At 37.0% G+C, this 263,684-nt stretch overlaps 40 protein-coding genes and 3 pseudogenes across 56 annotated transcripts; 23 read left to right on the top strand and 20 right to left on the bottom strand.

Moving 5' to 3' along the window:
* Positions 1-660: 660 nt before the first annotated feature.
* On the top strand, positions 661-3,183 carry LOC147275029 (UDP-glucose 6-dehydrogenase 5). The gene is made up of 2 exons (XM_086257179.1): positions 661-802; positions 1,488-3,183. Exon 2 carries the CDS (start codon positions 1,505-1,507, stop codon positions 2,945-2,947), a length of 1,443 nt encoding a protein of 480 aa, XP_086113305.1. The 5' UTR covers positions 661-802; positions 1,488-1,504; the 3' UTR covers positions 2,948-3,183.
* Positions 3,184-4,052: 869 nt separating this feature from the next.
* LOC147275028 (pre-mRNA-splicing factor ATP-dependent RNA helicase DEAH1-like) lies at positions 4,053-14,138 on the bottom strand. Its single transcript, XM_086256233.1, has 28 exons — positions 13,879-14,138; positions 13,573-13,677; positions 13,356-13,486; positions 13,038-13,250; positions 12,891-12,962; positions 12,603-12,689; positions 11,837-11,870; positions 11,618-11,672; positions 10,654-10,713; positions 10,424-10,495; positions 10,016-10,079; positions 9,736-9,815; positions 9,532-9,599; positions 9,381-9,438; positions 9,160-9,217; positions 9,007-9,072; positions 8,489-8,557; positions 8,174-8,263; positions 7,724-7,810; positions 7,298-7,413; positions 7,147-7,213; positions 5,840-6,880; positions 5,645-5,707; positions 5,270-5,390; positions 5,068-5,168; positions 4,802-4,864; positions 4,651-4,723; positions 4,053-4,455 (listed from the first exon to the last, which is right to left on the bottom strand). Exons 2-28 carry the CDS (start codon positions 13,670-13,672, stop codon positions 4,415-4,417), a joined length of 3,150 nt encoding a protein of 1,049 aa, XP_086112359.1. The 5' UTR covers positions 13,673-13,677; positions 13,879-14,138; the 3' UTR covers positions 4,053-4,414.
* A 3,393-nt stretch (positions 14,139-17,531) lies between these two features.
* Positions 17,532-24,461, top strand: LOC147275027 (Leucine-rich repeat (LRR) family protein). Its single transcript, XM_086256695.1, has 10 exons — positions 17,532-17,855; positions 18,624-18,693; positions 18,899-18,941; positions 21,876-21,903; positions 22,353-22,461; positions 22,941-23,026; positions 23,260-23,350; positions 23,536-23,621; positions 23,852-23,938; positions 24,043-24,461. The coding sequence occupies exons 1-10, from the start codon at positions 17,757-17,759 to the stop codon at positions 24,151-24,153; spliced, it is 810 nt and encodes a 269-aa protein (XP_086112821.1). The 5' UTR covers positions 17,532-17,756; the 3' UTR covers positions 24,154-24,461.
* Positions 24,462-26,147: 1,686 nt separating this feature from the next.
* On the top strand, positions 26,148-30,182 carry LOC147275026 (uncharacterized). Of its 2 annotated transcripts, none has more exons than XM_086228541.1 (3): positions 26,148-26,890; positions 27,806-27,953; positions 28,400-30,182. In XM_086228541.1, the coding sequence occupies exons 2-3, from the start codon at positions 27,812-27,814 to the stop codon at positions 29,776-29,778; spliced, it is 1,521 nt and encodes a 506-aa protein (XP_086084667.1). In that variant the 5' UTR covers positions 26,148-26,890; positions 27,806-27,811; the 3' UTR covers positions 29,779-30,182. The 2 variants fall into 2 exon arrangements, with proteins under 2 accessions (XP_086084667.1, XP_086084666.1); XM_086228540.1 differs by having other exon boundaries at positions 28,397-30,182.
* Positions 30,183-37,054: 6,872 nt separating this feature from the next.
* Positions 37,055-39,665, top strand: LOC147275025 (uncharacterized). The gene has a single exon (XM_086256616.1). The coding sequence runs from the start codon at positions 37,714-37,716 to the stop codon at positions 39,412-39,414; it is 1,701 nt and encodes a 566-aa protein (XP_086112742.1). The 5' UTR covers positions 37,055-37,713; the 3' UTR covers positions 39,415-39,665.
* A 2,994-nt stretch (positions 39,666-42,659) lies between these two features.
* On the top strand, positions 42,660-44,969 carry LOC147275024 (uncharacterized). Its single transcript, XM_086227381.1, has 3 exons — positions 42,660-43,046; positions 43,342-43,830; positions 44,217-44,969. Exons 1-3 carry the CDS (start codon positions 42,756-42,758, stop codon positions 44,754-44,756), a joined length of 1,320 nt encoding a protein of 439 aa, XP_086083507.1. The 5' UTR covers positions 42,660-42,755; the 3' UTR covers positions 44,757-44,969.
* Positions 44,970-46,221: 1,252 nt separating this feature from the next.
* Positions 46,222-50,507, top strand: LOC147275023 (myosin heavy chain-like protein). 4 transcript variants are annotated; one of them, XR_015119591.1, is made up of 9 exons: positions 46,222-46,309; positions 46,936-47,063; positions 47,625-47,684; positions 48,337-48,439; positions 48,532-49,126; positions 49,206-49,341; positions 49,547-49,714; positions 49,795-49,903; positions 50,085-50,507. XR_015119591.1 is itself a non-coding variant. In XM_086227527.1 (8 exons), the coding sequence occupies exons 2-8, from the start codon at positions 46,980-46,982 to the stop codon at positions 49,843-49,845; spliced, it is 1,197 nt and encodes a 398-aa protein (XP_086083653.1). In that variant the 5' UTR covers positions 46,222-46,309; positions 46,936-46,979; the 3' UTR covers positions 49,846-49,983. The 4 variants fall into 4 exon arrangements, 1 of the variants encoding a protein (XP_086083653.1); XR_015119592.1 differs by having other exon boundaries at positions 50,071-50,507; XR_015119590.1 differs by having other exon boundaries at positions 49,993-50,507.
* A 2,872-nt stretch (positions 50,508-53,379) lies between these two features.
* Positions 53,380-56,449, top strand: SNAP29 (synaptosomal-associated protein SNAP25-like 29). The gene is made up of 6 exons (XM_086256114.1): positions 53,380-53,656; positions 54,473-55,009; positions 55,418-55,511; positions 55,689-55,816; positions 56,013-56,110; positions 56,192-56,449. The coding sequence occupies exons 2-6, from the start codon at positions 54,575-54,577 to the stop codon at positions 56,289-56,291; spliced, it is 855 nt and encodes a 284-aa protein (XP_086112240.1). The 5' UTR covers positions 53,380-53,656; positions 54,473-54,574; the 3' UTR covers positions 56,292-56,449.
* Positions 56,450-56,581: 132 nt separating this feature from the next.
* On the bottom strand, positions 56,582-57,751 carry LOC147275021 (uncharacterized; annotated as a pseudogene). Its single transcript, XR_015124173.1, has 2 exons — positions 57,634-57,751; positions 56,582-57,176 (listed from the first exon to the last, which is right to left on the bottom strand). The product of XR_015124173.1 is annotated as an uncharacterized LOC147275021 (transcript).
* Positions 57,573-61,971, bottom strand: GUS2 (glucuronidase 2). Of its 2 annotated transcripts, none has more exons than XM_086256112.1 (10): positions 61,632-61,971; positions 60,944-61,204; positions 60,781-60,817; positions 60,425-60,608; positions 59,636-59,784; positions 59,322-59,555; positions 58,765-58,954; positions 58,499-58,624; positions 58,302-58,401; positions 57,573-58,125 (listed from the first exon to the last, which is right to left on the bottom strand). In XM_086256112.1, the coding sequence occupies exons 2-10, from the start codon at positions 61,151-61,153 to the stop codon at positions 57,733-57,735; spliced, it is 1,623 nt and encodes a 540-aa protein (XP_086112238.1). In that variant the 5' UTR covers positions 61,154-61,204; positions 61,632-61,971; the 3' UTR covers positions 57,573-57,732. The 2 variants fall into 2 exon arrangements, with proteins under 2 accessions (XP_086112238.1, XP_086112239.1); XM_086256113.1 differs by having other exon boundaries at positions 61,733-61,971.
* A 505-nt stretch (positions 61,972-62,476) lies between these two features.
* On the top strand, positions 62,477-66,150 carry LOC147275019 (PKS-NRPS hybrid synthetase cheA-like). Its single transcript, XM_086228381.1, has 7 exons — positions 62,477-62,515; positions 62,965-63,114; positions 63,191-64,392; positions 64,473-64,706; positions 64,799-65,291; positions 65,372-65,857; positions 65,974-66,150. Exons 1-7 carry the CDS (start codon positions 62,477-62,479, stop codon positions 66,148-66,150), a joined length of 2,781 nt encoding a protein of 926 aa, XP_086084507.1.
* Positions 66,151-66,322: 172 nt separating this feature from the next.
* Positions 66,323-67,437, bottom strand: LOC147275018 (serine/threonine-protein phosphatase 7 long form homolog). The gene is made up of 3 exons (XM_086228560.1): positions 67,141-67,437; positions 66,641-67,057; positions 66,323-66,566 (listed from the first exon to the last, which is right to left on the bottom strand). The coding sequence occupies exons 1-3, from the start codon at positions 67,321-67,323 to the stop codon at positions 66,384-66,386; spliced, it is 783 nt and encodes a 260-aa protein (XP_086084686.1). The 5' UTR covers positions 67,324-67,437; the 3' UTR covers positions 66,323-66,383.
* A 3,430-nt stretch (positions 67,438-70,867) lies between these two features.
* LOC147275017 (uncharacterized) lies at positions 70,868-78,326 on the top strand. The gene is made up of 8 exons (XM_086228138.1): positions 70,868-71,162; positions 71,524-72,858; positions 73,129-74,922; positions 75,310-76,425; positions 76,832-76,936; positions 77,094-77,183; positions 77,311-77,421; positions 77,504-78,326. The coding sequence occupies exons 1-8, from the start codon at positions 71,100-71,102 to the stop codon at positions 77,990-77,992; spliced, it is 5,103 nt and encodes a 1,700-aa protein (XP_086084264.1). The 5' UTR covers positions 70,868-71,099; the 3' UTR covers positions 77,993-78,326.
* A 373-nt stretch (positions 78,327-78,699) lies between these two features.
* Positions 78,700-90,168, bottom strand: LOC147275016 (SNF2 domain-containing protein / helicase domain-containing protein / HNH endonuclease domain-containing protein). Of its 2 annotated transcripts, XM_086256656.1 has the most exons (24): positions 89,762-90,168; positions 88,975-89,334; positions 88,484-88,616; positions 87,660-87,835; positions 86,928-87,001; positions 86,692-86,727; positions 86,513-86,603; positions 86,290-86,349; positions 85,600-85,765; positions 85,141-85,337; positions 84,650-84,751; positions 84,282-84,392; positions 83,900-83,965; positions 83,720-83,818; positions 82,532-82,777; positions 82,251-82,409; positions 82,046-82,162; positions 81,440-81,754; positions 81,057-81,244; positions 80,886-80,988; positions 80,576-80,721; positions 80,384-80,463; positions 79,777-79,943; positions 78,700-79,099 (listed from the first exon to the last, which is right to left on the bottom strand). In XM_086256656.1, exons 1-24 carry the CDS (start codon positions 90,116-90,118, stop codon positions 79,019-79,021), a joined length of 3,630 nt encoding a protein of 1,209 aa, XP_086112782.1. In that variant the 5' UTR covers positions 90,119-90,168; the 3' UTR covers positions 78,700-79,018. The 2 variants fall into 2 exon arrangements, with proteins under 2 accessions (XP_086112782.1, XP_086112783.1); XM_086256657.1 differs by lacking the exons at positions 78,700-79,099; positions 79,777-79,943; positions 80,384-80,463 and having other exon boundaries at positions 80,581-80,721; positions 80,899-80,988.
* A 1,118-nt stretch (positions 90,169-91,286) lies between these two features.
* LOC147275015 (uncharacterized) lies at positions 91,287-93,411 on the top strand. Of its 3 annotated transcripts, XM_086227757.1 has the most exons (6): positions 91,287-91,531; positions 91,755-91,846; positions 92,161-92,424; positions 92,502-92,712; positions 92,854-92,935; positions 93,021-93,411. In XM_086227757.1, the coding sequence occupies exons 1-6, from the start codon at positions 91,506-91,508 to the stop codon at positions 93,219-93,221; spliced, it is 876 nt and encodes a 291-aa protein (XP_086083883.1). In that variant the 5' UTR covers positions 91,287-91,505; the 3' UTR covers positions 93,222-93,411. The 3 variants fall into 3 exon arrangements, with proteins under 3 accessions (XP_086083883.1, XP_086083885.1, XP_086083884.1); XM_086227759.1 differs by having other exon boundaries at positions 91,287-91,846; positions 92,068-92,424; XM_086227758.1 differs by having other exon boundaries at positions 91,287-91,846; positions 92,058-92,424.
* Positions 93,412-95,411: 2,000 nt separating this feature from the next.
* Positions 95,412-98,927, top strand: LOC147275014 (transcription factor PIF7-like). Of its 2 annotated transcripts, none has more exons than XM_086257452.1 (6): positions 95,412-95,592; positions 96,367-96,886; positions 97,109-97,219; positions 97,678-97,743; positions 97,899-98,352; positions 98,638-98,927. In XM_086257452.1, the coding sequence occupies exons 1-6, from the start codon at positions 95,531-95,533 to the stop codon at positions 98,775-98,777; spliced, it is 1,353 nt and encodes a 450-aa protein (XP_086113578.1). In that variant the 5' UTR covers positions 95,412-95,530; the 3' UTR covers positions 98,778-98,927. The 2 variants fall into 2 exon arrangements, with proteins under 2 accessions (XP_086113578.1, XP_086113580.1); XM_086257454.1 differs by having other exon boundaries at positions 95,415-95,592; positions 97,899-98,342.
* A 1,213-nt stretch (positions 98,928-100,140) lies between these two features.
* LOC147275013 (uncharacterized) lies at positions 100,141-105,264 on the bottom strand. The gene is made up of 4 exons (XM_086228613.1): positions 105,090-105,264; positions 104,472-104,526; positions 103,684-103,750; positions 100,141-103,546 (listed from the first exon to the last, which is right to left on the bottom strand). The coding sequence occupies exon 4, from the start codon at positions 103,512-103,514 to the stop codon at positions 100,419-100,421; it is 3,096 nt and encodes a 1,031-aa protein (XP_086084739.1). The 5' UTR covers positions 103,515-103,546; positions 103,684-103,750; positions 104,472-104,526; positions 105,090-105,264; the 3' UTR covers positions 100,141-100,418.
* Positions 105,265-110,377: 5,113 nt separating this feature from the next.
* LOC147275012 (Flavin-binding monooxygenase family protein) lies at positions 110,378-113,039 on the top strand. Its single transcript, XM_086227531.1, has 7 exons — positions 110,378-111,034; positions 111,149-111,219; positions 111,353-111,511; positions 111,698-111,780; positions 112,094-112,229; positions 112,433-112,606; positions 112,812-113,039. Exons 1-7 carry the CDS (start codon positions 110,458-110,460, stop codon positions 113,007-113,009), a joined length of 1,398 nt encoding a protein of 465 aa, XP_086083657.1. The 5' UTR covers positions 110,378-110,457; the 3' UTR covers positions 113,010-113,039.
* A 463-nt stretch (positions 113,040-113,502) lies between these two features.
* LOC147275011 (uncharacterized) lies at positions 113,503-119,047 on the bottom strand. Its single transcript, XM_086228600.1, has 5 exons — positions 118,975-119,047; positions 118,640-118,722; positions 117,422-117,612; positions 116,173-116,998; positions 113,503-116,001 (listed from the first exon to the last, which is right to left on the bottom strand). Exons 2-5 carry the CDS (start codon positions 118,653-118,655, stop codon positions 113,930-113,932), a joined length of 3,105 nt encoding a protein of 1,034 aa, XP_086084726.1. The 5' UTR covers positions 118,656-118,722; positions 118,975-119,047; the 3' UTR covers positions 113,503-113,929.
* Positions 119,048-123,912: 4,865 nt separating this feature from the next.
* On the bottom strand, positions 123,913-124,743 carry LOC147275010 (uncharacterized). Its single transcript, XM_086227680.1, has 2 exons — positions 124,523-124,743; positions 123,913-124,409 (listed from the first exon to the last, which is right to left on the bottom strand). Exons 1-2 carry the CDS (start codon positions 124,655-124,657, stop codon positions 124,167-124,169), a joined length of 378 nt encoding a protein of 125 aa, XP_086083806.1. The 5' UTR covers positions 124,658-124,743; the 3' UTR covers positions 123,913-124,166.
* Positions 124,744-127,208: 2,465 nt separating this feature from the next.
* LOC147275009 (Leucine-rich repeat protein kinase family protein) lies at positions 127,209-130,975 on the bottom strand. The gene is made up of 2 exons (XM_086257614.1): positions 130,718-130,975; positions 127,209-130,569 (listed from the first exon to the last, which is right to left on the bottom strand). Exons 1-2 carry the CDS (start codon positions 130,794-130,796, stop codon positions 127,355-127,357), a joined length of 3,294 nt encoding a protein of 1,097 aa, XP_086113740.1. The 5' UTR covers positions 130,797-130,975; the 3' UTR covers positions 127,209-127,354.
* A 5,809-nt stretch (positions 130,976-136,784) lies between these two features.
* Positions 136,785-139,006, bottom strand: LOC147275008 (uncharacterized). Its single transcript, XM_086228532.1, has 2 exons — positions 138,905-139,006; positions 136,785-138,500 (listed from the first exon to the last, which is right to left on the bottom strand). The coding sequence occupies exons 1-2, from the start codon at positions 139,004-139,006 to the stop codon at positions 136,785-136,787; spliced, it is 1,818 nt and encodes a 605-aa protein (XP_086084658.1).
* Positions 139,007-140,014: 1,008 nt separating this feature from the next.
* On the top strand, positions 140,015-142,510 carry LOC147275007 (uncharacterized protein At5g01610-like). Its single transcript, XM_086227709.1, has 3 exons — positions 140,015-140,259; positions 140,788-140,842; positions 141,869-142,510. The coding sequence occupies exons 1-3, from the start codon at positions 140,173-140,175 to the stop codon at positions 142,246-142,248; spliced, it is 522 nt and encodes a 173-aa protein (XP_086083835.1). The 5' UTR covers positions 140,015-140,172; the 3' UTR covers positions 142,249-142,510.
* A 355-nt stretch (positions 142,511-142,865) lies between these two features.
* Positions 142,866-145,340, top strand: LOC147275006 (HNH endonuclease domain-containing protein). Its single transcript, XM_086227838.1, has 3 exons — positions 142,866-143,180; positions 143,643-143,765; positions 144,740-145,340. The coding sequence occupies exons 1-3, from the start codon at positions 142,913-142,915 to the stop codon at positions 144,895-144,897; spliced, it is 549 nt and encodes a 182-aa protein (XP_086083964.1). The 5' UTR covers positions 142,866-142,912; the 3' UTR covers positions 144,898-145,340.
* Positions 145,341-147,954: 2,614 nt separating this feature from the next.
* IBS1 (Protein kinase superfamily protein) lies at positions 147,955-154,482 on the top strand. Of its 2 annotated transcripts, XM_086256162.1 has the most exons (9): positions 147,955-148,844; positions 149,839-150,123; positions 150,303-150,620; positions 151,216-151,443; positions 151,735-151,832; positions 151,925-152,012; positions 152,144-152,680; positions 153,425-153,563; positions 154,065-154,482. In XM_086256162.1, the coding sequence occupies exons 1-9, from the start codon at positions 148,458-148,460 to the stop codon at positions 154,082-154,084; spliced, it is 2,100 nt and encodes a 699-aa protein (XP_086112288.1). In that variant the 5' UTR covers positions 147,955-148,457; the 3' UTR covers positions 154,085-154,482. The 2 variants fall into 2 exon arrangements, with proteins under 2 accessions (XP_086112288.1, XP_086112289.1); XM_086256163.1 differs by lacking the exon at positions 149,839-150,123.
* Positions 154,483-161,920: 7,438 nt separating this feature from the next.
* LOC147275004 (actin binding protein) lies at positions 161,921-173,257 on the top strand. The gene is made up of 17 exons (XM_086256159.1): positions 161,921-162,421; positions 162,970-163,673; positions 163,752-163,973; positions 164,050-166,409; positions 166,590-166,713; positions 167,331-167,402; positions 167,583-167,681; positions 167,870-167,911; positions 168,937-169,017; positions 169,114-169,164; positions 169,248-169,329; positions 169,822-169,916; positions 171,058-171,129; positions 171,208-171,324; positions 171,450-171,518; positions 171,609-171,675; positions 172,149-173,257. The coding sequence occupies exons 1-17, from the start codon at positions 162,349-162,351 to the stop codon at positions 172,298-172,300; spliced, it is 4,482 nt and encodes a 1,493-aa protein (XP_086112285.1). The 5' UTR covers positions 161,921-162,348; the 3' UTR covers positions 172,301-173,257.
* An 800-nt stretch (positions 173,258-174,057) lies between these two features.
* On the bottom strand, positions 174,058-175,586 carry LOC147275003 (uncharacterized). Its single transcript, XM_086227676.1, has one exon. It carries the CDS (start codon positions 175,324-175,326, stop codon positions 174,295-174,297), a length of 1,032 nt encoding a protein of 343 aa, XP_086083802.1. The 5' UTR covers positions 175,327-175,586; the 3' UTR covers positions 174,058-174,294.
* Positions 175,587-183,899: 8,313 nt separating this feature from the next.
* LOC147275002 (zinc finger (C3HC4-type RING finger) family protein) lies at positions 183,900-190,278 on the top strand. Of its 2 annotated transcripts, XM_086255831.1 has the most exons (18): positions 183,902-184,215; positions 185,096-185,197; positions 186,212-186,294; positions 186,399-186,483; positions 186,592-186,678; positions 186,949-187,010; positions 187,151-187,344; positions 187,439-187,499; positions 187,916-188,093; positions 188,312-188,350; positions 188,464-188,525; positions 188,666-188,702; positions 188,889-188,938; positions 189,028-189,097; positions 189,292-189,367; positions 189,688-189,767; positions 189,857-189,925; positions 190,024-190,278. In XM_086255831.1, exons 1-18 carry the CDS (start codon positions 184,141-184,143, stop codon positions 190,081-190,083), a joined length of 1,470 nt encoding a protein of 489 aa, XP_086111957.1. In that variant the 5' UTR covers positions 183,902-184,140; the 3' UTR covers positions 190,084-190,278. The 2 variants fall into 2 exon arrangements, 1 of the variants encoding a protein (XP_086111957.1); XR_015124155.1 differs by lacking the exon at positions 189,688-189,767 and having other exon boundaries at positions 183,900-184,215; positions 189,798-189,925.
* Positions 190,279-190,531: 253 nt separating this feature from the next.
* LOC147275001 (Protein kinase superfamily protein) lies at positions 190,532-193,969 on the top strand. The gene has a single exon (XM_086255830.1). It carries the CDS (start codon positions 191,044-191,046, stop codon positions 193,687-193,689), a length of 2,646 nt encoding a protein of 881 aa, XP_086111956.1. The 5' UTR covers positions 190,532-191,043; the 3' UTR covers positions 193,690-193,969.
* Positions 193,970-194,176: 207 nt separating this feature from the next.
* On the bottom strand, positions 194,177-196,073 carry LOC147275000 (uncharacterized). Its single transcript, XM_086227711.1, has 2 exons — positions 195,409-196,073; positions 194,177-194,787 (listed from the first exon to the last, which is right to left on the bottom strand). The coding sequence occupies exons 1-2, from the start codon at positions 195,949-195,951 to the stop codon at positions 194,698-194,700; spliced, it is 633 nt and encodes a 210-aa protein (XP_086083837.1). The 5' UTR covers positions 195,952-196,073; the 3' UTR covers positions 194,177-194,697.
* A 1,429-nt stretch (positions 196,074-197,502) lies between these two features.
* LOC147274999 (putative xyloglucan 6-xylosyltransferase 5) lies at positions 197,503-199,432 on the bottom strand. The gene has a single exon (XM_086228030.1). It carries the CDS (start codon positions 199,106-199,108, stop codon positions 197,726-197,728), a length of 1,383 nt encoding a protein of 460 aa, XP_086084156.1. The 5' UTR covers positions 199,109-199,432; the 3' UTR covers positions 197,503-197,725.
* Positions 199,433-201,918: 2,486 nt separating this feature from the next.
* LOC147274998 (Pentatricopeptide repeat (PPR) superfamily protein) lies at positions 201,919-204,034 on the bottom strand. Of its 2 annotated transcripts, none has more exons than XM_086256451.1 (2): positions 202,280-204,034; positions 201,919-202,164 (listed from the first exon to the last, which is right to left on the bottom strand). In XM_086256451.1, exon 1 carries the CDS (start codon positions 204,006-204,008, stop codon positions 202,515-202,517), a length of 1,494 nt encoding a protein of 497 aa, XP_086112577.1. In that variant the 5' UTR covers positions 204,009-204,034; the 3' UTR covers positions 201,919-202,164; positions 202,280-202,514. The 2 variants fall into 2 exon arrangements, with proteins under 2 accessions (XP_086112577.1, XP_086112578.1); XM_086256452.1 differs by having other exon boundaries at positions 202,293-204,034.
* A 350-nt stretch (positions 204,035-204,384) lies between these two features.
* On the top strand, positions 204,385-205,727 carry LOC147274997 (vesicle transport v-SNARE 11-like). Its single transcript, XM_086228380.1, has 5 exons — positions 204,385-204,517; positions 204,774-204,832; positions 204,935-205,123; positions 205,224-205,394; positions 205,575-205,727. The coding sequence occupies exons 1-5, from the start codon at positions 204,433-204,435 to the stop codon at positions 205,725-205,727; spliced, it is 657 nt and encodes a 218-aa protein (XP_086084506.1). The 5' UTR covers positions 204,385-204,432.
* A 431-nt stretch (positions 205,728-206,158) lies between these two features.
* On the bottom strand, positions 206,159-210,842 carry TOC1 (CCT motif -containing response regulator protein). Of its 2 annotated transcripts, none has more exons than XM_086257618.1 (6): positions 210,176-210,842; positions 209,689-209,850; positions 209,446-209,579; positions 208,876-209,043; positions 208,559-208,661; positions 206,159-207,689 (listed from the first exon to the last, which is right to left on the bottom strand). In XM_086257618.1, exons 1-6 carry the CDS (start codon positions 210,357-210,359, stop codon positions 206,737-206,739), a joined length of 1,704 nt encoding a protein of 567 aa, XP_086113744.1. In that variant the 5' UTR covers positions 210,360-210,842; the 3' UTR covers positions 206,159-206,736. The 2 variants fall into 2 exon arrangements, with proteins under 2 accessions (XP_086113744.1, XP_086113745.1); XM_086257619.1 differs by having other exon boundaries at positions 208,568-208,661; positions 210,176-210,840.
* A 1,043-nt stretch (positions 210,843-211,885) lies between these two features.
* LOC147274995 (protein NEN1-like) lies at positions 211,886-214,844 on the bottom strand. Its single transcript, XM_086227360.1, has 6 exons — positions 214,480-214,844; positions 213,900-214,057; positions 213,663-213,709; positions 213,508-213,571; positions 212,626-213,371; positions 211,886-212,308 (listed from the first exon to the last, which is right to left on the bottom strand). Exons 1-6 carry the CDS (start codon positions 214,757-214,759, stop codon positions 212,074-212,076), a joined length of 1,530 nt encoding a protein of 509 aa, XP_086083486.1. The 5' UTR covers positions 214,760-214,844; the 3' UTR covers positions 211,886-212,073.
* Positions 214,845-215,966: 1,122 nt separating this feature from the next.
* LOC147274994 (pentatricopeptide repeat-containing protein At5g66520 pseudogene) lies at positions 215,967-217,958 on the bottom strand (annotated as a pseudogene).
* A 111-nt stretch (positions 217,959-218,069) lies between these two features.
* LOC147274993 (Pentatricopeptide repeat (PPR) superfamily protein) lies at positions 218,070-220,322 on the top strand. The gene is given in 2 exon segments (XM_086228379.1): positions 218,070-219,990; positions 219,993-220,322. Coding segments are annotated over 2 exon segments (1,956 nt in total). The 3' UTR covers positions 220,028-220,322.
* Positions 220,323-220,473: 151 nt separating this feature from the next.
* LOC147274992 (Tetratricopeptide repeat (TPR)-like superfamily protein) lies at positions 220,474-221,965 on the top strand. Its single transcript, XM_086228378.1, has one exon. It carries the CDS (start codon positions 220,535-220,537, stop codon positions 221,963-221,965), a length of 1,431 nt encoding a protein of 476 aa, XP_086084504.1. The 5' UTR covers positions 220,474-220,534.
* Positions 221,966-223,927: 1,962 nt separating this feature from the next.
* Positions 223,928-226,574, top strand: LOC147274991 (RING/U-box superfamily protein). 2 transcript variants are annotated; one of them, XM_086257636.1, is made up of 5 exons: positions 223,933-224,401; positions 224,912-225,090; positions 225,388-225,474; positions 225,740-225,898; positions 226,259-226,574. In XM_086257636.1, the coding sequence occupies exons 1-5, from the start codon at positions 224,293-224,295 to the stop codon at positions 226,379-226,381; spliced, it is 657 nt and encodes a 218-aa protein (XP_086113762.1). In that variant the 5' UTR covers positions 223,933-224,292; the 3' UTR covers positions 226,382-226,574. The 2 variants fall into 2 exon arrangements, with proteins under 2 accessions (XP_086113763.1, XP_086113762.1); XM_086257637.1 differs by lacking the exon at positions 225,388-225,474 and having other exon boundaries at positions 223,928-224,401.
* A 651-nt stretch (positions 226,575-227,225) lies between these two features.
* On the bottom strand, positions 227,226-231,195 carry RPE (D-ribulose-5-phosphate-3-epimerase). 2 transcript variants are annotated; one of them, XR_015124285.1, is made up of 10 exons: positions 230,868-231,194; positions 230,266-230,380; positions 229,941-230,081; positions 229,742-229,855; positions 229,309-229,387; positions 228,592-228,701; positions 228,408-228,464; positions 228,061-228,130; positions 227,826-227,934; positions 227,226-227,468 (listed from the first exon to the last, which is right to left on the bottom strand). XR_015124285.1 is itself a non-coding variant. In XM_086257526.1 (10 exons), the coding sequence occupies exons 1-9, from the start codon at positions 230,981-230,983 to the stop codon at positions 227,885-227,887; spliced, it is 852 nt and encodes a 283-aa protein (XP_086113652.1). In that variant the 5' UTR covers positions 230,984-231,195; the 3' UTR covers positions 227,226-227,468; positions 227,851-227,884. The 2 variants fall into 2 exon arrangements, 1 of the variants encoding a protein (XP_086113652.1); XM_086257526.1 differs by having other exon boundaries at positions 227,851-227,934; positions 230,868-231,195.
* A 4,396-nt stretch (positions 231,196-235,591) lies between these two features.
* Positions 235,592-238,537, top strand: LOC147274989 (galactoside 2-alpha-L-fucosyltransferase-like). Its single transcript, XM_086256898.1, has 2 exons — positions 235,592-236,130; positions 237,024-238,537. The coding sequence occupies exons 1-2, from the start codon at positions 235,881-235,883 to the stop codon at positions 238,484-238,486; spliced, it is 1,713 nt and encodes a 570-aa protein (XP_086113024.1). The 5' UTR covers positions 235,592-235,880; the 3' UTR covers positions 238,487-238,537.
* A 1,552-nt stretch (positions 238,538-240,089) lies between these two features.
* Positions 240,090-248,704, bottom strand: LOC147274988 (DNAJ heat shock N-terminal domain-containing protein). Its single transcript, XM_086256295.1, has 20 exons — positions 248,462-248,704; positions 248,291-248,360; positions 247,996-248,038; positions 247,622-247,699; positions 247,401-247,485; positions 247,168-247,250; positions 246,749-246,806; positions 246,094-246,204; positions 245,279-245,336; positions 244,974-245,070; positions 244,739-244,774; positions 244,121-244,257; positions 243,884-243,954; positions 243,740-243,793; positions 242,930-243,072; positions 241,679-241,819; positions 241,214-241,447; positions 241,028-241,087; positions 240,702-240,953; positions 240,090-240,550 (listed from the first exon to the last, which is right to left on the bottom strand). The coding sequence occupies exons 1-20, from the start codon at positions 248,613-248,615 to the stop codon at positions 240,422-240,424; spliced, it is 2,094 nt and encodes a 697-aa protein (XP_086112421.1). The 5' UTR covers positions 248,616-248,704; the 3' UTR covers positions 240,090-240,421.
* Positions 248,705-251,864: 3,160 nt separating this feature from the next.
* On the bottom strand, positions 251,865-254,660 carry LOC147274987 (transcription factor MYB106 pseudogene; annotated as a pseudogene).
* Positions 254,661-263,684: the final 9,024 nt, after the last annotated feature.

Raw genomic sequence — 263,684 nt, 5'->3', positions numbered from 1 at the left:
TTGAATCAAAGGTGGTCATTAAGTGTTCTCTTTTCTTCAGTTATTCTATTGGTACAACTCCATGGCTTTCATCTTACTCAAACATTTTCTGAACTGAACCCCACCACACCAAGCACGCCCTTTCTGCACTTTGAAGCTTCCTTTCTTTCACTGGAAATGGTAAAATTCTTGTGTTTAATTGGTTAAACCCCCATACACCACATGCCATGGAAAAGTACGAACTAAGACGTGTTTATTTTTTCTTTCGTTAATTTCTTTTTATTTAATCTTTTTTGGGGGGTGTGGTTTTTAATGATGGTGCCAGTGTTACATGAACCAAAAACGCGTAGAGTGCAGCTTTTGCTCATTTTGATCAGCCAATTGTAATTTGGTCTATGGTTTTCGTCAGAAAATTGATACAAAACTTTGTTTTTATGCAAAACTTCTTTTTTTTTTTCTGTGCTTTAGTGAGATGGGTACTCTTGGAAATCTGACTATGATAAGTAGTTTTCAGTTTTCTGTAAGATAAAAAAGTGGGTGCCTAAATTTCCCTTGTTTGATACTGAAAAGTGTGTTTGGAAGCGTGTTGAACGCTCCAGTCCAGCTTTTTCTAATCTGACTTTGCTTGAATTGGTTTGTGAAAGTACTTAATAGATGTAGATCTTAGACGTGGCTTTTGGGTATTTAAGAGGGTCTTGCTCTCTTACTTCCCTGTAGTAGTTGTGGTCTTTCCTATTTTCTGTATAGGCTACTGGTCCATCACTGCTACACTTACCCTCTATTTCCTGTTTCCGTATTTGAAGTTTACAGATAGATATTTAAGGTAATTTGGTGTCAACTATAAAGCTTCCAGGGACTCTTGTGTAAATTTTGTTCATCTTTCATCATATGTTTGCATATTTAGATGCTCAACTAATGGCATTTTTGAATTCTCGTGTGCGTATTGTCATATTTGTTCAATGTTCTTGTAATATGCCTGATTCAAGTTCATACCTTATTGTGTTGGGTTTCTTATAATTATGGATTCAAGTTCATACCTGTAGCCAAGTTGGTAAACTTATAATTATGAATTTTTCATATAAGAACCTTTATATTTTTGTTGTATCTGTGTGTGGAAGGACTCTGTTCTTTTATTTTCTAGATGTAGTCAAACTTATGCCAAATTAAAGGTCAGATCATTTCTCTTTCAGTTCCAGTCGAAATCCATTTGCCTTTTCTTTAGGCTCCCCTGTTACGTTGGAAAATGACTGATCCACTAGCTCTGATAGGTTCATATCATGTAGACCATTCTTGCATTCATGCTATAGCCAAATTAGGCAGCCTTTTTTGTGACAATGGTAAAGGGGCACAAACAAAGGAGTTGACTGTAATTAGAGACTAGTGTGATGAAGCAAATTCTTCTTGATTTTTTGTTATAAAATGGTTCTTTGATTTTTATGTTTAGAGAACAAGTTTCTGTAGAGGAAGTTGCTGCCTTCTATTTATCTTGACAGATTTGCTTCGTTCAGGCTTTTAACAAAAGAAAATGGTGAAGATCTGTTGCATTGGAGCTGGCTACGTTGGGGGTCCAACCATGGCAGTGATTGCCCTGAAGTGCCCCAAGATTGAAGTAGCTGTGGTAGACATCTCTGTGCCCCGGATCACAGCCTGGAATAGCGACCAGCTCCCTATCTATGAGCCAGGTCTTGATGAGGTTGTGAAGCAGTGCAGAGGAAAGAACCTCTTCTTCAGCACTGATGTAGAAAAGCATGTCTCTGAGGCAGACATAATTTTTGTGTCAGTTAACACCCCAACAAAAACTCAGGGTCTTGGAGCTGGCAAAGCTGCAGACTTGACATATTGGGAAAGCGCAGCCCGGATGATTGCTGATGTTTCAACGTCTAACAAGATTGTTGTTGAGAAATCAACTGTTCCAGTGAAAACTGCTGAGGCAATTGAAAAAATTCTGACCCATAATAGCAAAGGCATCAAGTATCAGATCCTATCAAACCCAGAATTTCTTGCTGAGGGTACAGCAATTCAGGACCTTTTTAGCCCAGACCGCGTTCTCATTGGAGGAAGGGAAACCCCTGATGGCCAAAAGGCAATCCAAGCATTGAAAGAGGTATATGCTCATTGGGTACCAGAAGACAGAATCTTAACAACCAATCTGTGGTCAGCAGAACTCTCAAAGCTAGCTGCCAATGCTTTCTTGGCTCAGAGGATTTCATCTGTCAATGCTATGTCAGCTCTCTGTGAGGCTACTGGAGCAAATATTTCAGAGGTTGCCTATGCGGTTGGCAAGGACACCAGAATTGGACCCAAGTTCCTTAACGCTAGTGTGGGTTTTGGAGGGTCTTGCTTTCAAAAGGACATACTCAACTTGGTCTATATCTGTGAATGCAATGGCCTAAAAGAAGTTGCAAACTACTGGAAACAAGTCATCAAGGTGAACGACTACCAAAAGAACCGATTCGTGAACAGGGTTGTCTCTTCAATGTTCAATACAGTTTCTGGTAAAAAGATTGCTGTTCTTGGGTTCGCCTTCAAGAAAGACACCGGCGACACTAGGGAAACTCCTGCTATTGATGTTTGCAAGGGGCTGTTGGGGGATAAGGCACACTTGAGCATATATGATCTGCAGGTTACTGAGGACCAGATCCAGAGGGACCTGTCAATGAAGAAATTTGATTGGGACCATCCAATTCATCTCCAGCCAATGAGCCCAGCTGCAGTGAAGCAAGTCAGTGTTGTCTGGGATGCTTATGAGGCAACCAAGGATGCTCATGGCATCTGCATTCTTACTGAGTGGGATGAATTCAAGACACTTGATTACAAGAGGATTTTTGACAACATGCAGAAACCTGCATTTGTATTTGATGGAAGGAACATTGTTGATGTGGAGAAGCTGAGAGAGATTGGGTTCATTGTGTACTCAATTGGAAAGCCCCTGGATCCATGGCTCAAGGACATGCCTGCTGTGGCATAAGATGGGTTTTCTCTCAGCTACAGATCTGATTCTTTAAATTTTTCATTTCTACCTGATGTTTTTTATTTCACCATCTAGCCTGTACGGCCTTGAAAACATGTATTACTGGTTCTCTGTTCTCTCACAGACAAAGGCAAGCCTCAGAGTGACATTTACTTTTTTCATACATTAGCCCTTATAAAATAAAAGAAAAGCTCATTTTACTGCAGGTTGAGTAATGAATTAGGCTTTGTTAACGATGTGCATTGTTTGTATGAGGTGATTATGTCTTCTCTAACTTTAACCAATAGCAACTAGAAGACTAATGGCAATGAAAAAACTAACACCAACACTTGGAAGAAAAAAGAAAAGAAACAGAAAGAAAAGAACCAGGCTGAACAGACCACTCCGCTCATTTAACGAATTATCACTGCACCCAGAAGCAGATCGATCTTATCATATCTTGAAAAGAACAGTGATGACTGATGAAATTATTGTTAAGAGAGCAACGCAATCAAAATTCAAGCAGCAGCTGAAACTTGGCACCATTTCACACTTCAAAGGGTTTTGGAACCGTGTATGCTGTATACAAACTTTTCCAAAATAGACATGTACTTTCTTGGCTTGCAAACCACCACTATTCGTTTGAGTTAAGAAAATGGCCTTATCCTCAAGAGTCTGCGACACTTGGCTACAGGTTGGTATAGCAGCACCTGCCACATTTGGAAGCTGAATAGACTAATAGCCTCGAGTCAACCATATTTAGGCAGAATTCTTTTTATCTTTTTTCCTTAATTTTAAAATCCAATTTTATCCTCGAGCAAAAAATTTCATCTTTCCCCCCCCCCCCTCTCTCTCTCTCTCTCTCTCTAGGAGAGAGAAAGGAAGAGAGAAAGCGAATGGATGCGGGAAGAGATGTGCCTGGCAACTGGCAATGTTTCCGGCAGGCCATAAAATAAGGGTAAGATAGTTATTTGCTTTTTTATAAAAAGGGAAATTGAATGTTAAAACTTAAAAGTAAGGGTAAAATAGTTTATGGGAAAAAGAAAATTGAAAAAGGATTAATGAGCAAATTGGGGTCCTACTAGACTTTTCCATTTCAAAAGCACAGGGAAACAAATACACATCTTGGAAGCTCAAATAACTTAAATAAAAGAATTTTTATCCTTGTACAGATGTCAGATACACTATTGCACGTCAGTTGCCCAACTCCATTTCGTTGCGACGTTCTTACACAAGATTAAACAAGCATGTGGATGTATGTATTATTCTTGAGTATCGTACATATGATCAAATATTCTCATCTATCTCAAACTAAACCAAACATAAAGGTAAGAATACATTCGGTAAATGCCCCAGTCGTTAGTGTGTCAACTACTTAAAAATGCAGTTTGTGTATACAAAACTGTATTTACAGGGTTCTTTTGTTCTACCAAACTCAACAAGCCACCAGTGATATGTACAATTAGCTTCAAGTTCTCAATCCTATTACGCGCGCCCTTCTCCACGGGGCATTTTCTTTGACGTTGCTGCCATTAATAAAAATAATTCAGCAATTCGTACAATCAAATGATAGAAACCCTTTTTAATACAAAAATCAAGCAGTTATATGATTGACTAATAGGATAGCTAAACCAATATAAGGCAAGAGAGAGGGAGAGAGGGAGAGAGGGAGAGAGGGAGAGAGGGAGAGAGAGAGAGAGAGAGAGAGAGAGAGATCATACAATCTTCAACATCCTTGAGCTGGTAATAGTGTGGAGCTATTTCCACCAACCACTCCGGCTTTAGTTCTGTTACCTGCAATTTAATTTCCAGGTTTTAGCTGTAATTCAAATAACATATACGAAATAATCATCATGCAAAATGAAGATATACCTGTCTCATATATTCCTTGCTTGTGAGCACCAATTCATGATATATAACCCATCTTGGAAGCACCTGAAGAGAAAAAAATAAGTAATCAATCAAGCAATGGATACGGTGATATCTGCCCAAATTCCACCTTCACCCCCTTTGCAAAAATAAGCTTCACACATACTAAATTCAATACATAGCACGACTGAGAGCATTTTATATCATGATCCAAAAGACTAAACACTCATATGGAAAATAGCAATCAGGACAATGCAATTCTCCTTTACCTGTGCCAGCCCTGAGCTGGGGTGTATATGGACAGTCTGTGGATGTTTAACTGTCCTATAAGATCCATTCTTTTGCAGCCTTGCAGAATGAGGAAAGAAGCCTGATAGAAATAGCAACCATTGGAATTTAATTCAACAATGAATACAAGAAAGAAACATTTCACTTTTAGATCATTTTGGCTAACAGTAATTGTAAAATTACCAGATGTAATGGACTTCTTTATAGATTCATAATCATCATTTGAGACCACCTCAATCTCGACCCTCTCCAATAGTCCCTCGAGCTGGTCTCTAATATCTCTAGCACGCTTCATGCTCCTCACCTGTAAATGTTCAAGATTACAAGCAGCTGTAAGAGCAGTGCTGATCAATAATCAATATATGGCATGTGTTAATTGATAAAGTCAATGCAACATGCTAATCAGTACCTACAAAAACCAGGAAACAATTAGCCAAAATTGGCATCCATATTTTAAATAAAAAATATATTAATATTTTAATTAGCAATGGTACCAATTTTATTGTCACCATACACAGTGGCATCAAAATGAGCAATAGTGAGATATCAAACTTGAACCTGTATATAATTTTCGTAACACCATTGTGTTGAGAAATTAGTCTCTTTCCATGAATTATAAACCTATGAGAGGAAAGAAAGATAAAAAATTGGGTCAATATATAACCATTCCAAAACATGTGAAACATTACTCGTTCAAGGAAAGATAAACACCTTAAATGTTCGCTAAAGGAAAAATAAAAAAAGGAAACAAACCTTAAGCAATGCAATGTGATCTCCCACGTTCCCGGTATGAAAGTTCAACCGTGCATTGTCAGCATGGACTTGTTTGTCCTTTGGACGGTAAAAGATTGAATTACCGATGGAAAGCATGGCAGCAACGGAAATGATCTCATCTGAGCACTTGTACTTATCAGAAGCAACTATCATCTTAGATAGCATGGGATCAAGAGGAAACTCTGCCATCCGTCTACCGACTTTAGTCAACTCACCGACTTTATTTAATGCACTTAATGCAAATAACAGTTCCAGGGCTTTTAGTAATGCTTCAGATGGTGGAGGGTCCATAAAATCAAAATGTAACAAGTCATGAATGCCAAGACTCTTCAGCATAAGCACGACATTTGCGAGGTTAGTCCTCTGTATTTCTGGTACTGTGTTATCATCTAAATCATTGTAATAATTGAAGGCAGTATATAACCGGAAGCACTTCCCAGGACCCGTTCGACCAGATCGACCTGCCCTCTGCATTGCTGATGCCTTTGAGATGGGGGTGACTAGCAATGACTCCATCCCAGTCCTTGGATTATATGACTTCATCTTGCAAAACCCTGGGTCAATAACATATTTAATCCCATCAATAGTTAGTGAAGTTTCGGCTATGTTTGTGGCAAGCACAACCTTCCTTGCCCCTTCAGGTGTGGGTTCAAAAATTTTGGCTTGCAGCTCAGTAGGTAGGTTTGCATATATGGGACAAATAATAAGCTCAGCAATTTTCGTCCCTAGGCCCCTTGTTCTGTGCTTCAATATTTCTTCCGCTGTTTCAATTTCTTCTTGACCAGTGAGGAACACCAATATATCTCCAGGCGGTTGTGTCACATGGATTTGAAGAGCAGTGACAATAGCTGCATCTAAGTAATCAGCTTCTGGTGCTTTCGTGTAATGTATTTCAACAGGATACCGCCTCCCTGGAATTTTGAAAATTGGAGCAGAATCAAAATAATCACTGAACTTCTCGGCATCAAGCGTTGCACTTGAGATAAGCAGTTTAAGATCAGGTCTAAATCGAGCAATATCCTATTACAAAACCATTGACCGACCGTCAGATAATAGGACAAACGAAAGGTATTTATCATTTTATTATTATGTTCTTCCAGTATGAAAATGTAGAGAGGGTGGTCCAGTGAACTTCATGATGAAGCAATCTCCAAGAGAAAACCATCAGATGAAATTTCCACAAACATGTGTTACAGGTTTTCCATGAAGCGGATATAATATCTTTACTTTAAGAAAAGAATATAAGCAAAGAAATGACTGGTAAAGATGAAAGAGTTACTGCTTACCTTTACTAATCCAAATAGAATATCAGTTGAGAGTGTTCTCTCATGGGCCTCGTCCACCATAACCACACTGAAATATTTGCAGAGGGAAAAGTCAAACACTGGAAACAATCCAAGTAGCCAACCATAAATGTAATACACTAACTTAGCTTACCTGTAGCCTTTCAGATCTGGTTCGCCAAGGAATTCTCGCAACAGCATTCCATCTGTCATATATTTCAAAACAGTCTTTTCGGATGTACAATCCTCAAAACGAATGGAATAACCTACCTGCACATGGCATAAAAAGCCCTCACTACTGTCAAGAGGTCAGATTACCACAACGATCACTACATCTATTACTGTTTCTTCTTTTTGGGTACATTTCTCAAAACAGATAAGAAACTAGAAAAACTTTCAAAATAAATGTTAAAAAAAAAAAAAATCTCTTGCACCATCACAAGAATAAGACATACTATCAGAATTTCAGATAAATCAGAGTATACATTACTATCCACAGGTCATTAACCTTTTTTTTATCTGATCAAAGGTTATTAACTCATTAGCATAACGAACAATCACTTCAACGAAAGTGGAATACCTCGTGCCCAAGTTTGACACCCATTTCTTGAGAAACCCTTGCAGCAACACTCATAGCAGCAACTCGCCGTGGCTGTGTACACCCAATCTGTAAGACAATCGTAATAAGATCATATAAGCCAGGCTGCCCTTCATATAGTTTTAGTACTAATAATCACAAGTCGCCTATTTTATTGGTCACAAAATTTTGTTTCAGGTAGTTTTGAGAAAGTTATTAAACCTCTAGTCTCCAGCAGCATGTTGAATATATTAAAATACAATGTTGCAAAAAAGTCATATTTGTTTTTATTAGTGAGAAAATAAAATAAATTTGGCAAAGGGTTATCCTTTCTCAACTGTCCATCCCAATTTAACTTTTATCTGAGAGTCGAATTTTCACATCAAGAAGCTACCAAAAAAGTGACGGATTTCCATCACAAACCAAGAAAATTGCAAGAAACAAAGATTACACCTTTCCATGCTTAGTGTATCCGGCCTCATGAAGATATTGGGGTATCTGTGTAGTTTTTCCGGAACCGGTTTCACCAACAATAACAAGAACCTACAAAGCCATAAGTCGAAGGCATGTAAACACAAGAAGAAAATGCTTAACAGATGATTTTGTTAATAATGATATTTATTAAAAATGCCCAAGGATCAAACTGCTTAACAGATATTATAGGAGTAAAATATAATAATTTGGCGCAAGATAAATCATCAGCTGCAACGGATTGAAGAAATCCATTCCTAGTCAAAAACATAAATTTCTAACAGAAAGCTAAAAAACCTGATGATCTTTAATAGCTTCGAGCAACTCATCACGATAGCGGTAGATGGGTAATGTCTTTCTGTCCTCCTGAATGAGCAAAAACGCAAATGATTAGTAAAACATACATTCAAAGGTTATCATTAGTTAACTAATTAGTGACAACCAAACATAAAATGGACTCCACAAGAATCTTTAAAGCTTCCATGAGGTATGGTTTGTTTAATGACATAATAAATATTCATTCTCTTCAGTTTTTTAAATGTTGGAGATATTTTAGCTTTTCCATAATGTATTCATTCATTTCCCAAGCATTCCATATCCTTCAGCTAGCAGCAAACATTTCTCAAAAACAAAGGAGAAAATATGGCATACACAACACAGTGAAACATCTTAGCAAAAAGCCAATGAAAAAATAAACGAACAAAATAAGAATAAGAAAATGATTAGCAACCTGGAGCTTCTGCAAAGCTGATTTCTAGCAAAAGGCCAAAGAAAAAATAAACAAACAAAATAAGAATAAGAAAATGATTAGCAACCTGGAGCTTCTCCAAGGCTGATTTTGCCCTTGAATCAAGTAACTCAGTGGGTTGCTCATCAACAAACTGCATCCGGAAAATAAACATATGAGACTTTCACTGTGATACCTGAGTAACGTTTCAAGTCATAATTGATGATGTTAGCAGACATACCTCATCACCATCTATCACCGATGCCTTGATAAAATCAATCTGGTCCTCAAACACAAATCTAAACATCAACAGATATGTGTAAAAATTAGCATGCTCATGCACAGAGGAACCTATTAGAGCTAGTTTCTGCATTTGGTTCTCTTATTAACACATGCAACTCAATATGGTGAAAATCCAGCAGATAAAACTTTAGGAAGAGAATGAAAATTTCATAAACTTACTGATACTCATCAGATATTGGCTTTTTGTTTTTTGAACCAAATTTCAGTGTTGCCTTTCCTGCAAGATCTCGGAATTAAAAATTCTGATATTTGTCTAAAATTGTATGGGACAATGCGCCTAAGAGAATGCTAAAATTTCAATAGAACTTACCAATTTGGTGATCCTCCCAAGCTTCTTGTTCTGCAAATGGGTTCATTTTATCCCCAGCATTCAGGTCCCTATACAATACAATAGATAAAAAAAGGTTCAAAAAGACAGAACCAGATTGTTTCCAATTTATGGTTTCATATATAGCAGTTAAACATGTGGGAGAAAGATAATTGTAGTAATTGTGAACATTTCCTAAACAATGACCTGTAGCGTTGCACAGCCACGGAAAACCTCTTCTCCTGATTAATACCCCCTTCTTCATCATAGGCTTCCGGCATCCTGTACTGCATTCCAAAAGAATGAAGAGTATAGCACATAATTAGATGATAACAATGACATGTAAGGAGAACAAATAAACCCACAAGGTTAAAAGATATGCCAATGCATTTCATTCACCCCAACATGAGCAACAAAAAACTCTTTTTGGAACAGCTCATCTAGGCAACCAAGTTAAACCTTGTTACTTATCAGAACTCGTAATTACCTCATTGGTATCCTCAGCCTCATCTGACCGCTTCTTCACAAGCTCGTATATTTGCTTCTTGTAACTGCAGAAACAAAAAAACCATGAATTTTTCATTCCAATTTGCATCAAGCATTACAAAGGAAAAGATGTTCAGACTTATGACAGGTCGTCAAGACATCTGTTATTTACTTCACTTCTCTTATATTTAAAAAATAAAAATAAAATCCATTTCGGCATAATGCATTTTCATTTTCCAAATATGCCAAAGTGATATTGCACATCTCATAAAAGTTCAACATCCAGACAATTCTCACAAAAGACCATTAATCATAGATCAAATTGCCTTAAATCACGATATTATCAGTTTCACATGGAATTTTGAAGGGGAGGATAACTTTAAAAAAGTTGTTGAAGGGGACATATTACCTTAATTCACGCTTTTCTGCTTCAGTGAGCTTCACGCCATCAAATAAGTATTGCTCATCTTCTATATCATCTCTGAAATGCATGTCAACGGATTGCAAAATTAAGTAAACAATAAACAATATTGATTATGTAGTTATATGTTTTCAATTATTGAACTACAACAGGGTTCTTGTAGGGGGCAGTCGAGGGGAGCTAACTTTAGATAACAGCAAAGGGGAATTGTTTCATACCTGATTTCCTCCAATTTCTTTTGCTCCCTTTTCTTAAGATATTCTTGTCTTGAAACAACTCTGAATCAGAGACCAAAAAAAAAAGGAGAAAAAAATTAGAACTAATTGCTTCCTAAATACATAAATTAAGAGCCATGCTTGGTGCCACATAGAGCATATGTTAAAAATCCCTATGAGTACATTATTTTATGTTCTAAGAAGATTCAATAAGTAGCTTCAAGATAATAACTAAAATTGAAAAACAGATTTTTCCACTCTGACAAAGTCATCTAACTGGAGTGCCTGTCTACTTAAACTGTCTAGAAACAAGGTCATATCTCTTAACATTTTTTATGTGTAAACCCCAGAGTCTTCACAGGACTTACATTTATATTTGCATTACCGTAGTGTCACCTCAAAAAGAGATTGGTCAAAGCACTCAAATAGACTCAATTCTTCATCCAAAACTTACAGGCTTGTAGGATACTACAAAGCAAGAGATTGTAGAGATACATCTAGATAAGCATATGAAAGCACACACAACCAGGCCCACAAAAAGGGAGCACACTTTAATTGTCTTTTCTTCCTAAAAATGGGACAACCAGTTATGTTGCAATGACAAAACACAATTCAGAATCCCAACATAATTTCAACAAACAGTACAGCACAGATATGATATAGGATATTGTAGAGCAAATACTTGCGGATTTAACAAAAGAAACAAGAAAGAAATGCAGGTGCTCGCTCAAAAATTTAATTACATTGAAGTCAGAAAAGTGCTAACTGCTAAGGGGTAGAATAAACAAAATAATCCATATTTATACATTAGCCTCTTCACTGTTTCAAAAACAAATATTTGAAATTTTCTATTGCCTGTCAAAAGAATAAAATTCTACCCATGGGGGGGGGGGGGGGTGGGGGGGGGGGGAAAATAAAAACAGGACTTCAGGGTAAATCAATTCATGATAAATAGATAATGACAAACCTTAAATCTTCGGTGTTATTTCTCTCCATAGCATTGGTTCTCCTAATAGCCTCCTCTGTTACACAGTACAATGCATCATGATGAGAAACATAAATCATAAGCATGAAAATAGACATATGCATCTAGATATATAAAGAATTAGCACAAATTTATGCAAGTGCTTAGATAATTGTGGACATATATTAGTCTGAATGTAATTAAACCCTCAAATTGTATTACCTTCCTCCTTTTGAGATAACTTTCTCTCTGTCAACTGTTGGAGGAAAAAAAAAAAGGAAGTTAGTGGCAAGAATAAAGAAGCAATGTAATGAGTATGCACATGTAAGCAATGTAATGATTATGCACATAGCTCAACCTAAGTTTGTTTCCACGCACAAAGATCCACCCTACCCACTATAAATGTAGGTCTAACAAAGTCCAGGGTACTTTCCATATCAAGGATTAGACCCAGTTCATAATATATGGCCAGAACATACAATACAGCTGCAACACAAAGCACACATATTTGCACAATATCAATAAATTATTTGAAGATATAACTTTTTTTTAGAAGAAATGAACATTTTATTACTCATCAAAATAAAATTACACAGCAGTGGACCAGGAGTCCACTCCAAAGATAATACACAACCATAAGAAAGACATACAACAGTTTCCACTTCCAGATACAAAATCCAATCCCATATGACCCCCAATCCCAACCTATCGAGCATTCTGCACCCTTCCTCTTTCCATCCAAATAACCCAGAAAATGGCAAGCACTCAACACCCCCACATCACTTTGGCTTTCTATCCCATACTAAACATAACATGTCTTTCACACAACAAGGCATGGCATCCTTTTGGTATTACCCAGCTGACCCCAAATTCCCCAAATAAATTAAGCCACATTTTAAAGCCACAGGACATTTAGAATTAACTCGAAGCAAGAATGAAAATCCAAGCAGATTTAGGAAACGAAAACCATTCAGAACCAAATTTGTACCTTTCGTGTCGCAGCTGTGTCCCGCTCCCTTATATTCCGCTCTAATTGCTCCCTCTCTTTTTGATCACGCAATCTTTCTTCTTCTGACTGCATACCATAATAAATAGAGGACATGTTCAAAACTGGTAGAGAAATATAAGGAAAAACCTATAATAGAAAATTGAATATAAACTCGTTCCTACATATCATGCAGTATTACTTAACTTCTTTTTCCAATGAAAACTATGATGGAAATAAGAGCAGCTGAACCTATTGATAAAACATGTAAAAAATTTAAGAAAAGAAAACCTCTGAACCATCCTCTTCATCTGGGGAAGTTTGTCTTTTAACCCGTTTCTCTTTTTCCTGTTGTGCAATCACCTGCAACATTGCACTAAGTTAAAACAACAGTTACCTTGAAACAAAAACAGAATACTATATGTTTAAATAATTAACCTCTTCATCATCATCTTCATCTTCTTGACTCAAGGCCTTCTTCCTGAACCGTTTCTTATGGGAATCTGCTTTCCTAGACTCAGAAATAACCTGGACAGAAGATCTATCAGCATCAGCATCAGCATCATCGTCATCATCATCTGCATCCAAGAGAGCATATGTCTTCTGCTTCCTCACCAACATCGCACCTTCCCTCTCTTGTTTCTGATACACCTGATACGCACAGAAAAGAAGAGTAACAAGCATTAGAGCCATGATTCCATAGATGGATAAAGCTGGGGTATCTATGCATTCATTTAATTTGGGATACGAACTCACATTCAAACCAGATGCTTTACGGGGCACTCTTGAGAAGATTTCTTCAGAAAATGCACTTGTTTCAGTCGATGAGGAAAATCCAAATTCTACAAGCTTGTTCACCACATCAGCTGGTGATGTTGCTTGTTTAGCTGCAAGAAATGTAGCTCATCTTAACTGTGGTTCCATGAGTGAAGTACATAAAAGAAAATTAATGGGTAAGGTAAGGTTTACTGACTTAGTCCAATAATGTACTGAACAACAGTGGGCTGAGAATATCCTAGCAATGACATTAATTTATCAGATACCCATGTCTTCAAATTGCTCTCGCTCCCCATTTTCACTGCATTGAAGTAAAGAGGGTCAAATTTCCCAGCTTGGATGATGAAACAGTTAAGGTGATAGAACCCAAAAGACACAATAACATGAGCCTCACAACAACTGGCTTATTCAGAGAAAAATAATATTTTCCATGCTATTGTTAATCAAAATAAAAAAGATGACATTGAAACCCTAATTATGTAATGGAAATGAGAGAACTCACCTGAGGGATACAAATATTTCTAGGGTTTTGTTTCTCGGGCTGAGAAAGAGATTGGCTCTCAGAGAGAAGGCTGTGAACGTCGCACGTGGGGAATACAGGGCACGTGTGGAGAATGCAGGTAACTGCGCCGTTACTTTCGAGAGCACTCTTACGGCCGGAGTTCGACAATTCGCCGTACGTCGTTCAAAACGACGGTTATGGCGCCCGCCAACACAGATATGATTCAGACGAAGAGAGTGACGATGGTGTGGGCTTTGAGTCGGTCTACAAATTAGAAGGAGAGGGGTGTAAAAATCGAAACTTGACCAAAATATGTAGGACGGGCTTTGGGCCTCAATTTTTATTTACAACTTTGAGCCCAAGCCTGCTTAAAGTCCGATCCGATCCCCGTTTAAAAATTCGGCGTGAAATCTGTCTCAGAAGCACCAAAAAATGGTTAATTACATATATATACCTCAACTATACATTCGGGGGTATTTTTGAGTATTTTGAAAGTTTAACCTTAATCCCTTTTCTATGGCCAAAAAAAACCTTATTCCCTTTTCTCTCTTTATGTATAAAAATATATCAATACATTATTATTCATACTTTGATGCATTACTATGCATTTACAAGAAGACAACAAAATCAGAAAAAAAAAAAATCATTTCAAAAAATTTTGATTGGAATTGGGACATCAAATTTCGACCCAATCTGACCCAAAAATTTACCTCGTTTTTTCACATTTGTTTTGGTCAATTTTTCACACCTCAACTTACATAACGTTATTTTGGTCTAATTTTTTAAAAAATGGTTAATTACATATATATACCTCAACTATACATCACTTATCAGTTGGGTACCTCTGGTTTAAAAACTTTCATTAGGGTACATCAACTTATGTTTTTTGTCAATTGAATACCTCTGTTAGTCTGACCGTTAAAAAGACCGTTAAATGCCTATGTGGCGCTGACGTGGCACACGTGGACCCCACCATTAAATATTAATTTAGCATTTAAAAATATACAAAATTGAAAAAAATTAATCAAAAAATCAAAAAAACCATTAAAATTATACAAAATTGAAAAAAAAAAAAAAAAAAAAGCCAACCCCCACCTAGCACCCTCCCTCCCCTTCCTCCCCCACCCTTTCCCCACCCAGGCCACCTCTCCTCCCCCTCAAACCCAAGCCACCCCCACTTCCCCCGCCCTTCCCCCGCAAACCCAGGCCACCCCCTCCACCTCCCTTGCCCCTCCCCCCCAAACCCAACCCCCCTGGCCCGTCGCACCCCCTTCCCCAAACCCAGTCGCACCCCCTCCACCTTCCCCGCCCCTCCCCCCCAAACCCAGGCCACCCCCCACCTCCCCCGCCCTTCCCCCCCAAACCCAGGCCACCCCCTCCACCTCCCTCGCCCCTCCCCCCCAAACCCAGTCGCACCCACCTCCCCCTCCCTAGGCCTCGTCATCTTCTGAGCTGAGACATCCTTTTGTTGAGGGGTTGCGATGTACAAACAAAAATATGCTAGAGTCTGAACCTTTTGTGAAGATTGATAATTTCATTAAGAAGGAAACTACTCAAGTTTCTAATCATGATGCTAGAAAACTGGGTGAGGACAATGGGGCCTAGGGAGGGGAGGTGGGTGCGACTGGATTTGGGGGAAGGTGGGTGCGACGGGTCGAGGGGCAGGAGGGTGCGATGGGGGTTGGGGCGGTGCTGGGTGAGGGCGACTAGGGCTGGGGAGGGGGGAGGTGGGTGCGACTGGTTGAGGGGGAGGGTTGGGTGACGGGGAAAGGCTGGGTGAGGCTCGGCTAGGTAAGGGGGTGGGGCTGGGGAGGGAGGTGGGTGGGGGCGAAGGGGGCTGGGAAGAAAGGAAGGGGTCCTACTGGGTTTGGGGGGAACGGAGGTTGGAGGGAGGAGGGTGCTACGGGGGCTGGGGTCGGGGCTAGGGGTTAAGAAAGATGTAGGGGGGAGGGTGGCAGTCGGTGAGAGAGGCAACAGTTGGGTGGCTGTGCAGGGGAGGCGGAGAGAGGTGGAGGTGATGCTGGGTTCTGGGCTTCCTTTTTCTTCTTTTTTTTTCTTTTTTTTTTCAATTCAATTATTTAAGTTTTATATATTATATTAATTTAAAGGTTTATTAGTTTTTTATTAATTTTAGTTTAGTGGCTATTTTTAAATGCTAAGTTAATATTTAATGGTGGGGTCCGCGTGTGCCACGTCAGTGCCACGTAGACATTTAACGGTCTTCCTAACGGTCAGACTAACGGAGGTATTCAATTGACAAAAAACATAAGTTGATGTACCCTAATGAAAGTTTTTAAACCAGAGGTACCTAACTGATAAGTGATGTATAGTTGAGGTATATATATATGTAATTAACCCTTAAAAAAATTAGACCAAAATAACGTTATGTAAGTTGAGGTGTGAAAAATTGACCAAAACAAATGTGAAAAAACGAGGTAAATTTTTGGGTCAGATTGGGTCGAAATTTGATGTCCCAATTCCAATCAAAATTTTTTGAAATGATTTTTTTTTTTTCTGATTTTGTTGTCTTCTTGTAAATGCATAGTAATGCATCAAAGTATGAATAATAATGTATTGATACATTTTTATACATAAAGAGAGAAAAGGGAATAAGGTTTTTTTTGGCCATAGAAAAGGGATTAAGGTTAAACTTTCAAAATACTCAAAAATACCCCCGCTTAAAAATAAAAGTTACTAATAAACAATCTAATAAAATAATGGCATATAGGTAAAACAATATTTAACAGATTTTAAAAAATTAAAATAAAAAAACTTTTTGATTTTTGGAAATTTCAAAAGTAACTCCATTTAAAAAAAGCTCACAGTTTATTTTCAAAGGCTTAAAAGGTAGGTAATACCGTAATACACATTTTAAAATAAAAAATAAAAGAAAAAGGGAGACTTCCCACATTTGGGCAATACATGCATACTTATTCTAAGAAAAATAAATACATCAATAATTGGCATGCAATTAAGCAATTTAGTTAAACAAAATTACCACTTGAACTCATATACAAATGATAATGAATGATTAACAAAATTCTCTGGTGAATAGTAATGTATCAATATACAAATGGTAATGCATGAAGGAGTACAACTGATAATGTACCAAAAAATAAATAGTAATGCATCAAGGCATAAATGGTAATACATCGAGTTACGAATAATAATGCATGACAGTACAAATTTCAATGCCTAATGGTACAAAAGGCTTAACAAGTTACAAATAACAATGTATTAAAGTACAAATGGTAATTAGGTAATATATCAAGATACAAATGCATTAGGTACCAATGGTAATGTATAAAGGTAGAAATAGTGATTTCATAAGTGTAGGCATGGTAATGCATAAAGGAACAAATGGTAATTACATAAATATATGAATGGTAATGAATCAAGGTAAAATGGAAAATAAATCAAGATTCACATGGTAATTGATAAAGGTACGAATACTAATGCATCAATGTATGAATAGCCGCAAATCAACGGCTGACACGTGGCGTCTCAGAAATTTGCCGGGCCCTTGTCTTTTTGGGCCACCGCACAGCCCATCAGCCCTAGGCCCTCAGTTAAAGAAAAGGATATATAAAATAAATAAATAAAAAAGACGCGGTTTTTGCCTTTTTGGTCCCAAAAAATAGAAATAGAAATTATAGAAGTCGTTGAAAACGACGAGAGCTTCACCTCCATAGCAGCCTCGGACCTTGACCCCCACCTAAACCTCTCTGCACAACGTTAATCATTTAATCTGTCTCTAAAACTTTGAATCCCAGAGACACAGAATTGCTTTGTGCAGAGAAAACTGCACAACGTTTTCTTCAATTTCTTAGTTTCTTTTTATTTAGATAAAATTATAAGATTAATTTGTTGGTGACAAAATGGGTTGCACTACTAGCAAAAACGCCGAGACAAAGGCGAACAGGACAGCTCGCTGGCGATCCACCGGCATTGTTGGTTTGCGGGACCGCAAATTGAAGGCAATTTCTCTCTCTGTCTCTCTCCCCTATATATATGTGTTTGTGTGTATTGGTTGTATTTATGGGTATGTATGATTTGAATTTTTTTTGTTATTTTTTGGATGTTTGTATTCGAATTAGGGGAAGGGAAATTGGGTATTAAATGTTTGGGAGGAAAGAGGAGGAAGGTGGGTGGAATAAATTGATTGGTTTTGATAAAGTTGGTTCATACTTAATTGGATTGTGTAAATGACTTTTATTTTTTGAACATAAATTTAGACTGATCATCATGCATACATGCATATTAGTTTATGGTTTTCTTAGGGGCCTTTATGAATTGGTGGGTTACGCATATTGTATAGTTGGTGCTTACAAAATTGCAAACAAGAAGTATGAGAAAACTGGATTGCTTTGTGGTGTTGATTGGGATGTTTCAATGTGGTCTCAAGTTTATCTGAAATGGTTTCTCTTTTATTTGACGTATGTGGAATATAGCCTTTCGGTTTAGCAAGTAAAACAGTAATTTGACATTTTGATCTGTACTGTATTTATATAAATGCATGCATAAACCTGTAGTCTATGGTTTATCTATGCTGCAAATTTTTAGACATAAACACAAAGCATCGAAGTTTGGTGGTTTCATTTGTACAAGTTATGAAGCATAAATATTGATGCTATATTTATAAAACTAGGTGACTTCCTAAGAGATGCTTTGCCTCATTATATTGTGTGTGTGTGCATGCGCACATATTCTAGGTATTTACTTATTGATTACTTCTTATGGAACAGACATTTCCAGATGAAGTTCTTGATCTGGACAGATCTGTACGCACTCTTGATTTAACAAACAATAAAATAGGTAATGTGCTTTCTATGCGAGACATATGATTCACCAATTTAGTAATGCAGTTTTATGTGTAAGGCATCTGATTTTCCACCAATTTAACCTTAACAATAGAGATTTTCTCATGGCTTGGTTTCCAAGCTTTCAAATATTTATAAATTTTAAAGAATGAAGCTTAAATACTTGAAAATCTTTTTTACTTTTCTTTTTTTGCATGCAGTTGACATTCCTATGGATATTAGCAAATTAGTAAACCTGCAGCGTGTTGTTAATTTGGCTCGCATTTGAAGATTTACTGGTTCATGGGGGATTTCCATGGTATTCTAGGATGAAGTTAGGAGTCCAAATAGGTGTTGGAAGGTTATTAATTCCTGGTGCGTTTTGGACTTCATTTTGGGCAAGTTTTGAGGTTTTCCTTGTGTATAAAGGAAACTTATTTCCTACTCAAAGTTAACTTTCTTCCTACTTTATCTAGGATTGTAATATAAGGCCTATGGTTATAAATAGGACCTTAGGGGCTTAGAAAAATGAGAGAGAATCAGATTAGAGCGAGCAAGTCCTTAGGATTCTTGGGAGGCACACAATCTAGAATTGGTGAGATCAAGATTAGGTAATTAATCTTGGGTGAGAGATCTAGGGTTTTGGGAAACACTTTGTGAAAGGGTGTACAAGGGATTTGGGGATTGGGTTATGTGATTTAGTCCAATTGTAATCTTAATACTTATTATTCTCATAGTGAAGAACGGAGATCTCTCCCGGGGACGTAGGCAGGAATTTTGCCGAACCTCGTAACAAATCTCGGTGTGATTGTGTGTGCTTGTTGGTTTATATTTTCTGTTTTCTTGGCTGTGTTTGTTATTTATCTTTCATCGAATTATTGCTTGTACGCCGTGACGGTGGGAATTAAGATTTAATTCTCAAACTACATCAACAAGTGGTATCAGAGCCAGGTTTCGTGTTCATCGATCGTGGTTCCGTGTTTATCGATCGAGGGTAGTTTGTCATGGCAGCGGGAAGTAGTGGTGTTTCATCCTTTAAGGTGGAGCAATTTGATGGAAGAGGTAACTTTACTCTATGGCAAAAGAGAGTGAAGGATGTCCTAGTTTCGCAAGGCTTGGCACGCGCCTTGAAGGGAAAGGAAGTAGGAAAACCGGCAAAGATGACAGATGATGACTGGGAAGACTTGGAGTGCAGGTGTGTGAGCACAATTCGGCTTTATATTGCTGATAATATTATCAACAATATAGATGAAGATTCTGCCCCGGAATTGTGGAAGAAACTAGAAAAGCTTTATTTAGCTCAGAAGTCTATGGCCACAAAGTTGAATCTGAAGCGGGACATATATAAGCTGAAGATGGAAGCGGGTGCAAATCTCATGGATCATATGAACGTGTTCAAAGGACTGCTAAATCAACTCGAAAGAGTTGGGGTAAAGATTGAGGAAGAAGATCGAGCCCTCTTACTTCTAACCTCACTTCCTGATACATATGACAACATAGTGGATATCTTCTTGTATGGTAAGGATACACTGAAGATGGAGGAGGTCGAGTCAACTCTCTTGTCTAGTGAAAGGAGAAAGAAAGTTGAGGATAAAGATTCCTTGTTTGTTGCTCATGGTCAAAGAGGAAGGCAAACTACCAAGGGTTCTAGTGATAATAGCAAGGCTAGATCAAAGGGTAGTGGTAAGGGCTGGCAGTGCTACAAGTGCAAAGAGTGGGGACACATAAAGAAGGACTGTCCGACTTGGAATAAGAAGGATGGTCATGGCTCTACAGCGGTAGCAGACTATAATGAATCTGGAGAACTTCTCACAGTCTCTATAGGTAACACTTCTTCTCATGGTGATTGGATATTGGATTCGGGTTCTACTCACCATATATGCTCTAGGAATGAATATTTTGAAAAGTTTCAAGAATCAAAGGGAGGATCTTTCTCTTTGCCTGACGGGTCCAAAGTTGACGTCATGGGGGTTGGAACGGTGAAGATCAAGATGTTCAATGGGGTGGAACATACTTTGGGTGGAGTCGCTTATGTCCCAAAGCTACAAAGGAATTTGATATCCTTGAGTAGGTTGGATTCCAAGGGCTACCTGGTTTAATAGCAGGTGGAGTCATGAAAATTACTCATGGAAGCATGGTCCTAATGAAGGGAGAGAAGTGTGGTGGTTTATATCGTTTGATAGGAACTCAAACCTCGATGGTTGGTTGGAAACAAAATGCACAAGAAATCAAGCGCTTGAGGAAGGTCTCGTTTGCGGGTACAGCAGAGACGGTTGTGACATGTTTCCAAGGTTCAAACGATGGTGAGAAAGGAGATCCTACTGGAGGAGGGGGTGAATCGAGGCCCCTCTTCGGTGCTAACCGGTAATTGGTTACACGATGCAGCTGCACATAGGTATTGGCCGTGCGAATCAAGGGTGGACCATAGTTTCTTGATTCGGGTTATGTGTAGTTGGTACAAGGTCAAGGCCAATGGTATTTGGTGCAAGGTAATTTGCATGATATGCTCGCCAAGGTGGAGATTGTTGTTAATTTGGCTCGCATTTGAAGATTTACTGGTTCATGGGGGATTTCCATGGTATTCTAGGATGAAGTTAGGAGTCCAAATAGGTGTTGGAAGGTTATTAATTCCTGGTGCGTTTTGGACTTCATTTTGGGCAAGTTTTGAGGTTTTCCTTGTGTATAAAGGAAACTTATTTCCTACTCAAAGTTAACTTTCTTCCTACTTTATCTAGGATTGTAATATAAGGCCTATGGTTATAAATAGGACCTTAGGGGCTTAGAAAAATGAGAGAGAATCAGATTAGAGCGAGCAAGTCCTTAGGATTCTTGGGAGGCACACAATCTAGAATTGGTGAGATCAAGATTAGGTAATTAATCTTGGGTGAGAGATCTAGGGTTTTGGGAAACACTTTGTGAAAGGGTGTACAAGGGATTTGGGGATTGGGTTATGTGATTTAGTCCAATTGTAATCTTAATACTTATTATTCTCATAGTGAAGAACGGAGATCTCTCCCGGGGACGTAGGCAGGAATTTTGCCGAACCTCGTAACAAATCTCGGTGTGATTGTGTGTGCTTGTTGGTTTATATTTTCTGTTTTCTTGGCTGTGTTTGTTATTTATCTTTCATCGAATTATTGCTTGTACGCCGTGACGGTGGGAATTAAGATTTAATTCTCAAACTACATCAACACAGCGACTGGTAAGAATTTTGTATTTCACTATTGTACGTATACTGTGGCTCCCTCTCCTAAATTCATGATCCATTTCCTAAATTCATGCTGTACAAGCAATTTGGCATGTATAATATTTGCAGGACTTCAAATTTCATTGTTGTCATTGAGCAGCCAAGGATAAATAGAGAGTGACTGGTTTTTTGTGATGATAATGATGCTCCTCTTTTACTGAGTTAAAGGTCACAATAATCAGTGGAATGTTGTATGAAATTTAGTGTTATTTTTTAAATATTTTTAATGCATTGGTTAGATTACCAGAACCAACATACATGAAAAGAAAAAGTGTTTTCTTTTAATGAGAAATATGAACAGCTAATATATTTGACATAAATTGAATGTTGTCTACATGAGGGATATTTGTTGAATAGTAATGGAAAATTTGTTCTTTCATACGTTGGGATGATCAGTAGACAGTTAAAAATTTGAATTGCTCTTTCAGATTTTAGCTGATAACCTCATTGACCGACTACCAATGAATATGGCGAAACTAGAGTCTCTAAAAGTTATGACACTTGATGGAAATCGAGTTTCTTCCTTTCCTGATGAATGTAATTCTCTTTTCTAAGTAAGATAATGTTATTTAATTTAGGCTTATTCACGCCAATGCCCCCAAAAAGTAACTTCGATTTTCAATTTGCCCCTTGAAACTTCATTCCTCCCACTTTACCCCCCGAACTTTACAAAATATCACATTTCGACAAGTCCGTTACAAGCTCCGTCAAATAAGTTGACGTGGCAGTTTATTGCCCCTTCCACATAAGCGCCACGTAGACTTTTTTGACGGATTCATAGACAGACTTAATGGAATATGGTATTTTGTAAAGTTTGAGGGGCAAAGTGGGAGGAATGAAGTTTCAGGGGGCAAATTGAAAATCGAAGTTACTTTCAGGGGGTATTGACGCGAATAAGCCTTTAATTTTATATCTTTAACTTCATGGTTCTGTCTGCAAATTTCATGGAGTCATTGTTTCTTTCAAAGACTTCATCACAGGTTTCTAACTAACAATATTATGTTTCCTGTGTCTAGTGGGACAGTTGGTGAGACTTGAGCGGTTGTCCATCTCTAGAAATTCCTTACAATATTTGCCTGAGACTATTGGAAGCTTGCGCAATGTAAGTGCTTTGGGCTTTTCAATGTATTTAACTTTTTTCTGTTCCTGTGATTAGGGATTTTATGTCCCCCATATGATTGGGACAATAGCAAGGATGATGGTGATGATTAAAAAAAGTACAAGTCAATGGAAAATGCTTTATGAGAATCTTATTTTCACTTTTAAAATTTTGGAATATGAAACATTTAGCATTTCTTTGAAAACTCCGGATCTAATATGGTTTGTTTAATGCAGTTAGTGCTTTTAAATGTATCGAACAACAAGTTAAAGTCTCTTCCAGAATCAATCGGGAGTTGCTTCTCTCTGGAAGAATTGCAAGCAGATGGTATGTTTAAATCTTTTTCTATTATTTTCCCTATTGATTCCATTTTATAGGTTTTTTTGTGTTCCATTTTTTAGATGCTGAGTTGATTGTTTTGTTTCTGTAATGTGGTTCTATGGTTTTTTTTTTTTTTCTACTTTATATAAGCATATGACTCACAGCTTCTTTTATTCTGGATGCCTCTTCAGATAATTCAATTGAAGATATTCCTGAATCAGTGTGCAACCTTGTCCACTTAAAGTCACTTTGCTTAAACAATAATAATGTGAAGCAGGTATCATTTTTACAGATCACGAATTTCATTTGATTTTCTAAATTACATTTACATCTAAGTTGAGAAGTTAAGAGTATTTATCAGGCTTTTGGTTTCCATGTGCTTTGTCTCCCCAACTCTCCCTACCCATCTTTAAAAGGATGTTCAGTAGACTTTTGGTTTTTAATGCTCCTATTACTTTTGTATCGTTGGCCATGCCTGTGTTGATTTATGACTCTCTTGTTGGACAGATACCTTCTAATCTGTTGAAAGACTGTAAAGCTCTGCAGAATATTTCCCTGCATGGCAACCCTATTTCAATGGATCAGTTTCAGCAGGTATGCCACATTTTCCTGATGTAGTGTTTCACTTTTACCTTTTTTTCCCTAGCAATACTTTTTATGTATATTTGAACATTTACCACCCCCTGATAAAAATCTAGATGGAAGGATTCCAAGAGTTTGAAGCAAGGAGGAAGAAGAAGTTTGACAAACAAATTGACTCAAATGTGATGATCAGTTCCAAAGGCCTTGATGAGGGTGTTGATCATTGAGAGCGTGCCTTGTTGGTGGGTGCTGTAAATTCAGATAAGGTTTTGCTGTAGCTTGGGACGGACGTCATTGTTATTTATCAATCTTGTCACATGCAAAATAAAAAGTATCCAAACTCAGTTTTGTTGCATTGTACATTTGTACTATTTTCTTCAATACTTGTCTGTCATTGGCAAGCTTGTATATGAAAGGGTGGGTGGGAGGAATTGGGTACACATTTGAACTACAAAATGTTACATCTATTGATGAATATAGTGAGAATTGATCCAGTTTCGCGACAGATTTGATTCGACCAAACTGGCAGTTGATATTTGTTCTTAGGCTTATTCATACCATTGCCTTCTGTAAGATACACTTTTTTTTACTTTGTCCCCTGAAACTTAAATCATCTCAGTTTACCACCTGAACTTCGTAAAGTTGTTGCAAAAGACCCTATGCCGTTAACTCTGTCAATTTTTCCGTTAAAAAAGCTGACATGGCACCTATATGGCATGAGTGAGACCCTTTTTGAGTTATGTAAGATCCATGTAGACAAGCAAAATTATAAAAAATTGACATGGATCTTATTATTTTTAGTTTAAAAATTATTTTTTTTGTCCACATGGATTTTACATAACTAAAAAAGGGTCTCACTCATGCCATATAGGTGTCACGTCAGCTATTTTAACGGAAAAATTGACAGAGTTAACGGCATAGGGTCTTTTGCAATAACTTTGTGAAGTTCAAGTGGCAAACTGAGAGGATTTAAGTTTCAGGGGGCAAAGTGAAAAAAAGTGTATCTTACAGGGAGCAATGGTGTAAATAAGCCTTGTTCTTATGTCCACCAGCATTCTTGAATTTAATTTTCCAGCGCTATCCTTGAATCCTTCTTAATTTCTGCCTCATTTGAGGGTAGTGAAGCAAAGATTTCTGGAAAAATATTTCGTCCCCATAATATTTTTTAGTTGGGGTCCGACCCAAATATTTCGGTGGGCAAAAATCAGGATTTGAGACATGATAATTTTTAATGTAAAAAAAAAAAAATTGCGGAATTTGGGATCATAAATCTTGACTTTAAATTCTACATAGATATATATTTTCTAAATTTTCAAGATGATTGGATGCTAAGAAGAGAAAAAGCCACATCTACCACAACTATCACCACCATGGCACCATTGTGATCACAATTACTACCATCTCACTTCCGCCGCCACTTCACTCCCACCACCACCTTGGTGGAACCGTTGTTGCTACCACCACCAATCGCACCATCATCCATCCCTACCTCCACGTATCACTCTGGCCACTATTTTGTTACCACTTTGTAAAAAATTTCTTATTATCACAAATTTCAAGACTTTATATCATATATATTGAAATTTCTTGAATCCAAACTTCTAAACCCAAATGAAAAATATGCAACAAATGTAAAAGGTGCAAGTAAATCAAAACAAAAAGTTCTTGAATGGTAGAAATTGAACCAAAAAAAAAATATTAGAGAATTAAGCCATTCTAAAAACATTATAAATAAACTTGATTGTAATTTTTTTTTGGTTACGTTAAAGAGGAATTGAAGTTTGACTATTCTAATATTAATTCTAATCCTAAATATTTGATCGTGAAATTGTTTATAGGAAAAGATAAAAAGAACAAGAAAGCAGCTATGCTGGCCATGAATGACAAAACACCAAAATCCCGGACCCATATTTTGTAATTAAATGGCAAAGATCCTTTTCTACAAGACAAAAGTTTCATACCATAATGTCTTAATTTCGTGAAAAAGAAAAGATTTGGCCATTTAGGTAATGTATTTTATCCAGATATAAAAAAGAAAAAAGGTAATGTATTTTATCCACCAACAAAATCACATATGCACCGAAAAAAGAAAGAGACAAATCTGATTCCTAGTTGTCCTGGCCACTTTCCTCTAACAATATGCCACGTGTCACTCTCACCCCGGCTGTTATAAAATCCAAATCACCACACCACCCTTCAAATACCTCATTCGTAGTGCTCGTCCAATCCCTTCCTGTAGTAGAAGGGGTATTTTCCGTAATTACAAACAGATACGTGTCTTTTTTTGTTATTTCCGTTCTCGGACAGCCACTTACAAAAAAGGCTAACCCTACTTTGCCCTTCTTCGTCAATCGCAGCCACTTTTCGATCTCAATCAATTTATCGCCCGATTCCATCTTGATCTATCTTCTCAATCCCCAAATTGAGCTTCGATTCGCTCAATTCGTGTTCTCCCCTACCTGTAGATCCCAATTTCATCTTTATCCGTGTCCTCAATCCGATTCTAGGGTTAGGGTTTCAGATAATGTTAGATCTTCGTCTCCGTTCGTAGATCTACGAACCCTTTTTGTGAAATAGCGATTATTTTTGTTTTTCCTTCCGAATTCTTTCGGGGTTTGTAAATTATTTCAAATTCTTTTGGTTCTTTAGGTTTTTGATTTCTGGGTTTTGATCCATTTAGGTTTACTTAATCCATAGATCTATTACCCTTTGAAGTTTTTCTATCACGCAGGTGATGTGTTTGTTTGTTAATTAGGTACAATTTTTGGGATTTCATCGAAAATTGGAGATCTAGGGTTAGGGTTTTCAAGAATTTGGGGCTTTTGTTTATCTGGTTAAATTGGGTTGGGGAAAAGTCGGATTTCTTCGAATAAACACGGTTTTGCCCTTTGATTGCGTGTCAAATAGAGCTTTTATTTTTCAAGTTCAGCGATCTCCTTCATTTCTCGAAGACTATTTTTTGAGGTATAAACCAAGCCCTTATGTTAATTTCTCGAATTATTAGCGTGTGCATCATCAATAAATTATTTAAAAATTAAAATTAAATTTTAATTACTTGCATAATTTCTGGGTATATGGGCACCCCCATTTTTTAGCTAAATGGGGCACCCCCATTTTTTAGCTAAATGGGGCACCCTGAGAATAAGTCATATTTACCAAATTGCCCTCCATTAGTTATGTTTCTCTTTTGCCCTGCACAACACCCTTTAAGAATGTTAAATCATAAAATTGAGTTATAATTCTGAACTGAAAGATAATTATGAATTATAATATTATGTCAGAGATTTAATGGGATCTTAGTAATGTGGTAATGTGGTGTATTGGTGTCATTTGCTGATATAAATGCTAATTCTAGAATGTCTTGCATGTATAGGTCAAAGACTCAAAGAGTAGTTAACAAAAGAGTATATAGATAGTATCAATGTTTTGGGAAATCTATGTCTTACGGGATTTACAACATATTTGAGTGGGTAAGCGTATTGCAGTCTGAGATATCTGTTTATGTTTGCTTTGTTTCATATGAAAGTACTTAATTTAGTTTTATTGCAACTGTTAAAGATGTGTTCATATTTTAGTAGCCCGCTTATTTTCATTGAACCAAAAATGTGTTTACTATTTTTGTTACCTGAGAGATAGACTTGTGCTATTGGTTGAACATTTATTTATGCTCGAATAAATTTATCTGTAAATATGTAGTAAAATTATTTCATATATATGCTTTCTTTTAAATATTGAAACTTGGATGAAAGTTTCCTGATATATTACATCAGAATGCATACATGAATGGTGATTGCGTTATTGTTTATGATGGTATTAAGATGTTCTTAGGCTTTAGTCTATTGCATTTTATTTAAAACATATTTTATCTCTGCCCTGCAGTTTAATATGGTACAGAAACGTCCTCTTGATGATGAGCAAATATTTGTTTCTTTTAAACATCCAAGACAAGTGGGACACAGTAAACAGCTAGTCTCTTTTTCACAATCTGTTTTTCCAGGAGATGTTTCAAAGAAACCGCAGACTTTAGGTGAGGGACTATAGTCTCTTTCAATATATGTGTAATCTCTGGATGAGGAAAAATTTGTTTGTCTGTGTTTGCTCGTGTGTGCATGTGTCTAAATCTATATGTTTCTGAATGCACATGGCCTTTTCTGTCCTAGTTAATTTTGTGAATTCTCTTTTCTTTCTTACTAATTTCCAAGGCATAATTTGCTTCTATTGACTGGACTGAAGAGGTTTGAGTTCTGATAATTTCTTATTGTAACTGATTCTCGAGTGTATATGGACTTTGTACTACGGAAAATATGGTGAATATTTGAATTTAAAAAACAGACAAATGATTCAGACCAAAAATAAAACACGTTAATTGTTTCTGAGTTTTGTTCACATAAAAACAACCTGATCAGCTGGTTTTTCATCTGTGTCTTTTTATTTGAACTCTTGAGAAAAGTTCTAATGTTTGATTGGTAGAAGATGGATTGGCAAAAGGCAATACTGAAGGTGAAGAGAAGCTATCTGGTGACATCTGTACTGACCTTCCAAAAGGTAGACAGGACAATGAAACCAGTGGACCTGGCAGCTTTACCATCTCCTCATGGACCACCAGCAGTACTAGTGAAGAAGATTCTCTGTCAGAGGCACCATTTCATGGATCATTTTTCCCGGAATATTTCAATCCCGAACGTCCAATAAGGACATTGGCTCAGTCCGAGGATATTTATACTTTTCTTTTAGATCACCCTCCTCGAAAGTCTGTTTCCATTGGACCAGAGCATCAAGCTGATGTTCCACCGTGGTGTCTGCAGGAAACTTTAAATATTTCAAGTAATTTAGGTACATCTCAAGCAGTTCCAACCTCTGACCTTGAGGATGCGAAACGACTGATGGGGACCTGTGTTATTCCAATGCCTGATTCTGAAGTATCTACCGACAATGGTTGCATTGTTGGAAGTGGTAGAACTGGTTGCAGCTGTGAAGATGGGGCTTCTGTCAGATGTGTCAGGCAGCACATTTTGGAAGCAAGAGAAAAACTTATAAAGACCATTGGGCCAAAGAGATTTGTGGAGTTAGGATTTTGTGATATGGGAGAGCAAGTTGCACATACATGGAGTGAAGAGGAGGAACAATTATTCCACCAGGTTGTCTTCTCAAATCCAGCATCATTGGGGAAGAATTTCTGGGACAATCTTTCAACCGTCTTCCCCTCCCGAACAAAAAAGGAGATTGTCAGTTACTATTTCAATGTCTTTATGCTTAGGAAAAGGGCTGAGCAGAACAGGTATGACCCACTTAACATTGACAGTGACAATGATGAGTGGCTAGGGAGTAATGGTTATGGTGACAATGAAATTGGAGTGACAGAGGATGAGGACTCAGTTGTTGACTCTCCTGTATGTCAAGATGATCCTGGTTATAAACAAAGTTGGGAAGATGATCTGCAAGAGGATGATGAGGATGTTGTGGATGATACTTGTGATGATCATGCCAGTATAGATTTTTATGGTAATTGTGGTTCCAGTCCCATAGTTCAATTTCAGGATAAGATTGCTTGGGATGAAAAGGGAGATCAAGAAGTCCAAGATGATTCATGCACGTCCTTTGATACAGGGGTTGTTGCTTCCCATGAGAACCAGATGAAGTCTGAAAACGGAGATCATTGGTCGGGTAGTTTCAATGGGTCAAGATACCGAGGTGACCATGAATATGCTTTGGAGCCTTGTGATGCCAAAGTTTGGGATGCTGCGTACATGACTTGCTCTAAAAATGAGGTTGACTTCTTGCCAACTTGTAATATGATTGAAGAGGTTTTTGGAAAAGAGTCTTGGAATTACAAAGCAATGGATGGTAAGTAAGAACTCGAGCTATTGTTGCTTGTCCTTAGAAACGTGGTTTTGGAAAGCGGCATTGAGCTGTTCATATCCAGTGAACCACCCGAAAATTTTTCCACCGAAAAAATTTTAGGAGAGTTGAGTTTTCCTTGTGTACATTTCATTCGATGGATGATGGAAGCTCGCCGTCCCTGTAACATAGTGTATTAGGAGGTGATTTGTTAGGGTCTCATTTTTATTAGCTAGTGTGGAATTGGAAAATTCCCTTCATACCTTCCTAAAGAGGTCAAGAATTGTATCTTTGTAGGGTTCTCCCCAAGATATACTGATATTGTAAGTGTAACGGTCATCTTTTTAGGAAGATTCCGGGATGTAATTTTGAATTATTTTCTTAATGAAAAATTATTACAGATGATTTTTTGCCTTCATTTTTTATTTTGATCCTCCTAAGTCATATCCCCTGGCCCTGCATATCATCTCCTTCAAGTCCAGCGTGTAATATATACCATTCTCTTTTGTCTGAATATGATTAAAATTTTATACTCTTTTTGCTTTGTCCCATTAAAAAATACTAGCAGACTTTACTAGCAGACTTTAATTATGCAACTTTAGGTATTTAATCAAAAGGGAAAATTTGAAGAAAATGAATCAAACTTAAAAGTCTGAGTGAGAGGATTCCCACTTCAAAAGTATATTTGTTAAGCTCACTAATTCATGAGTTAATTACACTTACACCCCCTGAAGTTTATCGTCTTTTTATATACATTTCCTGGGATTTCAAAAATTACACATACATCCCTTGAGCTTTCAAAACTATTGCATATAACCCCCTACAAGAGAAAAAAAAATAAACAAAAAAAAAATATTTGTATTGAGGTTGTACCTTATATCTTGAGTAATCTTATTAGGTCATTTAACCCTTACCATGTATTTTTACATAATTTTTCATAATTTTTCGTTTCACTATAGGGGGTTATATGCAATAGTTTTGAAACCTCAGGGGATGTATGTGTAATTTTTGAAACTTCAGAGAGTGTATGTGAAAAGACAATAAACCTCAAGGGGTGTAAGTGTAATTAACTCCTAATTCATTTAAGCTTTAAATGAGGCTATTTTGTCAAATCTGTTATATTTTTTTTTTGTTAAAAATTGATTATGTCCCATGCACATATACTGCTTCCACGACCACCACCATAACCACCAGTTCGACAGAACTGAGCCACTGACGACCACCGATTTGGTTGTTCTAAAGCATCAGAATTCAAAAATGGAATTTTTGTGAAATGAGAGAGAAAGGGAGGGAGCACTAGATTTGATTCGAGAATGTAAGGCCTAATATGGCGGGTTGTGTAATTAAGAGTTAATGTTGGTGATAACTGGCGCTATGTCGTTTTACCAAGCATATGGAAACAAAGAGGAAAAGGGAAGGTTTAAGGCTTCAAGCTAAATTACACGGCGTCGTTTAGTTTACCTAACTTTTTTTTTTGGCTGTCGTTTAGTTTACCCAACTTAACTAACTTACACGGCGTCGTTTGCCGTGGTTAAGAAAGAGAGTACTAGATCTCCAGTCAGTCAAAAAGATCGATGACTGCTGAGGTGTGATGGACTGCACTATGGAATATGTAAATCATCAAGCATGAATGTTAAATGTTTTACTTTCTTTCAATACTTATTTGAAAATATGACAACCCTTTAAAGACCAAACTTGTTCATACTTCACACTGATGCTTTATCATTGTAAACCAATGATCACTATGATTCTGTACAAATTGTGGAGTTCAACTTGTACATTGACTTTAACACTACATTTTAGCCTCTTGTTCTATGAAACTAGCCTGTGTGATGTGCCTAACCCATTTCTTTCTTCCTCAAAGTGGTTGTAGTTCTTCCAAAGAATGAGGGTTCATGCAGAACAAAACAAATGATGTCCAACCAAGAAAAATGGTGGATATGATATGAGAATTTACTGCTTATCATCTCCTTCAAATCGCATGTTGGTTTTCTACCACATCATTTTCAACGAAAATTTATCATAAGATTCTTTCATTTTGGAACCAACATGTAATAGATTCAATTATGGAATCATGAATGATCATTGGAATTAGGTTGGTTGAGACTTGGTAATCTGTGATATACAAGGGTAGTTTATGAAGGCTGATTATAAATTTCACTTACTTAGCTTGCATATTGCTTATAAATCAAGAAAGAGGACTATTTCTAAGCAACTGGAAACTCATAACCATCATTTAAATGCAGAGGAATTTTTACCTTTTGAAAATATAGCTAGCAAGTAACAACTATTGGTCCTTTTTTATTAGCAAGACAAGCTAGAACTTAAGGGCGACCCTTCAACTGCAGGTACACTAATCTGTCTACTGGCCCCCGTGAATTAAAGATTGCAACCCTAAAGTTCCAAAACCTGGATGCTGTATTACACACAATTTCCTAGCTAGGACTTTAAGTTAAGCAAGATATGTTTCTGGAAAAAATTATTGTATGAACCCTTTATGTCTGACACGTATGTGCAACTTACCGGTATATGGTGGGACCCATATGCATTTATAATCGGCTTATACAAAAATTTGCTTGTATATGATGGAACCCACGTGTATGTATGACCGGCTCATACAACATTTCCTTAAGGGAAAAATGAAATATGGGTTTTACAGGAAAATGTCTTGAATCCTGATTAGTTCTGCGAGGGACTCCAATTTGTGGAGTGGTTTGCACAATTATGTCAAAAAGTAACAGCAAAGCTATTGTGTCTTATATGAACTAATCTTTGATTCCATCACCCACTTGGCTTTGGATATGGGAATATGCAACTATGCAGTAGACACTGTAGACTCTGTTGCTTAGTGAACTAAAAGCAACACAAATAAACAAGGTTTAAAGACTGATAATAGTCTGATAGTGCCAGGGGCTGCTAACCCCAAATCAAGCCAACCTCTTCCAACCAAAAGACTATAGGTAAGACATGGGTCCCACATGACAATATATTTTTATTTTTATTTTTCAATACACAATTCTCTTTTTTGAAGCCCATTGACTCTTTTGAGTATCCCCTAAGCATTGCTGGTGAGTGCTTGCTCACTAACACATGCATCATTATTACTCATATGAAGAAACACATGCATCTTTATGATTAGACCATATATAAAAGAAGGTAGTAGTGTAGTAGTGGATTTGTAGTTGCTTCATAATACACTCTCTCTCACTCACTCACACACACACAATGTAAGAAAAAGATAAAAGAAAGGAATTTTTGGTATCAAACATATATTGCCACAAAAGTTTTATATAGGGAAAAGTCCCATTGAAGATACTTTTCTGTAGGGCCACTCCATTTTAGTTCATTTCTCACTGAGAAGCTAATGAAGCTGTTACTTGTCACTGACAGCATTCAAGTGAAAATGCCCCAACCGCCAAGACTACTAACTTCTGATTTAATTAAAGCTTAATATGCTTCTAATTCATGCAACTTTTTAATGATTTTTATATTAATCTTTGATCACTGGTAACTGACTAATCAATGAAGCTGTTGTGACATGTTTGCTTCATGCAGTGAAAGATGTAACATGGCTATGATATCCATTACACCTTCAACTAACTTATTTCCTCACTATTACTACATTGTGAATAAAAATAAACTGTGTGGACTGAACAGTAAGATATTTCTTCCATTGAGAATGTTAAATCTTGCATTACAATATATAGAGGCTCTCCACCCATTTATAATTAGTTTGGAATTGAATGTTTTCAATTTCTATATGGTAGTATTTTACATCACTTGAAATATAAGTCGTCCACATGTTAGTATGCCATTGAAATTGTTAATTTGATGGAAAAAAAAAATAGATGATGCTGACGCAAAAGTAGACTTAGAAATAGTAGGATAAGAAGAGGGACAAGAAATTGTCGTTTGGTTGGGAATTAGATAGAGAAATGGTAAGATTCCATAGTCTCATTTATAAATTTCTCTTTTTTCGTTTGGTCTGATTATTTATAAACTTCTATTCATACATCTACTTTGGTTGCTTCTTTTTATCGTATCCATCCATTAATTTGGTTATATTTGGTCATACCCTTTTGGTTTATACATTTTCATTAATTATGGCCTACAATCAAACCCCACACAAGATCAATGGTTCTCATATTTTAACCAAAGTCAAATTTTGACTATTGCATCTTTTTGTATTCTGTCATCTTAAAGGGTATAAAAAGCAGCTAAAATTATCCAACTAACATATATTTCTCAAATTATCTCTGTGGAGTTCATGTTAATAAAATGAACAGTTCAACAACTAGAGAGCTACTGAACATAAACAAGCATTCTATAAGAGCAAAAATCATGGTATGTGGCTACCAAAAATTGCATTCTAATCAATATACAATTCTAGTGAATCTTTCAAGCACATAGCCACAAACAATACCCAGATGTCATGTTTATAGATTAGTAGCTAACTGCTGGGTTGAGACCAAATTTCATAATTAGATCAAAGGTTGATCACGGCAAATTTAATTAGCTATTAAATGTTTAAGTAATAATGCATTATTAAAACTTAAAACCCACTTGAGGCAAAGCACAAGAAGAATATATAGATGATTGGGAGATTGAGATAATATGAGAGATGAGCAGTGGATATATATACACAACAGAACATGAGGGAAAGGCTGAGATGTGTCCAAAAATGAAAGTAACTCAATGTTTCTCCCCATAATGGTTTAAGATTTGGTGTTGGATTGATGGTGAGGTATGGGGATGGAAGCTTGAGAAAAGCATAAAGCCAAAGTGAGCATCTTATCTTAGTCTTATACATTACAAATTTACAAGGCATGGCAGAAAACAAGGAGTGGCCTGTGGCCATTCTTTCATTTGAAGGAGTCTACTAGTCAATTTCAGCATCACTTTTGGAGGGCCATCTCTCTTCACTCTCAAGTGAAGTTTTCTGTGGGCTACCATATATATCTCGCATACACATATACCTAATGTGCACCAATGTTTACACACACACACACACATATATATATATATATATATATTAGATTATAAATTCTTTTATACAGATTTTACTCAATCATATGATTTTGTTACAGCATATATACATATAGACATAGTTTCTTTTGAAAAATCATAGTTTAATCCGAGCTAGAATTTAATGCATATAAGTTAGAGTTGTTAATGAATAATTAATCATTGCATAATTAGGACAAACAGAATAGTGTGCAGTACATTGCTAGGCTTAGATAAATAAGGGGATCGATGCACATGTTCTCAAAGAAAAAAAATTAAAAAAGAATATTATTTCAAAAGGCAAGCATATATGAAATGTCAATTGTCTGCAATCGATTACTTGCATAATTCATAAAATATGACATCTCATGCATCCATTAATAAAAAACAACAAAGAAGAGAAAAGAAATGTAAGTACAGAGGGGTTACAGGCTTACAGCTAAACATTGTACTAAAGAGCCGGCCAAAAGGGCACAAAGGAAGGTAATTTTAAAGTCTTAACTGTGATTAATGGCTGCTAATAAGACATTCAAATTACGATTAGAGCAATGAAGGCCGGCCGCTAGCATTACTCGTTTAGGCATGCTGCTGCCCAATTTTCTGACTTTGTTGTAGGGCTGATGCACCCACAAACCTAGACATGCAGCATGTACTAATTATTGTTTAATTACTTGTATCATGGGGTTGGTAATCCATAAAATAATCAACAAGATACTTTATACTAATTAACTATCAACACTATAGCCCCTAGCTACTCTGTTTCATTAGAACCTTTTCTTTTCTTTAGACTTTTTTTTTTTTTTGGGGCTATTTGACCTATGTATAAGTATATATTTTGTTCAAGTGGTTTGTGAGTAGGACATTCAAATCCACCTAATCAAGATTCACAGATGGGAATCTATATTGGTGAAACAATAAGATTCTACCCCATTCTTTAAAAGTTGGGTTTGCCTTCTTGTAGATAGTGTTGAAAATTGAGTGCTTCCATACATGTATGTAATATCTGGATCGAAATGATTTACTTCCCTGTATTCAGATCTATGTTACATGGCTTTATTTTTATTTTCCCAATTAATTAATGAATTTCCAATAAAGGCTTAATTAATCTGCCAGATTTATATAATTTTATCAGTCCCCCACAAATTTATCACTCCAACTCTTAAATATGTATATATTGTTGGGTAAAAACCCTTCTGGGGTCTAAAGGGATTGTGTATTAGGAGGCTTAATTCCTTAGAAAGTGAGCTATATAAAATTCTTTATTTGTTTTAAAAGACAACTTTCAAAAGCAGAAATTTGATGGCTGCATATATAGAAAATGTGTTGGTGCCAGATATGCCTGTTGTAAGTTACCTGCTCAATTGGCATTATAGAAGGCAAGGAAAATATGGTGAAATTTAATCAGAAATGACCTTATCAGAGAGACCATGGTTACCAAGCTCTTGTGCTTTTTTCATATAAATATTTCAAAGGTTACCAAATAAACATAATTTAGTACTCCACACATGGTAATGTTAATGAATAATGATCATTTTGATCAATTTGGCTTTTGGAGCTAAGTTGGATTTTAATATTTGAAGGGATTTTACTAAATTGTGGAGATAATCAAGAGGCATATAATAATATTGGTGAAGCATCAATACTAATGCTGTATGCATACAAATATTCCAAGAATTAACTGCACTCTTATAATGCAGCTTCATTGTAGGCTACTGTAGCATCTCATGTAGAGTACTGTAGCTTATCCCCAATTGTTCACTTACCAGTAAGAGCAAATTAAAGTTGGCTTTGAAGCTTCTTGGCCAAAAAAACAAGTTGGCTTTGAAGCAATTTACTAAACTACCCTATGATATATGATTATTTTATACCCCAAATGAGTAATGACCAGACTCTCACATAAAACAGTGGCAAGCTGGAATGCTATGCTTTGGTTGAAACTGAAGGAACTGGATATGGAGATTTAACTTGTGGGCTCCACCATGAGAAATCTTGGAAATAAATAAATAAATAAGAAATATATAATAATTTAATGAAAAAAAAAAAGAAGGAGAGATAGTCCAAGAGAATAACGGCCGGAGAGTGGAACCTTTCACTTGGTGTGTGTGTGTGTGTTAGTGAGAGAGAGAGAGAGAGAGAGAGAGAGAGAGAGAGAGTTGAGTGCAAGACAAAGGAAGGAATAGTTAAGGAAGAGGCAGTTAGTTTAAGTAGGTTCCTGAGCCATAGGGATGCTCATCTGGACAAATCTTGGCCATTGGATTTGGGTTGGCGTAGGATCCTCAGTTGAGTACACGTGCTGCTATCTTTCCTCTCCTTTACCTCTCACTTTTATCTTTGCTTCCATGCATGGATTTCTCCTCCAAATATAGTCAAGTTCACAGAGAGAAAGACAGAGAGAGAGAGAGAGAGAAAATAGTGAGGGAGAGAGAAAGAGAAACAAACGCTCGCTCACTCACTCACTTTTAATTTCTCCTCTTTGGCTTGTTCATCGCCATCATTAGCAACGAAGGCAACAGACCACCCCCACCCTCTCTTCAAATTCTATATCTTTTTCTCAATTTTCAACTACCCAACAAGAGCTACTTGTGAATGAGAAAGCTAGCTAGTAAATACTTCACCAGGTCCTCTTTCTTTTCTGCATCAGATCTTTTTCATGCTACACAATTCTGTGAAATCTCAGATTTCTTCTTTCCTGCTTAGTTCAAAAAGCAACAACAGCCTTGATCCGATGCAATTTCCACTCCAAGTTTGAACTTTTCACCTTGATTTTCTGATCTGGGTTGTCTCATTTTTCTTTGGGATCCTCTGTTTCATTAGCATTTGCCTTGTTTCAGTGTAATGATATCAAGAATCTCAGAGTTTTACCCAATTCTGTGATCAGATTTGAAGTCCCATTAGCTTGTCTGATCTGTATTTCCTTTGCTGAATCACAATTCTAAATTTGAGCCATGGAAGAAGATCAAGAATTCAAGCATGTATGCAAGTTCTGCAACAAGAGCTTCCCATGTGGCAGATCCTTGGGAGGTCACATTAGGTCTCACTTGACCAACAATTCTGCTGAAACAGATGAAAAGCTCATGATGATCAGCAGAGTTAAGCTCTCCTCTGACAACAACAATGTTAATGGAAGCAACACCAACGCTACTGAGACGGGTTTCGAAACCGGACCCCAAACCGGTTATGGCCTCAGAGAGAACCCCAAGAAGACTTGGAGGCTTGCAGGTTCAAGTGAGGACACTTCACTTCCTGACAAGCTGTGCAGAGAATGTGGTAAAGGGTTTCAATCTTGGAAAGCTCTGTTTGGTCACATGAAGTGCCACTCAGAAAAAGAAAGAGTTTTTAACAACTTGGAGGAACAAGAAGATTCTTGGACTAGTGCTATCCAGAAGCTAGTCATGGACAGCCAATCGGACAATGAAACTAATACTACTACTGCTCATCCCAATAGGAGAAGAAGATCTAGAAGAAGAACGAGGTACATAGGCACTACTGCTACAACCTCTTCTTCTTTCTCTATTGCTAATAATGTTTCTTCATCTGTTTCTGAGATTGAACAAGAACAAGAAGAGGTTGCTATGTGTTTGATGATGCTTTCAAGGGATGTGGGTCACTGGGGTGGCTTTAAATTTGTTGCTCATGACTCCTCTGATAACAATTCTGGGTTTTCGGATGCTCCATCATCAGTCAGAACAAATCTGAAGGGCAAGATGTCTGTCTGTAAGGGTACTGAGACTTTGAAACTGAAGAAAATCAATAAAGGTACATTGGAGCCTGATTATTTGGATTCTCAAACATTAGAAGGCAGACAATTTGAGTTGTGTGGTTCTGAGTTTTCAAGAAATGGGTCCAGGATGAACAAAGAGGAAGTTTCTGCTGGTGGGTTTTCCAAGAATGATAAAATTAAGAAGAATTTGGTCAAGAAAATTGAGCTAGCTCAAGCTCAATTGGGTTCCCACAACAAGTACAATTCAAGCAAGAGAAAGTTTCAAGATGGTAGTGATCATTTTGAATTGAGGTCAGATTCCCTTAAAACTTTGAGTAGAGCTGATCATCATGTTTTAGGTTCTGAACTCTGCAAGAATCCTCAAAAGAGAAGCAAATTTGAGTGTACTACTTGCAACAAGGTTTTTCGGTCATACCAAGCTCTAGGAGGTCACAGAGCAAGTCACAAAAAGATCAAAGGATGCTTTGCTTCAAAAATTGAAAGCAGTGAGAACACCACTGAAACAGACGTCTCTCCTGACCCAACATCTGACAGTAAGCTCAGCAAGTCTTGCAACAATGACAACCCCATTGAGCATGACATAGCTGCCAGTGCTAGTTATGATGTGAAAGCAGCTGAGAGTACAAAGAGTAAAGGACATGCTTGTCCAATTTGCCTAAAGGTTTTCCCCTCAGGCCAAGCCTTGGGAGGTCACAAAAGATCCCATTTGGTTGGTGGTGGTGGTGGTGGTACTAATTCTGAGACCAAAAACAGCCAAACCATAGTGATTCAGAAACCACCAGCCCCTGAAGTCAGAGACTTTCTTGATCTCAATCTTCCTGCTCCTGTTGAAGAAGAGAGCAGTACCAGCCATGCTGCTGCTGCAGCAGCCTTTAAGCCATGGTGGGTTGGAAGCAGCCATAAACAAGAGGCTCTTGTTTTGTAGGCCTCATCATCATCAGTCATCTCCAACTCATGAGCTTCCTTATTAGTACTCCTGGCCATGGAATCCAATAAAGATTCAAGAGTGTACAGATACATATTTTCTGGACCATATTCATTCATTAATTCTTTACAGATATTTTATAATTTGCTGAGGCATTGCTTTGCTGCTGCTCATTGCCTTCAAGTATGCCTTATCAAATTCCAAGTATCAAATACCATTTCCATTTTTTGTTTGTTATACCATAAATGTCATTTCCTCCAAAAATTCATGCTCATTAATTTTTGTTTCACCTTGAAACTCCAATACTGTAATTGAATTTCATATTTCTCTTATAAAGAATTGTACTTTTATATGGAAAAGTGACCTGTTTTGAGTAACTATTTTACTAATTGCCATCAATGAGAAATGAGTGCGGTGTTGAAATTTTGGGATGGTATGTGAAGTCATGAAAAGATAAAAAGCAATTTTATAATGTACACATAGATGGCATGTGAGCTCAAGGTGGTTGTTTAGTCACCTACCATTAAACATGACAACCCATCTCACTTCTTTCTCAAACTTAGTATGCTAAATGATGCTAATATTGTTCCACGCTAACTACTATGCTCACTAGAAATTAACTCATCCTTAAAAACGAGAGAAATTGGACCACTACATCTACATGCAAGTTTAAGTCAGTTCAGCATGCGAACTTTGCTGGGTCTCAACTCAACTGTAAATTGGGTTATTTTAGGTGGCTAAAGCTATTAAAGTTCAGTGTTTAGTCTGATATACATTGTTAGCCTATTTGTTGACAATTAAAATTTGTAGGTCTAATAATTGTCTTAGTGTGGTATTAAAGCTTCGGTTGCCGGAGATCAAACCTCAAATCCTCATTCTTAAAGTTTTTGCTAGTTTACAAAGTACTAACTACTAAGTGGGGTTGTTGGTAACAGTTTAAGCTTTTATAATCTAGTAATTGTAAAGTGCAAATGAATGATAGATGCATGTAAATTGTGTTTTTAGACCCATCTGTATTTTGTGCAGCATTTAATTTAAGAGCTTTTGTTTGGCAAGAAAATGGGGAAGGTCAAAAGTGGTTGTTTCACTTTCACTTGCTCCACTAGCTGAGTTGGTGCCTTGTTGGTGCTTTGTCGAGCATGAAAAATTATAGGATATAACCAATATATCGTTATGTGGTATAATAAATTCAACGTGTAAGGGTATTATTGAACGATGTATTTATATTAGTAGAGTATAGTATTAATAACATCCACTCATATTATAATACATAAACTGGTTATATCACGTGTTAATATATCAATTATACATAATAATTTCTTATCATGCAGCACACATAATGATACAAAGCTTTGCATATGGTTTATAAGTGACAAAGGATATTTTATATTTTTGTGCTATTAAATTGAAGTTGGAAGATTTGATTTAGTAAGAGAAATACTTTTTTTTTTTGTTGCCAAAGTATACTTTTATCACCTCCATCTCACAAGTCACAAGTTTTCTGTCAAGTCCACGTAAGATTCGGACAAGTTGGGCACCAGTCCACGTGGTAACACTTAATTGTCCGAGCAGTCTTATTATAGATGTGAGAACTAAGTCATATGACTCATATAGTCATATCAGATTATTAAGAGGGCTTTTTCGGATCTAAGCAAGAAAAATGCTTTTGACTTGGTCAAAAATTTGAGTCAATTTTAATACAAAGTCAACTGGGTCTTGGGAAATGTGGGCCAGGCCCAATGGGATTATTTGATATCTCATGCAAAATGGAAAATGATTTCTCTTTTTTTTGGTCAATAAGGGGACTGAAATTACATTATTATGTCTGTGAAAATATTTAGTAATTTTTCTCTCTATTATTAAAACCTAAGCTCAAATTATTTTTTGGGAGACTTAGAGTTCAGTATATTTTATGAGTCTTTTTTAGATTAATACAGATAGTGATTTAAGGTTTTTAATTAAGTCCTTTTATTTTTCTTCTTTGACGGTTTTATGTTAGGTTTTAACTCCAAAATTTTGGGCCCCGCCTAAAATTTTGGAGTTAAAACCTAACATGTAGTCTCTATAAAGCCTACTCTACACCCTATGAGGGGAAATATCATTCGAATCGGAGAAGAACTTTATTATGAATTAAAAAAATTTTCTTATAAATTATTATGAATTAAAAGTATTTTTTATAAATTTTAAAACACCTCTAGTCTCCATCTAAAAAAATTATTTTTCTAAAGGACCTAAGCCTAATTATATATTTTTTTTTCCATTATGTTGGGTTGTTAGCTGTTGTGGAAAAAGAGTTTTTTTGAAAATTAACCCTTTTTTTATTTATTTTATTTTATGAATATAAAAGTAGATTATTCTAAAATCTATTTTACAACTCTTGATGATAAACAAACCTACATAAAAAGTTACAATGATAAATAGATATGCTTTGTACAAATAAAATCTACGTTATATTTTTTCCGTGTTTTTTATGCCGAGCGCTCTGTGTGTTTTTTTTTAACTGGGCAAATTGTCACTGTCGCACAGTGCAATTAGTAACAGTATAACACGAGTGTTGTATGCAATTCAAATAGTTACAGTGGCAATCATTGTCATTGTCAAACAATGGCAATTGTTGAGCACTTGGTGGATAGTACCGAGTGTTCGGTGAAAGTGCTGAGCGTTCAGCTCATTAAAGTGGACCGGTATCAAGTAGTACTCAAACTATATTGAATAATGCTTAAGAAGGATCCGAGAATGAAGATCTAGTATTGTTCAACGGTTATATTATCAAAACTTTAGAAAAAAATAGATTAAGGCCTCGTTTGATGTATATGATAAGATTGGATAGAATAAATAACTAAATTCATGTGTATTCAAGAAAGAAGTTTGTAATTTGAAAGAATAAAATGTATTAAGATGGACTAATCATAAAGTGAGACTTATCCCTTCTAATTTCCCAAAAAATGGTGGGATTCAATAATACATATTCTTCTCATACATATTCTTTCAATCTTCTTTACTCAAGTTAGAAGACACCCTTCATTCAAGTTAGAAGACATCATTTATATTCTTACTTAAATACCCATTAATTTAGCTATTTGACTAGTTTTTATAATTTCCCGTTGAAAAATAACGTCCCTTACTTCACTACCGGCCTCAATCCAAGCCCAATTGTATGTCTCACGCAACTTTGATCCCGGGTCTAGCCCAGATTCGTAGGCCCAACCCATAATTTCCTAAGCATGAGACCAACTTTCCAATTCTTCATCTTCGCCATGGAAACGCTTCTTCCCATCAATCTCTGAACACCCACAAAACTCTAACACCAATTCCAATTTTCTTCAAATTCACACCCCCAAATGTTCAATCCTTCACAATATCCTACCAATTTTACCTATCAAATTCCTTATCAATCCAACACCATAAACCCTAACAATAACTCATTTTGGTCTTTTCCTCAACCAGTGCTTCCCTCTGTGGTGGCCTCGGATCTATCCCCTCACCCACCTGGAACCGACCCATACGCCCATTCAGGCTCATACCCATTGACCCATGTTGGATTCCAAGGTCAAGCTCCATTTGGTGAAGACCCATATGCTGGTTCTCAGAGTTGGGTTGTCAAACAAGCTGAACCCACTGGTTATGAAGCTGTAAGTGTTTTTATTCAAACCAAGTTTCGTTTATTGGTGCATATGAAACTTGGGTTCTCTTAGTTTGTTGTAATGTAGTTGTAACATAAGTGTTTGATGGAAACTTTGATTTGTGATCGTATGATGTTGGTTTTAATTGTGTTTATGGATGGCATTTAAAGGTTATAGCTTGAATTTTATATTCTGTGGTATTTGAATGGGGTTGTGTTATGTTCGAGTATAAAATTGAAAACAATATACAGTATACATAGATGCGCACTTTGTTTTTGAAAACATTTTTTTTTGTGGTTTGCAGTCTATCAAATCTCTGAATGAGAGTTTGTTAGTGCCCACAACCTCAAATTCTTTATGGAATAGCAATTGGACAAATCAACCTTTGGCAAATAATGCTACAAAGAGCATTCCACAACAAACCAAGGTTATCCAGTTCATGAAGTGTGATGTCTGTAATGTCAATTGTAATAGCAAAGAAATTTATGATGGACACATATTGGGAAAGAAACACCAGAGAAAATTGAGAATGCAAAATAATCCCACTGCTGCTGCAGCGTTTCCAGAAACCTCCAATGCTACAAACAATATCAGTCTGCCAAGCCAAACAAGCAGTGTAGGTGGGCAAGTGATATTTGGGAGTTCAGGTGTGGGGTTGGAAACAAAGAGACGAAAGATTTTGAATAGCGGTGCAGCGGTTGATTCTGTGAGGTTTTGCACAATATGCAAGGTTGCTTGCAATAGCCAAGAAGTTTACGATAAGCATCTATTTGGGAAAAGGCACAAGGCTCAGGTGAATAAAAACAATTTATCTAGCTTTCCTTTTAAGATTCTGCTGACCTTTCTACCAACTGCCACATCTTTTCATGGTGGTATGCATTTGCATCATTTGGTTTGTCTTCTGTCACCTATGATTGGGTATATGTGTATATGAAATTAAAGCATCTTAGATAGTTTTGTGGTAAAAGTCTTCTTTGTATCATATTTTGAACATTTTGTCTAGCTCTGCTCTTGACATTTGACTGCTAGCCTAAGTGTTTAACGGATATGTTGATGTTATGTATCATACCAATTAGATTAATCAAATATGTGCCCTAAAGTCTTATTTTGTCATTATTAATATTTCTTGTTTATTATATTTTTTACTCATTACTACTAGTATATCCATTTACTATGTAGGCTACCTTAATGGCTCTAGATGTTGGGCAATATTTTGCTGCAGTCCGATCTCAATTTAATGGAATTTGGAAGAAAGACCCAAATAAAACCAAGTTTGTTCAATCTGTGTGGTGTGAAGTTTGCAAAATCAATTGTAACAGCAATGATGCCTACATCAAACACCTAGCTGGAAAGAAACATCAGAAGAACTTGGAGCAATTGGGAAAGTTGAAGAACGATTGCAGTGCCCCAATCCCAAATGTGCCATCATCTTCTGCAACAAATGCAATAATCGGACCAATGGAAAACCCAGGAGCCAAGTCATTGAAGGCTTCCCAGTCACAGTATCCGGAGGAGGGATTGGAGACAAAGAAGCGAAAGGTTATATCAGGAGGAGCAGCTGCTGGTGCGGTTAGAACGTGCACTGTATGCAATGTGGTGTGCAATAGCCAGACAGTTTTCAGTTCTCATCTTGCTGGCCAGAAGCATGCTGCCATGGTGAAGAAACAAGCAGAAGCCGGAATGGCAATCACGGGTCCTCAACTGGTTACTGCTTCCTGAAACCTGAATTCTGCTGAAAAACTTCCTATGGTCAAACTTTTTTCTGGGATTCTTCAATCCTACACATGTGCTGTGTGGGATTTCCAATACCCTCCCTTAGTATAATGTTTCAGACCATATATGTAGGTTTAGCATCTTCTTGAAGTGAAGTTGCATGCTGTAGAACGAGCCATCTCTCTGGTCTATGCAGATATGCTAGCTATTTATTTTCAATGTATGAAATTTCACATATCCAGTCTAAATTGGTGTGGGACTTTTTCGTATAATAGAACGCCCTTTCATAAGAAAATATCAACAATGATAACCACGCTAATTGGTCTATTGGTTTAATGGTATTTTTCCGATTATGATCAATTACCTTGATCCATTGCATCTAACAACTTTCATCAATCACCTCACTCGAATATTCATAATATTTATATATCTCATTTTAGCATGCATCATTTATTTATACTAGCATGCCAAGATACTACCCTTTCGGCATGCATTCCGCACATGTTAATTGACATTTATATTGTGTTTTTTTTTTTTCTTTTTATATTTTTTTATTGTTTAATAAATTCTCATCACTCTCTCCATGTTTTAAGGTAGTATGGTGTTTTTTATTTTTTGAATTTTATTTTAATGGTTGTATTTTACAACTATATTCATTTATTAGGTTATTTTAATGTCAATGTTTTGTTGAATGAAGGGTATTTAAGGCAATTATATTTTTTGTGAAGTCTGTAACACCAAACTTTTCTCATGATTTTATAATAGTAAATATAATATTAATACCCAAGGAGGAAATAAGAATGCTTCTTCTACCTTCTCCTTCGACATTTTCTTTTATTGTTCTTATTATGTAGAGTAGTTTTATGATCGAAAATGTTCATTTTTTAGATCACAATTGAAAAATCATTTATGCAAAAAATTAACCAAATTATAAATCATTTGATCAGTAATTGCTATAAAATAAACAAGCGATGAATTTAACTGTTATTAAAATCGTTTGTTTATTTAATCATAGTTACATAATCAAATAATTTTAGATTTGGTTAATTTTTTGTAGGGATGATATTTGAAGGGTGATTAAAAAAATAAACGGTTCTAATTATAAGACTACATTGTGGAATGAGAATATCGGATGATAAATCATAAAGTAAAAGAATAAAGTATGTAACATTTCCATACCCATGATCTTATGCGTTGAGTGACATATGATAAAAAAGGTTTTCATGTAAAATTGTTGATTCTTTTCTTGAAAAAAAAAAAAAAAATTCTTTTAGAAGTACACTGTTCATGAAACTAATTATTAATTAATAGAGCTCGTGTCCGCTTGTTGACCCGACCCGAACATTTGCCAACTAGCTGAGCTGGCCTAGCTCCCCCTAAACTACTCCGTCGGACTCGGACCCACTCAAAACGAAATTGAGTTGGCCATTCTTAAACCCAAAGTCCATCATTTTACAAAAAAATAAACGGTTTCAAAATTCGAACTTTCGAAGTGTTTCCAATCAAACTTCTCAAAATCCAAACTGAAACTCTGATTCATTTCCCTCCACACTCCTCAGGTAAGAAAGCTTCTAACTTTTCTCTCTCGCTGTTCAGTTTCGGATATTTTGATGGGTTTGGAATAACATATCCTTAAAAGCTCTCACATTTATCATATACTGATCAGCGTTTCATTGCAGCATCAAATGGGTGTAAGCCTATTTTCTCTGCTTAAAATTTGTTAAATTATTTTTTTAATTTTTTTCATTCAGAAAGGTGCAATACCCATTATTCTGATCACGAAGTTCGTTTAAGTTATGAAGTTTTTTTATTCCATATCGTAATCTGATTTTTTAATAACAAATTCAATTTCCGTTTTTCAGTTAATGCAATGCCATTTTGTCTCTTTTTTTTTTTTTTTATTTACCCCACAAATAAAAATCATTGCTTTTTGCTCACCTCATTGGAAATTTTGACAATTTAAATTTCAGCCGCAGCGAATAATTCTTGAATGACCTTTATAAGCTATTCCACCTTGAGTTTTTCTAAAAAGTTTCATCAATATTTTATGCCAACATATTCATATTATTATTATTTTTTAGTTATTGGCATGATTATGCAGCCCATTTGCTTGAATTACAACATAGCACATTTTTGGCGTAGATAATTTTTATGATGGTATTGATGTTTGTTTTATGAATACAAGTTTGTTGGCCATTTGGGCATTTGTATAGGTTATTTATTGCACAAATGTCAAGCAGAAGCAGCAGGAGTGATAGTGACAGCTCAATTGATGTTAAGGAACTCCTACAGATTGGGACAAGATGCAGAGAGGTATGGTGCCCCTCACCTTCTTTGGACTTGTGTGGAATGAAAGAAAGAGGAGTTACTTGGATTTTTTTGTAAAACAAACTAAATTATGAAGTGCTGTACCTAAGAATTTATGGTGAAATATATTGCAACAAGCAGCTTGAGATAGTAATTGTTGCAACTTGACCGAGACACTCCCTTTCATTGTATTAGTTGGGGTCTTGGTTTGTTCAGTATTACTGCTCGAGAGAAGAATACGTTTTAGTTGCATGTTTTTAAAACTGATGGCTACTTGATATCTTTTATACTGTCCTATAGAGTTTCGGTTTAATAGTGTCTTTTTTAGTCAATTTATTTGACTTGCTCCTGCCATCTTGTTACCCTGTTGAAGTTGATAAGTTTCAGTTGCATGTTTTTAAAACTAAAGGCTACTTGATATCTTTCTTACTCCCTACAGAATTTTGGTTTAATTGTGGCTTTTTTAGTCAATTTATTTGACTTGCTTCTGCCATCTTCTTACCCTGTTGAAGTTGTTAAATTTCATGCTTATTACTGCCTTATTATATGTTAATTTTTTTTATGCAGCTAAAGAAAGAAAAAGACATGTTGAAAGAATCACAATCCGAAAACTTTGGGCTACTAAGGGTAATATTTATGTCCTAGATATGTTTTATTTTCATACAGTGTAATGCATTTGTCTGCTAGATGTTAACAGGGCCACCAGTACCTCCCTCACTCACCTGTAGAGTTTCTCATCCAAATTATTGACCTATTTATAGTATGGGTAAGTTTAAACTGTCCACAGTGATGAAGTTTGTAGAGTTTAGATCCACTGTTTGTAGAAGCTTAGGTCCAGTGTTTGTGTGTTGAGAGAAAGTGAAGCGTGTGGGTGTAGTTAGGTTAGTCTGTGGGGGTGTGAAGTACTCATGTGTGAGTCTGTGTCTTGGGTTTTTGTACTGCATTGTTGTTCTTGTGTGAGTGGCTAAGTTTGTCTAGGCCTTTCTTAAGTGTATAGCGCTTACACCATTGTAGAATCCAACATTCAGTTCCTTTATTTTATCACCACATGCATGTTTTTCTCAACAGTACATCAATTATTAAAATAGTGAAATAAGAAAATAAGAAAATAAGAAAATAATCAAATAATATAACAAAATGACAGGCTGGTAGTTTCGATATTTTTATCCACTTCCACTGATGTTAAATATTGAGAAAAACTCATGCAAACAATATCATTGAAGCCTGAAGAAATTATTTTCTCCTGCAAAGTATCTGATTACAGATTTGGCTCATTCAGAGATTAGAAGTACATGTGAAGTCATTATCAGAAGCCCACACAGAAGACAAGAAACACATTCAAATGTTAGAGAAAGAACTCAAGAACTGTTCTCAAGAAATAGGTAGTTGTTTATCTATTTTGCCATTCCTTTATTGTTGTTGGTTACATAAAGAGGTTGTCATTGAACTTAACCCATCAAAACATTTCTCACAGATTACCTGCAGGATCAACTAAATGCAAGGAACACAGAAGTGAACCTCCTGGAAGAGCATGTACATAGCCTTGAGTTGAAATTAGCAGACATGGAAAATTTACAAGAGATGGTTGATAGTTTAAGGGATGAACTGAAGAAGTCCCATTCAGAGCGCTTGTTCTTATTGCAGGAACTAGAAAGCAAAGAAACAGAGTTACAGAATTCAACTTTGTGCATAGAAAAACTAGAGGAGTCAATTTCATCCATGTCATTAGAGTCTCAGTGTGAAATAGAGAGTATGAAGCTTGATATATTGGCTTCAGAGCAGAGTTTCCTTGAAGCTAAGAAAATACAGGAAGAAGCTGTTCTAGAAAAAACTAGGATGAATGGGTTGATTCACGAGCTTCAGGTTCAATGTCAGGATGCACATAAAATTACTGAATGTTTAGACATGGAAAATAAGGAACTTAGGGAGAAGCTTGATACATCTGAGAGAAATACTAGGATATTTTGTCAGCAGGTTGAAAAATGGCTGGAAGAGAACAGATTTCGACTTGACTCAGAGTCTTTGTTGAGTGAACTTGAGGGAAAGCTCACTTTGTCAAAAGAAATGAGGTATGCTACTACTTACAATTACTTTGTTCTTTACTGATTAAATAACATTTCTAGTAATGTTTTGATGATATTTCTGAAGCTGTTGTGGAGAAGTCTTGGGCCCACTCCTTCCCAAATTGGCAATAGTACTGACACCAGATGCGGATTTAATAATGAAGATGGAGAAAATGTCACATCAGATACATGAGTATGAACTTCTTGTGAAGCAACTAAAGGTTTGAACACCATAATTGATACTTGCTTTTGACAGCGTTTGATAAAATATCTGTGTGAACAATCTCAGAAACAATTTTTCCGACTATGGTTAATATATCAAGGTTTTAAGTGAGAGTGCAGTCAGTAGTTTATCATCCTTTCAGAGTTTTGAGGCTTTGTAAGTTGATTCTAACTGCTAGATGTTACATTACTTATGGTTGTTAGGAAGAACTGAGGGAAGAAAAGTTGAAGGCAAAAGAAGAAGCAGAAGATCTAGCTCAAGAAATGGCAGAGCTTAGATACCAAATGACAGGTTTGCTTGAAGAAGAGTGTAAGCGCCGTGCTTACATTGAACAAGCATCTTTACAGAGAATTGCTGAGCTAGAAGCACAGGTATTGATGCTTAAATTTCAATTTTCTGTTACCCTCTCACAGTTAATTTCTGAAATGTATAATCTTGTTTATGTGGCAAGGTTCAAAAAGAACGAATAAAATCTTTGGCTGCTCTCCCGGCATCTCAATGAAGCATAGTGGTTGGTGGTAACAACAGTTGTGAGATTTAATTAATAGAGTTTTGTAAAGGTTTGTCTTAATCACCCTTAATCATGACTGTAATTGTTCCTCAAAAAAATTAATGAGCTGACAGTTGTGGCTCCTTAAAATATGTGCAGGGGGATATGTGACAATTCCAGATTTGAAAGATTTGGTGAAAGCTCCAACTTATAACGTTAACTGATTTTCATGCCTAGTTTTCTTTGGTCAGAAATACAGAACAAATCGGGGAAGAAAAACTGACACAAACAAGAACATAAAGCATATCAGACTCCCAATGAAACGCAACTGAGATGAATACACTGCTATGGGAAACCCATTTTTGTCAAGAATCCACAACAGGGTAGATGGGGGTGCTTGCACCAAATCCAGTGGGAATTCCGCCTAGCATTGGAACCTCAGGGAACACTACAAAGTCTACAATGCCTTGTTAAAGTTACACCAAAGCGACACAATGTATAAGTTATAACCATTATTTCCAATCAAAATAAATCTCGGTTTTGATGAATTGCAACAGTGATTCAATTATAGGCTTGCAAATTTGCAGACAGCTACATGTAGAATCACTGTAAACCTTGTAAGCTTACACACGTATTGTGAATTTGTGACATTGTGTGGTAAATCTTATGAAGCTGATTTTACAATTATGGCTACACCCTGAAGTACACTAAGCATTACACTCATCTTTATTGTGATATGAGAAAAACTCGTGTGGGACGGCATTAATGTGCCCACCTCTGGTAGCGTTGGACTCAAAATTTCTTAGCAGTGGACAAACATTGAGTCCCTCCTGGTTAAGAACAAAAATCTTACCAGTCAAGAACTTGTAGATATTTGGCATTTGATCTTCCACGAAGTTGCTTCCTAAAGACTTGGAGTTCTGATTTCAAAGAGGACAACGTTTTGAAAATGACTTTGACGTAGCCTTGCATGACTAATTTGGTGAAGACCTTTGCCCTTGATTTAGCGCAAGTGCTTCAACATGTACCACTATGCATAACAAAGTCTACAAGTAACCTGTCTTGGAACCCTCTTAGATTAGTACGTTACTGGGTACTAATGTATATGTGGTGGCATGAGTAGCTGCTTGTCTAATCTCCATATCATCTGTTTGGTTGCTGGAAAAATGGAGGAAAACAGACTTTGGATTCTTGTGTTTGTATTGTTGGGATGGTTAAGTAATGAAGGTCATGCCAACCGAGTCAAATGGCTTTAATTCCTATGGGATGCGCAAATGATGGACGTTTGTTCTAGAATGTGGTGGATTCGGATAAAATATGATAGATGCTATTTTTTTGGGTTTGCTTTTGTCCTTTTGATCTATTTTTAAATCCCTTTTGTCAACAGCCTTCATATCACCCTTTCTGTTTTATCTCACTTTATTATTTATTTTAGACGAGTTAATTACATTTACACCCCTGAAGTTTATCGTCTTTTCACATACACCCCCTGAGATTTCAATAATTACACATACACCCCCTGAGGTTTCAAAACTGTTGCATATAACCCCCTATAGTGAGACAAAAAATGATGAGAAATTATGCAAAAATGCATACTAAGGGATAAAATGACCTAATAAGATTACTCAAGGTGTAAGGTTCAACCTCAATACAAATATTTTCTTTTTTGTTTATTTATTTTTTTCTCTTGTAGGGGGTTATATGCAATAGTTTTGAAACCTCAGGGGGTGTATGTGTAATTATTAAAATCCCAGGGGGTGTATGTGAAAAGACGATAAACCTCAGGGGGTGTAAGTTAATTAACTCCTATTTTAGACTCTTCTCATCTATATGATTAAGAGAACACTTATCATACAAGAAATATAGTTTTAATAACAAATTTAAAACTAAGATTACTATTGTAATTATACATTTCTTTTCGTTTTTTGGCCATGGTAATTATACATTTCTTAGGTCTTACTTAAACTTGTCTACACTGTTATCACATCACACATGCTGCACATGCATCATATGTATGATCCATATAATATGAAATAAGGAAAAATATTAAATGTCTCTTGAAACTTTATTGATATAATTCTTTACAAAATGCTCTAAAGCTAGGGTGTGTTTGGTAACGTTTTACAAAACGGTTTTTCATTTTACAAATTCAAAAAATGACAAAAATACGTTTGGTTGCCGTATTGAGAAAACAATTTTTGAAAAACACAAAATAGAATTTCTAGTTTACAGTGTAAATTCAGAAAATGACAAAATGATGTTTTCAGTTAATTTAGAAAATATAGATAACACAAATACAAATAAAAAAAAAATTACAACTGAAAAAAAAAAAGAAAAAAAAAGTGATCTGCATCTCCTCCCCACCTAGCCAGACCCACCTCCGGCGGCAGCCCTCCCCCCCGCCGCTACCCACCTCACCCATCTCTCTTCATCTCTCCTCTATTTCTCTATTTTTTTTTCTCTCTCTCTCTTCCCATCTCTCAAAATATATACTTTGTAATCCCTCTATAGTTTCCAATTCCCGCTTCAATAAACGGATCAAGACTTTCCGTAACATCCATGGCAGGAAGCTCACGAACCTTAACAACTTTTACATAGAGAAAATACATATGTTTAACTAGATCATAGGTGCAGACAGTGTTGTCTCCATTAATAATACGGCCACCAACAACTCTTCCACCTCCAAAGTAGTCGCGCCGGCCGAGGTGGGTTGGGTTTTATAAAACTTCTCTTCTTTTTAATTATATATTTTATGAAATTGATTAATAATAATTTATAATTAATATCTTTTGTGAATATAATTATTTGGTTGTAATAATTGGTTAATATCAAATGTGTTTTCATTATTTTTCTTTTATATAATTGTTTTTCAATTATGCTACCAGACGCCTTCTCATATTTTGAGAATGCAAAATTTAATTTGTCATTTTCATCTTATAATACAGTTTTTAAAAAATTGTTCTGTAAAACGTTACCAGACGGGCCTTATTGATTGGTAAAACGAATCTCAATTTTTTTTTTTTTCAACATGATCTCATAATTTAAAGTTAGCATCGTATTATCTTATTAACTGGTTAATTCTAAAAAGTTATTAAAATTAACTCTTTAATAAAAAAGATGCAAATGTTATAATTTTCTCATTTTAAAGAAGATTATTCAATTGCATTAAACTGATGCCGTCATATCAGCATCTATGAGTGAGGAAAGCAATAGGTGGTCCCTTAATTATAGTTATAATAAATATTGAGTCGATGTTATTTCCATTAACCAAATTTCTTCTTAGATATTTGACGCCATTGTACAAAGAACTGGTCCAAATTGATCCCCTTGGCAAAACAACAAAGACGTGGGCTCTATCAAGAATAATTTGATCTATTCAACTTCAACCATACTTAATTAAAATAAATTTAAAATTAACTATAAAATGAAACAAAGGATAAAGAGAAAATAGTATTAATAAACCCCAAAAAAAAAAAAAAAAAAGCAACAACAAAAGGATAAAACACGGCGGTTTCTTTGTTGAAATATCTTATTAGCCGTATTTGAAATTTACAACTTGGCAAATCAACCAAATCATCAGCAATTGCAGTTTCTCACCAGTTTCCACTACCCATTCTCAAGACTTGGTTTGGTTAGTAACACCGTGTTTTTCCATTTGCCAAGTCTTCCTTTGAATACTGTACAGCATCAGCCTCCCTCTTTCCCTCTCTTTAAAACTCTCCCTCTCTCCTCTCCCTCTGTGAAAAAGATCTGGCTTTTCCTGCGAAGCCTCTAACTTTTCCCTCTAACAAGGTTTTTCTCCACAGTTGATTCAATTTCTCAGGTACCCAAATCCTGTTAATCCTTTTCTTTTAATTGTTTTTCTTGGATTCTGTCTCTGCGTTTTGATTATTATCTATTTTTCCACTTGGGTTTTCTCTAACTTCTCATGTTTTGTTCTTTTTCTTCTTGTTATCCAACGGTCAACTTCACTTACTATTTTCTTTGCATCTTCTTGTATTTCGGGCTGTGCAAACAAGACCCAATTTGTTTTTTATTGTTTGATCCTCTCATAAACTTGGTTTTGGACTGATGTCAAGTGCCCATTTGTAGAAATCTCGAGATGGGTTTTTTATTTTCTTTATTCATCTCCTCTGTTTGGTGGATGAGAAAATGGAGGAAAAGAAGAAGGAAAGGGCAATTTGGATTCTTTTGTTTGTTTAGTTGGGGTTGTTAAGTAATGGAGAAGGTCAAGTCAACCAAGTCAAATGGTTTTGTTTTCTGGGATACCCAAATAATGAATAGTTGTTCTAAAGTATGATTCTTTTCCTTGCATTTTCTTAGCAACAAACTGAGCAAATGGGTTTGTTGTGTGTTAAGTTGTGGTTAAATATGACACTATTATTCTTGGTTTGCTTTTATCTCTTTTAAGAGTTTTTCTTTGTCAAAAGTTCTCATAATACCGCCTGGTTGCACGAATCAGGGTACCCTTTTAGGAATTGAGACAACCTTTATTCATCTCTTTCCTATACTACCCAGCTTTCGTTTTGTCTTCAAGGTTTTAAACAATTTTGCTAAATTGGCCCTTCTGTGTCTGAGCATTGATGTTCTTTCATACTTCCGACAAAGTCTCACATATTGTTCTTATTTGTTTTTCCAGGATTGCTGTTGATCGCTGTACAGATTTTTAAAGTACCATTTTTCAAGATCTTATACCCCATTGACGGCCTAACTAAACTGTACCTATTTGCCCGTCCTAAAAATGTTTGGTTCAAAGAAGTCTCCTTTAAAGGTTGCTAAACATAACTCAGTGGACCATGCATATCCTGCTTCCACTGGCTCAAACCCTTTGAAACCTGCACTAGTTGGACAGAATGTGAGCACTAATCCTTTTGATGATGATCAAGGAGAAAAGAACTTTGCTTCGTATTCACACAAGACTAATTTGACAGAGAGAAACAAGTACAAGAATGATTTCCATGAGTCAGGAGGAGTAGAGAACCAATCAGTGCAAGAGTTAGAGAACTATGCAGTGTACAAGGCTGAGGAGACTACAAAAGCAGTCAATGGCTGCCTGAAGATTGCTGAAGAAATAAGAGAGGATGCTACCAAGACTTTGGTCACATTGCATCAGCAGGGCGAGCAAATCACTAGGACCCACATGGTTGCTGTCGACATGGATCAGGATCTTACTCGGGTATGGTTTTTCTGATCAGGTTGAAATTATATTCTTCAAGATTCTTGAAAATAGGAAAGGATAACACTTGAAAGTATTATGTTCCCAATATGAATGGAGTTGGTCAATATAACCTTTGATGAATTCTATGAAATGGTTAAGGCATGTATGGATCATTAACAAGCCACTGTTTGTGTCGGTGATGATATATGTAGTGTGTATCCTGAAGTACTCTAAATTTTGAAATTGCTCATAAATTTTTAAGACTTTTACAGTAGCTTCCTACATTATACTCTTCTATTCACCAAGAAATATGCTGCTTTTGGTTCTGCAGTCCTCTTTCAACAACTCCTATGGTTTTGTTACTGTTGTTTTTGGCATATATGATCTTCTGCAGTAAAATGAACAATTTCATAACTTTTATTTCAGGGTGAAAAGCTTCTGGGAAGTCTTGGGGGAATCTTCTCTAAGACTTGGAGGCCAAAGAAGACTCGCCCAATAAATGGCCCTGTCATAGCAAGAGGTTATTTTGCCTTATTTTCTGTCCATGACTTGTGTGTTCATTGTTGTTCCTGGAAAACTAATAATATTATCTTCTCAAAATGTTGGAAGAAAAAACATTGAACTTTATCTGCTCTCTCTTCTTTTTTTCTTTTTTTGTCTTTATTTTGTTGACATTTGAATTACTTGCTTTATGCAGATGATGTAATCAGAAAGGGCGGCCACTTGGAGCAGAGGGAGAAGTTGGGACTGACTCCTGCACCCAAGGGACGGTCAAATACCCGAACGCCAGCTCCTGGACCCACTGATGCCCTTCAGAAAGTTGAGGTTTGTATTTGTTATTACTAATTGCTATGTAGACAGTGCACACTGGCTTCCCCTGGGGTGAAAAGAAAATATTGCAAGGAATCACATGCTTTCTAATACCGGAAATAAGATGTGATTTATTTCCTTTTCCTTATAGTTTCCAGATTGTGATAAGGTATTGATCATTTTATCTCATAATGCGTATTGGCTTATACAGGAAGAGAAGGTGAAGCAAGATGATGGATTGTCAGATTTAAGTAATCTGTTGGGAGAACTGAAGGATATGGCCATTGACATGGGGTCTGAAATTGAGAGGTTGGTTATCTTTCCATTGATTTTATATTAAGGCAACATAAAATTATATGTAATTCTAATTACTCCCCATGATAATTGCAGGCATAACAAAGCTCTGGATCATCTCTATGATGATGCTGATGAACTAAATGTCCGTGTTAGAGATGCTAATCAACGTGGTCGCCGTTTGCTTGGAAAGTAGAATGCTGGGTTGTCAGTTAGCTTTTCCAGTATTTTCTTTGTCTGTGGCAGTTATGGATCTGGATTTAGACATTCTTTCGTGTATCTTGATTTTGTACACAACTTTCTTTAAACAAAGCTGAACAGATTAATGCTTTAATGAAGGAGACTTTTCCATAAGATGAATGTGTTGTCATGTATATGCAATTTAACTGCCTAATCTTTCTTGCTTTATAGTGTTCATGATATCTGGTTTTGCCAATGAGGAACTCTGGCTGTATTGCATAGTTGAATGCCTTCTTTTCTTCCCCCCTATGAGATATTGAGGAAAGGTTTAAGCCTATCTTTAAATGTAAAACTGAAAACTCAAAGCTCAGCTCTACACCACTCAGCAACCAAAGTAATGAAATTACAATGAAGAATATCTCAATAAAACCCATATATTATCAATTCATCATTTTCATACTACACTACTAGTACACTGTAAATCTCCAACCAACATTACCCAACAAAAAAGAAGAGGGAAAAACAACCCACTAAAACAAAAATGAAGAGGTACACCAAATAGCAGTGGTTTATTGTTGTTGTGAAAGTAATAGATAGTTTTCATTTTCAGTTGATGGGTTTGAGGTCCATGATGCTGGTGAGGTTGGGGGCATAGAGCTTGTAGACGATGGCCTGCCTCTGAGCGACCTCCAACTGTGCTTTGCCGTCGGAGTAGGCTGAAGAAAGACGAGAGGGCTCCGAGACGGACTTGTTGTGGCGAAAGGCGTCGATGGTGCGACGCTTCGTGTACTCTCTCATGTTGTAGTCGCACAACTGCCTGCCTGTGCACAGCAGCGACCGGAATAGCCTCAGCACCTCCGCTTTTGTTAGGGTCGACGCCATTTCCAAGAGAGAGTGAGCACTGAAGATCAGAGAGAGAGAGAGAGAGCAAACGACATATCGTTTAATCAGAGAACATATTTTGAAGTATTCGACCCAAAAAACAGAAGATATATATGCCACAGGCCAGCAGCACATAAGCAATCAGCATAATAATTCTTGCAACTAGCTCCACATTTTTTCAAAATTATATATGATTATAAGTACTAATCATATTTGTTATTGCTAACATCACCAAATTTGTTCAAAGGATGTGAGTAAACTTGGTATAGTTAGTCCTAATTTGTTTTGTTACATAATTAACCCTAAATTCTCAAAACTCAATAATAACAATATTTGTTTATGTTAAATTACACAAAAATCATTTTCATTTGCTGATAAGTGATGAATATCATATGGAATCCAGATGAGTAGAAGATAACAGAGAATATGAACATCAAAAACTTATTATGAACTCTTTTTACTTCTTATTCACGCACTTTATTGCACAGAATTTACAATTGCCGTTGGATCACAAATTCTGCAACTCAGTCTGCTAACAATTACATAGAAGTTCTTAGGGGTTGAGGGCAGAGAAATCATGCACAAGCTGGAGCAGCAAAGTGAGGTAACACCACAAACTTGATGGACAAAGGGGTGATGGATATTGGAGAATTCTCGTCGACACGTTTGGGTTCCAATTCCGGGATGTTTCCATCCTTGGTAACCTCCAATGGAGTTCCATTGAGAACCATGGTTTTGCTTGTAAGGTGCCCATCTTTCGGAGTCAAATGGTATTCTTCCCTGTACAATGGACCATCTGATGCTTTGCGTCCAACCCAAGAAACCGTTCTCTTAAGACCACGCCTGAAAGAACTTTCTTTTGGACTATGTTTTTCTTTAGCAACCAAATTGCATTCCAAAACATTTTCAACATTGGCAATGAAATCAGTCTGATTGTTTAAATTGATGAGGAGTAGAGTAATACCCGTCTGCAACAATAGTTACAATATCATGAAAAGAGTCAAAAACTGGTAGTAGACTAGTAGTAAGATCAATGGATTCGCTTAGTAAGTAAAAATTGGGGAGAAAGAAGAACACGAAAAACTTGGAATTCAGTTAAGTATTCAAGTTTACTGCCTATAAGCTCAGCGTAATACAGACTTACTCTTCCTTTCGAACAATGGGCATAAGCGCGTAAATCTGATGAACCATTGTTGTTAACAGAAAGGACACCTTGTCCCATAAGTCGATGCCATAGAAGGGCACTATTCAGAATAAAAAAATCAGAGAAACATAAAATTCAGGATTTGATAATTATATCAAGGAAAAGAAAATCCTTCTTATACCCCATCCATGCTTTACCTGTAGTAATCAGGGTTAGGAACAAATGAGGTTCTGTTGAGGAGACCGTAGTTCCCACCAATTAGAGTCTGCCTGCAATATACTCGGGTACTGTACGTGGCTGACATTCCAAGCTGATCCAAGTACCTAAAATTCATATGTATTAGGATTCATAGTTAGTTGATTCAGAGACATACATTAAACAACGGTGAATTTCTCTTTTTCTGCAATCAAAAGCTTGAAATGGAAACACACAATGTTGCAAGTGGTGTGGCAACCAAGATTACCAAAAGCTGTTCACAAATGTGTCAGACACATTATGACCACCGCTGTTATAGGCCCCTCCAGACTCTCCAACCCATATAGAAGCCCAAGGACCGTTCTTTTTCACGGTTTGTTCAAGATCATGGAATGTCCCAGATATATGGTCCAAGTAATGGGGATCCAATATTTTCTTCATCAAATTGGGATCAACACCTGACAATCGGAGCTGAATTGTCAAAGCATAGGGGAAATAGGACCAAGTAGGCTGCATATGTGTGCACATGCATACAGAAGATTTTAAATGGTACTCAACAAGGCTAGCATATAGATCAATTACACATGAAACCATTATATAATTGTGCTATGTCCTTGTAATTATTCAACAAGACTAGCATAAAAATCAGCTCCACATTGAAAACAGAAAAGAAAAGAAAAAGCAAAGCAATGAAGACACTGGAAAATAATCTATGCATATGGGACTCCTATGCGTGAGTACTTTTAACCTAGAAATACTACTGTATAAGCATATATAAAAAGGTATAAACTGTGCAGTTATTAAAAGTTTTACGCACTAACTTACCTGGACCCAAATTGTAGATATGCTGAGTGATAATATCAACTATGCCTGAACCAGAAACCTGAAGAAGCTTGGCAAACCACGTTTGGTCATAGAATCCTCCGGGTGCAACAAGTGCAGGTTTAGTGTGGGACTCATTGTACAACTGATTGATGATGCCTTTAAGCTTGATCAAGTCTTTTCCATATTGTTCAGCTCCAACGCTAGCTCCAACACCACTACCACTGAGCTCATTACCTACAGCAAGATAGACAAATAGAAGTTAAGCAGAAATAGAATGAGTTGCAAGAAAAAGAGATTCGTTTATTGTTCCATACCAAATTCCCATGAATCTATCTGGTATCCCTTTGAAACAGTATAATTAATAAAATCATAAGTGTTGCTAGAGTCCCAATCTCCTACCCAAGCAACCCCGCTGTTGTGTCGCCTCCCCAACAGTGCATTCAAGCTAAATGTGACCATGGACCTGAAATGAAAGATACAAATCATAGGTCACACCACAAGAAAGCCTGCAATTCCTCTCCCCTTCTACCGATTTCCCCGCTTGACACAATAAAATACTTGCAGATGCAAATTTCAATATTCAATGTAGTCCACCATATAATGTCAAGAAATCTCAAGAAATCTTGTAAATTCAGAGTATGATTGATGAAAAGCTTAAAAGGAAAACCTGTACAGTAGTTGCAACCAAACACTAATGCTGATATAGATAAAGCCGTATTTATGAAGTCTTTATAAGGCAAATAGAAAAAGCATCGAAACAAGGGCTTTTATGGTTCATAGGAGTTTCATTAAAATAAAAAGACTATCTGAAATGAATTTTTGAATAAAATGACCAGTGGAAGTTACTGGAACTCTGAAGATAGCTTTGACAATCTAACCAATTAGAGATTGTCCCAATAGTTTTTTGCATTTGACAACCTTAAATATACACAATGAAGACTTTTCTATTTCGGATTTTGTTAGGATAGACAACAACATAGTTCCTCAGAAGACCCTATTAAAATAATCAAGCATAGATGACATAATTCTGAGCAACGAACCAACTCTTTTTTTTTTCTTTTTTTCAAATTTGGTTGGAGTGTGGAAAGTTCATAATATCTTACCCTGTCTTACTGAAAAATTGGTTCAGCTCATCCCATCTACTCATAGGCAAACATCCTCTAGAAAATCCAAACATCCCATTTTTCTGCTTTCTGAAAGGATGGCAAGGATATTTCAAATTTCCTACATCGTACAATAGTCGGTCTTGCAAGGAACCTCCAATTCTGATTCTCAACTGATCGAAAGCTATCCAGCCACCAGTGTAGAAGAATAAATTCATTTCGCAGATAAAGTTATTACAACAAACATAAGTAGAAGACTTTAATTCATCTATTCTAAATGATACTCTATCATAATTTAAATAACTATCATGCCATAATGCCATATGATGCAAACTTATGAATACAGATAGACAAACCTTGGATTGACTTGGCAAGCAAAGGATGCGACAAGTTCTGGAAAAAAAAAGAAAAAAGAAACCCACGGGCCACATCAAGTGTTAATTTAAGCTGATTTTCTTACACTTTGACATAAAAAGAAAAAAAGGAAAGGCATACACAGAGGTGTCTCTGAGTGTTTACCAGATTTAACGCAGATGCAGATCCCCATGGGCAGTGGTTGTAGTCGCACTTGTCATGAGGCCACCAATCAACAGTGGCACAGATAAAATTGTTATCAATTTGTGCAACAGCTAAAGTCCCATCAACTACAATGTTAGTATTTCCAACATCTTGAGCCAAAATTGCAGGGAGAGAAATCAGACAGAGAATCAAGGAGAGGCGGAGTTCCATAGGAAAATCAATTGCAGCAGTCTTGCTACCAGCTCAGCTAATTTAAATCAACTGCAATAAGAGAGATAAACTTTTGAATGAGAAGCAGATAGAGTCCTGACACTTTGCACGTTCTTAAGAATGATAGTATTAGCAATTACATAATCTGACGAGAAACAGAATCAATAGTAACAATTTCAGATCTCAAATTCAAGATATAACATCAAAAGACTAATTCATCACGTCAAGAAGCAGAGGCATTTCACTTACTACCAGGGCCTAACATAAAAGCAGAGCATATATAAGGCTACCCAAACAAAATTCAAGACAAATATGGACAACCCAGTTGAGAATTACCACAAATAAAATCGAAACAAACTAAAAATTTAGATTTCAAGAATCAGTTATGTGAAGAACTTAATCAGAAGCAACCCAGACACTGTTTAATAAAAACAAGGCTAACCAAGATGAAAACTAAGCTCCAAAACTCAAAATTTACCAATAACGACTCCATTAGTGAAGCTCAAACTCAAGGAAACTTCCTTCAGATAAAGCACACCAATACTGTGAAGTGTGATGCTTTTAAGCAAATAAACCAACTTCATCTATCGTGACTTGGAGCTTTTTGACATTGCTGGACCATTCGAGGACATGGATATTGGGTTGGGTGAAATGGGTCAGTCTCAGGCTCTCAGCTTTGAGGAAAATTTAGCTCACATATGATTGTGAACTGTTCATGGTTACATTAGCATACTGATGAAGTCATGATATGCATGTGCTGCAGGCAAAAAGACAAAAGGAAAACTTTTGAGAGGGTAGATGTGAGGAACAGTTAAGTATCATTTAATGGAATGGTTGAGTTCCGATCAAGTATTATGATAATCTTAATTTAGTGTGCAAAACAGTAAAAGTTAGAGCGTTTGGTTGGATTCGCGTGCAATTTTTATTTGCAGATATTCCAATCTGTCAGATGGGCTTAGCTAATAGGTTATAGGTGTGTGTTTCTTAAAATAAAAAAGGAGCTGCTATTTGCACACCCCTATTTTTCTCTTTGCACACCCCTAACATCCTAATTTGTGAAATTACTTAATTGACACAAAGAGAAAAGACCAAAAAGGACAACCTTTATTATTTGAAAAAAAAAAAAACTCTCCTTACACACCCATCCCAACACTCTTACACACCCCACCCAACACTCTTAAACCTCAGCCAAAATACTCTCATTGCACACCCCCTCCTCTCATAACCTCTTCTCTTCATTTTTCCTCCATTAAACCCTAAGTTTTCATTTTTCCTCATTGAAAGTGTTTACCCATTTTGCCAAATAAGTCTTCATTTTCATGAATGGAGCCTTCACTCGTCCCGTATTCGCCTTCCGACGAGGTATGATCGTAATTTTTTGAGTTTTTTTTCATCTTTTTCATTTCCTGTTCGCGGTTCATTCGGCGAACCAGTACCGAACGTTTCTGCATTGTTCGACAGATGACTACCGAACATAACTAACATATTCGGTGGTTATCTGCCGAATGAAAATTACAAAAAAATTTAAAAAAATCCATTCGGTGACTGTTTGCCGAATGAACTTATAAATTTCGACAGACACATGCCGAACATTGTACATATATTCGGAAGACATCTGTCGAATGAAGTATTTTGTTTACAAAAATCGATATTGTTCGGTAGTCAACTGTCGAACTAAAGTTATTGGTTCGGTAGATTACTACCGAACAATATGATTTCGTTCGGTAAGCTTCTACCGAACAGATTCATTAAGTTCGGTAACCTTCTACCGAACGTACTGTTTTGACATTATTTTCATGTTTTATGTGTAGGATGATGAACCGACTGAGCAATATGGTGGTGCTTCTACTCGAAACAGCAAGGTTGAGGACTACATTGGGGCCGAGGTCAAGGTCGAGGTCGAGGCCAAGGTTTTGACCGAATACTCACGTGACTATAGTAATGAATTCACAACAAACGAGGTATGAATTTGTTATTTGGGAAATATATGTTGCAAATGTAGTTGAAATGTGAATAATGTAAATTTCATATGTGTAGATATTTCATTCGAGGGATGCATTGGTTAGCTGGGCACGTGCACAAGGAAGGACGAACAACATAGTCATTGTCATAATGAGGTCTAATACAGCAGGGGTGGGGAAGAAGAAAGCTAGAGTGTTCCTTGGTTGCGAACGAAGTGGTCACCATAGGCCATCCAAGTATGATGCTGATAGTTGTATAGTAAAACGTCTTAAGGATGGTAGGGACTCTACTACAAAAAGATGTGGATGCCCCTTCTCATTAAAGGGTGTGCAAACTGGTAATGAGGATGAATGGATGCTAAGTGTGGTATGTGGAGTGCATAACCATAGAGTTTTAGTTACTGGTGAAGGACACTCATTTGTGGGGAGATTATCTGAAACAGAGAGTTCTTTATTGGTGGATATGTCTAAGAGTTTAGTGAAACCGAAGCAGATTCTGACCATCTTGAAGGAAAGAGATTATTCGAATACAACAACAATCAAAACAATATACAATGTCAGACACCGCAATAGGGTGAAAGAGAAGGCTGGAAAAACTGAAATGCAGTGTTTGCTAAGTAAGTTATCTGAACACAAATACTTTGAGTGGCATAGATGTTCTGGTGGTGATGATATTGTGACTGATTTGTTTTGGAGCCACCCTGGTTGTGTTGATCTCTTACGTGCATTTCCACATGTATTGATCATGGATTGCACGTATAAGACTAATAGGTACCGTCTGCCACTCTTTGAGATTGTTGGGGTCACATCCACAGGCATGACTTTCTCAGTTGCATTTGCTTACATTAGTTATGAGAAGGAAGACAATTACATTTGGGCTTTGACTAGATTGAGGTCGTTACTCAGCGATGATTGTCTTCCTGGTGTGATTGTCACAGACCGAGATCTAGCACTCATGAATGCAATCTCTGCAGTTTTTCCTACTGCTAGACATTTATTGTGTAGGTGGCACATTAGCAAAAATGTGATGGCAAATTGCAAGAAAAAGTTTGGAACCAAGGATGATTGGGATAAGTTTTATAGTTCATGGTATTCCTTGGTAAATTCAACGTCAGAAGATGTGTATTTAAGAGACTTACAGCAGATTGAATCTAAGTTCGGTTGGGTTCCTGGAGTTATTGACTATTTGAAGGACACTTGGTTGATACCTTTCAAGGAGAAGTTTGTGGCTGTATGGACAGACACATGTATGCATTTTGGTAATACAACTTCCAATAGGTAAACACTTTCACATATTTGGCATTACTTGTTAATTATTATATTGTGTTGTATATAAACTAACTTGACTCTATTAATAGGGCGGAAAGTGCACACGCGAAGCTAAAAAGGGAACTTGGCTCTAGCCAGCTTCCCTTTGATACCTCTTGGGCACATATACACTCATTGTTAGTATTGCAGCATACACACATCAAGGCATCATTTGAGAAGAGTCGAACGTTTGTCCAAGTCAAAATGAGACAGCCGGAATTGAAAGATTTGATTGGTTATGTATCTATGGCGGCATTGACTATAATTGCTTGTGAGATTGGCCGGTAATTTGGATACTAACTCAACTATAATTACTACCATGAACACTTCATTAATGTGATGCTTACTGACTAATATAATTCTTTTCTTTTTGTAGGGCCGATTCAAATCTGACTGGAACATTACCGTGTGATTGCACGATTCGCCATACACATTGTTTGCCATGTGCACATGAGATTTTGTCGTATAGGCGACGTAAGATGCGTATTTCACTTGATTCAGTGCATCCCCGTTGGAGAAAGTTGGATATGCTTCACGAACCACAAGTGATAGTGTCAAATCCACCGGTTCAGTCAACACTTGATAGACTAGCAATATGGATGGAAGGACAGAATGAGGACACTAAGAGGATGATGAGTTTAAAAATAGAAGAGCTTATGAATCCAGAGATAACGGTGCTAAAAGAACCGCGTGCGAAGGTAAAGACTAAAGGGCGCCCTAGTAAAGCCGAAAATTCTACCCGCCGTTTGCCATCTGCCTTCGAGTATGCACTTTCGGGTCAAGGTAGCCACTCACCATCACCTACAATATGTACAGTTGGCACCAATTCACCAAAGAAGATGCCAAAGGCAAGAGTATCAAAATTGAAGGTATATAATTCATTTGGATGATCTTACTTTATTTTACTAATACTCATTGCATAATCGGATTTATTTATATTTTTCTACAGGCATGTAAGACATCACTCACGCCATCTGTTCCGACCCACCGGTATACACAGCAATTCAAAGCTAGCATTAGGCCATTCATTACCGGTGCCACTGATGTGAAATCCGACGGTCATTGTGGGTATAGAGTCGTAGCTTTGGCATTGGGGTTGGGTGAAGATGCGTGGCAGAAAGTGCGTATAGATTTATTCCACTCGTTACGGTCATTGTCCATCCTATATGAGTCCATATTTGGTCGATCTCGAGTTGCTGAGCTAAATCATTCGATTGAGTATTTTGAAGAACCTCTTATTGCACCAAAGGATTATTGGATGGACATGCCGGAGATGGGATATGTTATCGCGACATGCTATGGTGTAGTGGTGACCCATGTATCTAGGTCGTTATGCTTAACATGCCTACCATTTAGCGTACACCCAGATATACTAGAGGGATCCGAGATTCGTGAGATTGGTATCGGTTTTGTCAATGACGATCATTTCGTACAGGTATAATCATTGAACTACATGGTTTGTTTTATTGGATATTTAAATTATCTTTATAGGTACACTTAGTGGATATTTATTCTATATTTATTGAACTCATGTGTAATGCTATTTTATAGGTACACTTAGTACCGGATCACCCCATGCCACCTATTCCTACTGTGTGGACCTTGCATGCCACCGAAAGCGCAAAAATGTGGTATACTAGATACCAACATCACCTTGAGCAATTCAAAGAATTTGTGTGCCATAGTGATCCATCCACACAAGAACCAGTGTCTCTTGATAGTGATTGATTATGTTCTGGACTTGATGCATTTACATTGAGTTATGATGAGATTATTGTATTATTTAAATATATATAAGTATGTGGATTTAAGTATATATAAGTATTTGGATATTTTTTTTGCATGAACCTAAGTATTTCACATAAAAAATGAGGTGGATTCAATTATATAAATTAACCATAGTATTTGACATAAATAAAACCTTATCTAGTTACGGAAACTACAAAAATATCAAGTTATAATCATTGGCGGGGACGCCGCCTCGAACCGCGTTGGTATGTCATAGTGTCCTGCAAATGCGTCCCCTGTAAAATATGTTGCAAACTCTGAACCGACTGATAGAGGTAAGTAGGACGTGTGATAGCAACTTCTTCGCCCATGTCAATAATCGGCTGGGTAATCCGTAGCATCCGAGCCTCACGCTCCTAAAAGCCAAAATATGCGAACATTAACAGATGCAATAGGAAAATGAGAAAATTTATTGTGTAAATTTACGTACCCGATAGTATGCAATATCCGATGTGGCGTGTGGGTCAAATGCACCTCTGCGAGTAGGGTTGTGGACGATTGGATGTGATATAGAGGTGAACCAATCGAGGTACCCTCTCACAGTATCCGATGGCCGCCTCACCGGTATACTGCGCGCCTCCTCAGACAACACGTGATTCCCCCATGCCTCCCACATACCAGCTAAATAGTTGTACATGGGTCTGTATGAGTGCGCATTCGAACCTCTAACCCCCTGAAAAACCGCACGTGGTGCAGGGGGGATCGTCTGTACCCTCCCAAACTGCCTAAGTACTCTCTCGGGACAATAAGGCTCAACAACATCAAAACACCTTATCATCCTTGTGAAGAATGCTATAGCTGGCAATGGGTGTGCTTGTCTTTGGGATTTGTATGGTTCCCAAATAACCTGAAAAAAAATAATAATATTATATAGTTGAAAACATAATATAATCCTAAATTTATAAAAATAATTGTAAATTACAAATCTACCTCGTCAGCCGACAAAACATCAAGTCGTTGCCGTATTCTTTGCACTGCTTCAAGATCACTGCCACCATCCCGCCTTGGAGTCCAGCGGAGCGCACGAGGGGTATTCTCGGAATAATTCATATCGTACGCTGGACCGAAAATGGTGTGCATGTGCTCGTACACCCAAGCCTCTATCAGTGTCATATATCCGCCGATTTGTTTGACACCAGCTCGAGAGGCAAATCCAAACTGCCTAAACAACCATGCTAGGCATCCAGCGCCCCATGCATAATGGCTAACGGTGTCTAGATTAGTGAGCAGTCTGAGATATTGCACTTGTACCCTTGTGTCAGTCTTATCTACAAACAGGGTACAACCCAATAAATACAACAGATACGCCCGGGCTGCACATTGGATTTCATGCTCAGAGTCGGCATCAGTGACATCACTAAAGCACGTACGTAACCACTCTAATCGTACGTACTCACCACCAAAGTCCATCAACTGCTCTGATGCCTGATCCCCACTAACTCCTAAATATGCAGTTAGTAGATATTCACAAGTAATGTTATCCTCCACAAGTGTAGCCACTGGTGCACCACCAACCGGAATGCCTAAAATGTTGGCTACATCATCTAGTGTGATGGTCATCTCACCAAAAGGCAGGTGGAATGTATTGGTCTCCAGATGCCACCTCTCAACAAAAGCGGACACCAACACTTTGTCAACCGTACGATAAGAACACTGCACCAGTGATGTCAACCCAGAATTAAGGACATATCCCTTCAACCGGTCATTATCTGTTCTGGCCCACAACTTCCACTCACGAAGCTTGGTGGTTTTGGACATGCACCTCAAAGGCTCCCGTTCCTAATTCAAACATAACCAAAGAAATTCACTCATTATTACTGCAAGTTGCACAAGAATAAAATACCAACTGTTAAAAATCATACCTCGTTGTTCCAAATTTCAGCAGCTACGTGAGTTCCATAACTCCTCAGCAGGGACGTGTCAATGGGACCTCCCGGGAAAGGCTCAGCAAGCTCATTGGGATTATCCTCATTGTAATCCTCAACCGGAACTTCAGCTTGTTCAGGAACTGCCTCACGACTAGCTCGTGCTTGTACTAGCCTTCTTCGCCCAGATGCTGTGGGTCGTGTTCTTTGCATATCATCGGCAACATCGGGGACTTCCCCTCTAGATGAAGATGCACCACGTCTGATTCTTCTTCTGTCCATCCTATAATTTCAAACAAGAAATTGAAAATTGTTTTAGCAAATATATGATTTTTTAAAAGCTAAAAAAAAAAAAAAAATTTCAACACAGGTGGTTCGGCAGTCAACTGCCGAGCAAAGTGAAACTGTTCGGCAGTTGACTGTCGAACACAGTTCCACCATTCGGCAGATGGCTGTCGAACCAAAATAGGGAAATTCGAAATTTTCCATTCGTTCGGTATCGTGCTGCCGAACTAATTCAATTTGTTCGGCAGGTAACCACCGAACCAATATTCATTGTTCGGCAGTCACCTGTCGAACCAAAATATGGGCATTTTCTGATTTTGCATTCGTTCGGTAGGGTACTGCCGAACCAATTCATTTAGTTCGGTAGATGACTGCCGAATAGAATGAATTCGTTCGGCAGACCAGTGCCGAACGAGCTGCGAAATCAGAAAATGGAGGAACCCCGAAAATGCTCACTCCAAAACCCGAAATCCTCCCTACAAATCTAGTGAAACAGACGAAAAAGGTATTTGGGATGGATTAACTAATTCAAATTAGATAAAAAAGTATTAGATTTACATTTACAACTAATGTATTTGAGAAACTCACTGAATATTAGAGCTGTTGGGGCAATGGTGGGTGTCGGGGCAATGGTGGGTGTCGGCAATGACGGTGGTGATGAAGCCGGAGATGGGTGTCGGCAATGGTGGGTGTCGGGGCAATGGTGGGTGTCGGCAATGGTGGCTGTGGGGGTGTGTCGGCAATGGTGGCTGTGGCTGTGAGGTGAGATGGGGTGAGGTAGGGGGTGTGTAGTGTAGATGTGTTTGTGGGGGTGTGTGTTTGTGGGGGTGTGTAATGTTTGGGTTGAGAGGGTGTGTAAAGAGAAATTTAGACTTGGTTGTGAGATTGGGGTATTTTGGTCATAATAGGGGTGTGTAAAAAAGAAATTTTATGTTTGACAAATTAATAAGGGGTGTGTAGGAGAAATTTGTGTGCAAAGAGAAAAATAGGGGTGTGCAAATAGCAGCACTCAATAAAAAATGTAAAGAGGTTTATCTTTGCCTAGAAGTTATGCACTTATGCCAACACCAAATGGTCTTCTCCTAGAATAAAGGGTTTTGCTTTTCCCTTTGAAGAATGTTTTTGAAGTTTGTTTATTTCAGAATTTGACTGTGGTTTTATCAAATATTTTTCTTTTTTCTTGTTGCCATCATGGGGAAAGTTGTTATTTTTTATTTTTTATAATGAACCATAGCATAGAAGGACGGCTAATTGCATTAGTTAAATGATAATTGCGTTATGTCACTCTTTTTGCTATCTTCTCTTTTGTAATAAGCCATTTATTTTTGTTTGCCTTAGTTATATAGGCAACAACCAATGAACCATTGTTGATTGTAAAGATGTATAAACGTCAAAGAAATTTGATATTAACAAAATAAATTATATAGCAATACCATCGAGTATAGCTAGACCATATATCATATATGGGATCTCATCTCCTCAGATACCAACACTTTTTTGAAGTGAGTTTTGTATTATATTCCAGATATATTCTATTGTACATAATTACATATTATTTATATATTTGGAAATATATATTATATATGGGGCCAGAAAGATAACAGCATCATAGTTTTGGTCACCTGTCACTCCCTCTATTCATATTTTAAAGAGAGGTTCCTACCATACTAACGTGTAGCTTATTGAACATTTGTGGTAGAGTGGTATACTTAATTGCATGCAACACTAGTACTCATCAGCTATTAAATACACTCCAACACAGGGGATCCGGGCTCTCATTCTTTACCAACCACATCCCCACATCATTATTTACCACTCAATCCATAAATTCTATTCCATTCTAATATTTATTTCACAAGATAACTCCAATCCAAGCACATTATGACAATGAATGTGAACTTAGATTTTACATTCCTAAATAAAAAAAAAACCATGACACAATTCAACTCGTACAGATGGTTAAGTGAAAAATAACAAGCATAAAACGACCTACAATATCCTAGATATTCAAATTCTTATGTGTATTGTTTCATATCAGATTTTTCATTTCTAAGAAAATAAAAGAGATGATATGTTAGAAAATAACTTCCCATTTCATAGAAAATAGAAAAGTTTCCCATTCTCATGCATGTATACACATGATAATTATAAAATACTATTTTTGCAAAGAAAAAAATTTACATGTAATGAGAATATACATCATTTATTTCATAAGAAATAGATATAAAGAGATGTGTAAAATAATGCACAAATATATTTGTTGCACTTTAGTTTTTCTCTTTTGCAAATAATATTTCAGTAAAAGGTTAAGGCTTTGACTTGATGTACCAAAAAAGAAAGAAGGGTCGGAGGGCCTTGAGGCCTTCCTTGGGACTTGGGACACAAATGTCATTGTTTCAAATTCTGTGGACAAATCCGTAAAACACCACTTGTTTGCCCAGCTGCTTCCTGTCTCACACTCTCACCGACTGTCCTTTCACACTCTCTCTTCCCTCGCTTCCCCTAAATCAAAAACCCTCATTTTTCAAATTCACAGCCCACATTCTCAATTCCCTTTAAATTCCGTTTTCTCAGAGTTTCTTTTTCCATCTCTGAGCTGTCATTTCTTATATTTTGTTATGGAAAACACTTTCCTAAAATTCCTTAAAAGAAAAATCGGTCCTTTGTTTGTAAATTAATTATTATTTTTTTTTTTTTCAATTTCCTGGTGAATGTAGTTTGGGATTTGATCAACTGGGGATGGAGAACAGTGGAGAACCAGTAGATGATGATCAGGGCTCTGGATGGTTCGAAGTGAAAAAGGTGTTCTTGCTATTTTGGTTCCTTTGGTTTACTTTGACAGTTTGACCTCATTTTCTTCCATTACCCACATTAAGTTCCAAGTATTTCAATGAAATGTTGAAGATTTCTTGTACATAAAATGAACAAAATGAAATAATTAAGTCCAAAGTTAGTAGGGATCTGCTTATTTTATTCCAGTGGAAATATTTTTCTTGATCATGAAGTGGTTTCACCAAATGTGTTAGACATTTTCGTGTTATAAGGTAATTGAAACTGATAGAGGTTTATTATTACATGGGTATCAATCTAATATTAGAGATTCATTTGTGTTAGTAACATGCTTTAAAACTTTTCTTTTTTTATTTGTTTGCCTCCTGTTCAGAAACATAGAAGTAGCTCAAAGTTGTCTCTACAGAGTTGGGTTGGGGGATTTTCTGGAAAAAATGCTTCTAACCCATTTTGTAGTCAGCCCTCTTCAAGTGAAAACAGTGGAAATTCTTGTGGCAAGCGCAGATCCCAGCTTCCAAAGGTTGGGGGAGACCGTTCCCTACATAGCCGGGAAAGTGATGCAAATTCTACTCCCTTGCCAAAGGAAGAGAAAATAGGTGCTCCCTGTCTCGGCATTGGTGTTATTAAGCAAGATGCTAAATGTCCCAAGTCACCTCCTTCATTTGTTACAAATCCTGATGGCGGAACTAGATATTTTGAGAAGATCCTTGCAAAAGATAACTCTGGAGTGGTTAATAAAATCAAGTGGGGTGATCTAGAGGATGATGGTTTGGCACTTCCTCATGTGAACCTTGTTGGCACCAGAATCAAGTTTGGTGCTATTGAAGATGATAATCTGGTGGCCTCTAGGGAGCATGAGAATGGTCATAATTTGGTCCCTGGTGCAAATTCACAAGAAAACAAATTGGTGGCAGCATCTGCGGATGCAGATATTGTTTCTCATCAGATGTCTTCAATGACTCCTAAGGATCAGATATACGAAGATAACTGTAAGGAGGTGAATATAATATCTACTGAAAATGTTGACGAGCCAATTTTGAATGAAAAAAGGGTTAATCTGGATATCAATGCTTCCAATTGCAAGGATATACATACTGAACACATTGAAGCAGTGGCTGATGATCATTTAAGTGCTAGTACTTTAGCTGGTGAAGAGGCTGGGGTAGTGGGGAAACTTCAGGCACCTTTTGTTCCACCTGAGGTAGGTGACCCTGAAGTTTCTGAAGTATCAGAGACAAATGGGGGATCGAGTGAAGTTCATATTTCCCAAGATAAAGAGTTAGTTCCACCTGGCAATGGCAAACCTGAAACTTCTGGAGAGTCTACCTTCACAGCCTCTGTTGAGGACCATGGGGGTTCACAGTATCGTACAATACATGATATGACAAACTCACAAAATATGTGTGCCCTTGGAGACTCTGACACAGTTGAAAGCAAAGAAAGGTTTAGGCAGCGGCTTTGGTGCTTTCTTTTTGAGAATCTTAACAGGGCTGTGGATGAACTTTATCTTCTTTGTGAACTAGAGTGCGATTTAGAGCAGATGAAAGAGGCCATTCTTGTTCTTGAAGAGGCTGCCTTTGATTTTAGAGATCTAAACACTAGAGTGGAAGAGTTTGAGAAAATAAAAAGGTCATCATCTCAGTTGATTGATGGGCTGCCCGTCACTTTGAAGAGTGACCATCGTAGGCCACATGCTCTCTCATGGGAGGTAAGCTAGCCCTCACCTGTTCCTTAACAATGTGATAAATGAACTTCTAAATTTGCAGTTTGATGTGAAATCTTTTATGTTGTTAAAATCTGCATACATGCATGCAATATGTGGGTTAGTGCAGAGTGCCTTCAGTGCAACTATGGCTTCAAAGATGACTAGAAATTTTATTTTTTGGTTTTAAACTTCATTGTCTTTCTATTTACAACAAAAACTAATTATTTGTTTCTTGTGCTCTCTCATATATAAAGTTTTCTGGGTTGGGTGCAGGTCCGAAGAATGACAACTTCAGCACACAAAGCAGAGATACTGTCCTCATCTCTTGAGGCTTTTAGAAAAATTCAACAAGAAAGAGCTAGCTTGTGTGCTAATGATGCTAAAATTCTGGGGCCTCAGTACCAAAATCTTCAATCTGGTGATAACCTGAACAAGTCATCTGCAATAAATGATGGGAAAACCAATGCCAAAGATTCAATAATGAAGTCAAGGAAACAGAGTGGAGGTTCAGATGTCGCTGAAGCTGACCTGAATGGAGGAAAACGGAATACTGAGTCCAGCAGTTCGAGCAAAATAAACTTAGTGCAAAATGGACGTGCTCCTATGAATTCATCTTCCTCCGTTGTTAATGCATCTAGGCTGCCTCCTAGGGACAATTCTTTTGCTGGAAAGACGAAGAGAGAACAGTCTGGGTCCGAAGCCGAGAAGATGCTTTCTAAGAAAGATAAATTGTTAATAGAAGGTGTTGAGAAGATTCCCAAATTGACTGATCAGTCCAAAAAGAAAATTCCTCCATTCGAGAAAGATAAAGAAAAGAGGAATTCAGCTCCATGGAAATCCATGGATGCTTGGAAGGAGAAGAGGAATTGGGAGGATGTGCTTTCATCTCCTTTCCATGTCTCTTCTCGTGCTTCACGTTCTCCTGGCATGAGGAGGAAAAGTGCTGATCGTGCACGCATTTTGCATGATAAACTAATGTCTCCTGAGAAGAAGAAGAAAACTGCTCTGGATCTGAGGAGAGAAGCAGAAGAAAAGCATGCTCGTGCTATGAGAATCAGAAGTGAGCTAGATAATGAGAGAGCTCAGAAACTTCATCGTACGTCAGAAAAGTTGAATCGAGTTAATGAATGGCAGGCTGTCCGCAACTTGAAGTTACGAGAGGGAATGTATGCTCGTCAACAACGCAGTGAGTCTCGGCATGAAGCTTTTCTAGCTCAAGTTGTGAAGAGAGCTGGTGATGAAAGCAGTAAAGTTAATGAGGTTCGTTTTATAACTTCCTTAAATGAAGAAAATAAAAAGCTTATTTTGCGTCAGAAGCTTCATGATTCAGAGTTGAGGAGAGCTGAAAAACTTCAAGTGATAAGAACTAAACAAAAAGAGGATATGGCAAGAGAAGAAGCTGTTTTAGAAAGGAGGAAACTCATTGAAGCTGAAAAGTTGCAGCGCCTTGCTGAGACACAGCGGAGAAAGGAAGAGGCTCAAGTTAGAAGGGAAGAGGAACGCAAAGCATCAAGTGCAGCACGTGAAGCAAGGGCTATGGAACAACTTCGTAGGAAGGAGGAAAGAGCCAAAGCCCAGCAGGAGGAGGCTGAACTTCTGGCCCAGAAATTGGCAGAGAGACTTAGTGAAAGTGAGCAACGCCGCAAGTTTTACCTGGAGCAGATACGAGAGAGAGCTTCCATGGATTTCAGGGATCAATCTTCACCTTTATTGCGTAGGAGTTTGAACAAGGAGGGTCAGGGAAGATCTTCATCAATCAACAATGGTGATGATTATCAGGGGAGCAGCTTCTCAGGCTTGGGAGGTTCTACTCTTGTGGCAAACAATGTTACAGCACAACATTCAATGAAGCGGAGGATTAAAAAAATCAGGCAAAGACTTATGGCTCTAAAATTTGAATTTGCTGAGCCTCCTGTTGGTACTGAAAATGCTGGCATTGGATACAGAACGGCACTTGGAACTGCCAGGGCAAAGATTGGAAGATGGCTTCAAGAACTTCAAAGACTCCGGCAGGCGAGAAAAGAAGGGGCTGCAAGTATTGGGTTAATAATTTCTGAAATGATTAAGGTAATTTAGTTCAAGGATTATAAGTAAGCTTTTATTTTGTATAGCCGCATGTGGGAAAATGATGTCCTGAATTTGGGTACTTTGCATTAAGCATGGCTGCAATTTCGTACATCACATTGTAGAGGTCAGAGATTTGATGTGGAAATTATCTTTTCACCCCCTTCCCCAGGATCCCATTGGTTTCTTAATTAGTGAGTTTTTATTTTATTTTTTGCTGAACACATTTTTATGAATCTATTGTGTGCTTGAAATTGCATCTGCCTTATTGATGGTCCAGTATGCTTATATAGAAAAAACCAGCTTTTAAGTTTACTACTCTTTGGGATGGTTATGTTGACTTGTAAACACTGATCCTGATATGTTTTTTTTTTTTTTTTTTGGATATAGTATTTGGAGGGAAAAGAGCCTGAACTGCAAGCTTCCCGCCAAGCTGGTCTGCTTGATTTCATAGCTTCTACCCTGCCTGCTTCTCATACTTCGAAACCTGAAGCCTGCCAAGTGACAATACATCTTTTAAAGCTTTTGAGGGTGGTGTTATCTATGCCTGCAAACAGGAGTTATTTTCTTGCACAGAATCTCTTACCCCCAATCATCCCGATGCTGTCAGCAGCCCTTGAGAGCTACATAAAGATAGCAGTATCCTTAAATCTTTCTGGTAATGTTAATTTACCATCAAGCAAAACCTCAGCTGAAAATTTTGAATCGATCACTGAGGTGCTGGATGGTTATTTATGGACTGTGACAACAATTGTCAGTCATATAAGTTGTGATGAACGACAGCTCCAAATGCGAGATGGCTTGCTGGAGCTATTGATTGCCTACCAAGTTATTCACCGGCTGCGAGATCTCTTTGCTCTTTATGATCGGCCCCAGGTGGAAGCATCACCATTTCCATCTTCAATTCTCTTAAGTATAAATTTGTTGGTCGTATTAACATCCAGATCTGAAACGAATTTTTCTATCGATTGGAAATATGTACCTATTGAAACATCAGTAGGAAATGGAAGTCAAGAGGGTAAAATTTCAGAGTGTGATAGTACTGAATTTCTTCCTAGAACTCAGTCTTTTGGAGATTCTAGACCTCCATTATCTGTGCTAAATGGTGGTAAAGTTGTACAGCTACCAGATGTTCCAGAGGATAGACCATTAGATGAATCGTGTAAGATAAATCAGTCTGTTGAGTCAGTATCCACTGTTAAGGATAGTGAGAAGGAGCAGCCTAATCATTTGGTTGAAGCAAACAATGCTAACACAATCAAGACCAGTGCTCCAGATGAACCCCGGGCGATTCCGAGTGAGGATATTATGGACCCTCTTGCATCACGGAAGGATGAGAAACACTTGGTGGATAATGGTGCAGAACAAAAGAACGAAAACATTGTGAGCTTGGAGCAACCGGTAGCATTTCTTCTTTCTGCTGTATCAGAGACTGGGCTTGTCAGTCTCCCTTCTCTGTTGACATCTGTATTACTGCAGGCAAACAACAGATTGTCTTCTGAACAGGTAACTTTACTGCTAGCTGCAAATAATCTACATGAATTTTTATTTTTTTATTTCAATATGGGGGAGGGGGATTCAGACTTGGGACCTCTTCCAATAAAGTTTAAATTTCAAATCTTCTGTTGTGTTTGGTGTCTTGTGAAAAAGAGTTGTGGTTGGTAGATGGCTCATGAAAACTTTGTTAGTTTATGAACACAACTTTTGAGTATATGATCCTTATTAGTTATTACCATATAAATGTTATCAAATCTCTTCTACACTGATCAAGAATATACAAATATGCAAAATACTTCATTTAGTGCCTATGCTTGTCTGGTAGTAACGGTACTGCTCTCCACTTATGGCATCATGATCATGAGATATACAAATTTTTAGCCAAATGTAAAGATTAACTTCTATTCTGTTTCAGGCCTCAGATGCCCTTCCATCTAATTTTGAAGATGTGGCAACTGGAGTACTGAAGGTGTTGAACAATTTGGCTCTTTTGGATCTTAAATTCATGCAGAGAATGCTAGTAAGTCCATTTAACTTTTTCAATCTTTGTTTAGATGATAATGGCTATTAAACTTAGCTTCATTGTGATGTTAGATATTATGCTCAATTCATATGTTTATCTTGAAACTCTCTTGCAGTGAGCTTACCCTTTTTGCATTTTTCTGATTTTCTTGCAGGCTAGGCCAGATCTAAAAATGGAATTTTTCCATTTGATGAGTTTCCTTCTTTCTCATTGCACCAGCAAGTGGAAAATAGCTAATGATCAGGTATAACCAATTCATGCCACTTTTTGGTTTTAGTTCTATACATTGTTTTTACTTGTAATTGCATGATTTCATTGCTGAAGTTGAACTAAACAATCTGTGCACCTTTGTATGATGTGCTGTGTCTCAGGTGGGGTTTCTTCTGCTTGAATCTCTTTTGCTCCTTGGCCACTTTGCCTTGTTCCACCTTGGGAATCAGGCTGTCCTTCGCTGGGGAAAGAGTCCTACCATCATTCACAAGGTCAGTGAAGTCTTTGCCTACTAATTTCTTATATCTTCAAGTTTTTTTGATAAAATCTAATTGTTTAGCTGGGTGAGGTCAGGTATGCGATTTACCGTTCGTATTCTTCAGTGACCCTGAGTTGATGCCAGTCTTGGCGGGCACACTGGTTGCTGCCTGTTATGGGTGTGAGCAGAATAAGGGTGTGGTTCAGCAGGAAATCAGTACAGATATGCTACTATCCTTGTTAAGATCTTGCAGAAACGTCTTGCCAGCGGTTAGGTCCAATTCAAACTTGGACAATTGCCCAGCAGATGACGCTCCCCTGAGATCCGGCCGCAGCAATGCCAAAAACACTAGACTTTCTTTAGGAAAGGGTGGTGCTTCAGGAATCAACAGCATGAGAATTGGCAAGATGAGGGGCCACAGAGAAAGTAAAGCAACAAAGAGTTATGAAGAGTTGGCTCTGAAGCATAATCTTCCAGCTTCAGAAACCTCCTCTATGATGTTGCATTATAGATTTCCTATCAGCTTCATTGGTAGAGCAGAAAACTTCTTTTCAACTGGAAACCCCAGCATCGGCGAAGTATGAGCTCGGGCATGGCAGAGCATGTCATTTTTGACAGATAGCGTCTTCTGTGTGCATGCTGAATTTTTTTTGGCATTCTGGCTTCAATTTCTGAGTTGAAATACTCAAATCTGAAATTTTCCACAGAAGTTTCCTCTGAAAGATATCACTGACAAAGGCTTAAAACTCTTTTGGCATAGAGCTAGTAAAGAGTCATTATTTGTCAAATATATGTTCTTAAATTCTAATTTAATGGAAAGCAGAAAAGGATTATCGTTGTATTGCATAATGCATATTGCACATGTGTACAGAATTGACAGTTAATTGCAATAAAAGATACTTGCATACTAATTTTTCCTGTGCTTCGCATCAAATTGCAGTTAGAGGTGCCAATCGCCTTTGGAAGTCTCCCTGTTTTGGTGTCAGGAAAAGAAAAAGAAAGAAAAGTCACTGGTGGATTGTTATTATCGTTTCTTTTCCATTTAAGATTAGTGCATTACCAATAATGGGTGTTTTCTCAACCTCGTCTAGTAGCCACAATTTGGCTCCCAACCATCAACACCCACTACAAACTCGCACAAAGCTTTTAATTATATTTGTCAATACTTGTTCCACTTCAGGTTAAGGTATTCCTAGATAGAAAATTTGTCTATCAAACACACACCAGTTGAGCATCGCTATGTCAACTGTCGATGAAGGGGAACAATAAAATGCAAATATTCCTTTCAAATTCCAATTGGATGGTTGTATGCTATACAGTTGACAACAATTACAAGGCAACTAAAACTACCTATGTATGCTTCGACTTCAAGGGTAGGCAACCCAAAAAATGAGTCCTAAACATCAAAATGTTCTTCTCAAACATTTTAAATGAAACTGTTGTTAAACAGACACAACAAATATATGGAATGTGCCAAACATCAAAATATTCTTCTCAAAAAAATAAATGAATTATACTTCTGGCAGATGGTTCTGTACTGTGGGAATCTTCTTGCTATTGGAGGGTTCATCCAAGTCTTCACTTGTAGTTGTAGCATCCAAGTGATTTGCTTAAGAGTAGGCGCTCCCAGGAACCTTGACTAAAAGCTCATCCTCAATTACATTCTCTTGCATCTCCAGATTCCCCTGGTCCTAAAATCAGTTGATGTGACATTAAATTGCTCTTTCAAACACCCAATACATAAACATTATTGCATATTTAAACCTAGGGTATTATGCGCTAGATTGATTAGACCCATCCCACTAACCACCAAATCTAAGTCTTCAGAGACACGCTCTTTCTCACTGACAGCTACTTTGTGAACTATTTTTGCATAAAGAGAGAAATTCATAAATCTTCTGGGTTATGGAAGTTGTAAGATTCGGATGCCTATTGACAACTGCAAAAGTTCATGTTTGGTGATTCACAGGATACGTCTGACTAGCTCAAATTAGGCTAAGATACAAGAACACTTGGATGTTTAGGTACAAATAAACACCTGACAACATACCTAGACACATAAAGTCTTCATTTAAAATTGAGAAAAGCTCCTAAGCTGAGGAAAATAATATTGACTGTATTAACTCCAGGGGTGCATGGTGCAAAGAATAGTTTACTCTTTTAAAAATGCAAGATGGAAGTTTTACCAAAAGGGAAATGGTAAGGCTGCCATCTCAGCAATTCATGCATAGGGCCCACTGTGCATACAATGCAAGGACAGCTTAGACTGAACAATTGTGACTATCTGTAACAGTCCTCTTTACAGAAAGCACGTACTATTACACCAATTTTGGAAAACAGAAGAAAAGCCACTAGTTTCAGAATGTACCTTTAGATTAGTCTTCATGCCTTTACTGTTTTTCAGGTTACTCATGATTGCTTTTAGTTGTTTCTTAGCCTGAATCCTTGTTGAACGTCGTTCAGAACTTTGTGCTTTAGTAACATCAGAATGACAGGCCACACAAAGAGTCCTCATGTTCTCAAGCTTGCATTCACCTACAGAAATTTTGAATAATGCAAACTTTGAAAACCAAAGCTTCCACATACATAAAGTGGAAAAGAAAGTATTGTGTTCTGCAATTCCAAAAGAAGGCATCTTCAATCATGATGTGTTAAGCCTCCAAAATTTGAATAAGAGTAAGAACAAGTGCAACTGAAGGGATATTTTTAACTATTTTTTTTAAACCTTTAATAATTAGATTACATTGTTTAAGCATGGGGCAAAAGTGGAGTCATATCATCAATTCAGTGACATAACGATGATTATAAGTTGTATCAGACTATTTATAATAATGTCAGCAAGACAATAATCAATAATATTATGCGTTAATTGGTTTAAATCATATGAAAGTTTGGTGGAAAATCTGCGGTACAAGGGATATTTCCAGGGAGAGAAAATTCTTGAAAATTCCTATGAAAAACAAGATAGTACATACCTCCACCCCGATAGACAGGAACAAGGTGGTCTGCATGCCATGCATTGCCCTCTGTTGGATCCTTAACAAGTCTATCAAGCCTGCAGGATGTCAAATGGCCAAGCATGTAAGTATAATTATAATCTGTTGTCCCTCTGCAGCAACTAAAAAAATACAAAAATAGTCAACACAATTTTCCTTCAAGTGACTTACAACTTCGTCAGCTTTGCCACTCTTGGTGCAACTTTTGCAATATACTGCTTTCGCATTTCCAATGATAAAGGTCTTATGTGCTCCACCAGTTTATGACAGTCTAATTGGCAGTTTGCACAGACACCATGTTCTAGTTGAAAAAGTTCCTGAAAATTATTGCACCAAGTAAATAACAAGGAATGAAAGATAATATCCAGAAAGCACCAAGAATTTTCAATTAAAGTATCACAGGCATAAATATTTCAAATTACAAGTGAGAAAAGTATGTGCTGAACTTGACTGTTTCAAATTAAATATTTCATGTCCTTACGCGACGAAGAGACCTGGTACTAGTTCGCATGCGGTATTCTTCATAGCAGTCAAGATTACAGAACAGATCTTCAAAATATTCAGGTGTCTTGGCATTGTAGCCCCTGAAATCAAGGAGAGTAATTGTCCAACACAAATAATTGTATTAACAGATCATTTATAAAGGACTTACTTGCATGGTGTTTGACAGAGTTTACAGAGAGGTTCATCAGTTGAAGTATAACCCTGACTGTATTCCTTCTCCTTTTTTCCATAGCCGCTACGTAGATGGACATTTTTCCACACAGCATTTGATGGTAAAGGTTGGCTAATCTCATCAAAAGGTGTAGAGCGGCGCTTGCTTCTGCCCTTCAGCAGTCCCTGTCATAGAAAAGAAAATAATTGGTATGTGTATTTGACTTAAAACTGATGCAACTCATTTATAGAAATTATAAGGAAAAGACACTTGAATAGTTGAATGAATGAACGATAAATGCACAGAGAAAAGATGAGTAAGTTTACTCCCACAAAGGAATATATGGAAAAGAATCAAAGTTCAGATTTGTACAAATGTACCCTAGTGTCGTGGTTAATGCCTTCGCACAGATAGCACAACTCAACAGCCAAAGGAAGTTGCAAAGGCTTTCCAATTAATTTCTTTTGTTCAATGGGCCTTAGTTTCTTCCACTCTCCATTGAATGCAAGAAGAGCATGCAAATAAGCTGGGTTGTCCTTGAAAGAACTGAAAGCTGTTCCTTTAATACTGTCAGCAGCAGGAGAATTCAGTGACTCAACTTCCTCTGGTCTAAAATTCTCAAAAAGTGGCTTTGGTCTTGAATCCTCTCCTGAGATGCAAGAATACAAGTGGATCCTACAAGTATATTGGCTCACCTAAAAAAGCACATGAGAAGGTTATAATAAATTACTGCTTGTTTAATTCCTATCATATTTACTGTTAATGTAACTTAAGTAAACCACATACAATTGAGGCAATCAATTCAGATATCCATTAGTATAGAAAACTTTGTCCATTAGATGATGGTCTGAAACCATATAGATTTCCGTGCAAAGAAATTTAGTCATTACATTAGTGAGATCTACCACATAATGTTTTGACATGTTACAATCTCCAGTCTTTGACCAGTGTAAAAAGGGAATCTGATAACCAGGTCGCAAATTTACCTCAAATCGCAGAGCATCTACTTGGTTAGTGCTACTTTCATCAGCTTCAATACGCTGAACAGGTTCACCATCATGTAGTTTGATTGTTTGAGATTTGATTTGGTGTTCCTGCGTCTTCTAACAATTCAAGAAGAATGCCATTTTAACATTAAATTGGAATAAAAAGTCATCTCTTTCTTTGGAGTCAAGAACAATTCAAATGTACCTTTTCCGATCCATCTTTGTCTTCACTGCTCTTTGTTAACTTACAGGAAGAGACTCGGTCATATCCATTTTTAGTCTTAAAAACATTTCTTTCCAACTTCTCTTCTGAACAACCACCCTTGTCCACATCCAAATCAGAAATCGCATCAGCCTGTTTCACCTATAAAATTTGTATAGATCATCCAACCAAATGGGATTCATTTGTGTGACTAAAAAGGTGAAGAAATGAGTATAATTCAATCTCATACTTTAAAGGCGGAAATTTTTATATTTAAGTTTTACCTTAATAGCACAACTTTCGGTTTGGGACGAAATGTCATCAGTATCACTTTCTCGTTCAGGTATACGTAGAATGTTTGCAACTAATTTATCATCTGTCTCAGAAGGCTTCATATCCTTAGCTAAGCAGCCCATGTCAGGCAATTTTAGTAGCTCTGCAGAGACCTCACCACCCTCTGTCTTTTGCAAAATATGATCTTCACAAGTATCTGCTCCACCCGATGTCTCGAAGAAAGAAACACCTTCAACCTGCCAACCCAAAATATGTGTTAAATTCTATAGAACAGACAAGAAACCAAACCCTCACTGCCAAAGATATTAAAAAAAAAGGGATTAATGTCATTTTGCTCTCCAGACTATTACACATGTATCAGTTTGCTCCCCAGACTTCTAATTTGGAAAATTAAGGACCCTGACTTTTTCAATTTTGCCAATTAAGGTTATTCCGTCAATTTATACATTTTTCATCTAAAATGTCGAGATGATCAAGCAAAATTTAGCAAGAAATAAAAGAGGAAAAATGATGCATGAGGAAAAAATGATAAGATCTAATTGGAAGGGACCATTTTGCCCTCAAAGATTTGGATAAAAAATGTGTAAATTGACAAAAGAACCTCAATTGGCAAAATTGAAAAAGTCAGAGTCCTTAATTTTCCAAATTAGAAGTCTGGGGAGCAAACTGATACAAGTGTAATAGTCGGGGGAGCAAAATGGTATTAATCCCAAAAAAAAATGAAAAATAAAGCCAAATAAACTACCAAAACAAGTCTTAACACTTGTTTCATTCATGTATATACTTATATAACCAGAGAGTTCCTCTTCTTAAACCTTTTAAAAGAAACCCTTAAATAACTGCTTCCCAGAGAAATCCTGCTACTAAATTCAGAAAAGATAATTATTCTATCTTTTTCCCATCCGAACAGTACACCAGCATTTTCACCCACAAACCCTCACTTCTAAAGTCTAATCCCAGACCTAGTTGGTCTTGGTCATAGTCGTAGAGAGTCCCCAACCTCTGATTTAATGAGCTGTCCAACATCGCAAGAAGTTGGCGCCCGTCTAATAATTTTGAAAATAGGACAGAACTGGATTTCAGTTTAAGGGATAGAAAGAATTGGACTGGCCGATAATGGTATGAACAACACAACAAAGAGGTTTACAAACCAATTAGCATTCAAAGTTGAAATGTACCGCTATTTCTTGTATTGCATCATATTTTCCATCTGTTGTAGATGAAACACAGTTCAAACTCCTGTTCAAATTTTGCCAATGTGACTCATCGATGGTATCCTGCGACATGTTAAACTCATCGGTTCAAAATTAAATGAAGAATATGTTTATAGAACTTCTATAAACAAAAGAAACAAGCACCTTCCCACTGAAGATGTAGATGTTGACTGCATTTGTTTGCCCTCGCCTGTGAGCTCTATCCTCAGCCTTCAATTAATTTCAGAAGAAGCATAAGCACATCAAAGGGTCAATAACACATAAAAGAGGAAAACCCTGACAATACACAAAATAAGAACACTGTACGCAAAAACCCATATGCACATGTACACTAAAATCATTTTCGTTTAAAATGAACAAATAAACTGTTAAAATCAATCCCTCATATTCCCCCCGGGAAAAAAAAAACACTCGATCAAGTAAAAAATAGTGAATGCAAGCAAGGGAATGATTTGATCAATCTTGAATGATTTATGAAATTAATGATAAGAGTTCACATCTGGAAAACTAAGTTTATTATTTAAACCTGAAGCATCAATGATGGGGACTGAGGAAGCTCCAAGAATACAACATGTTTTGCTGCTGAAAAGTCAAGGCCAACACCTCCAGCAGTAATACCAATTATTGCAATCTTAACCTGAACATAGACACTCATTGCATTAGTAGAAGACAAACCATACATATATATGGGGCAAAAGACAGGAGTCTTGGCAGGGACATCAGCAAAATCTCTATGATGTGGAAACTCCCAGATCTTCAGATGAAGACAATACCAAATTTTTAAGTCCATGATTCATAATTTGGAAAATATTTGCATGTAGTTAAGTTTGTAGCCAATTCAAGAGAAGTCACTGTGGAAAGTAACTTTTTTATGATAGTACAGCTGAGACGAACCTCAGTTGATGATTGGAATAATCGTACAGCTGACTGCCTATCTGTTGCAAGTGTGTTTCCATCAATTCGGACAAAATCAATCCCTTTTTCGCATATGAACTCCTGAGAATTTAGAATAAAACAAGACTTATATTCAGAAATTCATTGGACAACATCAAAATTAATGTCATTGCCCACCAACTATGAATATGAACTTCAATAATGCAATACCCATAAAAACAAGATACAGAGACCATATGTGTGATGATGATGATATGTAAACGTTACAATCATAATACATTATTGACATGTATAAGCACACTACTTAAATCTTCCAACTTCAATATAAGTGAACCCACAATACTCTTCATAATAACTAATCAAATGGCCCTAGATTGGAGCAGTATACAAAGTAATTCCACTTGAGCAACTGTCATCACTAAACTGCACGTGTGTACACAAGCCATTTTCAAAGGACGAACCAGAAGCACCAATTCTGAAGAAAATTTCACCTGTACTCCGTCAAGTACTTTATGGTGATGTGCAAATATTAACATTTTATGAGAACTGGAATCTGTCTCCAAGTTTGCTACATCATCTGACTCTGCAATGAGTGGATGAATGGAGAGCCATTCGCGAAACCCAGCTAGCTTTGCGATACCTAATTCTTGGTAGGATAGCTGCCTTGATCTGCAGCAACCCCCACTATCTGAAAGAAAAGGGAAAAGAAAAGAAAAAGAAAAATAAGTGAAGGCGCATAAAATCACACTACATGCATGAATTGCTTCTCAAATATGGCCTTCTTTGCCCTTACTATCACCCTTATACTGCATCAACAAACCAAAAATTTCAAGGCATTGATGCCCAGCACTTAATACACAACGTGGCAAAGCATAAGAGATACAGGCAAACACATCCTGTAACATATGAATTATACTCACATATACAGATGCAAAGACTACTTAATTTACCATTAGGTTCATCTGAATTTTCTGGAGGTACGTCTTCAACGGCACTTTTTCCCACCCTGACAGCAGCCTTTGCTGAAACTATATCCGATTTCTTCAATACTAATTGTATTATCTGTCGGCGTTTGGGTGGTAGCTGAACCAGGACATGTTCCTTCAAACGTCTTATCTACAATTAAGCTTCAAATAAAGAATGAGATTTGAACAAGATTCACCAAGGGTAAAAAGTAGACAAAGTTTCAACCATGTTAAAACAGCAGCAACACCTTGATCCCTAGAATGACAACATGTAAGTGAACTTCAAACCTAAGAATTACAGAACAGATTACTCTGATCTTCACGCAGAGTTTACTGAGAACACATCATCAGAGTATATATCTTATAGATAGTACATGTATTAATAATCATCAACCTAAATCCCAATTACACTCCTAGAGGTTAGAATGGCCCACATAAGAGTTCCTAGTAGCTATGTTTTTCTTAAAACAAATGTGTAAATTTGATGCTTAATTATTAGAGTACTGCTTTTTCCAAATGTGTTCATGGCTATATGCTTTATAGATTGCCACATAAATTTGACCTTGAAAACATCCAGTAGTTTAATTTTTTTAAGATAAATATTGACAAAATGACTATCAAATAACTTCTAGGGAAAATCAGTATGACATAAGCATATAAAGAACAAGAGCACACCATAACCGTTTGCTTAAGTAACATGTTCAACTCCTCCAAACGAGTGCCCTTCGAGAAATCCTGCAGCAACAATCCCATGGGGTATCAAAACTTTCCTTCGTAACAATACGTCATTAGAATCAGAAAAGGCTGATACTGATAAAGGGTGTTTCCATTATGTATAGGTAACATTTCAAGAAATCAATATAATGATAATGATCCTCAAGGCTATTCCAAATATTACCTGAAAAGTTTTCCCTTGAGAACCCTGGATATATTTGACATCACAGTAAGTTTTGGCAAATTCAAACTTGGTCTTTCCCAACAAACCAGGCCTGTAAAGAAACAAGTGAAATGTAAATCAGAACAACTAGAGAAAAGCAAGCCAAATCAGGTGAGATGAACAGTGTGAAGAGAACTTGCCATAACATATCTATCTGATGAAAAATGTCATATGGCCTATGATCACCTAGGAAGATATACAAAATGAGATATTAGAATGTACCGCATAGTAGTTAACTAAAGAGAAAAACAGAAAATAAGAAGGCTAAGAACATTAGAGGTCCAACTTGAAATAAGTAGAGAACAACATGCATTCCAGAAATAATACAGAACTGCAGAAAATACTGCTAATTTTCTTCAAAGGCCCATGCTACAACCTTGACAAAGAAGGTGTCCCGGATAGTAAAACTATGCGCTTGACCTTTGTTGCCACGTCAAGAACAGCTTTTATCTGTAAATATACATGAATAAATTATCACATAGTAAATTCACTCTGCAAGTTAAGTATACAGTATAGGAAATTTGCCACTGTATACTTAACAAATTACTAGGAAAATTGCAAATGAGAGCTATCTAGGAGACAAAATTTGACAAAGGGGAATTTCCCATATTACATTGTTTATGCATATTAGCATCTTCAAGCCGCCAGTCATTAGAATTGAAGACAGCAATATGCATAAATTAATGGCAATTCAAGCAAATAAATTTTTGTTCCTCAATTTCATACATTAAATTAGTGTATAACAGATATAAGCCATCATCCAAATCCAATTAGAACTAGGCAAAAATCATATCATGCCCAAAAACTTATAACGTGTTAAGATATATAAGGTGATCTTTTCCATGGCTGACGGATTTCACTGATATGATCAGTAACTAGTCACTTCCTTTTACACTTTGTCTAGACCAAAATGGTGTGTGCTCAGACAAGTCAAAAGCCATGAAAATTATCAATTTTTTTTTTTCCAACTAATGGAGCTGGATTCACTGGTCCAGCCAGGTACAATTTATTTGGTACAGGCATCATACAAATAGACGGTCTGAATTTCAGAGCACTTCATTCGAGTCATTGTACATTGATATTTGACATGATAAGAAACACACTTTACCTCTCCAGGTTCTGATGTTTTCTTTGTACATCGTACATGGTGGGACTCATCAACAATTAAGAGAGCCCATTCTTGGTCAAGCATGCTCTTACACAAACGGTGAAGCATTGTATAAGAAATAACCACAACTCTAGGCCACCTCTTTAAATTGGCAGGATTATTTTCATGACCAAAAACTGGAATCATAATAACATGTAAGAATCCATTCCTGTTTTACAGGTAAATCTATATGGAGTAAAAAAATGATGGATAGAAAATATTCTAGGTTATCAATTTAAAATGATTTCTCGACTCATTCAAAAGAATTGCATGCATAAAGAGCACCAACAAATAAAAGTTTTGTTCTCACTTTATAATCATATATCTCTACATCTATTGCATATTCACTCACTACCTCTTTTAGAAGGGATTAATGCAGATATTCAACCAAGGATATGAGTTCAAACTTCAAAGAACTATACCTGGCATAAGTTTGTGCATTAACAATAGTACTTCCTAAGACCATGAAGTTTTTTTCTTAACGTTATTAGATCCAAGATTAATAATAAAGATCCAAGAATAATCATAAAGATCCATTATTTAAGTCTTGACTATGCACTCTTAAACTATTTTTAAAAATATTGTTTTTAAACAAATTCTATGATCATGTTAACAAAATGCAAAAACGATAAATTAAACATGGAATCCAAGTAATTAGAAAGCAATATTGATTTTGTAAGAGTTTTCCCTAAAAAAAAAGTTATTTGATCTCAAACTACCCACCTTCCCCACTATTTGATCCAACTTAAACATTAAATAAATTGGAAACTCTGAAAAGGTATTACCTAGATGGATGTCAGCAGGCAAGCAAAAAGGAAGCCAACGCTCTAATTCTTCAGCCCATGAATAACGCAAAATAGCTGGGCAAACAACAAGTATAGGTCCTTCACTCATGAAACAGCATGCAATTGCAATAGCCTGGGAGGAAAGTTGTAGCATTTCAAGTTTCATATTTTCATGGCATCTTAGGGAAATGAAAAGGAATAAATTGAAAATGAAGAAGATACACATGTTTGTGTATAACTAATAAAACTCAATCTCTCTCTCTCTCTCTCTCTCTCTCTCTCTCTCTCTCTCTCTCTCTCTCTCTCTCTCTCTCTCTCTCTATCTGTGTGTGTGTGATTAATGAGAAAGCTAAAGAATATTGCAGATGTTATCCAAAGCAGCATAATAGCACTCTCACTCACTAAACACTACACTAAACTACAATGTCTGGAATGTCTTTCCATAAAACTATAAATCAAAATGCATATAAAGTCACTTAACATAAAAATACCTGGAGTGTCTTTCCAAGGCCCATTTCGTCTGCAATAAGACATCGTCCACCCCTTTGCAAACCAAATCTAATACCCTCAAGCTGGAAAGGCAAGAGTGCATCCAATAACTTCTTTGGTAGATTCCCAATCAACTCATCAACCTTATCATCAGACAAGTGTTCTGGCCTGCATGGTATCCATCGTCCAGCAATAAACGAATGTGAAAGTCTCTGTATAACATTAAGAGTACCCCAAGGTATCTCTTCAATGTCAATGCCCTTGTTGCTCCTTAAGCATTTCAAGACTGCATTGTAATCACTCAACTTATAAACACAGGCCTTTCCGCCACCGTGATTTTGCGTGTAGTGGGATGGAATGACCTAAGACAATGTCATTAAACAAAACTTTAAACACAAAATTCTCACTACATGTTGGAATACATTTGAATCTTATGGTTTGCTGTATCTATATATTGTATGCATGGAGCGAGGTTTGTATGTATGAAAGTAGCTATATAATTACTCAATACCAATAGTAATTTATCTGTACAAGAATAGGAAAAAATAAAAAAAAGTTCACTTCAGTCAAGAATTAGTCTTTTTCGAAACAAAATCACCAAAATTCAATTTCCTTTCTCTATGTTCATTCCACCATTTTCTCGCAACCCAAACATAAACCTCCAAATCCATAGTCCAAGAAAAATTAAGCTAATAGTGACCACTAAAAAGGCAACTTTTCCATAAAAAATCTATAATTCCACCAATTTCTTTTCTCACCAACCAAAAAAAACCTTAGAGACCCCCTTACATTAGCCAAGCAATCTCTTAGTCTCCTTAAGCACTCCTCCTGTCCCGGAAATGCAAACCCTTCAACGGCGACTGGGGTAGCTGCGAAGGAGTCCGGGGAGCTGATTTCGAGCCTGACCCGGAACCTCGTGGGAAAGTGGGTGTCCAGAACCGGAATGACCCGGGGAAGTTCGGGTCTAGGCACGGTGATGCAATGAGTGGCGTTTGGGGTGAGGTCGGGCGAGAGCTTCGGGCACTTGGAGAGCGACCATGGATTGTCTTGTTCTTGAAGATTGGAGGATTCGACTGCTTTGCGTTTTGCTAGGGCTGCTAAGCGATTCGCCTCGATTCGCTTTCTTTGTTCCTCCGTGATTTGCATTGGGGTTTAGCCGTTTAGGGTTTTGACAGAGAGTTTTGAAAAGGGGTTAAATTGCGCGGGTAATGGAAAGAGAAATCGATGTCTGCGGAAGAGAAACAGAACAGAAAATAAAGCGTTTGAGCGCGTGAATGCACGTGCCTAAACTACTCACGTGCAATTTTTTCTTTTTCTTTTGGTTTATTTTTTTCCAAACATTTCATGGCATTCTTAAAGAGAATCGTTTTTTTGGGTAAGAAAGTAATCATTTTTCTTTTTTGGTGGGAAAATACTCATTGACAAAGTTTTAATTTCATAGAGTTTTCTTTTTGGAAAGGATGAGTGCATAAAGTTTGAATATGTAAAATGAATATAAAGTTTTAGGTGTGCCACTAATAAATATTAGAACGGATTAATTGAGATTTAAATTTGCGATATAAATTTAACATCTTTAGTACTTCTCTTTTTATTTATGTTGATATTGACCGACCCTAAACATTAGAACAATGTTGCTTTTATTATAAGCACAATATTAGTGTAGAAAATATAGGCTAGCAACCCTATTCAAAGTTCAAGAAAATGCAAATTTCATGTGAATTGATTAGCTCATTGAGTTGGAGGAATTTAGCTCCATTTTAGGAGTTAAATCACAAGTGATGATTGATGAAGATCTTGAATAAGTGATTGAAAACTTGCACTTAGTTATCACAATTCAATATCTAGGAACATCTGCCTGCCAATGCATGAAACCCCCAAACCAAGCAAAGGCAGATGCCTCTCAATGTTTTACAATGAAGTAACCCAAACCCAATGACCTTATCCTTGTCCAAAACTAGCGACCCACCACACCTACTAGTTCTCCTATTTCCAACCTTGCAAGGTATTGAATTAGCAGTGAGACATCAGGCTTGGGTCATAAAAGTTGTTGCTTGCTTACTCTGGTGGGCCACCACCAGAATCCAATGTTGTTGTCCAGCCATTGGATGCGTTATTATACCAAACTTGAAGAATAAGGAATCAAAGAATAGCTGCATGGAATGGGAATATGGTGATTGGTGAATCAGTTGCGGGGGTTCCATTTCCATTACCAAACTTGAAGAATACTACTGCAAATTGAATATAATATGAAGGATGGTTTTGTTTTGTGCCAAACATGTCTTTCATGGAGACAACTTGGTAATTCAGGGTTTTGTGCATGTGCCTGTGTGTACTATTTTTGGGAAAAGGGCAAATCCTTTGCTTCCCTCTTTGTAGATGCATGTAAACTGCAAGGCATATTGTCCCTTTGCTTGCTTCCAAGTTTTCTGTACATGAGACATATTTTAAAATAAGTAATATATATCATAGTCTATGCTTCTATTTTTCTTCCCAACCAAACAGCCTATATCAGCAACAGAGGTTTTGGACAATAATGGATACTTTGAAGAAGCAAAAGAGGTACCCTTTGAAACCCCAACTGATCGGTGACTTGTAGTTTCTTGCCCTCTCCTTTGTCTAAATTCTTTTCAACTTAGACATAATCAAATCATTAATTTCCAGGACACATTAAGTATATATACTTGGTTTCTTTCAAAAAAAAAAAAACTGTTCCTACTTCTGCTTCTTCATATTATCAATTTCAACCGAAACTCGCCAGAAAGATTAATGACCACTTTGTTAGAGTGAGTTTTTCTGGCTCAGGACCAAACAAGCAGGAAAGATCAGATCAAACTAAAGCAACAAAGCCACCACCTCAACAAACAGAATCTTCAGGTACTATTGTGCATACTTTTCTACTAGATTCCTTATTAATATGAAGTTTGACTTAAAACATTGTGAGAAATGAACCCATGTTTTATCTTTCACTGCGCAACATATCTTTCAATCCATTTTTAGTCCTGGTGTGAAACCTTATATGGTTGTAGGCTTGTAGTACATGGTTTAGTGACTGGCTAAAAAATTTGTTCTTTTCTTTATGGCTTAGTTGAAAACAGAATATAATATTCTGTTCTGTGGTTTATCCATGGAACAAAGAGAACGAAAATTACAAGAATACTCAGGAAATTCCCAGTGACTGATTTTTGTAGACAACAAGGGGAAAAACTTGTGGAGGAGGCAGTTTCCGGGGCAAATGAGTCAGGATTATAAGTCACAAGACAGCGAGTTTGCAACTGCCGTTGCAGCAGCTGCATTTGCCATTCACTCAATTGAAGAAGCTGAATTGAAGCACCAGAAAGAGATGAGGAAAAGCGTTGAAATCTCAAGGACCAAGACTCTGCAGGATACCATGACTGGGGGGCCAAGTTCTGGTGGAGTAACTAGGCGATTATCAAACAAGGAAGCGAAGAATGGTGGTACTTTTGACTGCATACATTTTTTTTCATAATAAAATGTTCTTGAAGAACTAACAGGTTGATCCTTCTAATAGGTGAAGCTTCAATGAAAAAGTCAATGGAGCAGGATCAAAGAACATTGGAGAGTGTTTTTCCATCAAGGTATCCGAATCGTGCATCCTCTATAAGGCCTTCAACTCCTGCAGATGGATACCAAAACCGAAAGGGAAGTTCATCAGGACATGGTACTTTGGAGACCAAAGCAGATGCTTGGGAGAAAGCTCAGATGAAGAAGATTCAGAATCGGTAAGGACTAATTGTTTTGGGTGGTTCTGTTATAAATCCAAACAAAATTATAACTAATACAAATAGGGATTCTTGAAGGGTTGTTTAAAAGTCTAAGGAAGTAGAAAATGAATTCAGTTTCTTCCTTTTTATAATATTCAGGTATGAAAAGACGAGATCTGCAATTCTTGCTTGGGAAAATGAGAAGAACATGCAGGCGAAACTTAAGATGGAGAGAAGAAAGGTACTCTTTCAACCATCATTGTTCTTTAACTTAACTTTTGGAACGCAAAGTATAAGGATCACAACATGAATTGTTGAAATTGCAGAGTGAATTGGAGCAGAGAAAAGCAAGAAACATGCAACACTACCAAAGCAAGCAAGCAAGGATTGACCAGATAGCAGGAGGAGCAAGAGCACAAGTGGAAGAGAAAAGAAGAAATGAAGAGTCCAAGGTGAAAGAAAAGGTGAAAAAGATTAGAACAACAGGCAAGGTTCCTGCTACATGTTTCTGCTTCACTTGTTACTAGGAAGGGAATCACTTGGACTTGGAGAAACTGTGTCTGGTGATTAAAATCTGTATGCTAACAATGCAGTCTATTATATGAGTACCTAACAATATAATCATAACTTGTTTTAGTTGTACATGATGTATAACAATTGTGGATCATGGAAGGAGGAAAATTGTGTGAATTATATCTGTACATATATAACTATATATTCAAGAGGACTTTCCACAAAAGATTCTGCCATGGCACAAAGCCACAAAGAAGTAGATACTGGTTCAGTTATTTGCATCATTGGGTACTTCTTTGCATTTGATGCCTCTCTAAGCAGAGATTCTTGATATCATATCAGCCCTTAAGCTGCTACTGCATCTCAAATGCTAAAAAAAAATAAAAAACTTAAAGTATGAATTACTAGGGGAAAAGGATAAAGTCCAGGATTTTGATTTGGAAGTTTGGATATTTAAAAGCAACGTGTTAATATTTCCCTCATTTTGAGGGCAAGGGCACCACAGCTGGGCCATTATGCTGGATGAAATACAGTCAGCCAAAGTTTGCATTTTAGTTGATTGCTGAGAGATGATGGGAAAAGAGAAATAAGGGTAACCACAGCAAATACTGTATGTAAAAAAATCAAATCAGAGAGGGAAGGGCAATCAGTTTTGACCACATAAATATGGTTGAGCTTGACTCAAGTGGACCTGCTGGTCCTTTTTTCATAACCTGTGGTGCCCCCAAAATCACCATCACAAGGCAAGTTCTAAATCCCTAAGTGCTAGCACAACTGCAGTGTCTACTAACAGAGCTCTCTTATTGCTTATTCCTTCAGCATTATGTGGCAAATACTTGAGGACAAGTATGAGAAAGTGTTCCTGAATATGGAGCAAAGTGACCCCAGCTGCCATGGCCATGCTAAACATAAAACAAATCAATGATGGCCCTATTTGTCAAGTAACCATCTAGGCTAACACTAAACTAGGAAGGACATATAACACATATGTTTTGGACTATGTTTATTGGTATCTAGTCCAGCAGAGAGTCAGACCATTGCTATCTTAGAGTCTATTGGATCCTCAATATCTATCTGATATTGTTTAACTTTTTCCAGAAGGAGGGAAAGAAAATAACCCCAAATTTGTTCCAAATTTTCAATTCTCAATAAGAAACTAGTTCACACCTAAATAAACTGCATATATCCAATGCAAAGGTTCTTGTATTTTTCCACACATATAATTCTTCAAAAACATGCATCAGATTATACAAACATGCTCTGAATTAGTTTGTAGTAGTATTTGTTAGATGTGGAGTTGGGATTATTTCGGATGGGAGAAATTTCACTATGGTTGACAACTTGACACCAAGTGGCCAAAGAGGACCATACACAGTCGCATCCTCCACATGGCATTATGGGCTGTGTCCACGTGTGCACTGATGACGCTGGGAGTCCTAATCTAACGTCTGGCTTGAACAAAGTTGGACAACTTTTTGTACACAAATCATACACAGAGATATTGAAGTTATAGAGAATAACAAAATTTAAAAATGATATGTGTACATAAGATTGTGCAGAAGTCATGGTTGGTCTAGCTTTACAAGTGGGGACAAGAGAGAGAGAGAGAGAGAGAGAGAGAGAGAGAGGTGTCAAATTGCATGTCAATTTCAACCCAAACTTATCTATCTGTCAAATTTAATGTGTTCATAACTTGCATGATATGATTTGAATGATGAACAAAAAATGAGGTTGTCTTGAAGACACTAGAGTGTCCATAATTGCCGACTTAATGGGCAAACTACTTTCACAAAATCAAAATCCCAATATGACTTTGCTTGAATATATTCGGACAGTCCAACAGAGAATTGCAAGTGAGAAAGGCCAGGGTTTAAAAACTCATGACCTTAGATGAAAATTCTCTTAGATTAATCTCAGTTTATATATGTATATGTGTGTGTGCATGCGCGCATTGACTTACCATTAAAAAAAAAAAAATGTGGCATGGAGATCACACAAAATGACATAAAAACCCTTTGACAAAAAGGGTCTAGGGAGAGGGGTCAAGAATTCAAGATAGAGCTAAAGCATATCTGCTTCCCTCTGAGGCTTGTTTTGGCTACCACATGTTTTGTGTAAAATCTCTATCACAGCAATGTGAGTGTGACACATAAAAAAAGGGACCAGAAGACAGACAAGGAAATATTAAGAGGGTCCAAACTCCAAACTCATCGAGAGAGAATTACATGAATGAGTGATGGAGTGTTGAATAATATTCTAAGGCTGCACCCAAGACAAGAACAAGTCGAGGCCGGAGAAGAGGGAAACATCCTCTCACGTGCACATGCAGATGCAGCAGCAGCACCACCACCACCACCGCCCCAACACCACCCATCTCGTCCCCTTGTACGCACAAATACTATTATTCATCAATATTGATCTTGATTTGTGATCGATTTCATTTTTCTTCTTTTAAAAAAAAAAAAAAAAAAAATTTCTGCTTGAAGTTTGGATCAATGTGGGGGGAGAGATCCACATATGTGCATACACCCACTTTGTGTTTCCAATCATTCTTTCTTTGATTTTCTCCACCATTGCTAATTAGTTTGGTTTTTGTTCAAGACCATATATGTATATATACACCAAAAGAAACCAAGACATTCTTCTTAATTTCTGCAGAAACACTAGTATATATATACACACTACATGTTTCTCCTAACTAGTTATTCTTTGATCTTAACCTATCCTAATTCTAACTAATTTTCTCGTTGTTTGAACTAGCCCAAGGACTTGTTCATCGCTTCGTTTATGTAAATAATTAATACGGTTTTTCTTCCTTGTTGTACTCAAAACCTTTGGGTTGTAGGAAAACCCTCTTCTATGCTCTATTTAATATTCTCTTTACTTAATTGCAGAAAATCATTTCTTACTTAGAATAATTTTTCCATTGTGCATCATATATAATACTATGTTTAATGCTTTAATTAATTAGTTCAAAAATGAAAAATTCAATTATTAATTTGGTTTTCCTTCTTCCCTTCATTTTGTCTTCAAACCAGGCTTACCAAGAAAGATTGCATTCATTTGACAACTCATTTTTAAACTTTATATTTCATCTTATTCTTAATTAATTAAGATTGCTTTAATAATTCACTTCACACATATGCTTGGGAAGTACAGGTCTAATTATGACGTCACAGAGCTAAAATTGGAAAACGGACAGTTGGCCATGCATGGGCTTGGTGGGCTTCTTCCCACTGCCCCGGAAAAGCCCATATGGGGTATTAAGGCCGGTGACACACTAGAATCAATAGTCCACCAAGCTACATGCCACAAACGTGAACAAAACTCAACCCATCATGACCGGACCCCGGCCAATACAAGCTCAATGGTTGCATCCTCCGGCGGCGGCGGTGGCAGAACATGGACCGGAGATTCTGGCCAGCCGGTGCCAGTGCCGGTGCCGCAAGGGTGGACAAAGAAACGTACACGACCACAGGCTTCAGACTCCTATGGAAAATTTTTTTGTAGTAGTACTACCAGCAATATTCATGAAGAGCGTGCAGATCCTAGCGCTTGTACTGCTAGTGCTAGATTTTGCAGAGACAATACAACTATGAACACATGGGCTTCTTTTGAGTCTCCTCCGAGCTTGAAGACCAAAAGCACAGACGAGGATTCGGCCTCTCATGGGGGATTGGTATGTATATGTACATTAATTCTTCTTAATCAACACCATATTCATAATAATGTTACATGTATCACATTTACTAATTATATTTCGCAAAGTAAAAATTTATCGGCATAGATGGATTTAACTCACATAGGTCTTATTTTGATTAATAAAATTATAAAGTGATCTAAAAATATGATACAAATAATGTTATTTATCATTTCTAATAAAGGATGTGACAACTAATAGGAAAACCAAGAAGAAGAACGACGAGAGATCACCACCAAAGGTGATGAATCAGGCCTTTCACACTCAACAAGACCAAGGCGAGTTGCTGCTATTCATAATCAGTCGGAGCGGGTAATTAACAATTTAAGTACCATCAATCCATTCCAGTTAGCTTAAGTCACAATTTTTGAGAAATAGTCAAGTTTTGCATCTTTAAAGATTCTTGGTCAAAAAAAAAAAAAAGATTCATGGCCCTCTTTGGCGAAAAGACAGAAAAGGGCTTTTTAGTCTTATATATGTTTTACAACCTTCAAAATTCTGACTCGAGACCTATGCCAGAGGGTTGGAGCGCTATATGAGGAGGTTTAAACAGTACTACACAATGATCATGTTTTTAAGATTTTAGAAGAACAAAAAAAGGGGCAAAGTACTTAAAAAGTGAAAAAAAAAAAAAAAAAAAAAAAAAATTCTGATTGAAATTTCGATCACCCCATAAGAAAAAGAATGCCTTTTGTGTGATAATAGGAAGTATGTCTTATAAGGACTATATATAAAGAATGAAAATAATGCCAATGTTATTCTTGTTCTAGAAACGAAGAGATCGGATCAACCAGAAGATGAAAGCTCTGCAAAGGTTGGTACCAAATGCAAGTAAGGTGAGCCATTGTGACAAGGGCCAACTAAGGCACATGCAATTAATTATATTATTGTATATTTAACAACAGGTCCACTAATGGAAACCATTATGAATATATATTTTTGTGGTTTAATTTTTTTTTTCTTTTTTTCATCACTCGCTATAATATTACAGACTGATAAAGCTTCAATGCTTGATGAGGTGATCAAATACTTGGAACAACTTAAAGCCCAAGTTCAGATGCTGAGTAGTGTGAGAAACATGCCCCATATGATGATGCCTTTAGGGATGCAGCAACATCTTCATCAAATGTCAGTCCTGCAAGCGCATATGAGCATGGGTACTAGAACTGTTGGTCCTGTTGGACTAGGAATGGGCATGGGAATGCTTGACATCGACACCGTGGCACGCATGGCTTCTCATCAACAGCTACTGCCGCCGCTGCCGCTAATTCATCATCCAGCTGTGGCTGCAGCAGCTCCTACTTTTATGAATCCACCCTTTATGGTTCCCCCACACCCTACTAGTGCTCAAGCAAAGCCTGACCCTGCATCTGCAAACACTACTAATGCTTCAGGGTACCCTTTGCCTGATCCATACAATGCCCTTCTAACACAAGTATGTGTAGGTAATGTTAGATGTACCAAAGTTTTTGTATCACATCTCTAATAGAAGTGTGTATCACCTCTACTAGAGATGTGGTACCAATGTGATTGTGGATTGTGAGAAGTATCTATGTACCAAAATTAGTTTTCAAAGAGACCCTTTTTGTAGTTTTGGAAGAGGTATTAGATTGATCATATTTTTCCCTCACACATTCTAAAGATGGTAGCAAACAATAACATGAGGGATTAGAAGTCTTAATTCTTTATTGTGTTTTTTTTAACTTGAACATTGATGAATTGATTTGCAGCAAACAATGAATATGGAGTTGTTCAACAGGATGGCAGAACTATACCGCCAACAAGTGAATCAGACGACAGGGGCAACAAGCAGCCCATCATCACAGTCAAACCATGTGCAAGGGGACTAAGAAGAAGCTGCCTAGCTTAGAAGAGGAATAGAAAGCACACTAAGTGGGTTGTTAAAAGAAAATCTTTAAGATTGCCTGGCCTAGTTGATGTAAAATGTGACTTTAATTAAGAACATCATCCATATTATTATTTAGACATATATTCAATAAGTCTTACATATAATTCATAATATGTGGGTTTGTTTGGTTCTTTCTGCTAAATGGATGATCATCAACATGAGAAGGAGAAATGGGATATCATACAGAATTATTCTCTACAGCAGTTAATCACACTGCGGATACTGTCAATGTCCGAACACCAAACAAGGAGTGCTCCAACACACCCTCTCACGGCATCCAGTACATATATATATTTGTGTATATCCCATTTCTGATGTGAGTTTTGAACCGTAACCATTAATTTGTTCCCAAGTCATCAATGTACTTAGGCCTCGTTTGATGGATAGGATAAATAACTAAATTCATGTGTATTCAAAGAAAGAGTTTTTAACTTGAAAAAATAAAATGTATTAAGATTGACTAATCATAAAGGGAGACTTTTTCCTTCTAATCCTCAAAAAAATAATGAGATTAAATAATTCATCTTCTTTCTTCAAGTTAAAAGACACTTTTCATGTTCTTCGTTGAATACACATAAATTTAACTATTTATCATATCCAATCCTATTATATACACCAAACGAGGCTTAAGTGTGCCTAATGAATTCAAATTGACAAAAGAGCTCCATTGGTTTGTTACTTCATACATAATCTCAACGTGTCATATGACCAGTGTTCAAAATATCGGTTTCTGGACTAAGCGATACGACTCATAGCTCATATATGGCTGACTTTTGGAAGAGTCCGTGATTTGCAGCCACAAATTAGTTTTGATGTCAATGAAAGTCGATTTCAATTACAGCATATGCAAAAGCAACAACCCCTTAAGCATGCATGTCGGTAAAATTTCATACAGTCACGCCTTAGGATCACGTTATTACCAAACTGGGAATATAATCCAAATTCACAGTTTAAATTATTTCATTAGTTTTTTAAGTGACATTAGTTTCCAACTCTTGCACACCAGGCCATGGCGCTGGCGGCCGTGGCAGTGCGCCATGGTAGTCGAGGAGGGTGAAGAGGATGGGAAAGGGAGGAGGTGACTCAAGAGAAGAGAAGGAAGAAAAGGGAAAAAAGTGAATCACAAAATGAAATCAACAAGAGTAAGATGGATACTATAATTCCCAATAACAGAACCCAATCCTGGAGTTCAAACCCAGGCGGTGACTTTTTGCCAACCAATAAACCAACCACTACATAGTACATTAGTTCAATCATAAGATTGTAATGGCAAACCAAAACTGATCCCAACAAAAGAGAAGAAGGAACAATGAATACTGATCACTAAGCAAAGATTTGTAGTTGTTCTTCACAAGCACAAATCTGATATTTGATAAGCAATAATATAGAACAACAAATAATACAACTCTTTCAGCAAACCAATAGCTAGCAGCGCACACAAGAAAAAATGTTTCATATCCTCAGAGAACCTTCATACCTTGATTCAGTTTTTCTCCATCTATGCCTCTGCAACATCACAAATTCCTGTGACTTCAATACCATGTGACCTTTAAGATTTTTCTTGTCAAATATGTACAGAATAGCTATTATGTGTTTGGTTTATCAACATGCATCTGTAGTTTCCGAGGGTTTGGTATCCTGAAGAGAGATCACAGTCTCAAAAGCACCAACCAAGGCCTTGACTTTACTCTTCCTAGTCTCCACAAGCCTACTGGCAGTCTCTTCAATCACATTATTGAACAATTTCTGAGCATCTTTCTTTCCTTTTACATCTTGGTGTCTCAACACAACTTTCTCTGGAGTGACTCTAGTACCATTCAATACATGATCACTAACCTGCTTCCTCCTCAAGCTCTTTCTTTGGGAACCTTCCACATTTTGTCCTTGCTTTCTCAGAGAAACTTTCTCAGATTTGATTTTAGCACCGTTTGACTGACTGTCATCAACTTCCTTCCTCCCAATGCTTCCACTTTTGATACCAGCACCATTTGACTGACTGTCATCAACTTCCTTCTTCCCAGTGCTTCCCCTTTTGATATCAGCACCATTTGACTGACTGTCATCACCTTCCTTCTTCCCGGTGCTTCCCCTTTTGATATCAGCACCATTTGACTGACTGTCATCAACTTCCTTCTTCCCAGTGCTTCCTCTTTTGATACCAGCACCATTTGACCGACTGTCACCAAATTCCCTCCTCCCAATGCCTCCCCTTTTGATACCAGCACCATTTGACTGACTGTCATCAACTTCATTCATCCCATCGCTTCCCCTTTTGATACTGCCTTTACTATTTTGATTTTCTCCCAACAATCTTACTCGCCTGAATTTGAGTTTCCTTGGAGTATTGTTTACAGGCTGAAGTTCAATCACTCTTCCTCTCCTGAATGTCAGCTTCCGGCCTATGCTGTTTTTATTTTCAGAGCCAAGTATTCCAGACCTCTGAGGCCTTGTCTTGTGTTCCACCTTCAACTTTACCTTTTGATTCTCAGTTTTAAATGTATTGTGTTGAGAGCTGGAGCCATTTTTTTTATTATGAGTGGACTGGGATGGAGATATGGACATCAATGATGACGAGGATGACGATGGAGATAAAGATGTTCGAGTACTATGTTGAATATGTCTCAAGCCTTTGTTTCCAGGGCATAGAGGAGGTGATTGGACACGACCTCCATTAAAAGCATGTTTCAAGTTTTTCTTCTCAGAGGATGGAGGTGACCGAGTCATACTAATTCCCTTCCTTGCATGCTTCAAGATTTTGCCTTCAGAGGATAAAGATGAGGACGACGATAACTTAGGAGCATCGACACCATTTGGAGTTGGTTCCACATTACTCTTTTCAGTAGTCGATTCAATGACGTACAAAATCTTTTCTGGCATATCCTCATTGCTGGGTTGCTCACGTTTAACTTTTCTAGGATTGCTTTGATCTTTCAGATGAGACAATCCTTTAAGGTTCTTTAAGCTTCCAGTATTCATGCTGGAGACTCTCTTGACAGAGTGCTTGTGCTTGGAAGACGAAGAAACAGTTTGAGGCCCCAACATCTTTTTCTCAACGAATACAGAAGTCCTCGAATTTATGCTTCTGATTTTTCTATTCCCTCCGCTACTTGAATCTTCTGGTATTTTCTTGATTTTTCTGGTTCCACTTTTTCCTTGATTGCTTGAACTCTGTCCTGGGAGAGAAGATGGCTGTAATTGCTCAGGCTTCACCTTCGAATTGATGGAACCGTCTATAGAAACATCAATTTCCTTAAATGGAGATGAACCTTTTTTTGAGGTAACAATTCCTTTCTTTTTCAATGACACAACTCTTTTCTCCACCACAACACAATTATTAAGTTTCTGGGTTTCAGAATGTGGAGAAGGCTTGGGACTGATTGCAGATATCACCTTCGAATTGTTCAGGCTTAGGACTGATCCTGGGATAGAAGATGGCTCTAATTCCTCAGGCTTGACCTTCGAATCGATGGAATCTTCCATAGAAACATCAATTTCCTTAAAGGGAGATGAAACTTTTTTTGAAGAAACCGTTTCTTTCTTTTTTGAAGATAAAACTCTTTTCTCTGTGACAATAGAATCATCACGTTTCTGGGTCTCAGAATCTGGAGAAGGCTTAGGACTGATTGTGGATATCACCTTTGAATTGCTCAGGCTTAGAACTGATCCTGGGAGAGAAGATGGCTCTAATTGATCAGGCTTTACATTCATATTGATGGAATCTTCCATAGAAATATCAACTTCCTTAAAGGAAGATGAAACTTTTTTCTCTGTGACAACGGAATTATTAACTTTCTGGATCTCGGAATCTGGAGAAGGCTTAGAACTGGTTGTGGATAACTTTTTCCTTTCTTCTGAAATAGTTGTTTCCAGACTCTGCCTTTCACCTCCAATTTGTCTATCCAATTTTGGCATTGCAGTAGTTTCCTGTTCATGGGAAGCATTCCTCACTCCATGTTTGCAATAATCATGGTAGGAGCCCATTGGAGCTTTGAGATAACGGGACCGAATTTCTCTATCCATAGTTGTTTCCAGATTCTGGCCTTTACCTCCAATTTCTCTATCCAATTTTGGCATTGCAGTAGTTTCGTTTTCTTCGGAAGCATTTCTCCCCCCATATTTGCAAGAATCATGGCAGGAGCCCATTGAAGCTCTGAGATAACGGGACTGAATCCTTATACCAATAGACCTCCTTCTGATATTACCACCATTGGGGTCTAGTGGGATCACCAGGATAGAGTTCCTTCTTTTATCGCCATCATTTGGCTCCATTTTCTGTGGGATGGCTGGGACAGAGTTCCTTCGGGTATCACTTCTTCCATTGGGTTCTATTTCAGGCAGAATCATTGCAATAGAGTTCCCTCTAACATCACCACCATTGGGCTCCATTTCCTGTGGGATCCCTGGGTTAAAGTTCCTTTCAATATCAGAAGGAGGATCTATTTCACCGATAGAGCTCCTTCTGATATCAACACCATTGGGCTCTACTTCCTGTGGGTTCACTAGGATAGAGTTCCCTCTGATATCACCACCTTTGGGGTCCATTTCCTGTGGGATCTCTGAGATAGAATTTCTTCTGATATCAGTATCATTGGGCTCTATCTCCTGTGGGATCACTGGGATAGAGTTCCTTCTGGCATCATGACCATTGAGTTCTATGTCTTGTAGGATCACTGGGATATCAATGTTCTCTTTTTCCATTATGAAGGAGATGCCACAGAAAACTGGCAACCCTGTGCAAAATCAAAGTTTCCACAGAAAGAGAGAGTAAGAGGGTATGAGAAAGCAACACTCAGTTCCTCCATGAAAGTTTGATGCTTTTCCCATTATATTCCAGGTAAAAAACAAAAATTGAAGCAAGACTGCTCACCAAGAATCTTATGTAACTATAAGATAGTGAAAATCAGGATGTCTCAAAGCTTCACAAGATTGTAATCCTGCATACAACATGAATCACAAAATTCTACTCACATCTCACTCATAATAATTCCAGAAAAAATAAAGCAGATTTCATATTATATTATACAATGAAAAGAAAAAGGAAAGCTCGCAAAAAAGCATTTAAAGATCGCATGATTATTGAAACAATTAATTCACTAGTTTTGGAAGCTTTAAAATTGTTGTATCTGTAACTGTAGACAACTTAAAGAAAATGATATAACTAAGTTATGCCGGGCCTTTTAGCATTTACTGGGCTTATTTCCTTCTTTCCTTCCCCCTTTTTTTATTAAAGCTTTTATCCTTTTAGTACCAATAAGAACTCGTCAATACAACTTCACCTAACTATTTGTCAAACACGAGTTAACTAAAAATTCAACCTCCTAATTCAGATGTGATGCCTTCAGATACCTCACACAACAAATTGTGAATTTACACCTAACTTCTATTTAAATGAATCTAAATTTCACACAGTCAAGGGACCATTTGTGCACTCAAATGCTATGTAAAACACTAGTTGCTAGGAACAATGCAGCATGCATGCACACTCTCGCACACATGTATAAGAAGATTACTTCCATTCCATGGCTCAAAATGCATTTCATAACTTAATGCACTCATTTTGAAAGATTTGAAATCAGGCTATAAATTGTAAAACAAAGTGACACCCTCTGACAGCTAAAACATGAGAAAGATCAAATATAGATATGTAAGATATACCATGATTAGTCTCCTCCGAGGATTAGTTTCAGCTATTGAGCTCTTTGTTCAAAACCTGGAAAATAATACAGAGGGTATAATCACTATAACATATATATATATATATATATTCTGCATTTACAAACACCAATAACAAAACAAGACATATATCGCTGAAAACAAGTCCTTCTCATATGTTAATCCACATCCGCAACCCCCTCACCAAAAATTGCAATTCTCTCGATCAAAAATTGAGCAAGTTAATCCACTTACAGGTCCAAATGACCTAGGAGACCTATCAAATCCTTGTTGATCCATCACAATGATAAACAAGATTAAACAGAAGAGCCCTATTTAAAATTTGCTTATTAAGGAGAAAAGAAAACAAATTTCTCATCTAACTATTACACATAAACAGATGAAGTAAACCATTTGCAAGCTGATCAGAGACTAAGCCATTTTCAGTTTTCACAGAAGATATTCATTTCATACAAAAACAAATAGAAAGAACCTTTTTTCACAACAACCCCAGAATTATAAGCACAAAACAGAGAAACCCATTTGAAATTGGTCAAGAAAAAGCTCATTCAGGGCAGAAACAGAACCCAAAACATTGAGAAAACGCATCAAAGATGATACCTTTTTCCTTGTTTCTTTCTCTTCCAATCCTTGTCACGAAGAAAGCATGAGAAGAGAAGACGACCCCAGAAGGGGTTGTGGGAAAATTGGTTCGCTTTTCGAAATATTGGTGATTTTTGTTGTTGTGTTGTTGGGCTTTGAGTGCCTCTGTGAGGATGAGATCAATGCGCGTTTGTTAAATTTTGTTGCATCCAAAATAAACGCTGAAACCATCTTCTGGTGGCGGGTGGCCTTTTCAGGAACAGAGGGAGAGAGAGAGAGAGAGAGAGCAGAGGTGGAGGAGAGAGAAAGTTCTAGAAAGAGAACAGTGAAAGGTGGGGCCCGCCCCGAGGGGAACGGTCCTTGTCAGAAAAACAAAAACACTTTATCCGTATGGGAGAAAACGGTTGCGTCACCTGCCTGTGAGTCTGAGATTAGACGACAAACGCGCGCGAAACGTAACTACGTACCTTCCGTTCCGTTCCGTCTTGTTCTATTTTTATTTTCTCTTTTATTATTTCATTATTATTATTTTTTATTTTTTGGTATATTTATAAAGAAAATCTGTTACACATGTTGAAACAATACCTTAAACTTGGAGTTGTAAATTAATTTTTTTTTAATTATTAAATTTTATGGCCCTCTATGGAGTTCAAAATCAATATCATTTCATTAAAAATAGTAGATTTAATTGTAATAAAATGTTAATTGCGAAAACTTAATTGAAAAAGTTAAAACTATGAGAACTTAATCTTGTAAAAATAGTAGATTAGTTGCCCTTTTAGACAATGATATAAGAAAATATCATTTGCCCTTTTGACAATGATATTAGATTAGTTAAAAAAAACTTGTAAAATTACTAGATACAAATTACAATGCATGTATTCTTTGCATAAAGTATTGGGGTTTGGGATGTTAATTATAGGAAAAGTATTGGAAACCAATTTGATTGAACAACTTAACTGTGGCATTGCATGGTATGGTTGAAGCTTTATTAGCAAGTATAATTATTAATTGCCAAGATGTTTCCTACAAGAAAAAGAAAAATGCCAAAATGTGGATGAGTGGATCATTGAGCATGCTAAGTGCTTTAATGTTTTCTTGTATATTTTGTTTTTGTTCTCTTTTCTATCTCCCAAGTCTTTTCTCACCCACCAACCAATTATATTGGTGGGTACCGTATGACTTCTGGTCCTAGCATGCAGCTGCGGCTCAAGAATAAATTAGAAAAATAAGAAAGGTGAACTAATTGAGTAGCAAATTAAATAAATAAATTAAAACTTGTTAAAACTAATCGAATTGATTATCAATTGGGTCGACTTTGAATTCTTTGATATCTCTACATGAGGCTCAAAACAATATATTTTGAATATTCCTATTCTTAGTGTAATTATGGCATCACAAGAGCTAATCTTCTCTCAAATCTCAATCAAGTGGTGATCACTTACATGAACAAATAATTAATTAAGGACTATGAAATTTCATCTATTTATAAATAGAGCTCCAACAATATTAAGTATATATTATGGAGACTGACCTGACCCTCCAAGTCTCCAACTGCAGCAAGCACTCGATAAAATAAAAAAGCAATCAATAAAAGTTGCTGGTCCTTTCATTCCATATGGCCTACTCTTAACTCCATATGCAATTATTTATAAATACAGATTTTGGGCTTTTGAAATGTACACCATTCGGCCCTTTTTTGTAAGGATTTGGGCTTTGGGCTTAAATAACACATGTACTATAGTGATTTGGGCTTAAATTCACAAGTATCTTCGAATATATATCATCACCATGTAGGTTACTTGGTTCAGTTATACAATTGAGAAGACTCCTACCAATTGATCACATTATTTTACAGCGTCTAGTAAAAGCAATTAAACCCCAAGAAAAAAGTTATGTATATGATGCAAAAAGTCAAAAACTATAATAATGTGTTTGGATGCAGAAAAAAAATTTGAAATTTAAAAAAAGTCAGTATTTCACGCGTGAAAAATTGAAAGTTCCGTGTTTGGCCAAATTATAGAGAAATTCACAAATTACGAGGGAAATATTTGTGGAATTTACAGAGCTAAAATCATGAGTTTAAATTCCAAAAAAATAGGCGTCATTTTTACAATTCTTATGCAAGCAATAATTCTCTTTTCCAAGTGGGAATAAATTTGAAAATTCTAAAAAAATGAAATTACTCATAAAAACAAGCAGGACTTCCTTTTCCATCTCACCCAAAAAACAAACGTAGGTACATAAGTGCTTTTCTACATCTCAAAGCAGCCCAGTCCCTACAAAAATAGAAGCAGAACGACAAAAACCCAACCAGATCAGTCACCATGGTGCTATACTTAAGAGATTTGCTGGTTTGTTTCTTTTCTCACGTATGTTAATTTTATTTCACTACAAATACTCATGTGTTCTTTCTCTCTTATTTATAATATGATTTGATGGTTAATTTAAGAATTTTCTCTGGGAGAATTGAAACATGGGTCTACAAAGGATTGCAAATAAAATTTATAGGTAGAGGAACAATTATATATATATGTTAGCCCACAATCTGATCACGACTTACGACGGTCGGTGAACATATATATATCGACATGGGTTTGTGAATATATATATATATATGTTATGACATGTGTATGTTCACGGTCTGTGAACATATTAATCAATATGTGTGTGAGTATATATACCCACTCATATTAATCAATATGGGTATATATATATGTTACGACATGAGTTTGTGAGTGTGTATATATATATTAATCAATATGTGTCTTAGGGATGCTTCACGACTAATATTGATTGATATGAGCTTGTTTCATGCTATTATAGCTGAAAAAGTCACACACACATATATATTTGACTTTTCCAGCTATAATGGCATGAAACAAGCTCATATCAATCAATATTAGCCGTGAAGCATCCCTAAGACACATATTGATTAATATATATATATGCTATGACATGGGTATGTTCACGGTTTGTGAACATATTAATCAATATGTGTGTGAGTATATATACCCATATATATATATATGTGTGTGTGTGTGTGTGTTACGACATGGATTTAACAACTTTTCCAGCTATAATGGCATGAAACAAGTTTATATCAATCAATATTAGCCGTGAAGCATCCCTAAGACTGGGAACTCTAGCTCCTACAATTATTTAATTTTTTTTTTTACCACTGCACTATTTAAATTTTTAAATAACATCCGTTACCCAAACAAGGAAATTTATAATTTTTGTTATTTTTTAAATTCTACATACATATATCCAAACAATAGAAAATGCAATTGATGGAAATTTAATGATGAAATTTTAAATTCCATCATTTATAAATTTCTATGAAAACTAGAATTACTTCATCCAAACACACTGTAAGTGAAAATGATATTAGGCAGGCATGTAAGAAAAAATGAATAACCAGCTACCACTACTTTGTAACTTTAACCTCACTTTCAAGCTTTGCTTCCTTCTAAGTTTTTGCTTCATCATTCAAGTCTGTGTAGGTAAATATTTCAGCCAATAATTAAACAAATTAAGTATATAATTAGAAACCTAACTCTTTGCTTGATCTATGTATTAAAATATCAAGGCTTGTCAATTACCAAATGAATATATGGTTCTGGTAAACATGCATATATGATTTTGAAAGCAAGATTCATGAGCTTGTCTTCATGTTAAAGGTAGAATACAAAACCTAGCCAAAAGCAATCTATTTGAAGGGCCCACCTCAAGTCAAAAGCTCTTTTTGCTCTCTAAGGAAAGTTGTTAGTTAATCAAAATTTTGGCTACCCCATCAACCGGCCATCAACATTAATCGTAACAGCTGGAGAGATTGGAGGTTGCCGGCCATAAGACTCCACCACCAGAAGAGACAAGAAGGATGATCCTTAGTATTATGGGAGACTTGAGCTTGGAAAAATTCTGATAAGGACCTCTTAATCAAACAACAAGCAAAAGTTGGATCTGGAAGTTTCTGAAAGATAGTTTTACATATCCATCTTCCAAATGTTCCAAAAGATGAAACATATGCAAGTTAAAAGATAAGCCGAATCCTTCTATGTCTTTTTAAGAACCTCTAACAACCATTTATCCATTTATCCACAACATAGCCAAGACAATCACACCAAATTAGAGCCACCCAAGGACATAAAAATAGCATATGCTCAACAGATTCTGGACACAGAGGCTGATTCACAACCTTTCTCAAATGCAAATTCAAATTTGTTGCACATAAAATGCTTAACCTTTGGCAAAGCATTAGCCTTCCAAATATGCTTCCACACACTAGCATTCGACTGATGGGAGTTATGAGGATGTACCTAGGTTTAAATAATTAATCAAACAAGTTTATCATCATGTATTTTCTTAATTATATAAAATATTATGAGCCCTTAAGCCCTTTATAGCTAGTGTTAGGATAATCTCATGAATGCAATTTGTGTTGCAAGTTTTCCCATCTAATGCAAACAATATTCCAGGGTGCTGTGATAGATACTAATCATTAACTTATCTTAGCTGCATTAATATAAACACAATTAATTTTTCTGTGCCTGCATACTTGGATTACACACTAGTAAAAGATTTGACAAAATTATGAATATATCCCCGAAAAGTGATAAATATTGATTAATTTATCTGTAGTACTTATCAGATGTATACTTTTGTATGAAGAAGCAAAAGAAAATCTGGAGAAGGAAGGAAAGTAAAGAGGGGACTTTGATCACTTCACTTCATGACCACAGTTAAAAGTCAAATGATAAAAGGGAATTGTGTTGAACAAACAAGCATTTTTTTGGGTGGGGGGGGTTGGGTGTATTAAGTATATGGAGGTCACCCTCGGGTGACCCAAGTATTGTCCAATATCATGTGTCGGTACCTTGTAAGAATTAAATAAAATTGAAAATGTACTCAAATTTGAATAAATGAAATTCAAAATCAACTCAAATTTGATGAATGTAGCAGTATTGAGTCTGAAGTCCGAACTTGCATGCATGTTGCATCTTGAAAATCTTAATTGGCTCCCGATTATTTGGTTGGGATCATGATGAGAATATGCAATTAAAATAATGACATTGAAAATTTTCATGCAAGTAAACTTTTCCTCAAATGCAACTTTTTAGTTCAAAGTAGACAAATCCAAGGCATTGAGTTTAACCTGTCACGTGTGTCTGTCTGCGAGCTAGCAAAACCATCTCTTTCCCCCAACATTATCATTCATTTCCTTCTGTTTGCGTGAGCAAAATCCAGCTATAAAAACCCCCACCAAACAACAACAAATTGCCCACACACCACAAAATCAAGAACGCAGTACACCCTTTTGATCTTGACCAACCTTTACTCAAGATTCAAAAACCAGTTTGAGAGTTAATTGGAAGAGACAACCATGGTTTCTGAAATGTACCAATCCAAAAGTGTTTGTGTAATTGGGGCTGGACCCTCAGGGCTTGTTGCTGCAAGGGAGTTAAGGAAAGAAGGTCACAGAGTGCTGGTGTTGGAACAGAACCATGATGTGGGAGGGCAATGGCTGTATGAACCAAATGTGGAGGGAGAGGACCCCTTGGGAAGGACACCTTCCCTAAAAGTGCATAGCAGTCTTTATACCTCATTGAGGCTGATATCTCCAAGAGAGATCATGGGGTTCACTGACTTCCCATTTTTGGTTAAGAAGGGTAGGGACATGAGGAGGTTTCCTGGGCATAAGGAACTTCTTTTGTACCTAAAAGATTTTTGTGAGTGGTTTGGGTTAAGGGATATGATAAGGTTCAATACTAGGGTGGCATATGTGGGGATGTTAATGGATTATGGTACTTCTGATGTTCATCATGTGGTTGGCAATAAAGATTTGAAATGGATTGTTAGGAGTGTAGACAAGAAGACCCAGATGGCCATGGAAGAGGTGTTTGATGCTGTGGTTGTGGCCACTGGCCATTACTCTCAGCCAAGGTTGCCTTCCATTAAAGGTATACATTAATTCTTAATCATACCATATATACTTTTAATCTCTTTTCTGATCTCTCTGTTTTTATATTTTTCCTTTTCAATTAATTGTACTGGTGTGTGTTGATCATGTTTAGGAATGGAGGCATGGAAGAGGAAGCAAATGCATAGTCACATTTATAGGGTTCCTGAGCCCTTTCGTGATGAGGTAATGAGGCAATAGAGCTAGCTGGTCATTCACATTCATTGAAATTTTTTTGTCACAATTTAAGCTTATTTTAGCATTAATTAATTTGAGAGATCATCAAGTGATCCTTAATTTCCTCTCTACTTAATTACAGGTTGTGGTGGTGGTTGGAACTTCACTGAGTGGACAAGATATATCAATGGAACTAGTTGAAGTTGCAAAGGCAGTCTATCTCAGTGGCAAGTCTCTTAACATCTCAGAGGGCTTATCCAAAGTCATTTCCAAACATGATAACTTGCATCTTTATCCACAGGTAGTAATGCCACCGCCTCTATGCACTAATTTAAGTTTTTTTTCTTCATAATAATTATTGTTACCTTTCAAATGAAGCAAGGGCTCTTAATTTACAATCCCATTACTTTTAAACATGTTGTTTCCTCTGCATTGTGTTAAGCAAATGTTGTTAGTATAACATTTCAATGCAACAACATGTATGCAGATAGACTGCCTCCAAGAAGATGGGAAGGTACTATTTCTGGACGGTTCATGGGTCATTGCAGACACAATCATGTACTGCACAGGGTAAGTCTCCATCCCAAAATATAGGTTGTAATGTTAGGCAGACAATACTAACAATGTCAATATTAAGGATAACAATGTCATATGTAATACACACTTTGATTTGACGGAATTCTATTTAGAGGATCATGTGAACTGACCCAGATGGGAAGTGAAAACTAAACTACCAATTTTGACCTTATAATATGCACTGGATGGTGGATTCCAACTACAAGTGCGATTGGTTAACTATAGGCCTTGACTGGGAGATTTTCTGTGGGACCCTACATTCAAATTATATAATTGATTGTTCCAAAGTGGGTGTATGTGTGTGCAGGTATTCATACACATTCCCCTTTCTTGACACCAAAGGAATAGTAGCTGTGGATGATGACAGAGTGGGTCCTTTGTATGAGCACACCTTCCCTCCCTCACTTGCCCCCTCTTTATCTTTTATTGGCATTCCTAGAAAGGTAACTTGACATCTCTACTTTTATATATCTTTGTCCTTGGTCCAACATATATATATAGCTTTCATTAAGCTTGTTGTGGATTTTCTTTTTTAGGCATGTTTATATATCAAAATAGTAGTACTTTTTTTTTTTTTTACAAACCTTTGAACATCATATATACACTACATAATACTTTTGGCTTAATCCATAATCTGATTGATCAGATCATAGGGTTCCCTTTCTTTGAGTCACAAGCAAAATGGATAGCTCAACTGCTCTCTGGGAAAAGAACGTTGCCATCATTGGATGACATGATGCAATCCATTAAGGAATTATATCACTCAAGGGATGTTGCTGGCATTCCAAAGCACAATACCCATGATATTGCAGCATTTGAGGTAAAAATTCATCAAACATCACTTCAATTTGTGGTACTTCTACCATAAAATTATTTGTACCACATTTACTCTATATATTGTAGCCAATTAATCATGCATACTTCAATGAGGTGGTGAGACTGTCAAGCCATAAGCCATTGGTTTGTGGCCGCAAGTGTTGCTTGCATTCTAAGTTGTGTGCCTTTTGGTTTGCTTCTTGTTGCAGTATTGTGATAAATATGGAGATCATATTGGGTTCCCACATTTAGAAGAATGGAGGAAAGAGCTTTGCCTTTCGGCCCTAAGAAATGCTGAGACCGACTTAGAAACATATAGGGATTCGTGGGATGATCATGAGCTGCTTCAGGAGGCTCTTCAAAGTCCACATTTCACTCAACATGGGGCTCAAGATTTTCCTCTGTAAAGCCCTATATACATATTATTTTATTCTTGTTTGGACCACAAAAGATTAAATATATTACAAGTATTTGTTATTGTTGAGATAGAAAGTTCTCTATTTTCTTTTATCTTTTTTCCCTTCTTTTATTTTTGTTTGGTACTTTGGGTGGAATGTGGATTAGGATTATTCACCATTAAATGATAGAAGAAAATAGACTTTAAAATATTATTTTTTGTAAAATTGTCTTCCATCTGCCAAATATTAGCCAATTAGGTTAATACATGTTTGGCATAATAAAGTGTTACTTGTTCGACACGGGTCATTACGATGAAGTGGGTAAGGCATTTTTTAAATAGATTCTCTTATAAAGAAAAAGAAAAAGTAAATCGAACAGTTCAAAGATAATCTAAACGACGCAAGGCAAGTCAAGTTAAGTTAGCATATAAACCACAAGTCGTTTATGATGTAGCACATGCCACATTTTGTTTTGTGATGTGTTCTTTCTTTTCTTTTTTCTTTTTTCTTTTTTCTTTTTTGTAGCAGAACTAAAGTCTATTTAATATTTACTCTTTGGTTAAACAACTTAAACCTCCTTTTGCCATTTATCCAAACTAGTCCGAAATCTTGTATGAGCTTTGTTGTGAACCTTGTGATCATCTCGCTTCTTTCCTCGAGCATGTTTGTAATGGTTTAGATGAACTATCATACTACAGTACTGTAAGAAGTGCCATCAGAGCATGTTTGTAAATATTTCATTCTGCAAATGAAGGGGACTCGGTGCTGTATATATCATGGCTTCTTTTCTCATCTTATCCACCCAAGCATATATATACCCACATGTATCAACTATGAAAGTCTGGAGGACATTTACAAAACAATATGATGATTCACAAAAACCTCACCCCAAAAAGAGCATAAAAACAGACCCTTTTGCCTTACTCTTCCTATACTTGGCTCAAAATAAGCTGGCGGTTGCTAACTGGATATCTCTGCCCTCTACGCCGCCTGGTTACCTCTCCCCAATCAATTAGCCTTCTCTTCTCATTTCCCAATTGACTTTTACCACCAATCTGCTTCAACAGTGGTTCCGAAGTATTCTCTGTTACAGTGGAAGCAGAAATGCTGGATCTTCTCCTCCCCCTCGCTGACCCAATTTTAGCTGCACATCTAGCCGACCCTGTTCCCCAGTGATTACCAGAAGCCTCAATCAGCCCTCCTATTGTCTTAAGATCCTCAGTCACCTCATACCTTGACAAAGAGGCAAGGCTTGGGAGAATTTCTCTCTGGAAGTCCTTCCGCTGCCTTCCTCTCCTTGTCCGGCCCTTCCTTGGTTGACTTAGTGATGAAGTGGTACCCGTATCTTCCTCTTTGTGGCCATTAGTTCTACAGAAGCACTCTTCCACCTTTGTCTCTGTTAGCTTCAGTGTCATGGCCTCAAAGTAGTCCATTCCATCAGGTAGAAGCTCCTCACGATCACCACAATATTTATTACTCCTAACTACTCCAAGCTCGTCCTCTGGAGCACCTAAAACTGAAGAAACTATCCCAGCAAACCAAAGTAGGGAGTCACATGAAGTTTTAAATGGCTTGTGCGTGGACCTTCCAAAAGATGTATGAAACGCAGATGATGAAATGGAAACCAAAGATTCTGCAGCAATCCTGACTAGTTCCTCTTCCAGATCCACTTTCTGTCCTGACAGTAGGAAAGGCGTCTCAATTTCATTGTCATCAGATTCTCCTATTGGCAGAGAACACTCCTTGTTTTCCAGATCTTCCTGTCCTGCCAATGGAACAGGTGTCTCAACATGATTTTCATCAGATTCTCCTCTTGGTGGAGAACACTCCATGTTTTCTGGACTAGCTGGTGCCTCCAAAAGAATTTCTTTTGAAAGAGAGGGCATTGGTGAAAACTCATCTTCAATTATGGATGAGTTCAGGTCAATGTGAACTCCATGACCTACATCTTTCTTATCAAATTCATTCTCTGCTACATGTTCATCAGAAGTTAGTTCCATTTCTGTGTTGAGCACTGAATCACAAGCCAAATTCAAATCAAATACCCTAGCTTTTTTGCTGTTCTTGACATCTTCAGGTGGGTTCTGATGAGAATTAGAGGGGGAGCCATGAGAATAGAGATCACCAGAAATGATAGGCTTCTCAGAAGTAGGAGGCTCACGGATCCTTTTACTTGAGGAGTCACTTGCCTCTGCCTGATTTGAATCTTCCAATCCTTTATCAGTTATCCCATTATAAACAAGATTTTGCCTATGCCAAGGCAACCCCCCATTAGAATTTCCAACCTTCTCTGCTCCAGTTGTTTGGAAACTCTGGGAATCTGCCACATCCAAAGAACAGCTAGGTGACATGAAATTCAAGTTTATATCCTTTTGATACTTGACATTTGCAGAATCCTGAAGGTATTTTGTAATGCCATGGTGTTTAGACACTAAATCGTCACCAATCCTGACCGGATTATCAGAACTCATGTATGGTGGGTGAGACTCTGATTTCTTGGATTCCAACTGGGAGCCAATGGTAAAGCTACTATCAATGATGTTATTATCATGTTTTGTGCTAGATCCCAACCTGTCTCCATCAAGCCTAGGCCTTGCTGTTGGTGATTTAGAGCTATTACCAAATGGTACAAAGGTGTTAAAACATGGGAGTGCTTGAACTGCTATTGGGGTCCGTGCAAAGTCATGTATAGTTTTTCTTAAAGCTGGATTGTATGAGGACCCAGAATCTGCCATGTTGTCCTGCAGAACATTTTCATAAGGGGTACACATGAAAGAAGCTCCACTTGGTCCAGATTTGCTATCATTGTTAGGACCAGAATTTCTTTTGGAGCTCTGCTGACCCAAAAGTGCTCTTTCACTCCATGAATTTTGGTTACTCTGATAAAAGGTTGAGGGCTCATCAGCTCGCTTAAGCTCTTCATGTAATGAATTAGATGTCGCGGATAATTTCTCTGCATGAAAACCTTGAGGAAAAGAATTCATGTTGCTTTTACTTTTCCCTGAAAATATAAGTGCATACAGTATAAGAACTTTGAGAGTTATCTTCGCTATTCAAACCGAAAACATATTATAGCATTCAAACTGATTGTTAAGTGTACGTATAAGAGATGTGATTCTCAAAATAAAATGAAGAAACTTGATCTTTACTTCCAAGTTGCAAAAATTCTTACCAGCCTCGTAATTATAAGACAACCACCACTCCTGTTTGCTTTCTGTCTCTCGCAGTATAACATGTGAGCAAACTTCAAAATCCTGTCTTATCCGGGTGTCTTGGATAAATTCATTTGATAAAACTTGAAAGCCTGATTTTGCCTTTTGAGACACACCACTACGTGGAATTTCCATGTGACTAGTGGGGACCACAAAATCATCAGATGTAGGAGCTGTTTCTTCCTTAAGCTTATGCAGATCATTTAAGACAGTTGAACCTTTTTCTAATGATGCAGAACTTGAGGTATCATCTCCGGAAACAGAGTTAAATCTGTTAGTTCCAAGAAATTGTTTTGCATCACCATTACACACAACCTCAGGAATTCTCTTTAAAGGAGAACTTGATACCTCAGGTGCTTCAGAAACTTTTCTGTTTTTTAAAAATTCCTCTTCTTCACTATCAATGTATGCATCAGCTGGAAGTTCAAGATCCAATAAGTTCTTCCGAAATTTCTTGCATTGGGATTCAAACAATTCAAAGTCTCCTGAACGACCTTCAATTTGAGCAGAATCAGAGCATGTCTGTATGTTCCTCCCTTGAACAAAACATGAAGGTGCCTGGATACTTTCAGCACCCGAAACTGAGATTTGACTGCATGTCGGATTTACCAAAGGCAAGCAAGGGATGTGAAATGTCTTTTGAGCACAAACAGATGAGGTCTGAGAAAAAGCAGTAGTCAACCGTGAAGCCTCCAGCTTCAGGTGATGATGTTTATCTAATTCATTCTTTCTTATTTCATACATTAATTCCCTTTGTCTTCCGTAAAGGCGATGGAGGTCCTGAATCTGGATGGCCACAAGACATTTAAGGCATATTCAAGTGTTCAAAAACTTTTACAAGCTTCATATCCTCTCATGATGTATCAAAAATTCAAAACATCATATGCTCTAGTAAGCTACCAGCCTACCAGAAATTGCAGTTCAAGACTGGCTACATGCCTTTCAAAAAACGACTGGCTACATGCACCTAAAACTTTAAAACTCAATACATGAACCTTGGCATTTTGCTTCTCGTGGCATTAATAATAAAAAAACAAAACAAAACAAAACAAGCAAAAAGCTAAACAGTTGGATTATTGATGCTTTAAGGGAACAGCACAAATTTTATTAGAATATGACTCAATATTTTGCGATAACTTCAATTATAAAGCTCAATGAAACACAAAATGCTGTATATTATTCTTGACATGAAAAATTAAAATAGTATACCTGATCTTTGAGGATTGTTTCCTGCTTGAGCATTGTCTGCTTTAATACCTCCTTGTAGTACCCTAGAAGCTGGTCGGGAGATAAGTTATGATTCCTTTCACTGCCATTGGCATTCAAGTTATGATTCCTTGTGGATAAATATCCTGGGAAATAGCTGTTGCACTCGACATTTGCACCCATTCCCAGAAATTCTACATATAATGAAGCACAGAGTTAACTGGATAGCACAATAAAGTATAACTGAGCGTCCTCAGTTCCAACAAACAGAAAACATTCAACAGTCTACAGAAGTCAGAAAAGGGTTTTCTTGGCCTGAATGACAAAAGGGTTTATTTGATGCAAATGCAAAAACTTTATTCAAACATATCAACTCATATTAAAATATTTTTGAAAAATAAGTTCCTACAGACCTAGCAGAAGATGAGCATAGAGACAAGCCAACATTTTGAAACTGCTAGGCCACACTGATCCTTACTAGGGGAGACAATTTGAAATCAATTAACAACCCAAGAACTGATTTGAGAGAAAATGCAATGCAAATTAAGATGTGTCTCTGTATTTGAGGAAAAAGGGAAGAAGGAAAATGCCATCACTCTACAAAGATTGAGAATCACATGCTTTGATGAGACAACTGCGCTAACTCAAGATATCCATTACAGTAAAAACCACCAGAATACTCTGGTAAAAGTGGAAATAAAATTGAAAAACATCAAATAAAATCAGAAACAGAACATATCCATTTCACTGATCAGGAGCACAAAAAACACTTTCTCAAGATCAAACAAAGCAAGACTTGGTAACATGGTCTGCAATTTCAGCATTGATTACAACCCCTATCCAGATTTTCCTTGGAATTATATGTCCTCAAATAGTGGAAAGATGAGTGTCAAAGTCATAATAAAAATATATCACAAATTCCAGGGGAATCCAGATACCCAAAAAAAAAATCAGAAAATTTTTCAAACCAAATAGTCCAACAAAAGAATGGAGAACATTGAACACAAAAACATCAATCACTTAGAAAGAAATCTCCTTTAAACAAAATGTGGTCATAAAATCCATAAAATGAGTAAATGGAAACAAAGAGAACTGGATAGACCCAACAATCAAAACCATCAAACACGCAAATTCATCCCACTTCATAGATGTTTGTTTTCCAAAGAAAAAAAAAAAAATCACCTTTAATCATTAAAACACTAAAGAAAATTTAAGGCGTACCTGAAATTTGATACATAGTGCCCTGCTACCTCCTCCTCAAAAACCCATCAAGGATTCACTCATTCCAAAACTCATGGCTTGCTCTGCACCATGAAACAAAGCAAAACAAGAACAACCGAAACAAACCCATGAATCAGGAATCAGAATAATATAGTAACCCAAAAGAGCTCAAACATCAAAGTGCGCATTTTGGAAAGACCACGAAAAGCATATAACGCTGAAAACTTCGGATCCGCTGGGCCATTTTCTCTAAGAAGATTTAGAGAGAGAGAGAGAGAGAGAGAGAGAGAGAGAGAGCAGATAAGAAAAAATCCACAGAAACAAACGAAACTTACATGAGAAGGGACATGAAAGTTGTCCACACCCAACAAGTCGCTCTCATTCTTGTATTTTCTCTCTGTTTCTCATATTTCTTGTGTTTGTTTTTGGAGTTTTGAGCAAGTGGGCATTGTCTTATGAGGCTCTAGATTCTCTCAACCATTTCTCTTCTCGGAAAAATGAAAACACATTTTTTAATATCAAAATTCAATATTTTATGAAAATCAGACAACACTCCAACTCTCCAACACCACTATGCAAACCGGATTTTACTGCAACCAACAGACACAACTACAATAAGATCTTTTAGTTCTAACCTGGATTTTCCTAATTTAATATTGCGAGTATTTAATGCGAGTTATTATCCTCTATTACTTATAAAGTTATAAGTTATAACATTAGTCACAAGTGGTCCTGCGCGGTTTTTATTTTCTTTTTTATTTTTTATTTTTTGTTAATATGAATAAAATTTTCGTGACTCAATCAAACTCCATAATTATATACAAGCGTTAGATACGAGGGGTTAGATAAATTTTGAATACATAAATGAGATCTACCTATTTACGGTTTTTGTCAATGTCACCTTTCATCATTCGTGATTTACTCAATTGTAAAATATAAGATAATACATACAAAGTGTTAAATAAATTCTGAATACATATAATACGAAGTGTCAATGTCACCTTGCTTATGTTATAATTTTTGTCAACCTCACCCTTTATTATTAGACACTAAATTACATTTCATGTTATGTTCGTTATTCTCATATTTTTATAGCTGAAATTTTTTACGGTAGTTTTAAGAAATATACTTAATTATCTAATAAGTACATATATATACAAACTATGTAGGTAACCTATTGTAATCATATTGTTAATTACAAATTTTAAATCATTAAATAGATGGATCTATAACATAGATATATAATTCTCGATGTTATGATTCTATGTCGATATTTTTTGTGTTCATTTTATATTTTTATATAAAATCATGCAATTGTGGATTAAAAAGTTAAGCGTTTGGGTTTTGCATTCAAGACATACATTGAAAATATATTTATATAAAAGTGTCACTATCTTATCACTTGCCTTGAAATAGTGATTGAATGCTGATAAGTGACCCACAACATATTATTATTATTGTCATTGGAATCATTACCTACAAAACTTGGTAAATTTAAGTTGCATTATGTTTAGTCTCTTTTAGCATTAAAGAGTTGGTATGCATGCCTTGTCACGTTTCTAATTTTTAAGCTCCCATCCAATCTACTGATAAATTTGCATTTGTGGGTGTGTTTGTTTCCATTTTATTATATAATCAATTCATAATTATGCTGCTAAGGGCATGACTAATCTTAGTCTCCTTTCCAATCAAAAGTCACAGCCTAAGCTATGAAAATAACAATCCAATCATGCTTGTTAGTACACGATTAATGTTAATGACTCAAGCCTCAAAGACTAGGAGATAAATGCCAACTAACACCACAAAAAAGATTTAATGGTTAAAATAATTAACTAGTTAAAAGGTTACGTCTATGAAATAGCAAAAAAAAAATGTATAAGGGAAAATAACAAAAACAACGAAGACTATTAAATAAGCAATTAAATGGATAAAGAGGAATTGGGCTTCATTTTATAATGTGTTAAAAAGGACAAGAAAATGGTCACAAAAAATGATAGCGGAAATAATGAGATAAATCAAGCACAAAGACTAGTGTTAAAGCTTACTGGGAAATTTTTTATTTCAAGCAAAAAATTCTGGAATATATATATATATAAATGATAGATGAACTTGCATACAAAGAAACTATGATACCTTTGAAACAAAAAGAGAGAAATTATAATACTTGATTTCGATAGTATATAATCCATGTTATTATATACATGGTATATGATAATTATTTTTTAAAATATCTAGTGTTTTACTTGTCAGACTATTAATTTGAAATTTCGAATCACATGTAACATATTATATTTTCAAGAAGAAACAATATATTTTATTTTTTATGATGAAGAATTGATAAAGAGTCTAAAGACTCAAGAAAAATGCATCCAAAATTGTGTATGTGAATATATAAAAGCTTGTGGCCTTATTTGTAAATATTGTATAGTTGGGGGGAGAAAAAATGAAAAACGAATCTTCCGTATTTCAGCATTTTATTTTTATGCATTGCGGCGAAAATTCTCTGGTGGACCCCACTCATCCTTTTTCTTTATCAGTCCAATCCCGAGGTCGACCTCCACGAAGCCATGAACTTCCAATTTCATTGATTTTCACGTCAAAATTACGAAAGTACCATTGCTTTTGCGCAATGACAATATTGTCCCTGATATCACTTTCTTCCATCTCATTCTCATGGATCTGCCATAAAGGTTAAAGTGGCCTTTACCAAACCAAAGCAATCTCATGTTTTTTTTAGTTTTTCGGCTTCGTAACTATCTGGTAACTACCGTGATTGGACCTTTGTTACAGACATTATTTTATGCTTAAGGAGTATTTTAGTATTCAATATTCCAAAGAGTAATGAATAAGGGCAATACTTGGGTTACCTAGGGTGACCTCCATGTACACCCAACCTCTACAAAAATGCTTTTTCGGCAATATAAATTCAAGATTCAAACTGTTCATTTTTCATATTACTTAATAAAAATCATGGTTGCAAAATTTAAATTCAATCAAAAATTATTTAGTTAAATAATTATTATCGAATAATGAAATAAATGAATGATTTAGTCAAGAAATCACTTTAAATACAAACTGTCTATTTATTCGATGACAGTTATATAACCAAATAATTTTCGATTGAGTTAATTTTTTACATAAATAATCTTTAATAAGTGATCTAAAAAATGAACGATTTTTATCTTGAACCTATACTGTCAAACAAGTATTTTTAAGAAATAGAGTGAGCTGCAGGTACCCCTCACGGTTAGGTGACCCAAGCATTGTCCGGTGAGTAATTTCTTTGACAAAAAAATCCAATAATTTAAAATGGGTATGTCAATGTGGCACTAATTTCTCCTGTAATTTATTAAGATGAATAAACGATGATGTTAATGTGGCACTAATTTCTCAATAATTTTTCCAGACATGGTTTCGTTATCAAGTTTTCTTCGTAATGCAGATTTGATCATATAGCCCACACCATATTGGGCTTTTCATGGGCCAATGTTTCAGTTGCATTTCTTTGACATTTCCACTCTGTAGAGTCACTAGTTCTACATCTTTCCAATAAAGAAACAAACTATACATGACATGAAAATTTTGAATTGAAAAATGGTTTTGTAGGTGCGAATGACAAATGCCATGGCCCTGGTCCAACACTAATAAAATGACAATGACACAATAATGATGATGATGATAATAAAAAATAACGTGACATTTTTATTCTCTGAGCTACATTTGCTAAATCATGCTTGAAAGCATATAATGAAAGGCTTAATTATCGATTTACCACCCAAAACTGTAACTCATTCCCACTTTACCACCTGAAAGTTTTTTTGTCCCAGATTACCACCTGTAACTTACATCTGTGTCCCATTTTACCTTGTTCCGTCAACAATTCCGTTAATGCTGATGATCTGGCCGTTAATGCTGACGTGGCGCGCTAGATGTGCGCCACGTGTCACATTTTTTTTTTTTTCGCATTTTTTTATTTTTATAAACTTTGAAAATTAATTAAAAATAGCTCAGAACTCAGAAAAATACACGAAAAATTCCTACGGACTCGTCTTGACTAGCACTAATTTACTATAAGGTTAAATTACCAATTTGCCCTCTAAAAATTTCCAAAAAAATTAGAAAGTCCAAATTTATTTCTAAAAAATTAAAATAAATTTTCTTCTATTAAATAAATTCTAGAATTTTCGTAAACTCTTGGACAAATTCTCAAAAATATTTTGAAAAATTACCAAAAGCCTGTTTTAGAGAATTATTTTGAGACTTTACAGAAATTATAGAATTTTTCTAGAATTTATTTTATACGGAATTTTATTTTCCTCTAAGACCGAGAGGTCTTTTGGGTAGCAAGTGTTCACGAGAAATGTATTGTTAGTTTTTAGAAGACTAACGGTGCAGACCTCATATTTTTTGGAGTTCGGGAGATTATTCTATGAATTTCCAAAGAATTTAGAGTATTTTAATTTTCTAGAAATAAATTTAGACTTTCCAAAAATTTTTGGAAATTTTTAGAGGGAAAATTGGCATTTTGACCCCATAGTAAATTAGTACTAGTCAAGACAAGTCAGTAGAAATTTTTCGTGTATTTTTCTAAGCTCGGAGCTATTTTTAATTAATTTTCAAAGTTTATAAAAATAGAAAAATAAAAAAAATCAAAAAATACAAAAAAAGATGTGACACGTGGCGCACATCCAGCGCGCCACGTCAGCATTAACGGAATTGTTGACAGAATAAGGTAAAATGAGACACGGGTGTAAGTTACAGGTGGTAATCTGGGACAAAAAAACTTTCAGGTGGTAAAGTGGGAATGAGTTACAGTTTTGGGTGGTAAATCGATAATTAAGCCTATAATGAAACTACAAATGGCTTTTGTTTTCCAAATGCTCCAAGAAATTAGCATTGAACCCCACCACACACTCACTTCATTGGATAAGTTCATATAATCACTATGATTTTCAGTGATCACAACATGGTAGACATACCTTGTGATGAAATGAGTACTAGGAAGCCATGGTCAATAAGCTAGCCCAACCCATGTTTGTTCCACTTTGGATGGTCGGCATGGGAAGCAATTCATGCCCACAAGGACAATGTTGTCAAGTTGCACTCACATCCCTTTTGTCTAAACAAGGAAATGACAAAAGACATAAAATAGTCTAGCTTTGCTATGCTAGCTCAAAGTAGTGGCCAAGCTTCTACCTTATCAGCCATAACAAATAACTATAATGTGCTCAAATAGACCAAAATCCCAATCAAGTATGGCTTAAAGACCCAAACCCACAAGCCTGGATGGGACTATAGTATTATTAAGAAGCACTGGATAGTGGATATCTTCCCAAACAAAACTTGCAATCAGTTATAACATGATCAACACTAGGATAACAAAACAGTACCAAGAGTCCCTAGAGAAAAAAACAAAAGAACAAAATGGTAGCAAGATTTTGCCTCAGAAACTAGAACATCTCAGAGTCTAAGACCAAGAAAATTAAAACAGATAGAAAGGAAATTTAACCAATACATGCATGTAGAGCTAGTTGGTGGAAGCTGGTGTTTGTTTGGCAACAGGGTATTTCCTAGCATTCTTGAGTATTTTGGTAAGTGCTGCTTGTCCAAGATCAAGTCCACAAACATCAGCAAGACGAATGAGATAAAGCAGAACATCTGAGAGCTCCTCTTCTAAGTGCTCTTTGTCATCAGAACTCCAGTTGGGTAGTCCTCTTGCAACTTCACCCTTCCACTGAAAAATTTCAGACAGTTCTCCAACCTCTCCTACCTATAGACATGAAATTAGTCACATATACAAAAAGTAAACAAACAGTGGAATTGAGGGTTGAAATGGGTGAGAATTAATTAATTAATTAATTAATGTTTGAGTTTATTACTTACTAGTGCTAGAAGGAGATTCCTGGGGCTGTGGTATTGATCCCATCCTCTTACTTCAGCAAACTCAGCAAGCCTATCTCTGAGTTCTTGAAGTGAAACATCCTTAGCATTCTTTGAAAACTCATAAGAACTTCCCATCTCTCTCTTCTAGTCCTACTTCTCCTACCCCTTGCCTCATGCACCACCAAATTTAAAGAAATGAAGACACAGAGAGAGATTTTAATGGGTCATTTTTTTTTTCTTTTAACTAAAATATATGCACGTACTATTTGGTATAGTGGAGGGGCATTTTAGTGTTCCATCAAAACAGTAATCATTTCAGGTATGGCAAAGATGTCACAATCCTACATTATCATCCATGACTTAAAATCACTCATACCCTCCTGCAAATTTTGTTAATAGGAATAGGGGGGCAGCAATTGGTCCAAAACTTCAAGTTGGCACTTAGCTACCTCACCTATGGTTTTGTCCTTTTCTTTATAGAATCTACTCTCAAATGCATGGATTCTAGATTTGTTCCTTTGGCATTTTAGTTTTATCTTCTACCAATTATTAATGGTGAATTTTACTTGGTAATTTTGTTGCTCTTTCTTTAGGGATCAACAATACAAAACACACCATTTCATTGGTATGTTGATTTTGTGAATCCAGAAATTGCGATTCAAGTGTGGACTATTTACGACATGAGAATCAAGAGCTAGGAAAACATACAAACAAATTGCATTCATATATGTCCCTATGGTTTGTCATGATACACTTAGCATTGTCGTTATGTATACTTTGCTTTCATTTATGTCCCTATAGTAAAGGAAATTGAGTGTAAGTTGGAAAAAACAACATCTAGCAACAACCTAATACCTATTCTGCAGAAAAAACGTGTAAAGGAAAAAGGATTTTGCCTCCATATGATTTAAACGTTGGCTCCCACCTAGGTGCCTGCACATGCAATTTCCTCTCTCTCTCTCTCTCTCTCTCTCTCTCTCTCTCTCTCTCTCACACACACACACACACACACAACCAATCTCAGCCATAGGTGAAAACTTCTGCAGAATTCAGTTTTACCCCTTTTTCTGGATCTCAAAATGGAAAATGAATTAGGAAAGTTAAATACTACACTACCAGAACTTGGGTAGTCAAATGCTCCTAGACTAGCAATGCCATGCTAAACTTGAGGTCCTATGAAGGCTTGAAGATGTATATATGTTACTTGAAAAACAAATATGTTATTAGCAAGTTCAATGAAATATGTATATATATATATATATATATATCTATATATATGCAACTCCAAATTGCCTCATCCATTATTGTTGGTATCACATAATTCACATTCATGCCCTAAAGGTGTCGACATTTTAAGAACCATACACTTTAAATCCAATATGGTGGTATGAATATTAAGGGGTCCCATCAAATTCTGATTCATCTTTCCACAAAGTGCACATGGTGATGAGATGATAAGGGGTCCCATATATTGCACTAGCATATCAACAAAATACAAGCAGGCAGAAGATTGAAATGAAGATTAATGCCTCAATTTGAGATCTTTGAAATGATTGAATTCATGAATATATTACCTGTTTTTTTACTTTGGCATGTGTACATGAGGCAATTTTCCTGCTCCCCTGAACAAAGAATATAAAACTTTGAACTCTTGTTTTGTTTAGAATCTTCCATTGCCCAACTACCAATTTGCATTAAATCCTGTATGAATCTTCAAGTTAAGTAACAAAGGAGGTTTTAAATCCAAACCCCCTTTAGGCATCATTTCCACTTGCAAACTGGTTTTGCAATGACAAATTTGATTCATGGGCCACATTTTGGACCAAAGTAGGTTTCATCATACTACATGGGCCTTACGACCCTTACCTTGCAAGCCCAATTAATTCAACTGTACCTCACCCTGAAAAGGGTCTGATTCCAACCCAGTCCTTTGTAACTTGTAAGTTTTTTGATGCCAAACAAAATTTGAGATTTTGTTCCTTGTTGACTAGTCAAAATTAATATTCCTTGTGGGTGAATATTAGTCTATCAATATAAGTCCAACAAGAGAACGAAATACCAACAGAATATTAGTCTAACAAGTCTGATATAAAGATAAGTCTGTATTTTACAAGTTTGGTAATGTAAAGATAAAATGTCTGATATAAAATGAGAGCACAAAAGGCTCTGTGTTGTATTATTGAACAACTGAGAAATGCAATGATCTCTCTCATTTTCTTTCTCATAAGTCATAAACCAGGGAGAGAGAGAGAGAGAGACATACTTTGAAAAAGTTGAGAGCATCTCTGAAAAGTTGGTCATGCATGATCAACAATGTCTGAAAAGCTGGTGCATACTTTGTGTGTGTTGTGCCCAAATTGAAATTGGTGTACCCCTGAATCCCTCACTATCCTCTTCTCTTCTCCTTCTTCACTCTGTTTCTTCTGTTTCTTCTTCATTATGTTTCTTATTCTTCTTCTTCTTCTTCTTAACTATGTTTCTTCTTCTATAGATGGGCTGTGAAAACTGTGGAACAAAGCTCCTATCTTTTCCTGGTGTTGTTTGTGACCTTGTTACTTGTGGATCAATTGAAAGTATATTAATTGAATTAGCAATATGCCATGGCCATTGAGATTAGTAAATGTAATCTAAGATACAACACAGAATCTGAAGCATATCACACAAAAGGAAGAGTTCATGGGCAAAATTGAGTGTATTCTTTAACATAATGAATGACATCTGTTTACAAGAAGAATTACAGAAATAAAAAATCTGAGTATTAAATGACTGTGTAAACTATATAACATTTGAGCATTATATATATGGACACTCTCTAAGCTGAAAACTTATTAATCAAAATGGAGCATAATTAAAATCCCCTTGGGTGGTGGATATCTTTATTAGCATAGCTAGCACCTCCTTCATGTTTGGTCTAGACTGTGGTGCCTCAGCTGTGCACTTTATGCCAACCTTAAGTAGCTCACACATCTCCTCTGCCCCATCAACCAGCCCAGACCCCATAAGCACAACAGGTATCACAGAACGATTGAATCCTAGCCGTCCATTTCCCATCACCCTTCTAGCCCATTCCACCAGACACTCCTCTCCTCCATCCACTGCTCTCCTCCCAGTTGCCAACTCCATTGCCAGCACTCCATAACTGTACACATCGCCTTTGGTTGTGGCTTGCCATGTCTGCCCATATTCTGGTGCAACATAGCCAATAGTCCCAGCCACCATTGTGCTCACATGGCTATCCCCTACATCAACAATTCTAGCCAGCCCAAAATCTGTCACTCTTGCCTTCCCATCCTTGTCTAGCAGCACATTGCTAGCCTTCACATCGCGGTGCACAATAGCAGGGAAGCACTCATGGTGTAGAAACACCAAGGCTCGAGCCACATCAACTGCCACATCAACGCGTCTTCGCCATGTTAGTCTTACTCTATCGGATATAAGATCCTCCAAGCTCCCACCTTTCATGTACTCATACACTAATATTTTCTCTGAACCATCAAGACACCAACCATGAAGAGTTACAAGATTTGGGTGTGGCCAACCAAACCCATTTCCACTAAGAACCTCCATTTCAGCTCTGAACTCTCTTTCACCTTCAAGTCCTTCTCTTTGAAGCTTCTTCACTGCTACTTCTCTCCCATCAGGCAATACTCCTTGGTACACTGTTCCAAACCCTCCCTTCCCTATGATCCTATTTTCTGAAAAATTGCATGTAGCTTTCAAAATGTCAGCATGTGTAAAAGCTGTTTTGTCCAAACGAATGACCTTGACAGTATCTGATAACCATGGCGATGAACAGTTTGAACTTGAGGCCAAATCATGCCGGTATTTGATGTCCTGCAACAGATACCCGGGTAGCTCTGCTGGGCTCTTCATCATTAAGCAGACTATGAGTGAAAAAACCCCACATATCAAGAAAGCTAGTATGAGAACTAAGAACACCAAATATACAGTAAAGTTTCTAGAATGTTTTGGGTGTCCATTTGGTTCCTTTGGTGGCCAATCTCTGGAGTTGATGAATTTTGGAAGGAACAAGAGGGGATCACCAAGGTAGGACTCTTTCTCAAATGTTGCCAATTGCCCACTTGAAGGAATTGAACCAGCGATGAGTGGATTGTATGAAATGTTGAACTTGCTTAGCTCAGTCAAGCTGTTTAAGCTTACAGGAAAGGTGCCAGAAAAATTGTTGTAGGACAAATCAAGGTTCTGCATGCACTTAATATTCCCAATTTCCATTGGGATTTGGCCCGAAAAATTGTTCATACTAAGGTTTAACACTACAAGTGGCATTTGTCCAATCTCTGCAGGGAGCTCTCCAGAGAAGTTATTGAAACCCAAATGCAACATACTAAAATTGTGCATCTTACCAATATCTGGAGGGACATGACCTGAAAGTTGATTCCCACTCAGTTGAATATAACCAGAGATTTTCAATGTCCTTACTGAAGAACCAGCAGCACATATGGGAAAAAGGCCATTTCCTTTAAGTAGCCGATCCCATATGTTTCGACAACTCCTCCTAGTAAGGATTGTATATACAAAACTGAATGGAGGGTAGTCTGCAGGAATCCATCTCTTCATTGCTAAACACTCCCCGGATCCGGCTATGATCTGATCATTGTCCTGATTGTTTGTTTCAAATGTTGGTCCAAAATTTGTCCCAATATTTGTGAATTCAGATGGGATTTCCCCATAGAGCTTGTTGTTGGCAAGGTTAAGCCACAACAAGCTAGTACAATTTCCTAACTCCGGCGGAATTGGACCTGTTAGTAAATTGTTTGCAAGCATCAACCACAATAGATTGCTCAAGTTTCCTAAGGTGGCGGGAATTGCCCCGGTTAGACTGTTGAAGGAAAGGTCCAGTGCTTGAAGGAGTGACAAATTTCCATAATCTGGTGGTATAGTTCCATTGAAGTTATTGTAGGCAAGGAACAAGAACTTCAAGCTTGGCATTTGAGCAATTTCAACTGGTAGAGGACCTGTTAAATTGTTGTGGCTGAGGTCTAAACGAGAAACATTTGGTAGCTTGAGAATTCCAGACAAATATATACCACCAGTGTATGAATTTGAGTGCAATACAAGAAACTTCACCTGCCTGAATCTCCCAAAAATCTCCTGTATATCCCCACCAAAATTGTTCCTACTCAAATCCAAAAAGATCAAGTTGTTCAAATCCAAAAGGGATTCCGGGATCGCTCTAGAAAAGCTGTTATTGCCCAAGAACAAGGCTTTGAGGCTCGAAATCTTTCCCATCTCTGAAGGAATTGGCCCCGAAAATTTGTTTCCCCAGAGATTCAGTACAACCAAATTCTGGCAATTTGAAATATCTCCTGGAACTCCACCAGAGAGACCATTTTCTGACAGGTCCAAATTGACCAAGCTACAATTCTTTGCGAAAATGGAGGGCGAAATAGTCCCACTCAGATAGTTTTCAGATGCTGAAAACTCCTTAAGCCTGGTGAATCCAACCCACACCTCACCACTCAAATTGTTTGAGCTCAAATCCAAGTACTGCAAATTCAAGCACTCATCAAAGCAGTGATCAATCTTACCAGTAAAGTTATTGGCTGAAACATTGGCAACCACAAGGTTTCTGCAATTTCCAGGGAAGCTGAGCTGAATCTCCCCATAAAACCTGTTGACAGACAAATCAAGAACCTCCAATTGATCCAACCCAGTTAAGTTGAGGTGGCACTCAAGAATGTTATGTGACAAGTTGAGGTGTTTGAGGCTGTGGCATTGACTCAGGTCCTCTGCAGGGACAGCTCCACTCAGAGTGTTCGTGGAGAGGTCAAGGTGTGCGAGTGCTGTCAGTGCTGAGAAGTTCCCAAACATCTTGCCGGTGATTTCGTTCCCGGAGAGGTCAATAGCACTGACTCTGCTCCTGTCTTTATTGCATGAAATTCCAAGCCACTCACATGGGTTGTTGCTGTGCTGGTCCCATTGTGAGTAGTTCCCTTGGTTCACTTTGTTGTGTTGTTTCAGGAATTCTTTAAGGCTTAGCAGAACTTCCCTGTCTGTGTCTAGAGACTCTCCTGCTACAACAGATGCTGTCAAAGTGAAACAAAATCAACAACAACAACTTGTTAGTACTTGTGTTATTGTATTCAGCAGAATCGTCCTCGCAAAACGAGCAAATGGGTTCTATTAAAAATGAAAAATATAAAATACCCATTAAACAAAAATTTAGAGGAGTACCTGTGATCTTGATGATGAGGACTATGATTAGAGAAGATACTACGCGCCATGAATGAGTTTTTTTCTTGGTTGGGTTCATGATACAACTTGCTTTTCTTGGTTTCCAATTCTTGTTTGCAGAAACTTTGGAGATGATCAGGTGCAAGCTAGAATTCCATGAATAATAATATGGTCAAAATTAAAAATTAAAAGAATTGTAATTTAGAGGTCCAAAGTATGTGCAAATATGATCGTGTTGGAATGTCGTTGAAGGCAGAGATGGCCTGCACATACGTACATACACACACACACACACACACCAAACTAGGCTTGGAACAACGTCCTTCTCAATTTTTCTTCTTCTTATATTTTTTTGTTTTTTTTTTAAACTGTTTAATTATTAAAAAATTAATTATTGGTTGAAAGTAATAACAATATTTGCTTGATGGCGTTGATTAGTTAGAAGGTAGGGGGGGTTGAGCCGCCCATGTTGACCGGTCTGCTTAAACCGGCTTGGCCTTTTGACTCAGGAGAGAAGAGACAGACAGAAAAAGAGTCTTATGTCTGTCTATGCTTTCACGTTGGTTTGTTTGGATTCTAGAAATTGACATTTTTTTTGTGTTCTTTAATTTCTTTCTTTGCATTTAATAAGAAGCAGAATCATATGCTAAACAAAGAAATGGAGGAAATAAGGAATAATTAAATGGCTGGTTTTGTTGGTTGTTAGGTTGCTTTGTAAATCCAATCAAAACTACTGACAAGAAAGGGAATAATATTTTCAAAGTCAAAGGGCACCATTGGTTTTGGAATTTGATGCAAAATGTTTGAGAAAATTGAAATTTGTTCTCCAACCAGAAGTTTGGGTTAGACCCGTTTCCTATTAAACTTTGATTATTCTGATTAAGAGCAATATTTTTTTTTTTCTTACGTACAGCTAATAGTAATAGTTTGCATCATGATTCTTATAACAAATCTGTGGAATTGTTAGTTTAAGAAGACAAGGGTTAGAATTCAGGGTAAACTTGATTAACATATATACTAATATGGTTATATATGTCATGGTGGTGGCTCACCTAACAAAGTACATATAGATGCTAACATAATAAAATAATATGTGTCTAGAGAGAAGGTAGAAGTTGTGAATAAGCTTTTGTGTATAAGACAATAACAGAATAGTAATGAATGTACCAAAACAAAGTCTTTCAGGTACTTCCCACCAACTTTCTAAGAAATTAATGGGGTCTCACCATCTGAGAATCTGAGATGGAGCACACATCTGCTTATTGGGCTTAACTCCACAATCAGCATGTCACCTCTTTCTTCATGAGAACCAGGATTTGGGAAACATTAATTTGGATAATTTAAGTCCAAGACACTGATAAAGTTGGTTTTGGCTGTTGTAGTCAATAAAGGCTGTTTTGGTATGCCAAGTAAGAGATTAAAAGCATATAGTCCTATTCAGCAGGTGAGTTGGAACTTATTATATATCTTAATAATATTATAAGGAAAACTTATTCATTTTTACATTGATTTTCACCTCCTACTAATAACCTTTGTCCTGAATACCCTCTTGGAATGGTGTACTTGTTGGCCGGCAAGGTCATATGCCATGCTGCAGATTAGACTTGAAACAATTGGTTTGGTTTGGGAAATATGTGATTGTTTATCCCAATTATGAGTTGAGATCTAATTAATTAATGTCAATAATACAAAGCTCTTTTCTTTCTCTGCTATAGTTCACACACCTTTTGTTCTTATTTCTGCAGAAAAATTCTTGGTTACCAAACAGATGTTCCTTGAGGGAACTGTCGTATCTAAGTCATCCATATGATTAACACTAAAAAGTCCTTATATGAATATCTTATATATAAGATAAGAATAATACGTAGTATAAACAAAACAAGCAAAAAAGTCCCAGACAGACCAGACACAGAACTAACCAAGAAAATTACATAAAGGGTTCTATTGCAATTAATTGCATACTTATTATCATGTGAATCCATTTAAAAGTAACCAGTCAAGGAACATGTTTTTTTTTTTTTTTTTTCTCTTTGATGGGTTTGAATCGTTTGATTAATGTGCAAGCCAAGCTATATGGGAATCTATGAACTGGTCTCTGTCCAAGCTAGAGAGGGTTATATTATATATGAGTTTTCAATTAAGGGCAGTGTGACCACACATGTGCGTCATATATATATATATGGGTTAAATGGGTCGGCCAGACAGGTCGTGATCTTGGATTTGGCTTCACGGCAATGCAAACGTAACTCTTTGTGGGACGTGGGTTGTCACTATTTGCTTATCATTTTCTTTTCTATTCAACAAAATCAAAGTCAACATGGAGAAGGAGGACTCTGTTTGTCAACTATTGTATATGCAATCTCTGATCTTCATTTGTTGGGTTGCGAGAGAGAGAGCTATAGCTTTAATGTGCTTCTTGTTGGGGGTGTTGTCATCATTGTCCGACTATACAATTTGACAAAACAATTCATCCAACTAAGAAGTTTTTCATTGGCCTATAGAGCATTATTGTTTATATAATGTAGAATGTTTAGACACAAATAAAAAATAAAGTGAAAGAACCTTCGAAATTAAGAGGGTTAGGGTATTAGAGTAAATTACTAAGAAAAAGTCACTAAATAATCTGAAAACTTGCATGTCAATTTGAATTTGTGATACATACTAGGGTTTATTACACAAACACTCCCTAAGATTTTTTGTGTTTTCACATACACCCCCTTAGGTTTTGACCCCTGAGGTTTTAAATAATTTTCACATAACTTTTCATTTTAACAGAAGGGGTTATATATGTGAAAATGACGATTTAAAACCTCAAAGGGTATCGTTGTAATTTTTGAAATCTCAGAACGTGTATGTGAAAACACGAAAAACTTTATGAGGTATTTATGAAATTAACTCTATATACTTCCAAATTAAATTACATCTTTTTAATCTTAACACGTTAATTTTGTATTAAATTTAAGTTGTGCTATCTTAATGTGTTAAAATTATTATCAATAGTTTAGGATTTAATTCACAATTTTTTAATCAACTCACCAGTACGATCTGGTTTTTATAACCTCGAGGCTAAAGGAGGAGTACTAGAAGGAACTTCCAAGTAATTAAAATGGAGTCAAGCGTGCACATATATACTAAGTTTAATAAACAAAAATAGAATAATAAGGAAATGAACATCTCCATCTCCATTAATTTAGTTGCACTATGAAAAGTTCTTTTTCTAATTTTCCTAGATAAACTAATCTTCGAAATTAAGCGTGTGACAACAACACAATGAAAAACTTATGAAGCACTTATCCTCTACTAAATCATGTCAGACAAGAAAGGAATCTTCTACTAATGATGAGGTATTCGAATGTGGACATATAAATAGTGGGTTCTTTTATATGAATTATTGTGATGAATGATCCAAATATCTCAGTTTAATAACATATATATGGCTCTCAGCCAAAAGTTCTAAAAAATACAATATTCGATTGGTTTCGAATATTGAAGCATATTGGCCGGCCCATTGCTCATGAATTCGCTTCCAAATTGCAAAGAATAACAGCCTCGGTGATATGGTCAAGTGCATTTATCTAATAGTAAATTAGTAATACCCTAATAAAGAATCTTAGGAAAATATGATAATGTCACACTTGGATCATCTTTTTCTGAGTTGCTCAATTATTCAAGTCCATAATTTCATTTACAAAATGTATATTCAGTAATAGATTTGAAACGGCTATCAATTTGACTTAAATGACAAATCAAATAAATCAAAAGAAAGACCAGCCAAGATAATAATACAACACGACAACATTGCACACAACTTGTTATTTATTAATTAATTATAGAAATTGATCGATTTCAAAGTAATTACTAGGATGAGCCCATGTTTTTCTTTTAATTAAGAATTATCTTGCGGTTGATATTTTCTCAAGTAAAGCCGTAAAGGATAATTAAGAGCCTATTTAGTAATACTTTTGTTTTTTTATTTAAAATAAATTAAAGAAGAAACAGCGAAGAAAAAGATGAAAGAGATCTCTAGAAGACATATCAATATCATTATGAGGTCTTTAGCTAAAATCCAGACAAAGCATATAATCTTTTGAATCATAATGTTGAAACTATTGAAGAACAAAGTTAAGTAGTCAAAGCCAAGATAAGAATAGGTTTGTGTTATAAACCATGTTTAAAATCCATGAATCATGTGTCTAAGATAAGAATACCACGCACACACGTACACACATATATTTCTCCCCTTTGAAATTGGACTTCAACTACTTCATGTCTATGAATAGTTGTATATAAAGAGTTCGGATATTTTGTTGATTTTTGTCGGATAATCTTGTTTTTATATCTAAAGCTATATCATTTTAGATTTGTATTTTTAATCATCTTTTCAATACAAATTTTAAACACCAAATATTAATTATACTTAACTTTAATTTTTAAACTTGATGTCATGTTGGATATAAACACAATACTAACACAAAAAAGATGATCAAAAGATCATACTTTCTATACAAAAACCTTGTTGCCATACTAAATTATGCGAATGCGATGATTTTTCTAGTCAATATACAACTCAATTAGTACATTAATAAGTTAATAGGATTCTTAATTAATACTAATCTCTGGTCAAGCATGTACAACAATCCCCACATCACCCGTGTGCTAGAAAGTTAATTTACACCCTTCTGGTCTGAAAAATGCACTTAATTGCAATCTTGTAAATTATATAGTACTTTATTCATAGCCACTCTTTTTTTTTTGGCCAAAAAAGAGTGGTCCATGGGCCATGGACCCATTCCATTGCTCACACGTGCGGTGACCGTTGACCTTAATAGTATGTGAAGAAAGAAAGTAAATTCACAGTTCACACTTATATATGTGCATGCTAATTGCTAATCCTAAGGCTAAAACTGTTTTGGCTTTAATGGGGATTGACAAGGGCTAGCTACATTAACATATCATATTATCATCTTCAATTGTACTTGCAGAGCTCAATTATTCAAGTAAATATATTAATTCAATTAAAAATTAAATGTATATTCAGTAGTATAATTATATTTTATATATTTTTTTTTATCAAAATAGTTATTATATTTAGAACTCCTTGACTCTTTTTTTCTTTTTCAAAGTGAAATGCTACTTGGGCTTTCCCACCTGGTTGCATGAAGGTCTAAACATTTTTTGGATCCATTGAATGTGGGCTTTCCCAACTGGGCTTACCCCTAGCCCAAACTTTAGCCCACCCCAGCTATTAACCTCATATCTAAACCCTCTGTTCACTTCCGATTCTGAGCTAAACCCTCTCCCCCTTTCATTTCCAAGCTTCATTTTCGATTCCAAGCTTCAAAATGCTGTACTGGGTCTGCTCAATGCCACAATGTGCAAACTGATGTTATAATAAACTTTTCAGCTGTGAAGTACCTTGAATTCAAGGATTACAGCCTCTAAGGTGGCATGTAACTCAGACTTTAAGGTGGCAAACCTGTTGGTATGGTCAGGCAGTTGCCTGAGGTCAGTAATGTGGAGACTGTCCGGATACTAGGCTATTCTTCTGTTTTGGAGAGCATTCAAAATTACAATCTATTAATTTTCATTAATTTCGGCAGTAAATTAAGCTATCAGTTTGTTATGTTTGTATCATACACTGTTTGTTGGGTGAAGAAGCTCAAATCTTTGAGACTGTATGTCCACTTCATGCTCAAGTAGTCAAGTGAATGATATATTACGACCAACAATCTTGAGAGTTTTGTAGAAGGGATGGTAATGTAAATACTCTTCTCCAGGAGTAGCCGAGTAGGACACATATCCCACAATTGATATTTTCAGAGGTTCAAAGATATGGCAAGAGTACTGTTCAAATATGTCAATTTGGAACTGAATGCTCCTCAGGAAAATGATCAATTATAAATAAGAAAGGAAGATGTGTGTACAAGACATATGAAATGAAAGCATAAGGAATGATTTTACAAGGAAAAAACACAAAAAAATAAGAGATCGTTGTTATTGATCCAAGCTCCTGATACAATAACCAATAATGCTGCTAGAATTTGCCATTCACCTAAACAAAGAGCAACTAGAATTTCATGTTAAGTACCTTGCCTAATGGCTGATATTTTTTTCGTGTTTCGTCATGTATGGGAGGGTTAAGTTCTGTAGGGGCATCATATTCATATGCAGGAGGGTTAAATTCTGTAGGAGCATCATATTCATATGCAGGAGGCTTAGTTACCTCCCTAAGTGCAGCAAGAGCAGCTTTTCTCTTTTGCTTGTGCTCTCGCCAATGCTTTATCTTTTCCTCCAGTCCTGCTTTAGCTTGCTCAGCTAGATCAGCCCTAGTAACTGCCTGTTCTGCCCGGTTCCTAAATTGTGCAATCTTTTCCAGTGCAACTCCCAACTCCTTCTTCAAAGTTTCCAATTCAGACTTATTGTCCATGGTGCTTAACTGACTAAAACCTTCCTCCAATGACAAGGGAATTTGACCAGCCTTCTCAGCCTTCATAATCCAGGACTCATATTCCTTCAATGAAATAGTTACTTGGGCATCATTCTCATCTTTTGTCTCTTCAGCTTCTGCCTTCAGTTCATCAATTTCAGAAACTTCAACATCCTGAGCATCTTTGTCCGAATGAGGATTGACAAGGAGAGAGTGTTCATCAGTTTCTTTTTCTTCACTATCTGCTCCTTCCTTCAACATTCTATTCTCCTTCTTAGCACTCTGTGCTTCAATTGCTAGTTGCTGAATTGCAAGGTACAGCCCAGATTTAACACTATCAGTTCTTGCTTCAGCTGCCTCTGCTGCTGCAATTTTTGACCTCCCTCTATGAAGCTCAGCTTCCAGCAGTGCTATCTCAACCTGTGCTTTGTTTTCCCTTTCCCTGACCTCTTCAATCTCAGTTTGGGCCTTCAAGTGGTTGGCCTCTTCATTTGCATTCACCAGCTCTATTTTTAATTGATTCAGTTCCATTTCTAGTGCCTCAATGAGACCTTCCTGATTCAGGTTTTTTCTTTCCTTCACTTCTAACTCTCCTTGTAGCTGCTTCAAATCATCTATAGCATCAGAAGCAGCCTTCTCAGACAACCCAAGTTCTTCCTTTACCTCTTCAAACTCAAATTGAAGAATTTCAAAACATGAAGACTTTGAAAAGAGCTTATTCTCCAAATCCTGCATCATTTCTGTTTGTTTCCTCATATCTTCTAGCTGCTGCTGTGCTTGAACAGAAGCTTGTGTTGCTAACTCAATCTCAGCATCTTTCTCAGATAACATTGCCAACTTCTCTTTCTCAGCTTCAACAGCAGCAATCTTCAACACATGTGTGGCATCATTGAGCTCCGAGACACGTTTCAGAAGCTCTCCTGTCCTCTCTTCCTCCATGCGAAGCTCATTTTCCATCAATTCCGCTTGTGTTAGAGCCTTGAGCTCCGAATCTCTGGCATCAGCGAGTTGTGTTTCCATGCTAAGCAGCTCTGCTCGCGTGGCTTTCAACTCGCTAAAAACATGCAAAAGCTGCTCTCTCTCCTTCACAGTTTGTGATAGCTGATCAGCCATCTCCCTCACCTTGGACTCAAGTTGGCATGCCTGAGTCCTAGCCCCTTTGCATTCCTCTAAGTATTTGTCTCTCTCAATCTCAATGTTTCTGAGCAAGGTGGAAAGTTCATCTGCTGTGGACTGGTGGTGTTCCAGGTTAACAAGTGCTTGCATGTAGGCAGCATCCTTTGCTTCCAGTTGTACCTTGTAATTGGCCAAATCCTTTAGTACTCCTTCAAGCTCTCTCTCTTTCTCACACTCCCTCTGCAAAAAGTACAATGTGGGGAAGGAACAAAATCTAACATTATAAAGGTCATTTACTCATGCTTGCATATAGCATCTTCAAATATATAATTTTCACAAATACTACTAACAAACTTTTGACATCCACACACTATATATATCTATCTATCAACTAAATAGACTGATACTAGCATACCGGATTGAAATTCAAATTAGAAACCCTAGAAATTACCAAATGATGATCATATGTCACATATTTAAATCCACAGCATGATTGCATGCATAAATAGAATATGAAGGTATGAACTAGAAAACCATATTATAGATCACAATTCAAACTTAAACAGTAATAGAATAATATCCATCCCAAAACAACTACAACTTTACTAGTTACTAGTACACAGACAAACAGAGTTAGATCTTACATCAGTGCCAGTAGGCCGGGTTTTTTGCTGTTCAGTTTTTTCTTCAAACAAGGACAAAGCAGCCTGGACTGATTCAATTGGTTTGGTATCAATCTCTCCCATATTTTCCAATCAATTAAATACCCTAAAAAAGTGACACAATTACAACTGTGTTAGTACAAAAGCAACTAGTAGTTTCTATGAATCATAATTGTAATTGCCTCAAAATCCATTCATGCATGGTAGCTGAAGAATTAGTACCTGAAATTGTGTGAGTGAAAGTGGAGATATCACAATAAGGCAGTGGAAATGTGATGTGAAAAGAGCAAGAGTAATGGGGATTCATAGGATGAAACATTGTTTTTTTGTGATTTGGAAATTGGATTTTGGAGGATTTTACGAGGTCACAACTCATCAGGAGTCCTATGTATGATCCGCCTGTGCTTTGTGATCACCAAAACCAAAAGCTTGGTTTGGTTTCTAGTGCTTGGAAATATTTTGCTTTTGCTTTCATCAAAATGTTTTTCATGCTTATGACAAGTGACAATAATTTCTCCAACATGTGACAAGTGCATTATGCATACTTATATTGTACCTTATTTGGTTAATATTAGTAGGCAATATACAACAAAATTTATGAATTATATTTTAATTTCATATTAAAATCACATACATTTAAGAAAATTATAAGATAATAACTCAGAGTCGGTGATGTGTGAGTGTTTTCTGTAACCCTAAAAAAATGAAGCAATTGAGCTGCAAATAGACCACTAATACTTATTATACTTTAATTAAAGTAAAATACCAAAACAAAACATATACACAAGAGAGGGCTTGTTACACTTTGCAACGTACTCCTCACATGCATAGGGTACAATTAACTAATGCATGTAGCGCCCTGAAATATTAATTTTAAGATTGGGAATAATATTTAAAAAATGGAATTTTATTCATTAATTAAAATTTATTAAATTAATTATTTGTTACGACGCCGTTTTTTTCTCACAGTATTATCATTGTGAGTTGGCACACACACTGACAGTTGCCGCTCATTTGTCATATGATTATGACTCATCCCGGCCTCTGTTTTTCTGAGAGAGAGAGAGAGAGAGAGAGAGAGAGAGAGAGAGAGAGAGAAAGAGAGGGAGAGGGAGAGAGAGATTCAATGAGGTATTGTTTGCGTGAAAGAACTACTACTTGTTCTTCTTGTTCTTCCTCTTCCTCACTGGTTCAGAGAGAGAACCCCAGAGGAGTGAGAAAGGCAAAGGAGTTCGTAAGGGAGGGAAAAGATGGAGAAAGCTCTGACAAAAGTTGGGAGCTTTTGGATTTCCAAGAAAACCAAGGAAGAGATCTCCAACATCACTGAAGACCTCTCTGTATGTACCCACTTCACACTTCACACTTCACACACTCACTCACACTCACACTCTCTACACCTTTTTCTGAATCTCTGTTCCTTCCTCTCTCTCTCTCTTGCATTCTTCTTGAATATTGTGTTCTTGGTGTATTCTTTTTCTTTTTGCTTCTTTTTTGGCATAATGCTCCTTGATAGGGTACACCCATTTGGTCATTTTAAAGATATGATAGATTTCTACAAAGAGCTAAAGAAAAAAGGTATAAATTTGGTGGGGTTGTGGTTAAATGGGATTGGAGTTTATCATGGTCCTTTCGGTGTTATACCTCCAATTCAAGGTTACCCATTTGGCAAATCCGAGTTGATTTGCTATAATGAATGCTTTGATATTTGATATGCCATGTTGCTGAATCTAAATTAATTGTATTTTTATTGAATCTTGTCCGATGGTGATGAATATGAAGATCAGGTCATATTTGACAATGTTCAAATTAATGAATGCATATAAAATTCAGTTATTGACTAGTTTCTTTTTAAATTTCTATTCCAGTCATTCTCAAACACTGTTGAGGAGAAGGCAAAATGGATATTCAACAAGCTGAAAGGTATGGAGCTGTTTTTAATTACCTCAGTTAACTAAATATAAGAACATGATCATGATTCCATCTTTTGCTGATTGTCAAATCATTCCTTCCGATTTTACTGATTCCGAAATGTATTTTCTTCTAAATTCTAGTTTTTCAAGTATTGTTCCATAATCCTCTTAGGCTTGTACATCTTTCATTTGTAGATCTTCTAATATTTTAGTGGAAACAGAGGAAACCAGTGGCATTAGAAGACACATTTAAAAAGCCTGAGAGAGTAATGTTTGTCTGTTAGGCTTGTTATTCTACTCTAGTCCCTGCATTTGCACTTGAAAAGTTGAAATTCACAACTTTCACTTGTTCAACAGCAACTGATCTGAAGATCACTAATTTATTAATTTCATCAGGTAAAATCAACAAACCAGGAAAATAGAAGCAAATAGTACTACTGTGCTTAGGAAAAATAAACAATAAAATGCATATAATTAATAATGCATGTATGGTAGATTGTCATCAGTCAATGATGTTGATTAATAGATCTCTCACTAATGCTGGCCTATCCTTCAATTATGAGTTGGCTTGGCTTTGTAAAGACTGATTTGGATTTCTCAACATTTGTGACACAAACTGAGTTAGACCACTGACCAATCCAAGGGTTGCTTAATTTGGGTACTTCCAACTTTTGAATGCCTTAAAGCTCGGTTGCTGCAGTTTTACACTTAAATCACTCATTCCATTAATTCAGAAGTCATGAAAAAATTAATATTTTCCACTGTCTACTTAAATAATATAATGATTATAATAATACATCATAATTTGTGTACTGTATATATGCATTGGTGGAAAACTGAAATTAGCCTTTAATCACATGGCACTTCACTTCATTTATTAGAAGTTTAGAACTAGAAGTAGCATGACTTTCAGTAGTTACATATGTATATATATGCTTCACATTTTCACAGTGATATCTTATTTTCTGCTTATAGTGGGATAAAACTATTTATTGCACAGCTCAATGAAGCTGACCCTTCTGCTCTTCTTTTTCAGGTAAGCCACAGAAAGCCTTGCCAGATCTTCTCCGCGAGTACAACCTTCCTCCCGGCCTGTTTCCCCGGAACATAACATGTTATGAATTTGATGAGGCAAAGGGGAAGCTCATTGTGTACTTGCCCTCTCCCTGTGAGGTGAGCTTCAAGGACTCATCTGTTGTAAGGTACAGCATTCGTATCAAAGCAACACTGTCAAGGGGAAAGCTCAGTGGAATAGAAGGAATCAAGACAAAGGTTCTGGTGTGGGTTAAGGTCACAAGTGTTACTGTGGAGGGCTTCAAGTCTGACAAAGTTTGGTTCACTGCGGGAATGAACAAATCAAGGCCCAAAGATGCATATGAAATGCCTCGTGATGGTGTTAAAGTAGAAGAATTCTAAACATGTGCATGCCATTTTTTCATTGTTTACAAGGAGGAATTCCTTCCTCAAAAAAAGAAAAATTAATTTGTTGCATATGGTATATTTTCATTTGTTCTAAAAAAAAATTATATCATCAGATCTGTTGCTTGCTTACAGTTGATGAATGAACATTTTCCCATCATGTACTATTTTACTACTTATGTTCTGTATGTGACATCATCCAAAGAACTTGCTCAAACAATGGGCGATGTTGTACCAACTAGATATTGGTTTGGTGTAGAAATCTCAAGTCCGAATCTCATTCTCTCTAAAAGAAAAAAGTAAGCACTTGATAAGTTTTCCATTGGAAGCTACAAATCCCATTTGTTAAAATGCCCAATTCATCACCTTCCATATTAAGGCTTTGCAGTGGATGAAAGAGTTGTTGAGTTTACGTTTGTTACCCTTGTATTGGGGTATGGGCCTGGTGAAAGGTTTTGAGTGGGCTGTCGGCCCATTTTATTCTTATATATTCAAAGGCCGGGTCTTTCTCTCATTTATGCTTAGCCTGCTAAACGACAGCGTTTCACTTTGTCTTTCATTGTAAAAGACATTAAAACGACAAAGCAGCCGCATCACCACAATTCTCTAGACTCTCTCGCTCCTCCTCCTATTCACTTTGACAGACCAATCACAGAGAGCCATGAGTTCCTCTTCACCTTCTTCTTCTTCTTCGCCTAACCGTTCTCGTGGTGGTAATAGTACCAGTAACAACAGTAATGGTGAAGATAGACCACGTTTCTTCGACACAAAAGCAAAGAGCGCGTGCTGGGCAAAGGCTGATATAGTGCCAGGTCGACACCCTGAGAGGTGGCGCAAAGACGCTGCTGGCAACATTGTCTGTAAGCGCTTCTGCAACTGCCAAGGCTGCCTCTGCTTCGAGTACGATCACATAGTTCCCTTCTCCAAAGGTCCCAATTTTTCTCTTTTTGTTTTTCGAATGAATCTGTGTTAAATTGATTTTGATGATTTTTGAACTGGGTAGTTTGAATTTTGCATTTTTATTGCATATACTAGTTGCTTGAGCTCAATTTTGAATTGGGTCTCTGTGCTTTGCTTCTGAAGTAGTGTAAGCATGCTGAAGATTGCATTTTGTTTTCGAAATTTACTCGCCCTCTCTGTTCTTCCAATTCTTTTTTTGGTTGCTGAGGAATGGTGGGAAAAGAAGCAATATTTTGTAACCTTAAGTCTTGGACCTCTATAATCGTTTCTGTGTGGTTTACTTGATTTGGACTTTTGGGATTTTGCAAAACCATAGCATAATGCTTCAAACGTTGTTTCTTTTATGTTCCCTCAGTTTAAACAAAAGAGGGGCTTTGACTTGTTAATCGATTTGTTATTTGAGGTTGTTGAGATTTGGGATTGTGCTGTAGGTGGTGAATCCGTAGCAGACAATTGCCAGATTCTTCAAACAAGAGTGAACAGGTTTAAATCAGACAAAGACCAGGTCGACACAAATCAATTGAAAGGTTATTCTTGTGATGTCAAGTTTACAGGTATGCTTACCACGTTCTCTTCTTCACTCTTTATATTAGATTGGATGTTATGTTCTGTTTAGTTTATACCTTCCCAGAATTCCTGGTTATTGGGTTTTGTCTTTTAATTGTAAACACAATTCCACTTCATGGTTTGTATCTATTGCTTTTATGGGGAAAACTACCAGTGTATTCTCAAGTTAAGAGTGCACATGACTAATCTATTGTGTCATTTTTTTCTACTGTCCATGTCTATTATCAAAGTTTGGAAAGTGCTTTGTGAATCTATGTGATTTTTCTGTTGTATTGTGTAGTTGATGCATCTGTTATGTATCTGGTATAGTTAATTGCTGTTAGCAGGGTTCCAGATTTTAAAGCTCAGCGGATATCTTATCCACTGTATTGTACTATCTATTCATATTTAATAAAAGTTTGGTTCCTGTAAAAGGAAATCTATGCGATTTTTCTCAGTCGTAAAGTCAACTCCTGATGTTCTTATAATGCATTAATAGTAATTCCAAATATTATCCCCAAAGGGACATTGCGATGAGAATGTTTGTTTTAGGTCCAAAGAGAGTATGCTAGTGTAGTATTTGATCTTTATGCCTCAAAATGACCAAGAACATTCATCATCATTTTGGTGTTGATGCTCTTATATGACATTAGCAAGAATTCGGAATATCCTTGACTTCCTTTTGCCTGTTGTTGAACATAAAGAGCTCAAATCTTGGTCTTGGAATACTGTCCTAAACCTAGATTGGATTCAAGAGCTATGTCATTGTTAATTTCTTTAAAATTAAATTCCTAATTTCAGTAATTTGGATCTTGCAACAGTTGAAAGTCTTTAATCACTACCTGGTATTGAACTTTGATGTTGACATAGTCATAGGTTTTGGAAATGATAATCCAAACTTCTGATGGCCTTCTTGATCTCATAGCACTTACTAGAACTGGTGAACATGCATCTCAGAATCACGCATCTCTTTAACTTGCAGATAAGGAGCTTGACATAATTGAAATGGCTGTGTACGGCAATGTGATACGGCCAGGAAACGAGTGCAGATGCAGAACTGTAGCTGAAATGCTTGGCCAGTACAAGTCAAAAGACCGAACAGCTGCTTGCAAGTTGCCATATGGTGACGAGGCTAAATAGCAATCAAGGACTAATTTCTGAATTTCCTTAAAAGAATTAAATTAGTAAGTTAAATTCAATTTAGGTAGACCAGTTACATTGGTTCCAAAGAATTGTAAGACTCATGCTTTGCTGCTTTGGGCAATCTTTGTCTTGACTCTTGATGCCACAAACGTGGGCAAGCCGCTGCGTCTTCTTGGGTTTACTGTGAAGTGTGGTAGAGACCACCATGTGGCCAAGCTTCAATTCGAATCTTGGTTGATTGGAGTCTTAGAGGGGTTGTTGAATAAACCAAGTCTAACTAATGACTAATTCTTGTCGATCTGTGTAAGCAATTCTTTTTTCTTTTTGAAATAAGAGAATCTTATACAAGCTTCCTTACGGCGTGAGCTGGGACTTCTGAGCAAGACATGTCAAAATAATGGACCACTATTTTCTTGGTTGTAAGACCGAAAAGACCAGATCCATTTGACATTGGCAATATTTTGAGTGTTCCAAAGGGATATTTTTCTAGCACTTGTAAGTTCCAACAATACATGTACACCGTCAAATCAGTGTACGTTGGACCAAAATTAAGTAAATAGAGAGAGAATAGAAACACTGTAGTAGAGGGACAGAAGAAGAGAATGATGCATTGAGTCATTGTCTAAAGGAACCAACATTGACCCATCAACCACAGTAGAAGTCTTCCCCGAAGTAAAAGTGTAAAACATAAATAAAGCATAGTGTTAATTATAACAATAATAACCCAGGCTGGCAAACATTATAGTCCCTATAAACTTATAAAGTATAAACCTATACTATCTATGGCAGTGGATTGACCAAACCACAAAGCAGAGCTGGAAGGAGACAGACTAAAGAATCTATATCCTTTTATGGTTTTATGCTTGTGCAAAAATTAGCACATGCATAAGCACCACAAAAATGCACAAAATGTCAATCTATGCTGATAATGCATGTGTTTTTTTAGGTAATTCCCAAGATCTTTGCACTACCAAAGAAGGGTAATGATGTTATCATTTTATTACTTCTCTTACCGATAGAGAACCCAACTGGCACCAGAAAACAGTCCACTTTATCCTATTAACACCACAATGTGATAATATTTGTTTTTGGTTTTTGCAAAGACAATCTGCAACAGTCTCTCAAAGTACATATTTCCTGCCTAGAAAAATAAGTAAAAGTGCATATCTACTTTGTTTAGTTTTGTCCTTGCAAGTGAGTTATGAGGACGGAGGAGCTTAAAATGTTACTAGTTCTTCTATATTTTGGCTCATAAATAAGATATTAATGTTTTCACCAACGAGACATAGATGTAAGTCAAGTTAATCCTAATATTGACTTTTGAGTGAAGTTGTTGGACTATGTCTTTGGAAGTGACACCTCCACTAGACCTACCTTCAACTACCCCATCAATCCCTCATATTTTTCACCTGAATTGGTGATGCCGACAATTAATCTACATGCTATTTGATCAGTTTGGTTTTCAATTGTACAGTCTTGTATCATAAAACTATAAGAAAAAAACTCACTTCCATTTAAAGGTTGGTCTCTTATGAAATTAGGTGTTGGAGGTCGCTAATGGTGTGTTTGTTGGCACAAATATTGTTATAATTAGTTTAATAGTTCCTATAATCATATTTTCTTGTGCATGAGTGCTATTGAGTAGCTTTGTACAATGAGATAGATCTTGGTTGGATCATGGAAGGCAGCAATCATAGCTCAAGGTGAGGGTTGTAGACTTGTAGTAGTGGTGGCATGCACATATCACATGCCAATTAATTTATCTTAAAGAAATAAGATGGATATTATCTTATAATTAAGTATGGAAAATATACCCAATAGTGCAAACTGCAACATATATCACTGAAAGAGAACCAAAAGGAATAAGACCCTCACAGTAAATCTAATGGCAAAGGTTTCAGAATTAAAACCTTGAGATAAAAACCTGCAGAGAATAGTCTGTACTGCTGCTAGTCTGCTACTGCAAGTCTGCAAAGGATCTAAAGCCTTGCATTCTAGTGTGAGCATAAGATATAAATCTAGCTAAATCTTGACTCAAGGTCAGCTCAGCTGTCTTTGGATTATTTGGGAAATTTAAGGTCAGCTATAGTTTTACTGCAGAATTGCTTTGAGTTCTTACTTGTAAGATTTGAGCTGTCCTTTGAGTCACCTGGGTCTTCAGTTTACAACTTTACATTTATGCTCACTTGCTCAGACATTATTAAATGTATCACTTTTATAGCTAACCACTTTTTACATGCATCATCAATTGCATGGCCCCAAAACATCATATGAAACCCCACTACTCATTTATTTTCAACATCTTAAAAAAGGTCTTTTTTAAGATGTGGTCAATGTCACTCATCACTAATTAGAAAAATATTAGATTAGGGTTAGATACTCATGCTCTCCTACCAAAAAAACCCAGATCCATAAAAGATATTTCATATTCCAATTAGGGTGGGCTGGGCAGCTGCAACAAACCAACTTTAGCCTTGTGAGGAACATAAAGTCATAAACTTGAGTTAGTTTAGTTTTAGCATAGAGATGCTTGTCCCCATTATTTTAATGGACCCCATCAAACTCAACATGTGGGCCATGGGAGTAATGAGTTGAAGGAGAAGACCCAGATGGCAAATGTCAGAACTTAGAGGTGAGAACTGGCAAAGGGCCAAATTGGTGGTGTAAACTGTAAAGTTGTGAACAGAACAGCAAGGTGGAGAAGGAAAGATGCTTGAGAGTCGAGTTTTTCCTTTCTCCTTTTGGCTTTTGCTTTGCCTACTTTAATCAACCCTCTCTCTCTCTCTCTCTCTCTCTCTCTCTCTCTCTCTCTCTCTCGTTACTATCCCAATCCCTATTCCCACTCCTATGTTAAGCAATAACCCATTACCCTAAGACATAAGTCAACAAGACAACGACTGCCCATGACCCATGAGTCCATGACCCAACAACCACGCATACTATCTCTATATTAATTGGGACCAGTTGTATGTTAATTATATAGTATTAGTACTACACACATAATACAAACCTTATTAACTTCAGGAAAACACAAAGTAGGAATGGAAACAAAAACAGAGAATAAAAAGTCTGAAAACAGAGCATGAAAACAAACAAAACCCATTACTCCCGTCGGCCATCCATTGCATGACGCATACTCATTATGTTTTATATTTAAAAACAAAAACACTTCATTTCAAAACTTTGGAACTGCATTCCGTTGATTTCGCTGGTTTTTCTGTTGCATGAAGAAGCCGCGCATTAAAATCCTCTATCCACCATCTCCCGCAATTGCCGCAAAAAAAAAAATCCAAAAAAGCGAAAAAATTAAAAGAAAAAAGAAAAAGTTAGAGAGAGAGAGAGAGAAAGCAGATTCATTGAGAAACAAACATTCTATCTTTGGGTCGTTTGTATAAAAACCCATTTCTGTTTGCTCTTCAATTCTTGCTCTGCAGTTTCTGTTTTTACTTCCAGCTGAAAAACCACAACAAACTCGGGTTGGAAGCTCCGACCCGGGCTGACAGTTCCCCGATCCGGGTCGACCTTAAATTTTGCTGGGTGGGCCGAGACCGCCGGCAATGGGGTGCGTGAGTTCAAAGCAGGCAGTGTCGGTGACGCCTGCGTTCGACCACTCTGGCGCGTTCAGGGACAGTGTTGGGAATTCGGGTCGGAGTCGGGTCGGGGAGGTGGAGAATAAGAAGAAGAAGAAGAATGGGGCTGAGTTGAGTGGGAGCGAGTTGGGTGAGTCAGGAAGAGCGAGTTCAAATGGTGGCTGTGGTAGTAATTATCATAAGAACAATAATAACTATTGTGAGTCTGTGAGTTTTAGATTGGGCAATTTGCAGAAGTACGTGGAGGGTGAGCAGGTAGCCGCCGGATGGCCGGCGTGGCTCAGCGCCGTCGCCGGTGAAGCCATTCACGGCTGGGTCCCACTTCATGCCGATGCCTTTGAGAAATTAGAGAAGGTGGTTGATTCTCTCTCACTCATTGTTAAATTTTGTTTCAAAGTTCCAGTTTTTGTGTGATGGTGATTTGTTTGCATTGCAAGTAACATTTCCTTTCACCTGTGAATTTGATAGCTTTCGTTTCTCATTCTTGTTCAAAAAAGTTTTGGCCTTTATGGAGATATTGAAGAGGAAAGTTAATGCATAGTTTTTCTTCTTTGGAATTCATTTTAGCCTAATATACCCATTATTCATTTTATTGCACTTTTCTTTAAAAGTTTGCATCTTTCCACTGTCGAAAACTTTAAGAACTCAGACGGTTCGACAGGGTGATCTTGCACTTGAACTTTTATCTCTGTTAAAGCTAAATACTTAAGCATTTACTAGCTTGAAATTGATGGCATGCATCAGATTAGCTTATAATAACTCACTGTTTTCAGAGCGTTTGGAATGTTCATGAAACAGTATATCCTTTTGTTCTCATAAAAATGTGATGCTTCATGTATAGTAAGAAAAGAATAGATACCTCGGAAACGAGTAAGACTCATCAACAGACTCTCTTGCCTCTCTTTTTCCATATAATTTATTTTTGTTTGTTTCTTTAGCTGCCTTCTCTGCTGTCAACACTTTTAGCATGATAATTTACCAGTTTTTGTTACATCTTTTATGGAACTTACTGTACTAACTGGATTTTGCTGCCCAGACTATCATGTCAAAGTTCCCTTTTTTGAAAGGTCCTGGATTCCCACTCTTCTTTCCCCTAGTGGTAGTATTCTGCATAGAGTTACCTTCCAAATGTTTTTTCTTATATGATCATCAGAATTCCTTATTGCTTATGGCTGCTATAGTGCTATCTCTTTTGACTTCTAATAATATTGTTTCTATATCCTGTTTGTAAGTATTAACCGATTGTGAATTGTTAAAAATGCATCTACATGGTACATGGTTTGTTGCTCTTGCTATTTTACCATCTTTCTTCTTATGCGTTCTTATCCAATTACAACTCCTTGAATAGATTGGACAGGGTACATATAGTAGTGTGTTTCGAGCACGTGACCTTGAAACTGGGAAGATAGTTGCCTTGAAGAAGGTGCGGTTTGACAACTTTGAGCCTGAGAGCGTCAGGTTTATGGCACGAGAAATCTTGATTCTCAGAAAGCTTGACCATCCAAACATCATTAAATTGGAGGGTTTAATTACTTCCCGATTATCATGTAGCATATACCTTGTGTTTGAATATATGGAGCATGACATTACTGGACTCTTGTCTAACCCTAATATCAAGTTCAGTGAGGCACAGGTTTGCTTGCCTTGCCCTTGTGAATAATTGTTGTTATCATGCTGGTGTGTTTTGAGACCAGGCCAAATAGTTTCATAACCTTCTTTTTCATGGCATTCTACTTCACACTCAATCATCTGTCTTGTTATCTACTTTCATGCTAAGAAAGATGACATTTGCTTTTTTTTTTTTTTTTGTAGATTAAATGTTACATGAAGCAGCTGTTGTCTGGACTTGAGCATTGCCACTCGCGGGGTGTGATGCATAGGGACATAAAAGGATCAAATCTTCTGGTGAACAACGAAGGAATTTTGAAGGTGGCTGATTTTGGATTGGCAAACTTCTGTAATTCTGGGCACAGGCAACCCTTAACCAGTCGTGTGGTCACTCTATGGTATCGTCCTCCTGAACTTTTGCTTGGGTCGACAGATTATGGAGCTTCTATAGATCTTTGGAGTGTTGGCTGTGCATTTGCAGAACTACTAATTGGGAAACCTGTTCTTCAAGGGAGAACAGAGGTGATTAGCTAATCAGAATACATGGATTTCCATTATTAATCTAAGTCATTTAAATCTGACTATAGCTTACCAATGGAAGGCATAAGAATTTTCATGGAAAAAGTAAAAAAACTACTTATGTTTCTGCCACTAGCCATTATGATTTGAGTTACATATTGTTGAGATAGTTTGTTGGATTGCCTTTGAAAACATAGTTCAAGGGTGTCTTTGGACTCAAAATTATAGGGAAATGATGTAAAATAAAACTACATACTGCTAAGTTGGCCTGAGCACTCTAAAGGTATATTATGCACATGCGTTGACCTCCATTAGTTTCTTTGGTAAAATAGTCAACATGCTTATCACCACAGCAGTGATAATGCTGAGTCCTCCATTCTAATTATGCCTGTATAAATGGAGGAATGAAAAATCTAATTCTCTTAACAAGTGCATAAGTTTATGACTCATGAGAACAAACAGGTTTATTCCCTTAGCACAGGCTAGATTAGTAAAACTCTGTTATCTATGCATTTAAAGAATCTACAAGAATTGTCTGTTGGCATACTTAGCTTTGACTTCTCCAGATCAATTTCTTATAGTTATTTTCCACTGACAGGTTGAACAATTACACAAGATTTTCAAGCTCTGCGGCTCCCCACCAGATGAATACTGGAAAAAGTCCAAACTTCCCCATGCAACTCTATTTAAGCCACAACAACCTTATGATAGTTCTCTACGGGAGACCTTTAAAGATTTGCCTATAACCACTTTGAACTTACTTGAGACTCTACTTTCTGTAGAACCACACAAGCGTGGAACTGCCTCCTCTGCTCTTGCATCCGAGGTAATTGTGCAAAATATTGTAATTTTTTAATCTTGTATAATGGTGAGAAAATACCAGTTATGTACTTGGCATGCATATAACTGAATGTGTTTCATTAGTTTGGTAGTAACTAATATAGTTCTGAAGTCCTTTTTCATTGTAAAAGTGATAGTTTTTATTTCTCATTAGTGCATTCTGATTCTTATTCTTGGTGCTCTAAATGGAGCATGCATGTGCAAAATTCTTACGTTAAGCATTCAATCTCATCACTCAGTTTCTCCTATTACAGTTTTCTTCATGTGTCACTTTCAGTATTTCACAGTGAAGCCTTATGCATGCGATCCATCAAGCTTGCCAGTATACCCGCATAGCAAAGAGATTGATGCGAAAAATCGGGAGGAGACAAAGAGGTGCTGATTCTCTTTCTCTTGTATGAGAAAATTTAGTGTAGTCCTCACCAGAATATAAAAATTGAAATTTAGTATTGCCACTGAATTTTCAGGAAAAAGATTGGTGGGAGAGTTCGTGGATCTGAAACAAGAAAGCCAACTAGAAAATCACTTGGAATCAACAAATTGGCACCAGCAGAGGTCTCTCTCTCTCTCTCTCTCTCTCTCTCTCTCTCTCTCTCTCTCTCTTCATGTATGTTGTCTGTAGATATACATATTTTTATGGTTACCTTGGGAAGGTTCTTATTGATCATCTTAACCTTATTTTGCAGGACTTGGCAGCCCAATCTCGAGATTCCTATAAAATTAGTGGTAATAATGCACATATTCTTAAAGAAGAAAATGCTATCATAGGCTGGGAGGTACCAAATCCATCAGCTGGTAAGGTAGAAGAGTCTTCGCATGTAAAGAATGCATCTCAAGGAGACATTCCCTTCTCTGGCCCATTAGAGGTTTCTACATCAAGTGGCTTTGCATGGGCAAAAAGACGAAAAGATGATTCTTCCATAAGATCTCATACGCGGTCTATTTCAAGAGGACACATTTTCAATGCAATAGAACCTTCGATTGCAGTGCATGCAAGGAATAACTTTGACACAAAGAGGAATGAAAATGGGGAACTTATGTACAGGGGGCGCACTGACTCTAGATGGCATGATTCATATGAGATTGCGAAGCTCGCAATGCTGAACCAATGGGGCAAACTTGAGAATCCAGATTCCTTTGACGCTTCTGATGGGTACCATTCACAGGAATTATCGTTGGCACTTTATCAGAGAGAGGAAAGGGCAGCCGCCAAAAGTGACTTGGTAAGTTTGTAATATAAGAACCAGATACATCATTAGTTTGACTTTTGATATAGAACTCTAACTTTTTGTCTTAGCTGGAACACAACGAGAAATATTGGTTATACTGCATGATTTCATTGAAATACTGTACTCATATATCTATTTAACTCTTTTATTTATTTGTTTTTTTGTTTGGGTAAAGGGATTATATTATGCAAGCAGGTCATTTGAGCTGAGTGGATTGAGAAATTTTTCTTTATTTATTTAGCAAGTTTCAAACTCCAGTGTACCTTCAACGAGTTCATTTTCTGAAAACAGAGTAATTGAATTGTCCACCTGGTTTTATATAGGATTCTATGTGGAAATCATTAACTTGGTGGCATCATTTTTGAAATGGCAGCAATTGATGCATGTGATCATTTATGAAATGCCTGCCAGTGACACAGGTCCATATATTTGTAATGGTAAACGAAATCTTAATAATCATTAATTTTTCTGGTGGGACAACTTCTTTCAGTCCCATTCAAGATTGATGAGACTCATGCATCTATTAATGTCACATGTGATTTCATGTGACAACTGGACATAGCCTAAGACTTTATGATGATTGAGAAATTGGTTGAGTTAAAAACATGTTAAAAGGCGAACAAGTATCCTTTATAGTCTCATTAATGTTAGTGTTGTAGCAGGAGAACAAGTGCCCCTAATGATATTATATGTATGTACCTAGCTTCTTTAATCTCATTAATATTGGTTTTGTAACAGGGTTTTCAACTTCAAGATCAAGGAGACAAGGTTGAATTTTCCGGACCCTTGTTATCTCAATCATATAAAGTCGATGAACTCTTAGAAAGACATGAGCGCCACATCAGAAGGACAACCCGGAACTCATGGTTCCATAGAGGTACAGGAATAATAGTTATAATTATTAGTATTATCAGTTATAACTTATAACTTTATCCACAGCTGTATTAGTTATACTTTCTTTCTCTCTTTTTTTTTTACCTTTCAATTACAAACATGTCCAAATTATCCCTGCTTGGTGGCTACTTGCTATCACTCAGTCCGTTTCTTGCTGCCCAACCCTAATAAATAAATAACAAAAGTGAACGATTTGGGTGACCAGACTTGGCTAGGCCATCATTAACAGTTATGATGGTTATAACTCATGGTTTATACTATGGTAATGGAAGCCAAACACCACTCATGATAAACACTTTCATGTGTTATACTTTAATTCTCAACCTCTCACCCTTTAATAAATGGAAGCTTTGGATTCATTTGATGGGAAAAGTGGGTTGGGGAGGGAGAGGGATACATTATTGTGTAGCCTACTATTACTGTTTGACCAAGATAATTCCGAAGCTTAATGATTTTGGCTAAAAAGTGTGACTTTGAATTGCAGGTAAGAAGCCGGGGAAGTAATTGTCTGATAGGCTCCGTTTGAGTAATCAGTAAGAGAACAGGACTCAACAAGAAAACAGATCATACAAGAGCTCAGCCTGGTAGATGGCATTTCCATCTAGGCTGCTAAACCCAAAAGTTGAGACAGTTAAAATCTCCACCACAAATTCAGTGACAAAAGAGATAGAGAAACTACAGTTCCAGTTTAGAATATCTGGAACAGGAGGAAAGCATGGTTTAGAATGATGGGTTCTCTCTGATTTGAAAATTTTTATTTGCCTGATTAGTTCTTTGTTTCTTTTTTTTTTTTTTTCTTTTTTTGTTAAAGTCCCCACCGGGCAATGTATATAGCCTTGTATATTTTCTTGGTTCATATGGCCAAGGCATCAGGCCTATTTTCTTATCCTTAGCTTTGGTTCTGCTGAAGTTCTTTAACTTTCAGAAGCTTTTGTTAACACAATATGACCTCTTCTTTCATTATCGTTCCTAGCTACCTTGTATATACTTCATTCACAGCCTCCAGGAACATGAAGCCCTTTGGTTAAAATATAAAAGACATGCCAAATCAAATTATTTGAGGAAGAACATTCTCAGGCCTAAAAGCAGAAAAGCAGAAAGCTCAAGCCCAGATCAAATAACTGATAACTCAGCTCAGTGTTTGAACAAAAGGCCAGGTCTTGGGCCAAGCTTCAACTTCACAATCCACATTCACATGAAGAATAAAACTTATCTATTAGGGGTGTAAATCCTTTATATACTAACTCATGAATAAAAGAGATAGAGACAATGAGTGTATACACCTGTTATACATGAAATTTTTACTCAAACCATAAAAAATTCCAAACCCCATATAAAGTCCACTGTTTATGTTCAAGTTACTCTAGTATTACACTTAAATACTGAAACAATTACAACGTTGGCAATTCACTTATATTTTGTTGTTGGACCATTATTTAAGTTTTTGCAACAGATACTGGTCCCAAGTCCCCACCATACTAGGACAAACTTGAAATTGAATTCATGTAGTTGGATCTGTGTGTCTTTGTAATAATATTAATTAGCAACATAATTGCATTTCCATCATGTTTGAGTGAGGCAATAGAAATGACGTATATATGGAAAAAGTTTGTCATATGATTTTGAATGCAATTATAGGGTTCATTTTTAATTGATGTACACTCCATAACTATATGATTTGGAAATTGTGAGCTTTTGTGTGGACTCATGTCAAAGATTCATGGTGGTTCTAATTAGTTCTAGCTAACAGTAGAAAATTCAAGTAAAAATCAACAGGAAGATCCACATTTTATGTTCAAGGACACAATGCTAGCTCAATATCAATCAAGCAATTCAGCACCAGCAAGTGGTTGGTGCATAGAATGAGGACAAATACAATAGAACATTTAACTATCTTGTACTGTATGCACGCATGCTGTTATGGCCTTCACTCTTCAGGTTAGGCCAAGGAGATATTGGAAATCAGAACATGGATGTTTCTATCAAAATGGAAGGCTCTCCATCATTGTAATGTAAAGTGGAACAGGAAAAGGAACCGATGGGCCAATGTGTCACCACCATAGAAAATTGACCCCCTCCACTCAAACTCTCCATGTCATGACATTGTACACAACTCAATACAATACATTTATCGGTAATCGGCTTATAGTTTCAGTGTGACTGTGTGAGAGTATTTATTCTTATATTTATTATTCGTGTTTGATTATTAATGAGACTTATAATTTTAGTAAGAATAGTGCTAAGAATCTCAAATTTATATCTTAATTTTCGATCCCAAATAATGTATCAGTACTTTATTGATTCATACATAGTCCATCCAAATGATTAATTTTATAATAAGTAAAACAGTACTTATTCTTATATCTATTATAGGAAAAATTATAGGGTATAACCGATATACCACCACATGGTATAACCAATCCAATATGTATAAGGGTATTACTAGACGATGTGTTTATATTAGTAAGGTATAATATTAATAGCATCCACTCATATTATAACAAATAAACTAATTATACCACGTGTCAATATAGCGGTTATACAGAATAATTTCTCCTATTATAAGTAATAGTTTCACTTTTACCCATTTTTTTTGGAAAATAAAGAGAGAATACAATTGGTTTACCTTTATGGTATAGTACATTAAAATGAATTTGGGATAGTCTACCCAATGAATGAAATTTCGAAAATTTCGGCAAAATTTCACCAAAATTTTCATTTTTCTGAGATCTCAATCCATTATTTTTCGGTATTATTTCGGCAAAATTTAAGCCGAAATTTCGCCCGAAATTTCGAACTCGAAATATGTTCATTTTTAAAAATTTCTCCAAATTTCGTCGAAATTTCGCCAAAATTTGAACGAAATTTCGCCCAAATTTGCTGTGACCTCTAAAGCATGATACGCGATTTTGGTGCCGTATCCCGTATCAGATACACCAATGGATACGATACGCTCAGATACATATCTGGATCAATGGATACATGATTGAGTGGTTGGATACGCGTATCCTTTGCTCTCGAGATGGGTAATATGTAAAGATGTAAAGATTCTCAATCACACAGACTACCCATAACTCAATTCTTTATTTTTGATTTCTTCTTCTTCATCCCTGCGGAGTGTGGAGAGAGTCTCGAGAGACCGACGCCGATGACGCCGACGAGTGGCGAGTGGCGAGTGGCGAGTGGCGAGTGGCGACCTATTCTCCTCTCATCTTCTGTAATTTTATCTGTTTATCTACTTCTCTCGCTAATATCTGGCCTCTCTCTCTGTAATCTGGTGTAATCTGGCCTCTCTCTCTCTAATATGAATATCTGGCCTTGGCCTTGGCCTTATCCTTATCCTTTTATCTTTCTAGTTCCTCACGTGCAAATGTGCTGCATCAACTAATATCAATTGAGTCAAATGTTTCTACTTTTTCACTTTTGGAATATAATATTATAATATTCGACCAAAAAAAAAATATTATTATAATATTCAAATATAATGTTCCCAATAAACTTCCTCCTGACTATCAACATAGCAATGTGAGTGATATTGTCCTTTTTTTTTTTTTTTTGGTAAAAGATATTGCCCCTTTTTAATTTTAACTTTTAAGTATAAAATAAAAATAAATAATTTGGAAAACAAATGAAAATGAAAGAAAAAAAAAAAGAAAAAGGTTTAGGGTTGATTGAGGTTTGGAGACTTTGAGCAATTGGAAAGAAAAAAAAAAGTTTCGGTTTTCGTTTGGCCGTTTTGGTGTTTCGTTTAGTTATTTTTAAATCCTAATATATTTATATATAAAAAAGAATTAAAGATATCCTAAAGGGCCTAAACACTAATATCCTATACCATATCCTAAATAATATAGAGTATAGATTATAGAGTATATAGGGTTTAGACTATAAATTATAAAGTATAAAGAATATTAAAGTATATAAAGTATATACAATTTAGTATTAAGATTTAGTTTATAGATTATATAGTATAAAGAATATATTAATTTCATTTATTCATTATACTAATTTTATTTAACAGTATTTGCCCAGCGCGCATTATATTTACCTTATATCATATGAAACTTATTATATAATTTGGTTTCTTCAATATTTTTTATAAATATAGTAGATAATATGTTAAATAAACATATAGTCAAGTTTCATTCAAAATTTTCATATTTTGATAGCAATTTTCATCATTTTATCTAATTTTATCAAAATCGAAATTTTAATCGAAATTTCTTCGAAAATTTCCGTCGAAAATTTTATCGAAAATTTCATCGAAACCGAAATTTTACCCCTTTGAGTCTACCTAGAGAACTTTGCTTTTTTGAGGTTAAACCACATTCATAATTTCATATAGAGGGAGTGTGTGGGGTCCCCAGACCATGTTAATTAAAAGCAATCGGTAGTATTACTACCTATTAGCCTACTGCCATAATTACTCTAACCAACAACATGATGTTATGAAGGTTCAGTTTTTCACAAAACTGGCACATATATCACATTAATTTACTGGTGAGATCTCACTTTCATGATGTCATCATCTTCCCCAATTGATCAATCTGATAATATTCTCTCAAAGATGCTGGGCTGCACATGACATGCATGGAGTGGCTGCAATCATTTCGTGGACCCCACTTCAGATAATGATCATAATCTCACCGTTCATATTGCTGACTGTTTTGCATGTAAGCCACGTGGATCCAGATCTCCTTGATCCTGTGGTCCTTATTAATTCCTACCCGACATGTGCCTCTGATTTCTGCAACGTACTGTAAATGTTTCTTTGATTACAAATTTACAAGGAATTTTATTCAGTCAACAAAATAACAGCTCAAATACTCGGTGATATTGTATGGTAAAATTAAACCAGTCCAACGCCCTCTGAGTCTCCGACTGACTGAGCCTAGTACAAGACACGTGGGATGCACGTGATATGGAAATATCAATCTTCCTTTCCGACTTTTAAATAAATTAAAAAGGGAATTAAAGACATGTTTATGACAAGCATGTGGTACCACTCTCAATATTTAACACCGTTGATCCCAGATAGAATTTCCATCAATCATGAGCTTTCCTTGAATGGATCAGAATTATGTCTTTGGTTGGAAAAATCTGCTTCTTTTTTCTTTCTCTTTTTTGCTTCTAAAGTCTAAACTATTCAAGTCATGCATATAAATAGGTAAATCATAATGTGCTTAAAGAAAAGTAGCTCTTAATTGCTTTTTTTTTTTTTTGGGTCACCGACCATCATGTATAGAATTATACGTTAATCAATATGTATAGATTGAAAAATAAGAATAGCTTTCGTCTCCTAAATTTCATTATTCTCTATTATTGTGGTCTATACTCAAGCTTCAATTTAGTGAAATCAAACCAACATCCTCTCGTCTTTAGTGAAATCATTCACATACATCTCTCTCACATCTTTAGAAATTTCGTTCAAATGAACTTTTTATGGATAAAATTTTAAGAGAAACAATAGTACTACACACTTCCAAATTATGATGACATACTAGTGTCTTCATCACTTGGAAAAAAAGAAGAAGAAAAAAACCAGGTTTAATGTGGAATTGGATATCAACGACACCATTCATCATAAGTATATTGAAGAGACCGAACCTTTGACTTATTAAAAGTTTTTTTTTTTTTTTTAAGTCTACTTGAAAAATAAAGCTGATAATTCAATTTATAAGCTACAAGAAAACTCTGTTTGGTCAACTTTAATGAAATGCACATGACATGGAACCCGCCGAGCTTTCGGTGAACAGTACCGAGCGCTCAATATTGCTCACCTAGTGCTCGGCAAATTGAATTGCATAAAATAATATTTATAGATATACCTTATGTCTTTTTTTACATAAACATGTAAAAAACTAATGAAACTAATATAAAACACACAATTCAAGCTTATGAAGTCACATTCACCCATGTTATAATGCAAAAATAACTGTTACTAATTGTTATTGTCAAACAGTACCAATTTTTCTAATTAAAAAAAAAAATGTCAAGAGCTTGGCACAAAAAACACGAAGAAATTATAACATGATTTTTTTTTTTGGTTACAAAGTGAATCTATTTGTCATTGCAACATTTTAGATGAGTTTAGTTATCATTAAGAATAGTAAAATAAGCTTTAAAATAATTTACTGTATTAAAAAATTAACTTATTTTCTCATTATTGTAGTTCTAAAGGCTTTGGAGTGATTAAATTTTAAAAAATGTTATTAACTATCTTTGTTAAATTGTCATAATTATATGTAATTAATAATTTCAGTTATATGGTACCATAGATCCATAATATATTGGAGTATTTCTATCTAGCATAGCTTGCTTAGTCAACACCCTACATCTGTTTACCACCGTCCATTGCTTGGACCTGATGAAGGGAAGTAATTGACGGCAATGATTGGTGCCTTAAGAAACCAAAGATACGGCCCACCATATGAAGCAAAGAGGCGGGCCCAAACTTGGTGGGACCGACTTATCTGAGAGAAGTTGTGTGCTACTCCGCGGACTACCATAGTAGATGTGGTCTGTCCACTAGCTGCGAAACTTGTTTGGACTTTTCCATATTTATCTGAACTGATTGGTTCGTACCAACTTAAGACAGCTAATCTTCTCACGTGTTTGACCAAATGAATCCACGTGAGAGCAATCATGTGGTTTCCAATTGCTAGACGACAGCGTTTGGCACTTCAAAGCTGTCGTACTCGTATTTGTCGATAAAGAGTGAGAGACGTTTCGGAAAACGTAAATAGATTAGAAGCGTTTCGATGAAACAAGCTAGTGCGGGTGGCGTTGCTTGTGTGACGTGTCAAAAGCATGGCACCTACAAAGAAAGTCACCCAGAGCAGCAGAGAGTAGCGCACTGCGCACACAACCATTTTGAGGTATCGGGATTTGGAATGATGAGATTGATTGATTGACATTTTTTTTTGGACTGATGAGATGACATATTAACTGACAGGGTATATTTTACACTTACGGTTAAATTTATCCAATTTTTTTGGTGGGACTGTAACATTATTTTTGTTAAGTGGTATTATTAATTTATGTGTTACAGTATATTTTGACTACGAATCTATATTTTTAGAATATATTATTAATAAATATACATTTATTATAACATAAGTTGATTAATAACATTATATGACAATATTACAGTTATAATGTAAATTCATTCTAAATTTATCTAATTATACAATACGATAATTTCATATAATGCAACTATACGTCGATCATTTGATATTGATAAATTAAACTTTTTATTTTTTGAGAATATTTTTAATTATTAGATTGTGGAGATATGATATCAATAAATGCATTTTAAGAGTTCTCTTTGTTATATATAATCTCAACACTCTCTCACATGGTATATAATTATATTATGACCTTTTAGATATTGATGGATTCACCTTTTCACTACTAATACCACTAGACGTTATATATCATATAATGATTTTATGAAAAAATGAACTCTTCTTATGTGAATATTAGTTATAAGACATAAATTAATAATTTTATGCTATATAGAAATTAGAGAATCGAATGACAATTTATAGAGAAACCTATGATATTTATTTAGTAACGCAAAATTTTATATTTTCGATAGACAATATACTTAAATATTTCAACTTTAACTAGATTCTAATATTTCATTTGATTGAACAAATTTTGTAGTTCTTCATTGTTATAAGCAATATGATTCCCGACCCCACCTCCTCGAAAGCTATACTGAACATTAGGCTTTTTCCTGAGCTCAACATTAGGCTTTTGGACAATGGAACTTTTGTAAATTTCTCTTTTATCAAATTTCGAATCCGTTATGAATCCAAATTTATCTCTTAAATTCTTTGTAATTATTTGATTAAATAACCAAAAGAAAGTTTCTTTACCCACCAGAATCAAAAAGGAATTAACTTTGAGTACATTAAACGTTCTTAATATTATATCAATTTTTCTTTTTATGCTAGACGTTAAAATCATTCCCTGTTGGCCGCATGGTCTTCAATCAGGAAACAAATTGTGGTAATTTATAATTTAATCTGTTTTACTAATTTTGTGAATGACCATAATCACATTTTCAGAACATTGAAGGCTTGAAGCATATTAGAAACTTTTAGCATATAAAGAAAAGGCTTCCCTTTTACCCAGACTCTAATAAGAAACAAAATCTTTCAGACAGTAATAGTGTCTTTAATTAAGTTATAACTAGTTCGTTCATTCAATTAATTAACTAGTTAATTAATTAACCAGTCTCGTATTTGCCACGTAGATCGTTGCCCGATCCGTCTCTGAGCTGCCAACCCAAACACAGTTTTTGGTTACAGAAAGCAAAGAAAAGAAAAAAAAAAAAAGAGAAGGAAAAGAAAGCGAGAGTTGCAGACAAGGAGACGGGTCTTATAGTTTTCTCCTTTTCAGTCCACACTACGCTTCTCTCTCTCTCTCTCTCTCTCTCTCTCGCTCTAAATTCCCACGGATTCCTAATTCCCTCTGCGAGATTTTCCATTCCAAACCCTCACTCTCTCACTTCTCATTGGGAATTCGATTCCCCTTTTCTTCAATCTTTTGTGGCTTTTTTTTGGTTCTCAATTGGCGAATTCTTTGTCCTTTTCGGGCAAAGCAGGAGAGTTTGGTTCATTCGGGTCGGGTTTGAGCAATCATAGAATCGGATAAGGACGAGATCTGGCTAGACTTGTTTCAGGGGATCGATATTGTGATCGAATCGGAGCTTCGTTTAATTACCGGTTTGGATCCGATCGGGGGAGAAACAGCGCCATCTAATGGCGCTGTTCAGAAGGTTCTTTTATCGGAAACCGCCGGATCGGCTGCTCGAGATCTCCGAACGGGTGTACGGTACGTCACCGTTTTGTGCATTTCTTGAGAATTTTACCAAAATTCGCTGACTTTTGAGCTCTCGGCCATGGCTTCTCGCATTCTTTTGCCGCATTTCTGGTTCTTTTGTGCTCAATTGTTGAAGTTTCGTGTCGTTTCGGGACAATGCGATTGAACATGCGCCTAATTGAGAGTTTTTTTTTTGGGTTCTTGTCGTTATGCATTAGGGTCTGCTGCGCATATTGTCGTTGATTTTGTGTAATTCAGCAAATTTTTGGGGGAGTAGGTTTCTGCTTTGCTTGAATTGTAAAAGTGATACTTGAATATGGTGAAACGAGCTGAGGCAGAGCTGTAGAGTTACCAGAGAAGTTGAGGAAATTGAATTTCACTGCTTATGTAGTGATTCACTCTGAAACTGAATTCTAACATTTTGATTTTATTGCCCTCATGATGGGAAATTGATTTTGATAAAATGTATATATGTTTATTTCTATGTTCGAAATTGTGAAGCTTTTAGTGTCAATGAGGATTGATTGACACTTTTTTTTTTCTTTTTCCTTCTTATGCAGTTTTTGACTGCTGCTTCTCCACGGATGTGTTGGAAGAGGATGAGTATAAAGTGTACTTGGGTGGCATTGTAGCACAGCTACAGGACTACTTCCCGGATGCTTCTTTCATGGTGTTTAACTTCAGAGAAGGGGAGAGGCGGAGCCAAATTTCAGACGTGTTGTCCCAGTATGACATGACAGTTATGGATTATCCTCGGCAATATGAGGGATGCCCACTGCTGCCACTGGAGATGATTCATCACTTCCTTCGATCAAGTGAAAGTTGGTTGTCACTAGAGGGGCAACAGAATGTGCTGTTGATGCATTGTGAAAGAGGAGGATGGCCTGTCCTTGCGTTTATGCTTGCAGGTCTTCTGCTATACCGGAAACAATACAATGGGGAGCAGAAGACTCTTGATATGGTTTACAAGCAGGCTCCTAGGCAGCTTCTCCATCTTCTGTCTCCTTTAAACCCACAGCCTTCCCAGCTGAGATATCTTCAGTACATTTCACGAAGAAATTTGGGTTCTGATTGGCCTCCATCTGATACACCTCTACTTTTGGATTGTCTGATACTTAGAAACATTCCACTTTTTAATGAGGGAAAGGGTTGCAGGCCTTTTATACGCGTTTATGGTCAAGACCCTTCAATGCCGGCAAACAGAAGTTCTAAGCTTCTCTTTTCAACTTTAAAGACTAAGAAAAATACCCACCTCTATGTACAGGTAATGTCTACTTCATGCAACTGAATCTGATATATATAATTATAAACTTTGAAGCCTTCTTAAGAATCCTAATCGCAGGCAGAGTGTGTGCTGGTGAAAGCTGATGTTCGTTGCCGTGTTCGAGGGGATGTGGTTCTCGAATGCATCCACCTGGATGAAGATCTGGTTCATGAGGAGATGATGTTCAGGGTTATGTTCCACACAGCATTTGTACGGTCAAATATATTGATGCTCAGCCGTGAAGAAATTGACATTGTTTGGGATGCCAAGGACCAGTTCTCAAAGGACTTTAGAGCAGAGGTATGTTATTGTTATTCTTATGTGGATGTCCTTCTCTGAAGCTATAGGAGTTGAAGCATACTCAAATCTGTATCAGGTACTTTTTTTGGACGCTGATGCTGTTGTGCCTAATCTCACCACAGTTGTGGCACTTGAAGATGGGAATGAGGCAGGGAGTGCTTCACCTGAGGAGTTTTATGAGGTGGAAGAGATCTTTAGCAATGTCATGGATGCACAGGAAGTGAAGGTGGACTTCGATACTTCCATGGTTCACGACAATATACCCGAAGATATAGATCAGAAAGAAGTCTGGAAGGATGATTTAGATCCTCACGCATTCCTAGACTGTACATCAGACGATGGGAAGCCCAAAAAGGACAGACAGGTGGATTCTAATATTGATGCGGTGAAGGACATTGCTGTGGATGATGTGAAGTACAAGCTGGATCAGGTGGATTCCAATCTTGATGCAGTGAAAGACATTGCTGTGGATGATGGAGATATTAAGTCAAATTCCGTTGTAATTTCTGCTGATCTGCAAAGTCATACAGGAACTAAGGCAGTGGCAGAAGAGGTGTGTGACAAATTGGAAGAGATGGAAGATGTAGTAAATGGAGAAGACACTTCTACAGAGAAGAGGTTAGAGACCAAGGTTTCACAAGAAAAACTGAATGCTGAGGTCTCTAGACAAATACCCGAGAAATTGCAGCTACCTGCTTCTAGGAAACAGCCTTCATTGAACACAAAAGCAGCGTCTGAAACAACGCTAGCAAAACAAAAGACTAAACCACAAGAAACTCAGGGTGCTTCAGCAAAAATATCAAAACCAAATGCAGTATCTAGGTGGATTCCCCCTAACAAAGGCTCTCATATTAATTCAATGCATGTTTCATATCCACCATCAAGATATAATAGTTCACCAGCTGCTTTTGCCAGTACTGCTCCTTCAAAAGATGCAAATGCAAATGCCAAGTTGAAGGCTTCTTCTGTTAATACTTCTGGAACTGTGGTTTCTAAGGATGTGGCAAATGAACTGAAAAATGCTAAGGTGGATCCTTTGAAAACTTCAATATCTGCACCTGGGACAGCTACAGAGACACTTACATCCTCCCTGCCATCAACAGTTCCACCGATTCAAGAGACGTATTCTTCCTCTCTTACAACAGCACATATTGGTCCACAAGTAGTGCCCCCTCCACCTCCGCCTCTCCCTCCCCCTCCTAAGTCTAACATCTCTTCACTGTACACTCTTCCTCATAAGTCTTTGTCACCAGCTACCCCATCGTTGCATGTAGCTGCAATAGCAACTCCTCCTCCACCACCACCACCACCACCACCTCTGCCGAGTAGTAATGTGGTCTCATTTGTGTCTCCTCCCCCACCACCACCTCCTTCATCCTTATCTTTCTTGTCATCTAGTAGGCAGAATACTGGTATAAATTTTCCCCCTGCACCTCCACCTCCTCCTCCTCCCCTCGTTCCCCCACCTAAGAAATCTGGTGGGCAAAATAGTGACACCATATTGCCTTCACAGCCGCCTTCATTTCTTTGGAAGTTTGGGTACACTTCAGCATCTGCTCGTGTCATGACGGAAAGTTCTCAACCTCCTCCACCGCCACCGCCACCACCTCCCCCTCAAGCTCCTCCTGTTTTAAGTGAATCAAAACTTGTTGGAGTTAGGGTACCTACTCCACCGCCACCACCACCTAGTCGCAATACTCCACCGCCTCCTCCTCCACCTCCTCCTACATATGGGGCTCCACCACCACCACCTCCTCTTTCCATGCAGAGACTTCCACCTCCTTTACGTGGAGCTTCACCGCCGCCACCACCACCACCACCTCCTCCAATGCAAGGCGCTCCACCTCCACCACCCCCACCTCCCTCATATGGAACTCCACCTCCACCGCCACCACCACCATTTTCAGTGCAAAGAGCTCCTCCACCACCACCTCCACCACCATTTTCAGTGCAAGGAGCTCCACCTCCACCACCACCTCCAATGCGGGGAGCTCCACCTCCACCTCCACCTCCAATGCATGGAGTCCCACCTCCACCGCCCCCTCCAATGCGTGGGGTGCCACCTCCACCACCATCAGCGTATGGTGCGCCGCCACCTCCTCCACCTCCTGGTGGAGGTCGCGCGCCCCCACCTCCCCCGTTTCCTGGTGGGGCACCACCCCCGCCACCACCTCCAGGAGCTCGTGGTCCTGGGCCTCCTCCTCCACCTGGACCTCCTGCTCCACCTGGTCTTCCAGGTGGTGGTCCTCCACCACCACCTCCATTAGGTGCCAGAGGAGCCACTGATGCAAGAGGGAGAGGGCGTGGACGTGGGATAGGAGGTGCTGCCACAGCGCCTCGAAGATCATCCTTAAAACCACTACATTGGAGCAAGGTGACGAGGGCATTGCAAGGGAGCTTGTGGGAAGAATTGCAAAGACATGGAGAGCCTCAAACGTATTCCATTCCCTGTTTCTGTTTTATTTTCTACTTATCATTTGCATTAGTAGTATGCTTTCTGTCATACATTTATGTTGTTGATTTGAAGGATCATACATTTTCCACACACTCAAACACATGTATTCATTTCAGAATTGTTTCATTCCCAATCACTAATGTTCTTCTCTTTTAATCTAGTGCACCAGAATTTGATGTGTCAGAGATAGAGAGCCTTTTTGCTGCAGCAGTTCCAAAACCTGCTGGCTCTAAATCTGGAGATCGAAACAAGTCTGGCGGATCCAAATCTGAAAAAGTCCACCTGGTACTTTTATACAATTGATTATTTTGCTATAGAATTATTATATCATGTACAAGTTATGCTGTGAAAGGTGATTCTGTTTTTGTTATTTTTATGGGTATTCCTATCAATTATGTGATGTGATTCTTCTTCAGCAGACTGTTTTTGCTTTCGTTAGTTTGAATATTGCAAGTTCACAAAGTTGTTGCCCTATAAAAGAGATTGTAAGTTGCAATTTTGTAAGGGTGAAGACTTGAAATAGTATCATGTATGTGTTAATATAAAGTTCTCCTGACAATCCATTATGATCTTACTTTTAATTTTAGGAAAAAATAATCATTTAAAAAGTGTGGGGAGAAAACTGTAACATGACTTTCTTGTATTGTCCACGGTGATATATCATATATGTACTGTTGGAATGTAACAATCTGTTATCCATCCCTCCACTTCTCCGGAGTGATTATTGTTTAATTGCAATTGTATTGGTTAGTTTGGTGTGCATTGATGCTGCTTGTTGGCTAATATTTGCTAAAGCAGAAATTTATTCTGATGATTTTGTTTTTTCCTTTTTGCAATATGATGTTAGATGCTATTACTTCTTGACTGTCTTACTATGATTCTCTTCGTATCATATATTGTAGATTGACCTGAAAAGGGCAAACAACACTGAAATTATGCTCACACAAATTAAGATGCCACTGCCTGATATCATGGTAAGCTGATACAGTTCAATTTCTTTTTCTTTTTTGTTTTTTCATGATTGTGAATACAGATAATTTGTATGTCTGATGAATCTTTTACATTGGCTTTTAGTTTCCAGTTTTGGAATGGTGATGTAATAAATGAACATTTGTCATACTTAGCTACTGATCTACTAATATGCATATTTTCAGGCCGCCGCTTTAACAATGGATGAGTCAGTATTAAATATTGATCAAGTGGACAGTCTAATTAGATTTTGTCCTACTAAAGACGAAATGGACCTTCTCAAGGTGTAACTTTTATACATACAATTTTTTTTTTACCATTTTGCTGGCTATTCTTTGATTGTTGTTCGCATTGAAGAGATTCTTTGCTATGTGTATTCGCTTTTAAGTATATGCTATTGTCATATTTTTCTCATTAATCATATATTTTCTTGGTTGTGATTTCTATTTTTTTTTTTCTAATGATTTTTTAGAACTACAAAGGCGACATGGAGAAACTGGGGAAGTGTGAACAGGTATGATAAATTGACATAATTTCATTCTTGACCAGATCATAATATCTTCTTAATTGTTACTAGTTATAATATTGAGGACCTTGTCTTTAACATGGATTAAGTGTTTCCTTTGTTAGATTTATAAGTGAGTCATTACCTGTTGCATTTTCTGGGTTATATATAAAAGCTTTGACCAGATCTTGAATATTTTTAAAATATGGTTGACTCTTCTAATATCCCAATGATCTTCTCCTCTTTCAAGAAGTTGACATATTAAGGAGACACTGATTAGTCCAGTCATACTTATTCAGTTTACTTTTCCAATATTATTGCGTATATACTTATTTAAAACACGAAGGTAATGGAAGACCGGAGGATCGGCTGATAACTGGAAAAATCAATAAAAGCTTTGCCTTGACTGTTGAAAATGGAGATTTGGGGATGCACTGAATTCTTTTGGTCGTAAGAAGTAAACAATATATGGAATTTTTTCCATTTGAGTCTCTCTCTTGTTGCTTTATCTCAAGAGGAAAATCGATATTTGTTGAAAGATCTGGGTTGGAAGATATCAGTAATGAGAAGGCCAGAAAATGATGGGTTCGGCAATGTTTTGAGGGAAATAATTTACTTGTCCTTGTTTGGGATGCTAAGTTGCTCTGTTATTGGTTTAATTGGTTAGCTGAAATTAAATATAGAAAAAAATCGAAGACAATTAGTGAGGTTGCAATCAGCAATTCAGCATAGCATGTTATAGTGGAGAGATGTTAATGGTGTCTCGTCAGGTGGAGCCATTCCAGTTACTTTCTTGGAGATATTGGCTTCCATTGTGATTGTAGTGCTCTACATTACATAATAATCATTCATTTTGCGCATTTTTGTACTTTGTTTTTGCTAAATATTGTTCATGCGATTCAGATAATAGTGATAATAGCATTCATGTATTAAAGTTTTGAGTGTATACTGGATTGTCATTTCTCTTGAATATTTTTACAGCTAGACTAATTGTCAGAGTTATTTAGTTTATGCATATATTTTTAATGTTTCAGTTTTTTTTGGAGTTGATGAAAGTGCCTCGGGTGCAGTCAAAATTAAGAGTATTTTCTTTCAAGATTCAGTTCAATTCTCAGGTTTGGTAGTACTGCTATTTTTTTTTCTATATGTCAATAAATATAACCTAAATCATGTCTTTTTTGCATAATTTTTAATTCTTGACGTTTTTGCAGGTTTCAGACTTTAAAAAAAGTTTAAACTTGGTAAACTCTGCATGTGAAGAGGTATGTTACTACTTATAATTGATTGCTACCTGCAGTTTATAGGTATTGATTTTGACTTGGGTACTCTATTACTGCTAAATTAGGTCCGGAATTCTGCCAAATTGAAGGAAATTATGAAGAAGATTCTTTTTCTGGGGAACACGTTGAACCAAGGAACTGCAAGGGGTAAGTCAAATCGGAAGTTTTGTCATGTCTCTTGATTTAAAGTATGTGAAAAGATTCTGTTATATTTTGCATAAAGAACTTGGTTTAATTTACTTCTCCGTAAGCAGTATAGTCATTGTTGTGGATTAAAAAGTATGAAGAAAATTATACAACCACTGCCTCTGGTCTCTAAATTGCTTTTAGAAACTCGTGTTGCTGGAACTGTGTACAATTTCTTAAGCTGATGCCAAGGACTTGATCATGGATTTTTAGTTGGGACTAGGAATCTATCTTGGACAATCAAGAGTATCGGCAGTAGCATCCTTTATAGTGAAACCAACTATAATTCATATTCCATCTTATTTACTTCTCTGCACTTCTTGGCTTTGTTTTGATGTTGTTTTTTCATACTTCTTTTTGATGTTACAACACTGGTTTCTCGATAGTTATAATATTTCTTGAAGTTTCCTTTATGGAATAATATGAATTGTCAAATGTCTTTAATTTGTACAGGTTCTGCTGTTGGGTTCAAGTTGGACAGTCTTCCGAAGCTCTATGATACACGTGCTTCTAATAATAAGATGACACTCATGCATTTTCTTTGTAAGGTATGTTTCTTAAATTTTTTGGTCATGCAATGAAACTTATGTTTTGTGGCTCAATAGTAGATTCTATTCTTGTCGACCTAGTTATATATAAGAAAGAAAATTGATGTAGTAAGCTCAGAGGGCTAGAAATATTTTTCTGGATAGAATCCTAGGTACTCATTAAATGATGTGTCTGGGCTAAGAGTTATGTTGTGTGGGTATTTGAATTGTTGCATTGATTTCCACCACTATGGCCTTGTCCAACAAACAATAAGGAAAGATGTTCACTTTCTCATTGAGATCATAGTATGATTGGAAGCAGGAAATCTTTATGGTTAGTGTTAATTATGAAATATGGAGATTATTCTAGAGTTTAGATTGAGTTGGAAAAGAATTCTATCAGATCTTAGCAAATCATTAATTTTTGAAATGGAACCTTTAGTTTTCTTGGTTCTTTTGGGTGGGGGTTCCAGACTATCAGAAGAAGACGATTGAACCTCCTTCTCTTGAATATTTCTTCCTTAAGCCGTTGAATCTTCTAGATTAAAAAACAAAAATCTGCATTGTAAGTAAAAATCTTCAATTAGGCTATAAACTTGTAACTTATTTCAAGTGATATGGGTCCTTTATCAATTATATATTTGTAAGTTTTTTGTTCATGATGGTTTCTAGAAGCCTGTTGAAGGATCAAAGTAAATTTTTTGTCCGGGTTTAGTAGAAATCTCTATGATGAGAGTTAAACTATTTCTGATTTTTGAATTTGGAAATTGATATAAGTTTCAGTCTTTAGGGATTTTATACTTTTTTTTTTTGTGAAATAAGTTTGTTTGCTCTGAAATTCATCCCTTGCCTTGCAGGGGGTGACACCTTTGTGCTTGCATTTTTTAGGGAAAAAAAAGCATTGTTTACTTGATGATGGTAATAATTTCCTAAGCAGAAAGGCTATGGAAATTTTTTCATTGTGCACTATTGGTCAGTTGGTCTTCACATTATTGTCTGATTGAGAACTGATGATCAAGAGATGACTGCTTGCAAAATTTATGTTTTCCTTGACATATGTTTTTGGATACTAGTTTTCTTTCAGATGGATATTTTATTTCTGTTTGTGTGGGGGCAATTGCAATTATCTTTGAATCTCAGATTTGGTTTTCTTGTTTATTAGGGCCTTGCTTCTAGATCACCAGGACTTCTCGATTTTCACTTGGACCTTGTCAGCCTGGAAACTGCAACAAAGGTGCCCATCTGTTTCCTTGGTGTTAATTCTAAGTATTTTAGTTAGATTTTGTATGAGACAGGTCTTGTTTCCATGCAGATACAATTGAAGTCTTTAGCAGAAGAAATGCAAGCTCTAATCAAGGGGCTAGAAAAGCTCAAGCAGGAGCTGGTGGCATCAGAAAATGATGGTCCTGTGTCAGAGGTTTTCCGTAAGGTATGTAGTCTTTTTATTATTAATGCTTTCAATGCTTAACGAAAGGGCCTATCTTTTCTTCTTCTTTTTCTCTTTATGGGTGCGCTAACATTTTTTTGTTCTTGTTTTATGTTTGAAATTTCTAGACATTGAAAGGGTTCATTGGTGTTGCTGAGACCGAAGTGGCATCAGTGACAAACCTATATTCTGCGGCGGTAATATGCTAATTATGAACTTTCTCCTCTTCACCTGTCTTATTTTGTCCTTTATGATCACAACTTTTGTCATTTGCTTTTGGTGGACAGGGTAGAAACGCAGATGCACTTGCATTATATTTTGGTGAGGATCCTGCCCGTTGTCCATTTGAGCAAGGTTAGTTGTGGATGTGATATTTATTCTTTAGATATTGAAATTTGACAAGATTTCAGATTGCTGCCTTAAACGGTATAAGATTGTAGTATATTCTTTATTTTTTCATTGGGACCATCATACAAATTTTAGAGATTTGATCATTTTTTTAAGTAGATCTGTTAAGAAAGTAATTAATAGTTTCTACTACAAAAGGAAATATGCTTTTTCCCATGTATCCTTTTTCTTTTCTTTCTTTCTTCTCTCTCTCTCTCTCTCTCTTTTTTTTTTTTTTTGGTGTTGGGGGGGGGGGAGTAAAATGATTTAATTGCGCTGAAGTTGGGTACACAGGTTCATTTAATCATCCATTCGTTTGATGTGGTAATTCAGAACCGACTTCCAGGCTTCCAGCATATTAAATTTAATCATTCACTCTTTTCATGTGGTAAATCTGAAGCTAACTTCCATCATATTAAACCCTGTTTTGATGAATGCAGTTACTATGACACTCTTAAATTTTGTGAGGTTGTTTCGGAAAGCACACGAAGAGAATATGAAACAGGCTGAATTGGAGAGGAAGAAAGCTGAAAAGGAAGCTGAAATGGAAAAGGCCAAGGGCATTAACCTCACAAAAAAAGCAACAAAATAGGTGAGCATTATAGTCATTCTACCACTGCATGGGAAGTTGAGCTCCTGCCATACAGAAGAGTTGTGCTGAAATGTTGCTAACTAGTGGGGGCAAGGAGCGTATTGCTTTTAGGACCCTGGTCAGAGTCCTTGTCTCAGTACTTGTGCAAGGGAAAGCCCCTCCCAAGGTGATTTGGATGATGAGGGGAGAGGTCAACTTCCTGAGTCCTGCAATCTTTGAACTATGCGAGAAGCTTAACTGTAATGCTTGACAAGATGTTGAATCGGATGATCATGGCCAACTGTTCAATCATGTCGGATATATCTTACAAACAGACCGGACTTGGGCTTTCATTCGACAATTTGTGTATCATTGATTGAGAGAAGTAAAGGTTGTCTACATGGGGTGACTGCCATCGCCATCATGATGTTGGATCTCTGGACCCTCTGGCATCCTTCGGAGAGCAAAGCAAATTTTGTAATCTTGGTTCAGCCTAGGCAATCAATATGGGTTTCGTCTTTAACCATTCCATTCGTTTCGTGTTGGCAGGCATAAATTGTACAGCATCAGGGGGGAAGAAGATAGATATCTGCCCTTGGGATTGTATGTAAAGCACACGCTCCTGCTGTACCATGAAATCGTGTACAAAGCCACTAACCCCTCCTCGATCTCCTTAGTTTAGAATTCAATTCATTTCCCTGTAACATATAATTTTAGTTCGTTTTTTCTTCCTCGTTGAAATTTTGGATAGGACCCCGTCATAATAGATGTTGTATAGGTATCAGGTTCAGAAAGAGACTAGAAGACAAGACGGGGCTTTTATTTTTTTTCATTTTTAGTGTAATTGTAAAATAAGCATAGGCTGATCTTAGAAACTACTTGTTTCATTCTTATGGTTGTTTAGTCAACGTATACTAATTCATGAAATTTCAGTATTCTCATGGTTCATAGTCAAAAAGTAGTTCTCTTTCAATTTGCTCCCAAGTTTCGTGTATTGTTTATTTATTTATCTATTTTCGTTTTTATTTTTTACTTTTACTTTTTGGCCATTGCGGATGTTTTATTCACAGCTACTATGCCCCCTGCGGATACTTCGAAGGCTAGCACGGCATATCTACCCAAGGATATATATATTATGACTATTATTTTATTTATTATTGACATTAAAATAAAAAGAACGAACTGAAAAAAGCAGTGATAATAATAGTAATAACTAAAAAGCCTATGGTTTTAAGATTTATTCGCCTAAATAACAGTCAATTGGATTTGGTTGTTAGTTTGTTACAAATGTTTTTTATTTTATTTTAATTTCTAGCAATTCTAGATGAGTTGTACTTGATATGAGCTCGTTTTCTGCTCGTGTTTACTGTGGATCCATTTCGTGCTTATGAGTTTCATGGTTATTGTTATGGTGCATTAAACTTGTTGTACACGTATTTGTCTAATTTGTTTCACACTAGAACTAATACACAAAGAGGCTAAGATGATAGGTACACAATAACAATAAATGGCTTGTTTTAAAATGAAAAACTTGTAATTGTTTTTTTAGTAAGCTAATATGTAGTGCGGGGATACAAGTAAAGTAATTTCATATTTCTCAATCACCCCGTACAATTACATTGGAATTTGACCAATGCCATATGTCTAGGCTGACCAGCACAGAACTAAACTAAAAAAAGAAGCCTATGTATTATCCACACTGTAAAAGTGTAAAGGTTGCCAATCTATTTGGCACAAAGTAACGATGGATTTTTTTTCCAAAGAAAAAAAAAAACAAATAGCAAAATAAAATTGGAATATAACCATGAACAAAGTTGTGTACAATTTTGGTTTTACTCTTTCTTTCCCTGTGCAGGGGTTGTCCTACTTTAGGATGCTTATGTCTTTGAAAGTTGCTTGGTGTCATTACCAAGCAAAAGAAATCAACTTCGGAGATACAAATTATTTGTAATACCTTTTTCATCTTCTTTCCCTTGAAAATAAAGAAAGAACTTTTTGGTTTCCTGAATCCAATTTCATGGAACTTCTTTCAAAGTCTTGATATTGCCATAACCACTACTTTCTTCATCATCGTCTGCATATTCGATCCCACAGCAGCGTTTACCATCTTCTTGATCCATGACCCAAGAGCTTCTTGGATTGCAGCTTTTGAAGAACATAAAGCTCACAATTACATCAAGAACAACAAGAACTGAGTACAAGTAAGCAATGAACACCCCCTCTAAAGCTATGGAAGATCCAAGCTTTCCTGCGAAATGGGAAGGTCTTACAATCCTGTATTGGAACAATGCTTCAATTGCAGCCAAGGCCATGTTGAGAGGCAGAGCCAGAGACAGAGCAGTTGGGGCTCTTCCTCTGATTAAAAGACAGGCCTTGAGAATTGTCAAGTACCCACCACTCCTCTCTGTGCCTGATACAACCAATGCCAGGTTGCATATTATGAGCACATTGGCAAGAACTATGGAGTAAAGAACAGCCCCAGATGCTGAAAAGAAAAGGAGGGTGTTGGGGGAAGAGAACCCAAATCCTTGAAGAAAATTGAAGGCAATGAATAGGACAGAGAACACTGTTGCATTTGCAGAGAGGATCAAGAATGAGTTGTAGATTTGGGTAAGGAGGAGAGGGGTGTAGAGGGATATGATAGAAGAAAAAGAAGGTGGTGATGATGATGACGAAGTTGGTTTTTGGTGATTGAGAGCTTGAAATATGGAGGCTTTGGTTATGAGGAGGAAGGTGAGGGTAAAGGGTAGTGTGAAAATTGAAGAAGAGATTGTTTGAGAGAGCTTTAGGTTGAGAATGGTGAAGAGTTCTGAAGAGGGTGGGAAGCCTGCAGCATCAAAAAGACTGTGGAGGCGGTTGTAGATGGTGGGCAAGAGAGAGCTTGAAGGAACATATGCTTGGGAGATGAGGACTGAGGCTGAGAAGGGCAAGGCTATGAGTGCCACAGTTGAGGTGAAGAATTGGTACTTCTGAAGAAAAGTGTGGGTTGATTTTCTCAGAATCTTGCCTGCTTTTTCCATTGGAACTCTTGGGCCTTCTTCTTGCATTGCAAGGGAGATGGGTATGAAATGGTGTGTTTCACCAAATAGGGTGTAGTGTATATAATTAGAAGAGGGCTTCCTTCTTTTCCAATATTTTTTTTTATTGGGTTCTCTCTCTCTCTCTCTCTCTAAATGGTTGGTTAGAGAGGGGGATTAGAGAGGGTTGGTGTTTTGGATGCTTGGACTGGCCAACAACTAAAAACTAACAAAATTTGCAGAGGTGGAGTTGTTTGGCTATCTATCTATATATTGTTTTTATCAAAGGAACTCTTTGGACTCTATTGGGTCATTGTGATGTCTTTGTAATCTCCAAATCCCCCACATATTGGTTGGCTAAGGGGCATAGAAAGAGCAAATTTTATTGGGTGTAAATAAGTTAATTTATGAGCAGAAGAAACCTTTTCTTATGGCATATGCCTTTCGCTGATGTAAAGAATGCCTGTTCTGGATTGCTTCTAGTGCACATTGTTTTTTGCTTTTTTCTTTTTGTTTCATGATGATAGCATTATTTTTGCTTGTTATTGCTAGCCTCCTCAGCTCAGGTACCCCTCATGGGAAAATTTAATTTTTCTTGTGGGCTCCGCAAGCCTTGAATCTTAAAATTCAAGTATTGCTTTCTGTTTTCTATTTAATCTTGATCAGCTTTATATTGATTTGGATATAAATTAGAAGAACATGCATGATCGAAATATGAATCTATGTGCATTTGTGGGTGAAAGATTGGGTAAACATTCAAGTGGTAAGAGTGAATGAGATAAGAGTTAGAATTAGGCTATATCATGATTCGATTTTCTCTAATGTAACAAAAAGAATTGGGTTAACATGGGAGAATTTTGAGTTAAACTCTTATCTTTTGCTCATAAACAATATCGTAGTTTGGAGGAATCAAAATTAGGAACTTTGATTATCGATTCAAATCTTCAATTCACTGTTTAAATTCTAATTTAAATTTATTAATCTCGTAAATCTTATACATAAGTTTGAATGAATTGATTTTTTTTTTTTATTTAAAAGAGGGAGACTCAAATTTGGGACCTCTTCAAATAATGGAGAGATAAATACTACTAGACTAATAAATAGTTAATGAAAGAATCGAATTTAAAACCTTTGATTACTGGTTTTAAATTCTTAAATTGACTAGTTTAAACTCCAATTTATAGTCAAATGTATTGCTAAATTTTCTGCCTATAGGATTAATAAAATAGAGAAAAATATGATATATTGGATTAACAAAATAGAGTTTGGAAATGGATAATAAGAAAATAGGTTGTAAGATTGTTGGTCCAAAAATTAAACCTGGCTGAGGAAATGAAAGGGACTAAAGATTTCAATATATTTGTAATTCACGTCACTAAAAGTAGAAGGGGCTATGACAAAAAAAAAAAAAAAAGAAGTAGGGCCATAATTTCCTTATTTTGTATGCTTTCATGTGGCAAGAATATCAGTCTTAGCTTGCAAGATAATTATAATAATAACTATTCGTACAAAACAAAAAGAAAATGAAATATAACAAATATTAAATGCAATTGGGTAGACTAAGATGGGTTACCTTCTTATTCTATCAACAGTTATTATTTATGATAATAACGATGGGATGTTGAATACTTGAATACATATGATCCTCACCGTCCATTTGACATTAAATTTCATCCATTGATGGATGGCTCGACCTCTTGAATTTATGGACAATTGCAACATCACCCATTTTGTCATCATCAAATGACCAAAAAGAGAATTTGTCCTGATTAATTGAATTCCCCATCTCTACGTTTTACAAATGTGTATTACTCTAATGGTGAGGCTCCATCTATATTAATATAGGTGCATTTTTTTTTGGGTCCAAAATATTACAAGTGAAAATAACTTAAAAACATAATTTTGGTCACGAGTACTTTAATCATGTACAACATTCACTCTACTCAAAGCGTGTCACGTATTATATTATAGCTAATTATAGTTAATATGTCTTATTATACTTAATAAAATAGATTTATTATATTTTTTTATCCAAAGAAAGAAGAAAACGAGATTTGAATTCTTGCTATATGTGGTGGTAACTGCTCTACCCTAGAAATTTTAAACTAAAAGCTTTGAAAATTAATAAATGTTAGTATATGTAACATGTATAACAAACTTTCAATGTTATGATAAAGCTACATTAATTCCATTCTTGGTGAGCAAAATTACACTCTAACAAAATTTTAATACATAAAGAATTTAAGGGTAGGATAATGTTCTTTTGCTAGAGAGTGTATCTTATAGAGAAAAATTTCTCTGGAATAAAACTGACTCGGTATTCCTATATAATAATATGATGACACATATATTTTTATATTTTATTATATAAAAATTACTCTAATTTAAGACAGTTTATATCTCTTGGGATGTCAAATCAATCTCTATCCTTATTATAAGAAAATTTTTATTTTTATCTTATCAAATAGTGAATCTAAACCACACATTTATACTTACATTGTCTGCTATACGGATATTTCTAGCTACATATGCAATTTATAGTATAATCTAGATAGCCAACTAGCCAAAGTGAATATGAATTGGGTATGGGTGGGTGGAACCTATGGCCCAATGAAGACTGAAGTACAAGGATGATGATATGATGATGATATATATCATCATCCTTTATGAAGCAGTTGGTGCGCAGACTTTTGACCCGGTTGGGTTGGGTTGGGTTGGTACTTTGCCTACTTGCTTGGAGAGTTCTGTTACTTCTGTATATGATGTGGCATTACTTTTTTAATTAGTTTTAAAAGGCATATGGCTTTCTATTTTCCTTTGGTGAAATGTCTGTGTTTTGGGTGACCTTCTAACTAAAAAAGATTTAAACAAAGATATGTTATGGTTTTGAGTATATAAATAATATAAGTATGATTTCCAAAAAATAAAAAATAAAAAATAATAAGAATAAATATAAGTGTAAAATATTTGAGTTTAATTATACATGATTTGTTGATGATTGTATGTATTTAAAGTTTACTTTAAGATATTGTACCTAATGAAAAAATGAATTGTAAAATATTTCAATTCATTAAAAAATTATGGAAAGAATATATAGGTTTCTATAAAAGTAGTATTGCCCCAGCTTCTTTATGGGTTCCATACTTCCATGTGTGCTAAACTGTGAATAGAGTTATTTAAGACGTTCTATATCCTTTTACAAACAATAAAAGTACAATAAACACATTCTGATATTGAACTATATATATGCTTTATTATAATTCAAATCCAAGACCTTTCCAACAAAGGAGAGAGATCATTGCATAAGGTTGATAATAAATTATTCAAGTGTACATTAGGTGACTATTTTTATTATTTTGATATTCATGCATATTGGATCATTTTATTTGCCATGAGTTGTTCTACCAAATTATTCTGAGCAATTCCACTTCATTTTGTTATTGTTAAAAAATTATAAAGAGTACCATATATGGGTTGTCATTTATAAACAGCAAGATGGACAAATTCTTTCTAGCCCTATTATTGATTCTTCAATAATAGAATGACAATAATTTTATCATCAAATGATTATATTTGTACAAACTAGAAGAGGAAATTCATCACATGATTAAAAGTTAAAACTGTGCAAAAAAAAAGTTAAAAATTTAAGAGTACTTTTATTTCTACCCACTCCAATGACTCAACACACCCTCTTTAACTTCTTTTATTCCCTAAAAGTTCATATTTTATTCTTACATATATAAAATATTAAAAACATGAAAATGAAAAAACAACAAAAAAAATAATCAAGAACTCCATCCCCATTCCCAACCTAGCTACCCAGAAACCCCATCCCTCCTCACCACCGGCCACATTATCACCGCTGACAGCTCCTTCCACGCCGCCGACACCCGCCCCCTAATTCTTTTTCTTTTTAATTTGAGAGGGTATGAATAAAATTCTTCAAAATTCAATGGGTTCTAAAAACAATTCATGGGTCCTGCATTTCTGCTATGATAGGAATAGTTAGGGTATGTCACATATGGGTGGAATTTACCAAACTCTCTTTTGGATTCTTACCCGAAACCACACCTACCTAGCTATGAGTTGAACTTGATTACTACTTCAACACATGTTAGTATGTTACCACAATGAAACTAAATGGAACATTATTTTAACTTAATCCCATTGTCTTTTGCTGTAACAGTATCCACCTTGAAAGTACAAACTGCACCATGCCATTTGCAATTTTTTTAGTAAAATTATTGTTGGGACCTATCTAGCCACACACCTTGCCATATCTCCCAAAGTATCTAAAATAAATTAAATTGAAGAATATGTATTCATCCAAATCAACTTGGAGGTTAGAGCATGCTCTAATTGATTAGATTAGTTCAAACTTATATGTCAATGGGTTAAGTCAACTGACTTGAAACTACACCGTCTATGGCACCAAATGACATGGACTGGGTAATATAATATTGAATCTTTGGAGGTGGATATGCATGCCTTGGGTTTTGAAAAACACTACCCTAAACAATAATTCTTATCCAATTAATTAAAGAAAAAGAAATTTAAAAACCATTTCTAGCTATGGTTTTGTTGCAATGTGTTTGTTGTTAGATTCAAACCCTTTTATTAGTGTTTGACATCAAAATGGGTTGAAATGAGCTTAACCTTAATTACCTAACAATATTGATGACTTGATTGTGAATCTGCATAGAGTCATAGACTGATAAAAAGAGGCATGAAAATTGCCATCTAGCTTTTAAATAATTAGGATTCCATATAATATAATATATGTATTATATATATATATATATATCAGTCCAACTATCCAAGTAGGCAAGTACATAGGCTTTGTGTGGCTTTAGGAATTCAAAATGAGACCAAATAGACCACTAGTTATGTGAGACAATCCCTCTGCTGCTATGCATAATGGGGGAGAAGCTAGCTTGCTACTATAGTACTGGTATAAAAGGAGAGATTTGGAAAACTAACTTAAATTGAAGTTAAATAAAGACTTTTAACTTTTTTTTTTTAATTTTTATAAATTTGACTCTCGAGTAGTGCTTGAACCCCCCTCGAGAAGTGCTCGATATAATTCGAGTACTACTCGAGGGGGGGTTCGAGTACTTCTCGATAGAAGCTCGAACACTACTTGAGGGTCAAATTTCAAAAAAAAAAAAAAGGGTTAAAAGTCTTTAATGATAATCAAAATGAGTTAGTTTTCCAAATTTCTCGTATAAAAGAGGAGGGAAATTTCGAACTCTAACCTTGAGTTTAAAGGTAAATATTCTCTACCATTAAAACATACTACAAATCTTGAACAATCTCTTCTTGCTCTTCCTCGTCTTCTTCAACCTTTATCTTCTTCTTAATTTTTTGATCAGTTGCGACCATCATCACCGTACCATCGTCGCCGGAAGAGGATAAGCAATTGGTCAATTTTCTGGTCTAGTTGTGGAATGAGCGGTCTACATAAGGTAAGAAATTTTATTGCAAGGGTAAATTCGACATTTCACAAGTAAAAGGGTTAGAAAAGTAAGTTTTGGAACGGAATGGTCAAAAAAGCTTATTGCATATTAAAAAGGGTTATTGAATTAAATTACCCATACTTTTGCTTGTTTTATAATGGGCTTTCTGGGCCTTTCTGGTAGTAATCAGCATTGATGGAGTAGTCCATGGACATATGGGCTTTCCTGTGTGAAGATGGAGGAGGTAGACTGGGCCCTGAGTCTCATTTTGTTTGTCCAAGTAACGTCATAAACCTAATGGACCTACCTAAACTTTTCTCAAGGCTTCCCATTTGTTGCCACACACAAGTCACAATGAGCATCTACATAGCAAAATGTAGCCAATTGGGTTTCTTTTTAGAGGGCCGCCAATTATGTGTAAGTACATTGAGAAGAACCCACAGATATGATCATGTGGACAAAGTCCATTGATTCCAAGTTGATATTGATAAGGACAAAGCTTCCATGCTTGCATATGCTTTTATTAATTAACTTCATTTTGAATTTTGTTTCAGATTGATTTTTCACATATTCAAAATGTCTAATATTCACTTAACTAAACTTTGCATGAAATCTGTTGTGTTTTATTAATTACGTAAGTCATACGTCATGATTTGAACTTAGAATTTATTACTTCGTTATTCGACTCCAATTTCACTTAAACAAAAGTGAATTGTTGTTTATGGCCATGAATAAATGTGAATTTTTAATTGGGTTGAAACTTGGAAAGAGCAGGCGAGAATCAAGTCAAACCCAACTGGCATAAACAAAGATAAAGACAGATGCTTTAAGAGGGTGGCTGCATTTCCATCTTGCACTTGCACAACTGCACTTGCATGCTCACCATGGGATATATAATCAAACCAAACCAAACCAAAACTTATTAAATGTGGATGTCACCGAGTCAACGTGGCCTTATCTTTCTGAAACACACCTTCCTCCACATAAACCACTCACTCCTTGCCAAACTTGCCGTAGTCTCTCATCCCTTTTTATTTTGTAAAACTTTGAAATTTAGTCCAAATTTAGAGAAGGGGGGGGGGCTATTTACACCACCCTAATCCACTAAGTTGACCACCCCACTTAAATTTTTACCCCTTTGTGCCCATTTTGCCCCTGCATTAAAAAAAAAAACCATTTCTCCAATTTTGGCCGGCCACCTCTCCCCGACGCCGCGGAGCTTCACGACGTCGATTAGCCGCGCACGGTGGTCGGATGAACAAGAGAAGACCACCGTTGGACTCGCCGTGACCTGGGGAACAAAACCCAAGTGGTCCGGCGTCTCAACTTCGCCGGAAAAGGAAGATCGCCGACGAAGGGCCGATCGGGTCACGACGTCGATTAGCCGCGCACGGTGGTCGGATGAACAAGGGAAGACCACCGTTGGACTCGCCGTGACCTGGGGAACAAAACCCAAGTGGTCCGGCGTCTCAACTCTGCCGGAAAAGGAAGATCGCCGGCGAGGGGTCGTCGGGTCTTCGCCTGGGCCGATCGGGTCTTCGCCTGGGTGGGTGGGTCTTCACCTGGGTGGGTGGGTCTTCGCCTGGGAGGGGTGGGGTCGACCGGCGAAGGGGAGGGGTGGGGTCGCGCCGGCGGTGGGGTTGCGCCAGCGGCGGGGAGGGGTGGCCGGCCAAAGTGGAGATGGTTTTTTTTTTTTTTTTAATGCAGGGGCAAAATGGGCACAAAGGGGCAAAAATTTAAGTGGGGTGGTCAACTTAGTGGATTAGGGTGGTGTGCATAGCCCCCCCTTTAGAGAATTTTTGAGTATTTATTTCCTAAGCTTCCTTTGCGGGACTTGAAACCTTTCAAATAGTGCGCGAATCTATGGAAAAGTGTTTGAGCATTATTCTAGGGTTATATTTCTCTTATTCCAAAATATATGGCTCTAAGGCCCGGTTTGGGATTGCGGTGGAGGACCCAAAAGCTACTGTGAATGACAATTTTCAATCACCTATAGCAGTTTTGGTGTTTGGTAAAAAAATAAAAAATTACTTTCCCCCACAATTCTCAACTCCCCACAGTAAAAACATAAAGCAGGTTTCTAGGTGCTTTTGAAAACTGCAGTGAATCACAACAACAATGAATATTTTATTTTACCCATACTACCCTTATTGATTTCTATAATTTATATTTGTTTATTTTAAATTAAAAAATATGCTCATTGTTAGTTATATTTTATATTGTGATAATTAATTATGATATTTTATTTGTACGATTAAAATTATAATATACTTAAAAAAATAATAGGAATACTTATTTAATAATGTTGTTCTTAAAAAAATTAATACTAACAAAAAGTTGTAGCCACAAATTTAAAAAATAAGTAAAAAAACATTTTAGTTTACCAAACAAATAAGTAAAATACACTTTCAGTATCATGTCCATTTTAGTAATTATACACAGTCACAACACTTTTACATTAACATTTACCAAACACTTTGATATTATTTTTTTCACTCACAATACTTTTGAAAACATAGTTTACCAAACACTCAACTGCTTTACTTTACAGCTGACTTTACTTCACAGTTGTTTTTTCTCACAGCAATATCAAACTGGTCCTAAGTCTTTAATAAAAACGCAAGTGGTCATTTTTTTCAAAAGTTTCCATTTATTTTTCACTCTTTTTTTTTTGTGGGGAAATTATGTTCAACCATTTTGACCCCATTTTTTTCCCCTTATTTTAATTATTGGTCTAATTCAGTCACACAGATACTCTAATATAAAAGCTTAACTTAAAGATCCAACAAATGAATGAATTTTGTCTTATGGTATTTGTACGGGAACTCCTTGAAACTATTGGACGGTTGCCGTTCCAACGAACCCAACGGTATAAATATCAAAGACGGCTTTCTTCACATGATTGTTATCCCCCACTGATCCCTCTATCTGTCTCCAACTCATCCCATAATTCTCCTCACAATGCTAATCAACAATCCATTATTTTAATTCCTTTTTTTTACCGGGAAAAATTAAAAAGTTTAGTCCAGCCTATCAGATCGAGCCACGTGTGCTGAGTTCAATGTCAAACTTGGAATCTAGTTAAGTTCATAAGCTCCAACGGCTGTGATTTCGAGACTATTATATGGAGCAGCTGAAAACCGTAAGCAGGTGAGAAGCACTTGCACGAAAAGCAAAAGCGGAGACGTAGTGGAATGTGGTCCGCGAGTGAAACGAAGGGACGCAGCGACGAACACGACGCTCGCACTCGCAGTCACACCCATTTCTGTTCACTATAAGCGCTTCGAGCTTCGAAGGTCTTCATTCTCCGTCTCGAATTTGTTTCGCTCTTTGAGTTTTGGCGGCTGCGTGCGTGTGGATTCGATTGGATTGATTGAGCTTTCTCTCAATGTCTGGCGAGGCAGAGGCTTCGTCGTCGGGGTTCGGGACTGACTGGCCTGAGGATGTGGAGGACTACATTTCGGTGAGTGTGTTTTTTCTTTTTAATTTTTTTTTGGCGCGTTTGGTTGCTGAGAAAATGTGGGGAGATGAGTAAGAAATTGAGTATTTTTTTCTTCTTCTTTTTCTTTGATCTGTGGGAGCGGAGAAAACAATAAAATTCAGCTCAGAAAAGCTGTGCTTAATACATGTAATTAGGAACTTCGGTGGCGAAATTTAAGTTTCTTGTATTTTCCCGGCATTTTCTTGGAGAACAAACGGAGTTTTGCATTGTGACTTTTGTTTGTTTCCTTTGTAGTTTTCTTTAAAATGTTTGCTTGCTGAGAAGAGTTTACGGAAAAACAAGTTCATTAGAGTTTGCTTGTTTGCTTTCCCTTGTATTTCACTTTGCCAAATGTTTGGTACTTTGGTTATTTAGTAATGTTAAGAAATAAATTATTAATTGAAATTTGAATTTTTTTTTCTTTTTACTTTTTTTCGTTGGTTTATAAAAATGGAGCATTTGATTAGTCCTTTTTTGAACAATTAAGCTGTTAATTTAAGTCGTGGAATATTATGCATTTTATGTATTCGAGTGTTAGAACGTCAATTGTGATGGGTGTGTTCATGTAAGTATATCTGGCCTAATAGCTGCTTGATTTGGTGCAATAGCTCTAACAAAAAATAGGACATATATACTTTAAGCTAGTGCAGCAAAAAAAGTTTGCTAAAATTTGTTCAGTGGAGCTTCTAATTTTTGTGCCTCTCAAGAATATAAAAGAGATTAAATTTTGGATCTTCTAATGTTGCTACTTTAAATTCAGCCAAAACAATGCAAGTGTTAATTTTTAATTTATTTCTCTGTTGAAAATTTAAGACTGCTTGGAAATCTGATGAGTATTAAATTATTAATGTTTGGAATGCAGGCTAATGAAGGAGAATCAGCATTGCCCTGGGACATATTTAGTCATGTTTTTGATCTTGTGCAGAAGGGAAACCAGGCATTTCGAGAGAATCGATTTGAGGAGGTGAAAAGAATTCTTAGCTATGAGTCTATGACCCCTTTTCTATCACAGGAATTTTCTCTTCTTACGTGGTTTAACTTCAAAATGTTGCCATATATATTTATATATATATATATGGTTCCTTAATGTTTAAGTATTTGTAGCAACTGGTCTAGGAAACCTTGTCTTTGGTCTTTGGAGTTACCTGGTATAAGAATACAAAAAACTGTTGGTCCGCATCCTAATAGCTTAAGATTTTTGAAATAGTGGTAAACCAACAAACTTTATCACCTGGTATGGTTTAGCCAATTATTTCGGTTTTAAGGACTGATAAGACGTTGTTATGATTTTCTTCATTCTATATGTGGATTTCCTTAGACGACCAAGGCTTTAAAGTAACCTTAGTTTTATTGGAAATGGTGATTGTGATCAGGAAGATGTTGATATGAGATTATTAGAGGAGTAGACGACTAGCAGACAGTCAGTGTTTATTATGTTTACACCTTAAGAGGTATGCTACACATGCTTTGAAAAAAGACACATGGTACTTCACTCACTCATTGTTGTGTCCATAAATAAATGTTCTTTTAGCCTATTGGAGTTAGATGCCCACATTCCTTTTGTCTGTCTTCTCAGATATTTATGGTCCATGACATGGCATAGGGCTTGAATCTCTAGTCATAGCCTCTACACAAGTAAAGAGACATATAACTTTTGGTTTTTTACCCACTTTTTCGTGATATGGATATGGTTTTCTTCTTTCCATGTTGAGTGCTAAGGTCACTGTGATTATCAGTTTGGGAAGGATCATTATTACTATTGTTGTTGTTATCTGACTGTTGTTCCTTGATGCTGCTGTGTTGCCACTGTTGGCATGCTTATCTCTTCTTAGAAGATTATTTAGTACTTTATTACTTTGTTTATTATCTTGTGTAATTTTATGTGAGTCTTTTTCACGCAAAGTTTTAAAATGAAATATATTTTTCTTAACTTCTCTGAGTTCTTGCTTGTCCTGATCAATCTAGTTTCTTTCTTCAGGCAATTCATTGTTACTTAAGAGCCAATAACATTAAACCTTGTGATCCTGTTATTCTTGGCAACCGAAGTGCTGCTTATATCAGGTTAAGTGTTGTCTAGGGTGTGCTTTTCAAGCTTCTTCTAAATGGGTTTTTACCTACTTTTGTACACTATTTGTAATATGTTCCATTAAACATATTTCAAGCAGGATGAGTAAATTCCTTAAACGCATACCACCATCAGCTTCTGAATATAGAGCACGAACTGGTTTGGATCCTACAACACTCGCTGAGGTATGTCTTATTGGCTCATTGGTTATGTATTAGGGAAAAAAAAAAATCAATTTTCAACCAGATAGCCATTGGCAACATTCTGAAAAAGTTGTTAAACAATTCTTTCAGCTTGCTTTAAAGGATGTGGAGAAGCTAATCAACCTCCAAACTAATTCAGAAAAAGTGTACATGTTAAAGGCTGAAGCTCTCATTTTGGTGAGGAAGTGTTGCTATCTATTTCACTTTAATCCTTTTTCTTAAGAGAATTGGAGGGGGGGGGGGGGGGGGGGGGTGTGGGGGACTGTAAATGGGTCCCGGTATGTGTATTTCTTTTATGAAGTTTTTGTTACTGTTCATATTAAAAATGAGAGGTTAAAACCAATAAATTTTTCTTTTTTCCATCAGTAATTATTTTTCCCACCCTATGGTTGTTTTCTAGGATCGATTGTCCATCAGTTTAACTTTGGCCTTGATTTGAATTGGCAGTTGGAGAAATATGACATGGCCCGAGATGCTATTCTTTCTGGCCTCCAGGTTGACCCTTTTAGGTAATATACAACTGTATCCATTTTGTTAATTATTAATCAAAACAGAGATATTTTAAGTATATATCGTTTAATACCTGCTGGGCGCTGGCTATATAATATGTTTGTCAATTTCTAATGTGTTTTTATGTGGTATTCTGTAGCAACCCTCTTCAGGCATCTCTCCAGAATTTAGAGAGAATACAAGTTACCTTTACTGGGAGGAGAAGCCATAGGAAACCAGAGCGCAGTGATGACTTTGATTGCACAGTGTGCATGAAATTACTATATGAACCTGTAACAACTCCTTGTGGGCATTCTTTTTGTCGCTCGTGCCTATTTCAATCAATGGATCGAAGTGAGTGTTTTTCTGTTACTGTTTCTATTTTGATTGAGCTAGTATATATCTTTATCTTCCCCTTATTTTCATTGACTTGTGTTAATTATCTTAGGTAACAAATGTCCATTGTGCCGAACGGTTCTTTTCATTAGTCCTAGAACATGTGCAATCAGGTCAGTTGCTCATTTGGTAATAATTGAATGAGATGCTTGTATCATTTAACATCGGAAGCTTTGCTTTAGTGATTTTTAACATATGCTGTTTGTAATGATCATGGCTGCACATCTCCTGGCCACGAGTTCACTTGGTATATATTGAGGCTGGCATTGTGACTAATACAGACTATAATATTATTAAATTTGTGTTTCTCACTGTCCAGATAAAAGATTCAAGATATGAAATTACTAGTCTATCAATCTGTATTTAGGAAATCGAGATGTTGTCCTCTTCACCTTGCAATCACACATTCAATGATAGGTGTTTATTTTAGTATTATAGCCTTTCAGAATTTGCCAAGAATGTTGGGTTCAGTTCTGTTTTAGAAGTCTACATCCGATATTTTACTTTATTTCATTTTTATTTTTACCAGTGTGACACTTAACGACATCATACAAAAGAACTTTGCAGAGGAATTTTCTGAAAGAAAGTCAGAGAATGAAACAATGACAAACTTTGGTGCTGATTTGATGCCTCTCTTTGTAATGGATGTTGTCCTTCCATTTCAGAAGTTAACGCTGAACATTTTTGAACCTCGGTATAGACTTATGGTAAGCTGGATAACAATCTCTAATCTTTACGTATGACATTTATAAAATAATGAGACATAGATGCGATGCATTTGCTGCAAAAGAACCACGTTGAAAAACTTATCTGGCAACCTTTTGTCTACGTACTCAGAACATTTATATGACATATGAAATGCATGTGTTTTTTGTTTCTATAGAATATTTATAGATTTTTTATTAATTTGCTACTTAAACAATAGGTGAGGAGAATAATGGAAGGCAACCGTCGGATGGGAATGGTAGATTATTGACACTGGTCCTTTTCTTTCCCTTTTCACTTTCTTAAGGTATACCAAGGTCGACAAAAAGTCCAACTGTTACTGATTTGGCTTTTTTTTTTTTTTTTTTGTAGGTTGTCATTGATTCTACAACAGGTTCCATAGCTGATTTTGCTTGTGAAGTGGAAATTACTGAGTTGGTCTTTCATCCTTCTTCTTTCCTTGATAGTTTTCCTAATATGTAAAATGTATTTGTAAACTCCACTACAAATGTTTCCTATTTTCTTTTGATTTTTCATTTCTAAATTAATATTCCATTAATTATTATCTATGTAGGTGTGAACCACTTTCAGATGGGCGTTTCTATTTAGAGGTTAGATATCATTATTTTTTACTTAAATCCCTACTTTGCTCTCTGTTTACCTTTTTTTAATGCGTTCTGAATGACTAAAAGTCTAAAAACTGATCTAATTACTCTTTTTTATTCTTTTAATGCTTATGATTTTTGGTCTTGTTTTAATACAAGTACAGTATGTTTATCATATACAATTTCAAGCAGATTGAAAGTCGGCGAAGATTTTGCATAATTCGATCTTGGGACCAAGATGGGTGAGTTGTCGTATGATTTGTCTAGCTATTCATTTAATCTGCAGTTACTGTTATTGCTCAATGTTTTGCCTCTGTAATGTGATCTTCAGGTATCGTGTTGCAGAGGTTGAATGGGTACAAGATATATATCCACCAGAAGGGACTAGAGAGAGATCATATGTAAGTTTATGATAATTTGAATTACAATTATCTTTCTATATTTGAGTGTGTTTTCCATTTTTAAATTTATAGGGTAGTAAGAAGCCTGAGCTGAACATGATTTGGTGCTTGAAGATGATTTTGAGTTTTTATTTTTTTATTTTTTTATTTTTTTTATAATACATTAATTCAATTCTTTTTCTATATCCTTACAGTTGCAGGAATTGACGAATAATGCAGCAGAATATGCTCAGTCATGGTTAGGGCGGTTGAAAAGAGCAGCACGTCATGGTAAAACCCTTAGGATGACATCTTGAGAATGAACTTGGAATTTAATTTTTTACGTTTTTCCTCTCTTTTCTGGGTTATCTGCCTCATAATTTAAATCTCTGATTTCTTCAATAATTGATATTTGAATGATCATTACAAATATCCTGGCGCATATTATCCATTATTGTCGGCGAATGTTATTGCCTGACTGAGATTTGTTTCAATTAAGCGGTTAGTTATAGTAGTTGAATCTTGTGATGGCAGATTAATTTTTCCTAGGTTAAACCTTATGTTTCACCGAAATGTCACCATTTTTGGTGCATGACACCATCTCTTTACAGATCGGAGACGACTTGAGAGACTTCTTAGTGTAGAAGCACTGATGCCCTCACTACAAGATCCTGAGCGCTTCAGCTTCTGGGTAACCTTATATTTTTCTATTTATTTACAGGCAGTATATTGAAGACACAATCATGTTATTGACAAGTATTACTGTCTGATTGAATGCAGTTGGCTTCCCTAACAAACCTGCGCCCTCATGAAAGGTTGGAGCTCCTACGCTTGAGAGATACAATAGAGGTACTTATTGTACTTTTTTACCGCTCTTCAGCCTAGGAATGTCGTTGGTATTCTCTGTGTATTATTCATTAAAATGATTATCTATTTTCCCCTTGCAGAGAATAAAGCGTGGACTCGCATATCTCAGAGCGAAAGAGGATGGTTGTCAAGTACAATGAGAAAAACAGTAATTGGGTTCAGTTCTTCATAATTGATTGCATGTATTTTAGAAATTAAATTCTTATACAAGCAATTTCTATACTCAATTCAACATTCTTTGATCCACAAAATGTTGGTGGATCCCTCTTCTTTTGTTGTAACTAAGGGTAGACCTGTATTCATTGTTATAAATAAAATCCTTTTTTTTTTTTTTTTTGTAATGCTGCATCTTGTCCTCTATCTTCACATCTTCTAATGCTATCCCTTGTTTCAGAACAGTCCCTGAACTTTGTTCTCCGACCAGGTTTCTCTTCAAGTGTTGACTTGTAATAAGATCTACACCCTAAAAAGGCAAGAAATAACATTATAATCCATTGGTTAGAACATTTTCCTAATTGTATTATATATATATATATACTATTTGCTTATATTTCTTTTGTCGATATTCTTCGTACACAAAACGACACCGTGTTAAGTATAGAGTGAAGATAAACAGAGGATGTGGTACGCACGATTTGATGTGGTAAAGAAGTAGGTGATGTGATTATATTACAAATAGGATATGGTCTGACTTACAAGTTACAATGACGATGTTAGTGAGTTTGAAGGCCCAACGCATAGCTCGCTGTCCGTTTCTTTTACCAAGTCTCTCTCATTCATCACAAACTCAAACAAACAAAACAAAACAAAACAGTCATCTCTGCACGTCTTAGAACAACAACGTACCTTCCATCTCTATCTTCTTTCTTTCTCTTTTCTCCAACTGCTTAACCATTTTTTCCACATAAAATTCAAATCTGTTTCTCTCACCACACACCCACACCACACCCCCCCTTTGTATGGGAGTTAAGCTTCTTCTGCATTTGCCCATTTCCCACATTCCCACTATGATCCTTTCTCCACCACCACCACCACCACCACCACCATTACCACCATCATTGCAGCCACCGCCGCCTCGCTAATCAACGCTATCCCATATAATGGGAAGAGAGAGAAATGGGGCATCATCACCAAAGTCTCAACCCTTCTCCTCCCTTTATTCCCTTGTTTTCCTTCTCCTATTCATCTTCAACCTCACAACCTCTGTCTCAGCCAAACCCACCAATGACTCTTCCACCCTCACATTCTCTCCTCCTGATAACTTTCTCATCGACTGTGGAGCCTCACAAGAGACCAAGCTCAACGATGGAAGGACCTTCAAATCCGACAGTGAATCTTCGAATCTCTTGTCCACCAACGAAGACCTCAAGACTTCAGCTGATTCAATCACTCCCAATGCCTCTGCCTCCATACCACCTTCCTCAAAACCTCTCTACCTTACAGCAAGAATCTTCACTGAAAATTCCACCTACACCTTCTACATAAACAATCCAGGCCGCCATTGGGTTCGTCTTTACTTCTATCCCCTCCCACACAAAACTTATAATTTATCAAGCGCTGTTTTCACAGTGGCCACAGACAAGTACGTTCTTTTGCATGACTTCTCTGCCACAGACAACAACAAGTTGGTGTTTAAAGAATACATTCTTAATGTCAGCCAGAACCATTTTTCTCTCTATTTCAAACCCATGAAGGACTCTTGTGCATTTGTTAATGCCCTTGAGGTCGTCTCTGTTCCGGACTCTGTTTTCACTGATGCAGCCATGGCGATTTCCCCAGCTGGGGACTTCAATGGGTTGTCGAATTATGCTTTTCAAGTCGGATACCGGTTGAATGTTGGAGGGCCGTTGATAGCTCCTGAGAATGACACATTGTCAAGGACATGGGAATCAGATAGTGCATATGATGCATTTGCAGAAGGGGCTGAGAATGTGTCTGTGGCTCTCAAAACCATTAAGTATCCACAGAGTGGGGCTAATACATTGATTGCCCCCAAATGGGTTTATGCATCGGCTGAGCACATGAAAGATGCTCTTATAAGTCAACAGAATTTTAACCTCACTTGGAAGCTGGATGTGGAAGGGGACTATTCCTATTTTATCAGAATGCATTTCTGTGACATTGTGAGCAAGACCCTCAACAATTTGTTCTTCAATGTATATATCAATGAGATGATGGCAGTGTCCAATCTTGACCTCTCTACCCTCACCAATGGCCTTTCAACTGCTTATTACAAAGATTTTGTGCTGAATGCCACAGCCTTCTCTTCTGAAAATAGTATCATCATGGTTCAGATTGGTCCTGGTAATACTCAGTCAGGATCACAGCAGGATGCAATTCTTAATGGGTTGGAGATCATAAAGATGAGCAACATGGCGGATAGCTTGGATGGTTTTTACGGTGTTGATGGGTCATACAAGGGACCTCCAAGAGTAAGTAGCAATACCATGAAGATAGTTGCAGGTGTTGGGTTGGGACTGGGAGTGACAGCAATGCTGTTAGTTGGTTTTGTTTTTATTCGGTGGCAAAGGAGACCTCAAGGTTGGGAAAAGAAAAACAGCTTCTCATCATGGCTACTTCCTCTCCATTCCAGTCGATCTAGCAGGTTCAGTAAGAGCTCAAGAAGATCAAGCATCTTTGGCTCGCGCAAGAGCAAAAGTGGTTACTCAAACTATTTCTCTTCCGCTAATTGCTATGGCCGGTTCTTCACTTTCAGTCAATTACAAAATGCAACGCAAAATTTTGACGAGAAGGCAGTGATTGGTGTCGGTGGGTTTGGAAAAGTGTATATTGGGGTGTTGGAAGATGGTACTAAGCTTGCTATAAAGCGAGGCAACCCAAATTCAGAACAAGGCATCAATGAATTCAGAACAGAAATGGACATGCTCTCCAAGCTACGCCATCGCCACCTTGTTTCACTGATTGGATTTTGTGATGAGGATGATGAGATGATCCTTGTGTATGAGTACATGGCTAATGGACCATTTCGTGACCATCTCTATGGCTCAAACAAGCCTCCATTGTCATGGAAACAACGGCTTGAGGTTTGCATTGGCGCTGCTCGTGGTTTACATTATCTGCATACTGGTGCAGCACAAGGTATCATACATCGTGATGTAAAGACGACAAATATTCTGCTGGATGAGAATTTTGTTGCAAAAGTAGCTGATTTTGGCCTATCAAAAACTGGACCAACATTGGACCAAACCCATGTCAGCACTGCTGTGAAGGGTAGTTTTGGGTACCTTGATCCTGAGTACTTTAGGAGCCAACAGCTTACTGAGAAATCTGATGTGTATTCTTTTGGTGTGGTTCTTTTTGAGGCACTATGTGCAAGGTCTGTTGTAAACCCTGCACTTCCAAGAGAGCAGGTGAGTTTGGCTGAGTGGGCAATGCAGTGGCACAGGAAGGGCATGATTGAGAAGATAGTTGACCCTAATATTGCTAGCTCCATCAACTCTGGTTCACTGAAGAAGTTTGTAGAAGCTGCAGAGAAATGCCTGGTGGAATATGGTGTTGATAGGCCTAGCATGGGAGATGTTTTATGGAACTTGGAGTATGCTTTGCAGCTTCAAGAGGCAGCCTCAGAGATTGATAATCCAGAAGATAAAACTACATATCCAATTTCCTTGGACAATTCAAGTCAATTTCACACAAGGGAAGACTCTGCTGTTGCAATGGATGATGATTCTCAAGTTATAGCTGATTCTCCTTTGTTTGCTAAGAAAGGTGTCCAGGGGAGGTAATTGGGCATAATTCCTTCTCACACTGCCATTTCCTGTTGTTCAAGTTCTATGCTCTGCACTAGCTGTGTGATGATGAGCACATGGAGCATCTGAATCGAAGTAAAATTGAATTATTTATTATGTTCCCAGTTTGAAATAGCTTATGGATAGGTTTCTTGATTTTTGATAACCCTTCAGATTTTAGTGATTGCCTGCTAAGTTATCAAAGCCTTCTGTATTAAGCTCTATCAATAGCATTGTCTTCATGTTTTGTATTTCGTAATAATCAATCAGTGTCCATTATAACCCTGTTGGACATATAATATCATATCTGTGACTGCATAATATCAAGTGCAGACACCATCTTTTTACTAGTACAATTAAACTGCATAGTAACAACAAATTAATGGAGATCATTTAACGAGGCAGTAGATGAACAGTTTTCCCTGGAAAAAATTTGCAAATATTATCAGGTCAACACTTTGACAGAAATTGGCATATGAACTGAAGCAACAAACTGCAAGGAGGGTGAAGCATAAGTTGAAACTTATGATCTTGAACTTTCTATTAATGCTAAAATCTGTCAATACAAATAAATAGCCCAAACCAAATATACAAAACCAAAGATATTCAACCTGGGTACAAAACCGGGAAACTGGAATACAAGCAAACTACTAAGACTGTGACTGACATACAACAAGAGGACTGCCCATCTAGTCTCTCCAACTCCAAAGTTTGGGTGCCAGACCTGTTGCTTCCTTAGTCTTCCTTTCCTTGTGACCCACTTCCTCCCCTCAAAATTGCTTCCACAGCTCAAACTGGTGCTGGCATTTCCCAGTTACATTTGCTTCAACTTCATATTGAGATCCTCAGAGATGACTGGAGCATCTGATTACCATTGCAGTCAGTTGTGTCGTGACCACCTCGCCTAGAGAAGCATATGCAGCTCCCCCAATGTTTTCAGCTCTATTATTGAACTGATCTTCCTAATTTTCCAATTCAGCAGTTAAAGATGTCATATTTCTTAGGTCAATTAGCCAGTTTTGAAGCCAGAACTTTGTGGCGGGCTACCAGTACTTCATTCAATTGAGCAATTTGGTGCAGGATTTTATTAATTTTCTGCAGAAGATCAAATCATAACTTTAGTAGAGGGACAGCACACACAAGGAGACATATTCACATAAACAAGACATCTGTTCAGGGCATCACACCAACAAGAAACAAGGAGACAGAACCTAGCATCAACATGTGCAATCAAGCCTTCCTTTCATTCCAGTAATATTTTTAAAAACCTTCTCAACAAGGTTGTAACTTTTTCCAAACGCCTTTCAAGACTGAGAAAGGAATGCATCATATACACTATAGGCTACAATTTACGGATGACCAAGTAAGGAAAGGCCTACAATCAAGCATATGAACTAAACTTTGCCCTCCAAGATAATTGTAATGTAGCAATTCCCACTTCCTTCTCTTATCTCGCCATGCAAGTAGAAGCTCAAAAATTGCTTGAACTTCCGGCATAGAGTTTTTAGCATTTTCATAGTTGGGCATATCACCCACAAAATTTTCTTTCTTTTCTTTTAATAAATGACTCTTCTGGTCAATGAATAGGAAAAAAAAAAAAAAAACGCTTTACAATTGCCATTCACACAAACACACAAAACCAGTCAAATTGAAACAATACATCAAACACTTGATAAGCCACAATTAATTTGAAGGCTAACAATTAGCTAAGCTAACCTCATCTTTCTCTTTGATAATCAGCTTCAAATGGTTCCGATACCGCCTTTTCCGAGCCCGAGAGTACAAGGACCACAACATGAAGACCACTGCCACAATGCCCGCGCCAGAGGCAAAGCACCAAACCCTTTCCAACCCAAATGAGGAAGCAATACCCAAAAGCTTGGAACGCAGTACCTCAACCCCAATACCTACCCAGCTGGTGACTTTACCACCTTTTCGGGCCTGGGTATCGGACGGCGGCGGCGAAGCCGGGCCTGATTCGTCGGAATCGGACGGTGAAAACGACGACAAAGACGACGATGAAGAAGACGACAGAGATGGAGATGACGGTGATGGCGATAATGGGTCTTGATGTTGCTGACTGGGTTGTGAGGGAAGGTGGAGATTTTCGTGGTTGCTTGGAGGGAAGACAGAGCAGCCATTGTTGGAGGGGAGAGAGTCTCTGATCACCACCATTGACCATTCCTTGAAGTGGGTTTTTGGGGTTTGTTGTTCCCAGTAATTGAAGCCCTCATGTGGATCATGGTGCTCACCCACCATTTTTTCATCACTTTTCAGAGCACCAAACAAACAACGATCTCCGCCAATTTCATTGTTCGGCGACTGAGGGTGAGATTAGCTTAATGGGGTATCTCTAATTTCGTTTTGTTTTGGGCACAAAGTTTAGTTTAAGACTCGGACTCGCTCACTCGTAAACAGAACATCGGAAATGGACGGCTTGACGATCAACGGCTGAGATGTAGTAGATGACATCTTAGTCAATTCTCACCGAAGTTTTTCTCCTCAGCATAAAGTTAGAGACCCTTGATAGAAATTCAATGGTTGATATTTAAATCTTGAATTTTCTTTCAATAAATGTGAATATTAAGCTGGGGATTGATTTTTTTTGGTCATCTAATTTTAATCAAATGGCTGATGAATATGATATTATGTTACATCTAATTTTGTTTTTATATAGTTAATACTTAACTGCTTAGTAAGAGTAATGTGATCAACAATGTTGAGGGACTCGATACATTCAACTTTGTCCTTTCCTTTTGAGCAAAGGTTAGGAAACTTAAACTGAACTACAAACACATAAATCTTATATTTAAACCTTCACGGCGGAATGCATCCGATACACCTGTGATTTGCAAATGCATCTGATACATATCTGATTTGCGAATCATTACGTATTTTGAGTTTTACACGTATCTTGAGTTTTCGATAAAACCACGACACCAGCATGAATCGAATTATATGGCAACAGTTCTTTTTACTCAAAGCATTTGCGAATGAATTGTGGGCATACTGCACGACAACAGCATGGGCTCGCAACCTGAATGTGCTTCTCCCACCAAGCATTTACAATAAACTTGTTACTCAAAGGCTCAAAGCATAACAATATGTGAAACAAGACAGAACCAAACACTGAAAACTCTCAACCATTCAGAAACCAAGTACAAGGCCATGAAAGAGAAACCAACAAGTGAGGTACTACTTGTTGAAGCAGGCTATCTTAACATCAACATACATGTAAATGAGACTACATTAATACACTTCAAAACGAGATATTCTTGTGAATAAGAATGTGGCTGTAGCTGACACAACAATCTCAACGAACTCCAATTCCAACAAACTAGTAGCAAGTATAATTACTGGTAACTCTGCAACCAATTCTTAGCCAACAAAAACCAGTTGACATCCCTCTATTTGAAATTTTGCTTCAACATTGAAGTACAACTTGCTGATTAATTCCTGAAACTTGCAGTCAGAAAATACTGCTATAATTCATTCCTGCACCTTAGAGTCCAAGATACAGAAAGGTCAAAATACGCCCAATGCACGAACCAAGACTTGAAGTGGCACAGCATTTCTCAGCAAGGCTTCTTTCTGAATATATAACTTTACTGTTACTTCTCCAAGGATACAATAACTGTCTCTCCTAAGTACTAATTACCAACCCAAGTTCATAAATCCTAGACCTAGCATATGCATATGATGCACTTACAAGGGGAGATTATTATTAAGAGAACTTGTAAGGATATGTGAGCAGCAAAAGATGTTAATGTTTCAGCTCAACAAGATAATAGGAAAGTATACTGCAATCAATAAAAAAAATTCCTTTAAGGATTACTTGAACACAATACAAAAGATGATTTCAAGATTGTGAAAGAATTCTACTCTATTGTTCTTGGAAGTTGGAAAGAAGTAGAAAGACAACAGAACAAGCAAAATACAAGTAAACATGAACTGTTATCAAATTTAAATCTGCTTTAACTGATGTATTACACCATTACCTACCAATTATCACACATTGAAGATGTTTTACTCACTAGCTGTGTGATTCACTGCTCCCCTGCACTGGATGCCGCCGAATATCAAACTGGTCAACAAACTGCAAAGGAGTGACTGACTCATTCCTGATCCTCTTGATCTTAGGGCTCAACAAGCCCCTGTGCCTAAACCCATAGAGCTTAAGCACCTGGTTATCCGCAAAATTAAAAGCTCTCTCCATGCTGCTCAAGCACCTCTCGACTGGGTAATCCCCATAACTCCCACAAGGCTTGCAACCCACGAAATGGGTCACAAACGGCCACCTCTCATCACCCAAACCCGGATGATACTTCTCTATCATCTCCTCGTACCGATCCACCAATCCAGCCCAATAGCCGTGCAAATAATATGAATTCTCAACATACACCTTGTCCATCCATTGATCCTTCTGTGAAAGCAGCAAGTATATCAATGCCGACTGATCATCAGCCTCAAACGCCGGCCTTCCCTTCAAATTCGCCGTCAAAATCTTACCAGCCTCCTCTCTTATTGGACCCTTGGGACCCATCGGAGCCCAAGCATCAAGCAAATCCAAAGACCATTGACAGTTCCTAAACAGAAAGCTCCCCGTATTCAACGCAATCCACGACTTCTGATTAAACAACAAATCCGGGTACCCATGAATCACAAGATTATGATTATCATACTTAGGCAATGGGATCTCAAACACCATATCAGTGAACAATGCATCACTGTCCATCCACCAAATCCACTCAACCTCCGGATGCGAAAGCATCAACCTTCGAATCAAGGGCAATTTGGCCCAATACCCAGCAAGCTCCGTATCCAAATGAGCTAAATTATACACAATCTCAATCCCATGAAGTCTACAATAATCAATCTTATTCTTAATCGCTTTCAACAAATAATGATCCCCAATTGGGTTATCACAAGGTTTTGGAGGAGACCCAGTCACGAGCAGAACACGAGGCTTACCGTTGACCAAGTTTGGGAACCGAGGGTTCGACTGAAGCCAAGCCTTGCGCTCTTTGTCCCAATTTGCGATCTTGGGTCCGAGAGTGTATGTGATGTTGGGGTTGATCTCGGTCTGGGTCAAGTCATCTGGGTCGTTGGGGTCGCTGTCGGATCGGATCTCGGCGAGGATCCGATTGGTCTCTTCGATGAGGTTCTGGTTGACGGCGTCGGCCTCGGAGCTGCCGAGGTTGCCCACTCCAATGGTGCCACGTAGGACGAGGATGGTGACAAAGCCGCAGAGGATGGTGATTTTGATGTTGTTGAAGGTCTTCTGGATCTGGCGGCCACGTGGCAGGGCACGGCCGCCGGGTGCAGCTGCTCGGCCATTGGCTGACGTGGCAGTGGCGGTACTAGTTGGTAACCCACCTGCACTTCTCTTCTGAGCTGTGAAATTATCTTGACCCATCTCTCTGTCTGTCTCTATTTCTCACTCTGAAAATTCAGAATTGCTGAAATTGTATGTGTGTGTGTGTGTGTTGGGTTATGGAGTTTAGGGTTCGTTGAAGTATGTGGTAAAACCAAAACCCTAGAGAATGGTGGTGGTGGCATGGAAGGGTTTGGTCATGGCGTGGTGGTGGTGGTGGTGGTGAGGTTGAGGGTTGAGATTATTAGAGGAGGGGAGTGAACGCGCAAGACATGTGTCCAACACCGACTGTCTTGGAGAGCATTATGTCTATATTTTATGTTTTCCATTTCCCATTTTTTATGTTGTCCGATCTAGATTTCGATTTTCTTAGATTTTTTTCATTACTATTCTGTCTGTCCTAAATCAATTAATTAATTAATAATTGGAAGTCTGAAAGTCTCCGCTCTCTACTCTCCAACTTTTGCCCAAATCGGATTGGGTCTGGCCCAAAATGATAAAGGGCCCTATAGCAACATTTAGTGCAGTTGATGAGTGTTATTCACCAAAAAAAAGTTACTAATTTCAACACTTAGAAATCTAATATTACACATCGTTCTTCATGGAGTCACTATTGCTCAAAATGTAATGCCTTTACTCTTTGATGGCCTTCTGTTGCTTCCCTATCTCTATTTGATTTCCAATAGATTCATACCTTAGGAGTTAAAGCATCCATGAGTATCACATTTCTTCATTCAAGAATAAGAGTTCAATAGGTATCATTTTCACCTTTTTAAGCTAAATCCAAACTTTTGGTCACTTTAGTGTTACGTTTTTTGCTTTTGGATTCTTGACGATGTGTTTTTATGGATTTCTTTTAAGCTCAGACAATGGTTTTCCCAGAATATAAATCCAATGTCTGTCTTTCTGTGAAGGAGTTAAAAGTGGGACCCTTCGCTGTTTTCGGTCTGTTCTGGCGTTCTGCACTTCACGGCTGGCTTTGATGCGTGATTTTCAGTGTCTTACTTGCAGATTTCTAAACAAGCAAGAAACGCGTTTCGGTCTTGCACCTTTCCATTAGGGGTGGACACAAGTAGGTTTGGGTCGGTTTTGGGCTCAAACCGTAGACCAAACCAATGGGCACGGTTTGCAAATATTGGAGACCAAACCAACCCAATTAAGGAATTGAAACCAAACCAATCCAAACCAATAGGCTCGGGTTGGGTTGGTCTATTTGGACGGTTTGGACTTCTTCAATCTTCAGTGAGATCAAGAGAGTGGGAGTGCGAGATTTGGTGGCGGCTATGGGGTTCGTCAGTGAGATCAAGAGAGGACTTCTTCAATCTTTAATGAGAATATAAGATCGAGAGAGAATGAGAATCTGAGATTGAGAGATAGACAAAGGTGACAGGGGAGGGTGGAGGGTGGAGGCGCAAAATAAGATTGTGAGAGGATGATGGATGATTCTTTTTTTTTTTTTTTCTGGTCAAAATATTGCATTAATGAGAGGCCCACAAAAGGATCAGAGAAACAAAAATGGTTGTCCAGAAAACTCCAGGACAAACAGATAAGGGAATTACAAATGAAAACTGAAAAGAAAAAGTTCACTCAAAGGAAACCAAACAACCCAAGTAGAGCAAAGAAACAAAGACAGTGAACTAGCCAAAGTCAAGCCTGAGAACTAGCTGGAGTCGAAAATTTTCTTTTTGTATTTCATTAGATTAGGGTATGGGAAATTTGGGAATTGAGATTGTGGGATGAGTTAGTGGGATTGGGTAGTGGGAAATTCTTTGGAAGTGTATTGAAAATTTGGAATTAGAATGAAATAATGGGTATTGGACAGAGGAATTCTCTGGGAAGTGGAATGGGAATATGGGGACATATATGAAATGTGGGAATTGAAAATTGGGGATAATGAGAATAATGGGTTTATGCGGATTGGGTAGGTTTATGCGGGTATTTTGACAAGCCCAACCGCAGACCAACCCAACAGTGTGCGGGTCGGTGGGCTTGAGAACCGATTATCACAAAATTGGGCCTCTAGATTGGACCAAACTGTGTTTTCGCAATTTGGGTTGGTCGGTTGGTCGGTTAGACCCGCACTTTGTCCACCCCTACTTTCCATGAAGAATGTTTACTCCCACGCCAGTTCAAAGCGCGTGAAAAGCCACACTCCAATTATTTTCTGTTTTGACTCTGAGTGTGGGGGGTCCCACCAGATCCCATCTTGTGTCACTCCTTATGGGCATGCACCATGTGGCATGTTCTATTCTCTCTGTCTGTATAGCAACAGATGCCTGCTTTTTTTATTTTATGACTACATATTTATTTATTTTTAATTTAATTTTTAGTAATATAAGTACAACAGGCCTCATTAAACTAATAAGGTGCAAGTAAGTGGTTGAAAATTTTCTGCTTAGATCAGATGTAAAGAAGAAAATTTGGATTGACAATTGTGTTTTTAATGGTAGGAGGGCAAGCAACTAAGTAAAGGGTAGATATAACCTTCCTGACTTCATGGATCAGAACCCAGAAGGATTAAATTAATCTACCAAATTTTAGTGGTATATATTGGCTTTCTTGCTGTCTGACACTAGAGGCACTAGTAGTAGTATGCCTTTACTAATCTAAGATTGTAAGGGCCTCTTGGACTTGTATGTCTGCAACTGCAATTCTGATAGATCTTTTACTTCTTGGAGAGCTCATGAACATATAAATTTGTCTCATATTCAATGACTTCATAAGATCATCTACCACGAATCCAGGTTATTCATTCAAGCAAAACATGTTACTCTTGCAAATAGAAAGTATGTAATCTTTTGCCCACATTTTCCCCACTAAATGTGATCAATAGTTACATCAATCTAGACCCAATATCTTGTTTGTTCTACATTGGCAGCAAAATTTATCAGATAGATGGACTAGAATTTTAGAGAGTTGGATAACAATATTATGCATCATCATAGTTTACAACATGAATAAAATGTGATTACAGAGAAGGAAAAACACATTTACAGGGTTAACCCACTAAACCTTACTTGAATCAATTTATTATGTAAAGCACTGGTCCACTGACATTGTATGCATTTGCTGGACCAACTCCACCACCAACTTACACCCTGCAGTCACAAGAATAGGAATGTCCAATTGTTAATAGCTCTAGTTCATGCAAAATATATGAATATTGAATGTACACCCATTATAGAAAGCTATCATTTGAGTGGGATATTCTACCTTCTCCACTCACATTCTTCTCAAGTCTCAGAATTTTCTCTTGGCTTCCAATAGACGTTCTTTCTACTGAAACCAAGGTTTACCAACATCATCAAATTCAAGTCCAGATATAGCTAGGTACCAATTAATTTGCGGCCGATTTCTTCTTCATCTCCCTCTTCATCTATTCATTCATCTTCTTTTTCTTTCCCATCTTCTTTTTGACATTCACGTCCAGATATAGCTAGGTACCCAATTAAGTTGCGGCCGATTTCTTCTTAAGTTTCTTCTTCTTCATCTCCCTCTTCATCTTCTCATTCATCTTCTTTTTCTTTCCCATCTTCTTTTTGACTTGCTCTTGAGCCTTTGGCGTGCTGCAGTCTACAAGGCTGAGTTTTTCCTCATTCCTTGTTGGCTTGAAAACCTCAGTGATTGAAGGGTCCAACACATCACTTGAGCAGTGAAGAGTGACGCCCATAGCCATCGCCTCATCCCAAAGCTCTCTACCCTTTTCAAAGTCCCCTCCCCTACAAAGCTTGGGTATGAGCATGTCATAAACAGGTCCATAACCACCCAATGAGCCTGTCTTCATCCTTTGAAATAACTCAAGAGCATAATGTGGTCTCTCATTTCCAACGAGTATACCAATCAAATCGTAGTAGAACTTACGATTGGGTACCAGGCCCTCTCCGATCATCTCATCCACCATCTTATTTCCTTTACCATATCTCCCGGACAAATACAACACTCTTACCACAAGATAATAGCTAACCCAATCTGGAGAACAACCTGCCTTCTTCATGGTCTCAAGAATTTGACAACATTCCTTGACTCTTCTTGTTCTCCCCAAACAAGACAGCAATATATTGTAACTAATGGAAGTTGGAGAAATGCCATAAGACCTCATCTCAAGCATCACATTCAAAGCTTCAGGAACAAGCCCGGAAGGATTGTGTTTAAGGTTTTTCTTACAAAGGCACCTAAGGAATGTGTTAAAGCAAAACAAGTCTGGCATAATCCCATCTGACTTCATTTCCTTGATTATTCTTCGTGCTTCCTTCACATTCTCCTGCACGGACCATCCATATAAAAGACTCTTGTAAATGCAAGGCCCTATACCAGAAATCTTATCCTTATGGTGCCAAAAAACCCCTTCTGCTCTCCTAGCATGCCCTCCAGCACAAAGAGCATTGACAATGGCAGTGACTGTAAAACCATCTTGAGGGCACTTGTACTTGTCCAAGTTCTTAAACAGACCCAATGCCTCATTTTCCTTCCCCAACTTGACCAAAGTCTCAGCAACAAGACCAAAAGTCTGAGCTTCCATTGCGCGGCCGGTCTTCACAAGATCGGAAAGTAAAATGTCCATTGCCGTGTGGTCCTTCTTTTCTGCAAAAAACCGAATGCCATGGTTATAATCCTTGTCTTCCAAACCATCATTCAAATTCTTATGACACCACGAGAAGAATCTGAGCAATCTTCTGGTTGGTGCTTCGCTTTTGCAAGAATCAATGACTTGGGTCACAAGCGACGAAGTTAAGGTAGCTGTAAATTTATCAAGACTCGACTCCAAATCATCTAGACCACCAATTGCACTCGAAACAAGAGCACACAGTCCTTGTAGTTCAGGTGGTGACGACGAAGGCAACATGGTAGAGCAGTAAAAACACGATAAGCGTTGGGATTTCTGAGTACTTGCTGCAGTTCGTAGCAAACCCCTCTGCCATTTTGATGTAAAAACAGAACGCATTTTCTCTGAGGAAATTCGTCGAACACCGAGTCTGCATTATAAGAAGGGATCAACTGCAGCACAGGATCAGCTAAAGGCCTAAAACCAAAATGATTATGCTACCCTTGTTTTTGTGACCTTTATTTATATATAGCCGTTAAAACGACACGTCAACACTGGTCCCTTGTATGTAATTCAACGAAATCATTAAGGGCATTACGGGACACTCGCAATTTTCCCACCCAGGCCTGCAAAGCCTTAAATTCCATTTTTATGTCCGAGATGGTACAACACCCCCGTTCTCCGATTGATCACCGATTCAACCCTCTGGCACACAAATTCAAATTTTATGATAAAAAAGCTTAGAACTTTACGCTTTAATCCGATAGAAGAAAATTGGGTTGTGGTTGGTAGTTGGTAGTTGGTGGAATTAGGATCGCCAAGGATGAGTGATGTATTTGAGGGGTACGAGCGCCAATACTGCGAGCTCTCCGCCAATATCTCAAAGAAATGCACGGCTGTTGATGGAGGTAAATCTGTGAATTTTGTTTGTTTGCATAGAAAATGCATTTGTTTTTTTCTTGTGGGTCAGGCAAATTTAAGCATTCTGTATTCATGGGGTGCATAACAAATGCATTTGGGTCCTTTTTTCTTGGTGGGTTAGGCAAATTCAAGCATATTGTATTGGTTTTGTGTTTTAAATTTGAAACTTTGTAACATGATTTACTTGTAAGAGACTTAGAATGTGCATAAAGGTGGTGGGTTCTGTGGATTGTTGAATTGCAGAGCAGAGGAAGCAGAGAATTGAAGAGATAAAAGGTGGATTAGATGATGCTGATGATTTGGTATATTACGCAACTCAAAGTGGATTTTGCATGGTTTAAATCTGTGTGTTTCTTTATGATGTTGTTGGATTTTGATTGATATGGCATGTTGGAAATGTCCAGCTTAGGAAAATGGACCTTGAGGCAAGGAGTTTGCAGCCAAGTGTGAAGGCAATGCTGCTTGCCAAGTTAAGAGAATACAAAACTGATTTGAGCAATTTGAAAAGCCAAGTTAAGAGAATCACATCACCTGTTGTTGATCATGCAGCCCGCTGTGAATTGTTGGAGTCAGGAATGGCAGATAACTTGATGGTACGATCTCTCTCTGTGTGCGCGCATGTGTATTATTTGCATGCATGCATGCATGTATGTTATTTTGATCTTATTCATAGGAATTCGGATTATGGGACAGGTATCGAACGATCAAAAAGGACGATTGTTGATGACAACAGAGAGACTAAATCAATCCAGTGACAGAATTAAGGAGAGTAGAAGAACAATGCTGGACACAGAGGAGCTTGGTGTTTCAATCCTCCAAGATTTGCATCAACAACGCCAATCTCTTCTACATGCCCATAACACAGTATGTCTTATATTCTTCTTTCTCCTTTACTTGCTCTGTGTTATGTGTCATTGCCTTTTATTTTGTACATAGTTTTAAGGTGGCATTAAAGCCTTAAAGGCTTCGCTTGCACTGTGTTCCTGCCAACATAGGCTTGTTGCTTTTGAGGTGGAAATTTTATGTGTTTCTTGGTTTTGACAGCTGCATGGGGTGGATGAAACTATTAGCCAGAGCAAGAAGGTCCTGACAGGCATGACAAGAAGTATGAGAAGGCACAAATGGATCATGGGCTCCATTATTGGAGTCCTCGTCCTTGCAATCTTACTTATCCTTTATTCTAAGCTTACACTCTAGCCTAGTCCAATTTGTTAATTTTATTGATTTGACATTTCACGCTCTCATATTGGTATTTATATTATTGAATATTATTTTGTGTGTTTTTTTTCTCTCCAAGATCGTGTCTAACTCGAGCGAAGGGCAAACAGTGTTGTCTTTTTGTTCTATCTTAGAAAATTGTTATTGGAATAATCGAACGAGTGAAAGAAACCATCGACTCCTGCAAAACAAAAACGAGGATTGCGATCTTTTCTTTTTCTCTGTCCTTGGGGTCCTTCTGGTGGCAGTAACCAGCTATAGATCATGAGCTCCAAACAAAAAGCCTTGCCTAACTCTTTCCAAAATACATTATCAAAGGATGATGCTTACATGGACGCAGTGGATGATCTCTGGAAATGAATATGTTCAACTTACAATGCAGATTCTTCATTGAAGCAAAGCATGCTGAATTGTGGTGTAACTAGATTAAATTCAATGCCTTCAAAATTTTACTAAGCTATAAGAAAACAAACAAAAGAAAAAACTTAAAACTCTGATATTTTAATGATTATAAGACTCGTACAAGAATAAAAAAGTGTCTTTCTCCTCTGGAACATTATTTGAAATCTAAAACATTTCTCCACAAAACAATTGGAAGACTAACCCATTTGCCATTTGGATTTTGAACATGGCTATGAATCAAGGATGCAAGCTTCCGTTCCAGTATATGGAATTTTTGTGGAATAGTTGACTGTAGAGCTCTATATCACATGTCTTTCAGGTCCCTGAACATAATGAACAAAGGGATTAACTCTACATTGATCTGATCTTCTTGGATGTGATTGAAATTAGAACCATCAACCAATATGACTACGTTCATACGATACTTCAATTAACAGTGCAGCACCACACCAATTCCCATTTGTCCACATAGGGAACGCCAAAAGATGCAGTAACTTCCATAACAAAAGTTTTACAACTACAAGGGAAACATTGCATCTTAGGAATTAGAAAATTCTCCCCATAACCAATGAGAATGATTTTAATATCAAGAAGCACCATCTTCGGGATAGGAATCCCTCAAAACAAGCTCCTCGTCATCCTTTTCATCCTCATCATCATCATCAACAGAAGCAGGTTGCCCATTAAGATCCACATCTACACCATTTACTTTCCTCACGAACTGTCCCCGTACACGAGGCCTCCTTTCAGCAAGTCGTTTCCGATTAACATACCTGATCTTTTTATCAAAACAACGCTCCTTCCTTTTTTGCCTAAACTTAACTAATGCTGCTTCTCTTCTATCAACTTTATTTAATTTCACTTCAGTGGAAGACGAGCTTCCAAATGATGGCCATGAATGATTATTAGGCATTTGACCAGGTTGTAAGCATATACTAACTGGGTAGTAGGGGTATGAAGCCATCCCATTTACATGAGGAGGGCAGTGTGCAAGATGATTGTATTGTGTCATAATAGCTGTTGTATGATTTTGCATGTCATGCAGATTCTTTTGATACGCCTGCGTTGATGATGACATCATAACTTGATTCACTACCCCTGACATATAATATGGATACGCAGCTTGGGTATGTAAGCCAGAAGCGTCATGTTGAAGTTCATTTCTTGGATGCACAAGCACTTGAGAGGATCTGTCTTCCTCGCAATTCTTTTGATGTTGAACTTCCTTTGATCCAGGTGGGGTAGAAGACCTCTCCATTGAAAGAGAATCTGGGATACTATTACTGCTTGGAAAGTTATCTCCTTGTGAATAGTTTTCCAATGCCTCTCCATTTCCATGTACTGGGGTATCGTCCACCACTTGGTGACCACATGCTTGATGTTCCTCTTCGATCCTCAAATGTGCAGCAGCATTGTCTTCAACATGGGTAACCACCACTTGGGTGCTGTTTTTAAGTGGGCTTGATTTGACATAGGTAAAGAAGGCAGATGACTCGCCAATCTTTAGTTCACTCTTTTTTGGGACAGATGAAAATCTTCCTGCCAAATATAACATAGAAGGGACAAAATTTATCAAGTGGTAAAGATGAAAAATGACATACACAAAAACCATCCTGCTCCTTGCTTTACCCAGATTGGTGATGTCAAATGAATGATGCCACATTAGACATGATGCATGGTCTCATGATGATATCTAGTGAAAACATGTCCATGTCATATGATAACAGAAATTCTCATTTTCATAGTTGTCATCATCATTACTACTATACACAAACCCCTACAACGACAGAAAGAATAATCACACATTTGTCACATACTTTTTATTAAAAAAAACAAATAAAAAAAAAAAACAAGAAGGCTGCAATTAAACAACTACAGACTCAATGCCTTTGACAGTCTCTAGCTTTAATTGTACTAAATTCTCAAAGCCTTCAAAGAATGTCATTTTTCAAGCAATAATCAAATTGAATCTATAACCTTAATATTTTCAATACACTGATTCAAAAAAAAAAAATCCTAACCAAATAAACTAAATGAATATAACCTTAATAGAACCCTACAGCACAAAGCAACAATCTTCAGTAAAATTGAAATGGTGTAATTTTATGATCTTATTATAAGTGGTATTCTAACCAAATGAAGAAACAATTTTTTAATAAGTTCCAAAGTGGAGAGAGATTTTCTTTTCCAAGTACAGAAACTTTAAGAATAGTTAACCACCAGAAAAGAAAGTAAAACTGTAAAGATGGCATCTCATGATATTCCTATCCTATGCATTCGTAGAAGATGAGTTGTTTCAACTATGCTACACAAATCATTTGTTCAAATGCTATGCGAAAGAAGATAAACAATTTTTCAATCTCAGGAGATGCCCAAACTTTGGAAAAGCAGCACTTCAATTGTCATACGTGGCTCACCAGTTTGGCGGTCACTTATTCCTGGAACATCAGGCCGAAATTCCGATACACAATTGAGTGGAACCTCCATAGCAGCAGCAGCAGCAGCAGCAGACTAAAAAAAAAGAAGAAGAAGATATAAGTTCACATTACACATTTGATTTAATTGCATAATAGAGCCCACCAAGATCAGTAGTTCAGAAACACAGATCAACATTTATTACATGATCCATTGTCAGTAATTGTGTATATATTGATACATTAATTATTTAACTCATTTTATCTTCTTTACTTTTTCAAAAATAAAAAATGAAATAACATACAGACACCTTATCTTCCTGATGAGCTGACATTCCTGTCTCTGGATTGGTACTCTTGCAAGACTTGTCATCTGTGTCATCCGAGAAAAAAGTAGTACTGGTTGTATTAGCATCACTGGGGTCTGATACCACCAGATCAAAGTCATAGGTTAAAATGTTCTTCTCTGCTAGTCCAAGCTGCCAAATATATAAAAGAAAAATTAAATTGTATTACTGATTTGATATGATATATGTTCGCCATCAGTAATGTACTTGTGCAAAAGCATCACTAAGGGATGGGGAACTTGAAACAGATGTATCACTGATGCAGGGATGTGGCCATTGAGATAGAGGTTAGTAACTTTAGCTTCAGAAGAGAAAAGCCAAATAACTTAATTATATGTTTCTTGTGAACTACCCAAGATAGTGCATGCATCTATATAAAGATACTAACAGCTTAAAACACACCAACTCGGAAACTCCTATATGATGGCCACTTATATAACTTGCAGGAAACTTCAATGTATCTATATATCTATGTAGAAAGATTTTGATAAAGGAACAGGTGAGAAACAAAACGTCAAAGTCATGCAAACAAACCATGCGCCGCCTTCTCCACATGTGCGTCCACAAGTTTAGAAGCTCATTAGTTCGTAAAGGCTTTACAAGGTAGTCTGCCGCTCCAAGCTTCAAGCACTTAACAACAGTAGAGACCTCATCCTGTGCCGACATCACTAAACAAAGCAAAAAAGTTCAACAATGAGGTTAAGACCATAGTATACCTTACAGAGCCAAATTTATAATTAAGGAAAACGGGGATCCGTAAGAACAAGACATGCTTACTGATTACAGGAATGCGCCTTAACTCTCTATCCCTTGTGATGTACTTCAGCAATTTCATGCCTTTGTTCATTGGAAGGTTAACTTCAGAAAGTATGATATCTATATCAGGTCCCTCTGCATTCAATGCATCAATCACCTGTCTGGGAGACCTCACCGAAGTGACTGTAAAGCAAAGAAATCAAAGGCATCATGGAGCGCACACATCATCTTGGAAAACAAGTATGCTACAAAACCAAGGAGCTCTTCTCCAAAAAATAAAAGTATCAAAGAAAAAATACAAATCATGCTTTAACAATTTAATAAACAAAATTATTTGAACAAGAGACGTAAGCTATTCAGCTATAATATTTTTCATCCCAAGCTTCACAAACCAAAAATTACCACACAGAAAAAGAAAAAAACTAAAATTAAGCACATAAGCAAGAAATTCAGAACAGAATCAGTAATTAAACTAAAAATAAAAGCAATAATATATATACATACATACCCTGATAAGAGCATTTCAAAAGAAGCGTGAAAGCCTCTCCCGAACTGCACTCGTCGTTATCGCACAACAAAATCCTCACTTTGCTCCTATCTATGAACCCATCACCACCACCCCCACTCCCACTGCCACCAGGTCCACCACCTTCAGAGTCTTTGTTCAAATTGAGCTCCAAATTAGACTCCATAGCAAAACCCACCAAACCACTCCAAAATGAAAAAGCTTCAAACTTTAATCATTTTCCCAAAGGCAAATATTAGAAGACCTCCATTAAAAAACCTCCTCAACACAGCTACAATCAAATTCCAAAATTGGGGTTAGGGTTTCCACTTCTCACCAACTCCATTCTTAGTCAAAACCAGTCCTTACACTCACACACACACACGCACTGAGCGAGCAACCACCGCGGCGCACGTTATCCCTATCCATAAACTGCGTGCGAAGCGGCGGTTGGCCGTGAATTGCAGGCAAGTGACGGTTGGGATTGGATAGAAGAATAAGGGTCAAGTATAGAGCTTTAGATCACCGGGAAAAAGAAGCGCACGTTAGCAAAAAGCGAAAACCGGTCTTAGTCGGCCTCGAAAGGGCCTACTCCAAAAGGAAAGGGAGAATGAAATTTAAAGTCCCCAATCCAACTTGGCTCAGCTTTTGCAGTTTTGCTGTCTAATAATAGAAAGATTTTTTCAGATATTTTGATTATATTTCGGATGCTGGTGGTGGCTAACATGCGCGGTACAGGGGTGTGGGCGTAGGTTAGGAAAAGAGAGACGTGGACGATTGGGAGACAGACAAGAAAAAGTGCAAGAGAGGGATTGTTTGGTAAAGACAGAGAGATCTCCCTAAATCAAATATAGATTATTGCTTTCAAGGGCTTGAGAATTCGTAAAATTATTTAAAAGGACGCAATTGATTTATCATCTTCAAAAACAGGATAAATGAGTGAGCGTTTTCAATTATATTGGTCGGTTGGGGCATTTTGGTGGTCCGAGGGGGATGGTATGCAGACCGTTTTCGACGCCAACAAGAGGTGGCTCCGCGTGGTGCACAATCGAAACCGATCTTCAACACCTAGGACCGAAACCGATCGGATTCGGTTTTGTTGGATAAAAAACCCACCCCTAGGTGCAATGCAACTGAGCTGCTGCAGCACTCTAATACTTGACCCCCCAAAGGACACCATGGTTAGGTTTGTAGACCATAGATACAGTGCCACTTTGGAGACTGAAGAGGTATATATGAGAAACCAGATCTGAAATGATTTTGTCCACATAATTTATGAAATCTTATGTACATAGATATACATTGCTAAATCCGATTCTTAGAATAAGCGAGGAGGTGGCTTCTATTGTTCAAATTGGTGAAGTTAAGGAATAAATTGGTTGATTAGTGAAGTTAAGTAGGGCTAAATAAACTCTTTGCTAGAGACGCTACTAGTCACCTCTTATTTCTAACACACAAGTTCCCAAATTATCCATTTAACTTTATAGATTTTTTTTGTTATGTTGCATGAAGACAATTAAGTCTATCCCATACAATCATATTTAAGTTGTATCTTATCATCAATAGTGGTTATGTCTGCGAGTGGGGAGAGAGAGAGAGAGAGAGAGAGAATTAAGAAGAAAATATTGCTTCTCCCCTCAATCCTCACTGATAATATGAGTTAATCAAATAATATATTTAAAGGATGCATATATATGGTACTAAAGATTTTGGTGAAATAACCCAGAAGGGACTTCAGTTTATAATGATAAAGATTTAACAATGAACATATTTTGCAGTTACATTATTTACATATCACAACTACCATTACCCCTGATTTCCAATTTGAATTATGAACATGAAAAGTCAATCTACATGATACAAGGCCCTAGTCAGTAAGTCAGAGAAACAATATCCATCCATCAATTGGAATGAATAATCAATTTTTTTGCCACCAACCTAATGCCTGCACTCTGCTGATAGTCATATGGATCCACTGAGAAGAATGCATCCACAAACGTCCCCTGTTTGAACAAGGAACTTAGTTCTGAAGCATCAAATTTAGTGAAGACTAGCCTCTGCTCGGTGCCAGAAGGCTCTTTTTGATATATCTCTGTGGCGTATATTGCAATATCTCCACATACTGCTGTTTGTATACTGTAGTAACAAATTAAATAAAGAAAACATTCTAATCAGATGAATCTTTAATAAGCGGATGAGAATATAAATATACCATCAATGGTTTAATTGCTTTTTTTTTTTAAATTTGAAATATTGCTCATCTGCGATTACTAAAAAGGTCACAACCTGCAAGGTTACCAAACTTTGACCCAGTTCATTTTAAGTAATCAAACAAATCATAGAAAAGACTTGGGATAAAACTTGAAATTTTATTGTAGCCAACAAACTGCAGTAATGATGTTTTTTCTTATCAGACAGAGAGAGAAAAACGAAATGGCAAGACTAAAACTTACTGCAATCTCACTGTAGGGTAGTTGTAGAAGCCCTCTTTTCGGATCACAACAGGCCTCCATTCAGAGTTGCTTCCAGAATCCAAAGACAGCTTATGTGCAATGTCATCGCATGCATCAAGAACTTTGCATAAACTTGATGATGCGTTAGCAACAATATTCAACCGTGGCCGACCAGCTTGATCAACAAACCTTGTACTGATTCCAAACCGCAATTTCATATGCCTACAGCAAAGCTGCAAGGTGACATCTTTGTGTGATAACTTTATCCTCTGACTCCCACGATACAACGGAACAAGGGAAGCAGTTATTGAAGGAATAAAAACTTCAACAGGCTGTAAGAATCCCATAGTGCCATTGCAACTCTCCGACGCAGAAGCTGTAGAAGAACTCTCCGGAGGCTCTTGCACAGGCATGTCTACCATGGTGATGTCTGGCTGATCCAACTCTTTTATCACTTCATTGCTAAGTGGGCCCATATCAAAAGGATCTGGTCGAGCTGTGCTAGAATCAACGAGACTAGAGACTTCTGCTGTGTTGTGAGTTGTAAGAGAGATTATTGGATGATTCTCCCCCATTCTTTGATTAGTAAGAGTTAGTATCTGAGCATTCTCATGCTCTATTGGTGAGGGAGTATTCATATTTATGTGTGTCCCCTGGGGAGATGATTTTCCATCACTACGACTTCTTGTGATGGCATTTGGAGAAACCCAACTGTTCTCTGTGAATATGTCTGGGAGGCTTGACTCCTGTGAGTAAATCAGAGTACAGTTAATTTTTACTATTGATAAATTTTGTTGGCATGACCACTGTTTCAAAATCTCAAACTGTGAGGATGTGAGCCAACTATTGTTTTTATATTCGCTTTCAAAATTATATTATTACCAAGAATAAAACGGTTGCACAGTATTTGAGAACTTCAAGATTCATTCGAACATCATCCAAACTCCTGACAAATCATCACATAAATGATAAGCTTAAGAAAACCGAATTGAAAGCCAGAGTAAGTACATTAATTCCTAGTAGGTTTGCAGAAATACCTATGTGTCTGCTGTCCGAGGCCAAAGTAAGTTGCAAGAGTGGCCATCTGCAGAAAATTGTATGTATCAACATTCACAAGTAAAATAAGTCAACACCTAGAATACTGCACAACTGTTTTAGCCTCAAAATTCCACACAACTTGAAGAATTTAAACAACTCCTTAAATCAAAATTAACGGATAACATTAATAAAAAATATATATTATGTATATGAGAGATGGAGAGATTATAATATACCTTCATATTACCAGCTCTCCTTCCAAAACGCTGAGTCAACAATGCCAAGGAATCGATTGTACCCTTGGGTTCTGGTGCAGGCCGACCAATGTGTGCAAAGGCCTCCCTAATCCGAGCACAATCAAACCTCACTATGTTGTGACCTGCCCATATACGTCCTATACACAACCATAAAATAAATTTCAATAAAAAAAATAAAGATTAAAGAAAGTCCCTAAAAAAAAAGTTCAATGCCATTTTTGAAATCTGAATGAATCCCAAATTTTCCATCACCTACAAGGCTCAACCACATAAACACAAAATGAAAATCTAAAGCAACCTTTTTTAAAATAAAATAAAAAAATTAGCTTGGTTTAATTCAGCAAACTCTTCTTGAGTTCAGAAGGTATCAATATTTTGTTTTCATTATTCTGATTCCTTTCTTTCATTTCCTCAGCAACCAAACACAAATTCACCATAAAAGCAAAACCTTGCTCCCAATTCAAACAAAAAAAATTAAAAAATTTCGATTCTTTTCTTTTTCCTTCATTTCTGAGCAACCAAACACAGAGTTAGAGAAGAAAAGTGAAAGGAAACAAACCCTGGAGAATGTCGTAGACCCTATCGGCGACCTCTTCGAAATTCGGGGCGGAAATGACGGCGTCTCGGGTAATGCCGTTGCAGCGTACGGACAAGGAGGAGATGGAGTTGAGGTCGGCGGGTCGGACCAGCGTAGAGTAGCTCTCGAGCTCGACCAGCTTCCTAGGGCAGACCAGAATGGATCCGAACTCCAATATGGCGTGCCTCTGGCCGGGTCGGGTCGGCACCGTCGTCTCCACGTCGAAGAACGCTATTTCGAAACGGTCCTCGCTCCGACTCATTTTCTATCTTCCGCGACACGAATACGATAGAGATGAATACGAACACGAACTGCTGAAGGGTTTTGATGATGCTCAAAGTCTTGAAATTTTAACCCGCCAAGCCAATTCCACTTGTATTATTGTATATAAAGGAATTGCACAAGGCTTGCTTCCTCGGTGTGGTTTGCTTTTCATAAAGTTGTTCGGCTGATCACAGACCCATTTTGGGCCCAAGAAGGCTTTTGTCTTCTCTGGCCTGTTGTACAAGTAGAAGAAAAGCATTTTGTTTATTATTTGGCTTAATAGTCATTTTGCCGTCCAAGTCCAAAAGATGTCACGTGCTCTTTGCGTGAGGGTAAAATAGACAATTTATGTCCAAAGCATTACATGCGTCTAGTAGGTCTGCCCTAAATTACTCCCAATTAAACTAAATTTCATTTCTTCTCTTGGTAACGTCAATTGGTATCTAATCCATGTAAAGTTTTGGTCATAAATTGTTCATTTTACTCTCACACAAACTTTAGACAAAAGTTTAGATGAAACTCCAGGAAATTAACTCACATTGACCTATTTATCTTACCAAATTTTTAATTAAGCGGCAAAATAGCTATTAACTCTTATTACTTTTTAAAATTTAAGAAATGAGAAATCTAAGCAAAGAAGCAAAATGGGAATGTGTATTAGGTATCTTATCCCTTGCCTAGGTGTAAGACCAAAGCTTCAAACAACCGTAATGGCAAGCATCTTATATGGTCATGATGGCCTCATGACCAATATAGGTAGCTAGTTCGGTTGACATGAGGGCCTTGTCCTAACTCCCACGTCTACTTTGTGATCTAGTCAATTTACACGCCTCTATGCATGTATATATACAGATTCAATATGAAACAGAGATTCAGAACATTAATGAGAATCGTGTAGGAACTTTGCCTTCTTAAAAAAGCATCCTATAGTTGTTTCAGTAATTTTCTAAGTTTGCATTTTTGAAGAAAAGGGAAAATGTAAAATGTTAATTTGAATCATAATGTTGAGTATGGTAATCAAAGATTCAATCAAAGACCGAAAGAAAGAGATGCAGTAGCTAGGAAGAGCATCTGTATAAGAGAGATGCATGTTCAATTTGTGTAACATGTAATGCAAGCCCACTAATTATAAAGTATGTATTTAATTTACAAAGGCAATTTAAGTTTACTGGCTACAAAAGATTGACAAAGCTGAGGGTGTGCTTCTGTTTGACCCATCCGAATGGTTCTAGTCTTCTAGTGTCAGTCAGTGTAGGATTCTGAAAGAACCTATGACAGTATGAGTCTATGACTCTAATAAAGAGTGCATAAAAGAAGGGCCATCACCAGCAAAAAGATATCCCACTAGAAATGATGAGAAGGGAAAAGGGATGGAAGTGTCTCAAATACCAATATCGGACAAGATCTTGATAGTAACTACTAACTAGGCAAATTGCAGGAAAGTTAACCAGAAAAGCTTCCCAACTGAAAATGGGATAAGCAGTCTGAGAGGCATACTATGCAAGAACAGAAAACCAAGTCTTGTTCACTCCTTTAATATCCTATTCTTTAATATACGAAAGCACCTTTGATATGTCTGGTTCGGAGCCCTCCTGCTGAGCTCGCCTGGTGATCTCTCCAAGCATCTCATAGATTAAAGAAGCATGCTTATGGGTCCTATCACCTGCCAAAAAACCATGAACAACTCTATTGATTTGAACCCAACTTTGGCCTGGGGGCTTTCTCACGCCCATATTAACCATTTTCTGTCTCACAGAAGCAACATCTAGCCATCTTTTATCAGAAGCATACACATTGGATAAGAGCACAAGATAGCCTGCAGCTTGGTGAGAGTCAAGTGCAACTGTTAATTTTTGAGCCACATGTGATGCAAGCTCAGAATTCTTGTAAAGCCTGCAACCGCCAAGGAGTGCACCCCACACAGCGTCATTTGGCTTCATGGGCATAGTCTCCACTAGCATATGTGCTTCATCTAGAAAACCAGCACGGCTCAAGAGATCAACCATGCACCCATAGTGCTCAATCCTTGGGGTGAGTCCCCAAGTTCGTGTCATGAACTTGAAGAGTTGGCGGCCCTCATCAACTAATCCAGCATAGCTACAAGCACACAAAACCCCAATGAAAGTTATTTCATCAGGTCTTACATCATCAACTCCCGAGCTTAGCATCAATCGAAAGATATGAAGAGCTTCCTCCCCGCGACCCTGTTTTGCAAACCCAATGATGATGCTGGTCCACGAGACAGTGCTTCTTTTTGGCATGTGTTTGAATACCTTATAAGCTTCATCAACTAAACCACAGCTACTATACATGTGTATGAGTGCATTGTACAAAGTCACCAACCGTTGCTGGGATTTGACACACAATTTCTCTTCAATATACCAGTGAATCCACCTTCCCAATTTCAAGTCCCCTATTTCAGCACACGCTGATAACACTGCCACTAGTGCTACCTGGTCCAATTCTACTTTGGCCCTCCTCATCTGACCAAACAAAGACAAAGCTTGCTTACACCTCCCATTTTGAGCGCACCCCGCAATCATGGTGGTCCACGAGACAACATTCCTCTCTGGCATCTCGTCAAAAACTCGCCGCGCCCCATCAACGTCCCGACTCCTTATATACCCTGCAAGCAGCGAATTCCAACTCACAACATTCCTCTCACCCATATCATCAAACATGCGACGTGCATACGTAACCCCTCCACCCATTGCATACAAATTAACCAAATTCGTCTGAACAAACACATTAGAGCCAAACCCATTAGCCAAAACTCTCCCATGCACCTGTTCCCCTTCTCTCACCAACCCTGACCTGGCACAAGCACTGAGAAGATACGAATATGTAAACCCATCAGGCCAAGCTTCCGCAGCCACCATCCGATTATATAATTCAACTGATTTTTGCGGAGTCTCACTTTGAGCATGGCCTCTAATTATCTGGTTCCACACAGTAGTACTTGGATTTTCGATATTTTCAAAAACTTGGAGGGCCTGATTGAGATACCCAGAAGATACATAGAATGATAACAGCTTGAAAAGAATGTAGTTTTTTTGGGTGAATCCGTGAATGAGTATTTGGGTTTGAATTTGTTTAAGTTTTTTTATACTGTTGCAGCTCTGTAATAGAGATAAGAGGTGTTGTTGTAGGGCTCTAGAGGTTGAGTGGTTGGCGGGAATGGCTTCCGTAACTGACATTTAAAAGCTGTGTCTTTTGTGTTAAACCAAAAAAATGCTTCGTCTTTATCAAAGCATGATAAAGGGGAAGCGACGTCGTTTTGACTTTTGAGCAAGGCTGTCGTCTGAGCAATGTTGAAGCTCTTCCGTCCAAAACACACACTTTTCTTCACCGGCTACACTTCCACTTCCACAATATTAAGAGCACTCTCTTTATCGTCAACTCCCTCTTCTTTGTCTTCCTCGGTTTCCAATTTCACGAGCTCTATACTCAACTGCAAAACCCCTACTGAAGCACTAGAATTCTTCAATTTCGCATCAAAACAAATCGGCCCAAGAAAAAGTCTTGAGCTTTATTCAGCGATTACCCATGTCTTAGTCAGTGCCAAACTGTATATTAAGGCCAGGTGCTTGATAAAAGAACTCGTCCACGACCTCCAAAAGTTTGGCAAGCCCCACCGTGCTTGTCACTTAGTTTTCAATGCACTTAACCGTTTAGAAAGCTCAAGATTCGCTCCAAATGTGTTCGGGGTGTTCATCATTGCGTTATCTGAGATGCGTCTTGTTGAAGAAGCCTTGTGGGTGTACCACAAGATTGGGGTGTTGCCTGCAATGCAGGCTTGTAATGCACTCTTAGATGGGTTGGTCAAGACGGGTCGGCTCGATTTGATGTGGGAACTTTACCGTGAAATGAGTTCTCGTGGATTGTCACCTAGTGTTGTTACATATGGTGTGTTAATTGATGGTTGTTGTAGAGAAGGCGAAATCTCGAAGGCACGGAAGTTGTTTGCTGAAATGGGTGAGAGAGGGATTGACCGGACGGTTGTGATCTACACATCTCTTATTCGTGGCCTGTGCAATGAGGGTAGAATGGTGGAAGCAGAAAGTGTCTTCAGGACGATGCGGGAATCCGGTGTGCTCCCAAATTTGTGGACTTACAATTCTTTGATTGATGGGTATTGCAAATTGGCTAATGTTAAACAAGCCTTCGTCTTGTATTGGAATATGCTAGGTGATGGCTTGCAGCCAAATGTTGTGACATTTGGTATTCTAACTGATGCACTTTGCAAAATAGGCGAACTGATGGCTGCGAGGAGCCTTTTTGTGTGGATGGTTAAGTTTGGTGTTGTCCCTAATATATTTGTGTATAATGCTTTGATTGATGGCCACTGCAAGGCAGAAATTTTTTCTGAAGCAATGGATTTGATATCAGAGATGAAAAAGTATGGTATTTTTCCAGATGTCTTCACTTACAGCATACTTATTAAGAGTCTGTGTACTATGGGTAGAGTGGAAGAAACATATCAGTTATTGCAAGAGATGAAGAAGGAGGGAGTCATTGCAAATTCTGTGACCTATAATTCACTAATTGATGGATATTGTAAAGAACACAATGTGGAGAAGGCTTTGGAGGTGTGTGCTCAAATGACCCAAATTGGTATAGAACCCAATGTCATCACCTTCTCTATTTTGATTGATGCTTATTGCAAGATGGGGAACATGGAAGCTGCTATGGGTTTGTACTCGGAAATGGTAATTAAAAGCCTTCTGCCTGATATAGCAACTTACACTGCTTTGATTGATGGGCATTTTAAAAAAGGTAACGTGAAAGAGGCTCATCAACTGCATAAGGAGATGCTGGAGGCAGGCCTCGCCCCAAATGTTTTGACAGTTAGTTGCTTGATAGACGGCCTTTGTAAAAATGGAAGGACTTCTGCTGCAATCAAACTCTTCCTGGAGAAAACTAAGGCTGTCCCCACTATATATGAAAATGAAGAAATGGCTGACTGCTTTTGTTCCCCAAATCACATAACTTATACAGCTTTAATCCATGGGTTGTGTGAAGACGGCCAAATTTTCAAGGCAACTAAGTTTTTTTCGGATATGAGATGCTATGGTTTGAGACCAGATGCATTCACTTACATTATCATGTTAAATGGGCACTTCCGAGCCAAGCATATGTTTGACGTGATGATGCTGCATGCAGATATGATAAAGATGGGTATCGTTCCCAGTGAAGTGATATGTCCAATCTTAGCTAGGGGTTATCAAGAAATGGTGACCTAAAATCAGCTCCCCATGTGTTTTGAGAATCAAATGGAATTAGGTTGCGTCTTGGCTGTTTCGAATTGAGTAACAGGACCTTTTCCCGGTCGTAGAGGCTACAGTTTGGGATGGAATAAAGAGAAAACATCAGGTTGGGGTTTAGCAGTATCCTTGACAGAAAGGACCTCTGGTTTCTTGGCTGTGTCCTGATGCCATATCAGTACTTAAGTGGGTTATACTGATTCAAACCATAAGAAAGAAATAGATTAATTCTTTTCGTATTTTCATTTCAATTCGTTAAAGTTGTCACAGAGCACAAGCTAGTGTAGTACCATTAACAAACTAAGATTATGTAATGTCAATGAGATGATGTTATTTAAGATTCAAAATCCTCAAGATGCAGAATGACATGTACTTCTCACATTATAGAACAATCCCATAACTCCCAGAGTGATGATTTAGTGTTGGCCAAGTTATTCAGTTCCTTTATTTAGTCTATTTGAAACCCAAACTTTCCACCTGAAATGTTTTGTGTACTTTGATATTTGATAATGGGATTCCTGAAAAGGTTTCCTTTAGTCCAAAGAAGGGTAGCAAAGCCGTCTGCCCCATTTCATCTTCCTAAAACCCAACTTCATACACACCTCAAACCACCTAAAGCAAACCAAACTCTTAAGAGGCACCTTAAATCCAATTGCACTACCAAATCTCTATTGTTGTTTAGAGACATATTGCGAAACAGCCCTTGCACAATTGATAGCTATACTCTCTTGTTTGTCCTCAAAGCTTGCACCCAAAAGTCTTTCTCACTTGAGGGAAAACAATTGCATGCCATTGTCATTAAATATGGGTTTGAACCCATAATTCACCTCCAAACATCTCTTATGAATATGTATTCTGCGGCGGGTAATCTTGTAAATGCACACCAAGTGTTTGATGAAATACCCTCCAGAAACATCGTTTGCTGGACCACCTTGATTTCTGCTTATGTTGACAACCAGAAGCCTAAAAAAGCTCTTCAGTTATTCAGGCAGATGCAGATGCACAATGTGGAACCTGATCAAGTTACACTGACGGTTGCTCTCTCAGCATGCGCTGATCTTGGAGCATTGGAAATGGGAGAATGGATTAGTGCTTATGTCCATCGTAAATACGGGTTCAGTACAGATTTATGCTTGAACAATGCTCTTGTTAACATGTATGCAAAATGTGGGGACATTAGAACTGCGAGGAGATTGTTCGATAGCCTGCAAAAGAAGGATGTCATGACTTGGACATCAATGATTGTGGGGCATGCACTTCATGGACAAGCAGAAGAAACGCTTAAACTTTTTGCACAAATGAAAGAAACAAGTAAAAGCACTAGGAAGAACAAGAGGAATGGTGAATGTGGAAGCTCTTTGATTGTCCCTAATGATGTTACTTTCATAGGAGTTTTGATGGCTTGCAGCCATGCAGGGATGGTTGAGGAAGGGAAGTGGCATTTCAGAAGAATGAGTCAGGAATATAGTTTGAAGCCCAGAGAGCCTCACTTTGGCTGCATGGTGGATCTTTTCTGCCGAGCCGGGCTTGTACAAGAAGCATATGATTTTATTTCGAAGATAGCAGTGCCTTCAAATGCAGTGGTGTGGAGGACATTGCTAGGGGCATGCAGCCTCCATGGAAATATTGAACTTGGGTCACAAGTGAGGCGCAAGTTGCTTGAGTTAGGGCCCAGTTATGTTGGTGACGATGTTGCTTTGTCCAACATGTATGCTGCCAAAGGCATGTGGGATAGGAAGGTGATTGTTAGAGAACAAATAAAGCAACGAAGGGCTCCAGGTTGCAGTTCAATTGAGGTAGGAAGGAGCATTAGTGAATTTGTTTCTGCAGATGAAGATCACCCTTTGAGGACTGAAATATATGAGATTCTCAAGCACTTAATTGTGAGTATGAAAGCTTATGGCTACTCTCCGGAGCTTTCAAGCCTAAACGACAATTAAGATTTGAGTGATATAAAGGAAACAAAAAAGATTCCATGTTTACTCTATAAAAGATTGTACAGTAAGTAAGCTGTGTGTTGCTACTTGTAACTTAATTAATATGTACGTGTCAACTTAAAGAAAATATCATTATTTGATTTGGTCTTGTTGTTTCTTCACAAGATATTGTTGCATAAGAACGGAAAGTGATTGATAATGAAGAGTTGCCAAGTAGGCTGTGGCCCCTGGCTTGGGAGATGCCATTTTTTTTGGGGGGGTGGTTATATTGAGTGTGGATAGAATCTAGCTTCTAATCTAGTAAAAATTGTGACCAACAAAAAATCTTATTAAAACAATAATAATATTTTAAAATCGATATGTTATTTTTAGTTATTTGTTGTAAGAAATGCAGTTTACATTATAACTAATCAGAGTTGATAATTGTAGTTATATATTTATTTTGAATCGTCTCATGTGAGGCATACATCATCCAAGCCTATTCTACCACATGAGTTGCAAAACTTGCAACATATCAATTCAACAATGAACACAACAATTTGTACACAAAGCTGGATAAAATGTTCATATATTGTTAACGAGAAACAAAAAGATAGATTAAGCGGTAAAGGTGTCAAACAGGTTAGGTAAATACAAGCACGACACGAGCATATTAAGATTAAAATGGGCACAGCACGATACGAGCACAAAATTTGTTGTGTTAACACGAGCACCACACGAACACGAGCACGAAATGGGCCCGAACTAGGCACACCTCATTTAACATTATCTTTTCCCTTTTTAAAGAACTTTTCAATAAAAAAATTCAATTTTCCAAACAAAAAAATGTTAATATTATTTATGTGAAAGAAAAAATAACATAAGATAAGTTTTCTAACCCAAAAAAAAATAAAAAATAAAAAAATAAACCTATAGGTCAACCTATACGAGCACGGCACAAAAAACGAATGGGTCAACTTAAATAAATCGGGCCAACCCCTTTGACACCTCTACCCATTGCTTACAATTGCTTTTATTGCATTGTTACATTGCTTGCACTATATTTATTGCACCACTTGCAAGGCATTGGTTACACGGCTTGCATCGAGTCGATTACACAACTTGCATCGAATCGATTACACGGCTTGCATTGAATCAATTACAACGCTCGCACCACTTCGGTTACATCATTTGCACCGTATTGTGCTTGCACTGCATCAGTGACACTACTTGCAGCTCATCGATTACATTGCTCGCACCTCATCAGTTACACCACTTGCACCTCATTGGTTACATTACTCGCACCTCATTGGTTACACTACTCGCAAAGAATCAGTTACACCATCCACATCTGTTACACCGCTCTCACCGTCTGCATATGTTACACTGCTCACACTGCCCGCATCTGTTACACCGGTCACATTGCCCTAATCCATTACACTGCTTGCACTGCCCACATCCATTACAACACTCGTACTCTACATCTGTTACACTGCTAGCATCGCCAACATCTGTTACACCGGTCACACTGCCCTTATCTGTTATACTGCTCACATCGCCCGCATCCGTTACACCTTTCGCATGACCCGCATACATTACACCTCTTGCACCACCCACATATGTTACACCTCCTGCACAGCCCACATACGTTACACCTCATGCACCGTCTGCATACGTTACACCTCCCATTTCTGCTTGCCCGCATCCGTTACAACCCTAGCATTGAGCATCCGTTACACCTTATGCACGACCTGCACCACCCACATACATTACACCTCCCGCACCATCCGCATACGTTACACGTCCCACATCGCTCGCCTCCGTTACACCGCTCACACTGCTTAGAGCCAACCTAACTATTATTTTTTAAAGAAAAGTTTTAAAAGGAAACAATAGAAAAAGGGTTAACCCTCCTTTAGTTGGCTTGTGTCCATCCAAAGCTCTCATCTGTCTCATTTTTCAACGTTATATTCCTCCCTCCCTCCCTCTCTCTCTCTCTCTCTCTCTCTCTCTCTCTCTCTCAGTTCATTTTCCTTATCAACCCACTTTATATCTTCTCTTCCCTTATATTTCTTATATTACAAGGCTCCCAAAATTAGCAAACTTGCTGTAAATCCTCAGCCCCTATATTACTACCCCAAAATCTAATAGGCAACCATCTCCTTTTATGCCCATTTGAATACCCATTCAATTAGTCTCCTTTTATGAGCTAGGGTTCCAAATTCTAATATGTATGGAATAGTCACCAATTAATCTCCCTGTACCTGCAGTCGATTCCATACCTTCGCTTTTTTGCGGCAACGGGCTACTTCCAGTAATTCCACGCCTGTTTTGGCCTCTACTTGCCCGTTATGCCCTTCATGGATAGCGGTGAGCTTCAAAGGGTTGGAGTCTTTCAACGTGTTCCACAGCTTATCATCAACTTCATTGCTGGGGCTGTGGTTTTGCTTGTCGCTTTTGGTATTTGAAAATTTTTCTTGGTTTACTTTTTTATTTTTTGTTTCTTTTCTCTTTCAATTTTGAATTTTGAGTTATTAGGATGTTTATTCTTTGTGGAATTTCATATGAGCTTGTGGGTTTTTGTTAATTTTTCATGTACATCAAGGTGTGCGTGTCTGTATTATATAACTTATATCTAATACTGTTGTGTGGAATTTCATTTTTTGGACTTGTTTAGAGTTTTTTTTCAATAAATGTTTTTGAATTATTATAAGTCTACTATTTTCTTTTTAATTTCTGTATAGATATTATTTATTTTAATCCTTAGTTCTTTCATACGTTCTCCAAAAGTTGGAAACTTTGCAGATCACTGATAGTGCGGAATTTGATTTTTTTTACATAATCTTATTGTTCCATGTCCCACTACAAAGAAACTGCTGATATTCAATAGTGCTCATCATTGAATTTTATTTTATCATTTTTATTTTTTATGGGGTTGATATACATCTTTACATTATTGTCCTCTTGCAGCTGGATTTTGCACAGGAGGCATTGCTGGTGCTTTAGCTGGTAAGGCTTCGGATAGTGGTGTTGTCCGCGGAGCTGGATTGGGTGCTGTTGCTGGCACTATACTCTCTATTGAGATTTTTGAGGCTTCCCGTGAATTTTTCCGTATAGGTTGGCCTGGCTCACGAAGATCTTCATTGATGGTTAGTTATGAGGCTCGGAAATATTTGTCTATCTTTCTTTCATTCATCTGTTTACATGTTTATGATTTCTGACCCGCCAAGAACCAGAGGTGATCCCCCTTTTAGGTTAAAATCCACTGAGCCATGATCTGAAAATGTGATATTTCAGCTGAACTGTCTATAACCATGGACCCATAGTTAAGCTTATGCATGCATAGGATATTAGGATCCATCACATCATCGTAGTTCTCTATCAGTTTTGTGAAAGGTAGTCTTAACTCTTTGGCTATAGACCGACTGTCTATCTTTTGGGTTCAGGCAGAAATTACAGAGGAGCTTATTTGTTGGAGGTTTGAAGAGGAAAACTTAGTAGCACCAGCAGAGCTACTTGCTAGCGCTTGGCAGGTTTTCACTCTTTTTCCCACATATATTTTTTTTTTTTTACAGCAATAACCGGTAATAACATGCATCTGGAATTTGTGGATGCATATAGACATGCCCAGTTTAGTTGGATGGTTGCAAGGGAGGAAGGTGTACCATGTGGTCCAAAGGATTTTGGCGCATCTTACCACTCTTTTTATGAAAGTTAATAAGTCAAGCTTACTGACCAAAAATCTGATGTTCCTTCTCTCAATTGCTTTATCTGACTTTATTAAACTGGAATGAGCAGGTTAACTTCGCTGATATTAGCTATCGTGACATTAATGCTTTCTATGGAAGAGTCGAATCTAGAGGGTTGTCAAGGGATTTGCTCAAGAAATTACCATGTCATGAAATTATAGGGGGTACCAGGGTGGCTCGGGGTCTCTGCTGTACGATATGTTTGCAGGTAATAACTCTTTCTAGTAAAACTTTTACTTTTTGTTTCTTGTAGTTGTGAGTGTGCAGGAAAGATAATGGTTGCAGTGCTGCTACGATGATGATAATAGTGATATATTCACATATTTGGAAGATTTAAATTATTGCTTAATCACTATTTAAATCTTAATTTTATGTAAATCTTAATTTTTTATGAAAAAATATATATATAGAAAAAATATTTTAAGAACAGTGTGATTTTCGTATTAAAGGATTCAAATGCATGTATATTAATGAAGCAAAATTGTAAGCAAATCAAGATTTAATTGACATTGTTTTAACTAAAGAGGGCATTATCTAATTCTCCACAACAACAATGTGGTTGCTGCAGGATCTTGAAGTGGGAGAAATTGCAAGGACTCTGCCCCTATGCCAGCATACATTTCACTTGGCATGTGTGGACAAGTGGCTCATCAGACATGCTTCGTGCCCTGTATGCAGACAAGACGTGTGAATGAAATACATTTTGGTTTTGTGTACAAAGGTGTTGTTTCAATATAAACTTATTATCCCATCAGTAAATATGTATATACTGGTTATCGTCAAGTAGTTTAGCCTTTGCAGCTGGGGATTTATTTTTCTGTACTTGGTGTGTAAATAACATAGTTTTCTGATCATTTGTTGAAAATAGTAGTACCTTTTGTGTATATGTTTCCTTTAAAGATGGAATGCATATAGGGGAGGTCCTCTTTATTGACTTTCTTGCTTGGCATGTGATGAACATGCATGCGTGTATGCCGGTTTCAGTTTGTCCATGAATTGAATCAAGAACTAATTACCAGATAAAATCTCACTCCGGAAGTCAATTGTGATGCATAGAAAGTGGGGAGCTTGTTCTTGCATCCGCCACCACCTATTCATGGACAGGCGGGCTTTACACTCCCCTTGATGACTAATATCTCCTTCTCGAGGCCGTTTCACTCTGCGTCAATTTGACGTTTCATTATTGATGGACGAGGTCTGGAGATTCAACTGCTGCTTATTTTACAAGGTTGGGGTTTATGTGGAAGGTGAGAGTGTTGAGATAGACAGAGCATTTCATGAAATGCATAGGAGGAGGTTTTGACGACATGTAGGATATGGATCCTTATTTTAGGAAAATAGGGCTAACTAACTAATAATGCTTTCATCAAAAGATTCTAAACTTGGAATTCAAAATTCAACCTTCTTGTGATTAATACTGGTTGACCGTAAGCTTAATCCCATGGCTGTAGAAGACCTTTTGCATTAGGATTTAGGCAAGACAGTAGAATTTTGTTTAACTATGTAAAAACACACATGGGGGGAAAAAAAAGGAAGACAAGAAAATGCTTCATTTAGATTGAATGATTAGTACACACCCAAGGGCTTGAAGTTTGAATTCTCAAATCCCTGTAAAGGGTATGGTACAGGACGTATGCATCATAGGGACATCACAGACTGGATTGCTTATTAATTTATCTCTATTCTCTGATAAAAGAGATGTTGCAGGAAGTGAAAGCACATCCGAGGAGGAGATTAAGTGATGAGTATGCCTTCTTCTAACTCGTAATTTAAAATCTCTGCAAATATGAAAATAACCATTGTTCAGATTAGTCACGAAAATTGTCAGAAAACCAAAATCATGCTTGTTAAAACAACTTGTAATTGTTCAAATGCATAGCTGTTTATCACGCAGAATCATTATGGAAATTCAGGAGGTCCATCAATCAGATGAATTTCAAGAAAACGACTTCTTCAGTATACCAGTGAAATGATATAAAGAAAATGATAATGGATTCTTGCTTATCATCACCGTGGAGGATTTGTACAAAGGTGATTCTCTTGTTTTATCTTTTTCTATCAACCAACCACAGTACAGAAATTCATATTCCAAAAGTTCATTCAGAAACTCCAATGAAGTGAGAAGGTAAACATACATGGCAATGATGAATATGGAATCACCTTCCGGAAACAACAGGATTTTTTGGAGGTCATTTCACACTGCAACTGGTTCGGGCCTTTTGCTGGTCTTGATTCCTCTTATAGCTGTATGATGGACAATAAAAGCCAATATATAGATTTAGTGCATGCATTAGCTCATCTGGACTTTCCTTTTCCGAATAATCTTCTCCATAGTAATAATATAGGTTATGAAATCCATGTGATCCATACCTTCAGCATAATCTTTAGCTCCAAAGACAGCAGAACCAGCAACAAGAGCATTAGCTCCGGCCTCAATAACCTGCCACCATAGCAAACATAAGAATCCAGAAGTTGTTCTAAGAGAAATTAGACTTTCTAATGACTTCTAAAGGCTAAACAATAAGGCTTGTATATGTTCTCTAGTCTTTTACTTTTAGATGTGTTTAGATACTACACAAGCTCTTGACATGAAGCATGTCATCAGTTGTGTTTTTTTTTTTTGGTGAAGACATCATTAGCATATTTTTATTGATATAGTTAACCACCGGGCTTCATTTGAATTATTTTATAACAGGTACAACATTTGATCCACAGACCTTATATGCATTTGCTGGACTAACTCCACCATCCACTTCAATCCATGGGTTCACCCCCTGCAGTAATAACAAGCAACCTGTGAATACCTCTTGAGTTCATAATAAAATGTATCAATGGAATCCCAAAAATGAAAAAAAGAAAGGGAGGGAGAGAGAGAGAGAAATATGTGAATCAATATTATACTTTCTCCGCACACAATCTTCTCAAGTCTGAAATTTTCTTCACTTGGCTCTCTATGAAGCTCTGCCCACCAAAGCCAGGGTTTACCGACATAATCAAGACCAGATCAACCACTGAAACATGCAAGAAGATGGTCAATTTCACTACACTTGACCAGATGATATAACATATAACTTCAGTTATCACATTGCTATATGAGTTAATATGGAGCAACTCAGCATCTTTCTCTTCGTACTCTCCCTTCCCATGCTCATACTCATCCTTTAAAATGCAAACAGAATTTTTTTTTTTTTTTTTTTTTTGAAAGAAAAATTCTGACAGAATTTTGAATATTTGTTTGGCCTTTCTAGTGTCATTTGCACATCCAAAATAGTTGTACTAGTACAAGCAATTTCTGCTGCATTGCAGTAGAAATCATTGTCTTTCAATATCATTAAAAATAATAAAAATCCTTCCTTCAAATTCTTTATGTTAGAAACCTTTTGTGCAATGCTGGTTTCCTAGTAAAATTCAGTCTTTTTCTCAGCTTGTTTATTTTTGTTATCCGTTTCATGTCTAGCCCATCAGGAAGGCTAGACATGAAACCAGACCGAATCTCAGATAAGAAAAATACACCACAGGGGAATGGGAATATCCCTTTCAACATTCAAAGAGGCGTCAGCACAATTATAATTCCTAAAAAATGGGAATAATATATAATATTTTCAAAAGAAAACTCACCATCAAGGACATACTCTATTGCACTTAGTGGGGTACCAGGGTTTAGGACAACTCCAGCTTTAGATCCCAGACTCTTTATCTGAATATAACAAAAGTATAGGATGACTAAAAAAAAAGAACTAGTAGCACAAACCATATTCATTCCTGGTAATGCTTCCATGGTTGCATCTTATGCACTATAAATGTTTGGGTAGTTAACATGGTGTTTATGACAGGGATGAATGCAGTATCATAAAAAAAATAAAACTTAACTGGACATAATCATGTAGCCCTAGATTCACTATCTAGGTCTATCATACTTCTCTCAAACCACGAAAATATTACATCCCATGAATTCTGAGACAAGATAACACAAACTAACTTCAATGACAGTTACTCAGATGTTTCAGTGCTTTAATACAGATGCAATCACAAGGATAAGAGGAAAATCTACCAGGTTAACTGCACGGTGCAAATGGATGGTGGAAGATTGTTCACAATGAACACTGACTATGTCGGCTCCAGCTTTGATAAAATCAGGCACGCGCTGATCGGGTTCGACAATCATCTGCAGTGCTTCAATTTAACATTAGTGACTGATTTTTTTTCAATAATGATCCAATTCATATCAGAACATGTAGAACGAAAAATACCAGATGCACGTCCAAAGGAAGATCTGTCACAGGGCGCAAAGCATCAACCACAAGAGGTCCAATGGTAATATTTGGAACAAAACGACCATCCATTACATCGACATGAATCCAGTCACAACCTGCCAACTCTACAGCTTTTACCTAGATAAAATGGAGTCAAACTCTAACTCCCAAAGTGATATCAAATTGCCACAGATATCAGCAAAACTGCTAATAGTTTCAAACTTAAATGGCTCCATTGGAAATATCTGATGCAACAACTTGCATAAACAAAGCTTTGGAAATAAAACAGACCATAGACAAAGATCAAAGAAAATAATAGAACCTGCTCTCCCAACTTTGCAAAGTTAGCAGAAAGAATAGATGGAGAAACAATTATATCACTTTTTGAGAACTTATCAACCCGAGATGTAGCCTTCACCACAGTCTTAGATTTCTTCCTGAAATCATACAATAATAATTAAAAGGGGCAATATCAAAACTTGGAATGATATTCATTTCCTTTTTCTGGGTCAATTATTTTCAATTGAAGTAAAGCCAGGCATAATTACACAATGTCAGGCACAAATTTCAAAATACCAATTTATTAAAACTTGATGACCAGAATATCTATTTGCACACAGATCTCTGCTCTTTATAAACAAATCATAACAATACATCTAAGAAAGCAAGAAGGAATCACTACTTTCTTAATTGGCACTTTCAAAGCACATACTGGTGCATCTCCAAAACAAGTTATCTTCATCTATGCCCACAAGCATATACAGAATTAAATAATATCTAATATAGCAATTTCTTAAGGTTCTATTAACTGGGTTTCATCCGAACACACAAATTTGCTATCCTAGTATTGAAAATCCAAAGAAACAATGAAACCCAATTGGAATTTAAAGGAAAAGAGCGTACACCAAAACAAGCAAACAATACCTTGTGAAGGTTAGCGAAGTGGGTTGAGAAAGACATGGTCTTTGCAGCTGAAGACCTCCACCAAGTCCACTGATCTGGGACTTGAGAATTGATGAACACAATGAAGCTGCTGACATCTTTCCCTCTGAATCTCTCTCTGGCTTCAACGGTTAGATAGTGCCGTAGTGAGAGAGAGAGAGAGAGATAAAGGTCTGGTCTTTTTTCTTTCTTCTAACTTTCTCTCCTCTCCCACCAATCTTTCAGCATAGGATTGAAAAATCTCGGAGAAATTTAGGAAAAATTCTGCGGGCGACACGTGGCGCCGCGGTTTTTGTTTGTGGGGATTTGCTTATCTGCAACGGTTGGCGCTCTATGGTGCTAACTTGTAACTTGCAAGTGGCCAGAGACAGAGTTTGTTGAGTGTTGACGTTTGGGTGTGTTTTGTATTGTGATTCTTCAACCGAAGGCCTTTTTGTACACTCTGGTGCAAATAGAGAGTAATACACATTTCAATTTGTCCACGTAAGGGTGCTGAAGAAATTTGTAAACATCTTTTTTTTTTTTTTTTTACTTAAACTGTGGCCAAAATGTATTGAAAATATTTGAGAATTAAGTTAACAAAGTCACGTACGTATCTAAATTATAGAGTCTGAACACATTGAAGAAATGTGCTTACAAAATTCAATCAATGGTTTTTTTAGCCTGAACACAACTAAGAGTTGATTTTAGACTTAAATTTGTACATATTCTGACAATTCTAGCATGCATTTGAGATTTTCTAAGTTCTGAACAAAATCTGTCCATATCTGATTATATAGCTAGGTACTTAATATTGCCTAATAATCCAATGGCACAATAATGATGGTTTGGACAATGAGACCTATAAAAGGTGGCCTTGGGTCCTTGGATTGGCCAGGAAGCTAGTTTTGAAGTATAGATCTATTGACAAAATTTCAAGAATGGAGTTGAAGAGGGTGAAAGCAATAAGCTGTGTGGTGATGATAATCAGTTTAGATGATACAAATAATTTTATTTGTTTATTTGTCTTAATTTGTTTAATTCTCTATTTAGATGATACACAATATAAATATGTTTGTTTCTTGTGTTGTATCAACTATGGCAGACAAAAGAAAAATGGGTAGCTGCATGAACGAGTGCTCCAGCAAATGCTGCAGCATCAAAGATCCTAGCTAGTCCCCATAATTAATTATATATGTATCAATTAATGTGGGCAAATCGAGCGAGGGTTATTTATGATGTCATTGCAAGGAAATAAATAAGTTCATGGTTTAAATGTTTAATGATAAAATGTGTTGGTTTAGAATTTTATATATCGTAATGTTCATGGATTGCAATCGTTTCTAGTTATCAGAATTCTCTTAATTTCGATCTCCATCCAGACGAAGACATTACCGCAACTGATGACAAGATCAAGCAACTTAAAAATTATTGATTACATGCAATTATAAACTTAATTAATCGTCTTACTTGATGTAAAATACATACACTGTCTAAAAAATTTATAAATGATTTGGCAACTTCACAGCCATTGATATGAGGCCAGAAGTCATTCGATCTTCTCGTAGTAAAATTCTTGCGTATTTTTGACAGTGGCATAGATTCATAGAACCAAAACAAAAGAACAAGAAATTAATTATTTTTCACAGTAAGAAAACGTAAACTAACAAGTGTTTATAAATTACAACCTGAGTTGCTTTGAGACTTTGAGAGAATTTTTGGCAGGCCATGAGCCATAGCTCATTACTGACATGGGTTGTATTTCAATGGGCCCATTATCATCGCCCACAGATTGTTGGTGCCAACAAGATTGAAGAACTGATAAACCGAGTGTGACAAACAGGAGCAAAACATATTTTCACTCTCCAACAGATAAACAAAATAAAAGACACAAGTTGAAAATTGGCTTTTAACTAAAGAAAATCCTAAGAATACAATATTGGACCAATGACTAGCAAATCAAAGTTGTAGTGTTTGAGATATTCTGAGTTATGAACAATATCTGTTCATATCTGATTTTATACACTTGTCTTCAATGGGGTACGTACACAATGAGGCCTATAAAAGGTGGCATTGGGTCCTTGGATTGCTCAGAATGTTAACAGTTTCATTAAGTAAGGGGTTGAGAAGTAAAGAGTTTAGGGACTATATATTAAGAAAATTGTTGCTGAGGATGGAGTTGAAGGGTGTGTGTGTGGTGATGATGGTCATTGTCTTGATCACTGGACATGCAGTGGCAGATGACTGTTACGAACAATGCCTTTAACACCTGTGATTTGTTACCTGTGGCATGTGTCAAACTATGTGTGGATCTGTGTCCTCAAAATAATAAGGCAGCTCCAAATGTTGTGCATCAGGATCACCATTACTACTGCAGGCTTGGCTGCTCACTAGACCACTGTGTCAAATTTGGCTATGGTAATGGTACAACCTAGCTAGCTACCTTCCTTTCCTTAATTTAATTCTTTTTAATTCTTCTCTCTTTTATATGTATTAGTATATGAACTTGCTTGTGTTTTATGATGGCAGATAAACAGAAAGTGGGAAGCTGCATGCATTAGGGCGAGTACACTGTACACCAACTGCAACATCAAAGTTAATTAATTCCTCGTCTCCGATAACAATTATATATGTATCAATGCGTTCTTAGTCTCCATATCATTGTATGGAAATCAGTTTATGGTTCAATAAAATGACTGGCTTTAATTGATTTAGTGTTTAATATATCATCATAATCTTCATCATCACTTGATAATCATTTTGTTATTTCGGAATTCTCTCTGTCAATAAAACTTTCATGTAACAAGGTATTACGCTGGTCTCTATCTCTCTTATCACATGACCTAGCACGTAATGAAAAAGTTTGATACATAGAAGTGTATACACCCATAATATGTAAGTTTTTCTCCTCTCTTTCTCTTCGAATAAAGATAGTCACTATAAATTTGATGATACATAATCTACAACACCTTAAATGATGGATCATCAAATACACTTAAATTGTCTTGACTCTTGATGCATTCCTTAGTAACAAAAGGTAAATCAATTGACAAACATTAAAAATTACCAAATTAAGGGCTCTCAATTGCCTAATGAAAATTACCAAATTAAAAATTACTAGAGCCTAATGAATACTTTGGATGAAGTTAGTAGATTTGAGTTGAGCACAAATTTGGGTCAAATTCTAGTTATTCCTTTAAACACCATTAAAAACGAATGATTTTAAAAGCAATTCACATAATATGAATAGGAAAATATTTGGGTCACCCCTTCCCTCAAAATAACAATTTCGGTAATGTCGACGCATGATCGGAACCGTTCACTTTTTAGATCACCTATTATAGATCATCTCTGCAAAAAATCAAATCAATCGGAAATCGTTTTGTTATATAATTATTGTCAATTAAGTAGAAAAAATTGATGGTTTTCAATTAAATAGTGATTTTTTGACCAAATCGTTGATTTTTTCTATTTAATCAACAACAGTTATATAATCAAACGATTTCCGATTGAGTTGATTTTTTGCAGAGACGATCTATAATAGGTGATTTAAAAAGTGAACGGTTCCGATTATGCGCCGGCATTACCGAAATTGTTATTTTAGGGGGATGGGTGACCTTGGGGTACCCCCAAGGGGTGACCCAAGTAGTGTCCATATGAATATGAACACCTTAATTTGTCTAATAGATTAGGGAAACACCTATGGTGCGTTTGGATGAAGAAGTTTGAAACTACTTAGGAATTCACAAATGACGAAATTTAAAATGACGTTATTTAAAATTCTAGAATTTGTAAATTCTCTTGTTTGGATAAATGTAATTATAATGGAATTTAAATACGGAATTTATAGTAGTTTTATAAAAGAGTGATGGTGATGCATGGTGGCAACAATAAAAATAATGCTTGTGGTCAGTTGACGATGGTAGTAGGGGTAATGGTCCACGAGCGGTGGAAGAAATGGTGACGGCGAAAATTGGAGTATTGGAGGTGGCGGCAACAGCGGCATTGGCGGTGGTGTCAGTGTCGGTAGTGATAGTGGTGGTGGTGGCGGTGTCAGTTGTGGTGATGGTGGCGGCGGCGGCGGTAATGGCGGCATAGGTGGTGGCGACAGAGGTGATGTTGGTGGTTGTGGTGGTGGTAGCGGTGATGGTAGCGGTGGTGGTGGCGGTGGTGATGGCAGTGGCGGTGGCGACGGCGGTGGTGGTTGTGGTAGTGGCGACAGTGGTGGTGGTAGTGGCGGCAGAGGTGGTGGTGGCGACAGTGGTGGTGGCGGCGGAGGTGGTGGTAGTGGTGGTGGTATTGTGATTAATTGACAAGGTGATGGGTGAACACAGACTTTTTCTTTTTTATAAAAACTGGAATTTTGAAAATGACATCAAGTTAGGTGGAATTTAAACTTAGAATTTACAGCCTTTAAATTCCAAGTTTTTTCCTACATAGAATTTGCAAAATTCTGTATTTATGTACCCAAATAAAGAAATTAGAGCATATAATTTCTTAAATGCTGAGTTTTATTTAAATTTCAAATTTTTTTTCTCCATCCAAACGCACTAGGGATTATTCAAACTATACAGTTTTCAAGTTAGGAAACACCTAGGGATTAATATACTGATACAGACTACAGAGAACCAAAGCCTACACCAGAGTTCATCACATCACCACCGACAAAATAGTTACTAGCTACAAGCCTACACGGCTACACCAAAAACTAAGGAACAGGTCCTAGATTCATATCTTTACTATGAATTTGGTCTTTGAACGTGTCCCGCACTCATTGACGCTCTGCCCGATTCTATTACTATTGTTCCATACCCGATTACAGCCAATCCCTGCTCCCACTTCTGTTCTTCATCTCCCAAACCTTCAACTTTGCTGGCCAGCTCTAGCACTCACTGGAAGCACACTTACACTACCCCACCCGCCCATTAATCCAAATAGACCCGGATCCGAATACCCATTGCGTCAAAGTGGACCTGATCCGGGTCTTGGCAATACCCAGATGATGGTTTCCGCGAAATGAAGAGGTTCAAGAAAAACCCAGATGAGGATGATTCATCAAAACACATGGATTTGGATACACGTAATGCTCTGAGGGACCCGGATAGGAAATTTGGTTTGAGCTCGATGAGGTTGATGGGGATCTTTGTGGCTAGCTTGATGATACTTTCGGTATTGTTCTCAGTGAATGTGGTTCTCAGAGACCCTCCTTCGGATGCTGTTTTAGAAGATTCAAAAGCTACGGTTTTTCAAGTGGAACCCAGAAAAAGTAATTGGTTTTTGGCTTAATTTGTTGCATTATTTAGTGGGTTTTGGTTAAGCTTAATTCATTTTGTTATGTTTCTGCTCCGTCACTGTGATTTGTGCACCAAGTTTTGATCTTTATTCTGATGGGATTTGAGAGTTAGTTGATTGGGTCATATGCTGATAGAAGTGCCTTTTATTGACATTCTCGAAGATTTTGCATGAGCTGCATTGTAGTTCTTGAGATATAATTCTACTGGTTTTGAGAGCAAGTTGAACTTGAACTACTTGACCTGACTTGATGAACTTTTCTACTACTTGGGGTTGAGCAGAACTCTTGGCTTTCTCACTACCAAGCTTAGTTTCTACTTTTGTCCAAGTGATGTGAGATTGATTTGTCTCTTCCAAACAGCCTTGGCTCTTGGCCTTCCTTTTGTTTTCGTAGTGGCTTTAGCTTGGATCAAATCCTTCACTTCCTCAGCTTCTTGGCTGATTTGCTTCCTTTTGTTCTTGTGGGGTTGATACTAGTATGTCTTCCAAAATACAAGAAGTGCTTTTATTTTTATTTGTTTTTCAAAAAGTGCTTTTGGTTGTCAATTCGTGTCAATTTGTTATTACTCACATGATTGATTGCTCTGTTTCAATCGTTGAATCATGCAAGTTGGCAAAAACCAACGTAAGGATGCTTGATTTTGCACTAACTACTATGTTTCCAATTTCCAAATACTTTGTATAATGTGTTATCATATTTAGTTATTTCAATCTTCTCTGTTTCATACTCTCCATGTTTCTGTTTAGTTGCCAATTCTTTCTTTTGCTTTCAAATGCTTATGCCAGAAAATTCATATACAATCCATGTAAAGATCATGATCCGTCTTCTAATATTCTACTGTTCTTTTCTCATTTTGCAATTCATAGGTTCAGAAGATCAGTTTTCTCAGTCTCTTGAGGTGACAAAGGGTAAATTGCTTGGAGGCCTTCTCGCTGCTGGATTTGATGAAGCATCTTGTGCCAGCAGGTACCAGTCAGCTTCATATCGTAAAGAAATGCCATACAGACCTTCTTCTTACCTTAAATCCAAATTAAGAAGTTATGAAGCTCTGCATAAACGATGTGGACCTCATACTGAATCCTATAACAAAACCCTGAAACAACTCAAGTCTGGCCATCACGCGAGCTCCTTGGAATGTAACTATGTGGTATGGATTTCGTTTAGCGGATTAGGGAATAGGATACTGACCCTAGCTTCAGCATTTCTTTATGCTCTCCTGACAAACCGGGTTCTACTTGTGGACCCTGGAGTTGACATGGTTGATCTTTTCTGTGAACCATTTCCAGAAGTCTCATGGTTCCTCCCCAATGATTTCCCCCTTAAAAATCAGTTTGACAGCTTGGATCAGAAATCACCTCACTGTTATGGGAAGATGCTGAAGAATAGCAACTCTACAAATTCAGATGAGTTGGTGCTGTTACCTTTTGTGTATCTCCATCTAGTCCATGATTATGATGATCAAGATAAGCTTTTCTTCTGCAACCAAGATCAAACTTTTCTCCAAAAGATACCATGGTTGATCATGAAAACAGATAACTATTTTGTCCCATCTCTTTTCTTGATCCCATCTTTTGAGCAAGAACTAAATAGTCTCTTTCCAAACAAGGAGACAGTTTTCCATTTTTTGGGTCGATACCTGTTCCACCCCACAAATGTGGTATGGGGACTTATTACTAGATACTATGAAGCTTATTTAGCTAAAGCAGATGAAAGAGTAGGCATCCAAATTAGAGTCTTTGATACTGGGACTGGTCCATTTCAACACGTGTTCGATCAGATCCTAGCCTGTGCATTGAAGGAGAATCTGGTACCAGAAATCAACAAGCGGGAATTCATCGTGAGTCCATCTGGAACTCCGAAGTCTAAAGCTGTGCTGATGACTTCTTTAAGCTCTGGCTACTTCGAGAAGCTAAGAGACATGTATTGGGAACATCCTACTGTGACAGGGGAGGTGATTGGGATTTATCAGCCTAGTCATGAGGAGTATCAACAAACCGAGAAGCAAATGCACAACCAGAAGGCATGGACCGAAATGTACTTACTAAGCTTGACAGATGTGTTGATCACAAGCTCATGGTCGACCTTTGGGTACGTCGCACAGAGTCTTGGCGGGCTGACGCCATGGATACTCTACAAGCCGGAGAATATGACAGCACCCGACCCTCCTTGTCAGCAAGCCATGTCAATGGAGCCTTGCTTCCACGCACCCCCCTTCTATGATTGCAAGGCCAAGACAGGAATTGACACAGGTGCATTAGTTCCTCATGTGAGGCATTGTGAGGATATGAGCTGGGGTCTTAAACTGGTTGACCGTCACGATGAGTTGTAGGTGTTTATGTCTGTTGCAACTGTTTGATCATGAATAACATTGCATTTTTTCGAGCAATTACTGTTTGCAAACCTTTTTTTGGCATACAAACATAATAAGGAATGGAAATGTTTCTAATTTTCCTCCTAAATGTACTATAAAAAAAAATTGAAAAAATTAGTCTCAAAAGAAAAAAAAAGCAGTTGTGACTTGTGAGTCTTGTGACTAACTGTTTTTTCTTTTTTTGGATAGGTATACACTAGGGAAAAATTTTGGATTTTTTTTTTCAAGTCGGATGTACTGTTCGAAAATTAAAATTATAAGATCAAATCTTTGGGGTGCATTTAGAAGCCCTATAAGTAAAATTAGAGGGCTGCTATTTGCACACCCTTTTTCTCTTTTTTTCTCCTACACACCCCACACACTTACTTCAAATTCAAAATCTCTCAACACACACCCAACCCATTACTAAAATACCCTCATTTCATTACACACCCTTCTTTCTTTTCCTCTATTTTTTCTCACGTTCACACCCCCCTCCCCCTATTTTTTTTTTTTTTTCTTCTTCTTCTCCAGCCAGCCAGCCAGCCCCTCCACCCAACCCACCAAGCCCCTCAACCCCCTCAACCGACCCACCCCTCCCTCCCTCCCCCTCCCCCTCCGGCCTCCCCCCTCCACCCAACCCACCTAGCCCCTCAGCCCCTGCACCGACCCCCCCTCGCAGCACCACCTCCTCTCTCTCTTCCCCAGCCCACCCCAACCCAGCCCCGACCACCCCTCACAGCCCACCCCAGCCCCGACCCACCCACTCAGCCCCTCACCGGACCACCTCATTCCCTCCCGCACCCCAGCCCTGTAGCAGCAGCACCTCCTCTCTCTCTCTCCTCCCGCGCGCAGCTGCGCATCCGTTCGACACTGGCCCGCCGAAAATGTCACATTCGTTCGGCAGGCATCCGTCGAACGATGTGAGTATTGTTCGGTAGGCACCCACCGAACATCAAGGACCCGTTCGGCAAGTGCCCGCCGAACCAGCTACTCGGAGAGAGAGAGAGAGAGAGAGAAGGGCACGCCGGTGGTTGGAAGCCGCTGCGCGCGGTGGCTGGAGGGCTGGGGTGGTCAGGGCTGGGTTGGGGTGAGAAGGGGCGGGGCTGGGGTGGTCGGGCCTGGGTTGGGGTGGGCTGGGGCGGGGCTGGGGTGGTCGGCAGAGATGGTAGAGAGAGGGAGAATGGTGGTGGGCGTGGCTGTGCAAGCTTGAGAAAGATGGAGGGGTGTGTACGGGGGGGGGGGGGGGGGGGGATGGGAATGGGGTGTGTGGGTGAGGGGAGGGTTAAAGTGGTATTTTTCTTGAGGCTTTTTTTTTTTTTTTCAAAAGGGGTGTGCAAAAAGAAAAAAGAGGGTGTGCAAATAGCAGCCCTCTAAAATTATTATGTGAATTCCTGAAAAATGCTTTAAAATGGGTTTCTTTGACCTTGCCATATTTTATGTCATCATGATAATAATCAAGATATGAAGAAAAATTCTATTCCAGAAATGCGAGTTAGTTTCTGTGGTTACATATGTTTCACTTCCATCTCAGAATTTCTTGTAAGCGGAAACTAATGCTCCTTTATAAACCTGAGTGAGATCTTTTAAAGCTCCGCTACTCCACGTTTGTTCATCATGGAGCATATGATTGTATTGTTTTTTTTTTTAATTTATACACAGTAGTTTGGATTTTGTTTTACAAAAGCTTAGCCTGAGTTAGGAACCTTTATTGAAGTAAATACAACTATTCTCTCAAAATTAAATAGGAAACTTGAACCACAAGCTTTCATCTTCAGTAAAGAATATCCGGGCCTTATTCATGCCTTCAACCAAACATATGGCAGTGATCTTTGCAACACCAGCATAGATCACTGATATTTGGCAGTGATCCTTGGTTTTTACTTTGAACCTCCAAAAATACAGCAGCATCTACTAATCAGAATCAGAACCTGATAGTGGCATTTGAAAAGAATCATTTGGTTCCATATCAGTGATGGAAGGAGGTAGGTGTTCATTAGGTGCCGGTCTAGCCCTGTCTCTCCTTCTTGGTCTACTTCCGTCCTGTACGATGCAAATAAAAAGGGTCATCTGAGTGATCTCGATTTCCGTGGAAAATAAAATGTAGAAACGTGTGCAATTAATACACTGCTAAATGAATTACTTCTATGGAACTGCTAAATAGTCTGTTCCTTTTTTCTTTCTTAATGTTCACCTCAGAATTTGGCTGACTTGGTTGATTAGGCACTGGAGTTTTTTGACTCCTCCGAAGCCAGATGGTACCAAAAGACATCAATGCTGCCAGAAGCAACATTGGACCAATCCTCGGATCTCCCATGCGATCATAGACTCCACGTAAAATCCCACGGAGGCTTTGCTTAATGGTGTTTGTTGAAGGAATGCTTCGGACACCTCCAGACCATATTGGTTCTGAATCCTCAGGAACCAGATGAGGAGTTCTTGTTCTCTGCAATGGAATCAGATTTTAAATTAAAAAAGTTGTTTATGGAATGCTCATATGAACATGCCAAGTATATTTACATAGAGAGGAAGATCTCTGGAGTCACCATCCTTGATTATTTGTGAGATCCATTTAATAATCTGCAGAAAAAAAGGGAAAACAAGCAACCAACTAAGAACAGAGCCATATGACATGCCATTTGAGGCATCTATTTTAGTTTAAAGCATTATGCAAAGTGAAGAAATTCTCAAAACATAGTTACTTACCTCTGGAATTTCATCTGAACCATTGTACTTTGCCACAAGCTGTGATGCAAGATCTAATTCCTGGTCTTGCATCGCATCCCATATGCTTTTCGGCTTTTCCTCAGGCTTCTCACTCTCTTCCGTCACATTCCTTTTGTAGCGTACAATAAATAATTGAGGTACATCAGTCATATCTGTCCTTGGTCCACAAGTTTCATGGCTGGTTTCAGATTGGAGGAAGAAGAGACAATATCTCTGAACAAAAATTAAATATTTAGTAAGACCCCAAGACGAAAATCAATTCCATAGTAGCTCAATGCCTGCTACATAAAATGTTGATGTGTCTTTATATTTACCACTATATAGCATACAGAGCAAATAGTGGAATTGATACTATTGATGAGTGCATGCATTTGATGAACATAAATCTCAAGAACACGATTAATGAAATAAAAGTTAAAAGGATAAACACAAACAGATATTCACCTTTTGGGCTTCCCCATCAAGCCAAGCAACTGTCAGTCGTTTACTTTGAAGCGCACCTGCTGCTGGTGTCATAGATCGTTCTTCATCAGCTGGCCTTGACTCGACTTCATTCGATAAGGTTTCTTGAACCCTGCGCATAGTCTATCAAACTTATGTCATTCGCACCAATTGCTAAATTTGAAAAATATGAATGTATATTGGCATAGATAAATCAATTCACTGTACACAGGTGGACTGATCATATTTATCATATCATAGGTTTGTCACTCTTCTTCACTTTTTTTGTTGTCTAAACTTGTACTTATGTGGCTATAAATAGAAAATTTCTTCTTTCATCCATAATCACCCTAAATCATATTTCCGCCTGTTCGTATGATTAATCGTCTGGGCATAACGACAAGTCACACAAGGCTTAACATCATGTTGTTTGGGCCTAAGCCCTTCCTAGGCTCCTAGCCCCTGACCTACCAGGCTCCTCCTAGGCCACGACCTCTTAGGCTCCGGCCTCCTAGGCTCCGGCCTCATAGGCTCCGGCCCCATAGGCTCCGGCCTCCTAGGCTCCGGCCTCATAGGCTCCGGCCCCATAGGCTCCGGCCTCCTAAGCTCCAGCCTCCTAGGCCCCGACTCGTGTCAACTCACTCGGATCCTCGAGACCGGTGACACGTGGCGCTCCTACAGTGCAAGTCATCACAAGGGACACGTGTCATCACCAGATTGGTTGACACTCTTCCAAACGTACTATAAAAAGGTACCTTCTTGTCACAAAAAGGACAACTGACTTGAGCTCTGCTCTCAGATCTCTCTAAACACTGACTTGAGCGTCGGAGGAGCTTTGGCCGGCACCACACCGGTGCCCTTCCCGCTCACTTTTGTGTACCTGTGCAGGGTGCTTTGGATATCAGTCTCTCTCATTACTCACTAGTCGGACCCAGCTACCCGTTCCTGCCCCACTTCGACGTGTCATCCACTCAGTGGCGGGTCAACGGGCCTACGTGGTTCGACTCGACGTTGACTGCTCTACCATTTTTGAGCATCAACACCGCCCCATAAAAAATAGTTTTGTTCTTTACCAAATAAACATAGTAATTTTCTAGAATGAAACAAATTGGGTTCAAATTCTATGAAAAAACTTGATCTACAACTGAAACAACTCTCCAGCAAATGATCTAGCCATAAATTTTCCAAAATCCTATCACACAAACCACAAATTAGAGCAATGCTGTGGAACAAAATGACTTGAAAGACACTTACTCCACGCATTTTACTGAGTTCTGGGCCATGCCTTCCTGCTATAACAGCACAGTACCAAGTAACAGTATCATATCCAGCACGAGAATAGCCTTGGGCATCACAACCCAATTCCATGGACGTTGTACTCCTCAACTGAGGAAGTCCTGAAAGAACAACTTGTGAGAAATCAAAAACGGCCTCTCTCTGCTTCACCAATTTGGTACCATTACAGAGAATGGACACTGATAGAAGATTCTTTGACAATCACACAGCAGGCCAAGTATTCTTAATTTAATAATTACAAAAAAATAAACCCTCAAGTGTTGACTTGGAGGGAAGATACGCCAAAAAGCTACTAGCAAGTTAGCTCAAATCGCATGTCATTGGCTCTGCTCAAAGTAAGACTTCTTAATTCCCATAATTCGCCAAAATACGCCAAAAAGTAAGACTTCTTCACTTTGCATAATGTTTTAAACTACAATAGATGTCCACATTGTTGATAAAGCCTTACTAAGAAGTCTTCTTAGTTCTTAATTCCCATATTGTTGTCTTCTTAAACCTCATATGGGAATTAAGAAGTCTTACTGAAAGTTAGCTCACAGTTCAAAGCTAATAGCAATTTTGGCATACTTTGTTATATTTTTGTTAGGTAGGTCCAGTTAGTAAGGGAATTTGATAAGCTTGTTCAGTATAATTGTTTGTCTAAATTAGTTTAGTTTAAGATTCCACATATATTGTTAGGAGGTTATGGTCATCTGCCGACACATATAAGCCTTATAATAAATTCTTTTATATTAAATGAAGAGCAGTGTAAGAAGACAAGAATAGTACCTTGCTGTTTATTTTGTTCCATGATATTTAAGAACCATGGATTGTTAACAGATCCTGAAATGCAAAACATACAGCTTTTGTTATCACATGAAGCACACAACTTTATCAAATTGTGGAGGTACTGAAGTTAAGATAGTAACATGCCATGGTACACAACAGGTTTGACACCAGGATCTTTCAGAAACACTATAGCAGGTGCAGATTCCACCTCAAACCTGTTGTCAATCACAAAAATAAAAGATGCATAAATTTTAGTATCCAATTTACAATAACAATTCGGTTTCACCTAACAATATTAGTTTTCATATTATCATAGATCCGAATCAGCACAAAATTTAAGGAAAACTAAAAAACTATCCTCATCCATGAATAGCCACTTACGAATTAAACCAAAAAGAAGATTCCTCTTCTCGCCACAGCACGAGAGCAAAAGAAGCATGAGCCCAATAATTTTTAGCAGCTTGGCGTACAAATGGAGCAGCACGCTCCCCTGTTTTTGAGAAGATAATGACTTTAACCTATGAGCCAGGAGAACAAAAACAATAAGAATTTAAGTATTCAAGTAGCTAGTCATAAGTAATAACAATGAATGGGAGCATGTTGCAAAGGAAATTATTTACATTTTAATCAACTAAAATGCATTTGAAAAATACATATTAATTTAACACCTCTAAAACGCTCAAAAGTATCAGAAATAAAATAATGACAAATGTCATGAGTTGTATAAGGATGTGTCTGATTCAAATGCATCAAGGATGACCTTAAAGGTACAATACCTTTCTAAGCAAAAGCAATTTAAAGGGGTCCAGTGACATTAAAGAACTATCAACTATGATGCATGACAATAATTTCTATTGCCTTTGTTCTTAAGAGTGGCATAGCTTTTCTAGGTGAGCACAAATAAGATCAGCAATCAAATTCAAAGAGAAGGAACAAAACTACAATGCAGGATAAGAACACTGCTGAATTCTATGCAAAATACTGTAACTACAATTGTACCTTATGAAGACTAACTTTTGCTAGAAAATTCTGCCCCTGAAATTGAAGTGCATGTTAATATCATTTTGAGGTGGGTTAAAAAGTGACAGGAAATAAAGAGCATAAATTTCTCTTTTGTAAATTCTAATCACCCCAAACCTTTTTATAACAATCTCAACCTTGAATCTTATGAGCATAGGTCCTATTTAATCTAAAGTTAGGGAAGAGAGGGAAATAAATTTTCTCATAGAATTACCAGTGACTCCTTTGTGTAGTAAAGAATACGAGGTAAACCAAGTATGGTGGTTGCAAACCAATCTGTAATTGAGTCAACCGAGAGCTCTCCTTCAAACCTAGTACAAAAGTTCATACTCAGATACCATTCCATGACTAATGAAGAAAACATGGTTTGTTGCAGCATAAAGAAGGAAAAAACAAAAAAAAGGACCTTGCCCTTATATAGAGCTACAGCAGAGTATTGAAAATCTCCTGTAATTAAATTCAATCCTTACAATGCTGTATATGCATAGTAATGACCTTAGACCTAACTGAAAACCTCACCTAATAAGACAATTGGCAGATTTACACCCCAGCGGAAAAGCAACAAGAGAAGGTAGACCTGTATAAGAATGCTATCTAGTTAGACACAAGAAACATGAGAAAATGAAAATACTCAAACAAAATGAGTTTCCACCCAAAAGAATCCATAATAATAAATTTTTATGATTGTCTAGGTTTTTCAGCCCCTTAATCCTGGCACCAGCCAGAACAATAGTTACAATGCTCATGGATGGGAATCATGTTAATTATGAAACAGAGCAAAAGTGCAAAAGCATTCTGCTGTAATTACAAAAAAAGAAAAAACTATTGCAAGAAATATAAATAGATACATACATATAATATTATATATAGGTATATTCACACACATCAGAAAATATAACTTTTACACAATTTGGTAGTACCTTTTACCAAACCCCTTTTTTCAACTCCCAAATTGTTAGCAACTAAAATTTTCGATAAACACAGAGAGAGAGAGAGAGAGAGAGAGAGAGAGAGAGCGGGAGGAAGGAAGGGGGGGAGGTGAACTAAAGCAGCAAAGAAGCTTTGGCAGCTGGCAATTCACACTTATATGTATAACATATAAATGATGCAGTGTCATATATAATAAATAGCTTTCAAATTTCAAGAGTGAATTTCAAAACCTACTATGCCCCTAATTTCATTTACATTTAACCATTTGCTTATCAAAATATGCATGTTTGCTAGCTTATTTTTCAGTTCACATTCACAAATTCCAAGACAGCAGTTAAATAATAACATAGGCTTTGTTCAATAATAGTGTGCAAAACTGATCATTTAAGTAACATACTACTTACCATTCCTGAAGAAGGGTTGTCCAGTTGGTTTTTTCTCAGCAAGATGTGTTGCTAGCTTAAGGTCTCCAAGATCCACCAGACCAGTTTTTGCCGCACCATCCAACAAAGCAGCTGAGGTATGGAAACAAAGTGATCAAAATCTCAAAGCAGCTATCATCCTTCATATAAGAATGGGCTCACAATTATGTTGATTACTTCAAAAGCATCAAATTAGAAATTATATGCTTATATTTTAAATTCTTTCAACATAAATACAAAACAAATTTACTAGCAATGGAAAGAACTAGAACCAATGGATCAATCCTTTATTCTTTCTCTTTAACATATACCCAACTTATTTTTGAGCTATTTTTGTTGGAATTTGATATTCACGGACAACTATGTCAGTGTCCTTGTAATATAGAATGACATCAAGTTTTTAACTATAACTTCAAGCATGCAATCCTGTAATACAAATTTAGAAAAAGAATATGCCACAGTCAAGCTAAATGGTTAAAGGATTTATGTCCCCAAAACCAACAAACAAAGTAGTAAAAATAAGGCCTCACTCTGTTGAGTGCATAGACTATAAACTAATCACATCTTCAACTTTTTGAGAAACCATCTCAGATGTAGATAAGAATCTTAAATTGGGTGCTCGAAGATGAAAACATACCAATTCGTTTCCAGGCATCAGCAAATTGATCACACCTTTTGCTTCCAAATGAGCACAACTGATCCAAATTAAAATGGGCATGAATTAAGAGTCAGTATATGTCTAACTCCAAAAACAAGAAGTTATCTTAGTGTCAAAATATGATAATAAAAATATAAGGTTTTATTTTAAATTGCCTTGAAATCTATACTGAAAATGGCAGCACATGGTATACAGATTCTGGTATATGTTGACTAGAATATTTTCTATCAAAATATGTTAGTCTGTTGTGTTATGCATATTGCTCATTAAGTTACAGAAAACTAAACCTCTGATCAGTCTGATGGAAAGGAAGGGGACACCAGGATAAGATAAAAGCATATGCTGGTTACAGTTGTCATGATTCCTGACATGCAGTGTGATTTAGAAAGTGACTTTACCTGAAATAGTGATGGCATGTTATTCTGAAACATGGCCTGGAAATCCTCGGAGGTAACGACGGTGGGTTTATGATCTTCAGAATCTAATACAAAGACAAGATTATATTCATTCATCAGCCTACAAATATTGAAAATCCTTTGAAAACATTTTTAAGTTAGTAATAAAATTAAAAAAAAAAATGTTACAGTAGATGCAATTATAATATGATTGACAAGTTAAGTTCTTAACCAACCAGAAGCAACAGAGTCAAGTAAAGGAAGGTCTATGTTTGAAAAGCTTTCTCCTGCATATTGCTCTTTGGCCTTCTTAATTACATCCTATTGTCAAGAAAATGGGCAATTATTAAAACAGTGTAACACCTGGCAGAGGTCAGAGAAACAGAACATGGATGGCACTAAAACTAGACATGAAAAGCTTCCATGTTGATAAGTTGGAATTTGAGCAAGAACTCACTATTTGCTCAGCAATCCCAAATATGTCATAGTTTCTTTTCCAGGATGGATTCGTCAGCAACTCATAAGCATATTGAATCTGCAATTGATATCTCAATCCCATAGTTATAGGAATAGCATTCAAGAAAGAACAGAGAACAAGGCCAAATACTGACTACGAAAAACATTCAAAACCGGTGACGCAGCAGTTATGATATTACTGGTATTTGAATACATTACAGTAACTTAGTGTAATGTATTTGAACCAGGCCTTGTAGTGTATTTAGAAATTCAGCAATACAAAAAATTGACCAATTCAACACCTCTATAATCATCTGATAGAATGTTTGATAACATTATGCTCAATGAAGTTTGACAATCAAAGAACCTACTGACCTCTATAAAATCGAGAGTATCAGGAGCTTGCTCACTCGAATTCCTGAAATGACGAGATCTCCTAGCTATGTAAGAACAGCATATGGCATATCCTCAAAAACACACTCAATAGATTACACCGCTAACTATAAACAAATAACTACCATCACACAGACACACACATGCTTATGCTGTGTAACAGAGTGCTTTTACTAATAATAGTTATACCTCTCTCGCGATTAAACTAGTGAATTCTGCGATTCAAATCATCAAAACGACATGTAAATGAAAGTAAGCAAAGAAAACAAAAATTTACCACAAGGTTGAGAGATTGTCGTAGGCCTCCTTCACTTGTTCAATGGAGCTGTACCTCCTTACACCAAGAACTACAACAATTCACCATCCAAACCAATTGTTTGAAAATCATATACTAATATATATATATATATATATATATAGAGAGAGAGAGAGAGAGAGAGAGAATTACCGTCGTAATGAGAGGGAGGGAAGGATTTGGGAATCACAATGAGCTGGAAGAACATAGCTCCACAGAAGAGAACCAGAGGCAGCGAGTAGGCTTTGATCGTGGACGCCATGGACGACGAGCTCGTCGTCGCGGCCTCGGAAGCAGGCCTTACCATGATGCTCCACCGCACCGAGTAATTTCTCGTTCCACAGAGAGAGAGAGAGAGAGAGAGAGAGAGAGAGAGAGAGAGTGGGAGAGTGAGTGTTGGTGCGGTTGAAGCGTTGAGCCCAAGGCCCGAAGTACAAGTCCAAGTGAAACTGTGAAAGTGAGTCACTGAGTCACAAGACTCACAACACGGTCTTTAAAAGTCACGCTCCATTTTCGTTTTTACCGGACACGTGTAATCTGATTATTGGATTTGTAGGAAAGTCAATGAGCATGAGATTAGAGTTCGTTTGGAATGTTTGCAATACACGCTAAGATTCCTTTTTGGGCCCATCTGTAGAGGTGGAGAGCCCAAATCTACCCAAATATGACAGTAGGCCCTTTGCCCAACAACATTGGCCCACAAAGAATGCATATGTGCTACTACGGATGAGCCCAAACCACCAATGCCTTCGAGTTAGTGATTTTTCAAACCAAACCAACCCAATGAAAGTGAAAAAACCGAATCAAACCAAACCAATTGAAGTCAAGTTGGGTTGGTCGGTTTGATCGGTTTGGGCTTGGCCCAAAATACAATTAAAATTTAGGCCCACATCATAAATGAATGAAACTATCTTTAAGTTATAAAATTAATGTCTTTGTTTTCTACACATGAACCCAATTCAATGCATGTCTGCTGCTTTTATAGTGGAATAATTACAATCATACGTAAAACAAGAAAGCCATATATGTGAAACATTAATATTAATATATTAAGAACAAAGTCATGTGAAAGATTAATATTAACTTATTATGATATTAAAGAAGGCATGCCAAGAAACTAGAGAAGGTGAGATGAGTTTCCATTATTTTGAGCCTTTGACCATTCTAAACAAGGTGAGATAAGAAACTAGACATGTGAATATTTAATTTAATTTTTTTATTTTTAGGTCGAATTGGGTCGAGTTTGATTTGTTATTTGGAACCTCAACCCACTAACCAACTCATTTGAGGCCGGGTTGGTCGGGTTATGAACCGACCTCTCTAAATTAGGTGTTAGAAACCAAACCAACCCAACCCATTTTGGTCGGGTTAGTCGAGTTCCGTCAGGTTATGTCCACCCCTATGTGCTACTATGGTCCACGCAACATCTAGATTCTAGAACAACATGAGACCTTTGTAAAAGAGGAAAGCACTTATACTATCTACTATTTTTGGGGTCAAAGGCCCAAAACCAAGGGCCGAGAGATGCATGTGGGTCCCACATGTAGAAATGGTTAAGTGAAAAAAAAAAAAAAAAAAGAATAATGAAAGTGACAATAAATATTGCAACTAAACCTATTGATCCTAGCTAATTAAATCTTCAAGTAATAAATGAGTAGAGAGCTAAAGGGTTATGGTACCAAGTATTGAGCGACCCAAATCCGGGACCAACCTAAAGAGAAAATGGTCCATGATTGAAAAGTTAAGAAATGCATCTTTATAATTTTTAAAAAATATATAAATCTTGTGCAAGAAAAGAAAGAGAAAAGACTATGAAAACTTGTTGAGGAATGACTCCTCAAAGGCATGTAAATTAATTTAGGGGTGTGGTACAGTCCACTCGGAGGTGCAGTATTTGACAGTCTGTGAGTAGATCTAGGCTAAACAAGGGGTGGCTAGCTAGTGTCCCCAAGTTAGCCGACCATATATGGTAGCTATTTATTAGTACCAAAAAGGCCAAAATCGATCAACATCTACTCTACCTCAATGGCCTGAGAACCAACCTATAAGCGTAAACCTATAACATAACCCATAACTGAGGTGACCCAACCTCAAGCTTAAAACAACAAGCCTACCACCTATGGTTAGTGTATGACTGTACGTACACAGCTTTATGAAATGAATGCCTTTAATATAAAGCACTGACAACATTAAAATTTAACCTAATTGATTATATAATTAAGCTATGATAGCTATCTATAACATATATGTCCTTGAAATTTGAAAATATCATGCATTAGTTAAGTACGTAGTAATGTCTTGTATGATGAGGTGTTAACTCTTATTATTTATTGTCAATTAATTTTAAACTAAATATTTCATTTTTATATTGGTATATGAACAAGTTTTACAGGTGTCAAACTCAATATATATATATATGTAAAAATATATGGAGGCCGACACATGTTTTGGTGATTTCATTATGGTGTGGAACCTGTGTACGCCAACTTATTCAACGTCACAAACTCACAAGTCACAACATGCCCTTATTCATTTATTTCATTATATATATATATGGGCTTTAATGTCCAAGCAGCGACCGAGTGTTCTGCTAGTTGTGACGTAAATCCAAACCTAATTAATTAATCAATAAAGCATAAATATATGCAGTGATGAATCTGATGATTACCATTTTAGAGCATGCATATATACACAACGTACTGTTGGAGCTTGAATGGTAATTTCCTAATTGGTAGAATACCATGCATGCATGTCAATATGTCATAGCAACCTACCTAGCCGCTCCATTACATATATATATATATATATATATGTCTGCTACGACATCACGACAACACTATAAATTAACATGTCATATCCCACACATTTCACACCTAATGAATTTAATTTCCAATTTTCCATAATATATATTGTGAAACAAAAAGCTTATTTAATTTAGATGAACATACTTTTTGTGTTTACGTTTCACATCACAAATTAGATCATAATAAAAGAGATAATTAAATACAAAATGTGTATATACTCCTTTTTCTCGTATTGTGGCTGTGGCCGGCCCCAACGCAATAATAAGCTAGCTAGATCAAGCCTAGATCTCACTTTACAACCGAATTTGGTAATTAGTTACTAATTAATTATTGATCAATCAGTACGTACTGCACAGCTTACACAATTAGTACACGTACAACGTACTGCAGATAACATGTAATTAACGACATACATTTCTAGGGGATCGTTCAGCACAGACAAAAAAAAAAAAGGAGAGAACAGAAAAATATACAATTAATTAATCTCATGTACGAATTAAACTAGACAATACAGACGCAGAAGTTAGAATTAAATTAAACTGGTGAATTAATTAATTTGATGGTCGGTTAACAAATAAAACACCAACAAGTAATTATTTATTAATTAACTTCATACACCCCACCTGCCTTCCATCATCGATCACCTTCATAATCCACAAATTAGTTCTATTAATTATTTTTTGCAGGTAGTGGAGATTTTGTTACTTTATGATCATCATCAAAATCATCACCATAACACATACAAATGTTTGTTAAGCCCATATCTCGCTGATCACATTTTCAGGACCATTATTGTTGCATTGTTCGGAAGTAGTCCAAGCATCCCCGACTTCAAACCCCATCATACTATAGTGGTTGAGTGCAGCGAAAAGCTCACTGCAATATTCAGACTTACCACATTGCCCCAAAACTTCACTGAAATCCAGATGTGACCCCGCCGTGGTTGACATGACTGCCCCTGAAGAATTATCCATCAGTATTGGAGGCTCAAAATGGTCACAACCACTAACACCAACAATACTAACATCATGATGGCCAAGTGGTACGTAATTACCATATTGCCCCTCAGTTGCGCCACCACCAACAGCAGCAACAACACCAACACTACCCTCCTTGCCGCCGCTGCCGACAGCTCTTGACCTTGACAATAGGGTTTCCCAGGCTCTTAGAATGTCAAGGGATTGTGGTGGTGGTGGTGGTGCAAAATGGTCATGAGTTCCGGCCGTTTGATCATGATAAAGTAGGTGACCTGATGCTGACACGTGTGGATCAATATTATCATTGTTATGGTCATGTTGGGTGCGTAGTTTAGACTCTCTAACAAATCTGGCCTCAGCTTGAAGCCTGGCGCTTTCCCACTGAGCAATGTGGCTGAGGTTGGCCGTGTTCTTTGGATCGGCATCGGCGGAGCCAAGAATGGCAGCCTTAATGGGCTTGTGGGTTACCGGGTCAAAGCCTATCTTGGCCAGTCGTTTCTTCAGGTGTGTGTTCCAGTAGTTCTTTATCTCATTGTCTGTTCTCTTCGGTAAGTGCGCAGCTATGGAGGACCACCTAATACACCAACACATGAAACACATTCTAGTGTGAGTGTAATACGGACATATACTACTACTACATATATTCAACGCAATAATGCTAGTTGTCTCATATTTTTTTATTTGTATCTTACTTAATGTGTCATTACTTTATTTGAAGGGTATTTCTTTTTTCTTTTTTAAGTTTTATTTTTTAATTTGTAGTGTCCAATGTATGAATGCTATGTAAGATGGTATACAATTGTGGTATAAAAATATGATAAGTGTAGCATTACTGTATTCAACGTATATATATTTTTAGAATAATGCTATATTTACCACATTCTTGTACCATATTTTTATATCATCTTACGTGTCATTATTTTATTGGACAAAAGTTTTTCTTTTTCTTTTTCTTTTTGGATTTTTGCTTTTATTTTTTAGTTTTCAATGCATGAATGCCATGTAAGTTGACACATAAGGTGGTATAAAATTATGGTATAAAAATGTCGGATGTCTAGCACTACTGATATTTTTAACGTGTTGTTATTAAGTAAATTAATAACAACATGTTATCAATGTCGCAGTCACATTAAAAATTTACTCCTATCCATATATATTACTATGGACACTACTTGGGTCACCCCTTGGGGGTACCCCAAGGTCATCCCTCTCACTAAAATCGCAATGTTGGTAATGCCGGCGCATGATCGGAACCGTTCATGTTTTAGATCACTTATTATAGATCATTTCTGTAAAAAATCAAGTCAATCGGAAATCATTTGATCATATAACTATTGTTGCTTAAATAGAAAAAATCAACGGTTCGATCAAAAAATCACTCTTTAATTGAAAATCATCAATTTTTTTTTCTTAATTGATAACAGTTATATAATTAAACGATTTTCAATTGATTTGATTTTTTACAGAGATAATCTTTAATTGGTTATCTAAAAAGTGAATGGTTCTGATCATATACCGGCATTGCCGAAATCGAAATTTGAGGGGATTGGGTGACCTTGGAATAACCCCTAGGAGCGACCCAAATATTTTCCTATTACTATTTTGAGTAGTGCTAGATATACCACATTTTTATACCACAATTTTATACCACCTTATGTGGCAACTTACATGGCATTCATACATTGGATACTAAAAAATAAAAATAAAAAGAAAAACTCTGTCCAATAAAATAATGACACATAAGATGGTATAAAAATGTGGTATAAGAAATGTGGTAAGTATAGCATTATTCTACTATTTTTCACATGCCCTTTGCTGTCAACTGATAAATTGATAATAAGGAGATCCAATTAAGTTATCTCCCTGCAGTACTATTTTTCTTTGGTACGTGTTATGGTAGGGCAGAGACAAGTTTACAATGATGCTTAATCTACAGCATATATAGCTACGTACACGTACTCTAATTAAAGGGCATATTGACAAGCACATTATATCAAAATGCATGTGTTTAAGTTAAAATTAATAATATTACCATTAAAATTTTTGGTATATTTTCAGTCCCAAAATGTGGATGATGAGGTAGGTAGGTAGCTTTCAAGTTCCCAAAGTGAATGAATTAAGTACGTAGCTTGTGCTATAAATTAAGAATAATAAATTTATATTTACCTGTTGCCTAGAAGTGCATGAAGTTGAATGATGGTTTGGTCTTCGTGCAAACTGAAATTTCCCCTCTTAATATCAGGCCTTAGGTAGTTTCTCCATCTTAGCCTGCAACTCTTTCCGCACCTTCTTAGACCTACATATATATACACACAAACAAAACACACCAAAAATTTTAGATCAGAAAATGAAGTGTATGTGAAAGAAGCTAGACATATAGACGTTAATTAAGGGTTTAATAAGTAACTACTAACCAGCTTTCTGAGGCAAGGAACGCCAGCTTCCATGGCCATGTTGTTGAATGAAAGCTAAGAGCTTTTGGTCCTCTTCAGGAGTCCATGGACCTCTCTTTATGCCCAGCGGCAACGTCGTCGACGCAATACCACACCAGCTTCCAGACCTTCGTCCCATCGATCGATAACTCGATCTCGATATAATACAGGTATTAAATCTATAATACTAGATTAATGAATAGACTATTAAAGGCTCAAGGAGGAGTGTCCGGTACTTTGAGCTTAAATAAGTGAAAACAGCCTACAAGGAATTGATGCGAAGAAAGATTGGGATTTCAGAGAGAATTTTAGGGTTGGCTATTGGCTTATGACTGCGAATGGAGACATTTCATTAGTACTATTTATATTGGGCAAACAAATGGGATTTCTTCAATGCTTGCCAATCTATTAATATCTATATGACCAAACTACCTTTCATCTTTGCCCAAAAAAAAAAAAATATGACCAAACTACCCATTCCTATTCTGTATGTGTTCTTTTTTTTGGACTGACTATTCCGTATGTGTTGGATTCGAGATTAAATATTGCAATATTTAGTTTGCGGTGGATCCTAGTAATCTAGCCGTTACGATGATTGATGACTCTTGTATCCATGCAACTAATTAAGATTTCTCCCCCACGTCTAGCTGCACACATCAAATCCCTACATTTAAATTAGCCTTTCTATAATTAGATTATATTCCACACAGAGTAATGCGTTTTATTAGGGTTGATTAGGTTTAGATGTCTTAAAGAACAGTCTAAACACTAAGTTGGTGATGTATCACATTTTAAAACTATATATTAATTACGTGAATTTGAAATTCACACATTCTTGAATGCGTAATTTTGATTAGCTATTCTACTTATTTCACATTTTGAATGGCCTACCCCTACAAGACCTTGTTTTAGCAAATTCCAAACTTCCAGGACTATTGCGTTTAGCTCCTATAAACTAATTATATAATTCGAACATGCATGGACCCAACTAGGGATATGTTTCGGACAGATCGGATCGGAAATAGAGTGTTCCAATTCCAATCTAAAAAATTTCGGAATGAAATTTCAATTTCAATTTCAATTCCAAAAAAATCGGAATTTCAACATCTCAATCTAATTCGGAATTTTTGGATTTCTCAGAATTTTCGGATTTTTTCAGAATATCACATTTTTGGAACTTTCGAATAAAAATTTGAAATTTTCAGATAAAAAATCAGAATCTTCATGTTACCTTTTGTTATTAGTAAAAACAAACAAAAAAAAATTAGTAATTACACGTACAAAAAATTTGAGTGTTTTTCTTAGCATTTATGTTATTATGATACACACATATATTTATAATGTACATATATTTATATTAATAGTATTAGTTATTTTTTTTAATATATATGTATGTGTATGTTTGAAACAAATAACAAATTAATGAAACATATAGTAAAAAACTAAATAAATGATATAATATTAATATAAATATGGAATAAATTGACATAATTTCGGAAATATCGAATCGGAATGCCGTTGGAAAATTTTGGAATTTTTTGGATCGGAATTCGGATTGGATCGGAATTTACAGATACATTCCAATTCCAATCCAAATTAATTCAGAATTTTCGAAATTCAGAATTTTTGGATTTGATTCGGACGTTTCAAAATTGAAAATTTTTGGATTGAAAAAATCGGTCGGATTCGGATTTTTCAATCCAAATCACACCCCTAGACCCAACTGATATTTTACGAAAATCTAAAAAGAAAAGCATATGGTACCCAATAATAAGCAAGTCCCGGCCATTTTAAAATCCCCCATCATAAAAAAATAAAATAAAATAAAAGGTCTATAGTTTTTGTTAATTCATTGCCAAATTATAAATACGATGGCCACTATTTAATACCGTGACCCACGCTTAATTTCATGCCAGCCTTTTAGCTAATCATGTAGTGAATTGAATGTGCAATTTAATTACTCAGGAAAACAGTAGTCTGCAATTTTATATTTCAGTTTAGTCGAAAAAGAAATAATTAATATTATTGTGGTCTATTTCAGGATGATTTTATTCAATATGCATTTTCTATTGTTTCAAATCCAACCCATATGGCCATATATGAAACCTTAGGAGAAAAACTCACCTGTTGCAGGAAGTTTCTCTCCAAACCCTAATATTTCGTTATGAACTCTTTTTAAGTGGTCTTAATATTTTCATATATTCTGTTATAGACTGACGTACTCTAACGCTTTTTTTTTTTTTTTTTCTGGCTGAATGCATATTCATGGTCTTTATTATTGTACAGAATCTCAGACTGATCCACGGACCAATTAAGCACAAAATGACTATTCTACCTCCCAAACTCATCGATTCCATGCTATTGCTGCGCGTGATATTAATATAAGCACGTGCGAACTTGTTGTGCAAGGTACGATTTAAATGCCACTTCACCAACTCAGTTATTAATTTATTATACACTGATAATCTCGATCAGCTAGCTCTGAAATCTGATCACAACCTTGTGTGATGATGACATAGGGCCAAATTCAGCCATTTCTACTCATTCACTATTTGCACCTTTTTTTTTTGGTCGAATTCACTATTCACTATTTGCACTTGTGGATGAAAAAATATTCATATTTTATAGTTTTTCTTCCTATACATCTCTATGACTTGGTTCATTGCTCGTGGTTTAAGTTCAGTTTCCAAATTCTGAGTTTTACCTAAAACTCGGGAATTAAATAATACATCATAAGTCATAAATAATAATTCTATACCCTAAAATAATTTACCTTCAATTCTAATCGATACCACGATACGCTCCTATTAATAAATGAAGAGATGGAGTTGAGGGGATACGTTTTTTAAAGTTGTGGTTGAGTTCGACCAAAAAAAAAAAAAAGTTGTGGTTGAGAGGAGGGCCGGGGGTGCGCGTTGGGGAATTTCAGTAGTTCATGAATGGATTTTAAGGCAATTGAAGGACCACTAATAAATCATAAATGGGTCCCCCACTGTCTCTTTTTGACAAAGAACACATACTGCAGGTATCAGCCCCTTTCTTTTTTTGGTCCCTTCTTAAGTCCCATCTCCATTTTCGATGCATATTATATATGTATGTAATATAATATTATATTTCTCCAATGATGCCCAATTGGCCAATTCATTTCCTTGAGATTTTCTGAGGGGATTGTGCTTATCAGAACTCACTAAGGCCTGGTCACCAAACCGAGGCCCGCAAAAATAGTGGCTCAAAACTGATTCGGGCCAAAATGTTTATGTTTGATCTCATTTACTTTCAAATGTGCGACAAATTTATTAAGGTTAAATATCTATAAATTTTATAATTAATTTTAATTTAATTTATAAATTATAAAAAATATCAATTTGGTTTACGAACTTTTTTAAGTTGTACTAAAATAATACAAATGTTAACTTATATCGAAAAATTTAACGGAAACTAGTCATGTTCACAACAAGTGATCATATTTTCAGGGGCATTTTAGTTAGTTCATCACATTTTTATATGACCAATTCTATTAATTTTCGGATGGAAGTTAACATTTGTACTGTTTTGGTACAACTTAAAAAATTCATAGAACAAATTGACATTTTTTTATAATTAGTAGACCAAATTGAGAATCAATATAAAATTTGTTGACCATTTTGTATTTAACTCAATACACAATTTTTACAATACACGATTAATATAATATGATATATAAATGTCTAAAGTTTAAGATGCTTAATTTATTTTCCTTGATCGAGATTTTTTGCGGGAATTGTGCTTATCCAAACAAGAAACAATATTTTATTCTATGACAAATTTTATAATTTACTTTTTTAGTCATGCATTATAAACTTAAGAATTTATGATTTCATTCAAAGCATACTATACTAACCGTAGCGTATTAATTACGCTAAACGAGATTTGGTAGTCGAAAGCCCGGAAGGAAGTGTGACGAATCTATCATTATTTTGCTTGCATACTGGTAAATTACTAAATTTACACGATTAAGAGAAAGGGATAAGAGCAGTGATAGTGAAGTAAAAGTATATATAGCATAAGTTTGATACATTTTAATTTTAACAAAACTAACTGCAAACTTACTAGCTATTCATTGAAAAAATGCAAACTTACTGTTACTAGTTACTAGTTTACCACTAGGTTACTAGTTAGCTCAGTGCGCTACATCACTGTGGCAATTAATTTGTCAATGAGTGCATGCAACTTTTTGGTTTGGTTCTTAATTATTTTTTTATTTATTTTTTTGAGAACCGAACGAACCTACTTTTGTATTGTATTTAATTTGGTAGCAGGTGGGAAGTGTGGAACCAAGTCCAAACTTATTAACTTACAATACTATTTTACCGAACCAAACTGCACCCAGTTAATTTTTTTAACTTTAAAGTACATTTGGTACTGTTGATGATGATGTAAAATGAATAATAATGTGCAGTAGTTTATGGTCGAATTAATTGTACTGATGTTTTGTTTGTCTGAAATATTAAGGCCGTTTTATGACTGCGTACCTTGGGCTAGCTAGCTATATAATGCATAATGCGATATTTTTGGAGATATATATTTATTCTGGAGTATAATGCAAAACATATGTGCATGCAGGTTAGCGGGAAATCATTCATGTACATATATATACATATAATTATATCGGTTGGCTAGTTTTTAGAATTTGGTCAATTTAAGTTGTGAGAATAAGTGCAGTAATGAGCTAGAATTAAAATGTGTCTATGACTCAATTTTAGGGAAGGAGCATATTTTGATGTTTTGGGGGACCTAAAACATAAATCATCATTTATAGAAACTAGAAAGTTTGGGGACAAAAACTTCATTATTACACCTCTCTCACAATTAAACTTTGAGCAAATTATATTTTAATACTTTAACTTTATATGTTGTTTCAAGTTAGTACTTCAAGTTTGAAAACTTAAAAAATGTACCTCAACTTTTATTTTGTGTAAAAAACATACCTCCGTTAGGTTTTCTGTCAATGAAAACGTTATCTGCTGACGTGGTAAGAGTGTTTTCGTCTTTTCACCACATTAAAAAAAATTAATATTTTTTGAAAAAAAATTTTGGCCAATATATCTAAGATCTTTGATAAAACAAATTTGGTTCTTCTTCCCCACTTAACACCACCCACCCCCCTCCCCCCCCCCCCCCCCCCGTGACGCCCCTATCCCACCCAACCCTCCCTCGGCGCCCCTCACCCTGTAAACCCCCCCTCGGGCGGCCCCTCTCCCCTAACCCCCCACCCTCGTGACATTCTTATCCCGCCTAACCCAGCCCCCTCACCCCACAACCCCCTTGCCTCGCCCCTATAACTTAGCCCCGACCTGACCTGACCCGACCCACCCCCTCCCCCTCACCCATGCCCAACCCACCCCCTCTATTTCTCTATGCCTCTCCTCCCTCCCTCTCTCTCCCTCCAAAAACCCACATCTCTCTCCTGCCAGCAATGAAGAAGGTGGTGGTTTTGGGTAGGGGTGCTCGGGTGGAGGAAGAAGTTTTTTTTTTTTTTTAATTTTATTCAAAGGTTTTTCAAAATTCTTAATTTTTTTTACATGTGGTGAAAAGACGATAATACTTCTGTTAAGTCAGCACATAACGTTTTCACTGACAAAAAACTTAACGGAGGTATATTTTTGACACAAAATTAAAGTTGAAATACTTTTTTATAAATTTGCAAAGTTGGGATACTAACTTTTTTTTCTTCTTTAATTAAAAAGTTGGGATAGTAACTTGAAATAACATATAAAGTTAATACATTAAATTGTTATTTGCTCATAAACTTTCTATTTTTGGTTGGCCGGAGTTAATCTCTTTTTATCACGTACATGAATGTCATTATGTCATATATGCATGTCATTATGTCGATATATTTTTACTAGCTTTGTTTCGATCGAAGTTGCTAGGCCAAAGAATAGGCTGATCATAATATCTTTATATGTACAAGTACCCGAATCTGTACGTTATGATCATTTCCTGAGCATTTTTTATCTTTTTGGGTGAGAAGACTCATAACACTGAAACATATATGATTTCTTTTGCTGTTATGATACTATTAGCTATGCAAATGATGTGAAAGTGGGGCCAGGGAGAAGAAATTAATATTTGTACGTACTAGTAATATATGGATGATGCATATATATGAGCATATCATATACATGCGTACTTGCTTGTAATAGTTTCTCACCCAGCAGTCCATGACGTACTGCTCCAAACTCCAAAAACCCATTATTAGCGTATGCACTACTCAATCCTTTTCCTTGTGTTCAGTTCAAAAGATCTTGTACGTATATGGGTATTTTGACTACATACTATATATAGATGATTAGATGAACATTTTTGGGATATCCTCCACATATATATATACCAGCTGCAGAAAGACAGGAACCGATCGAAACAGGCTCTACTCTAGTGAACACTTACTTGTTCTTGAACAATCTATAGCTTTTTTTTTTCGGTAATATATATAGCCATATATAGCTTTTTAGCCAATAGCTCAACAGTCATTTTATTTTTATATAGAAACGTTACTTTTCCTCGTTTTAACCTAAAAATGAATATATATATATATATATATATGCATGCTGAAAATAAGTCTTTCTGAAAAAATGATAATATATATATATAATATACATGGAGTAGCTAGACTTATGATCAGTTTTAGATCATCAGGATCCCACCATCTGACCAGCATTAACTAATTAAATTAAATTAAGATAGCAAGCTTGCACCGAGAAAGGAAAGATTTTTTATATATACAATGCATATATTCACACATAATATATGCATATGCATTAATCATACCCATCTCTTCAATCTTCATGGTTGTGTAAAGTAATATTATTACTATTATATCGTTATTTCATTTATTATATATCATTTATATGCTACTGAATAGATGTATATATATATTGTGCATATATAAGTTAGTCAGCTTGTTTCTACATGAATCTCTTTTGGTTGTTCAATACGTACTCCAACACATATACTACAAAAAAGAAAGATTTTTTATCAGATCGATAAGACATGGACAGAATCCAAAGCTAGCTCGATTAATTTCTACTACTACCCTCTAGTACTGACCCTCCACTTTATTAAATGCCGCAATTTCTTTAGTTCGATTAATTTCTACTACTACTCTGTAAGCTCGATCAATTGCAGTCTAGACATTTGGTACTTGAATAAAATTTTATATATATACATAAAGTTTTAAGTGTGAGATCTTATATTTAGTGTTAAATGTAAAATGAGGCGGATGAGCTCACTCTATATATGTAGTTTTTCAACAATTTGAACCGTCTATTTTTTAGTCTTCTATTCATAGATCATCCTTACAAAAAATTAATTAAATTTAAAATCATTTGTATATTTAACTTTGATCAAACAAATAGAAAATTTTTATCAAAAATATTTGGTTCGTCTAATTGTTTGATCAAAGTTAGATAGACAATTGATTTTTGATTTGGCTAATTTTTTGTAAGGATGATCTTTAAATAAAGACCTAAAGTATAGACAGTTCGGATCGTTGAAATACTATATGGAGTGAACCTTATGAGGGATTCCACAAATAAATTTATTTTTAGGATCCCACAATTGAAGGAACATGTGTATATATACGGCTCTTAATTCTTCGTTTAAGAGTAAATTAGAGATTTTTTGTGGGGTCTAGCCTATCTTATAGATCCATGATTAGAGTCATATGTTTTCTTAGTTTTCATTTGAAGATCATCGATGATTCCTAAAAAATTTAGACGAATTGAAAATTATTTTACCATTTAATTAATTAAATAGTCATCATTTCACAAATAATCTCTTATTTACCCTAAATGAGGAACCTCTCATTAAAAGGGCTCTATATATGCATAAGTATAAGTATAAGTTGTATAACCTCTAGGGCTGGGTCGGTATCGGTTACCGAACCGCCAAACCCATACCGATGATCAACCCGCAAGCCACGGTATGGCCAGAAATGGAACCGCTGCTGCTATCGCCACCTTCGGTCACCGACAGCTGCGGTTGCGGTTCTTGTCGGTTGCGGTTGCGGTTCTTGTCTGTCGAGGTGACTTTGAGGAAGAGTGCAGCTGGACCATCTGCTCACGACGGCGCACATAAGGAATAGAGGAGCAGGGAGAGGAGAAAGGGCGGTGCATGGTGGCCGGTGGCTGCAATGCAGCGGGTGGGTCACAGTCGTCTATTCGTCCGTCGAGGTGACTTTGAGGAAGAGTGCAGCTGGACCATCTGCTCACGACGGCGCACATGAGGAATAGAGGAGCAGGGAGAGGAGAAAGGGCGGTGCATGGTGGCCGGTGGCTGCAATGCAGCGGGTGGGTCACAGTCGTCTATTCGTCCGTCGAGGTTGTAGGTTGCAGATTGCAGATTGCAGTAGTATGTGTATGGGGAAGAAGAGCTCACAGCAGGGGAAGAAGAAGAGCTTGCAGCAGGGGAAGAAGAAGAAGCTGCTGCCACCAGAAACCAGAAGAAGAAGAAGAAGTGGTCTCGGTAGGTCGGTTTACCGACGGTTCTGGGTTATCCAAACCGCGATCGCCGCCGTGGAACTTCGGTTCGGTCGCCAACCGCCTAATCGGTATCGGTTCACGTCGGTATCGATTTCCGTCAATATCGGTTATGGCGGTTTCGGGCTGCGGTTCGGTTTGGGCGGTACACCGACCCAGCCCTAATAACCTCATATACAATCTAAATAATATATATTATAATATATATAATATCTTCAAGCTCATTGAGTTACGAACGTTCGCACATAACGCCAAGCGCTCGATAATATATAATTTTTATATAATGAGCATTGGGACCTAATTTTCGGCATTAGGATTTAATTCTGAAATTTTAGACAACATTATTTTGTGATCAGTAGCACATTCGCATTTGAACGACTCTGTATATATCTATACATAGTTATTATTCAAACCCTTTTTTTTAGAATGATCTAAGTCAAAGCATTCTATTTAAAATAAATTAATTGGCAATAGATAAAATAAATCAAACCTTTATTTTAGATTGTAAGATATAATCGATCTATAATTTTTTATGTGAGATTCTGTACTCTCATAAGCTACTTAAGGCCTTAAGGGTAGCTATATAACTTAATCTCTAAAAAGTAAAAAAAAAAAAAACATGCATTAACTAATGTCAGTGGTCT

The sequence above is a fragment of the Dryas octopetala genome, chromosome 9 (genome assembly GCF_963921425.1).
Source record: "Dryas octopetala chromosome 9, drDryOcto1.1, whole genome shotgun sequence".
In the NCBI taxonomy this organism is placed as follows: Eukaryota; Viridiplantae; Streptophyta; class Magnoliopsida; order Rosales; family Rosaceae; genus Dryas; species Dryas octopetala.
Note: the sequence above shows the minus strand (reverse complement) of the source record. Positions and strands in the feature narration are given on the sequence as shown.

What these genes read in the sequence shown, in the direction of transcription:
- LOC147275027 (XM_086256695.1), top strand. Translation starts at nt 17,757, where the DNA reads ATGGGTTGCACTACTAGCAAAAACGCCGAGACAAAGGCGAACAGGACA. An exon ending in GAATTTTGTATTTCACTATT is followed by an intron (nt 21,904 to 22,352) that starts GTACGTATACTG and finishes TTGCTCTTTCAG; the next exon opens with ATTTTAGCTGATAACCTCAT. An exon ending in CAATGGATCAGTTTCAGCAG is followed by an intron (nt 23,939 to 24,042) that starts GTATGCCACATT and finishes ATAAAAATCTAG; the next exon opens with ATGGAAGGATTCCAAGAGTT.
- LOC147275023 (XM_086227527.1), top strand. Translation starts at nt 46,980, where the DNA reads ATGTCAAGCAGAAGCAGCAGGAGTGATAGTGACAGCTCAATTGATGTT. An exon ending in ACTTTGTCAAAAGAAATGAG is followed by an intron (nt 49,127 to 49,205) that starts GTATGCTACTAC and finishes ATATTTCTGAAG; the next exon opens with CTGTTGTGGAGAAGTCTTGG. An exon ending in TTCTTGTGAAGCAACTAAAG is followed by an intron (nt 49,342 to 49,546) that starts GTTTGAACACCA and finishes TATGGTTGTTAG; the next exon opens with GAAGAACTGAGGGAAGAAAA.
- LOC147275024 (XM_086227381.1), top strand. Translation starts at nt 42,756, where the DNA reads ATGTTCAATCCTTCACAATATCCTACCAATTTTACCTATCAAATTCCT. An exon ending in AACCCACTGGTTATGAAGCT is followed by an intron (nt 43,047 to 43,341) that starts GTAAGTGTTTTT and finishes TGTGGTTTGCAG; the next exon opens with TCTATCAAATCTCTGAATGA. An exon ending in GGAAAAGGCACAAGGCTCAG is followed by an intron (nt 43,831 to 44,216) that starts GTGAATAAAAAC and finishes TTTACTATGTAG; the next exon opens with GCTACCTTAATGGCTCTAGA.
- LOC147275019 (XM_086228381.1), top strand. Translation starts at nt 62,477, where the DNA reads ATGGAGCCTTCACTCGTCCCGTATTCGCCTTCCGACGAG. An exon ending in CGTATTCGCCTTCCGACGAG is followed by an intron (nt 62,516 to 62,964) that starts GTATGATCGTAA and finishes TTTTATGTGTAG; the next exon opens with GATGATGAACCGACTGAGCA. An exon ending in CAAGAGTATCAAAATTGAAG is followed by an intron (nt 65,292 to 65,371) that starts GTATATAATTCA and finishes ATTTTTCTACAG; the next exon opens with GCATGTAAGACATCACTCAC.
- LOC147275017 (XM_086228138.1), top strand. Translation starts at nt 71,100, where the DNA reads ATGGAGAACAGTGGAGAACCAGTAGATGATGATCAGGGCTCTGGATGG. An exon ending in AATTCATGCAGAGAATGCTA is followed by an intron (nt 76,937 to 77,093) that starts GTAAGTCCATTT and finishes ATTTTCTTGCAG; the next exon opens with GCTAGGCCAGATCTAAAAAT. An exon ending in GTCCTACCATCATTCACAAG is followed by an intron (nt 77,422 to 77,503) that starts GTCAGTGAAGTC and finishes GGGTGAGGTCAG; the next exon opens with GTATGCGATTTACCGTTCGT.
- LOC147274998 (XM_086256451.1), bottom strand. Translation starts at nt 204,008, where the DNA reads ATGCGTTCTGTTTTTACATCAAAATGGCAGAGGGGTTTGCTACGAACT.
- LOC147275012 (XM_086227531.1), top strand. Translation starts at nt 110,458, where the DNA reads ATGGTTTCTGAAATGTACCAATCCAAAAGTGTTTGTGTAATTGGGGCT. An exon ending in CTGAGCCCTTTCGTGATGAG is followed by an intron (nt 111,220 to 111,352) that starts GTAATGAGGCAA and finishes ACTTAATTACAG; the next exon opens with GTTGTGGTGGTGGTTGGAAC. An exon ending in ACTTGCATCTTTATCCACAG is followed by an intron (nt 111,512 to 111,697) that starts GTAGTAATGCCA and finishes ACATGTATGCAG; the next exon opens with ATAGACTGCCTCCAAGAAGA.
- LOC147275008 (XM_086228532.1), bottom strand. Translation starts at nt 139,006, where the DNA reads ATGGGAGAGATTGATACCAAACCAATTGAATCAGTCCAGGCTGCTTTG. An exon ending in CCCGGCCTACTGGCACTGAT is followed by an intron (nt 138,501 to 138,904) that starts GTAAGATCTAAC and finishes TACTTTTTGCAG; the next exon opens with AGGGAGTGTGAGAAAGAGAG.
- LOC147275025 (XM_086256616.1), top strand. Translation starts at nt 37,714, where the DNA reads ATGGAAGAAGATCAAGAATTCAAGCATGTATGCAAGTTCTGCAACAAG.
- LOC147275004 (XM_086256159.1), top strand. Translation starts at nt 162,349, where the DNA reads ATGGCGCTGTTCAGAAGGTTCTTTTATCGGAAACCGCCGGATCGGCTG. An exon ending in AATCTGAAAAAGTCCACCTG is followed by an intron (nt 166,714 to 167,330) that starts GTACTTTTATAC and finishes CATATATTGTAG; the next exon opens with ATTGACCTGAAAAGGGCAAA. An exon ending in GAACCAAGGAACTGCAAGGG is followed by an intron (nt 169,330 to 169,821) that starts GTAAGTCAAATC and finishes TAATTTGTACAG; the next exon opens with GTTCTGCTGTTGGGTTCAAG.
- LOC147275009 (XM_086257614.1), bottom strand. Translation starts at nt 130,796, where the DNA reads ATGAACCCAACCAAGAAAAAAACTCATTCATGGCGCGTAGTATCTTCT. An exon ending in CCTCATCATCAAGATCACAG is followed by an intron (nt 130,570 to 130,717) that starts GTACTCCTCTAA and finishes TCACTTTGACAG; the next exon opens with CATCTGTTGTAGCAGGAGAG.
- LOC147274989 (XM_086256898.1), top strand. Translation starts at nt 235,881, where the DNA reads ATGAAGAGGTTCAAGAAAAACCCAGATGAGGATGATTCATCAAAACAC. An exon ending in TCAAGTGGAACCCAGAAAAA is followed by an intron (nt 236,131 to 237,023) that starts GTAATTGGTTTT and finishes TGCAATTCATAG; the next exon opens with GTTCAGAAGATCAGTTTTCT.
- LOC147274995 (XM_086227360.1), bottom strand. Translation starts at nt 214,759, where the DNA reads ATGAGTCGGAGCGAGGACCGTTTCGAAATAGCGTTCTTCGACGTGGAG. An exon ending in GGTCTACGACATTCTCCAGG is followed by an intron (nt 214,058 to 214,479) that starts GTTTGTTTCCTT and finishes GGTTGTGTATAG; the next exon opens with GACGTATATGGGCAGGTCAC. An exon ending in TACCCTACAGTGAGATTGCA is followed by an intron (nt 212,309 to 212,625) that starts GTAAGTTTTAGT and finishes TTGTTACTACAG; the next exon opens with TATACAAACAGCAGTATGTG.
- LOC147275015 (XM_086227757.1), top strand. Translation starts at nt 91,506, where the DNA reads ATGGATACTTTGAAGAAGCAAAAGAG. An exon ending in ACTTTGAAGAAGCAAAAGAG is followed by an intron (nt 91,532 to 91,754) that starts GTACCCTTTGAA and finishes CCACTTTGTTAG; the next exon opens with AGTGAGTTTTTCTGGCTCAG. An exon ending in ATGAAGAAGATTCAGAATCG is followed by an intron (nt 92,713 to 92,853) that starts GTAAGGACTAAT and finishes TATAATATTCAG; the next exon opens with GTATGAAAAGACGAGATCTG.
- LOC147274997 (XM_086228380.1), top strand. Translation starts at nt 204,433, where the DNA reads ATGAGTGATGTATTTGAGGGGTACGAGCGCCAATACTGCGAGCTCTCC. An exon ending in TAGATGATGCTGATGATTTG is followed by an intron (nt 204,833 to 204,934) that starts GTATATTACGCA and finishes GGAAATGTCCAG; the next exon opens with CTTAGGAAAATGGACCTTGA. An exon ending in GAATGGCAGATAACTTGATG is followed by an intron (nt 205,124 to 205,223) that starts GTACGATCTCTC and finishes ATTATGGGACAG; the next exon opens with GTATCGAACGATCAAAAAGG.
- LOC147275011 (XM_086228600.1), bottom strand. An exon ending in AAACAATCCTCAAAGATCAG is followed by an intron (nt 116,999 to 117,421) that starts GTATACTATTTT and finishes GTGGCCATCCAG; the next exon opens with ATTCAGGACCTCCATCGCCT. An exon ending in GTCTTATAATTACGAGGCTG is followed by an intron (nt 116,002 to 116,172) that starts GTAAGAATTTTT and finishes TTATATTTTCAG; the next exon opens with GGAAAAGTAAAAGCAACATG.
- LOC147275014 (XM_086257452.1), top strand. Translation starts at nt 95,531, where the DNA reads ATGCAGATGCAGCAGCAGCACCACCACCACCACCGCCCCAACACCACC. An exon ending in CGGCCTCTCATGGGGGATTG is followed by an intron (nt 96,887 to 97,108) that starts GTATGTATATGT and finishes GACAACTAATAG; the next exon opens with GAAAACCAAGAAGAAGAACG. An exon ending in TGGTACCAAATGCAAGTAAG is followed by an intron (nt 97,744 to 97,898) that starts GTGAGCCATTGT and finishes ATAATATTACAG; the next exon opens with ACTGATAAAGCTTCAATGCT.
- GUS2 (XM_086256112.1), bottom strand. Translation starts at nt 61,153, where the DNA reads ATGGAACTCCGCCTCTCCTTGATTCTCTGTCTGATTTCTCTCCCTGCA. An exon ending in CAATTTTTCAGTAAGACAGG is followed by an intron (nt 59,785 to 60,424) that starts GTAAGATATTAT and finishes CTTTCATTTCAG; the next exon opens with GTCCATGGTCACATTTAGCT. An exon ending in CCCATTGTTCGAAAGGAAGA is followed by an intron (nt 58,126 to 58,301) that starts GTAAGTCTGTAT and finishes CTATTGTTGCAG; the next exon opens with ACGGGTATTACTCTACTCCT.
- IBS1 (XM_086256162.1), top strand. Translation starts at nt 148,458, where the DNA reads ATGGGGTGCGTGAGTTCAAAGCAGGCAGTGTCGGTGACGCCTGCGTTC. An exon ending in TTCTTCAAGGGAGAACAGAG is followed by an intron (nt 150,621 to 151,215) that starts GTGATTAGCTAA and finishes TTCCACTGACAG; the next exon opens with GTTGAACAATTACACAAGAT. An exon ending in ACAAATTGGCACCAGCAGAG is followed by an intron (nt 152,013 to 152,143) that starts GTCTCTCTCTCT and finishes CTTATTTTGCAG; the next exon opens with GACTTGGCAGCCCAATCTCG.
- TOC1 (XM_086257618.1), bottom strand. Translation starts at nt 210,359, where the DNA reads ATGGAGTCTAATTTGGAGCTCAATTTGAACAAAGACTCTGAAGGTGGT. An exon ending in TTTGAAATGCTCTTATCAGG is followed by an intron (nt 209,851 to 210,175) that starts GTATGTATGTAT and finishes TTTGCTTTACAG; the next exon opens with TCACTTCGGTGAGGTCTCCC. An exon ending in CAGCTCATCAGGAAGATAAG is followed by an intron (nt 208,662 to 208,875) that starts GTGTCTGTATGT and finishes CTTTTTTTTTAG; the next exon opens with TCTGCTGCTGCTGCTGCTGC.
- LOC147275002 (XM_086255831.1), top strand. Translation starts at nt 184,141, where the DNA reads ATGTCTGGCGAGGCAGAGGCTTCGTCGTCGGGGTTCGGGACTGACTGG. An exon ending in TGTGAAGTGGAAATTACTGA is followed by an intron (nt 188,526 to 188,665) that starts GTTGGTCTTTCA and finishes TTATCTATGTAG; the next exon opens with GTGTGAACCACTTTCAGATG. An exon ending in GAAAAGAGCAGCACGTCATG is followed by an intron (nt 189,368 to 189,687) that starts GTAAAACCCTTA and finishes ATCTCTTTACAG; the next exon opens with ATCGGAGACGACTTGAGAGA.
- LOC147275016 (XM_086256656.1), bottom strand. Translation starts at nt 90,118, where the DNA reads ATGCAAATCACGGAGGAACAAAGAAAGCGAATCGAGGCGAATCGCTTA. An exon ending in TAGATGCTCTGCGATTTGAG is followed by an intron (nt 81,755 to 82,045) that starts GTAAATTTGCGA and finishes GTGCTTTTTTAG; the next exon opens with GTGAGCCAATATACTTGTAG. An exon ending in CTCTGTCAAACACCATGCAA is followed by an intron (nt 80,989 to 81,056) that starts GTAAGTCCTTTA and finishes CCTTGATTTCAG; the next exon opens with GGGCTACAATGCCAAGACAC.
- SNAP29 (XM_086256114.1), top strand. Translation starts at nt 54,575, where the DNA reads ATGTTTGGTTCAAAGAAGTCTCCTTTAAAGGTTGCTAAACATAACTCA. An exon ending in ATGCCCTTCAGAAAGTTGAG is followed by an intron (nt 55,817 to 56,012) that starts GTTTGTATTTGT and finishes TGGCTTATACAG; the next exon opens with GAAGAGAAGGTGAAGCAAGA. An exon ending in ATGGGGTCTGAAATTGAGAG is followed by an intron (nt 56,111 to 56,191) that starts GTTGGTTATCTT and finishes TGATAATTGCAG; the next exon opens with GCATAACAAAGCTCTGGATC.
- LOC147275000 (XM_086227711.1), bottom strand. Translation starts at nt 195,951, where the DNA reads ATGGTGGGTGAGCACCATGATCCACATGAGGGCTTCAATTACTGGGAA. An exon ending in TTATCAAAGAGAAAGATGAG is followed by an intron (nt 194,788 to 195,408) that starts GTTAGCTTAGCT and finishes GATCTTCTGCAG; the next exon opens with AAAATTAATAAAATCCTGCA.
- LOC147275003 (XM_086227676.1), bottom strand. Translation starts at nt 175,326, where the DNA reads ATGCAAGAAGAAGGCCCAAGAGTTCCAATGGAAAAAGCAGGCAAGATT.
- LOC147274991 (XM_086257636.1), top strand. Translation starts at nt 224,293, where the DNA reads ATGCCCTTCATGGATAGCGGTGAGCTTCAAAGGGTTGGAGTCTTTCAA. An exon ending in GGTTTTGCTTGTCGCTTTTG is followed by an intron (nt 224,402 to 224,911) that starts GTATTTGAAAAT and finishes GTCCTCTTGCAG; the next exon opens with CTGGATTTTGCACAGGAGGC. An exon ending in GCTGTACGATATGTTTGCAG is followed by an intron (nt 225,899 to 226,258) that starts GTAATAACTCTT and finishes TGGTTGCTGCAG; the next exon opens with GATCTTGAAGTGGGAGAAAT.
- RPE (XM_086257526.1), bottom strand. Translation starts at nt 230,983, where the DNA reads ATGTCAGCAGCTTCATTGTGTTCATCAATTCTCAAGTCCCAGATCAGT. An exon ending in TTCCTTTGGACGTGCATCTG is followed by an intron (nt 229,856 to 229,940) that starts GTATTTTTCGTT and finishes GAAGCACTGCAG; the next exon opens with ATGATTGTCGAACCCGATCA. An exon ending in AGCTAAAGATTATGCTGAAG is followed by an intron (nt 227,935 to 228,060) that starts GTATGGATCACA and finishes TCCATCATACAG; the next exon opens with CTATAAGAGGAATCAAGACC.
- LOC147275028 (XM_086256233.1), bottom strand. Translation starts at nt 13,672, where the DNA reads ATGGGGAGCGAGAGCAATTTGAAGACATGGGTATCTGATAAATTAATG. An exon ending in GTTATCTCAAAAGGAGGAAG is followed by an intron (nt 11,673 to 11,836) that starts GTAATACAATTT and finishes ACTGTGTAACAG; the next exon opens with AGGAGGCTATTAGGAGAACC. An exon ending in AATAACACCGAAGATTTAAG is followed by an intron (nt 10,714 to 11,617) that starts GTTTGTCATTAT and finishes TCTCTGATTCAG; the next exon opens with AGTTGTTTCAAGACAAGAAT.
- LOC147275001 (XM_086255830.1), top strand. Translation starts at nt 191,044, where the DNA reads ATGGGAAGAGAGAGAAATGGGGCATCATCACCAAAGTCTCAACCCTTC.
- LOC147275007 (XM_086227709.1), top strand. Translation starts at nt 140,173, where the DNA reads ATGGAGAAAGCTCTGACAAAAGTTGGGAGCTTTTGGATTTCCAAGAAA. An exon ending in ACATCACTGAAGACCTCTCT is followed by an intron (nt 140,260 to 140,787) that starts GTATGTACCCAC and finishes TTTCTATTCCAG; the next exon opens with TCATTCTCAAACACTGTTGA. An exon ending in GATATTCAACAAGCTGAAAG is followed by an intron (nt 140,843 to 141,868) that starts GTATGGAGCTGT and finishes CTTCTTTTTCAG; the next exon opens with GTAAGCCACAGAAAGCCTTG.
- LOC147275029 (XM_086257179.1), top strand. Translation starts at nt 1,505, where the DNA reads ATGGTGAAGATCTGTTGCATTGGAGCTGGCTACGTTGGGGGTCCAACC.
- LOC147275026 (XM_086228540.1), top strand. Translation starts at nt 27,812, where the DNA reads ATGGTACAGAAACGTCCTCTTGATGATGAGCAAATATTTGTTTCTTTT. An exon ending in AAAGAAACCGCAGACTTTAG is followed by an intron (nt 27,954 to 28,396) that starts GTGAGGGACTAT and finishes TTTGATTGGTAG; the next exon opens with AAGATGGATTGGCAAAAGGC.
- LOC147275018 (XM_086228560.1), bottom strand. Translation starts at nt 67,323, where the DNA reads ATGACACTGATAGAGGCTTGGGTGTACGAGCACATGCACACCATTTTC. An exon ending in ATGTTTTGTCGGCTGACGAG is followed by an intron (nt 67,058 to 67,140) that starts GTAGATTTGTAA and finishes ATTTTTTTTCAG; the next exon opens with GTTATTTGGGAACCATACAA. An exon ending in CGGATATTGCATACTATCGG is followed by an intron (nt 66,567 to 66,640) that starts GTACGTAAATTT and finishes TTTGGCTTTTAG; the next exon opens with GAGCGTGAGGCTCGGATGCT.
- LOC147275006 (XM_086227838.1), top strand. Translation starts at nt 142,913, where the DNA reads ATGAGTTCCTCTTCACCTTCTTCTTCTTCTTCGCCTAACCGTTCTCGT. An exon ending in CATAGTTCCCTTCTCCAAAG is followed by an intron (nt 143,181 to 143,642) that starts GTCCCAATTTTT and finishes ATTGTGCTGTAG; the next exon opens with GTGGTGAATCCGTAGCAGAC. An exon ending in TTGTGATGTCAAGTTTACAG is followed by an intron (nt 143,766 to 144,739) that starts GTATGCTTACCA and finishes TTTAACTTGCAG; the next exon opens with ATAAGGAGCTTGACATAATT.
- LOC147275010 (XM_086227680.1), bottom strand. Translation starts at nt 124,657, where the DNA reads ATGGGAAGTTCTTATGAGTTTTCAAAGAATGCTAAGGATGTTTCACTT. An exon ending in GGAATCTCCTTCTAGCACTA is followed by an intron (nt 124,410 to 124,522) that starts GTAAGTAATAAA and finishes TCATGTCTATAG; the next exon opens with GTAGGAGAGGTTGGAGAACT.
- LOC147274999 (XM_086228030.1), bottom strand. Translation starts at nt 199,108, where the DNA reads ATGGGTCAAGATAATTTCACAGCTCAGAAGAGAAGTGCAGGTGGGTTA.
- LOC147274992 (XM_086228378.1), top strand. Translation starts at nt 220,535, where the DNA reads ATGGGATTCCTGAAAAGGTTTCCTTTAGTCCAAAGAAGGGTAGCAAAG.
- LOC147275013 (XM_086228613.1), bottom strand. Translation starts at nt 103,514, where the DNA reads ATGGAAAAAGAGAACATTGATATCCCAGTGATCCTACAAGACATAGAA.
- LOC147274988 (XM_086256295.1), bottom strand. Translation starts at nt 248,615, where the DNA reads ATGGTAAGGCCTGCTTCCGAGGCCGCGACGACGAGCTCGTCGTCCATG. An exon ending in CAAACCTGTTGTGTACCATG is followed by an intron (nt 243,794 to 243,883) that starts GCATGTTACTAT and finishes TTTGCATTTCAG; the next exon opens with GATCTGTTAACAATCCATGG. An exon ending in GTTCAGATGAAATTCCAGAG is followed by an intron (nt 241,088 to 241,213) that starts GTAAGTAACTAT and finishes TTTTTTCTGCAG; the next exon opens with ATTATTAAATGGATCTCACA.